The sequence below is a fragment of the Scomber scombrus genome, chromosome 2, assembly GCF_963691925.1.
Source record: "Scomber scombrus chromosome 2, fScoSco1.1, whole genome shotgun sequence".
Taxonomy (NCBI): domain Eukaryota; kingdom Metazoa; phylum Chordata; class Actinopteri; order Scombriformes; family Scombridae; genus Scomber; species Scomber scombrus.
This window is the reverse complement of record NC_084971.1, coordinates 357,061-645,418: the sequence shown is the minus strand read 5'-3', so window position 1 is coordinate 645,418 and position 288,358 is coordinate 357,061. Positions and strand designations below refer to the sequence as shown.

Genomic DNA, 288,358 nt, shown 5'->3' with positions numbered 1-288,358 from the left:
TTGCTGTGTGATCCCCCCCCCCCCCCCCCCCCCCATCTGGTTGGCCACATGTGCGTCAACTTAATGCACCTGTCCTTGGTGTGTAACATGTTCCCAAAATTGCTACGTGTCTCTCTCCACAGTTACCATGCTGAATCACATAGTCTGTCACAGACTCATCAACCTTCTGCTTTCAATGGTTAAAACCTTTACGCAATAACCATGTGACTGGGCTCAAAATGTGTCTTCAAATTGTGCACATTATCATTGTAAGATGTATCTTTAGGCTAGTGGTTGCACTAGATTTCTTAGCTGTCGATAAGTAGCGCATCATGATAAGCAAAGTAACCACTTGGCCTTTCCTCATTGACATTGTCCTCAAAAAACTGCTGTGACATCTCAACATATACTGACCATAACTCTGTCTTGTGTGAAGTGAAATCCCCTCTGAAAGACATTTTCCTCAGCTAACTATCCTAGTGTACTCTTACAAATGTAAGACACAAGGGACAGCCTAGCATTCAGAAGGTTTTACTTAACTTGTGCTGTCATAGTACATAGCATATCCCAACATCCTTTATGTAGACTCGTAACTATTAAGTTTCCAAAATACAAAACTCAAATGTTCAATACACCACAGTCACATGAGTGATATAATATTTGATTAATGCACTGACTTAATTAATAAGTCATGTTTAGAGACTGACTGCAATTGCTAACAATATGGGGCTTTCTTTATTATCCTTTCCTAGCGTGGTCTTACAATTTGAGAGGATGATTTATTGATTTCACGTTTACATTTGGTAATTATTTCCTTCCAAACCCTGCCCTTGCACTTAAAGCCCCAGTTTATGCTTAGATTTGCTCTGCTTCTGCTCAAACTGTATGCCTACACTCAGATATATTGTCACCAGCACAGATTGTTTGTCAAAATTCTCCAACCAATAGAATGCCAGGTGTAGTGTTAACTATTGAAATGATTCCTGCCTATCCACTCCATACTCCGGGGCTTTATAAAATGTACTTCCCTTGCTTTTTTGTATGACTTTTGGAATAAAAGGACAGTTAAAATATGTATCAAAGTCTTACTATTTCTTTTACTATAATAACTACATATAATAGTAGCCCTGTAGCACACCGGCCTCCTGTCGGTGTGCTAGAGGAGAGAACAACATCCTCTTCATGACTCATGAGTGGAGTCTAGTGGATCACCAAAGTCAAGACCTCAATTAAGGCTTTATTAAGGACAAGATCTAAATTAAATTGAAAGGTGATTCTTTGCTGGACTACGGATGGCAAGTGCTTCAGGCTATTTTTTCAATAGGAACAGCAATTTAAGTGTAATCTGTATTAAGATCTATAGGAAAGACATCAGAAAACTGGCGTCTGCATTTGAAGTTATTCACTCTTATTCGCTGTCTACCTGCAGCTGTTTGGGAAGGATATATATTATATTAAAGCTGCAGTCTGTAACTATGTTTGTGTTATATTTGATAAAATTGTCATTATGATCTGACAGTAGAATAAGGGCGTACTCACACTAGGCAATCATACTGTGCCCAAGCACGTTTGCCCCCTAAAGTCCGGATTATTTGGCTAGTGTGAGTGTACCACGCTTGAGTACGGTACACTTCCCTGGCACGGTACGGTTGGAAGAGGTGTGCTTGAGTACGGTACACTTGGTCACGCATGCGCACTAGGGATTAATATTTTTCCCGAAAATAAGATATTTTAAATCCCGGGAAAAGAAGCCAATTTTCCAGGGAATCGCGGGAAATCGACGATTTTTAAAAGGCAACACTAGCTGAGCCCTGTTCATTTCACAAGCAACACTAAATGCAACGTGGAGACATCATGCATATATGGGTTCCCAATCCAACCATTTTTTGTGTATTATTGTATCATTATTAAGACAAAAGAACTCAATTTATGTCCATCAACATTATAATGAATAGGCTACAGGCTTAATATTAGTTTGCATCCAGCGTGCTGCGTGGACTTCATTACATCTGCTGAAACACTGCTACCACAATTATGAAATGCTAAGTTTATTGTCTGTGACTGTGACCCTCATAATATAAACTAATGAAGTTCGTTAAAGTAAGTCATTTGGTGACTTCTAAGTCATTAAACTAAGTCTTACTTTTACTGGCGTAAAGAGTTGAATCAGGACGTCTGCTTTTACTCAAGTACAAAAGTTTTCACTCAAAGTTTTTTACACAAGTATCTGTAGTACTGCATACTACACAGGCATGACTCAGAAGAACAAGCTTGCACTTTTTAATAATAATGCGTTGTGTTAATTGATCGGCTGTGTTGTGTTTTACCGGCACACAGCACGCCAACACACACCTGTGCATGTTTTATGAGAGTAAACTGTCTATATGTTTTTGCGTAACGTGTCGCAGGGCAACCATGCTTGAGTACACTTGGGTTTGAGGTAATGTGAGTGCGGGCCAGCGGGGGACAGGGGAGGGGGGACATCCGTGCTTCAGCACGGTACGGAACAACTGGCCCTAGTGTGAGTGCGCCCTAAGATACAGATAAGCTGTGACAAAATCCACTGTCTCTGGGTCCACCCAGTGGTCCTAAAATGATTTGCAAGAATCCACCGCTCCCAAGGCCAAAACAATGAATCAGAGCCCAGACGGGTACAAACGATGCTGGGAGCCTCCCTCCCCCACACAGCACGTGCTCTCACTGGGTCAAATAGGTTTCCTCTCTTACTCTGGGGACAAGCCTTTATGTGTGTGCAACGTGCACGGTAGGTTCCTCTGTGGGGAGGGGCTTAGAAGGCAGGGCTGCAGCGCAGCAAATAGGAAGAAGGAGGAAAGTCCTTTTTTTCTCATAACTACATACTGCAGCTTTAATGATCTCTCTCAAAAGTGTCATGATGTAGAGCTGCAAATGTATGCAGATGACACTGCTGTCTACACACATGCAAAAACAGCTGAGTTAGTAGCTGTTAAGCTAACAATTTCATTGGAAAGGATCACACATTCCAATCCAATCCACTTTATTTATATAGCACGATTTTAACAAACACAAGGTCTTCCAAAGTGCTGCACAACAAGATAAAATACAATAAATAGATAACACAAAGAAAGATAAAATTAAAATTAAAATTAATAAATTGCACTGCCCGCACAAGATAAAAATATGTATGAATACACATAAAATCATAAAATCAACACCCTACATGGTGTCAAAAGCTAAAGAAAAGAGGTGGGTTTTAAGAAGAGTTTTAAAATGAGACAGTGAGGAGGCCTGTCAAATGTGCAGCGGCAATCCATTCCAATGTTTTGGAGCTGCAACCGCAAATGCTCGATCCCCTCTGAGTTTAAGCCTAGCTTTAGGCACTGGAGTGATCAGCTGGGAGTGTAGGGGTGCAGCAGCTCAGAGAGGTAAGGTGGGGCAAGGCCATTCAAGGCTTTAAAAGCAAATAAAATAATTTTAAAATGAATCCTAAAATGGAAGGGCAGCAAGTGGAGTGAAGCTAAAATAGGTGAAATGTGCTCATACTTGCTTGTGCCAGTTAAAAGACGTGCAGCAGCATTTTGTACCAGTTGAAGACGAGCCATGGAGGACCCACTAACCCCCATATAAAGTGCATTACAGTAATCCAGCCGAGTTGTCACTAAGGCGTTGATTACTGTCTCAAAGTGCTGTCTCTGAAGGAGACTACCTTGCCAGCTACCTTAACTGGAAAAAGCTAGACTTCACCACAGCTTTAATCTGGCTGTCAAATTTAAGGTCTGTGTCCACTTTTACCCCCAGATTGTTCACAATTGGCTTGCAATACTATACCAAAGAACCCATATCAACTAGGGGGGGTCACAGAAGTGCCACCAAAGACCATGACTTCTGTCTTTTTTTCATTAAAATTCTGAAAATGTAAAGACATCCAAGCTTTAAGGTCGTGTAAACACTTTAGCAGGGGGTTAACAGAGTAGAGTCAGACTTTTTAAGGGGGACATAGATCTGACTGTCATCTGCATAGCAGTGAAAAGAAATGCCATGTTTCCTGAGAATGGAACCAAGTGGGAGTAGATAAAGAGAAAATAAAAGAGGGCCAAGCACAGAGCCCTGTGGGACCCCACATGAGAGAGGAGCAGTAAAGGACACAGAGTCATCAAGGCTGACACAGAAAGCAATACGTTCATCAAAATCCAATGTGTGATTTAAGTGTTCCCTTAATTTTTTGAGCAGTGAGACACTGGATCTGAATTTGAAGAAATATGTAAGGACATTTGTTCACAGTATTCCAAAATATGATAAAACAGTCAAACACAAAGAGCCAGTTTTGTTCAGAGGCTGATGTAAAACATAGCAAACGTGCCCGTATACTCATTCAGACATGCCTGTCGTATGGTTGAATAGCTTTGGAAACCTTGTCCTGCTGCAACTTTCTGACGGTAGATAGTTGGAGGTGGCTGTAACTTCAATTTCTGTAACTTCTTTCTTCTGTTTCTTCTGTAACACCTGCATGCCAACATTCACACCGACTTCATGGCATGATTGGTCAGCTGTGTGGAATAGAGAAGGAACTTGTCTGAACTTGTCTCCCTAGCTCTCCTTTTTTCATTCATGCCACTTTATATGTGAATTATCCCTGTATTTAAACAATATTGCGTCTCCCCTTTCCTGCTCCCCTCTGTATGGTGTTCAGGTTTTTAATCTACCTTTTGAGTGAAGCTGTTCAGAACAACTATAAACACATTTGATTTCCAACGTGGTCATACTATAAAGAATCGGTTTACTGCCCACAGTATTAATGGGCAGACAACGCATGCCCATAAACGGCCATCCATTCCATACTTGTTTGCCAAGGTTATTGAAAAGTTTTTCCATGTGTTGATTGCATTATCCACTCTCATATTTCAGATTAGATTTCGGCTCATACATGCACTTCAAGAGTTGACATTTTTAGGAAAGAGCTAGTAGTAAAAAGCTGGCCAATCAACAGCAAAATACAGGAGCTTAAGTGGCTTATTTCAGACAGGCTGAACTGAGGGGCTGCATACAAGTCAGTGTGAGTTAAATTAGGAGTTTTTAAAAACTCTAAATCTAAAAAATATTACTGTAAAGCCCCACACTATAAATATAGGCCTTTGTAAAACAAAAACGTAAAGTTCACCCAACCCCCACCTCCAATCATTTTATCACAGCCCCTTAGCCCAGCAACCCTTGAGAAGGTTAATTAAAATCATGCAGAGGCAATGTCAGTGAGACATAGTTAGACCATGAGAGGTAAAATGGGAGAGGGAATTACAGAGTGTACTGTATGGGGTTGGGGGGGCTGGAATGGGGGGTGGGTGGGGGGGGGGCTGATGAGACTGCGGCGTTAGACTACACTGATAAAATGCGATGACACAGCTCACTGAAGCTGTTATGGTGACACACTCGTACAGACAGAAAATGTTCTCTATCCCATAAGCAGCAAAACTACAACAACTCACATAATGTAAAATATTCTATACTCATACAGAACAGACTCTGCCAAACACATAGACATGCACAAGGACAGAACACACCAGCAGCATCAAAACCCTAGGCTTATAACATTGTCCTCTAGTGTGAGGCAGAATGATCTACTACGCTCTCTCTCCTGCTCTGTCTCTTACATGCACACACATGCTGTGCACCATGACTGCAACTGCAGAAAACAACAAGAAATACATAATATATGTGTTTGATTCTTACCTCTGGCCAGATCATCAGTTCTGCTGCATTACAGGGATTCAGTGGTTAGTCACTGAGATGCTGTTCTGGCTAGAGCTTGACTCTCTCTCTCCTTCTCTCCCTCTCTCTCCCTGTCTCTCCATTTGGCTCCCCCCTCCCTCCTTCCCTCGCTGTGCTGTCCTGTGTATGTGTTCCCTTATGTGCACTGTTCTTCCATCCTATTCCAAGTTCCCCTCTGCCTGCCTGCCTACTGGGCACTATAATGTCAGGGCAAGAAGACGTAAGCACTAAGATATCTTCATTAAAAGGCTGCTTTTTATAGAGGTCAAGAGATGCTAACACAAAGAATAAAACCAGGAACTTATCATTTTGCCTCCAATTAGAGAGACTAAAGAAGGACAGAGAATTAAGATAAGAGAAATACTATATAAATACATTATAAAAATATACAACATAGAAATATATACACAATAAAAGTAAGAATTGAATGTGTATTATTAGCATTTTAAATTGCAAATTTATATTTCATGCATATATCAATAATATTATTATCAGGCATGTACACTCAAGAGCAGAATCATGCATGTAGAGAGCAACATTAACAACAACCAAGGCGTCTCCATCATCCTCATCAATTACTACTTATTAAAGAGTAACTGTTTAGGATAATGATGCCTTCTCATTACCATCTAGTGGCTGCTGCATGCTTGTCTGCATACTGTGCAGCCATTCACATTGTAGTGTCACTTCATCACTGTTTGTCCAGACTAAGGAAAACTACATCACTGTGCTCAGTATACTGCCCCTTTCTTCTTTTAGTCATCATAAAAATTGTTACTGTAAATGTCCCACAATATTCTCATCAGTTTTGTATGAATATGGGGATCAGGGAATTCAAGGTTGTCTTAGACATATGCCCACAACCAACCTTCAGGTTTCTTAGACCACTTGGCCAACCTCTGCCAGTCAATCAAACAAAGACCATGTTTGTACAACATTGTCTTCCAAGGGAGGTATTCCATCATTTATTTTAGTCTGGCTTTCTTAAGTGTAACAAAGCAGGCTAACTGTTGCTAGGCGTTCACACCAAAAGTGATGAACGCGATTTTATCGCGCAACAAAACGAGAATCTGTCACGCTATCACTTGAGTTTCAACGCGTGACCATTTTGTGACCATAATTTAAAATTTGCGTCATCGCGCCTGTAGCGAGCCCGCCCATTTTCACTAGATAACAACAACATTGCTTCTTCAATCATCAACCATGGCTGAGATCACTTACTCTTTTCTCTCATATCCCGTGTCCCTGAGGCTCCTGAGGCTCTTCCATTTCCTGCGACACACATCAACTGACAAAAACACACGTAAATCAAAACTTCAAAATGTTCAACTTGCGCGTTGACGCGATGGACGCAATTTCCGCGGCATCACGTCAATCGCGTTGCGTGTGACGCGTGTATCGTGTCGCCCGGCGCGAAGTCGCGTCTAATCGCGTCTTTGCATTGACTTTACATGTAATCTCGACGCACAACATCACAACATCGCGTTTGGTCTGAACACGGCTTTAAGCTTCATTTAGCTTTGCGTCAAAGAATGTCCATGGGTGGAAACAGAATCCCAAAAATCAAGTTCAAGTTTCTTTTCATGCTTGAATCACTCATGTCATGTCCATGGTTGAAAACATAGGATTAAAGAATTAAAGAACTGTGCAGGACAAAAATACCTATTTCAGTTCATCTTCATTTTATTCATGGTCACTTTTGTTTTGGAGTGAACCTTTTAATTTAAAAGCTTGACATTTATTGTGTAAGAAATACAAGTGTGCCAACATTTCAAGCAGTAAAGACCAAAACAAAATGAATAAAGTACAAACATGACCCTCTCCTGTGTTTAAATGTATACTTGTATGCTTCTCCAGTTACTTTATCTCCAACTGCAACTGTGACTGTTTCCAGCATGTCAGGGAGAGACCAGAGATGAGACGTGACACGAGTCAGAGAAAAGTGCTCTAAAGACAGAAAAGTAGACAGTAAAAATAGAGCTTTTAATCAATAATGGACACTCTGACCCCATGTCTAGACAGAAATTGTAGCATTAGTAGCAGGTTTAGCAGATCAGCAGTGAGTGACTACACAGGAGGTGTTCAGGTACATGGTTGAGTACACCATGTAGTTAAGTAAAACGGAGCAAATACTTCCACAGGTAGTTCAAAAACAGCTTGTCTCATATGCTCTGAGACTGTGGAGATTATGAAGGTCCACTACAGACAAAGCACAGATCTTTGGAGCAAACATACCCACTCAGATCTAAACTGAAGGCACAGAAAATAGGAACAATTTAAGATCCCAATATGATCGATGCACATTATTTTAGGATGCACATTATTTTTTATTTTAAATGCAGCCCTGATTTTACTTGAAGTGACAAAAGAACATTGACTTACTATTAAAGTATTTATCTGCATATAATGTTATGTTAGTTTATTTCATGTTGCTGTGTATAAACTCGTTAATACCTCACATCAACTGTATTCATTTTTATATAAATATATTTTATTTTAATAAACTCCTGGTGTACTTACAAACTTTCCAATGCATCGATTTATGAGTAAAGACCCTATTTGTACTACTGTAGAAGTTTGATAACAATCCAGGCATTATTAGTGGGGTAATTTATGAGATACACTTTTGGTTCCATTAGAGCCTGTACTAAGCCATTCGGCTGATGGCTCTAACTCCACTAATTTGCGACCAATTGAAAAAAAGTGCTGAGGCGGTGTTTAGATAGACGTAATGGTGAATATGACGCTAGGTCAAAATTACGCCGGACCATCGCTTTAAAGTAGCAGCTAAAGGCCATGTAATCAACACATTCCAAATAGGCACATTTTGAACGGGCACTATTTTTAAAAACATCAACAGACTCCTCAGGGGGCATAACACTGCCTGTGCTGTTAATATCAAACACTCAAAAGTCAGACCTTTTCCCTTTAAGGAATTTCAGAAAGAAGATTGTCTTCTTAACTTCATGGCCACACATATGCCTTGCATGGATTCCATTGGTCAAACTGTTTTCATCACCAAGTGAGATTTAGTCAAATGATACTGAGAGGTTCCTTTGATCCCAGAGCTTCAGATATCACTGCATTTGTAACACATGACCACTTTTTGCGGTATACAATGATGGCATTTGACATGAGGAATGCGCCCACCACTTCTCAGTGCATTATGCATCTGGTGTTAGGAGATGTGCCCCATTGCACTGTGTATCTTGATGATGTGGTTGTGTACTCAGATACCTGAGGCGATCACCTTTCCAGTCTGGCAGTGGTGTTCAAACAGCTTGCTGAGGCGTAATTGTACCTTAATCTTGCCAAGTGAGAGTTTGACTGTTACACCGCTGGGGCAACAGGTTGGTCATGGACAAGTCCATTGGGTAGATGTCAATGTTACAGCTGTGATGTCTTACTCATTTTTTGGGCATGACTGGTTACTATCAGCACTTATGCAAAAATGTCTCTGTGGTGGTTGCTCTACTTTCTAAACTGTCCTGCCATTCCTTTTGTGTGGGATGAAGAATGTAAACATGCCTTTGATGCTGCCAAGTCCCTCCTCTGCAGTGCTCCTTTCTTGGCTGTTCCTAACATCTCTCTTCCCTGTAAACTAGAAGAGGATGCTATTGCTTCTGGAGCCAGTGCTGTGCTGCTGCAGGACGCTGAGGGTGATGTGAGCAACCCAGTGCGTTACTTCTCTGCTGTCGTGGAAATTGTGTGAAAACACTTATCACAAATATGAAATAATACACAAACACTGCTAAATTGAAGATTAAACAATTCATATTATACAATAAGGAGACAGCATACATACAGGATGACATCAGCTCATCTCAACGAGCAAAGAGTATGCCTAAACTATTATAGTTTCTAAGAAAACATGGAAATCATTTGTGATTGGTCGTAAATGAAAACAGGTGCAACAGGGTGCAGACAGCAGTATTTAAATGAAGCTTAGCGAAAGTTCAGTCAGAAGGACTCTCAACATACAGGCATAACTGGTAACTTCTCCCTCCTTCAAGCATGCTCATCTATTACCTAGATTTCTATGTCTAGGGCGTTATCTCAATTGTTGCTAGTCACCTGTCAATCTCAGCAACCAATAGCAAATCGCCACACTTCAGCCTTAGCCTATCATCCTGTAGCGGTTCGTTTAAATGTGCCTCTCTCCCTTTGCTTCAGTCCTGTCATACAGCTGTTCCTGCGCCCCACCACCTCCCCATCTCCGCCACTCTCTACAGGATCTGCAGTCTATTCCCATCTGCCATCTTCTCTTTAGTCTCATCAGCAATCACCATCACCAGTGTCTGGACTTCATGGGTGATCTACATATATATGCAGCCGTTCAGAGATGATTCCTCATGGAGTTCAAGCGCCAAAGACTTTTTCATTACTAAGATTTTGTTCATTACATATTTACAATAAATATCTTTCTATTTACTTGTCTCTCCTGATTGAAATGAGGGTTTTGTGTCTTAATGGAGAGTTTGGACGAGCAGAAAGCTGCAAGCACAAAATGAAATGTGATCACATGGAATTAGAGGTTCTAGTAGAAGAGGTTAACAAACATATTGAGATATAACAAAAAAAAATATTATCAGAAAGAAACACTATATGGGACAGAGTCAATGTTGTTAGTAAAACCAAAAATATTAACACAGGTGGAAAAAATCTGTTCTGTACGTCATTGTGCCTCCGTCTCCTCCTCTCCACATTAACAGCAGTCATCTGTGCACAGTGCACAGCTGGTTAATACCTGTCCTTCAAAGGTATTATTTATAGACGCAGCTGCTGTCAGCAAAATTACCTTCAGGTTTGTTAAACTTTATAGTGTATGTTAGTTCCAGTCCATCACCAGTGATCGCATACACTGACCACAATCTTCTTTTCTTTTTGTCTCAAATGAACAACCACAACCAGCAGTTGATGCATTGAGATGTGCTGGTGCTGGGTTTCAATACTGTCATCAGGAACAAGAGAGGATCAGACAATGTAGTAGCTGACATGCTGTCCTGAGTGGTTAAGAGCTCATGCCATATACGCAGAGGACCCCGGTTCGAGTCCGGCCGGCGGACCTTTCTGCATGTCACACCCCCCTGTCTCTCTCCTGTAATTTCCTGTCTCTCTACTGTCAAATAAAGGTGTCTATGCCAGAAAAAATCTTTACAAAAGAAAGACAGCCATTGCTTTTTTTGAAAAGTGCGGTGGTGTTAGTGGACCATGTGGGTCCTCTGAGATATGGATACCCAGAAACTTGAGGTTAGACACTCTCTCCACACTGTTTGTGTTGATGTTGAGGTGCAGGTTGTTCTCTAAATTTGTCAACTACGAAATAAATGTTATATTACAAAATTGCTTCATGTGTTCTACTGCGATGCATAACAGTAAAAAAAAACCCAGAAAAGTTAACAAAACATATACAATGTAAAATGGAAATTTATTATAGAGTATGTAAAGTATATTCTAAGTGAAAAAGAGCTAAGTTTAATGTTTAAATTGAAGAAGATGAAAAGTACAAACTATTAACAAGGAATGTACAAATGTCCATATAGTGTAAACAGTATGTGCATGGTATAAGTAATAATACAATGTTTGCGTTCATGTCATGTTATAAATGTTATGGTTGTAAAATTTGAGTGTTTTATACTGAAGATAATAAATTATGTGTTGTTTATTTTATTATTTCAACTTTTATTCAGACAGACAATCGATTAATGTTTAATTCTCACTACAAATTAATTTGAAGTTGACGGTAAGCCAACCCAGAAAAGACCTCCAGATCACTGGATTCCTGGATTGAAGTGCCAGCGTCAAGAACTGCCAACCTTACCCCTCTCCTGTCACGGCAGTAGGATAAAAATCATAAGCTGCACAAGGCAGCACCACCCATACTCAACTCCCAACACCACTGACCTAAATGTAATAATAGAAATAATATGGGCTCAATAACACGAGCAGTCAGACAATCAGAGATGATCTAAACAAAGCCTGGGTTATTTATTTGGAAGAGAAAACAGGAAACTGTCTGCTGTGAACATGTATCAGTTTATACACAATTCCTACTTCAGCGTTGATCTACCACACTTTTCCTGTGCAAATGGGATCATGATTGACATTTCAGGTGTGCTCTCTTTCGGTTATACCTCCCAACTAAAAAGGTTTAAATCATCTTTTGAGGGTTTTTTTTTACCTGTATGATCATATTTCTTGACCCTACTGACTTTTTAATGATGTTACCATGTTAGCAGATTTCAGCAATAACTTGTTAAAAAATAAATTGATCATAACTGATAGAAGTTTCAGTGCTATCAGCAGATTTGTCTCTATTCTACTGAAGTTGCTTGCTAGGGGGATACAGTAGCGAGAGAATATTATGCACATGTGCAATAACACAAAGCGTGGTCAGACAGTTCTCACAACTGTCTCCATGCTTATTTCAAAACTATCAAATTAAGACCCCTTGTCTAGTAAACCAGGGTTGACCTACTGGGGTCTTATGGAAGTTTAAGATATTCTATTGAGTCTAAGTCACAAGATACTCATTTGTTACCCACACTGCTACTATATGTCACATCTGTCTGAAGATATATCTATATATATTTTATATCTATATATTGCTAATTATATCTATATATCTTCTCATGTCGGGGGAGTTAAGTTAAGTGGCAAACCAACAAGCAAAACCACTTGAAGTAATGGAGAAGGTCCAGGAGCTCAAGTCATCAATCAAGGAGAAAGTCAGATAAAATTGTAGATCTGCAGCGAGGTGCTGAAGATTTGTAACATATTCTAAGTTGACTCAAGACGAGACATCAAACCCATGCTAGAGCTACAGGTGGAGGAAAAGGTAAAGACACCTTACAGAGTGCTTCAATTCTTTGAAAGCCAAAATATGAATATACAAACCAATGTGATTTCATACACTTCCTCAGAGGGTCAGTAAAACAAAGCTGATCATTTTAATACTTTCTATTCTCTGTATATTTTCACTATCTTGTTTTGAATGACCATTATTACATTAGTATTCCCCTTCTTTTTACATTCTTTGCAGATGTGATGGCAACTAACTCAACATTCACAGACATACATTCTTATGTACCTTCAACTGACACATCATGTCACACTTTTGAATGTATTATTGTGTTTTAATATCTGTGAGTGACAGCAAGTTACTTTTCAAGTTATCTGTTTTAATGTGTCATATATTATTCTGTGTTATGACAGCTGGGATATACTCAGAAGTGCTGTTCTAACAGTGTAAAGCTTAAGATGTTGGAATCAGTCTCTGACAGTGGTTTCTTTTAGCTTGTTCTGTAATTTCTGAGGTTTAGAAAAGGGGGCCAGTGTGGAGTATATAGAATATAATGCAGAATGATCAGGTGAGAAAGGGAGTAACAGTTCAAAATGAGCTCAGAAGAAAGAAAAAAATCTATTTTAACTGAATACTTTGGAACTAAAGTGATAAATATATATTTTTGTATTATGGGGTTGGGGTTAGGATTAGGGTTAGGGACTGACACTAGATATTTCTGTGGGTCCAATAATTAAATACAAATAATAAATGACATGATAATCCAGTGACATGACAGCCAATATAAACCTACGGCTTATCCAATACAAAATCATTCATAGAACACATATGACACAAAATAAAGGGTACAAAATGGGACTAGTGCACACAGACACTTGTTCACAATTCACAATGGACATTAAAGATAATTATGTTCATGCACTCTGGGTCTGCCAACCAGTTCACTCCTTTTGGGACACGGTAACTCTCTTCCATCTTGAACTGCAGAATCCTAGCATCTCTACAGACCCTTCATTAATCAACTTACCGAACAAGAACAAGAACAGATTGGTCATCTCTCTCTTGCCAAGAAAACAATTCTCCTGAACTGGAAATCTAAACCTAAATTAATATGTATAATTGAACCCTTTTTAAAAAAAATAGAATACATATTCATTAGAAAACGTGCTTCCCCCATTTCTGTCCCTCTTAAAGGTGGAAACAGGTCTGGACTAATGCCACATACATTCCTAAACACATAATGCTGCACTAGTACACTATTGCAACACATATTAACTTGAATGTGAATACCTAGACCTTTTTTGTTTTTAAAAATGTATTTAGTTTATAGAAAGACACCAAAAAGTACACCAACCTACTATACTCAAAACTACTTAACACTGTATTATGAAGTAGGCTGCTATTATTTCATAACTTTAAGGGATAAAGGACTGATAACAGAGCTTCAAAGTTTCAATGGTTAAATGTATAAATAAACACAAAATAAATGCAAGAAGAATCTAAGAATAACAAAAAATACAAGAACTCTGTAGTGCAGTAGTTATTGGCAATAATGTTAGGCTTGGCTGCAGAGTATATATAAGACAGAAATTAATAACTTAATAAAGCCAAAGCTGAATGAAAGGTCGCAGGGAAAGACTGAGAGACCAGGGTGATTTTATGGAATGCAAAGAGGAATAGGTGAACTCAGATGGACAGAAAGAAGATGGAGAGAGGAAAAGATAATATCCAGGCTTTTCAAGAAACTTACCTACAGTAGTATATAGAATAGAATATAGAATAGTTGAACTACAGTAAGATAGACTTAAGAATATAAAAAAAGAATACAAAAATAAATAATGAAATGAAATGCATGTATTTTATTTTTATCAGGTAAAATGTATTCTCAGCCCATATTAAAAAGGACAATTATTATTTTTTCCTTACAGTATGCATGTATCTAGCTGTTTATGTTAACGTGCTGCAGGCTCTCCTACAGCCTGCTCTTAGTCATAGAAACGCTGCTTCACGTTAGGCTGTCGGCTGTCCTCGGTTCTCTCTCGTGCCTCATCGGTATTCCTAAGCAATTCTCTGCGCGCGCCCTCAGTCCAGCAGCAGCAGCAGCAGCAGCAACGGCACGCGCACCTCAAGAGACAGGACAGGGCATCTGCAGAGCTCGAGCGAACCTGGAATGACGCCATGAGCTCGCACCGTGTGTGATGGAGGTGATGTTTTGGTAGGAACCTCTATCTCAGGCTGCTGTGGCGTCGCGTGAGGAACCTGAACACCACCATGAAGCTGCTGTTTGTAGTCACATTGTTATGGCGCGAGGCGTTGTGCGGATCTCCGAGCGTCCAAATCGGTAGGAGTTTAATTTCTGTCATCGTAACCATAATTCTTATCTTCACCTCTCTCGATCATCCGTCCGTCTTAATTATTTTCCCTGCTGGTTTTTCTCATTCTCCCATTCATCGCTCCCCGTGTCCTCGTCCTCCTGATGTGGGCCTGTCTTATCTCTGTCCTCCTTATTCCGTTCTTCATAAGGAGAGGCCTTCTGACTTCACAGCGGCTGCTGCAGTGTTCTAGTTATGTCAACATTTTCATTTATATTTGTGTACGCGCTTATTTGCGCGTACATCTTAATAGCAGTGCAGTGTATGCGCGCGTGCGCATATGCGTGTTTGTCTTGAAGGTGTTAACATGGCATACAGTTAACGGCAGATAAATCCAACACCATCCAAATCCTGCACTTCGGGCATCTTTCCTGAAGCCCCAGGATGTGCTGGATTTTCAGGCCACAGATCACTAGGCTACACTGAAATACACCCAAAGGCTATACTTAGATATGTGAACTACAAATGTCAGAACTACAGTAGAATTTAGTTGGTTATCAAAATGATAATGTTCCTGGTGGGCTGTGTTTAAAAAAAAAATCATTTAATATTAAAAGGGCTGACAGGTTCACCTGTCACATAGGTATCAGTTCAAGCCTTTCTCGTCAACTATTTCTCATTACAAGACACAAACCAACAATGAATTAGTGTGAATATGCTACTCACTATAGAACACAAAGTATATTAATTCAACACTGAAAACAGACCCAAAATATGTATAGTGGTGTAATGGTCACTGAAAACTGTGGCCAACTTTTGGATAGACAGAACTACTGGACACATGGCTAGGGCCCCAAAGAGCCAAGGGTCCCTTAAGACAGAGAGCCAGTGATTGTTTTTGTGTCGGAAAGTCAAAGTGGTTACTCAAACATTGGGTGCTGATCTAAATTATTTCATAATGTGTTAATTGTCTATGTCAAGTGAATGTAATAATTGGAGACCTGCAGGGACCCAATTTAAATGAAACTGTATATTTGTGCACTTTTTTTGTCTACAGTAGGAACCAATGGGCTCTGGGTTGAGTATACACATATTAAGAAGTTGACTAACAAATTGTGAAATGTGCCCTCTTTGTGTGGTTGTTGACTGAAATTAAACTTTTTGGGTGGTTCCACACACTAAGCCAAATAATTTATATATTTTTTAACCCTGCACCACAGAGAGCCAACAGTCTCAGTTTTAATTCCAACCAAACCCTCCACCGACTGATTAGCACTCCTTCTAGTAAAGGGGAAGAACTCAGAAGTGAACTCACAATTGAATGAAAACCTGTAGACTTATGGCTCTGGCACAAGGTTGGGCAAGACTGACTCCCCCAAACTGACAGCATTGCAACCTTAACCATGTCATAAAATGTCATATGTAATAGTTTTGGAAGTTGCCAGATAACATTTTTTCATAACTTTAGAGGATCTTTTAATTGTCTGGTGTTGTATAGCAGATCTAGGGGCTGATAGCTTATTCTTGGATGGAAGCATACAGAAACAATAGTGTTTCACACACTGGAATCATCAATATTTCATCTTACAGGTCTATAGAACCATGTCCACAACACTCGTTAAGAAATGAACATTTTGGAAAATACATTTAAGTGTCTTTCTAGGAGTAGATCAATATCAGTGTGTATGTTTATTCATGGGTTTGGAGTTTTCAAGTCTATTTTTATACAATACCCCTGCCATATGTACACTTAGAGAATTATGTGTTACTGTAATCATTCCTCCTGTCCAAAATGGCTGTGAAGTGATCTCTAGAGCATGATTACACTGTGAGAAATGATGTATAAAAATCATTCCTAAGTTTAGCCAAAGCTACTGAGATGTGGAATGAGCTACACAGTTTGCTGACTCCCTTGGTGTATTCAAGAAATGTGTGAAAACTGATTCGATCTTCCGGTGTCATGGCGGCAGCATAGACAATCTCCGCGTCCACCCTCCTCAAACTTAAAGAAAATTCTCAACTGTGTGGGCAGTGTTATAGATACTGGGCCTCAGCCACACGGAGAGAGACCACATACTGAATGAAGCCAGGATAAATACTCAGTAGTTTGCTGGCATCCAGTTGAAGTTCACCGCCGACTACAGCGAGGCCACAAAAAAGCGCCGGAGACCCTGCTACAAGGTCATGCATGAGGCCCGGACCCGCAGCTTCGAGGCTTTCCTACTTTACCCCGCCACAATCAAGCTCACACACACCTTCCAGGAGCTGATCGAGGCTGAGCGGTTCATTGCATCCATGGAAAAGGCTTAAGAGCGTCGGTGGTCTTTTCTTTATTTCAAAAAAGGGGAGAAAGCAACTGAAAATGGTAAGACTGAATCAAGACTGAGCTAATATAGATATATATTTTTCTTTCTTTCTTTTTTCTCTCTCCATGAACCCTACAAACAGACTAATGATGAACTATGAGCTCTTATTCTCTCTCTCTCTCTCTTTTCCCTGCACTATTCTCAAATTGAACTCAATATGCGGTTCCCTCTTGATTTTGACAAGTGCAGCCTCTTATTTCAGGGTTCAGCATTATGTCTTAATAATGGTAGACTATGCAGTCTGATACAATTTTGGTTTTATTTGATAATTACTGCCCTTGGGACACAGGATACTATGCTGCAAGACCCCTGTATTGTATCACTTGGTTCACTGTCCCATGGTTAAAATATAATTAATTTCGAGTGGAGGGTGAGAGGGACTATGCCTGCTTTTCCATGATCACTGGTACACATTTTCTGGGGGTGGGGGGTGTTTCCACATCAACTTCTTGGAGAAATAGGACACTGGATGGACGATGCGAATGCTGCAATACGTTTATTTATTTTTTCTTTCTTTCTTTCTGTATTTTGTGTGTGTGTGTGTGTGTGTGTGTGTGTGTCCGTGTGTGTGTTTGGGGGAAGGGGAGGGTGCTAGCCCAGGAACCACATGTATTTCAATCACAAGTACAGCCAAATGTTTATCTTGTGCAGCTACACGTCATACATTACACATTTAAAAGGTTATGAATAATATCACTGTTTTGTCATGAAATTCACGAGGCTTTAATACCCATCAGAAGCAGACAAGCACTCTGGAGTTCTTTGACAGGAAAAACATACACTTTGCTTTTATATAGAAGTCACATCTTCTTCAGTCTGACATTCATAGATTTCAGAATAAATACTACCATGTGATTGCTTCCTCCTGTTATATCAAAAAGAGCAACAGTGTTCTTATAGCTGCAAAGCATAACTTTAAATTATACTAATTTGGGTACTTGGGTATTTTCATTAATTACGAATGATAACATATTGCAAATAAAATAAAAGTAAACTTCACAAATCTATCCTACATCAAACAAAAAGAACACACTTATAAATCAATATATCCCATATTCCAGCAGTGTCAACCAAGAGTCAAGTCTAAACCACTTCACCTTGGTGGTGTGAAGACTGATTTTATTAATCATTCTTAATGATTTTACTCACAGCCCAGAAAAAATACAACAATGTGTCTGTGAAACGACAGATTCACAGTATGAACTGTGGTTTATTTGGTGTGACTGATTTAAAATTTTGCATCATTAGGCTACCATACAAAATGAGGTGCTTTAGATTTCTCGTGCCTCCTACCTAAGGTTTTAAGTGAAGAGACTTTAGGTCAACCTCCCCCTGCTCCTCTCCTCATCCCCTACTGCTGACTGTGAGATCTCAGCAGGTAGAAGCTGTTCATAAACTAGAAGTAGGGTACGCACTGTAACAAGGTCAACTGATCCACACAGTGACATTATATCACTGACATGATGTGCTGCCCCTGGTAAGAAGCTGGCTGCCCGTATTGCCACTGAATCGGATGAATTACTACACCACAGTGTTATATAACGGTTTACCAAGGCTGGCTCCAGTTAGCTCCAGGAAAGTCATCACTGTCTAACACACTGAGAGGGTGCAGTGATGTTGAGGTGAGACAGACTGAGCACCGACTTATTTTCTTCACCTCGGAGTTGGTTTAAGACGTTTGATGCTGCAGTGTGTGTTTTTCAGCTGCTCTTGTTTGTTACTGCTGGAGTTCACCGCTCCGCAAAGCAATCAACAATTAAAATCGTCTGTCACTCATTTTGACGTCGATTTTTGTCGACGATGTAGACTAATCGTTTTCCCCCCAATGGCTTGACTCAACCACATCCATTAAAAAGACAACGCACATGCTACAGTTCATCATCACTAAAGGCAGTGGTTGCAAGCATTTTTTAAATTTAATGAGTAAGTAATTACATTTGCGAGATGAAGTATATTGCAAACTTCTACATCGTCCCACAGAGACTGATGTTACAGCTGTGAACTCCAGCAGTAACAAATGAAAACAGTTGACCAACACACACTGCAGCATTAAACAACTAACTAACCAACTCTTTGCTTGCTTAGCATGTTGTAGAACGATGTCATTATCAGCTATCAGTGCAGCAGGGAGGTTGCTCTCCACTGCTGGAGACATGATGTGAATAACAACACAGTTTGTTATTCTCATACAAGCAGGTGATTGTAAGATGCTTTCAAATTAATTAATTTCAAATAAAAAGGCTGCAGACCATGTAATGTCTTCCTGATGACAGCACAGAGAAAAGACTGTAACATGACAGGGCTCCCTGACAATGTTCTTGGCCTTTAATCCGCATCTCTTGCAATAAATGTCCTGCATGTTGGGGAAGGTAGTTCTGATGGTTTGCTCAGCTGATCAGGCCACTCACCTAAGGGGCCAAGTAGTCATGTTTGGTGCTGCTGCCCATTTAGATGGTGATGCTCCCAGAGAAGATCAAGATCTGTGGTGCAGGTATAAAAGTGACATAGAGATATTTAAAGCTGTCCACCTTCTCCACCTGAGCCCCGCTGATCCTGACTGGTTGGTAATTCCTCTGCTGCTTTCTGCCAAAATCCACTATCAGTTCTTTTGTTTTACTGACGTTCAACATGAGGTTATTCTCCTGGCACCTGTTCTCCAGGTTGTTAAACTCTGTCACATAGAACTTCTCACCATGGCCATGTCGTCAGCAGACTTTATTATGATGTTAGAGTCTGATGTGAATGCATTCATGAGTGTACAGTGAGTGCTCAGCACATAGCCTCGGGGGGCTCCAGTGTTGAGGGAGAGGCAGGATGGTTGCCTAAGTGAAAAAAATATATACTCAAGTATATTTTCTGAAAGTATACTTCATACATTTTAGTGTACTTTTTAAATGTTTAAAATAACTATATTTGAAGCTGTGTTAAATTAAAACCACTTACTTATTTGACATACTTAATATACTGAAAGCTGCACTTAAGACATGCTTAAATACATTGAATGCATATTTTTCCTGTATTCTTGGCTCCTTTCATCAACCAACATTAAACAGCATTGCAGTACATTGCAGCAGTGTTAAAATACACTTAAAACATCAGAAGTACAGTTTTGTAAATATAAAAAAGGTATACTGACATTGAATTTATAATGTATTACCAGTATATTCTGAAAAAAAATTACTTAAAATATATAGTCACTGAATTTTAACAACATTTAACAGCAATCAAAATATAATTAAAAATATACCAATATGCATGCTGTCCTCATGGACAAAATCATCATCAACTCTGACGGCCCTCTTTTAACACATGGTCTGAAGGGCAAGGTACAAGTGCATTTAGAGCATGTCCAAATCCATTTTTGCTAGTTTAACGGTGGAAAATGCATGCTGTGCCAGGTAGATGGTTCAAAGAGGTGGTACTTAGTCTCTTAATTAATCATGGGTGTGGTAAACCAATCAGTGTATCTCCCATTCCCTTTAGAAGCCAGGTGTGCTTATACTTTGGCAGATTGCTATTATAATGGCAAATTGGCCAAATAATAAGAAGTAATGCTTCTCTGCCAAGGAAGCAGATCTGCTTGTGCGTGAACTGAAAGGGATTTCTGCTGGAATGAGTTTTGAAGAGGGTGGGGGGCATCCAACTTTGGATGGTGTAATTGTCATGATTTGACAAAAACAGCGCTTGCACTTCAATGTGTCTCAAAAATAAAACACAAGTTACTTTTGCTGAATAGAAAGTTGGAAAAGAGGCTGATGAGCTGCTAACCTGTTGTATCATTCATAAAAAGGAAGAATATGGAGTTATAACTGACCAGTCTGATGAGTGTAGAGGTGTGTGTGTGGTTATACTGCAGCAGCCTGGTGTCATCAGCTGATTTAATGAAGGTAAACACAGTGAACAGCTGTGCGTAATGGCACTGCGCTCTGATGCAGCATCTCAGAGGCTGCAGACTTAGTAACATACCAGTCCTTCTGCCTTCAGATGCTACTGTGATTTAATGAACTGAAGGAGAAACTTTTCACACAGTATAAATAGCTATGGAGAACATTCACTGTAAGAATCACCCACATTCATTAAGAGATCAGTACAGATGTTTTAACCACAGATGTTCTGATGCTTTTCTTGAGGATAAAATCACTAAGTGGAAGCAGAGCATCTTTACTCCAGAGGCAGATGTGGTTCTGAGATCCATTTTCCACAAAAACACCAACAACTGGCTTTGTGCTGCATATTTTAATGTCTCCTCCCGTCAGTTCACCTGGGATGCAGCTGTGCACCACAAAACTACACAGACATTATGGTGCTCCTCGCCTGTGAACCTGAGGAAGAAAAAGACCACCAGATCCTGTTCATTCATTTGTTGCAAATATGTCTTTTTTTAAACATTTTTTTTTATTACATGCAAACTTGATCAATATGAAGTCAATATGTGTTTAATATTATTCAAAATCATGTGATAACCCCCTCATATAATGTGTCTGCAGTGGCACTCTCTAAGGTGCTGATCAGTCACCCTTAGTAGTGTCAGGCTCACATGTCATTTCATCCATAATTACTGTGATTAGTTAATTCTGATAAATACTATGACTAGACATTATGTGTATTTTTAAAAATATGTTGGTGTAATCTTTTTATTTTTAATCGTTTGCATGTTTGTGTGCTGTACATTTTTTATTCAGTTTATTTGATAGGGACAATGCAAGTTAACATGGTGCCACTTCCACTCTAGAAATACATGGAAACAGCTGGTCTGACTCTGCGTAAACATAACTAAATCCACCCACCAGCACCTCTAACATATAATAATCATCATGTCATATCTTTTTTTAAAGTGTAAAAACACAACATTGTACTCTTATGTGGGTTATGTGACTTGGCTGGGCAGTAACTTACTGAAGTCTCTGCTGGCAGTCTGGTGACATCACAGCGACAACAAGACTCCTGGCAGATTTCGTTGTCCTCGGCCAAAACTCAAACTGTTTCCAGTCTTTGTGATGAACTAAGATTGGCAGTAGACAGTTGAGTGGTATCTATCTTCTCATCCAACTCTTGTCACAAAAGCAAATAGGAAAAATCGTTCGAAATTCCTGCTACTAATTATGCACTTTAAGTCATTGTAATGAAGTAATGAATAGACAAATTGTACAAGATAATACTGTAATTATGTCTTGAGATATTGGTGTTATAAAATTAGTCTTGGTTAACTGGAGGGTCCAAATATAATATTAATAATTCATGAAAGGCTTTTTTTTATTTCAGGGAAACATAAGGTTCATCCACTCTCCCCACTCCCACTAATGTTCCTGCAGTCCCTCACACTATAAAAGAATTGACAGCAGACCGTGAGATGAGTAGGAGCCAATGTGATGTCCTGACTAAGCCAATGGATGATTACTAGTAGTGGCCTTCTTTCTGATGACAGAAGTTCGCTGAGCTTGTTAAGACTTGTCAGTCAAAGGAGCTAATAGTTCTGCCTCACTGCAAGCAGCCATACTTTCCTGATGCAGCCTCAGTATCCCTGCTCGGGGCCAAAGATTGTGTGTGTGAAAAAATGACCTCATTCTGCCAGCTCCACCACAAGTGGTACAGCTGAGCTGAAGTAGTTTTTTTTTTTTAGTGATATTGTTTAAAAAGAAAACCCATGCCCTGCAAATGTGATAATGTTTGGGGGAAAAGGGTCTGCTGTGAACACGTGTTCTCATTTGCAGCAAATTCATTATACAGTAAGTGTCTCAGGCAGTGTTTCTTAAATTATTATTTTTTTTAAACTGAAATAAATGAACATTTCTCATCTCCCACTTTTACTGGCTGATCCAGCATGACAGACTGACCTCTGCCACACTTACAGTCTCAAGATGGTGCTACTGGGACGCAGTGGGACTGTGGATGCAGTCAGGCAGGCAGTATCTTTAGGAAGCTGGTGCAGAATGAATCCTGGAGGCCAGTGATAGTATGCTCTCACCTGACAGTTTATAGTGAAAAGGTCTCAACTATTGGATGGATTTCTATGACATTTTGTACAGGCTACATATTCGTGCCCACCTCAGGATGAATTGTAATAGCTATGGTGATCAGCTTTAGGTAGGTCACACTTTCACTTTTGTTCAATATTTTGGCTTATGATCACATACCTGCTTATGGAGAATCCAGAGCACCACTGGGGTTCAAAATCAACCCGCAGCATAGTTTAGTTTTTTGTTTGCTCTACTGTGTGAATTTTGGTATTTTATTTTTCTTTCTCTCTTTTATCTTTTTTATTTCCCTGTGTTCTCTGTCAAACATTCAAACATGCCAAATACTGTATATCTCAGATATGGTGTTCATGTTACAAAGTAATCCACCGATGTGCACTTGCATGTATGTGATTGGCCAACGCTGTCCTGTATACCATCAATATCACCTTTCAAATTATTCTGATGTTGAAGTTGAAGTAGTAGCAAACTGTGACTATTAGAGCTGGGCCTTCAGCTCAGCCTAAATGTCAGGATGAAGAGACTGAGGGGGCTGTTAAAAACTGTGGGGGGCATCTTTTTCATAAACTAAAACTAATTGATTTAACCATGCAACAGCCTCACAAAGGTTAAATTACAATATAAGGCTACTTTTTCAAAATCAAAGAATACATTTATTAATCAGAGCAATCACAAAAATAACACAAAATCAGCAGGGGGACCAGTGTAGCAACAGCTGTTAGCAGCTTGCAGCTCTCTCTCAAACAAACAAAACTACAGTCATGTGCTGTTGTTATTCATGTAAAGTTGAAAGACTGAAAGAATGTATTTTGTTTGCTGATAAGAGCTTTAATAAATACACTACTATTTGCAAATAGGTTTCCAGGTAGACTGGCTGACAGGACACTAATCCTCACTTAGCATGACACTAACAACATTTTAATACAATGGGAAATCCCATAGAAAAATGACAAAGTAGTAAAATTAGCATTACACTATTTCACTAGCAAGGACCACGCCCACAACATGATGCCCATGAACGATTTATTAAGAGAACGATTGATGAGCATAGTTCTTCTGTTGCCGACTACGTTGTGGGGAGGCTCGTAGAAGGTCGGGCAGCGAGGACCCCCCAGGACCCTATGGAGGAGAGGAAGAAAAGGGAAGAGAAAAATGGGGTGGGGCGAGGGGCGCATAATACGAGAGCAGAAGGGGAGGAGCGTGGAGAAAGTGCTGGTATAGCCGGGTGTTGGATACCCTGTCTAAGCGAAACTCTGTGGTCAGAGTGAGGTAACGGCATGGGTCGCTGGCATCCTGAACCCGACGTCAATGACTAAGCGAAATGCTGCGGTTGTAGTGAGGAAACGGCAGGGGTCGCTGGTATCACGGTGTCCGATGTCCCTGTCTAAGCGAAATGCTGCGGTTGTAGTGAGGAAACAGCATGGGTTGCTGGTATCAGTGTCTGATGTCGTTGTCCAAGTGAAACGCTGCGCTTTGAGTGAGGAAAAGGCATGGGTTGCTGGTATCATGGTGTCCGATGTCCCTGTCTAAGCGAAACGCTGCGGTTGGAGTGAGGAAACGCATGGGTCTCAGGCATCCCGGTGCCCGAAGTCCAGTCGAAGCGAAGTGCTGTGGTTGAAGCAGGAAAATAGCAGTGGGCGCTGGCATCCTGATGCTAGGTGCCTAATACGCAGAAGATATAGAAGCAATTTCAGGTTAGTTGTATTTGTAAATTCTGTTAGTAGCTTGCAATCCGGTGCTTTTAACGTGGACGATACGGAGTGATTTCGGTTAGTATTTGTGATAAACTGTGTTAGTAACATGCAACACGATGCGTTCAATTGCAGATGATGCTTAAATGACGATGCAACACGGTGTTCGTAATGTGCAAGTGCGTGTAACAGTGTGCGATAGCAAAGTGACATTAGAGTAGCCGCACTAGAAGCCTGCAGCTGGTAAATGGAAAAAGACATTGTGTCTGTAGTGGAGGTGATGCAGAACTGATGTCTCGTGCCGTTGGTATAAATACTGAGAAGTCTGAGTAGAATGGGGAACTATTGCCATGCAATACTACCTGGCCCCCGCCAAAGGGGGCTGTGGCCGTCGGGCTACTGGGCTTTGTGACGTCATGTGTGCCAATCCGGGCAGTGATTGGCTTTGGCAGAAACCCGGAAGCGCGGGAGACCCGGTGGCTGTTGTTTCCGCTGAGTAAACAAAGAAGCTTTACTTTAATATGGCTGAGGTTGATAGGGAATGCATTCCTATGCAGGAATCATTGGAGGCAGGCGGCAGTTCGGTCGCTGATGTCAGGGTCTGTTTGTGGATGTAAAGGCGGCCAGACGGAGGGCCGTGAGTTCGGTGTGGTGGAGACTTACCTGGACTGTTGAAGCAGCTGAAGAGGGGAGAGTTGAAGCTGTTGCTCCAGCGGATATGCCCGTTGCTTCCCTGGTTTTTTGCCCTCGCTGATGGAGGAGAGGAAGCCGCTGATCTACCAGGAGTGTCACATCAGGGGAGCTTGAGCTGAAGAGCCCACAAGGCCGGTATGTGCACCGCTGAGCACGGCGGCTCCCCCGGGATGCTTGGCTGAGGTCTACTGCTGGGTGCCGAGAGGAGAGCCGGTTTCACACAAATCTTCAGTCAAGTCGGATGGGTTGATTTGCAGTTCGTGATCCTTGGTGAGTTGGCTCTTAGAGTAGTAATCGTAGCATTTGTTTGGTAATGTAATTAGGCGGGAACCACGATCTGTTTCTTGGATGACCATGAAAGCTTGACTGAGACTGCCTGCATGTGAAGCGCAGAATACGAGAGCGGAAGGGGAGGAGAAATCTAGGTGGTATTTATAGGAATGGCCGGAGGCAGGGAAGTTGTGGCATGGTCCCACTCCTGAAATTACCTTTAATAAGCTACTCTTAACTTAATAAAATTACTACATACTGTACACAAAACAGTCTTTATGAACACATAATCACTTTTAAGATGTAACAGGAGCATTGCCAAACTAATAACATGACAAGGGAGCCTTGAATTGAAACATGAAGGACATAACTACAACATCTATCATGAGCTTAGCTACAAGATAGTTCTGGGGGATGATTTCTGGTCCTGCCCACTATACAGTAAATCAAAATGTGATTGGTTAATTCACCTGTCACTTTCTAAACAAACACATACAGCCTTCTGTCTTGGTTATGAAGTCCTATCCAATGAGGGAGCCAGCCAACCTTTTCTCTGCCTACAGACTACAGCAACAACAAACATCTGATTGGATAGCAATGTTTTCATGGTGTAATGACAGTAACCCTTTCATTTCTGAAGCAAACTTGATCGAAAATTAGGCTGAAATTATAATTAGAGAAGAGAATAATTATTAAACAAAAGAGATTACACTTAAAATGCTGATGTGTTTGGCCTTCTCAGAAAACCAAGAGGGCCATAAGGGTTTCCCTCTGCATTTCTGTCTAGCAGTGTGTCATTCCAGAGTATCACCAGTAAGGCAGTAAGGGAAGTAAGACACTTCTAAGCTTCATTTCCAATCCTACACATGATGGCCTCAATAAATCTGCAGATGAGGTTAGTGTATTTGATAAAAGTAATGCTGCCTGATTGTTGAATGATGAGCTCAGCCCTGAGACTGGAATGATTTTATTGCACTAATAGAGTGACTGTCCTGCAGTGACAGAAGTATCTTCAGTGATGACCTCAAAACCTCTGAGACTTTACATTATTTGATATGGTGTATAGTGTGGCAGTATCTACAGCTGTCTTCCTGTTTGTTAAAACTGTAATTGTGATTACTGTGTAAACTGTAATTCCTCTGTTTTCTTCCGGTTTTCTTTTCTGTTTGACCATGGGCCTCTCTGTCCCTGCCTGTCTGTTTCAGGTGGTTTATTCCCCAGGGGTGCAGATCAGGAGTACAGTGCATTCAGAGTTGGCATGGTTCAATTCGGGATGGCAGATTTCAGACTGACTCCACACATAGATAACCTGGAAGTGGCCAACAGCTTTGCTGTCACCAACTGCTGTGAGTATCTGTCTTCTTCTCTCATTCTGAACACAGTTGGATAAATGACACCTGTTATTGTTGTAGCTGTTGTAGTTATACATCATTTGTGCATAAAGGCATTTGTTGTTGTTTTTTAAAATATAACAAATTGTATTCATATTAGTAGATTGAGGCTGTTGTAAATATCAATGTTTTAGAGTTAAATGATGAGTCTGGTGTCATTCTATGCTTTACTTATAGTCAACAAGTCTCATAAAAGGTGTAAAGCAACAGTGTGCTAGTCTGTCTCTTATTACTTTCGGGCCTTAAAAGATTCATAGTATCATTTTAAAATAAGGCTAAGTTATCCCTAAAACAGCTGCACATTCCACTGAAACAGAAAAATGAGGAATTATTTTCAGGAGTGGATTAATACACATTTGGTACTTGAGTGAATATATCTGACAGCATAATGTGTGTGGGACAGACTGAGACTAACAGTCTATCTGAGTGATCTGTCTTTAAGGTCTATTGTAAGTCATTCCTTTACTGAGTGCCAAGATTTAACTCTAAAACATTGATATGTGTTCCAGTAGACTGTTGAAGCCCTGGATGGTAATTACAGGTGTGGTCAATATTCCACATTGTTTCTAAATAATACTGTTATCACATAACACAATGTTAAAAATGTGTAATGTTAATAGATAACTAATGATCAATTAGATTAGATAATACTACTAATACTACTACTAATAATAATCATAATGTTAATTATACTAATAATGGCAGTATCTTTTTGTTTGTGTTATTAAGTTATGAATCCTGTAATATCCTTCCATAAAGATAAAAGATACATTTTAATTGGGGCAGTGTAGAGTCACGTTCTGTTTAGAAGTCAGTGATAGTAGAACGCTGAGGGGAAGCAAAAGGAATGAGGGCTCCATGCAGGCAGTTTACTCTGCCTTCATCAGAGCATGATGTAATGATGGCCTGAGGCTCAATGCTCTGCTATTAAAGGACAGTATTATGATAGTAATGAATGCATGGAGTCCTCTTCTTCATGCTTGTTTTGCACCTGGTATAAAGACATAAGCTGTGCACATACTGTGATTCCATAATTTACTTCACAAAGACAAAATGGCCAGCTCAGATAATGAGGAAGGTGCTGGAACACATTTTTGATCAGTTTTGAAATGAAAAAAAACAGACTGACAACCAGAGGGGCCGGTTCAGTTAACTATGAAACTACAGAGCCACTACAGCTAACAACCTCATACTAACATGCTCACAATGCAGATATAATGTTGACCATGTTAGCATGCTAACATTTGCTAATTAGAACAAAACAAAGTACAGCTTGGGATGATGGAAGTGTCATTTGTTTACAGGTATTTGGTCATGAACTAAAGTAGTGGACAAATTATAATTTTTATTCAATTATAGCAGTAGATGAAAAGTGAAGTCATTAGGAATCATCCTCTGGGGACATTGAATATATGTCCTGAATCTTGGCATGTAGTATTTTCATTGCTTTTTGCAGTTACTGTCCTGCTGAAAACTCTGTTACACAGAACATTTTAACCTTACTATGTGATGACGCTTGGACTCATGTCAGCATGTATTATGGAAATTATTATTTGACCACTAAGGAGCACACTCTGCAGTAAAACACACACAGGACACGTTTAAAACAGAGATAAAGGATTTAAAAGAAACAATCAACGTGATAAAATGAAGTAAATGAGAAATGGATATCGATTTGGTGAGAGAAATCATAGGTCTTAAAGAGGAACCATGATGGATCTTTAATACAGATTCATGTCACTGGTATACCTGAAGTCTTGGGCAAAGATGTAGAAAATAATCTTCCCAAAAGGTCAACAGATAAAAAGTCTGGGTCCAAGGCTTAGAGGAGAGCCTTTTGGTGTCTTTGAACAGTTTCCAAAAGCATAAACTGCTTCTACCAATTTATCACCAAGAAAAAAGAAGAGGTATAAAATGACATCTGATTACAAATAGGCTGTATGTGAATGATAAACCAGATGCCATTACCTGGTTTAAAATGGTTTGGCACCATTTATTGAATACATTGTTACTGTTACTGTTCAATTTAATCACAATCAATGTCACAATCACTTATGTTCTGTTCTTGCTTTTCTTTGCAATAGTCACAATTTCATTTTCACTTACTTGTCCAAGATACACTTACTGCAATATTTGACTTCGTCCAGTCCCACTAAACCAGTTACCTAACATCTTTGTCACACAGTATATCCAGGCATATTGTTTTGCTCTAAGAGAAGGATAAGCAGCCCCGTCGGCCAGTCTGATGCAATGTGAGTTTGGTGTTTAGTTCCCACCATCAAAGGCAACACAGACATAAACAGAAAAAAGTACTGCAATGTTTTTATTTTCATTTTCCCAACAGTACAAATATAGATAGAACATTTAAAAAAATATTCCATAATCTTAATTATACATGATCTTATGTATAAACAAAGTCACTTTTAGAATTTAGACTTTAGAATTTAACCCAACATCAAAACAGGAGGTTATTCTCTCTATGGTTTTTGTGTGGTTGTGCAAGGGACAATTCTACCCTTACCTGCCCTAAGAAGAGCTGTATGAGATTTAGGTGCAGGATGCAAGCTGATTGGAGTTTCTGCTGGGAGCTGTATTCTTTTTTCTTTTTTTTAAAGTGTTTTGTTTTGAGGTTTTGTAGATGGTAGTTGTATGTGTTCATACAAGAACAAGGAAACTACTAAATACATGAATTTAGTGTGTAATACACAGGAATGAAATATATATCAAAACTGAGCTTTTATTTCTAGAGTGTAGAACAAGGTCAGTCAAATAGGACAACCAAATATAGCAGAAGACACACAGATACAAAGGACTTCTCTGCATCCACGCATTAAGTAAAAGAAGCACATCTTCCAACATTACAGCAAATGTTTGCCCCCTTTGATTTTACAGTAATAATAAATTCAATATTAAAGTTGCAAAATAGTCTCTTTTCTTAACTTGTGTCAACAAGTACAGTTGCAACAATTGGTGAGAAGCAGGCAAGTTTCTGTAAAATGCTGGTTGTGAAGAAAGGTTGAAAAAGTGATGCAGTGCTGTAGTCTATGATGGTGGTAGGGGGGAGAGGGAGGGGTGTGACAGTGTAAGAGGGACGCAGCTGTAGGGATGGGGGTGCTTTGAGGTCTCTGTAGCTGGGGGAGGGAGCTGATCTGAGCCTGTTGAAAAACATCTCAGTCAGTGCATTCACATGCACTTCTTAATAAGCTGCCATCTCCAGTAAGCTGAAAATGAAACATCATGTAAATGAGAAACCTTTACAGAAACCTGGTCTACCATCTAGATTGATGATTGATTGACATTCCTATTTTATACAAAGCCACACAGGTTTTAAATGCCAGTAAAAATATTGACTCGGAAATCTGTGCTAAACCATGCAAACAGATTGATAACTTAGACATCTTAATATTATTTTACTTCCCACCACCTTTACTTTGAAGGTCTAAGTTCCATACAAGAAGCCTTGTAGTTCCATGAACGTGAAATAAACACGCACACAAGCTGTGTGAGCCTCCTGAAAATCATGTATACATGATTTTTAAAGTAATCATTTAAAACTCCTCGCCTTTGTGTCAGAACAAGTGTAAACACAGAAACTGGCTGCCTTTTTATGGCCATTCTGTCGATATAATGTTATTACAGAGAGATACAATGTTAGAAGGTTAGGTAATTAACATGAGTTTTTTCCTCTCTGCCCGTCTCTGTTTATATATGAGGATAAAGACATAATTGATCAATGTTTTACTAAAATCTCTCTGTCCCTCTCTCAGTTTGTTCACAGTTCTCGCGAGGTGTCTACGCCATTTTTGGTTTTTACGACAAGAAGTCAGTGAACACCATCACATCCTTCTGTGAGACGCTTCATGTCTCTTTCATCACACCTTCATTCCCGGCAGAGGGAATGAATCAGTTTGTTCTCCAGATGAGGCCGGACATCAAAGGACCGCTAGTTTCATTAGTGGAGTACTACAAATGGGAAAAGTTTGCTTATCTGTACGACAGTGATAGAGGTAATGAGATCTCTGTGGACAGTGGTGCACAATCAATGAATGGACTGTTAAACAGAAATTCTAGTGTTTTTATAGGATTTTCAGAGAATTTCTGCATCAATGTGTTAAAGCACCTTGATTAATGTCTGGTTTAAAATGCACTTTATCCCAGTTAGTGTAATATGCAATGACATACAGTATACTGTAGGTAATTATTTTAGAACTGCAATGTCATCTGTAAATAACATACAGTATATTGTAAGTACTCATTTTATTATTGCGATGTCATCTGTAGATTACATACAGTATATTGTAAGAAGTCAGTAAACACAAATTACATACAATAAACTGTATGTAATTTACCACATATTTAAATCAGGTGAAGGAGGTCTTCTTTTTGGCATCTTTTTGGCATTAGTTGTAGTCAAACGCATTTATTGGTTTAATTCAGTGGTGCTCAATAACATTTACATTTTCTAGGCCTAAGCATTTAACTTCTGTTGGCTCACACATGGAAAATGGTAGAGGTCACATTGACATTCATTAGATCAGACAAAAGCTTGAATGGTCTTATTACATCCACAATATGCCATCTAATCTTTCTTCTTTTTTTGTGTTCAGGTCTTTCTACTCTTCAGGTTATTCTGGACACTGCAGCAGAGAAAAAATGGGTTGTCACAGCAATAAATGTGGGAAATTTGAAAGATGAGAGGAAGGACGAAGCCTACCGCTCCCTATTTCAGGTATAGATGTTGTATTCATACACTGAAATACACACACACAAACACACACAAACACACACGCACACACACAGGTATGACTTACACTTCCCGAGGATATCATTATCTCTGATGTCCATCATAAACCATAAATCCACTCAGAAGCCAGACAAAAAAAGAGGTTTCAGAACTTGCCTGAAAATAATAATAAAAACATTTTTAAGTTTTCATTAGTTTTAAAGATAAAAATCTGAAAGAGAACAGAATATTCCTTACTCTCAATGGTTTTATTTTTTGTGACATCATATTGATTCGTAATAATAATCCTACATGTTGGTGTTAACATGTTTCCATCTGTCAGGTTAGCAGAAAAATATATACTCTACACAGCATCTGCTGCTGAGAAGCATCAAACAGGTGGAGTCTAAAGGAGGAAACTGGAAAACTATAACTGACACTACTGGCTACTGCATATTTTGTGACCAGGCATTTGCTCACAAACTGTGTAGTAATCATGTAACCATGCAGGTTGCTATGGTTCATGCAAATATAACATTATGATAGAAAATACATATGCAAGCAAACCCTGAACTCCAGTCATGTATTAGCTACTAAGTGAGGAAAGCCTATAGGCTATAAGAGAAAGAGAGACACTTATCATCATTTTTTGTAAGGTCCTAATCAGAGCATGCCACCTAACTGAAAGTCCTGCCTTCCAACACTGCAAGTACTGCCTTCAAAATAAACTTGGGTAAAGTCCACCTCATCCAATCAGAGGGCATTATGTGAAATTCAGATAAACCAATGAGAGGACTTAGATGGTGTTAACCCTAACCAGTGAGGGAGGAGAAGGTGGTGTTAAAAGGTGTATTCCTCTTTACTGCTGATTTTAGGGTTCTGCCAGATGCCTGTGATGTGTTAGAATCAATGGTGACACCCAAGAAAAGTATGTTGCATTTGACTTCAGTATTCAGTTGGTTTCAGTAGGAATGACAGGAGACGTCTGGGACTGTGTTTTCATCAGATGGAGAGCAGATCTCTGAACAAAAGAAGAAGAAACTACCAATATATAGTTGCAGTATTGTGTCCAGCAACGTGTGGGAGACAAACACCATACTCTCCTTGAAAACTACCATGTCTCACCCTCCTACACTGCCATCATCACCAGATTTTGATAGACCTAGTATTCCTTATCTGATGTCGCCAAATGACAACTCGTCTGTTATCACCAATTCCATCAGCTTCATCAACCAGCATGCCTTAATCATCAACTTGTGCCGCTTCTTCTTCAACATCTAGCTCCTTTGCCATCTGGTACAACTTCTTCACCTACCATTGTAGCTTCGTCTACATCAGGGTCCATGGAGGCAGACAGGGTACTGTTGTCCATTTTTCTGACCAGGGTGAAAGTTGTGGTGATTCAACTGTTAGGCAAGATTCTGAGTCAATGCAGAGCTGATATCTGTTTCAGTTGTGTAGGTAGCCATCTGAGTCAGAAACAACACACGTCTGGAGGAAACTGTTGACTTCAGCTTAAAGAACATAAATGGGTTGGTTTATATATATATATATAGTTTTATATTCATTATGCTCGAAAAAATATGGGGGAAATCAATTCATTGCGTCTGTTTTTTCTGTTTTCTTTCCTTGCTCTTCTTTATTCACCTCTTCCTCTTCCCAGCAAGCGTGGCCAACCTCTTCTCCTTTTCTTCTTCATTCCACAAGGTCCTTCAGTTTTGAGTCGATGATAGTGTTCGCAAGCTTGGGGATTTCTTACTGAACATAGAGGGGAGCCAAGGGGAACATTCCATGCATTTCTATTTTTCTGCACTCATTATTATGTATTTAGTATGATTCACGTATGAGGATTCTTCATCACTAATTCACTCTAATAAATATGCTATGCATGCTATTCTTGCCATAACCATCGAAGTGTAGCGGTGCTATATCATAACTGCACTCAGTTTAACTGAATGATCAGAAAAAAGCCATTCTTTGTCACTCAGTCTGCACACAGAATCAACATTATTCATTTCTCTACCCTTGGCACTACATCCACCCTGGCTTTTGCTTAATTTCTTCAAGATATATGCAGCATTTTTACAGTTGCAGAGAGGAAGGCTTTGTTGTACCTTGTTGGCTGTTTCATCTATTGACCCCTCTTTTTCTTTTTTTCCCTCTTCTTCATCATCTGTATTCAGAGTCGGTAGGTAGAATCAGAGTAATACTATGTTCCTCCTTCTCTTCTGAATAGCATAGGGTATGTTTGCAGCAGAGTATGTGTTCTCACATTTTTTCATAGGCCTTTAACTGCAGTTCATTTAATATAGCTCTATGGTTTAACTTTTGATGAGACATCCTAGAAGCTGTCCAAAGATAGGTACAGTAGCTAAAAGGAGAGGTAAAAGAAACCCTCCAGACTGTTTTTTTTAAATCTGCATTTTGGGATTTTCATATTGACTAGCATTCAGGTGAATGTTACCCTTTAAAATATTTAAAGACAGCTTGAAAAGACACCGAAGAAAGTGCTCCCGATCTTAGTCTATATTGCTCTGGGCAGGTGGGGGTGAGGTCAGTGATTAAATAACCATGAGGATTGTTGGTAGCATCTTCAGAACTTTCTAAAAATGAAAAAAAAGGTTTGTGATGAGAACATTTGCTGAGCTAATATATTTATCTGTAATTTGTCTGAAAGGTTTTTAACAACACCAGGTAATTACTGTTTGACCTGATGGTGTTTACCTTGATGAAAAACATCATGTTCCTGTGGTGTCTGTATTCTGTGAAAATCCTGACCACTTCTAGATGGCCGGAAGCCTGAAACATGACGTCATCAAGAATAATCAGATGGTTTTGATCAGGGGGAAACAGTCTTTCTTTCTTCAAAAGAAAGACTTCTTCAAAGAATTAGATTTTTTTTGCAGTTCAATCAATCTCAATCAATCTTTATTTGTATATCACCAAATCACAACAAAAGTCATCTCAAGGCACTTTACACAAACCGTACTCTTCAGGTTTTAATTTTAAAGAGACCCAACATTCCCACATGAGTAAGCAGTTGGCGACAATGGCAAGAAAAAACTCCCTTTTAACAGGAAGAAACCTCAGGCAGAACCAGACTCTAAGTGGGAGAACATCTGCCTCGACCGGTTGGGGTAGAGAGGAGAGAGAGAGGAAGAATAGGAGAGAGAGAGAAGCACATAGAAAATCAACATTGAAGCTAGTTGGTCCGGGACTGGAATCTGTCATCCAGACGTCTACAGGCCTGTGAGAACAGGTAATCCGGGAGAAAGCACAGAAAAGGCATTCCTTGAAATGTGTTTTATGTGTAAATTAAAGGACAGATCCTGATCAAATATAACTCCTAGGTTCCTTACAGTAGTACTGGAGGCCAAAGTAATGCCATCCAGATTAGTAATATCATTAGATAATGTGTTTCTGAGGTGTTTAGGGCCAAGCACAATAACTTCAGTTTTTTCTGAGTTTAATAACAGGAAGTTACAGGTCATCCAGGTCTTTAAGTACTTAATACATGTTTGTAGTTTAGTTAACTGGTTGATTTCATTAGGCTTTATTGATAGATATAATTGAGTGTCGTCTGCATAACAATGAAAATGTATTGAGTGTTTCCGAGTAACGTTTCCTAAAGGAAGCATATATAAGGAGAATAGTATTGGTCCAAACACTGAACCCTTAGGAACACCGTGTTTTACTTTTGTTTGCATAGAGGATTTATCATTAACATGTTCAATCTGAAATCTACCAGATAAATAGGATTTAAACCAGTTTAATGCTGTTCCTTTAATGCCAATTAAATGTTCAGGTCTCTTTAACAGGATTTGATGATCAAATCCATCCATTGTCTGATGAAGTTAAGAGGTCGTTTGTAGTTGAGTTGTAAATGGATTGAAACAAAGTGACAAATATTCACAGTGTTTCAATACTATGTACTGTACAGTTGCATTCAGGGCCACTGTGTACCTCAGCACTCGTCACAGCTCTTGTTTGGGAAAATCCTTCAAACCTTGATGGGATTTCTTTCATCATCAGTGATGATCTCTCATGGCAATCGCTGTGACACCACAGACTTTAACATCTGTAATCTCACCATGGTAGAGGCAGTCAATTCTTTAAATGGTCTACACGTCAGAGGGTTGGTCTCGTGAAACTGAAAACATGATGGACAATTGTGGTGCATACACCCCAGAAACTCCCAGATGTATTTCTCAATTTGTACCATTACCCATCTGCATAGTAACATTTTGTCTATTTTTTCTCCTGTTTTCAAAGAGTGCTAAATGAAAACACCTGCTGTGTGTGATACCCATTTTAAGCTCTGAATGTGAATAGGATTTGAATTGATGCTATTTATTGCTAGGCTTTTATGTGGTAGGAAATTTGTGACAAAGACTTTCATACATGCTGAAACAATAGTGCTGCATCTAACAAAACCTAAAGCTTTCTGCATTTCTGCTAGATGCAAGGTGTGTTTGAAATCTGAAATCTGTGAAACAAATGACTTTTCTTCCTTGTATGATTGTGCTTGGTTTTATACGGAGTGTGATCATGGCAACGAGCATGAGGAAGTTGTCACAAGCTTTAGTTGTCACAAGCTTCTTCATTGTCGAGAAGTTCAAAAACTGTAAATTCCACATAGTTAAATCTATTTCGCCACACCACTGTCGATGGGGCGAATTCACAAATCTCATATTATTATGTTGTTGTTGTTGTTATTGTGGGGAATCTGGGAGTTGATCCAATTTACCTGGGGATTCTGTGATTATTCACATTCTATGCCACGTACATACATATATTAACTAACTAATATTTTGCTTATTTTTGTCAATGATTCACTCATTAAATACAGTATGCCCTGTATCTTCCTACAGCATCTTTTGGACCATAAATGATTCACTCATTAGATACAATATGTTCTGCGTCATCCTACAGTATCTTCTGGACAGACAATGACATCTATTCTGTTGCCTCCAGCTTCCTAGAGAGAGAGAGAGAGAGAGAGAGAGAGAGAGAGAGAGAGAGAGAGAGAGAGAGAGAGAGAGAGAGAGAGAGACAGAGAGAGAGAGAGACAGAGAGAGACAGAGAGAGAGAGAGAAACACAGAGAGAGATAGAGAAAGACAGAGAGAGAGAGAAACAGAGAGAGATAGAGAGAGAGAGAGGATATGTTTTTTCCCTGTGTGTGTGTGTGTGTGTGTGTGTATGTGTGCGTGCGTGCGTGCGTGCGAGAGATAAAGCAGGGCATCAAGTAATCTAAACAAAACCACAATATATATAATTAAATGTTATATTTAGATCCTTGTATTGTAAACACCAAAAATCAAACAAAATACTTAAAACCATACAAATCACCTAAAAAACAGAGGAAAGCTTTGTAAACACCAAAATAGAATAAGATTATTGCTGTAGACTCTGAATTATTACAAACTACAGCTGTCCCCATTTAATTTATGTTATTATGTCACATAGGAACAAATGATGAATGAAACCATGTTTGTCAGAGTGACACAGGCTTCTGGGACCTACTGTACTTGACAGAGTTAGACAAATCATCAGAATCCTGCATTCTTCCCCATCTGACTGAGTGATAGGACTCAGCAGGTTTGACGATTTCCCTTTACCAGAACAGAGACACTTTGAGCTTACTGTGCTGGGTTGAATTTGCTAAAAACTTTGTTTCAAAGATGTCCAACTTTTTGATGGAAATTATGTGAGGCGGCCAAGAACAGACATTTTTAGGAAAGCAAAAAAAAAACCCAAACACAAATAAAGACTCACCATATTCCGCAAATATCGTCAGATTCTCCGTACTGGATTAAATGGCTATTGGGGAAAAAAACTATTTTTTTAGAACAGCAAATAGTGAACATCAGATGACATTAAAATGTTTTATTTTCTTCAAACAAGAATTGCAAACATGAAACATATCTTTCACATTTAAGGCTACTACAACATGTTCCAACATGTTCTACCAACATGTTCATGTTCATCATGTTCAATCGTCACTCTGAAATATCATACATCTGACAGATGTGTAACAGCCTGTGTGTGTGTGTGTGTGTGTGTGTGTGTGTGTGTGTGTGTGTGTGTGTGTGTGTGTGTGTGTGTGTGTGTGTGTGTGTGTGTGTGTGTGTGTGTGTGTGTGTGTGTGTGTGTGTGTACAGCAACAGACACAGAATCAAGCCCTTTCTTCTGCAGCGCTGCGGAAAAACTACCTTTCTTTTTTTTTTTTTATCTCACCTAAAAGTCACATCTCAATTGACGGGGAATAATTTTTGCTGTTCTAGAAGCGTATTGATACTGAAGTTGTCTCTTATTTCTTCATGCAGTGATGGCCTGAAAATTGTATAATAACCCTCATTAAGCAGGCTCAGTGGCAGGCAAACCTGTAAACTGATTTACTAAAGGTCTGCGTGTGTAAAAACGTGCAAACTTGGCATCAACCGCAAAAAATGTGCAAGCTGATCTACTAACGCAGCGCACTGAGGTTTGCGTCTTTCGACTGTACAAGATAATACATACTGTCCATTTAGTAGTTTACCATAATGAATATGTAATATGAGACGTTTTAACCCCAGTGTGCAAAATACAGGGAGGAGAAAATGTAAATATGTTATTTATCACACGCATTGTGATTTACCAAACCTGAAGGTATTATTTCTGACGCTAACTGCGTCTATAAATAAAACCTTTGAAGGACAGGTATTAACCTGCTGAGCACTGCACACAGATGACTTCTGTAGAGAGGAGGAGACAGAGGCACAATGACAGAATACGCACAGGACAAATTTTTCCCACCCGTGTTAATATTTTTGGTTTTACTAACAGCCTTGACTTGACTTTCTGCTCGTCCAAACTCTACATTGAGACACGCAAAACCCTCATTTAAATACTGCTGTCTCCACCTGTTTTCATTTACACAGTTATTCTAGTAGATCACCCGCAAAGCGCACACAAACCAGACACTCAATCTATTGCACTGTGCACGCAATTTAGTACCTTTATTTGGTATCTTAGTAAATCAGGCCCATAGAGTACATAAAATAAACACATTCATTCCATTACACATAGACATATGTCTGCGAGATGGACACAGCACATCACATGTACCCCCTCCCTCCCAGCCCCCACACATATGCATACACATCAGGTATAAGGTGGAAAGCACCAATTCCATCGCATTTATAGTGCTCTTAGCTACACCTCCTTTTCATCTAGCTTGAACTCAGAATGGAGGGGGTGGGTGTCATCATCTAATATTTTCATAGTTTTTCTATGTACTGCAGTGCTGTGTAGGTTTTCTAGTGTTTTTTGAGGTCTTCCTATAATTTTCCCTGCCATTTTGACAATTTTGGACAGCTTGTTCTTGTTAAATAAAGTCAGGTGACCACACCAGACAGAGATGTTGTAACTAAGGACGCTCTCTATCAGGCTGACATATGTCCTTTCAAGAATATTACAGCTGACTCCAAAGCCCTTTTTGTTTCCTAATTAAAAACATTCTTTGGTTGGCCTTTTTGCATATAGCATCAACATTTGTTGAACAGTTCAGCTTATCATCAATGTGATTACCCAAATACTTAAAACAGTTAACAATCTCCACAGTTTGACTGCTTAGTATCAGTGGTGTTGGAGAACCTGTTTGATTAAGAATTAGCTCCTTTGTTTTACCTGCATTGATTAAAAGTAAGCTAGTCTTACACCACTGTTCTAGCTCAAAAACATGTTCAACATAATCAGATATGCTGTCATTCTATGGAACAGTCCCACTAGTGCCATATCATCTGCATATTTCAATAATTTAAAATTATTACCAAATACCAAAAGTGTGACTGAATGAACCCTTAAGTGCTGGTTCTATTTGCTCTCCACAGGTTGTCTGGTAAGAACAGAAATGGTGTAGATAAGTCAATTAATCCAGTTCATAACACACATACACTCACTGACATGTGGCATGTCATTTATTGCTGGTAATTTAGGATCCTCCTCTGTGAATGAGGTTGGGGCGACTGGTGACAAAAATGTTTGGGGGGGGGGGGGGGTGCAGTTTGATGGTTGGTGGTCCTAGGGTTAGTGTCAAATAAGCCGTAGCACCACTTCATACCGCAGCAAAAAAATAAAAATAAGAAAGGAAAACCAATCTAAAAACAACACAACACACTTTAATGATCCCTGGTTTGTCCCAGTATGGTATCTCTGACCCACAGATAGAGGAATAAAAAATAATAACCAGACATGATAAAATGCCCATTTCACTCACATCACCTAAAGATACCAGCAGTTAAAGCAGAGTTACCAATAAGGTAATATGTTTAAAAAGAGACACCACCTATATTTTAGTTATTGTGTCTTCAGTCCTGATTTCACTGTAATCTGTTAGTTGTTGCAATACCTAAACATGACAATAGATGGCGCATTAAGCACTATACACTGCTGTGATTAAGCATCACTTATTTAACTTCTTCTTTTAATAATGAGATTGAGAACCCCAAATTAACTGTAATAGTCAAAATTACTTCCATCATTTCTTATCCTGCATTTATGCGTTTTAGTCTTTTAAACTTCATAGTTATGTCTTTTATAAAGTCTTTTTTAACACTTTACAATATTAATAACAGGAATGCAGCTACTACCTGATCTTTTATATCTCCTGTTGGAGCTGCTGGATGCAGCCACTGACTGAATCTATGTTCCTCTTCTGGAGCTTGGCATAGCATTTTTTAGAGAGATGTTTTAGGTCTCGTTCCCCTGTCGTTGTCCACAACGTTTCGGTGCTGACACTTTGAATCAGCAAACAGATAAAGCAATAAAAGGAATAACTCACACTGCATCCAGCTAGCCAGCTCCGTTTATCATAACAGCAGCGGGAGAAACTCCGGGTCTCAGCTTGTCCTTCATCACCTGCTGCTGCTGAAGCAGGTCCGGTCCAAACTGCTTTATCCTCTTTCTCTCTTCTAGTGAAAGTCTTGTGAAATTATGTTTTTGTAGAGAAATTACCAAATAATCTTCTTTAATTTCCGCGGCTCCACTTTAACGTCATCTCCTGAAACTACCGTCTGGAACTGTCCAATCACAGTAGATTAAAAAACATGAAACAACAACAATTTGCTGCCAATAAAAGTGGGCGTGTCCGGGGCGCACTGAGCTGCGCCCCGTGGCAAAACTGAAGGAAGCCAATCAGAAAGCAGCTTCAGGTCATGTGCTTGTCAAAAGTTTGGTCAAAACAGTAGCTCTTAAAAATACCTTATTGTGCTTTGTTAAAACACTGTTAAACTGTTTTTTTAGATTGATAAATGTTAATCTGTAACTTATCTTTGATTTTAGGACCTGGAAATCCGTAAGGAGAGACGCATCATCCTAGACTGTGAACAAGACAAAGTCAAAGACATCATGGAACAGGTTGATACCAGGCTTGCTACTACTACTGTTGATAATAAAAAATATTATCCATCTATTTATGAGTCAAATTGTGTTCAGTGATACTCTCTCCAGATGACATTTATCCAGAGCTAAAACATGTCACCAGCTGCAGGTAATGTAATCTGTAGCTAATTAACCTTTCATTCATAAATTTCCAGCCAGCTGTAATGAAACTTGGCTGTGAAGATAGTTGACTGGTGTCTTCAGGACCTCCAGTATTTGAAACATATAGCTTTTGATTAAGTACTATCATACTTCTTGCTGGTGTTTCTCCTTCTTCTGCTGGGCTTCGGCTAACCCTTACCTGCAAGTAGGTCCAGGCCTAGTAGCTTTTCTTGGCAAGACTCTTTCTGAACATTTCGAACCAATCATAGTGTCCTCTGGACTCATGAATATGGCAGCATTCATGACAGGGCTGCTTTGCTATGTGAAATCAAATACATCATTGATTCATCATCTTTGTAAATAAATTAGTATTCCGTTAGGGGCTATCAATTTATCTTGTATAATTTAAGCTAAAATTGGACAGTTTTTAAGTCTTGAAAAATTAACATTTTGGAGAAGTATTGTATTTAATGGACAGCAATAATAGAATGCCAAAAATAAATAAATAAATAAAACAACAATATGTACTTTTCATGACTTTGTATTAATTGTTCCTTGTTTATTATTAACAAAGCTTTTACTCTTTTCTGACCAGGTGATCACTATAGGCAGGCACGTGAAGGGATACCACTACATCATTGCTAACTTGGTGAGTCACTCTCTGCCTACTTAAACCTGACCAAAACTTTGGCTGGTGGCCCCAGTTTCAGTCTTCCCAAAAATTGCTTATGTATGAGAGATAAAGGAAGGTAATGGTTAACGGGCCAGATATTGCTAAAATGCATTTGGCTAGGTCAGGTGTCAAATAACAGGGCCAGCACCAGAGTTTGAGGAAATGAGTGGCCCAAATGAGTGGTGAAGTCATGTATTTGTGCCTTCTAGCAGTTTACCACCATGAAATGTTTTGTTCCACTGAACCAGAAGCTCCAATATCTCTTGGCTCCGCTGGCCAATCAGAATAGAATAGGCTCATCAGGAGGGGGTCCTTAAAGAGACAGGAGCTGAAGCTGCCAGTTAGAGTAAAAGGCTGAACTGAGGGTCTGCATAAAAGGCTAGCACTTGTTTATTGATTGGTTGCTGCAGCTGACCAGGCTGATCTGATACATAACTTCTCTAGTTTGAAGTGGAGACAGATTACAGATTAAACTCCCAGGTTTTATAGGCTATTTGTTTTCTGATTCACCATCTAGTTAAAAATCTGTTAATTGTTGATCCGTCCGATCAACAAAAGAACCATAAACTACTTTCTTCATTTATTGGAAAGAATTTTCTTTTCATGATCTCTTCCTCCATTAACTGCTATTATGGACAACATTAACATAAGGAAGAGTCAGTCTGTCTTCCAGCAAGAAACACATTTTAAACACATTCCTGAGCGTCAGGTTTGATATAAGTTACATCATTTATTTTTCAGTAGAGTAGATGTTTTAATCAGTGTGCGGGTGTTTGTCAAACAGGTAATATAATGATATACAGTAAGTGATGGTTGTCTCTGTGTTCCAGGGTTTTGTTGATGGCGACCTCTCAAAAATCCAGTATGGAGGAGCAAATGTGTCTGGGTTTCAGCTGGTAGACTTTGATGATCCTGTGGTGGCAAAATTTGACCAACGATGGGAGGCTCTGGAGGAAAAGGAATATCCTGGAGCTGATTCACGGATCAGGGTAAGATTTAAACTTTCATTAAGTTAGCTTGAATTATTCCAGAAAGTTACATTATGCTGTGTGAGGAGGACCTGGAACCTGCCAGGTCCAAAGATCGGAGTAGCAAATAATGACTACCAGGCTAATAATCATGATAACCAACCACCAATAATAACCAAACTCAACACTCATCATCTTGTGATGCCTGCTGTAAAATTATAACAGCTTTTGTAATACCTACAAGGAACTGATAATTAATATTATAATATGAAATGAACTAGTGGGTTTGAGTACTGGAGCACAGTGACATGTTTAAATAAAACTCAGAGACAAATAGTTGAATGTAAAATATGCTGGCATCTAGTATAAAAAATAGGGCTGTCAACCGATTAAAATATTGAATTGCCATTAATTGCATGATTATAATGAATTAACTCATGATTAATCACATTTTTTTATTTCTTTGTAAATGTACTTTAAAAGAATATTTATCAAGTTTTTAATACTCTTATTAACATGGGAGTGGATACATTTGCTTGCTTTATGCAAATGTATGTTTATTTATTTCAAAACTACAGGCCGGGATAAGGGTCAAAGAGAACGTGCGTGTGTAAAATGTATTTGCATTAACACATTATTAACACATTAACGTTGACAGCCCTAATTTAAAAAAATTTAAGAAATATAAACATACAAAAATATGTTAATACCACCAATAAAACAATGGTAGCACCAGTTGTGTTTTGGTATCACAATAGCAATTGCTTAACTTCAAGTTCAGTGTAAGTATCTTACTTTTTCTATATCGGGTGCACCATTGTAATCTGAATCTTTAATCATCAACATTCAAATTCACGTTTGTTCTGATCCAGTTCAACAGTACAATTCAAAATAAAACAAATACAATTCATGCAAACATGATGGTATAATGTGTGTTTCTTCGTTCAGCCCAGGCGTCCTCTGAAACGATGCCAACGCGGAAGTAACTTAAAACTGCATTCTATCAAAAGGCCACCAGGGGGCTACCGTTTTGGTGTCAAAAGGACTTCCGTCTTTATACAAGTCAATGGAGAATTCACCAACTTCTCACTTGATTTATAACCTCAGTAAACGTTTTCAAAATGTGTTTATGGTCTCAATCGCTAGTTTAAAGCCTTCTTCAATGCAGTATGATGTTCATTTGTGAAATTTTGGCCTCCCTGATTTTATATGTGACGATAAAGCAGGGTATGCATTAGGGCGTGGCTACGTCGTGATTGACAGGTTGATTGGTTCACAGGTTCAGGAGGGCGCCTCATGCTCCTCCTGATGCCCATATAAGTAGAATCTGTGTTTTTATTTTTCCCAGCATGCACCGGAAATTTTCAAAACGGCGCTGCCCAGATCCGAAACTATTGGCTTCCGAGCAGCAGTCCACAAACCAATGGGTGACGTCACAGGTGTTATGTCCATTATATATACAGTCTATGGTTCAGCCCCTAACATATAGCATCTGTGTGTTTCAGTATACGTCAGCCCTTACATATGATGCTGTCCACGTGATGACTGAGGCGTTTCGCTTCCTCCACAAACAGAGGATAGACATGAGTCGTCGTGGCAACAGTGGGGACTGTCTGGCCAATCCAGCAGTGCCCTGGGCCCAAGGGGTGGAGATTGAACGTGCCCTCAAACAGGTAACTGTAGAGATAGATAGACTGACCCAGTTCTATGAAAGCTGCTAACTGTACAAACTGCAATGTTTGAGACTCTGAAAGTCAAAAGCTCAACCTGCACTGCTGGTTCTCATAGTTTATTTAAGCGCATTATAAATGCACAACACTTCCCTTAATAGACCATTTTCATTTTTCATTTAAATTCAATGAACCACTATTTATTGTTTTTCATTCTTTAAAATAAATGACAAAATTGTTGTTCTGATTTTAACCTTGATCCCAAAAGTGAGCTATTTATAGAAATGCAGACATCGCTAGTGGCTGCTAATTGTTAGAATTCCAGTGAATAACATTTACATTTGTTCTTGCCTCAAACTGTTAGTATTTAAAGAAAAAGAGATTGAGGTGAGAAACTGCAACAGCCATATTATGGATATATTAAATGAAATGAGTAACAGTTGGATGGACTCCAGAATGGGACCAACAAAGTTCTGTTCCTATTTGTTTGGTCCTGTTTAACCATTCACAAGTGTTGTAGTAGTGTGAGAATGAATACCTTCTTCCAGTCACTAATCAATATCAATATAATAATAATAACTAACTTATTATTAGTAAGTAACTTAGTATTAGCAGAATCAGGATGTGTTTAAAGAGGTATCTTCTCCTCCTAGAAATGTGTTAGTATCTGATAGACAGTCCCAGTACATTGGGTCCCTGTTCTAGGCTTTCCCCTGATGCAGTTGCTCCTGTTCTAACAATTCTACAGTTGGTCTCTCTTTAGAGGCACAGATTAGCATTTCTAACATGTTAAATAATCATTAGAAAGCAAGGGGCCTTATTGAAAATGTAATAAGATGTGTTCCTGTCTTTAAATAAATCAGAGTGATCTGCCTAGTTTTATTCAGCACAAAAAGCAAAATCACTACACAATGTTAAGAGTAAAATTGAATATTAAGCATGCATAGATTATAAAGTCAAAGCATTTGGTTAAAGGTTGTACCAAAAAAGGCTGTTCCAACAATAAATGAAGCATACATACACAAAGCACATGACCTACAGTACTTAGCAAAGGTCCTTCTTCCTGAAAATCTATGCGGTCTCATCCTTGTTAAGCAACAGCTCTAACTGACAAAATTAACAATATTACATCACATAAAAAAACCTAAGCAACCGTTCTCAAAAACCTTAACCACAGCACACGGTGTCAGATCTCAAGTCGTTTCTCTGTCTGGGAATTAGAGCCAGCATCTTCTCAGTTCTTCTGTCCCTTTCTTTCCTTGGGTGGGCAGAATGCACACTTGACCCCTGTTCTCCCCCAATAGTTACAGATGGAAACATAGTTACATATTGATATTTCCTTTGTGTACGTGTGTGTGCTTGTGTGTGTGTAGGTGCGTGTAGATGGTTTAACAGGGAACATTCAGTTTGACCAGTACGGGAAGAGAGTCAACTACTCAGTGACAGTCATGGAGCTGAAGAACAACGGACCTGTTAAGGTAACTGAAGAATTAATTTGCCATCATCATGGCAACATGTAGTAAGATATAACCAATCTATTTGTGTGTGTGTGTGTGTGTGTGTGTGTGTGTGTGTGTGTGTGTGTGTGTGTGTGTGTGTTTTCTTAGATTGGCTATTGGAATGAGGTGGATAAGATGGTGGTGACAAAGTCAGACCTTTACCCTAACGACACCATGGGAATGGAGAACAAGACGGTCATCGTTACAACTATACTGGTAATAAAAGACATGATACTAAGGGGGCAGGATGTACTAAAAAAATTGCATTGTGCAAATGTGTGCTGCAGTGGTCTACGAGTTTGTAGCTGGAATCTGTGTGTAAACAGTGTCTGATTGACTAAGACTGCAGCAGGTACAGCCCTCCAGTGAAGGAGGGCTTACTGCAACCTTGATTATACACTACTTTGGATGAAAACCAACCGAAACTTACCCTGCTCATTTGCATTGCTATAGTCAAATACTGTGTTCATTAACAAAAGTACCTGGCTTTACTTATATATATGGTTATATTTAATGCACATTGTCTTGACTCTTGTAAATTCCCTCTGTGCTCTGTTTACACCTGATTTTCAGAAACGCAGGATTTTCTCTGCAAACCGCACAATGTTAGCGGAATATAAAATCAGTCTCTGTTTACATTATTATTATTATTATTATTATTATTATTATACTACAATTATTTGTAGGGGGATTGATGTAAATGTCCAATGTTGTGTTATGCAAATATATGGTCATGTATAGTAATGAAACTATTCTTTAGGGATCATCAAATTACAAAGATTCTTTCAGGATATGGTGCAAAAATGAACCAAAAACAACACAAGAATCTGTACCTTTAAACCCAAAAGTTAAATGTGAGTGAAGTAATATATGGTCATGTTGGTATTATGGAAGACACACCATAATGTGTTTGTTTCTCATATCAAGTTACATTTTATCATATGTGTGTATCCAGGCGATATCATAGGTAGGAAAAACTGATAAAGCAATAATAATTAATTAATTAATTTGTGTGTGTGTGTGTGTGTGTGTGTGTGTGTGTGTGTGTGTGTGTGTGTGTGTGTGTGTGTGTGTGTGTGTGTAGGAAGCCCCCTATGTGATGCTCAAGAAGAATGCTGAGCTGTTTCAAGACAATGACCGTTATGAAGGTATGTGTATACATTTATATGTATTTATATAATGTAAAAAACAGTGTATAAGTCACACCTTTGTATATGACGCAGTCTATTTTGGGGGGTCATGCAGGGAAAACACTTTTCTATTACAGACTGGTTTATTTGAATGTACCAGTAGCTATTCATTTATAAACACATATTTTTATACTTTAAACTTTATCAATTTACTTTTATTTGAAACACAATCAAAACACACATATTACACCTGAAACAGTGTGTCAGGTTAATGGTTAATGGTCCAGTAATGATTTGCTTAACTGAACTGGACCGGTATATTAACTCAGACTGGGTTCAGGTTAGGCTGAGTTTCAATGAAACCTTTTAAAAGAACACAGTAACTTTACATATTTGATACAGTATGTAGCTGTATGCTTACTCCAGTCCCAAAAACTCTTCATCAGAGCTGCCACTGTGCACAAATATTGTGCCCGAGTAGCTGTAAGACTCACAAAGCTCAATGTCCTCTGACTCTGTGTCAGTCCCAGAGTCAAACAAAACATCATCCTCTGTTCCATCCAGTGGAAAAACAACAAAGTTAGTGAATCTTTTATTCTTCAGATCTGCGCTCAAACTGTGTATCTGCCACAGCTCAATAAAAGTTGCTCAACTGTGCGCTTTTGCTCATTGCACTTCAACATCAGTTTGGTCTGTAAATACTGAAACATCACAGCAACTAATGTCCCAAAATACCTCTGAACAACACCCTGAATCAGCACCCACAGTGAACCAGCCTGGTTTTCTTTCTTCTTTTGTCTATACAACATACAGCATTAACAGCTGTATGACAGAATCTATTTTCATTAGAAACCGAAACAGCTCAAATGTGCAGCGTGTGCTTGACACCGCTGTTTACAGGACGTTATAATTCATAAGGGTGGACGCTCACATCGTTATTATAGTTGTAGTTATTGTTCTTAGTGTAGAAACCCTTTTACATACCTATAATCATATCCAGATCCAACCTCTCTCTGCATTTTAATGGTGAATAGAAAAAATAGCATTAAAGGTGTGTCTTATACACTGGGTTTTACAGTGTGCGTGTGCGTGTGCGTGTGTGTGTGTGTGTGTGTGTGTGTGTGTGTGTGTGTGTGTGTGTGTGTTTTTAATGATGCTTAATAGAGTATTAAAATGTTGTAGAATTTGTTTACTTCTTACGTGTTTATGAGAATAACAGGTGCTCTACATTCCAGAGCTATACACAATAATCTGGTTAAATGACACAACAATGTTACTGCTGTCATATTATGTAGCACCATCATATAGCATCCAAAACCAAGATATATCTTTACATTTTTGCATACAGTACACAAAATATGTTGGCAATATACTTGTTAAAAACTGATGTCATCATCATATCCACATTTCACATTGCACACATTCCAGACAAGAGATGATTGTCCTCTTTGTAACAAAGTGAGCTTTTTCTTTTGCAGCATTCCCAGTCATCCACCCTACAGTCTACAGTCTGCAGGACAGTAACTGGACATTCTTGGCCGTTTGTTTGACGATGCTGACATGTCTCTTTGTGCATGTGGTTTATTTGTTGTTGTTTTCTTTGGGGGGGGGGTTGATGATTTAAGGTTACTGTGTTGACCTGGCTGCGGAGATTGCAAAGCACTGTGGTATACGCTACCAGCTCAGGATTGTGGGAGATGGCAAATATGGAGCAAGAGATGCAGAAACCAAGATCTGGAATGGGATGGTTGGAGAGCTGGTGTATGGGGTGAGATACAAATGTATTTTTATTAAAGTGAGCGATAAATAATGTATATACAGAATTTACACAGGCAATTTTTTCCCTTTTTCCCTCAGAGTTGTGTTTATAAACCAATGATCAGTGCTGTTGGAACTGTAAAAAAAAAAGTTCAGTGGGAGCATAACAAAATGCATCTTACTTTTTTCATAGTTAAATTTGTTTTGTGTGTGTTTTCTTTCTCTGCTTCCCAAAAACAGACTATAGTCCAGGATTAGACCACACACTCTTTTTCTGTCTTTGTGTCTCCAACAGAAAGCAGATATAGCAGTTGCTCCCTTGACAATCACTCTTGTTCGTGAAGAGGTGATAGATTTCTCCAAACCCTTCATGTCTTTGGGAATTTCCATCATGATCAAAAAGCCACAGAAATCCAAACCCGGAGTCTTCTCCTTTCTGGACCCACTGGCTTATGAAATCTGGATGTGCATTGTATTTGCCTATATAGGCGTCAGTGTTGTACTCTTTCTGGTAAGTGGGTCTTTTTATGCTTTGAGATGTGTGTTTGCATGTGTGTTTTGAGTCAGCTTTGTGCCAAGTGTAATGATGTAGGTTAAACCCCTGTTTTGCTTTATTTTTTGTCACACCTCTCTCACATATTACTGTATACTGTTACCATGGGTGACAGAGGTTCCTAAGCCTTAAAATAAGACTGGCTCAAAATAACTTCCCATGTCATTGGCACAACTTTTTGGAGCCCGATTGTGAATGTGTGGTAGTGGTAAATGTGGAAATAAAAAGTTTGTAATTAAAAAGTTGCTAAATATGTAGATCTGTGGAACAGATCTAAATAAATCTCTACTGCTGCACTAGGTGTGCATCGTGTTTCATCTCTGTCCACAACAAGCCATGATGTACTGAAAGCAGAGAGAGTGTCACTATAGTGACCGGTCAGGCTGTGAGGACACTGAACATTGACATATAGCACAGCCAAATCTGATGGGGGACATAAATAGGTGTCCAATTCCAATGTGGAAATTCCCATGTATAAGCTATAAAAGTGGGAACAGGAAATTTTAATATATCAGTAATTTTATTAATCATAATTAGCAACTAAATTGTGTATTATTTACAATAATAACAACAAGAGTTTTTCCTTGCCGCTGTCACCAAGTACTTGCTGATGTGGGAATGTTGGGTCTCTTTAAATTAAATTACAGAATGCAGTCTTTTTGTGATTTGGGGCTATATAAATTAAATTGAATTGAAGTGAAAGAAGTGCAGTTGATTTATGAATGGTCATACCTCGACTATGTTTCTAAGGTAAAAAATTAGTTTTTTGTCCCCTTGTTAATGTGGTACCTGAAGTGCAGATCTGAATCTTTTATACATTTATAACTTAAAGTAAAGATATGTTATTTCACAACCAGGCTGGACAATGTGTGTCCACTGCAAAACAATCCAGGTGCTTTTTCATGGTGGCTAGCTTTGAAGTGTGAGACTGATGATTTTACAACACAATCTCACATTTCTGGCTAATTGCTTTGGACTGTGAGACTATCTGCCATGACCCGACAACTTTACTCAACCTTTTTATGCTGACATGTCAAAGTAAGGGTGTGTTTTTGTATTTGTATATTTTGTTTGTATTATTTTGTAGGTATCCAGGTTCAGCCCTTATGAGTGGACCCTGGAGGAGCCAGAGGATGGAGCATTGCCGCTGACAACAGAATCCAACAATGAGTTTGGGATCTTTAACTCCCTTTGGTTCTCTTTGGGTGCTTTCATGCGGCAGGGTTGTGACATCTCACCAAGGTTGGTGTAGCTATTAAAGGATGTGTCTTTACTCCATGTTCCTGTAGTATGAATTCAATCATTTCTGATCTTTTCTGTTGGACATGATTTTGCTTCACTATTGCTTTTGACCCTGTCAGAGGTGCTGGCAGTGTCTGTGGGCATTTCATTGGCAACAACTTGTTCCAGTGCAGGAACCATGATTATGTTAGAACTAACAAAGTAATCAATAGATTGTGGTACAAAGCACATGACCTGACACCAGGACTATATAAATATTGAAACAACACAAGGACATTTCCCCAACCTCATTCAAATGTTTTATTTCCACCGACATAACCATGGCCACAATGTGTTCAAAACACAGCCTAATATGTTTTTAATATGCTATTTTGGTTAATTTCTTATAGTTAATTCAAGGATTTAAAAGAGCAGAAGTTATAAATTCCATTAGTAGATTAGTAATAATAGAAACAGAACATATCATAAAACACATCATCTGTGTTACACTATGAAGTGAGAAATGTAATTTATAACCTGTCCACACAAATGAAACCTGGTTTCTGGGTTATGGTATTAATACAAATCTGATAACACATTGACATGTCGTTTTTAAGAGGTTACAAGGTCCATTTAGAATGGATATGAACCTTGTTTAACATCATTATGTACAAAAAATGTATCAAAGAAAAAACCTCAGTATTCATTAGGAGGTCAAATATTGGACAGCCAGACTCGGCCAACAGGCTGCTATTTATCTACCTCTGCTGTAAGTAATATTGTAATATTGTTGTTTAATAGTTCTGTTTTTTGTGGCTTTAAAAACAACATTTCCTACCAGCACAAGACAGTTGCAAGTTGAAGGTCAGCAGCTTGTAGGCCAGTACAGATGTGAGCTAAGAAAATGGACAGAGAGGACTTTGCAGTGTAGATTTTAAACAGCTTAGATTACAACTGGAAATATGAGAAGAGTTGAAGTGTAAAAAGAGAACCTTGGTGAATATGATAGATGATAATTATTTATAAAAACTTGTAATAGTTGTTTTTTAAATATTCTAACTGATTACATGTTTATTCTATTATTTTATTATTATTATTATTATCAAGGTTTCAATTTCGAATAGTTATTGCTGTAGTAGATGTTCATGTATCTTGGAATATCTACATTAAACCCTAGGAACACCTCTTCATTTTTTCATAAAGGCAAATAAAAGAAACGCTCAGAAATCCTACAAGCTAGTAGAATCTGCACAGAAACAACATGCAACATTATGCCGCCAGTACTCCAGTTCCTTTTACTGATGTTTATTAACACCGTAGAACTAGTGCATTCAGACAAAATAAAAAACAATATCAGTTTATTACAATCATTAGACAAATAGCATTGCTTAGCACTGTAGCTAATACCGATAAAGAATACATGTAATACTGACCACTTTAGCCTGCTTCTCAACCAACGGCAGAGTCATCCCCCAAAGGCAATCTTCACAGTCAAAACCACGTTCAAATATCTGTAGCAAACACCACAAAACTGAGTGAAAATAAAAAGGATAAAACAAACTTGCAAGGTAACACCACTGCTACAGGTGCTCTCAGTAGTACCCCCCCCCCCCCCAAAAAAAAAAGAAAGTATTGTATAACGATACAGCCAACAGAGCAGCCGCACACATATAGGCCTATGTCCTACAATACATAAACATTGTGAATCCAATGTAAGGCCACTATTATGCAACAGTACTTAATCAACACCAACATGACAGCTGATCAACATCCGCAACGCATCAAGACACCACTGTGCAGCATCACCATCAGATCATCTTTCCTTAGGTCACTGCCCACTTTACAATGCACATACCATGTGACACAACATCAACAACAGCACATGTTGCCCGACTGCTCTGCACCTTTAGAGGAAACTTCTAAATCACTTCAAAAATAAAATCAATTTCTATAACAGACACAAACATGCTCCAAAAGAGAGAGAGAGAGAGGAAGAGAGAGAGAGATATTAGCCCAACAGCAGCGCCAATCTGGTCCAGAGAAAGTTAAAAAAAAAATAAAAACTAGCACTCACTGATTACTTGTAGATGAAATCCATCCTGCGATCCTTCATGATGAAAAAGTCACCCGAAGCAGGTCCGCAATCATATCTTTATCTACCGATCAGCTGTTAAATCAACCGCCATCACCTTTCCAGAATAACAGGCCCATGGGCCAATCAGACAAGCTCATTTGAATGAGGACGCCCAGACCAGCACTAGAAACTGCTTAACATAGGGCGTTCTGTCAATAACACATCAACATTTGATTGGCTGATGATACGGTCACTCAACGTTACACATCCAATAGCAGCGTCCAGCTCGATTAGAGGCTAGCAATGCAACTACTGCTGACCCCAGCAGAGGAAAGGAGCTGTGATGCGTTTATAGGACATAGGAGATTTGAGCTCCACAAAATATAACCATTCGTTTTCTGGATAAAGTTGCATACTGAACAAGTAATTGACTCCAGATATATTTCAGAATGACCTTTTAATTATGGAAAAAACAGAAAAAATACCATTTTTGGTAGGGCTAGCAATGCTAGCCTTGCTGCCCCTGACTGCACACCACTGGGTGCTCTTCAGTCTCGGTGTGAAGCTTACGGAGCTAACAAGAACTGCTTCTGGTTTGTATCATCTCAAAATAAAAGCATGAATTTGTAAATAAATTCAAAAAACGGCTGTAATTACACTCCCACCATCACACAATGTGTGATTCACAATGAAAATTGACATCGTTAACAGAACCTTATATGACACTGATGTAAACAGACAAATATACTTAAAAAAAACACAAACAATCTCATTGAAGAGCTAACCTCCTTATTCAGCCTCAAGTAATAGTACCATTTTCTATATCCATACCCTAACCCTAACCCTTTCTAAGTATACTGGCTTAGTTGTGCGAGTGCCTTTACTGTCTAGTGTTGTGTCACCAAGTAACAGTTTGAGTTTTCTGACCCTTCTGTCAGCTCCTTGGAAGACTTCGACTACCTTTGCCAGCTTCCACTGATTTCTTGGTGTGCCGTCATCTTGCAACAGGACAATGTCATTCACTTTACTATTTCTCCTGTCCTTGTTCCATTTACTTCTTTGTTGCAGATTGAGAAACTACTCCTTGTGATACTGGTCATCTTTCTAAGACGTTTTTCCAGACATCTGAGTCGATGTTCTGCACACACTTTATTGTTTGGCAGACTTGGCCTTTTTCCCTTAAAAGGCAATGGCATTTCGTAATGTCCATTTGACTTTCGCTTGATGCCTTCTTTCAGCTTTGACAAGAACTCTGTATCTTCTTGTGATATCAGAATTTCTTCACTGAATTTTCAGTAAAATCTGACTCAAAGACCTTGAGTATATCTGCCGAGCTCAGAAGAGGGCTTGGTAGCTGGTAGAACTTTCTTTATGATGATACGGTGGCTCACAACAATTTCATCATCATGATCATAATCACTGTCAGTGCTGCTGTAGCCGATAATGCTCCAACCCAACACAGACCTTTGCGCGTATGGCTGGTTTTCATTGCCCATGATGACATCTCTGGGAAGTAAGGCTTGGGGACAGTTATAGCCGATTAACAATCCTTATTCACAGTTGGGCTCAGGAGACATTTCATCTGCTGAATGTTCTAAGTGAGGCCAAGCAGTCGTGCTTGTGGGTATATGGGATCTGTTTGCTGGTATGTAATCTCTGGTATAGGTTGTTGGGAGTTTGATTTTAGTGTCAGAGCTGATGCCTCTAACCTGTAGTCCTTGCACCCTTTGGCTATTCACCACCTTTGTTTTTAATGGTATCGTGGACACTTTAAGTTTTACTGGCTCTTTTTTGGCGCACAATGTTTCAGCTGCATCCTGCAGGATGAAGGAGGTTGTGTCGCTCTGACTATCAAGTAGAGCATACACTAGAACCTCTGACTAGATTCAGACTGTTGGTTCTTGTTTCCTTTGTTTTCATTTGACCTTTCTTGTTTGTTTCTTACTTCATGTTTTTGGTCTTTCTTCCCACGATCTTGATGTAGGCATGTGGGGTGGCGTTTTCCACATAAGTCACACACACTCCTGGATGTACAAGCCTTGGAGTTATGGCCACTCTTAAGACAACCAAAACATAACTTCTCCAGTTGTACAAACTTAACCCTTTCTTCAACTGTTTTTTTCCATAATCATTTGACACCTATGGAGTGTATGGCCTTTCTTCTTGCAAAAAATGCATGTAATGCTTGTATTCTCACTTGCACTGGTGGTGAAAGTCTAAGCACTAAAGTTTTGATTTTTTTGATACTTAGACTGTTTTCGTTCTGTTTGCTTTGATCTTTCTTGGTCTGTTGGCTTCACTGCATATAATGATGTGATGGGGTTGCATGCAATTCAAGCTTCCATGTTGAGAAATCTCACGAAGTATCTGAAGTCAGGGAACATTTTGTGTTCATCTTGATAAATTGTGGCTTCTCTGTTCCAACGTGAGCTCAAACCAATCCGGTAGCTTGACAGTAATCTTTTGGTTTTCCACACAGTCGTTGAGAGTTTGTAGACCTTGAACATACGGCATAGCTGATTCCACACTGCTCAGAAAATCAACAAACTCCCGAAGATCTTCGCTTTCTTTGGGGCCAATTTTATGCCATGTGTGTATCTTGTCACGGTATGACTTGGCAACTATGAATGGATTACCAAATCTGTCTTCAAGTATGACCCAGGCAGCACAGTCAAAAATATGATTCTTCAACATAAACCACGTTCAAATATCTGTAGCAAACACCACACAACTTGGAGTGAAAATAAAAAGGATCAAACTTGCAAGGTAACGCCACTGCTACAGGTGCTCTTCAGTCTCGCTGTGAAGCTTACGGAGCTAACAAGAACCGCTTCTGGTTTGTATCATTTCAAAATAAAAGCATGAATTTCAAAATAAATTCAAAAAACGGCTGCAATTACAAACATAATACATTCTGCTGTGCTCAGACCAGAGGATGCTCCCTTCAACATTGTGCTGCTATAATCAACAGTCTGTCACAGAGTCACAGTTAGTCAAAAAGGCTGTCTGCTGAACTCTGTAGATCCTCCTACCTTGCCCATACATTTCTCATCTGAGTGCTTGACATATCTTGGCTGTAATAACAGCATACCATGGTCTGTTTATATGTGTGTGTGTTTGCAGGTCTCTGTCAGGTCGCATAGTGGGAGGTGTTTGGTGGTTTTTCACTCTGATCATCATATCATCGTACACTGCTAACCTGGCTGCCTTCCTGACGGTGGAGAGGATGGTTTCTCCCATTGAAAGTGCTGAAGACCTGGCTAAACAGGGAGAGATAGCATATGGAACGCTGGACTCTGGATCCACCAAGGAGTTCTTCAGGGTAAAAACTTACCACAACATGCCAATGTGCAATGTGTTAGTAGAGTGTTGTTCCAGCATGAGCCTTCTAAATTATTATAAAATGCTTCATAATGTGTTATGATTATTGTTATAAATCATTATGAATATTTATGAGTGCGGTGCTTAAAAGACTTGTGCTTCATAGAGAATGTTACATCATATTATTGTTCACATTATGTCCAGTGGAGAAATATACAACTGCTGTGCTTAATTTATTGAACAATGCAACAGAAGGTTACACAATGGCTACACATACATGTTCATGATAAAGAGTCATGAAGGGCATTCATGTGGTTTCACCCTGATCCACTGATCAGTAGTTGGTGGCGATAACATCCAAGAAATGGAAAAAGAAGATTTATGGAGACTTAAATAAAGAAAGCTTAAAAATATTCCAAAAATTATCTTTTCAAATGTTTTATGAAGAAGGAGATGCACCCACCACATTTATCAGGCATCATTGTTGTACCAGTGTACCTTGTAATACCCTATGATTATGGTATTACATTGTTCTTAAAGGTATCCACATTGTACAAATTAAGTTTTATATCTAATCTAAGCGTCTGTGTCTGTCTCCCTTTTTTCAGCGCTCTAAAATTGCCTTGTTTGACAAGATGTGGCAGTACATGAAATCAGCAGAGCCTTCTGTCTTCGTCAAGAAAACATCAGAGGGTGTCCTGCGTGTCAGGAAGTCTAAAGGGAAGTACGCCTACCTGCTGGAGTCTACCATGAACGAGTACATCGAGCAGAGGAAACCCTGCGACACCATGAAAGTGGGAGGAAACCTGGACTCCAAAGGCTACGGCATTGCCACGCCAAAAGGATCCCCATTAAGGTGGGTGGATCAGTATAACAATGCTAGCCAACCTGCACTGCCATGTACCATTCACACTACTAACCTGCTGCCTAGCATACTGTCCCCTCTCCCTATTCACAAACGTTATTTCTCAGCAGTTAAAACTTAAAGAACAATATTTAATAGTCAACATACTGTGATAGTTAGTAGGATGAACAAACTGGTGGTAATTAGCCAGTATATGAGCTGTGGCTGTGTTCATATTCAGCCCTGTTCAGAAAAATAAGCCATGGTGGGGAGTGATGTAGTCTGGTCCCAAGTCTTAGTGCTGACTGGGTGGTGCAGTATGCGAGTGTGATGAATGGGGCATGGCGGCTTACTCGTTGTTATAATAATCCACCTACCCTGATGACATCATCTCAGTGGTTTGTATTTTTACCATGGTTACCACCTCTGGCCAATGGCTAGTGGTGGTTGCCGTGACAACTGGGGGAGGGTTGTTTGAGATTTCAGGTCTTAAAGAAATAATTTATTACAAAAAAATGTTGTATTGGGTGTAGAGTTAGTATTATGTAATCTCTTTTTGTGTCATTTCTGTAAAAAGAGATATCATGATACAACAATGAATGTGAAATAATCCCAGCCATTCATTGCTTTATCCATTTTAATCAAATCTGATTTCATATTCTTTTGTGTGAGAAGAATTTGATTGCAGCTTTTTTCCAACCATTATGAAATATACTGTCTAAGTCATTTAGTGATTCAAGAAAACCCCCAAATCTTAATGGGGCTCTTTAAGACCTGGATTCAGGAGTTGTTGTCTATGAGTTTATGACCTGAACATTTTCTGTGTGTGTGTGTGTGTGTGTGTGTGTATGTGTGTGTGTGTGTGTGTGTGTGTGTGTGTGTGTGTGTGTGTGTGTGTGTGTGTGTGTGTGTGTGTGTGTGTGTGTGTGTGTGAGTATTTGTTTTCCATTAGAAATATACTGTATCTACTCAAAATAATTAGTTTTATTTCTGCATTGAAGTAACATTTCAAATGTATTAATGGTAAGCCCCTTGAGATGAACCATCTTTTTTTCAAGGGGGTCCAACATAAAACATATATTACAACACAACAACACAATCGCATACAGCATGCATAAGGCTCTCAATTACCAACCAACCCACACATCATTCCTGTAAACCCACAGTACCCACACAAAATGAGTAAGAATAAATACCAAAAAGCATATAATGTAATGCCAATCATAATGATATTAATATTAATAATAATTACAATAGAAATAATAAGAATAAGAATAGTTAGAGTAATAAGAGTAGTAATACTAAATAATATTATCAATCTTAATATATACAACATGATACAATATCAAATGTAGCCATATAACAAATACACCACCATTATATCATACCATTATTATCCACAGTACAGTAACAGTAAAAAAAAAAAAAAAATAATAATAATATTCATCATTATACCATACATTATGCATAAATACATACAATAGCAATGTTAATAATAGGGGTAAAGAGGACATTACCATTAAAAGCAATTACATGATTTTTTGAGAAAGTAAAATAGTGAATTCTTAAAGATGCAAAATGAATTGATTATTCGTATATTGTTGGGTAGAATGTTCCAGTCCAATGGAGCTTTACATTTAAAAGCACGTCTACTGAATTCTTTATTTGTTTTAGGAACAAAGAAAAAAGGTTGCTGGATGTGTCTGAGAGGATATGGAGATGTGAATGGGATTAAATATTGTTTTAAATAAGCGGGACAGTTGAAATGAATACATTTAAAGATACATTGAAGCCAATGGTAATGTCTTCTTGTGTTGAGTGGTAACCAGTTCAAAGATTCCTACATGGAACAGTGATGTGTTCGATATGGGCACCTTAAGACATGTTTGATACAGTATAAGATTTGGTTATTGATTGAAATCCATTCTCCAGAATGTATTGGCTATATAACCCAAACTGCTCTCTTTGGTTGCTGCTGTCTCTCAGCATTCAAAGTAGCAAGTTGTTAAGAGGTTCGGAGGGTTTATGTAAAATCCTTGGTAAAGACATTGTTAAAACGGGTTCAATTTTTTCTCTATAATTTCTGTGAAGGTGCCTTGACAGGATTCAAGCGCATGTTGCCACAGATGAAACAAATTCATGTTGAGTAAAAAGATGAAGATGATTTTACTAGAGAGGTTTAAAAAAAGAAAGGTATTTTTCAGTCTCCAATGCAGAGCACCATTGCCAGTACTTTCAGTACTTCGGAAAATTGCATTAAAAATGCAATTTTAAACATTTGACCATGAAGTTAACCTATTTACGTTCATATTTAGCTTCACATTATATGCAGCCAATAGCAGCAGAGCTCTAAGACATACTGTATAAATACCCTGATCAGGCTGTATATTTAAATAGCATATACCCATTCTGTAACCCAATATGGATGTGAATACACTCAAATGCCCTTAAAGCTGAAGGTCATATTTTTAACCTCACACACCATAGTTGAATCCAATATGCTGGAATACAGAGACAATACTTCATTTTTTATATCTTATTGTGAATAATGATCCAGATACATTATGTGTGTGTGTGTGTGTGTGTGTGTGTGTGTGTGTGTGTGTGTGTGTGTGTGTGTGTGTGTGTGTGTGTGTGTGTGTGTGTATTGAGCTACGTGCCACGTAGTCACTGAGTTTGTTTCTCACTGTTGTGTCTTTTCAGTGCACTACAGATGGCTGTCTGGTTCTGTCTGTGCTGCCTTCCCTCTCTCACGCTTTGTAATGTCACAGTGTTATTGTTTTGCTCCTAAAAGTGAACTCTCTTCTGCTGAATGTTTTTAATGCTGGTTGCATTTACCTATATTTGTCAAATTCACAGTTAAAGCTTCATTAAGCAATCTTTGAACACCAGAGGGCAGTAGTAAGCCATAGGATTGAGTATTAATGTATTGACTAATCAGGTCTTTATAGCTGATTTCGTAGCTCAAATTGTCTAACCTGAACATCCCAAAGAAGTCCTTTTTTCCCATGGCTGGACTAACCATGAGGACCTGGGACTATACATAGCTGCTACATCCCTATTGACCTCAGTTCCTCCCCCTGCACTGTGTACAGTATTCCTCTGCTAGAATATGACATGCTTCCAGATTTACTGTGTGTCCATTTGATTTCATCAAAACCGTTTTTGGAACATGCACCATATAAGCACAATATCGGCTAAAATCAAGGTCTTTACCAAGAGTTTTATACCAGACTAATCAGATAATAATCATGTCAGCTCATATTCAGCATATCAGCAGTGCATATTCTGCAAAAAGTTACAGTCAATCACATTGCCACACAGTGAACTGGACGTTTTGGAATCCTATGGAAGTTGCCTGTTTTACCCTGTTGATTATATGATCTTCTAATTAATGCCAAACATCCAATCCCAAACATCTTCTTGTTCAAATTCAAATGGAGATATAGATACAGTATGTAGAATATTTTGAAGTCATCCACATTTGTTGGTGTCACAATTTAATTTTCATGTTAAAGAGTAAAACATCTATGAATGTAGGATTAGGATACTATGAGCTAAATAAGTATTTTAACAGACCATTTAACACACATTCTTAAACAGATGCATTGTGGCAGTTTTCAGAATCTGATTTTATTTACCAAATATATCCAAAGAATTTTAGTGCGGAGGTCAGAACTGTAGAATGATGAAATGTGATAGCAGCAAAATAGAAATAGACGATTAAAAAAAGATAAAGATTAGAAACGTGAGGGACAGATTGGATAACTTCTGATGTAATGACCACTATGAAATCAGACCGGAATCAATATATAATAGTGTAATAAAGAGACTGTTGATCTCATTTACTAACTCAAAAAAGTTGATTTAATGTTAAGTTACTCTTTATCATCCGGTTCTTAGAAATTTGTTGGACTCCACATTTGTTTACAACATTTCCATGTACTGTATCTCCAGAAGAGGTCGAGGGGTGGGGATGTGTTTTTGTCTGAAGTCAATGATCATTTCCACAGATTCCTGTGTCTTCCTCTACAGCCACATATCTATCTGTATTGATTTATAAAATGCATAGCTCCAGGAACTGTACAAAATAATCAGTCATAACTGACATGTTTGATGTGCACAGAGGTTTCTGTAGTTATTTTGATACAGTCTGTTTGCCGGTAGCACAATATTTAACCAGTGGATATGTTGTGGATAATTATGACCCTGACAATGCACAACATCATTCCAATAGAGACTGTAGCCAGACAAATACCTGAAGCCTTCAGATGGATGAAGAGAGTCACCACAGTAAGTAAAGGCTGTCAGTGTAGAATGCTAGTTGTTTTGAAATACAGATGCTGGTAAGAATCACTCATTAATCTTTATTCAGCCTCACAGGGATTAATGCCCTAACCGTACCCCACAGTACTAGAAGAACAAATATGAAAGTGGTAGTGTGTCTCTTGCTTCTCTTAACATTCAGGAAGCGTTGTGATGTTTTTATAGCAAGATTAAATAAATATTAGAAAAAACAAACTGTAAGTGGAGTGTGGAAAGATAAACAACACATACATAAAGGGGTTTGCGTGACTTCAGGGGGATATGTATGAGGTGCCTTCACCAAATAAAGGGACAAAATAACACAGGCCATGTAAGTCTTTGACCTGCTCTGAGCAGGTGGTGCATGGCACACTCATCCTTGGCACCAAGACTGCAATGCACCACTGGATTGCATCACCACACTCTATATTGCACTTAATAGAAATAGGAAAATATTAGTTCCCCAATGCAACCCTGTGCATCGCATAATTAAATACATTAGAGAAGTTAAGTTAACATTGTGCTATGCTGGATTAGTTGAACCATGTTAGAACAACAGGGCCCAAGTTTGAGACATCAATTCCTAGGAAATATATTGGGATCTCCTTTGTTTTCTAATTGTTTCACACACTTCAAAAGCCACTGGTTGACTTTGGCTTTGCCAGAGGTTTTTTTTTCAAGACAGGCAACTTCCAATCAACTCATTTGAACTTGTGAGTGAAGAGTAGTTGTCCAAGTTTTTTACTGGGTCTGGTTGTTGTGGGTCAATGAGAACTATTGGGATGTACTTGTTAAACAAAGTTTAGTTTAGAGAAGTTGATTTCTCTAGAGTGACAGTGTTGGGTGTTGACTCTCAGTGAGATTAGTAGCACTAGTAACTCTGTCACATGACTCATCTCAATTTTAATACCACAAATATTGCTTAATGGAACTTTAACCTTTTGATAGGTCTATTGTATGACTACAGCTGTACTATATCATGGTAGAACCAGAGATACAATTTTTAGTTTCATCTTATAGTCAGGAAAACTCTTGATTTGGAAGTGAATACCAGTTGAATTATACAGATAATTCCTGCAAACGTTATTTTGCACTTTACCCATGTCTCTGCTCCTAGCATGATCTCACTGTTGTCATTTAATGTGTTTTCCTTGTTGTCACAGTTGAAGTGAAAGTGGATGATAAATGAATGTCCATGGCGGGGTTCAGTTCAGAAAACCCAGAAATTTCAATCAATCAATTCAATCAGTTTTCAAAATCATTTGGCACCTGAAAATCATTATATTCAAATTGTGAAACAAAAATATAGCCAAAGACATGTTTGTGTACATGTATATATACAATATATTCATCCAATCAAATCTGAGGTGAACTGAGCCCAGGCCTGGTTAATGGTCACATGCTTTAGATGTCTTAAAAACATTAGCCTCCATTAATCACTACATAAAACATGAGGCCTAACACATTGGGTTCATTATTGACAAGCGTGTTTGGAACAAAGTACTAAACATGATTAGAAACTATTTCACCACCCATTATATCATTTCTATTTTGACATCATTATTATTTTAAAAGCTCTTCCTGCTGGATTGTCTGCTCTCCTTTTCAAGAGTTACCAATTAATGTAGGTTTGTTAAAAGATAGAAAACACACATCATAGAAGAAACAGATAATAGGCTCACTAAAACACACCACTGGGCTGGTTGCACCGATGTATAAGACTTGTCTATATATTTAGGCCAATCTAATGAAAGTTTCACAAAATATTTATTTTAAGTCTAAGATTACTCTGACACTCTCCAAACTTGCACATCATGGAATTAAAAGATGCAGTTTGCAAGCGTTTGCATCATTGAGCAAATAAAGATGGCATTAGCAGAGGTTACTAATAAGAAATCTAATTAGACTAAATGTATAGTTGTCTAGCATTAAGCCTTCTGTGACAAACACATAACAATATTGTACAGCATTAACATGGCATTCAATCAAGGTTTAGTTGTGTCAAAGGATTTGGCTGATGATTTTCTGTATTTCAGTGCTGTTAAGTTCATTGTTGATTTGGCTTTGTATGTGAGATGAAAAATATTGAAAATCAGTAGAAGTGATGGAAAAATCACCAGCCAAGTAATTCTTTGAATAATGGATTTCTGATGTAACAAATCAGGTATATGTGTTAAATTGAGACATAAGGTGAACTCATTGAAATTTTGGCAGCTTTACAAACAATACTAAATACATTTAAAATGGCTCTGTACAAGCAAATTCAGTAAGAATTGATGGTAAATGGTTAGGCTGGGGCACCATTATGTCATAAGGATGTGGCAACTCTTTCATCCTATTTTTAAAAATAATTATGGTTTTATTAACCACAAAATGTTTAAATTAATTCAATTATTCGTTCCAAAAACATAGACGTATTACTACTGTACTCACTTGTAGTTCCTGCGAAGGCAATAACTAAAACATTTCCAAATGATACATAAAATTAGCTTTAGCTAATTGTCATAGTAGGTCTGTTCCCTAATGTTCTAATGATATTCATCCATGCAGATGCTTTAACATTTACTTTACTTTTCCTGATTTTGAGATATCTGTCTCTGGGATGTTTGGCTCAGTTCAGTTCCTAAGTGAATGAAATTTATTTTGTGCTGCTCATCAAATATATAAAAAATATAACACATTTTCAGTGTCACTGTTACTCTTGAAGACCCAGTGAAACTTTTAATTGAAACTTCTGTATGTCTGTTTTCTGTGGATTATCCAAAGTAACAGGGGCACTGTTTCTGAAATGATAACCAAGAAGAGCCATTCCTTAGTTTGTTTTGAGTTGTCAGAGAAACTTAGACCAACATTGAATTGCTTTCAATCAATCTGCCTCACCAAAGTGTACATGAACCTGTCACTTTGACTAGAACAGCTTGAGTTACTCTTGATCCAGTCATCTAATCATTTACCATTATTCGAAGGAACTGTTACACAAATGTGGATATTCTCATAAAAATGAATGGTATAATGCCAGCCAATAGCCAGAATCACTCACAAGGGATTTACTGAGCTCAAAGTCATGGATTGCATGTAGATAATGGTCCATTAATAACTGTACGCATTTTCAAAATGTTGAGCAAGAACTTCATTAATGTTCAAAACCTGGAGCTACATCTGAAACATATTGAAATACCAAGTGTAGCCTACTGACATCTCCACATCGTTTTATTTGCAAGCTACTTGATCCAAACACCAAAAGTCCTGATTCAGAAATATAAATGTAATCAGTGTAAATTGCTAATACTATTTAATTGGAAATCTAAATGAGAGATGTTACAGAGTAGTGCTTGTTTTACCTTACAAGTAGCCTTTAGCCAAGTAGAGTCACCAGTGCCGTGTCAAAGTCTGTTTCACCATCAATTTGTTTCTTACCCAACACAGTGTTAAGACTAAATCCAATCTCTCCATGTCTGACCCTTACTTAATATTAGCTTATGGGAAAACTAGGTTTGTTACAACGTATTATTATTATTATTATTATTATTATTATTATTGTTGTTATTGTTATTATTATTATTTTGTAGCATTGGTCCTCAGCTCTAACAGTAACATTCACATTGGAAGTTGGTGACATCACCAAAAAGAAAAGTCCACAACAATGGTCAGATGATCAGACTGGCTGGAAACAAAGTTAGTCAAAAACAAAGCTGTGTGGAAAAATGATTACCCAAAAACTATCAGTTAACATCCATTACAGTTTACAGAGCCACTCCAGGTTAAAACTGCTGTACATCTTGAAGGTTTAGGTGATTATGGTTTACTTGTCCATTAAGTGAGAGGTGAGCCAATTTTAAGTTTGACCTCCAAATAGAGTGGTGGCTAATCTGGCTAATCTGAGTCAACTTGTTTAACCCCTGGTCATCTTGCCACTCGTGTTTGTTGCTTTATTTAGCAATGTCTCTGCCTTCTGAGACCTCCCTTTGTTAAATCCAATGTTACTGTAACTGATAGAGCCGCTGGCCAGTGTCATGGAAAATATAGATTGATGGGAAACAGACTGATACAAAGCCAAATGCTTCATTTAGGCATTTTGGGGAATTAACATTTACTGCTTTTGATGTTTCAACTGGCAAAAACAGCATCAGTGGCAGTTAACAAAGTGAAGCTGCTACCTGGATGGTTTATAACGTATTCTTTGCAAATACTGTATAATAAGAGAAGATAAATAGAAGAACCTGCTATCAGAATCCAATCCTACCTCTTTGATTCCATAAAGACATATCAGGTGATTCTGGCATAGACATATTATCCAACAACATTGTTATTTCCATGATTATTCAGCAGGTTGAGCTTAGCCGCAATATAATTCTCTAATCTAATACTGAAAAAAATTTGCTGCTAAGAATAGAGAATCATTCCAGCTGTGTGTATACTGTTTATGATATTGATTAAGAGTTCATACTGCTAACATGAATACCAGCAGGAGGACTGACTTTGACAACAACTGAACTGCTAACAGCCACTGTGTTCATATAGAAATGCGGTGAACCTGGCGGTGTTAAAGTTGAACGAGCAGGGGCTGCTGGACAAACTGAAAAACAAGTGGTGGTATGACAAGGGAGAATGCGGCAGCGGAGGAGGGGAGAGCAAGGTTAATACACTCACACAAACACACACACATACACACACATGCACACAAAACACTAATAGATGAAGGTAACATTGGGTTATCAGGTGTAAAAGAAAAAAGAAAGAAGCAGCACAGGTAAAACGCCACATGAGCATAAAAATAAGCAACATTATTAATGTCAAGTTGAAGCCTTTCAAATAAATATACAAACAAATGAATACTCCCAACATGTTTCATATAGCTACTAGATTTAGCAGTTTCTCATTAGCACTTAAGCACAGGTGGCGCTGTAGTCTGTGCTGTTTCTTCCTGCAATGTGTTGCACCCTGTTTGGTTGAGGTCAGGGTTAGGGCAAGTTTCTGGGGCAAGGATAGGGTCAGGTGACCTCACACCAGATAGTAGCAACAATGTAGGAAAAGGGCTGATGATAAAGAGTTTGTGCAACCTGGCCAAACTCTGTTTGTCTATAGCTCTGACCTGGATGAATACTGCCTTTGACAAAGCATAAAGGCTTTTCACTGCAGCACCTCTCATTCTCTGTCTCAGGGACCAAATAGAGGGGCCCTGACAATATGGGACATTTTAAACAGCCTGTCTAGTTAATCACTGTGATAACAGACTTACTAGATAACAGGGTAATTGACTAAATTAAATGTTTGCATTAAATATTTTGTTATGGTCCTTTAGTTAAATTATACAAAATATCAGAATGCCAAGTTTGTAGCGTTGTATGATTCATCATCAATGATATTCCTTTAAATAACAAACAGTTGGCCCTTTCTTGGTTGCTAGACCAGAGTCTGAGAACTGCTGCCCCACTAATAACATAAGATAACATTGATAATGATGTTATTTATGTTATTCCCATTGAAGAGTGCCAGTAAACCTTGCCGTATTGAAACTGAATGAGCAAGGGACCCTAGACAAGCTGAAAAACAAGTGGTGGTACGATAAAGGAGAGTGTGGCTTCAAGGACTCCACCAATAAGGTTAGTTGTACTTGTCTGTGGATCAAACACTGTCTCTTCACATAATTAACATGCACAGTAAGCATGGTTCTATATGTATCAGGAATAGAAATAGGTGATGTGTATATGTGTACATTTTGAAAAAACACACGTCCACAGAATGGTTCATACAGGTGTTTGTAATGTTAAGGATAACCCCAGTAACATAAAACCTAAGAAGTTCAACTGTTAGTAATTAAAATGCTGATAACAAAAACAAGTGGTGTCCTGAAAACAAAGAGTGGAACGTCATTAAATCATCTGTGTACTAGCAGCTAGACTCAATGAAATGTGTGTTACTGTCTGTTGAATATGTAGTAGGTTATTCTGTCTGTTTTAATTTTTAAGTAAGATTTTGTCTGTCTGAAACACTGTTTAGACAGGATGAGTTTTCAGGGTAATGTCTGTGAAGAAATGTGTCCATTTGAATAGAATCAGCACCATCACAGGATTCACTCCTGACAGCAAAGTAACTGCAAAGTAACTGTGCAGATGACCAAATGGTTTGACAGTGCTGGGTAGCTCGCCAGCATGAGTAGCTTGCCAAATAGCCTCACAAGTATATGAACGTTATGTCACCAAGCATCCAGCATAACCTTTAGCAAAGATTAGCAAATCAATTTTAATGTTCCACTCATCTGATCAGACAAGGCATTAAGGCTGACTCTGTCAATAATCAGCAACAGAAAAGCAATGGCTGAACTGCATGTGAAGGAAAATTTGAATAGATTGAATATAACTGATTTTAGAATCCTACTATGTAAATAGGTGAGAAATATATTTGTATGTACTATAAGACGGTAGAACCTGTTAGTATAATATGATGTTGTCATGATGTTGAAGGGTGATAGCAGGAAGGTGACAGCTGTGTGACCTATATGCAGTCTACTTGGCTCAGGACTCGATCAGGCAGCGGCAAAGACCCAAAACTTTTTTGGCAGGTGTTATGTCAAGTAAGGTTCTCACCCAGACAAACAGATGGTTACAAAGGTAACCGTGGTTGTATGAATGAAGGTCAACACGCCACTGTATGGGTCACTCTCTCCGAGGGTGAGCTGTTTCAGGAGACAATGTAGCATATTAACACATCCGCCCCATGGGCGCAATCAGAGCCTATTAATAGAACTGCGCGATCACCGAACTAGCCTTCTGAATGACAATGCAAGCTGGCGTCTTGACCTTCATTCATACAACCACGGTTACCTTTGTAACCATCTGTTCTATTTCATATCTGGTCAACACGCCACCGTATTGGTCAACAGTATTGCGAATAAGGTCAGACAGGAGGTGTAGTGAGGCAAAAACCACTCAGGACCACCAGTTCACAGATCAGAACACATTTTAATGAAGAAAATTAAGCTTCAAGGGCTGCCTCCACAGATGCCTGGGGTGGAGGATGGAAGGGCTCCAGAACCAAGGGCCTTAAAACAAAAGACAGAGGGAGCACCTTAGGTAAGAAGGCTGGATTTGGCAGGAGAGAGACGGCAGAGCCCTCTTCTCCCAACCTCAAACAACAGTCTTAAGGTGGACTACGTCAGTCCTCTCTCCAACAGTGACTGCAAAAATAAGAAGACAGCCTGTGTCCCACAAGAGACTGGGTCCCAGCCCTTCTCTGCACACCACTGGCAAAACCGTTTCCATCTACCAGCATAAAGCACCCTGGTAGAGGGAGCTCTGGCTGCCTGCAGGGTAGCCATAACAGCAGGACTCAAGCTGCTGGGCGGCTCCCATCTAGAGGCTAGACATGCAGCCTGTAAATCCCTGGATTCTGGTGCCAGAGATGTCCCCAAGCCTGTGACAGCATGTCCGGCCTGACTGGGAGGCACCATGTGGTTCCTGCCAGCAGCCTCTGCAACGTCGCCATCCATGGTTGATGTGGCCAATCTGGGGCCACAAGCAGAACCCTGGCCTACATCATCCCCACCCTGGCCAGAACGGCTGGTATGAGGGGAAAGGGAGGAAACACATACAACAGGCCCTGGGGCCACTGGTCCGCAAGAGTGTCTACCCCCAATGTTCCCATTGGACCTGCTATGGAATACCACAGCAGGCCATGGGTGGTCTCCTGTGAGGCAAATAGGTCTACGTGGGCCTCTCCAAAGCGAGACCAAATGGCTTCCACAATCTGCGGGTGAAGCCGCCACTCCCCTGGCCTGGGGCCGCCCCTGGACAGGAGGTCTGCTGCCACGTTCACGTCCCCCGGCAAGTAGACGGCCTTCAGGGACACACCCTGAGCATAAGCCCAGACGAGGAGCTTGTGTGCCAAGTCGTGCAGGGACCCTGACCGCAGACCTCCCTGGTGGTTGTCGTAAGTGACCACGGTTGAATTGTCGGTCTGAACCAACACATGCTTCCCCCGAATCGCAGGAAGGAAATACACCAAGGCCCGATACACTGCCTCGCGTTCGAGCAGGTTGATGTGAGCCCCTCTCCAAAAGGGACCCCACCACCTCCGGGCCGGCTGGTTCTCACATAGGGTCCCCCAGCCTGCTTCTGAGGCGTCGGTAGTTATGATCACCCTTTAGCACAACAGGCCCAGTGGAACTCATTCCCTGAGGCCTAGGGCTGTGGTCCACAACGCAAGTGCTGAAAGGCAGATCGAAAACACCGGGATAGCCCTCAGGCCATCCTCGTGGGGGCACACTTTGTGCCTGGCAAGCCAACGCTGCAGCCGCCGCATGTGAAGCTACCCCAGGGGCACCACCTGGGATGCCGCCACCATGAGGCCCAACAGCTTCCGGCCGTGCTTCACTGGTACGTGCCTGCCCACAGTCAACTGTTACAAGCTGTCCATCAGCACTGCTGTCCTCTTTCAAGTGAGGTCAGCTTTCATTAAGGTTGAATCCAGAACCAAACCTAGATACTCCACCCTCCTCGATGGAACAAGGCAACTTTTCTCTCAGTTCAAGGCCAGCCCCAGGTTCTTGAGGTGGTTCACCACGTCGGGAGGACAGTGTACTCGTATGCGGTGCCTTGAAAGAAGAAACAGAGGTACTTCCTGTGACCTCTGTGAATATGAATGTGGAAGTATGCATCGCACAGATCCACCGTAGTGAACCAGTCCCTGTGCCTTATAGATGACAGAAGGCGTGACAGACGAAGCATACGGAAAGGCAGGCATTTTAGGAAGCCGTTGAACCCCTTCAGGTTCAAGATAGGACGGAGGCCGCCGTCCTTTTTTGGAACTAAGAAGTAGGTTGAATAAAACCCTTGGTGAATCTCGACACTGGGGACGGGTGTTATTGCCCCCTTCTTCAGAAGAGCCAAGAACTCTGTCACAAGGGACTGACAAGCTGCCTTGTCGCTTAGGAGGGTAGGAACGATGCAGGGAAATGGCAGTGATCTGGTTTTGAACTGGAGTCTGTACCCTGACTCCAGTGTATTTATTACACAAGGGCACCGAGTACACTGGCACCAGTGAGCAAAGGTGCTGAGGAGTGAAGCGTGAAGCCGGAGTCTGACAACCGTCATCGCCTGGGTCAGCCACCAGCTGACTCAGGTCTTGCGCCCCCACCATGAGAGGTTCCACTGCGGTCAGAGCAAAATGAACACTGGTGAGCCGGGCCGCCCTTGACCGGGAACCTATGTTAGGCTGATTTGCATCCCTGCCAGCCCTTGCCACAGCTCCTGCCAACATAGCAAAGGTTGGCCCAACTTGGGGGGCCGTGGCCACCCCATGTGTTTCAGCCCCTGCAATGTTGGCCAGCTGGGTCCTCGGAAGGGACTGCAGCAGAAATAGGAGCCCTCCACGAGGACAGCAGCTCAGACATAAAATCAGAAAGACAGGGAGCCTGACTGACCTGCGTCGCTGTGAGCCCCTGTCAAACACTAGTGCAGATGGAAGCGTAGCTTTGCAGACCAGCTGTGCACATGCTGCCGTAATCACAGCCCTATCAGAAGGGTCCATTGGCTCAGGCTCTGAAGCCTGTGATGAGCCATCCCCCAAATCCGAGAGCAACTGGACATCCTCCTCGGACTGGGGGTTGTGCAGACCCTCCAAACTGTCAGAGGCTGCAACAGAAAGCACATCTGGATCCTTATCCCAGACCCCAGGAGCTGGCCTGCTCATGTCATGCAGCCCTAAAGGACGCAGAGAATGAACAAGCTCCTGCAGGGTATTCTGCATAGCCTCCATCTGCAGCTGTAGCTGTCCAATCTCCACCTCCGAACGCTTTCTTTTCCGCGCGTGCCGCTTACACGCACCGCCTCTGTGTCTAGCTCATTCTCTGCCCACTGAACAGCTTGGCCTAAGGTAATGGCTGGAGAGGGAAAAATCTCACCATCGCCGTCCTGTGACATGGTCTGGCAAGCCAAGACTGCCACTCGGACTCAGTGGAAAGAAAGGTGTGGAATAAAGCCTCAGGTAGCGTACAACCTCCCGGCCGCAGCGGCTTCTCTCACTACTCACCTGGTTCGAAGACCACAACAGCAATCCCAGCCACGTGAGGTAGCGTTCTCCCCGCAGCGCCACACTATGCCAAACAACAATCCAAGATCCGCGCACTCTTCCTTACTGCAAGCAACAAGAAGTTCCTGTAGGAAGAAGGCAGATAAGTACTTATATCGATAATCCACATAACATGTCTCAGTATGAACAATACTCACACACTCTAGTAGGAGAAAAAGAGAGTGAGCAGGTGATGGCGCAGCTGTATTAATAGGCTGTGATTGCATCCACGGGGCAGAGGTGTTAATTTGCTACATTGTCTCCTGAAACAGTTCACCCTCGGAGAGAGTGACCCACATGGTGACGTGTGGACCAGATATGAAATAGAACCTGGATTAGGATGTTAAAAACGTTTCTTTAAAATGCAAGTAACCAAACTAATATAATATAATATAAGTCCACCTACCTGCTTTCAAGTTATTCAGATGCATCTCATATTCTTCTTCTGCATATGAAAGTAGCTTATGTTATCACATAACCTAAGTGTCGGACAACAATGTCATTTCCACTGTCAGATCATGTGATAACAACAAAGCCCATTCAGTGATGAAGTCTGACAAAGATACAGTTGAAGGGCCTAAAAGCTTGTAAATGGACGTCTTAGACTTTAAAGTTCAAGAATATCACCAAGCGTTAGAAATGGTACTGCAGTCAACGTTCAAAACACTGGAGAGAACTGTCACTCCTCGCTCCCTCCTCCCAGAGTTGACGTTCACGCGGGTTGCCAGTTGTTTGACGTGATCCTGCACGCGCGCGAGACGATTGCAACATACACAATGCGGAGTGAGGACGCGACCCACAGTCAGACATCCCAACCTGCAGAAAATCATTTCAGGGAGGTCCATTCCGAGGGGGGGGGGTTACACTAGGTGTCTGTCCGGGAGCGGGGGCGGGGGGGTGCGATCGGTCTAATAAGCTGCAACACAGAGTTATAAGGACGTTTTTCTCTCACATGCGCTGCATTAATAGTCACACAAACACACGCACACAAGCGCACTGTCACTCTCTAGTGCGCACTCTTGCTCGTTCACTCCAGATTCCAGGAGAATACGTCTCATTTGCGGGCATCATGGAGACGCTATCAATATGCGGGAGACTCCCGGAACTTCCGGGAGAGTTGGGATGTCTGCACAGTGTACGTTGACCGGCTAATGTGTATGTTATTATTACTCATTGTTGAACCTAACCGCTGTGAAACAATCAGAAAATAACGTGTTTTGTTGATCTAATTCACCGGCTTCTTACTGTCACCGCTCCCTCCCTCTTCATCCACTCTACCTCACTCCACCACAGTTAACACAACATTGGGCCAGATGCAAGAACCACTCGTACGCACAGATTCGTTCTTAAACCATGCGTACGAGGATTTGCCGCATTCACCAATTTTCTCATTTTGGATTTTCTCTTAGGTACGAACTAAATTTACGAGTGATGCAGACCTGTCGTACCTCTCACGCACAACCAACCTGCAGTCCTCCAAAGCAATAAAACATGACTGTTACTGTCTAATTGTCTAATGGCAGTGTGCCAACGATATCAAGTCTTTTGGGGGAACTAACATTTTTCCGGTGGAAAAACGTATTTTCATGTCATGACGTATTTGAGAGTCATAACGAGGCTTTTTTGGTTTTATAACATCAGACATCTGCAATGTTCCTAGCTGCAGCTCAGTGGCAACTGGCAACCTGGATGCTGAAACGCTACTGACTTCGTGATTGGTAGATAGGTGGTGGGTGGCGCATCAGGCCAAAACACAAAATGACAGCATAAACATTACTTGTGGGCTGCCACTTTTCAAATGCGAATATTCTGGCAGGACTACTACTGTCAGTGATATCAGTGTTTGAAATTGACATGATTCCTTAATGTCTGGTAACATATCAGGGCCATTTTATGAATACATAGAATATATTTCTTACATACGGCTAATTTAAGATACAGTAAAAGCCAAATTATAGCCAACTTTGACACACTTAAGAACACAGTTCTTCTCTGAGTAGCTTTTTGGATACTGAGCCTTGGTCATTCATGTGCATCAGCAATTGTCTAGATGGAGTTAGGGAAAGCAAGTCTTGTGAGCACAGAAGTAAAAACAAATGAAACACTGTACTGGTGTACTATATGAGCAGCTTCACTGTAATTAATAGACTGCCATGTTTGGATCCTTCTTCTGATGATTAATACATTCATTGTGTCAAGTGCGGGCTAACTCAGCATCAGTGAAGGTGTACTGGCTTTACTGTTACTACTGGCCATAAGTTTATGTTTACCTAGGTTGCAGGCCATGTGATTTGCTCCTGATCACAGTGATCCCAGCTGTAAGGATACAGGTGTTCTCTGGGACCCCAAGACATCACTGCTGGATGTGTTTATAAGTGCAACAACGCACACTTCTCATAACACATAACCACACCCATCAGTGATGCTGGCTTTTGTCAGAGGTGTTTTAAAGTTAAATGTTAAACGGTTAACGTAACTATTAATTATACAGTATATGCGACATTGGGTTCATTCCACCATGATATGGAGATGAAAGGGAAACTGCACTTTATTAAAACCTGGGTTTTATTTTTGTAAATCTGGCTGTCATGTCTACAGTTTATGTTAACGTTGTAATTGCTAAAGTATATATTTGGGGCCCTCCAATGATGAATGGGCCACAAATGCTCAAAGTCTTTCAGGAAATTGTCTCGTGAACTTCAACCTCAAATGTAGAATTGAAACTATCCACCTTTGAAAACATGGGGGTGAGGAAGATTTCCAGTGTGTTAAAATGTGTCTCTTGGTTGTGATCAACCTGAGCATTAAAGATTGTTGTATGGCTACAATATAGATTCAGAGCAGAGGGAAATTGCAAGTTCAACCTTAAAGAAGATATATCATGCTTTTTGTGATTTTCTATTATTTATACACTGTTATGTTATAGCTGCTGAACTCCTGGGGCTACTATTCTAGAGCCCAAGGAGAGAGGGGAAATGAATGTGCATGCAAATTACCCTCTAAATAATGGTTTATATTTAATATATGGTTTGTTCTTGATAATTCCATACACATTCATTTGTAGAATAAAGAATAATTATTATTTATTTTTAAACGATTAATTTGGGAAAAATAAAGAAATCACTTCATATCAGGGACGGTGGCTCCCTAGCACCCTCTATTGGCCAGCCACCACTGGTTATATCTATGTTAAACATGATCAAAGTTCTGAAACTCAGAATCATGTAGAAATCCTTCCTGTAAGTCAGTATCCAGTGCTTCACCCCTCATTCAACACTTTGCGTTTGCAACATTTTGATCTACCTTGCCGATGATCTGCACATGTCCATGAAGGGTCGTACATTTGATAACCTCGGTCACCAAGGTTGCATTTTCCACTCTTACATTTCAGACTGGATTCCATGTAGAACATATACAGATGTATCTAAGAAGTTGACATTTTGAGTAAAGAACAAGAAAAAGTAGTTAAATCCCACTACTATAGTTTGTTTTTTAAATTCAAACTTAAACAGCCTGTTTCAGACAGAGGCTGAACTGAGGGGCTGCATAAAGGGCCAGTATGAGATAAATAATTTGTTTTTTACTACATCATGCATGATATTCTAGTTGAGTATTAAAAATATAAACCTGGAAATATGCAGAGAATCTCCCATTTAATGTATTTGCCATACACCTTAGAATTCCAGGTAAAAATGTTGATTGACTTTCTGCACCAGTAGAATTGTGCTCTTGCATAATGGGGTATTATTATTGATATTTCAGGTGCACTCACTTTCAGTTTTGCTTCCAAATAAAGTGCTTAATATAATCCAGATATACTATTGGCTTGTCCACAAACTCTGTGATTGTATGACTGCTGTTAGTCGCCAGTATTCATCTTGTACCTATTTTTAAATAAAGAAATGGAAGGTTGGAAGGATGGAATTTTGTATTCCAACATTGACTTAAACACAGGAAAACTGATATAGGACAAGAATGTTTAGAATGGGTTTAAATGTGTGCAGGTCAGGTTCTGTCCAGTTGTCTTTCACTCTGTGTTGTCCTAATGTAAAGCACTCATGTATTTATGGGGAGTTAACTGTGCTGACAGGTTAGTTCAGTTTTATGCTGCATTAAGACTGGATGCAACATTTGCATGTAAATCTTACTGTAAGATCAGGTGCGACATTTGCATGCTTTTCTATTAGAGCTAGATGCAATGTGAGTGTGTTTTAGGTGATGTAATCATTTTCAAGACACAAGACCGATAAAATGCATCGTGCTTAGCTGAAATACATGTGGAGAAGCTGACAGTTCCGTGGTGAATGTCTTGTTTTTTACAAACAAGGTTTCAGGAGATTGCTTTCAAACAATATCTTGGGTTTTAGAATATTTTGTGAGGGGGACTAATGAGGTCTTTTTGTTTTTTTTAATGAGGTCATATTGGGTTAAGGAAAAATGAAACAGTTCACAGTTTGTGTGTCAGTCATTAAAATTCAGTGTTAACATAAACATCCCACTAACACTTGTCTCTGGATGGCTGTCTTCTTTTTGTGTGTGTGTGTGTGTGTGTGTGTGTGTGTGTGTGTGTGTGTGTGTGTGTGTGTGTGTGTGTGTGTGTGTGTGTGTGTGTGTGTGTGTGTGTGTGTGTGTGTGTGTGTGTGTGTGTGTGTGTGTGTGTACTAGGAGAAGACCAGTGCTCTGTCTCTCAGTAACGTAGCAGGAGTCTTTTACATCCTGGTTGGAGGTCTGGGTCTGGCCATGATGGTAGCACTGGTAGAATTTTGCTACAAGAGCCATGCTGAAGCCAAAAAGATGAAGGTATGTTATCTTTTCAAATACTAATTTAAATTAACTCTCTATCTTAACTATAATTACAGTAATATCAGTTCTAACTCTGTGATATGAAGGATTCTCACAAAAGATACCATCTGAATCTGAGTTTGTGTGATGCTTAATGTTAGAAGACAAATCAACAAAAGGCCGGTCTTTTTTATGATACTATCATATTATTATTCATTAGTAATATTATTATTCCAAAAGAATTGCATTTGTGAGGGACTAAAGGTGCTCAAAAATCACAAAACTTTGCACATATGTCAGAAGTGGTTTCATGGGTCTTGGGCATGGGTGTAGCAAAATGGCTTGATAGCGCCACCTATAAAATGTGAAAGTCAAAGCTCCTACTGTCTGAAGAAGAGAATGTATTTTATTTGACACTTCTATTTATTTGTGTAGCATCTTTCAACAGCAGAGACATCACAACAAAACATAAATACAGATATAAACACAATTTAACAAAAAAAAAAACAATAATAAAATAAAATAATAAAAATTAAAGCTGCAAGAAGCGATGATCTGGCCCTCGATCCCCTGCGCCGCCCCAAACCAGCGGAATGTGCCGTAAGTGCATGTCAGAGCGGGCACGTAGACGTATTTGCACCCAGGTTTTTATTTAACATTGTAATTGTAATGGGGTTAACTAACACTGCCTGTGTCCACTATGTGGCGCTAGAGATCACCCACCAATTATATGTCATGTTGTAGTGTGTGATGTGGAGAACATGTAAATCGGATAATGTTTGTCATATGAGGCTGACTTCCTATGTCCAGTAGGTGGCACTATTTATATGACACAGTATTGATGCATAGACGTGTTCAGGGCGGGACCCTCTACATGCGTGATGAATTTGGTGTAGATGGGACAATGTCTGTAGGAATTATAAGGACTTCCTTATGGTGAAGCATCGAAATTCTCTGTGCTGCCACGCCCAGCAGGTAGTTAGCAGAGGCAGGTTATTAGAAAGTGTTTGATAACTTTTCATCTCCAATGTGAATTTGAAGTCGGTCATATGATATCTCTAGGAGGAATTCTTTAAAGTACGAGGCGCCTGTGAATCAAAATGGCCGACTTCCTATTGGACTTAGGGTATGGGTCCAAGAAAATGTTCTGTGCGTCTTTACATGATATATATCTGTGTACGAAATGTCGTTTATCTATGTCAATCACGCCCATTTTCGTGAACCAGAAAATATCTAATTTCTCCCCAGGTCTGAGGTGTTGGGGTATGCAGGGACGGACTGGCCATCTGGCATACCGGGCATTTTCCCGGTGGGCCGACGTGCTATTTGGGCCGACAGTCCTGACACTTTAAAAAAAAAATTATATTGGTCTGACCGGCCCATAAAACCAGTAGATCAGCGGCCCGATTGACACTGGGCTGGCCCAATCACTTTGTTAAACACTTTCGCCTGCGTATTGCATTCAGCAAAAAAAAGTTATTTTTAAAATTATTTCTTTAAATCTTTAACTCACTTGCTTTTATTTTTAAAGCGCAATACAGCGTACTAATTATTAAAAAACACAAAGTTACGCAATTTAAGTTAGTATAACTTCTCATTTTCTTGCACCATGGTTGGTGTGTTTGGTTCATTTTGTTGTATTTTACAACATTGTTAGAATAATTATTTTTTGTTGATCAAAATTGAAATAATTCTTAGTGTGTGTTTGTTCACATCACATTGCAGTATAGTGAACCTACAAGTGATCAATTTTCATACAGTCCTCTACGAAGGATTGTACAGCTACAGTATAAGGTCAGAATTTGAATTTGCGACTACTGGTTTTGAGGAACCCCTTGAGGTACGTTTGACCTAGACATACAAACTTTGGTAGGCTGATGTTTTCAATTCATTGTGCAGTTTTTGTACTTTAAGGAACTCCTCCTACAGAACTGACCATCGCGACTTCACATTTCATTGGTTTAAAGACCTGTGCAATGCAAGGTTTTTGAGTTGTCAATGAATGCCCTTGGCAGGGTGTGTCGGTCACTTCTGCCCAAAACATGAAAAAGAAAGTTGTTGTAACTCCACTTTACATTGTCCAACTTGCCCAAGAGTTTTCATGTTTGATAAGAGTCAAGGCTTCGATTTGATATCAAAACACTAGTATTTAGATTTGGTGTAATAATCTATGCCCTCTTTAATCAGTCATTAACCAAATGTTTTGCATTGACTAAATCATCACCCTAAATTATGCAACAACATTTGTACCATGCCATGCAGCCAATTACAGAATATAAACTTTTCAGTTATAGTGCCCCCAGTGGCAGAATATTCCATGACTGCACAGCTGAAGCCAATTTTGATTTCAAGCTATTAGAATAGCATAGAATACAATAGAATAAAACTTTATTGTCCAAGATGGTGGAAAATTGTCTTTGGCTCACCATTAACAGACATACAGTAGACAGAAATTATATAAACACCATAGAATCCATAAATTACATAAAACCATTCTTAAAAAAGATTAAATACATAAAATATGTAAGGTATAAAATACAAGTGCACAACAGTTCCTGTGTGCATATTGATCATTTGTAAGTGTTTAAAATAGTCATTGCATTTGGGATAAAAGACTTGCCAAAGGAACTCTGTAACACCTCTCAGAGCTCAAAAGCTCAAACTGGCCAGAGAGGATGAGAACTGTCAAACATTGACCGGAGACACATGTTTAAAAATGTATAATTTCAAAATGGTATGGAATTTTTAAAAAAAAAACTTTGTCCTGCTTGGTCTAGATATGTTATGTGGTAAATGTGATGTCAGTTACTTAAAATATATAGGGGGAGGAGTGAAAAAAAAGAGCATGGGAGTATCCATTACCAGACTGTCCACGACCGTGATCCAAAGGAACCTGTGAGATTAGAAGGCCCAAAACTCTGGGGAAGAAGCCAAGTTAGTAACATGTGTAAATGGTACATGAATGATGAAAGGTGTTTAATGAAGAAACATGTCACGCAGTACAGCGGTGTGGCTCATTGTCTTGTTAACGTGAATCTCTATACTGAGAGGAGCTGTCTGTGCAGACAGCTGGGTACTAAAATTCAGCACAGTGCAGCGCGGAGCCCTCACCATCCACAGTTGATCTGTCTTTCACTACGTTTCTTCACAAGAAGCATGTTCTTATATTCAGTTAGAGATGCTGAAAATCTGAAAAAAGGCACTGTTTACAGTTCTATCAGATTCGGTGGGCTATTGAAATCACCAGCGCATATCTTCAACACCTTCCCTGACCACGCCCATGCGCATATGGTTGTAGTATATTTTTGCATTGTTGATACATTATTGTAATGAGCCTTTATGATACATTAACATTAACTTCCACTGCTCACTTTTAAAGCAAAGTGTAAACTGTTATGTGAAAATGACAAAGTAACTCCTTGAATTGTAATTACTACAATGTGCCTGTTGGCTGCTGCAGCATGTTTTACTTGACAAAAGACACACGCTCATAGATTAAAGCAGTGAGAAGAATGTATATTTGTATATGAAGGTCACAGTAAGTATGTGTCCCAAACACACTTGTGCCCTTGTGCCCTGGCACCCTGGCCATCCCTGTCCATGCTCTTCTGAAGTTTTGATTCCTCTTTCTGGTTTTGTCTGTTGTTTTCCACTGCTGAGCTGCCATTCATCGTTGACCTTAAAAGTCAGAATGTTGTCTGAAATGAGATATACATAACCAGGAGCCACATGTTGGTTATGGGCAAATGTCTGAAAGGGTTAATTGGAAAGTATGAATACCTGTAGCTGCAGGTGTCTCCAATGATCTCTTCAGTCTCATTTGCTGTAATTGAGTCAGATAGTTGTTTGAAATTAGATCCACATAACCAAGGACATGTTAGGCCATGTGTGAATGAGATGGTGTATGTAAATGAGAATTGTTATTGAGTTGCTGTGGGATGAATAGATAGGTAGGTAGGTAGATAGGTATTAGCATGGTAATGCTAGCAGGTGGGTAAGAAAGTGAAGCAGCAATATGTTTATGTTTATTTGTATATTAATTGAAATACATGCATATATAGGCAAAAAGTACCTGTAGCCTCAGGCAGCTTTGATGACCTCTGCTGTCTCATTCTGTAGCAATGGTCCTCACAGCTCACTGCTGAAAAGTCTAGACAGTTGTTTGAAATGAGATAATGCATGATGACACACTACTGGTTAACAAAGTCAACATATATTGATAATGGGATTTCTGAAAAATGTTTATATAGGCTATGACACACAGACTAAATTGTAATAAAGTGGACCCAGTGCATGAAAAGGTTAGGCTTTACATGTATAATCACATTGTGATATTTGATCTAGTTGCTAATGAAAACAGTCATATGTTAAAAACAAAAATCTAAGTAATAATTTCTAAATCCTGGTAAGGATGGGTAATGATAGAGGAAATGTGAATACTCATTACCTCAGAAAAATGAGGTAATGAGTAACCGGTGTTACACCAAAATCTGTGACCGTCAGAAATGGTGACCTGTGTTGCTGGCTGTCTGCTGAAGAAGTTGTTTATAAACCTAAACTTCACCTTAACCTCATAAGGCTGTCTTATTACAGTAGTTTGGCAGCTGAAGGACAGACAGATCTATTTATACCTTGTTTTCCTGTTCTACAACAAAGCATTCGCACAGTCATTCATTCCTTCATCAGTGTAGATAGATAGATGGATTTTGTTTGGAAATGTAGAGGTGTGTTTTAAGAACACCAAGTCACTTCTTCCTACATGAGATGTGTTGTCTTCATCTGTATTGTATACGTGTGCCTAGCCAGGATTTCAGATTTTGGCTCTGTATATTCAAATAAACACCCTCCCACCACCCCTCACCTATATCTTTTGAAGTTATCTACTACTGGTTAGTTATCATTGTTCCACAAGAACATCAGTATATTAATAACAATGACTTTATTTGTGTTATGAAGGTGGCAGCCAACACCTTGTCGTCCCCCCAGCACACAGGAAACTACACACACACTCTGTCCTCTCCTCAACATGCCCCCAACTTCAACCTGCTGTCCCCCAGCCACCAGCCAAACTACGCCACCTATAAAGAGGGCTACAACGTTTACGGCATTGAGAGCGTCAAGATCTAACACGGGTAGGAGAGTGATGATTGATGGCTAAATCCTTCCTCACTTCACAGTCATAGACAATGTTTAGACCATTCATTTGTACCAACAAACAAAGCTGCATGAAACTGCATTCATATTATGGTAGCAGCTTCATTGGTAATCTGCATTTTCACTAGCCGTCATCACTTTCATGTGAAAAATGTACAACTTCATGCTTCCAGTTTTCCTTTTTGCTATTACTGTTAATTGCTGAAAATCAACATTTCCTGCACAGATGTTTCACATTAAAAGTCTTCCAGTGGCTCAAAAGGACATAATTCCTCTTTTCTGGTGGGTTTTTATTATGAAACATATGCAGGAAGTACTAGAGGTAATGCCAATGTGATTGTAGATCATTAGTGAATGGAAACTGTATTTAAGAGAAACTGAAAGCCGTAGAGCAGTGTGTGTGTGTGTGTGTGTGACATGCAACAGGATTAATTAGTGCTGTGGACATATACAGCTGATACAGCTGCTGATTTTACCATGTTAGCCATTATAGTATGGATCTTTTTATCTAGCTTTAATCAGCTGATTTTAATGTATAGACACAAATACAAGATACAAATCAATAGTATATCATTAGTAACATGTATAGTATCATCAATTGTATCAATATTAACAAATAGTAAATGAAATGAAAAACCAAAAGTATATTTTTATTAATATCCATCATGGAATTGTTTGCTTGAAAAAAAAGTAGTCTTTTATGTTGGCTGCTGAATAGTATCATTTACTGTTTATTCAGTGCATGATGTGAATGCAGGAGTTGTTCTTGTAGTAGAACAGTAGTAACACTGAAATCTAGCTTAACATTGGATACAAAGTTCTGGTCAAAACTGTCTATGGCTGTGATTTTTACTTTTCTTTGTTCACTCATTACCCAACAGCTTGCTCACCTCCTCTTACCCCTTTTTTCTCTCCTCACCTCATCCTTTCCTGTTTTACTTCTTGCTCTACCCTCACTGCCTTCCACTCTTGCTTCTTCCCTCTCCTTCCCTCCTTCTTGTTTTGTCACCCACCTCTACTTTCCCCTTACTTTTAAGTTTTTCCTTAACTTATCCTCAATATTTTCCTTGTTTCCTACTCCTCTCTTTCTTTCTTTATTTCTTTCTTTCTTTTTTTCTAGCCAATCATCCTCTTTAATGCTCATTGGCCAATCATTACCATGTGTCTTGTCAGCTTTCATTAGTCAGCCCCATCAATTAGTACATTTGCTCTACAAGTGTCCCTTTCAAATAGCACTGTTCCCTTCTAGTCAGTTTATTATGTATAACACATACAATATGGGATAGCATTCCCCCATGTGGCTTAATGACACCTCTATTTATGCTTAAAAGGCAAATGGCCTGTGGTGACATTTGTGTCCACATATTTATAATTCTGTCACCACAGCATTTACTCAGTTCTTGTGGTCTTCACCTATCTAATAACATTACAGTTAAGCCTAGTTAGCTCAGAGTGTCATTAGTTAAACCAGAACTGAGATCAGAATCAGCTTAACTATTTCAGTTGCAGTTGGCGACAACAATACCAACTGGTTAGCTGGCTCTCTGCAGTGTACTGGTTTTCAGGCAACACTGTTCCAAATGATTGGTTAATCTGTTGTCCCTGAAGGTGAACTAGCCAATCAGACAGCAATGTATATTAATGTGCACTGTCCCTGTTAAATAAACCAATAAATAGATAACACACATACATAACAGAGCATTGCAGGTCAAATAATCATGAATCAAATAATAAAATAAATAAAGGAGAGAGCCTTACAGATCAGTTGGCTTGTGGTTTGGTTCCTGGGGAGGTGCACATAGAGACAATGATTGCAATTGGTTAATGGTTACAGTTTTAGGTATAGCATCCATTAATTGATAATGTCCATAATCAAAACAGTTGTTGGAGACAAGGCTAAGCAAGACAGTTATACTGGTGGTTTCCACCTTCAAAAGGGGGAACATAGGTTTAGACTAATTTAGACCTTCAAGTATCTAAGAACTCACAAGTTCAGAATGCTCACACTAAGGCAGTTACTGAGAGCAGTAAGGTCTTGCGAGATTGGATTGCAACAGTCAATATCAGAGATGCTTATTTTCAAACAGTAATACATCTGGAACACAGGAAATGTGTACGGTTTGCATTGATGAGCCATAATCCAAATAACCTGTAATTCCATTCTAAAATGTTACACTACCTGGTGGTAAGCAGCAACCCCTTGCATGTTGGCTATACCCTTAACCCTAGAGAACCTGGCTTATTCTGCCAGGACACTCACAGGACTGTGGAGCCGTTTGGAAATATCACTTGATGCCTTCCTCCAGGGGTGGTGGGCTCTGTGCAACAGTGAGGTTTTTGCCTGGTTTTGATGGGGTAAGATGTTTTGATCTGGAAATACAATAGAGCAGTGGTGTCACTTGAGGTCCTTTGTTGTTTCTTTCATACAAGATTGCATTGCTCCTTGCTTTGTCTTCCACGTAGAGAGTGGGTGATCTCCATTGTGTTGTGCATCCCTCTTGCACCCAGTGAACTTGAAATAGTTTTGAAAGTTACATTACACTTAAATGCACCTTGTGTACCAAATACTGTAATTGTGCAATGTATCATTGCTTTTAAGCGCCTGGGTTTTTGAATCTGAGGGGCAGAGGAGGTTGTTCACCTTGTGTACTGTATGAGTGCTACATGCCTACAAATACTGCACTCAGGGTTTGTATCTATGTGTTAAATTACTCATCTGTTTTGCCAATTTGGCAAGGTACAGCTTATGCAGCAGCCTTCTCTGACTTACAACAGAAAAGGTCTTAACCCATTCAAAGGGGTGGCATGAAAAGTCATAGAAGTTGAAAAAAACTCAATGATACCCTCAGTGAGTGATATGTGTGCAGTAGTCTGTTCATAATTCCAGTTGTTCTGTTTTGGCTTTTAGATGATGATCCATGTTTATGCTAGTCTACAATGCACTAGTATTGCAGATTTGTCTCTAGAGAGGTGTCCTCATTGCTGGGCAAATGTAGAAAGTATTTTCTGTATTATATGGTTTGTACCAAGTGAATAAAGACTAAAACATCTGTTTCCTGAAAGAAAGGAATGAGCTGCAACACCACAACTGGGCTCGCTGAAGAGTGGCCATCAATCCGAGAAATGAAATGGGATGGGATCTAATAGACGAGGCCTCACATGTATCACCAGAGATCTTATGTTGGGCCACACAAGGGCGTGCTGTACTATACTATACTATATGTGTTGCTTCTTGTTCTTACTTTTCAAGGAATGAAAGTTATAGATTTTATTTCTGAATGAAATCGATCCAGTGCCACAAAAGGTTGGTTAAGCATAAGATTCTGTAGCATAACCAGTCACCATCACAATATGTTTTTAAGTAGGAGATAATGTGAGAAGTGTCCTCAAAACCAAAATTCATACTCTCATAAGACATTATGAGAGTTATTGAGACTCTCCTGTCCTCAATAATTTGATTTGCTTCTAATGTCTGTCCACAATTTCGACCATTCTGCAACATACAAACATAACCTGATACATTACCTTTACACACATTCTCCATTCATTCGTTACATACTGTACATGCTACACTGTGTCCTGTTGTATTCAGTGGCTTTATGAATTATTGTTATAGATTACTAATATTAAATTAAGGTTTTAATTGAGGTATGCCTGTATTACAGCTGCAAGAAAAACATCTTTTTTTTTTTTAAATCAGGAAAAAATATACACTGCTCCAAAAAATGAAGGTAACACTTAATCACACATTGGATCTTGTTGAAAATCTTTACTGATGTACATTGTATAATTTGTTGAGAACAAAATGACATAACAACACTCAATGGAAACCAAAACCATCAGGCAACTAAAGGCTGGATTCAAAATCACACCGAAAGTGAAACATTTTAATCACAGCTGATCTAACTTGCATGAATTTCATCACAGCAGCTCATAATGTAACTCAGTAGTGTGTTTGGGCCCCACCTGCCTGTATGCACTCCCAACAACATCTGGGCATGATCCTAATGAGTCCCTGGATGGTGTCCTGGGGGATCTTAGAACTTAAACTTTATGAATGTTTATGGATAAGATAACCACACAGAAACATTTATCAGTGAATTAAATACCTGAAAACCATTTCAAAATCTAATATTTCTATGAAGCAATTCCACTCATTGATTTGCAGCATTGTCCATCTTTGACCTATGATTTGGTGTATCACTAGTTCTCCTGTATGGATCTCTTTAACTTTAATTTAGTATGTTCAAGTTTCAGTCCACATTCTCAAGGGACATCAAAATCAACATTTTACATTACAGCCTTGCACCACAACTCATTTATCATCACATGTAATTGTTAATAATGTAAAGGAATTGCTCAACATTTTAGGGAATATATTTTTATGCTGTCTTCCTGAGATTGAGATGAAAAGCTGAGTATCAATCTCACGTGTGTATTAAGTACAGTCGGGATATGGTTAGCATAGCTTAGCATAAAGACTGGCAACAAGGAGAAACTGTTGCCTATCAACACCTTTAAAGCTCATTAATTAGCATGTGTTCCGTTTGCTTAATCTTAGAGCAGACATTTAGCTGGTTGATGTCTTGGCTTGGAATGGTGGGATGTATGTACAGAGAATGTAGCCAGTTTGACTGGTTTAGTGGGTAGAAATATATGAAACACAAACCATTCTAGTTCTTTACAGCACGTCTGCAGAGAATTGCCAAGTGGATGTATAGAGTGTAAACTATACATTCAAGAAATAGTCACAGCACTGTTACAATGTAACTCCACACCACAAATTGCAGATATTCAATTTCTGCCTTCAGTCTTTATGCTAAGCTAAGCTAACCACACCATGACAGTAGCTCTATGGTGACCAGACAGACATATAATTGATATCAATCTTCTTAAGTGACTCATGGAAAGAAAGCAAGTAAGTATGTTTCCTTAAATAATTAACCACTTATTCCTCTCCAAACAACTGGTCCAGAAGCAACTGTCTGTCTGGTTTTGAAGGTGATTATTAAAAAGTATAAAATAACGTCTTTTTTTCTTCATACAGATGAAATTCACAGATGCTATGCGCTCCAAAGCTCGTCTATCCATCACAGGATCGACCAGTGAGAATGGTCGCGTCCCAGTGGCTTACCTCCGTCCAGGATTACCCATGAGCCTCAGCATGACTGATCTCTCCTGACCATGCCCAGGCCAGTGCCTTACAGCCAATCAACACACATCCTCCCTTCCCCTCTGAAAGTGAATGGAAATACTTGTGATCTCCTTTGTAGACCAATCACCACTCATTGTGGGTGATCTGCCCTGATTCTCAATCTGGAGTTTAGCCAATCATATATCTCAGAGGACTCCTGATCTCGTGCTCTAACATCTAGCCTGGAGAGATTGGAAAGCTGTTGTCCTTCTACCACTTGACTGGCAGTCCGACTGCGAAGCGTATCATGTGACCAACAGCAAGAAAGATGGCTGATCATTCACAAATTCATGAAAAACAATCAAGCACAGTTGACAGTTTTTTCGTATCTAAACACACATCATTGTTTCATAGATGTTTTGCCATGGAGACTCTTCTTGTATAGAAAATAAGGACAATAGTGATGCTGGCAATAATAACATTAATCAGGGATGTGATCAGGAATTGTGGGTATAAAATTAGAATCTTGGTGAAAATGAGTGCAAGTGCTTTGAACAAAAACCACATCCATGAAATAATAGTAATTGTGTTAACAGATTATGATGTTATTGTTGCTAATTGCTTCCCTGATTTCTGCCTGAAAATTCCTAATTAGTAAAGACTTTTACCAGACCCAAGAGATGCATGGACTGGCACACACACACACACACACACATACACCACACATACATATAAAACCATGATACACAGGGATGGGCAAAAACAAGTTATAATGTAAATTGATACAAAATAATCACACTTTAGAATATCAGAGAATGACTGGGTTATAAGCTGTACCAGTTTTCACTGGGATTTATTATTTTTTCTAAAAACTGAATTTTAAGCCAACAGCATAGTTCAAACAACAGTGTTTAATTGAAATGTACTACACCACCCATAGATAAATAATGATCGAATAAAATCCAAAAAACTATACATGCACACAAGTATTCAGACACATACCTGTATATACTGCTTCATTTGATAAGGTTAGTTAGCATTTAGATCTTGGTGGTATTGTGCTTACAGGTTATACAGTATCCTTATTAAGTTTTGTAGGGTCTTAACTGAAGTATTATTGGGAATGACTTTTAACTCACTAGTTTACATTTTTAGCTTAAGATTCGAAATTGTTGTATTGGCTGTGTGAAACACACAAATCTTCTACCATACATTACAATACATACCATTTTCAGATAGCATGCAGATAGCAGAAGGGTTTGATGACCATTATACATCATGTGAAGACGGTTAAACTACTTTTACTTTTAGTGTTAGCAAAATGTATAGTTAATGTATTGGTTTTGTAGGATATTAACCACAGTACCCTAACCCACAGAGGAAAAACACTTTACTTGAATTTATTCACAGTCTGTGAACAAAAGAGTCAGCTGGGGATTAAATTCTGGTAACTGCAGTTACTCTTAGTGGTTGATAAGGGAAATTTCATCTATAGGTGAAAAGAAGGAGCTGGTGACTTAGTGTGTGCAGGTAGAAGAAAGCTTTTGTACAGGCCGTCCAGGTCAACAGAGGGAGTCAACATTCATATGCACATTGTCTAAATTGGGTAGAATACAGAGGAAACACCTGCAAGTAGAACTTTGGCAACATTGTCATGCCAAATATGCAATGTCAAATAACATTGAATTTGTCATGAGTTGAGTTCTGCTACCTTATCTGAACATGATGTGTCCCACCAAAACTGGTTTATTGGTAGAAACTCACAGCCCACTGATTAAAATATAAGCTATCAGACATGCATGAGTTTGACACCTGAAAATTGTGCCTGAAATATTTCAGTGGCAAACATTGAATGCAATGAATGTTTTTCTATCCCCAAAAACACACACATGTCCACAGTCACTACATATTGTACAATGATTTGCTCCATGGACATGATATGTTAAAGATCTCCATTTAATTTTTAGGCAAGTGACTTAAGTCATGCAGCCGTAGTGTGTTTGATAAGGAGGCTGGACGCTGCTGCACTGCTCTACTAAAACACATATGGCTATTGAACACACTTTGACATCATCTGGGTTATTTCCTCAGACTGGACACAGCTTCTCCTGAGCCACATTACACAGCTATTTTCACAGGCCAGGTAGGACTGGTAGGGTTCCCCTTTAAATATATATTAACATAACTATAGTACTACAAAAACATATGAGAAGTACTCATGTAGGCCCATCCCTGTCTATAGGTCAACACACCAATCCAGCAACATATAGACAAATATACCACATCAGCACACACTGACATACTCATACATTATCACATGGTACACACTTTTCCCTAACATTTGCACACACACATGCACATGACCTTTTTCACATGAGAGTTCTGAAGCCAACTGGATTATGTGCCAAACAGACTTAGAACCAATCAGAGCTCTCCATGCTCAGTAAATGGCAGCTGCTGATACTGAAACCTGAGCCAATAGGAGCTCTCACTGCTGTGAGGTGGACAAACAACTGTGAACAAAAACCTTCCTATTAATGAATATACTGCACTGATCATGGCAATGAAGACGAAGAGGATGAAGAGAGCGCAAAGAGAACGTTTGCATGTCACTTTGAGTTTTTTCTTTCAGATGAACTTGACAGCCTGAAGCGTTGTGCCTGGCTGCATTTTAGTGTTTAATAGTAATAAGAATAATATTAACAATATTAATTGCAGTATTAATGTGGTTCTTGTTATGTATAGTGTATGCTTTTAAGAACTCAAGTCTGCTATTTTCTTTCACTAGGAAGCTGTTATTTGTGCTGCTAGTTAAAGGCTAGCTGGTTAGCTGAAAAGCTTCTTCCACAACATGAGAAATGACCAGGACGTGATAAATGCCAGGTGGAACTGAAAATGTCAAGGTTTCTGCTTCCATTTCTTCTCATGGACTCCATATCATTTTTGCAATGACCACATGTGATAATTATCATGAGAATTTCCTGGTGTTATAAACAAGTATCAATGACTTATCAAAGAATGGCTCTCAAACATGTCAACCATTGAGAGAAATGTGAAAATGGCAGTTGAGGAATGACTCTTCACTTTTGACTTTGCCTCTGGTTTAACTTAACTTTCTATTAAACTCATCAATTTTGACCAAAATCTTGTAAATTGATTTTCAACAGAGCAAATGAAATCTTGAATATAAAAGGACACTCCAAAAATATACCACAACAATGCCCATAAATACACACACACAAACTCATATTAGCGCAAAGATGTGACCTGACCAGTTTCAGTAGAACATGCTTGCCACAAAACACTACTGTTGAGGAGGACTTAGGGTTGAACAGATGACTCAACAAAGCTTGTGACTTTAACATGGGAGACCTGTTCATTTAGCATTGTTTTATTTCAACCATGACTACGATCATTCCCCAACCTTTGTTTAGTTATTTAGTTATAGTTGAAGGTGTGGATCATTTTAAAATGATATACTGCTTGGGTTTTACTTATTGATTATATTCTTCTGTATTAATCATTTGAATAAAAGTAACTGGTCACTCATGTTCAAATAAATTAAATATAGTAAAAAGTACAATACTCACAATACAAGCAACTCAAAAATGCACTTAAGTACAGTACTTGAGTAAATGTACTTATTTACCTTCCACCGATGTCAGTCAATGCTAGAATAAGTTCTGTTTTGTTGAACATGGTGGATATGCTTGTGGCACAACTGACTTTTTAAAATAATCTTGAGAAAGATTTTTTTGAAAAGTTTGCAACCTGCATTTTTTTCTTTCAGTGTTCATGAGTTTGTAATATTCTTCTTTACTGTGTTTGAATCTCTTGGGACATGACAGCCAGCTGTAGATCAGTGGAATCATGTGAAACCATTGGCAAGACTCCCTGTGTGCTTATGTCGTGTCCACTACAGGAAACAAAAGAGAGACCCACTCAAAAAACATTTCTCCACAGCACTAATATTAATCAACCACAAGCTTCCCCTTATCTTAAAGAGTATGCACACACCTTTTATTTAACTACACACATAACTATGTTGACATATGATGCTAATACAAGTGATTTTAACAGCACCTAGTGCAGTGTCTGTTCAAAACATGCCTGCTCAAAACAGGCCTATTGCTTATTATTTCTCAAGAACCGTATATATGGGTCAACGACGTATAAGGATGTGCAACAACTCAATTGTTGAATAATAAAAACAAGCATATCTAATGCAGTAGTTCAAACATTCAGAATGTTGTGTACCTGAACATTCATATTATACATTTGAAATTAAGTGATTTTAGTGGTTTTTTTCAAGATTAATTGGCACTGGCCTTAAAAAAAGTCATGTGGTGCGACCATGATTCATCTTGAAATAAATTAATTGTGGTCGCACCACATGACTTTTTTTAAGGCCAGTGTCAATTAATCTTGAAAAGCCCACTAAAATCACTTTCACATTTATAATATGGATCTTCAGGTACACAACATTCTGAATGTTTGAACTACTGCATTAGATATGCTTGTTTTTATTATTCTAAAATTGAGTTGTTGAAAATCCTTATACGTCATTGACCCGTATACACACTACCGGTCAAACGTTTTAGAACACCCCAATTTTTCCAGTTTTTTATTGAAATTCAAGCAGTTCAAGTCCAATGAAGAGCTTGAAATGGTACAAAGGTAAGCGGTGAACTGCCAGAGGTAAAAAATAAAAAAAAAGGTAAGGTTACTCAAAACTGAAAATTATACAAAAACACTTAAACATGTAGGTCTTTCCTACAGAGAAATTGCAAAGAAAGTCAAGGTGTCAGTGAGTACAGTTTTACTCAGAAACTTGAGGAAACTCTGAAAGGAAGAGGTCTGGCAGACCCAAAGCAACAACAGAGTCAGAAGACAAGTTTCTGAGAGTCAACAGCTTGTGTGATAGACGGCTCACAGGACAACAGCTTCAAGCACAGCTTCATAGTGGTCGTAGTAAGCAAGTCTCAGTTTCTACTGTGAAGAGAAGACTTCCAGTTGCAGGTTTGACAGGTGGAGTTGCAGCTAGAAAGCCATTGCTAAGAGTCAGAATAAGAAGAAGAGGCTTGCCTGGGCCATGAAACACCACCAATGGACTACTGAAGACTGGAAGAAGCTGTTATGGACTGATGAATCAACATTTTAAATATTCTGTTCATCACGCAGGAGTTTTGTACGCAGTTGAGTAGAAAGGATGGTTCCTCAGTGTGTGACATTAACTGTTAAACATGGAGTAGAAAGGATGGTTCCTCAGTGTGTGACATTAACTGTTAAACATGGAGTATAAAGGATGGTTCCTCAGTGTGTGACATTAACTGTTAAACATGGAGTAGAAAGGATGGTTCCTCAGTGTGTGACATTAACTGTTAAACATGGAGTAGAAAGGATGGTTCCTCAGTGTGTGACATTAACTGTTAAACATGGAGTATAAAGGATGGTTCCTCAGTGTGTGACATTAACTGTTAAACATGGAGTAGAAATGATGGTTCCTCAGTGTGTGACATTAACTGTTAAACATGGAGTAGAAAGGATGGTTCCTCAGTGTGTGACATTAACTGTTAAACATGGAGTAGGAAGGATGGTTCCTCAGTGTGTGACATTAACTGTTAAACATGGAGGAGGAAGGATGGTTCCTCAGTGTGTGACATTAACTGTTAAACATGGAGGAGGAAGCATGATGGTCTGGGGCTGTTTTTCTGGACCCAGGGTCGGCTACCACAGCATTCTGCAGTGCCATGCAGTAACCTCTGGTATGCACATAGTTGGTCAGGGGTTCATCCTACAGCAAGATAATGACCCAAAACATAAGTCCACGCTATGCCAGAACTACCTTAGGAAAAAAGAACAAGATGGTAAGCTTTAAAACAGGGAGTGGCCAGCACAGTCTCCAGAGTTAAACCCCATCGAGCTGGTTCGGGTTGAACTGGACAAAAGTGTGAAAGCAAAGCAACCTACAAGTGCCACACATTTATGGGAACTTCTGCAACACAGTTGAGAAGAACTTTCTGAAGAATATTTGATTTCCATTGTAGAAAGAATGCCACGAGTGTGTTCAGCTGTTATATCTGCCTAAGGTGGTTACTCTGATGAGTCAAAAGTTTAGAATACATTTTGGTTTATAAATGGATTCCATGATGTCTTTTTTAACTGCAGTTGTTTATTTGTTCTCATTTCAGAGTACAATTAAACAGCATCATTTTCAATAAAAAACTGGAACTTTTGACCGGTAGTGTATATATATATATATATATATATATATATATATATATATATATATATATATATATATATATATATATATATATATGAACTCAGAACTACATTTTATCTAAATGAAAAAAGCATTTCTGATTGAAAAAGTGAATTAATTATGGTCAGAATATAAGTTGTAGGCCTGGATGATGAAGGAGTGGAGGATGACACACAGTCAACCTCTCTCTCCCAGCTGCAAGCTCAGAAGAGCCAGCTGACAAAATCAGCTGGCTCTTCTGAATGCAGTGAAGGAAAATGGGACAGGAATAGAAAACACTAATGAAACCACTGAAACTATTGGATGTCCTCACAAATAAGTGCACAATTTAGTATGTGTGTGTGTGTTATTTGCTTCAGAAAAATTGAGATGAATTTGTTCGCAGAGTACAAACACATTTAGGTAAGAATATATTAATGAATCCCAGATTTGTGCGTCAAATGTTCTTACGCACTGTTTAAGCACAGATGTGTAGGTAGGCACTGTTTGTGAATCAGGCCCAATGACTCCACACACATAAGAAGCAGAGGCAACCTTGTATGACATATTGTTATTTCTCAAGAACAGGCATAGAGAGAGACATACAGAGATCCTTCCTTACACATAATGTGTGTATTAAGGTCATTCTGAGCAGAAAAAGTATTTTTTATGTTCTGGTTGGATTTGAAAATACAGTTCAGCCACATTCTTTAATCATCAGCTAAGAGGCAAGACTCCAAGTGATATTTCGTATCAGCTGTAACCAAGCATAAATGTCAGAACACTGGCTGACTGTATCCTCAGTTTGTGCCTCTCACAGAGCTGCTGGTATCATTAGCATGTCGACAGAGGCAACACTGAACTACTCAGAGAGCTGTGGTTGTGCAAATCTGCCAAAGATGTATTATTTTTGGTGGCAGTAAACACAACACACAGGCCTGCTAATAACTAACTGCTATATTCAGAGCGTAACTAGATATTCAGGACTGATGAGGGTAACATAAACATGATAAACAGCGGGGCTACGGCTACATAAGGCTCTCCCACAGACACTCATACTGCACTTCTGTTGTCTGAACATACTGCACGAATAACAGAATAGAGACAATTGTGCAAGACCATTTTATTCATTTAACTATTACAATTACTAATTATTATTTTCATTGTTAGTGTTTAATTTAACCAACCAATTTTGATTGTTAAATGTGGCATTTAATTATGTTGAATGATGCCATATATAGTAATAATAATAATACATTCTGAATACACCATTTTAATTTATTTATGAATATCCAATTACATTATTTACTCATTTATATTCAGTCATTTACACACTCAAACACAGTTTCAAAAAAGAACATTTTAAGCATGTTTGCCTTTATTTGAAATACAGTATAGAGCAGGTATAGTACACAGTACAGGTATAGAAGAGTATGACATGCAACACAGTCAGAATGAAAGTGGACAGTGTGGTTATGCTACCAGACCACCCCTACACATTCAAACTTGTATTTCAGACTTTATTCAAAGTATTTATTTCAGCATTTGTTTATTTTAGTGTGTTATTATATTGATTGAAGTCTTCAACTTGACTTCACAGTCCAATACAACATTGTTATACTATACACTATAATATACACTGTACATACTCTTACATAGTTACATCATTCACAGGCATGGCATTCTACTCCACACATCTACAGTAACAGTCCAAAGTTTGGACACACCTTCCCACTCATTTGAATAAGAAAATGTGTCCAAACATCAGACTGGTACGGTATATACCAATGAAGTCTGAAAATCCCACTAAGATTACACCTTCAAAACCTGTATAGCATTTATAAAAGATTTGATGTCTGCAAACCTTCTTCATCTAGATTCTAACAAAACAGAAATCCTTTGATTGGCCCCGACCATCTACGTCCAAAAATCCAGTGATCACTTGGTCCACTATCAAATATCTTCAGCCTCTGTGTCAGAAACCTTGGTGTAATGTTTGACTCCTGCCTAAACTTTAGAATACGCATCAGAACAGTAATGAAATCTTGTTTCTACCACGTCGGGAACATTGCGAGTATTTGTTCAGATACTGAATCCATCATACATGCTTTCATTTCCTCATGATCAGATTACTGCAATAGCCTCTTAATGCCATATAACAGAAATCAATTCACAGACTCCAGTGTTCAAAATGCAGTAGCCAGACTTCTAAGGCAGAGCATATTACTCCTCTTTTAATGTCCTTACACCAACTGTCAGTTGGTGTTAGAATTGATTCGCACAATTTTTCCTGCGGGTGCTCCAGTTTCCTCCCATTGTCAAAAACATGTATGTTAGGTTAATTCTTCTGTCAGTGCCCTTGACCAAAGGCACTGACATTGAACTGGAGTTGGTCCCTGGGTGCTGCACAGAGGCTGCTCACTGTTCCTAATACTGCAGAGACTGAATTTGACTGTACAACTGTATGTGTTACAGATAAAGTAACTTTACCTTTATCTCAAGATCCTACTTGTTACATTTAAAGCACTTCATGTACTTTCAGGTACTCAAACAGTTCATGTAATTCATGTAATTGATCACTTTGTACAAACAAGAAATGATACAAGAAGACAGACAGGTGTCAGTCAAGCTGGGACTCTGAAGAGCTACTTCAAATTTCAAATTTGAAAATGCAAAATGTGTTTGCAAAGACTCCAAACTAATACGTTTGTTTTCAGAGATGTCTCATCCATACTTTATTTTTTCCTTCAGGTGTTTCCAGCTGTGAGTTGAATATCCATTACTCAACAACAACTGCATTCATACCTACCAACAAACAAAGATATACGAGTTGGTTTCTGATTGTGATTGTTGAGACGGCACACATTTCACAATCAATTGAATATATACACATTCTCTATCCATTCCTCTCAAAATAAAAACTGAATAAACACAAAAGCAAATTCATCTTTCTCCTACTTGAATCTCTACAGTGACAACATGACACGTGTCTGTGCTTCAGTGATCAATGAGTGGCCAGGTGCTCACAGACAAGTCCTGAATCTACAATCATGAGTGTCTTTGTGGTCTGAGCAAGATTTAAGATAAACAAATGTAAGCATGAGCTGTTTGACTTTAGCAGTCATGTTGCAACAGTTAATGATTAAAAATAAGTTTTTCCAAATATTCAAACAGGGCTGCATATCACCAGAGTCAATTCATTTTCCATTCACTTCTTGACTCAGTTACAGTCAAATAAATGTTAATGTGGAATAAGCTCTTCTCAATTTATCATAGAACATTTCTTCTACATTCAAAAGTGAGCAACACTCTTGTTTCTCCAACATTATAGACGGTATAAACATCACAGTTACTGGACTGTCGTAACTCAAAGCGGCCAAAACACTTTGTTTCTCTTGTTTTTTGTGTATGTTGCAATAACTTGATTTCCAACAATTACACATTTTACACATCATGCAGCTCTAACTTAACAAGTAACCACCACATACACACAACATTTATAGCTGATTTACAATTGCTTACTGAGAAGAGGTGCAAAAGCAAAGACCAATATGATTTCAACAACTGATCGATCGATTGTATCGTTCTAACAGAAAATCTGTTGGGGGGTTTTCCAGTCCTCATCAAAACAGATACAATGACTCAACTCACTGGGTCTTGTGTAATAGTGTCACTGACAAAGTCTCTGATAAAAATAAAAAAATTGTCTCACACTTTGTGCCACCTCAATATCTGTCCAGCAACTATAATCTCAGTTAAAGAGTAGAGTAGACCCATTAGCCCTGTCAGGCCACTGTAGCTGTACCGTACAAAACCACCCTGTTATGAAATGTTTCTGTTCCAGCCTCACAGCAAGGGATAGCTGTGCTGCTGTGGTCCTGCTTACTGGCAGGGCTGACAGTGGCCAACCTGTGACAACAGCCCCCCCGTCTGGGGATGTATTCTATCATTTGTAAAGAGTCAAACAATCCCATAGAAAGACCAAAACCAATCATGAACTGATCTCTTAACAAACATGTGTGTATCCAAAGTCTGAAATATTCTCTTCCTCTGTGCTGTAAAGTTCCATTGTTGTCTAAAGTCTATTAAAACATGTCAATGAGCCACACTATTACCTTCATTACCATGAACTTACACACTGTGGTGTATTTTATTGTTGGCTATTGGTTGTTTGTTGGTTCTGTTGGTGAACAGCTCTCTTCTGCTTCTTCATTGAACACAGTTGAACTCTCTTCAACTATTTCAACACAGCGGTGTTTCTTCAAGGACTGTGATCGAGTAAACAGTTTCTTACAATGTGAACACCAGTATGGTTTCTCTCCAGTGTGCACTCGCAGGTGTCGGCTGTAACTGTGCGCATGATTGAAACATTTCCCACACTGGTCACATTTGTATGGTTGTTCTCCAGTGTGGATACGCAGGTGGCGGATGTAGTTACTTAATCGACCAAAACCTTTCTCACATTCTTTACACTGATACGGCTTTTCACCAGTGTGAGTGCGAATATGTTGTTTGTAGGTTTTAGAGATAGAGAAACAGTTCCCACAGATCTCACAGCGATATGGCTTTTCTCCAGTGTGGATACGCAGATGTGATTTATAATTCCCCAACTGAGAGAAACTCCTCCCACACTGATCACAGCGGTACGGTTTCTCTCCTGTGTGCACACGCAGGTGTATCCGGTAACCACTTAGATCACTGAAACTCTTATCACACTGATCACACTCATATGGTTTCTCTCCAGTGTGGTTACGCAGGTGCAGACTGAAATGACCTGACTGAGTGAAACTCTTTCCACAAAAGTCACACTGATACGGCTTCTCTCCACTGTGGCTGAGCTGGTGCCGCTTGTATGAACTTAAAAAACTAAAACTCTTTGGGCACAAGTCACAGCAGTATGGCTTTTCTTTAGTGTGCACACGCATGTGTATCTTGTAAATACTAAAATAAATGAAAGTCTTTGGACACTGGTCACACTGGTATGGTCCAGTGTGCTCACGCTGGTGTTTTCTGTATGAAGTCTGGTCACTGAATTCCTTCCCACACTGGTCACAGCAGTGTGGTGTTTCTTCAGTGTGTGTGTGCAGGTGGAGCTTGTATTCATGTAGTTGGCTGAAGCTGCTGTCACATTGTTCACAGTGGTACAGTTTCTGTTCAGTGTGACTGACTTCATGTCGTCTTAGACTACAAATCCTACTGAAAGACTTCCCACACTGCTGACACTGATGAGGTTTGCTCCTGTCTGTGTCTGTCAGTTTCACCTGAGAAAAAACACAGAAATAAAGGTCAGAGTAGAGAACTTGATAAAATTCTACCAATCAGTAATCAGTGCAGCCTGGAAATTTGTTTTGTTTTTTTGTTTTGTTTTTGTTTTTTTAATTGCAGCCAAAAATGCTTGATTATGCAGTAGTTTTTCTCAAAAAGTGCCATACACTTTGCAATTTTCTATGTACTACCAAGGAAGAGTTGTGTGTAATGACTCCTTGGATAAAAACATGCAAACAACTATATTTCAACTATATTTAATCTATGAACATTCTGAACATGAAAACCATGAGCTCAAAGTTCTATAAAAATGAAAATACTGTACTTGTGTTCTGTTTATAAGCTTTTATTAAATAAACATTCACCTCAACATTATCACCAAATAAAGTCGGACAATAACATTAAAATAAATTCAATAACATAAAGTAGTTTAATTTTTTAGTTTCAGGTAGATTATGTCCATCTTTGCTGCGTGAACATCAGCTTGTATTCTTCTGACTCAAACTGCAAATCTCATTTGAGAACATCTAGGAATGGTTTTGCTCAGTCTATGGCAGTATGTCATGTTGGTAGGTGAGAATCTTTACTGACTGTGATGATTTAAGTTACCACGACAACTGACCTAAATCACAGGTGGTCTGATGATTGGGCCGTTTCATGTGGAAAAGCTGCAGTAATTCAACAAAACTGCAGGCTCTCACTGTTATCTTTACTCTTTATTATTTGTTTTCCAGTTTTTTGGCATCTATTTACTTCTTCTATTGAATGTCAAAACATATGTTCCAAGGAGGCATGAAACGTGTTACTTTTCATATGATTTTATTCACAGGTGCACTTAACATGATATCAGAAGAAGAGTCTTCTTTAGTAAGAGAGATGAAGGACACTTTGGCTAGGGAGCTTGGATAGCAATATGTGAACGTGCAGCAAGTCCAACATACAACATCCCTCAGATGCAGGTTTCAAGAAGCTGCCATTACAAAGTGGGGAGGAGAGAGATGCAACTTTCCAGTGTCTCACAAGCGAGGATGTAGAGCTGTGGGACCACAAAGTAAGTATTTTTTGTCTATTCGTAATGTTTTAGAAATACAAACGCTGTCATGAATAATATATTCATTATTTCCTTTAGTGTTGAAATATAAAATACTAATATTTTCCATTTGATATTGTGTGTTTGTTTTATTCATCTACAGTTCAACTGTGCAATATATATGTGTATATGTATGTGCATATATCTATATATATCTATGTGTGTTTGTGTGTGTCTGTATATATATATATACTACCGGTCAAAAGTTTTAGAACAACCCAATGTTTCCAGTTTTTTATTGAAAAAATGTTTTCAAGTTTACCATCTTGTTCTTTTTTCCTAAGGTAGTTCTGGCATAGCTTGGACTTATGTTTTGGGTCATTATCTTGCTGTAGGATGAACCCCTGACCAACTACGTGCATACCAGAGGGTACTGCATGGCGCTGCAGAATGCTGTGGTAGCCGACCCTGGATCCAGAAAAACAGCCCCAGACCATCACGCTTCCTCCTCCATGTTTAACAGTTAATGTCACACACTGAGGAACCATCCTTTCTACTCCATGTTTAACAGTTAATGTCACACACTGAGGAACCATCCTTTCTACTCCATGTTTAACAGTTAATGTCACACACTGAGGAACCATCCTTTCTACTCCATGTTTAACAGTTAATGTCACACACTGAGGAACCATCCTTTCTACTCATCGGCGTACAAAACTCCTGCGTGATGAACAGAATATTTAAAATGTTGATTCATCAGTCCATAACAGCTTCTTCCAGTCTTCAGTAGTCCATTGGTGGTATTTCATGGCCCAGGCAAGTCTCTTCTTCTCATTCTGACTCTTAGCAATGGCTTTCTAGCTGCAACTCCACCTGTCAAACCTACAACTGGAAGTCTTCTCTTCACAGTTGAAACTGAGACTTGCTTACTACGACCACTATGAAGCTGTGCTTGAAGCTGTTGTCCTGTGAGCCGTCTATCACGCAAGCTGTTGACTCTCAGAAACTTGTCTTCTGACTCTGTTGTGGCTTTGGGTCTGCCAGACCTCTTCCTTTCAGAGTTTCCTCCAGTTTCTGAGTGAAACTGTACTCACTGACACCTTGACTTTCTTTTCAATTTCTCTGCAGGAAAGACCTACATTTTTAAGTGTTTTTGTATCATTTTCAGTTTTGGGTAACCTTACCTTTTTTTTTTAACCTCTGGTAGTTCACCACTTACCTTTGTATCATTTCAAGCTATTCATTGGACTTTCAATTGGAATTTCAATAAAAAACTGGAAAAATTGGGGTGTTCTAAAACTTTTGACCGGTAGTGTATGTCCACCTACAATATGTACAATAACAGTATCAACTCAGGTATATTATCGTTTGACACCAATATTACTTTGTATATAATGTAACTATATTTGTATTATATATTTTACTACCATTGTTGTTTGTGTTATTGTTTGTGTACTTACTTATTATTTATTGTTCTTTATTCTGTCTATTGATACTCTTCTTTTTTTTTTACTGTCCACTTGCTGCTGCAATAATATACATTTCCCAACTGTGGGACTAATAAAGGAATATCTTGTCTTACAGAATGAGAGAGCAGCATGGGTTGAGAACACACTTCCTCACTCATCTATATACTGAACATCTGGTGATCAACCTCACACATCTGAGGCCTGTAATACGAAGCTGGATTAACATACCTGGGATATCTCTCCGTTACCTGGATTGATTTACTCAGACATTCACAATCCTGATAAACGGTAACTACGAAGCTGGTTATCAACTTGGTAATTCAACCCAGGGTTTTTCAATCTTGATCAGTGCGCTCACATAAAAGGGTTAAAGGTGTTTGCAGCGTCTGACCAATCACAAACATGGAGAAACCCTGCAGAGCAGCCTACTTTACCATGGAGGAGCAGACAATTATTCTTCTAAAATATGAATTCAAACACATCATCCAGGCCAAAAGCAACTCTGTTAACTCTTTTGCCGCAGCAAAAGCCAGGAGGGAATGCTGGCAGAAAATTGCAGACTCTGTAAATGTGTAAATTCGTGAGATGATACAATATTAATTCATCGGACAATATAAACGGACAGCACTCTGATCACTCAATTTCTTTACTTCCACTTTATTACGGCACAGATGTTTCGGGCAGAGCGCTTCCTCTGTGCCCTTCCTTTCCTTTATATTTTCCATTGAGTTCTTTTGAGGCTCAGCACCTCCGTGTGAGCGTGTTTCGTGTTGGAATATTAATTCCTCACAGTGACAGCACGAGTAGTTGTGCTTTCCATATATTCATGTTTCTGCAGTTATGCCATGTGTGACCATCATTATTATTATTAATGACAGACCCCGGTGGAGGTAGCAGCACTCAGCACCTCATTTGTTCAGGGTATGTTTCAGTGAGTCCATGTTAAAACATTGGCTTGCTTATAAAACACAATTATCCAATATACCATTTACTGTGGGAGTACATAGCCTAGGCTAGCATGCATTTTCTCTATAGTGGACATATGGCTTCATCAGTTGACAAATGTAGCGCAGTCCAATCCGATGAAAATCTGTACCTTTCATATAGGATGTCATCGGGAACATCAAAAGGATTGCATCTATCCCTTAAAACTCTTTCTCTCCTAAGCTCCTCTCACGATCCGTGCACCAATGTCGACAGGATCTTATAAGAAAGGGCAGGCCATTTTCCAAGAGAACTGATTGGTTAGGAGGTGGTGCTTTTAGACTCGATCTCTTATCCAGAACATAACCTGCACTTTGCACAAGAACATTTCGTTCTTGTGCAAAGTGTTAGTGACTCAATGTTATATGTAGATCAATGAGTTCATTAATGATAAGCTGACTAGAGTTTGGAGTGCAAACGTTTTGTCTTCTGAAATAATTAAGTCTTGAGTTCTGTGTGATTTTAGAATATGTTCCAACGACATCAAAGGCACTTGAAGTCAGATCTCTTGGTTACTCCTTCTGTACTGTGGACCCTAATCAGACTGCTAAGACTTCCAGATAGCTAGTCCATACTGAAGCCGCTAAGTATAAAGTATGTTTGACCCTTGGAGCATGCGTTAAAGTGTATAACTCTACTTTACTTTTATCATAAATGTACTTCATTTAACCTTATTATAACATCACTTTGACTTTATTACAAATGTACTTTATTTAACTCTATAAATTAACTTCATTGTTAGTGTTACTATGTTAACTGTAACGGTAGAATAAAATAGTCTTAAAATGAAAACAATATTGTTTATTATCATAATAGTCATGGTGACAGGCCTATGTGTGGCAGTGATGTTTGTGGTGGTCAATGGAGATATCCTGGATAATGTGAATGTATACTTGATCTAACCTCTTCTGAAGAACTCATTTCACGCCTTACTGATGAAAGTTAATGTCCTCCAAATGCTTTTCTTCTTGTCGGCAAGTTTCAGCTCTGAAATGAACAAATACAGACAGACTCATCAGAGCAGGAACAGATAAATAATCCTTTATTAGTCTCATGATGGGGAAACGTACAGTGTTAAAGCAGCAAAGTGGATAGCAGAAATAGAAAGAGCATCAATAAAAAATAAAGAACAATAAATAAGAATAATAATACAATTTTCAAGAAATAAACTGCAGATGCAAATGTAACATTCTGTGCTAACTTTAGCCCACTTGATTTATTCACATTATCAGACAGAGCAGCTTAACACTGCAGGATGTGTAGAATGTCTACTGTGGAATTCTAGCACAAAAGAGCTTACATTAAGTTCAAAAGTAACATAAAGGATAGACTATATTATAAATGAGAAACTATATTAGATGCTTGAGTCAAGAAAGTCCATTAAACTGAGGCAGGAATAGTTTCAGTCAAGATCTGCTGCAGTTTACAGGACTGCTGTGACTCTGGCTGGTGGATCTAGAGACAGTCCAAAGCTTTATGGCTAGCTTTTTTTAACTTCTAAATATACATAATAATGAAGCCCTTTCAGGTGGTGCAGGTCTTGTATCATTCTTGCTCAACTGTTTTGCATGTCAGTTTAAAAATATAGATGTGTCATCTTTTAGACTTTTTGTCCATTTGTCCTATGTCCATAGTTTGTTACTGGGAAATGTGTGTTGACAGTTCAGCCCATAACGAAACATCAGTGTTGCTCACTCGTTGAATGTAGAAAAAAGTTTTAAATTCAGAAACATTTTATGAAATATTTGTATTTATCTGATGTAACTGAATCAAAATGAATTGATTCCAGACTATCAGTGGTGGCTAGGGCTGGGCGATATGGATAAAGTCAAATATCACAATATTTTTGACCAAATACCTCAATATCGATATAGCCACGATATTGTAGGGATGACTGTTGGTGCCTTCACAAAATATTTACACAATGAGATTTTTCATAAATAATGATCAGTAATGTGGATATCATGACAAAATGAGTAAAAGGCAATAATAGAACAGCTTGAACAATCTGGTGAGTTCAAAAAATTACATAATTTTACTGTAATGCCGCCTTTAAAACCAGGAAAAGACAACACTTCTGCCATATCACATTATTACAATATGCCAAATTAGCCAGTCAGTTAAACCTAGGGAGGGCAGAATAATGACAAAGTGTGTAAAAGGCAAATAAAAGAACAGTTAGAACACCAGGAAAAAATACCTATGCTATATCACGATATTAGATATGCAAATTCTAAGACGATATCTAGTCTCATATCATGATATCAATATAATATCCATGCATTGCCCAGCCCTAGTGGTGGCATTCAGACGTACCATGAAGCACACTGCTGTCTTCACTGGGCCTGATACTGCTGTTATCAACTGACTCTGCTCACTCTGGTTTACTGATCCAGCTCACATGTTCATGTGAAAGAGGCAGAGCTGTTAACTACAAGCAACCTCATCAGATCCATGAATGGAGTCATTCATTTTCACTGGGAAATTCATTTACAGTTACAGCAGAAACCGATAATATAATAATAATGTAATATATTACATCTAATCACTAGCTGTAGAAACACTAGAAATAATTAAAAATGTATATCAGAAATGATATCATATGAATTGATTATTATATTTGTCTATAAGGAGGACTCTTAGCATATTCAGACCAAATCAGGTGGTGCAGTGTTCCTCCACAGGGTTGAGTGGAGGTTCTAGAATGTAACTTCTGTGAATCAATCAGATAATCAGCTTTTATTGATCTGATTCATTTGCTGTCTCTCTATGAGCACTCTCTCTCTCTTCATTCTTTTTCTGGTGTTTTTTTAAAATGAGTCGGGGAAGCCAACAGCAAAACCAAACTTTACTTTTAACTTTATCAAACAAAGAGAAATGTTCTCCCTCCTCCTTGTAATGTCTTTGTCCTCCCTCATGGCAGGGTTTACAGCTCTGAGCAGTCTGGCTGTGATTGGCCACCACAACCTTCAGCCAAGCAATCAAGTTGCAGTTCTCCAGATGTTGATTCTGGCTCAACCTCCTAGCCAAAATGCCCACAGCCAAAACCCACAACCCAATCAAATGAATGGAAGAACTGTTTTCACCGCACCGCCTGATTTGGTCTGAATACAGCCTTAGTCCTAGTTTCCCTTTGAGTAGGACTGTATTGATAAATACATCAGTTTACAATCAAAAAGAATCCTCCTCCCCCTAAAAGTGCAGACAGGTACAATACTGCTGGATTGCTTGTTGCCGTGACAGAGTCATACCTGCTTATTTCAGATCTTGCCTGCGTTGCTGTCGGTGTTTTTAATGGTGCAGTTGTTAAAATTGATAAAGATCAGAGAATATGGAGCCAAACTGGACTGAGGAGGAGAAACTTGTGTTTTCAGATGAATCTGGCAGAAGAAAACAGATCAGTGTTAAAGTATCTCAAACAATAAAAGAGTCAATAATAACATACAACACAAAGTGTCCATATGGTTTTCCCTATCTGCCTCCACACAAGTTTTCAGTTTTTTTCTCATCAATGAGAAAACTCCATCTCTTCAGTACAGATAAGTCACAGGTTGGTATCCTGAAGTGCTTTTACCTTATTATGGAAAATATACTGAAATTAATTCCTGAGAACTTAAAACTGAACTAAAATCTTACTTATTTAGGATTCAGAGATTTGGAAAGGATATGACTTAAGTTCAATTTGTCAGCTCGTGTTTTAGTAAGGAGAAACGATATTTCATTAGTTTTTTCACTGTGGTCATTTGATTTTATTTTGGACAGATGTGCAAAGTTCATACACAGAATAATACTAATGTACAGATGAATGTGATGTTGGATTTTGTGTTCAGTGGGTTGGGTAGTTAGATCGTCATTTTATTCTATTTGTAAGTTTTATTTGAACTCTATAAGGACTCACAATTAATGACTATAATTCTGTATATTATATACATATTTGATGCAATAACAGCGTGTTACATCTACACTCACCCTCCCTGATTAATTAGTTAAAAGCTTGATCAGCAGCAGCGTTATCTCCTCATATCGTAACACACAACCATGTAGCACAGGGCTAACTTAACACAGTAGCGGCCTAGCATACAGTTAGCATCCAGGAGGTGAAAGCTACATGTATAGAGTGCTTCCAGCTTTAAACAGTCTGATCAATGAGCCTGTATGTAGACGAATGAAGACAACAGAGCAGAGTAGATACCTGTATCTGATGTTTGGATGTTTGTGTCGCTATGTCGCTATGTGAGTCACACATGCGCAGTCGCGTCCGCCATCGTCGGCGATCTTGGACAGCTACGTACGGCAACACCACTTGGACAAACTACTGTTATAGGTTGGATAGATGTATTTCATACATGTTTCAGCAGTTGGAAGTGAGTTTGCACAAAGTATGGAAACAAAAGAAGTTCAACACAAGTTTGTACATCTGTATGTAACCGGGGAAGTATTAATACACGAGCCGCTAGGGTTAGGCGCAATTTCGCTACCTATTTTTATTTCAGAACTTTGTTCATATTGAAAAAATACAGACTCTCAAGAGGATATTAATAACAGATCAAAGTTAAATACAATATAAAAAAGAAATAAAAATTGGGAGATTCGTGTAAGGAAAAACAAAACAAAATACAAAAACAAATAAAGTGCACATAAGTTTCCATGTAAATTAGGCATTTAAATCAGAGCAGAGACAAGAAGGGAAAGTCAGAAATTAAAATAACAAATAGCGAGCATTGTCCAGACTTATTTTTCTTGCAGTTTTGTTTGTTTCAATTTTTTTGAGACATGAACAGAAAATCTTAAAATCATTAATAAATCCAGGCAAGGAGGGCTTACAGTTTCTCCATTTTGAGCAGTGAATATGATATTTGCCCAGTAATAAAATTATATTAATAATGTCCGAAACAGAAAAGGCCAAATCATCCATGTAAAAAATAATATGACATAGTTCAAAAGATGGCACATCTTTAATTTTTAGTGACACCCAATTTTAAATGTCTGACCAAACACATTGTGATATTGGACATTGGAAAAATAAATGTTCCAGTGTTTCATTCTCTTCATTGCAGAAGGAACATTGATCTACCTCAAATTTAAATCTTTTTTTTTAGAAACTCTGCCACAGGATACATTTTTATGATTTTGAAATGAGTTTCTTTGACTTAAGGCAAAAAAGGCCATTTAATACATTTAGAATACGTTTTGTTCAATGTAGCTGAATTAACCAAAATCTCCGATCAATAGATTTGGTAATACTGTTAAAGCATTATTAAATATTAAAAAGTTCTGAATTAAGTGAAACAAAGGTAGAGGAATCACACTACACATGTTGTTATTATTCTCTTTGAGAACTATTTAAATTGTATTTTTCTATAAAGTCTGTGTAATTAAAAAAAGATACCATTACTATCCATTAAATCAGTTACAAAAATAATGCCTCTTTCAAACCAGGTACTTTTAAAGACTGATTAAAATGTGTTTATTATGCAGATGATATTAATGATTAGGTATTGTCATAGCCTTTGGCGCTTGGACTCTGCAGGGAGAATTTTTGAATCGAAGGACGTCAGGCATGATAGATCCCCTCATGGAGTCCAGACACTGGTGGTGGTGGCTGATGACAAATCACAACAAGTCATCTTAAGGCTGAAACTGATCGGGCTGATGAGGTTGAAGTGATGCATTGAGCAATCTGAAGACTGGGTGGTGATGGGGAGGTGGCGGGTCGCACAAAACCGAGCACCTGAGCAGAAAGGGAGAACATTTAAATAGACAGCTGCAATATGATAGGCTGACAATGATGGTGTGTCACCGTGCTATTGGTTAGACTTGACCAGGTGATGTGAACAGCTGATGTGTCAATTGATGCTCCAGAAATAACAGCAAGGAAAATATGAGCTTTGACAGAGATCAGTATGAGCTGTAAGAAGGATCAGGATGACTAGAGAATGAGAAATAAAAATATGATGTGAGCATACAAAAAGGTGGTCTTCCTCTCTGAACCTTCTCTAAGAATCATATCTAATATACGGTTAGAGATATTAATGTCTTCTCTTCTAATTCAATTTTAAGATATTTTTAATCCTAAGTATTTAACTTCAGATTCAACTCTAATTGAAGTCAGAGCTTGTATGGATAGGGAGTAGTTCACATTTTTTTAAATTAAGAAATAATCCGGACGCTTTGGAAAAGACTGATATAGTATTGAGAGTTTTTCCATCATTGATTTATCTTTTAATGATAATGAATATACTGTATGATCTCTGTTCCTTTGCAGAGGAATGTAACAAGTGCCATGGCGATTGTTGAGGGCAAAAGATGGACCAAAGACTTTACATACAAACTGTCTGCAGTTATGTCTGTATCAAAGCCCATTCCCACAAGGAAAAGAAAATGTTATCCACAGTAAGATGTTATGAGGTTCTTAAAAAAAGCCAAAACTATGATAGAAAGTTGAAATTATTATAAATCATATTCTCAACTTTTTATCCCACATTTGACTCTCATATTGTAGACTCTCATATTGTAGACTTTTTATCTTATAATTTCGACTTCTCTCTCATAATTTCAAATCAAAAATATCCTTTGTATTTTTGTTGGTTTTATGTAATTTGAAATGACATTTGTACCATTTTTTACCAAAACTGAAAATGTCAATGGTGTAACCACAAAAGAATGATAATTAAATATTGCATTGACCTACAGTGTACTTAAGTGGACTTATACTAATAATTATTTCATTTAAAAAAATGTTAATGGTTTCTGATCTCCATGATTCCCCAGATTAAATGTAATATTTAGAACAATTGTATTCCATTACCTTTATTTAATATAAAATGTTAGAATGTAAGATCATGCCAAACTAGTTGTAGTGTTTTTAAGCAAGTTGAATTATTTGGTACAAAGTTTTTATGGTTACACCACTTAGACATGTTTGCCATAATCCTCTAATATATTCTCTCAAAATGGATTAAAAGCAGAAAATACGTGAATACATTTATTTTATCATTTTAACCCCTTTAAATTTGCCTAAACCACATGGACACAAACAAACGTCATTGACCCATATATGTTGGCATCTACAAGCGCCACAGAACAAAGTGAGTTCCATTTGCTGATTAAACCAGCTGATAGACCAAACCTAGTGTCAATTTGAATCAATTTTATCAAAGCTGGATGAGCTCTTCAAAGTACCGTTTTTTGTGAAGGAATGGAGTGCATATTTTTGTTTAACACCTATACAGAAAGCATTTTTAATCATTTTAAATCAAATTACGTATTCTTGACCACTGTAACAAAGACATTGAACTATGCTTACCTCGACAGACTTAAAAAAACACAAAGGATCAGTGGTTTATTGAGCATAATATTACTGTGTTTCAGCATTCCATCAAAATGTAATCAAAGGAATATCAAAAACCAAAAGTAAGCCAGTCTTTTAATGATTATTACCGTTTGGTCATACTAATTAGAACATGCAAGTAGCAAATGGTATCCATCCTACACAGATGTGCATTTCTCTGCACTTGTTTTTTCTCCTTTTTTTGCATTTCTCCGCACTAGTCAACTGCTCAACTATAGCAACAGATCATAAGCTGCCCACGGAGCGCAGTATTGTACCTTGATCACTACTGCACAGACTCTGGCTCCAAATGATGTCACAAGCACAAGATGGTAGCACTTGTATCTGGGATATTCAAACTTAATTTGTGTACAGTGGGAGAAGATGGACACGAGCTTTCAATCTTAATTGTCAGTGATTGTAACACAGAACCCTCTATTTTGGAATATTTTGGGGTTCAGATCAGAGGATAAAAGAGCCAACCAACACAGAAGCTGTGTGTACTATTCTATATCTGTACTGCAGACCAGGAAGAACATTTCACATACATGGTGTGGACTACGCCAACAAGAAATGTGAGAGGCATGGAAGAACAACAAACATTTGAACACTTACGTCATCATCAAGACATCTCATCAGCCTGGTCAGCCCCATTATTCCACTCTTGGCTTTGTACAGCACAAGGAACCATTGCAGATACTTGTTCAGCTCTTCAGGTCAACAGGCGAGCAAATTCTGCTTCAATCTGTGGATGTGGGCAAGAAAAACAAAAAGTCAAAAAGAATATGCTTTTGAATCGTGCTTTAACTGGACACTTTGATTGGGTTAACCCCCCCCCCCCCCCCCCCCCCCAATCCCTACGTGGTTGACACACTATATTTTGCCTATAAAAAACTCAATACAAGGTCATCTTTGGCTCTGTGCCATTTATTTGTACCATTGTATGTACCAATGTATGTAGCATTAACTATGTGCATTTCACTTTTGCAAATGAGCCAACATATACTCACACACACATGCACCCACACACACAATTACATCAGCACAATACTTCACTTAGGCTAATAATAACTGTTCCATAGACTATGCAACAAATCAAACATATTGTAAGCAAATAACTGATTAATCTCTCTGCCATTTATTTATTTAATGTATGTAGGCCTAACATTAACTATGTGCATTTCATTTTTGCAAATGAGCCAACATGCACTCACACACACACATGCACGCATTGCACACACACACACACACACACACACACACACACACACACACACACACAATTACATCACAACAATTACAACACCACTTTGGTGTGAATGCTTCATTGTCGCTAACTATTAGGCTATGTGTCGCTTTGTGTGCCGTCTACGAAGCTGCGTGTTGGATATATATATGGTGTGATTTTGTTACATTGTATCAACATGCAAGATATGGGAGGAGGGGAGGGGGGCCTCTCGGTGTCGCACCATCCCCATCACTTTTACCACCAGATGTCACTGTAGTGCAGCATCATGTGCTTTACGATCGAGTGTTCATTAGCCTACATAATTATTCTCAATTTTTAGAGCCCCCCCCCCATGGTGGAGACCCTGGGGCTATAGCCCAGGTTAGCCTGTTCATTAATGCGCCCGATTTCAGCTTTGAGCTTCGTGGTCCTGAGATCCTATCACGTTTATATGTACTTTGTCATATTCAGGGTTGGGAGGGTTACTTTAAAATTGTATTCCGTTACTTTAGGATTACTGCAATACCAAATATGCAATAATAAAGACATAGGGCATATTCGACGCAAAATGGGCACTCTCTATGCAAATAAAACCATCTAATGGCGCTTTTCCACTACACAGTTCCAGCACGACTCGCCTCGACTCGCCTCGGTTTTGCGTTTCCACTAGGGAAAGTACCTGGTACCTGGTACTTTTTTAGTACCTGCTCTGGTGAGGTTCCAGGCGAGCCAAGCCGGTACTAAAATGTGACGTCGACACACTGCTGGCCGTTGAATGGTAGTTGTCGCTGGAAGCGTCATGAGCCATCCCACACAAGAATCAAACCCGGCATTTTTAAATACCAGCAGCAGCGTTACAACCATAGTTACAGCCATACGGCTCAATTTTCTTGCTTTGTGTGAGACAGAAAGCCTCATACAGCAGCAAGTACACCACTGCCTCAATGTCCTACATTGTTTATGTGTTTTGTGTCGCGTAAAAAAAGAAGTCACGGCAGTTTTGCGGAGCCGTGCTATGACGACCCCGCCCACGTTGAGTAGGTACTTTTTTGTAATGGAAAAGGTCTGTTCTGGAACCGTACCGAGCCGAGGCGAGTCGTGCTGGAACTGTGTAGTGGAAAAGCGCCATAATTGACAAAGACCCGCGCAAATTGCCACAAGCAGTTAGGGTGGAGATAGTGTGTTCAGAGATTTGATGTTAACTGTTCTCTCTCTCTCTCTCTCGATATCAAATTGATATTTTTCTGGCATAGATACCTTTATTAGCAGTAGAGAGACAGGGAATCATGCAGCAAAAGTCCTCCGGCCGGGATTCGAACCGTGGCATGCACTCTTAACCACCCGACCACCTGCGTACCAACCGATCAGTGCGAACAATATTGTTATCTTGCAGAACACACATCTGTTATGTTTGTATTACAGTTCATTTGTTGTTTTGAAAGGTTACTTTGGATTCACAAAAGTCACACAATAACACAAACACACAAACAGATGAGGCAGGGGTAGACCAGCAACTCCCATGCTCCTCAAAGTAAATTACTGATTTCACTACAGAAGTCTGGCTGAGTGAGAGAGAATGATATCTGGCTTTTATAACAGCAGTTTCCCATCAAAAAAGGCTGTCTGACAGCAAGGCAAAGTGGTGAAAATATTCTAAATATTGCATGCACTTAACATTAGAAGTTGATAGCTCTTTTTAAGACTTCTCATTGGTTAAGTATTTCTCTATCATACAGAGGGATGTAAAGGGTAACCAATCATATTAATTTATGAAAAACGGAAATACAAACATATACATTGAAAAGTATATATGTGTTCAACATATGCAGAATGCCCATATTATTCTATTAATAGTTACAAAATGACAAACCATGATTCTGCCAACAGGCCATTTCCACTTAAACATAACTAATGTTCTTTTAGCCAGTAGCATGTGTTTACTATGAGCGCTGTTTGCTAAATTAATGTTGGAATTATTTTTTTGCTCTGAAAACTACATTTTGTTATGAAAACACAAGCTAGAGGTGACATTAGATTATAAATACACATTATTATTGTCTCTCATATGCAGACTTATTATTCCTGTATATGAAGCATTCTTGGCACAAAATAAAGTTTTTAAAGTGAAGAACCTCTTTCCTCTCCGTTTAATGTTTAATATGCCTTCACTGACAAATGTGTTAATTACCTGGATATGAAGCATCCACAGGACATAATAACGCAGTTTCTTGTCTGCCCTCTCCGCTGCAGGGAACGAGGGGAAACATTGACTCTACTTTCCACAGGAAAACACACTCTGGCAGTTCAATTAAATTATAATACCGAAGCATCAGTGTACTACTGATAGAGATTTTAATTATGCAGCCCATACATCAATGGAGAGAGTAGACAGGAGTCCAGGATGTCTTGCATTGAAAAGGTTTATTTGCTTGGCCAAGGAGAAGTGAATGAATGATCAGTACATGTTCTGTTCTGATGCTCCCTTCAATTCTGAAGTTTCTCTCCTCCGGGGATAGACTTTAAACCACACAGATAACGCCACAGGTTGAGCCATGCCCAAATATGGGCAGACCAACACATCTACAATATACAGAACGTAGTCTACTGGTCTATAGACAAAACATTGCTTAGACCTCACTCAGGACCTTTGTCCTACATCCAACACTATATCAAACCTCTGACTCCAGTTACCTTTACCCCATTCAAGGAAAACAGTCAAACACATATCTGACCTTGGCTGCTATAGCAACACTATCAGAATGCCTCCTGTTTTCCCCAAAAGGAGCAGACTCACTGCTTACCACTATCTCAAGGGGAGACAGTGTCTAAACCCAATATTTGGTGGGGCCTTGTTATGACCGCAAAGCCTAGTTTGACCCAGTGCATATTAGTTATGGAAAATTCCCTAACAACTACCATGTATTTTCATGCAACTGGTACACTAGCTCCCTGGTCCTGGGATACTACAATGTATTTTTGTACTTTGTACATTTGTACTTTATTTGTCATTTTTTTCACTCTCCCAATTTACTCTGCCTTTCCTCTCCATCTGTCTCTCTCTACCTCATCCAGGGCTGCATCACTCTCTGCTAGCCGTGGGAGATTCACTGCTGTCTCCCGACCTCCATCAGCCTGACCCTACATTCTCACCGTATGTTAATTCTTGGAATTAACATACGGCCACTCAGCCCCTCAACAAGCCATGAGTCAGGACTTTGTCATTTTTTTCACTCTCCCATTTTTACACTTTTCGTTTCTCCTCCTTATCTGTCTCGCCCTTTCAGGCTGGGCTGCATCACTCTCTGCCGGCCTTGGGCCTTCACCGGAGCTCCATCAGCCTCTCCATCGATCCACACCTGTGCACCCACACTTAAGCACTCTTCCCTGGGATACACTCCCTGGGAGCCTATCCTCTGCCTGCTGTGAGCACTTTGTCATTTTAACATTCTACCTCTCCCCTCCCTCTGTCTCTCTCTCCCTCAGCCAGGGCTTCATCACTCTCTGCTGGCCGTGGGAGATTCACCACTATCTCCGGACCTCCATCAGCCTCGCCCTCCATCCTCACTTGCCAAGCCCCACTTAAGCACTCATATCTGGGATACACATGCAGCCACATACCCCTTCAGACCCTCACTTCTGCCTCCGGTGAGGACTGTGTGCTGGGACTGTAGCCCAAATACACATACAAACACTTCACGACTTTCTCTGGAACTCCACTCCATCAACCTCTCCCTCCAGCCAAACCTGCAGATCCCCGCACCTTTTCTTTCCTTTTTTTAATCAGATTTATTTGGGGGCATTTTTTGCCTTTATTTGGAAGTACATGGCATAAAGGCCAATAGAAAACAGAGAGAGAGAGAGGGGAATTACATGTAGCAAAGGTCCCTTACTGGAATCGTACCAGGGGCACTACTATTATGTGGCATGTGTGGTAACCACTCAACAGCCAAGGCACTCTGTTTAATTATGTATTATTTTTGAAGATGTAGTATTATTGCATTGAATTAGTCTTTTACTTTTGTATGTATGAATACTTCTTGTGCAAAGATGTAATAAAGTATATTTAAAACATCAAGGTACAGCGTACACTTTTTCATGCCCCTGGTATTCCATACCTCTTGAACCCACCCAAGGCTGGATAAAACAGCAATGTCACTTTAGCACAAGTCACCAGCAGATAGCATTGGATAAATGATTGACATTGCTGTATTGCCATACAGTTTCATATCAACCTCAAAGTTTGAAATTCAAAAGAAGAGTATTTATCGTCCATTTTTAGTACTAAGAATCAAATCAGGTAAGTTTTTGTCTTCAGATCCACAGGAGGTTTGTGTCCTTCCTGAATTCTCCATAAGTCTTGCTTGCATAAGCATTTGACAAGTGTATTTCCCTAGTACCCACCCGCCAAGGCCTCGGAGCATGGCGAGGGGCATCCCATATATGTTATGGATCTGATAAGCACATGCACTATAACTAGAGCCCGGCCAATTTTTCTACTCTCAGGAATCAATCAGGTAGCCCTCAGTCACCGGTTGGCGCGGGAACGCCCAACCACCCAACAGCCTGGCCAAACCATGCCAACCCACATTCCAGCACCCGGTGGCTTTGATGCATCAGGAGAGTTTTGGAAAGGACCCCTGCTGCAGCCACCAGAATCCTGGGGTGGGTGGGTAGCTGGCCACAACCCCGCCAACCCACCCCATTCTAGCACCCAGTGGCTTTCATGCATCAGGGAAGATGTGGAGCGGGGCCGAGGGGTGGGCAGGTGTCTGGCGAAAACCACACCTACTCACCCCATCCCAGCACCAGGTGGCTTTGACGCATCAGAGACCGAAGCTTGACAGCCTCGGGTTACCGGCGATTAACCGGCAGACGACAGAGAGAGGGTTTGAGAAACTCTGTGTTTTAAGGAAGCCGCATTGGGTGCCCCGGCCGAGGTCCCCGAGAACCTTGTGATGGGTTCCGTGTCAGGACTACTGGGAAAGACAGGGCATCTCGATCTTGCTACAAACCGCCCGGCCCCAGAACATACGGGGGGGAGGGGAGCGCTATCCCCATGGATGTCCCGGGCCATAGAGGCGAACCCACAGACCCTTGGCCGACAAAGGCTTGGATCAAGGGCTGACTTTCAATAGATCGCAGCGAGGGAGCTGCTCTGCTACGTACGAAACCCTGACTCAGAATCAGGTTGTCTGCAAGTGATTTAGCAACAGGTTCTCCACAAACATGTAGTGCGAGCTAAGAGAGGGGAGACCATCATCCGGCAGCACCCAAGCCCTTTCACGAACGGCTCTATTCACCGACCGAAGCCGGCTATCTTGGACCAACCGATATCATTACGTCTAGGCGGGATTCTGACTTACAGGCATTCAGTCATAAACCCACAGATGCACAATTGGCTCCTCAGCCAAGCACATACGCTAAATGTCTGAACCTGCGGCTCCTCTCGTACTAAGCAGGATTACACACATTTCACAGCCCTACTTCGTGGTCCTGGGATCCTATCATGTATTTTCGTGCGTTGGTCGGGCTGAAATGAGTTTCCTTCAGGGAGTGTCCAGGGGATTGGAAGTAGAACTGCTACTCTGTTATGTGGATGATTTTCAATTATATCTTTCAATAAAGCCAGATGAATCCAACCAGCATGCCTTAAGGACATAAAGACCTGGATGACCTGCACCTTTTATTTATTTTTAATGCAACATTTTACTGGCATTAAAAATAATTAATTTAATAAAGTCACTGCTGGGTTTTCATGACGTCTATGAATATGACAATGTTTTGTAAAGTTGTATCTTTTAATATAAATAGTCTCCATAATGTAATAAAAAGAAGTAACATTGATCAGGAATTTTATTTACCCGATGCACGGTTGAAATCAATGACAGAAGTGGAAGTTTGGTTATGACATTTTGTTATGACAATAGAGTCCTATTGATATAGTTCTTTCCAATTTGTTGAGGGGTGGGAGAGAAACTGAATGAAGGAAGGAAGAATAATTATATGATTTGGGTTGAAAAATATTTATTGTCTTGACTCAGCCCCTGCATGCAGCTTGTTCTCTTGTATGTTGTCATCCTCAGAGATACACAAGGCCTTTAGTTGCTCCATCAAGTCCTCAAGCTTCTGTCAATCACATATTGATTTGGTTACAGACAAGACAGAATCTCATGGACTGACTAGGAAACATGAACAACAGTGCACACCAAACAGCAACACTGACTCTGAGATCAATTACAGAGAGGCATTAGGATACTTTAAGATGACTGATGATGACTACAGAGACCTTTTCATCTGAAGTATTCTTGGTGGACTTTATCATGTCACTCCTTGGGAAGCACTGCTTCACAGAGGTGTCCATAACCATGACTTTCTTCTCCAGCTCATCATAATCCTGCCAGCCACACATTTTATTAAAATATGACAATGTCTAATGAACTGAACAGAAAATATTAAACAAAGCTGCATAACAACATTTACTCTAGATCAGTTCTATAGATGCATCAAAACACTTTGAGATAACTGATGACCCACCTTTAAATCTTGAGACATGTCCTGTTTTAAGGCCTTGTATGTGCCATGTTTGGATTCAACCAGCTCCTACAGGTGAAACCACACGTTCTAATTTGTTCTATTACACAGCAGCAGCTCACACACTGAAACACCAAAAATGTGAATTACGAAGAACATTGGAAGCAAGTTTGAAAGTATCAAGCCCCACTGGCAACCTCTAGAGGCTACAGTATTCATTACAGCCCACATTATGAGGTTGAGCTCACACCATACAGATGATTTTGTCAGTCGAGATGCAGCAGAAACGATCTCCTCCTTTTCCCATAAACTATCATTGCATGATAAACTCCCACATTTTGTTGTTGTTGTGCCAGACCATTTTGGTGAGAAAGAAAAGAGCCAAAAGGTAAAGCTCCAATGGTGTGTGAATGTGTGTGAATGTTAGTCTCCCTCCTGATGAGCAAGTTGGCACCCTGCATGGTAGTCCCTGTCATCAGTGTATGAATGTGTGTGAATGGATGAATGTGACATGCAGTGTAAAAGTGCTATAAGTGGCCATAAAGACTAGAAAGTCATTAGCCTTTGATAAATTGATCTTTAACTAAGTACACTATTGTATCTTTTCAAAGGCCAGAGAAGCATGCAGGGAGTTGATGAAGGGTCAGTTGACAGAAAGTGAGGAGGCATGTCAGGAACTGGAGGAAAGCCAAGGCAGCAGCAAGAAGGTGGATATTAGTACCCAGACTGATCTGGAGGAACACAAAAATGAGGGCAGTGAAAGGGCATATGTGAGCAGAGGAACCGTCACTGATGACATAGGTAATGAGACAGTAGTCATCAATGACCATTCCTACTGTACACCATTCAGTGTCTCCAGTGTGATGGCTAGCATCCAAATGCCAAGGTCTTCATCACCACAGCAGAGTGAAGTATCATTTTAGTGCCTGAGCAGTGAGGGGTCAGTCCATGAGGTAAGTGTAGAGGACATGAACTTTGATAAGGTTGATGATGAGTTTGAACTGAGTGTAGAAGAAATGGAAATGAGCTTGACTGATGTAGAGGATGAGGAGCCATACCTTAGACAAAAGGATGTGCTCAAACTGCCTGTACGAACGTTTGACACACAAATCTGGGATTCATCAATATGTTCTTACCTAAAATTGTTCATACTCTGCGAACAAATTTGGAATCATGTTTCAGTTCATGTGTATGCACAAATGATGTCAGGACTGCAGTCAGAAGGTAAAGCCAGAAGGTAAAGCTCTCAATTGCCATTCCAACCCTGACCTATGGTCACACAGGCTTTGGGTAGAGGCTGAAATTAATTTCCTTAAAGGAGTGTCTGGGGGATTGGAAGTAGAACTGCTACTCTTTCCCATGAAAAGGAGCCACCTGAGATGGTAAGGCACACTAGCCAGGTGCCCAAACAGGTGACTAATAGATTAATCAACTAATACAGTTCTAAATAAATTTAAAGTTGGTCCTTTTTGGTGTTAGAGGAAAGGACACAGTGAAATGGCATTTTTACTTCCTGTCATGTACAGGAAGTAAAAATGTCATTTCTGTTGACAGTGTGGTCTTATAAATATTTGAACACAGGTTGAAACTGTACCTTTAGGTTTTTGGCAGCAGTCTTGTCTGCCTGTCTGAACGCAAGTGCCACCCAGAGTTTAACCTGGGCCTTCTGATGACGTTCTGTCATGGTCTCTATCTGCATCTCCAGCAACATAGCTTTCAGACTGCTTTTTCGTTCAATGGGTAAAATGGCTTCAGTTTCTCTTTTCTTGTCAATTTCCTTCTGAACCTGTGCAACATATGGAGATACCCATCAGGCATACAAAACATTAGGGTTCACTAACTGAGCAAAAGATTGAAGTCAATACATGTGACATGACAAATCGATGTTTACCCCTTCACATTTTTGCTCCAACTGAACGTGCTCCAACAATAGCTCATGGTTCTGCTTTTCAGTCTGTTCAGCAGTTTTCATCCTCTGTTGGTGACATTATCACAAGTTAAAAGAGATTCATCTAATTTCTAGTTTTAACCAATGTTTTATTTAACAATTTTAACCAATATTAACTTTTACTGTGATTTCATTGACATCTGAAATATTTGTTAAATGTATGAATATGTAGCCAGTAATGTCTGTCCTGAGCTACTGTAGGCCTAGACAGGCCTTTGCACCTCCTTCTTCTGTGTTTTTAATTTGTTTGGTTTATTATATAAGCTGTGGCAATAAGCTGCTTTTCCCTTCTGATCCTGGGTGCGACAGGCTGTGACTGTTAAGTGCTCTGGTAGGTAGTAATTCTAGTTTTATGTTAAGGCAGAACTGCTTTATGTTTTACCCTCTGCTTTATGGAGCCTTCTACAGGTCCTGCTTCACAGTGATCCCTGCTTCCACCTGTTGAGCCTTCTGTATGGGTGTTGTGCAATAGTCAGGCAAGACAGGTAAATAGCAGTGCTACATTGTTTATATAATGTATTTGCTCCTCAGTATGATAATTTATGTATTCTCGCTCTTTTGTAGACACTAGCAGCCACTGCTGTTTTGTTTTGTTGTTGATACAGTTTTCTGTTTGCTTTATTGTTGTTTATTTCCATTTGCATTACTTTGCCTTTATGTCATTAGATGGCTCCTACGTTATTTGTTTTGCCTTTAGTCTTTTTAGCTGGGCAGCAAAATAAATTAGTCACAAAACCTCTAAACAAAGCTGAATTCTGACTGATGCATGTAGCTATCGGCTGACTATCTGTCATCCACACCATTATTGTGATAAAACCGTTTAAAAAACTTCAGTTCACTCACCATTGTGAAATATTGCTGCCACAGAAAAAAATGTTGATGTTCAATCTGGCTATATTTAACAAGTGGCTGCCATGGCAACCATGTCACATGATCTATTTCTTCATTGTGCACAAATGATTAATCATCACACCTGAAATTCAAGTCGTTTCCTGGAAAACTAAAGCCATCTTTGATTACGTTAGATGGTGACATCATGGGAATGGTTTGCCTATTTCTCTCTGGTTGTTGTTATTCCTGCCAGTCAGTGTGATTATGCTCAGGTTTTTGGTTTTCTGCTCTGAGAGACACAGAAACATTCACTGGCTTATTTTTCCCTCCTCTTTTCGCTTTCTCTCTCTGTCTCTCCAACTCTCTGTCTCGCTCTTTCGCTCTCTCACTCTCAGCTGTATTTTGCAAACAAACAAACACCTGTTGATGCAACAGTAAATCGTTGTTGGGTAACAGTACGGCTTCGTGGGAAAATGTTGTTTTTTTTATCAATTTGATGTATCTGAAATTCAGGTCCTTTTATGAATCAATGTCAATGTCATGATATTATACATCAGGTAAATTACAAATAAAACAGTTGTCTATCATTAAAAAAAAAACATTGGTTGTTGTTAGCTTGTCACTTGTTAGATCATTATGGATAAAGAAGAGAGCAAAGTTCACAGCAAAAGATGTGGAGGGTCTTTTCGTATTGCTCAAATGAGTACTATCTACATTCATGTTCTTCCATTGAAGAAACACAAAGGGCTGAACCGTTGGTTAACTGCTCTGAAACACTTCAGTCTGTCTGTGGGACCGGGAAGATGAGTCTGTTAGTGACCACTTTGTCAGCTCTGAATATGTTGGGCGGGAGGGTTTGATGTGCCATCAATGTTTTAATATAGTGGCTGTAGAGTAAGAGACAGACAGGCCAGTCTGAGCAGAGCTGTAAGATTCTGCTGCGGGGAAAGAGTGCAAAAACGCACTTGGCAGGCAGAAAAGCAAGAGGTAGATTAGTTTTAAAAACAGACTTAGGTTATGAAAATGTGACTGTCTTGCCAATCAAAATACATGTGAAATGAAATGACTGAATAGACTAAAGCACAGCTCATAAGGTGTGCACAGTCGCAAACATCCGGTGGCAGAGACAGAGAGGTCAAATTTCATTCATTACTTGAAAACAGGAAAATGAAAAATGTTGTATATCATATCAAAAATAAAATCTTGAATAAATGTAACACTGTACATAATTCTTTGATAAACCATTTAAAACCCTAGACAGGAAAAACGTACTAATAATCATATTAAACATAAAGTTTTATTTATGATATAATATACATTTTATTCTGTGATTAACCAATTGTATACACGTAAACAAACATTTCACACCCACAAATCCAATTATAACAACTGCTAGAAAGCTGAAGATGAAGAGGAGTTTTACCTTTCAGCACGATAATGAGACCAAAGCATTCATCCACTGAATCAAAGGGGGGAATCCAGCGCAGAGAGTGCAAAGTTAGAGAAGAGCATTCACTCCTTACCTACTTTTTTACTGTCTGCAAGACAAATACCTCTGTTGCACTTCTTCAACTTTTCTCAACGGAATGCTCAAATGGAGACAGTTACAAGCAGTTATAGCTGTGAACTGTAACTGTTCCATACAGTGGTGAATATACATTTATCCAGAATCACGTTTCAGCTTTATTGAAACATAGATGAAAAATCCGCCGTGAGAAAATGACACCAGCAGAGGTTTAGAGGCTGGAGGCTTCTCACACAGTCGAACTGTCGTGAACCGGACGTGAACTATCTTAGAATACAATATCTTTGACGTCTCCACAAAAAAGAGCAAACTTCTGACTTTTGCCCCGTTTCCACTTAGAAGTTCCTGGTAAACTTTAGTTGCGGGAACTTTACAGGAGTGCCATCGAGAAGATACCGAGAATAAAGTGGTGTTGTATCCTGAGAAAGAATGGAGCTGTATCTGGATCTTTTTTCCCAGCCCTGCCGCTCAGTTTATATTTTCGCCAAGAAGAACAACATACCGTTTGAGTTCAAGCAGCTGTCTCTGATGGATGGTCAGTTCAAGTCCACATATTGCGACACATGTACAACTCTCAGATATACATTTGAAACCACGACGTCTTAAATTCAGACTGTAGCGGGATGAAACATGTAGAATGTATATATTGCCTTCCATCTGCTGTCCATATTCATGTAACGTGTTGTATAATATAACAGAGAACATAGAACGTCTATTGAATGTCCAGCTGAAACCAGAAAGTTCAAAGTACAACTTGTAACTTTTTACCTTTTATAGCTAAATCAGACAAATGTCTGCATGGCAGCATCACAACATGTTATCATCTAGTATGTTGTAATCAGGGCTATTTATGATTTATAGATTATAAAAACTTAAAATATTGATCTTGAGAACTCTAATGTCAGTGTTTTAATGAACAATATCAGTTACAGCCACCTTAAAAAACTCACTTAATCATCCTCAGAACCAGGACTAGACTTGTTCCGCCCAATCAGTTTATCATTCATTTTGCTACTCCTGTCATGAAGAACAATCATTTTAACTTTAATGGTTATTTTATCTGAGACGAGCATGGGGCTATGCTATCTGTTTGTGAGTTGTTTGAGATAAACTTTATTTTGAATCCAGAACAAGAATAGAATAGATCTTTATTGTCATTGCAAGTATACAATACAACTCCATTTAAGCAGTCCAATGCAGCATTTAAAAAAAAAAAAACTAATTTGCCCAAAATGTTGAAATGGTGTAGATATATTGATGACATATTTTGTCTGTATTAAGGTGACGCATTGCATGGTTTTTACAATGGATTTAAGTGATGTAAAAGTTCTTTTTTTGGAAATGTGGGTCATAAAGGACAAGGGCATCCTATCCAATACCTTATACTATAAGGAAACAGACAAACAAGCAGTTTTCATCCCACCTCCCTCAACAGAGGTCTTCTCAAAAGTCAATGTTTTAGACTCTGAAGAATATGCAATACTACCAAAGATGGAAAAATCTGATGATATGAGGGCTGCAGTGTGGGTATCCTACTGAATGGATTAATAAGACTCATGAAATGGCATTGAGAGAGCCCCAATCAGAACTGTCGAGAAAAGTAAGAAAAAGAAAAGAGATTTTCTGTAACTTGCTATTCTCTCCACTCACATGCCATAAAATCGGTCTTCAGAAAACATTGGTATATTTTAAAATCATACCCTGAACTAGCCCTGATTTTTAAAGATCTGCCACTTTATGTGTACAAGTGAACGCAAAACTTGGAAGATTTACTCGTCCATGCTGATCTTGCCCATCACAAAACAATGCAACCTTCACAACAGTGGCTTTTATGCCCCTTACCAGATGGTAGCTACCATGGTGGTAACTGTGCTCCCACAAACAAAATATAAGACGCTCAAAATTTCTGAGCCATTGTTTTACACTTACAAGAGTAGGAACAGAGTAAGCTACAATTGAGCCTATGACATAAGTATTGTTGTAATTACTCTCGCTGCCAGAAGGGGAGATTGATTAAATTGAGTGCTGAATTAAATTCGTAACAAGCTTTACACGATGCAGCCTTTGCCAACATTATTGTTATTATCGTGACAGAAGGTACACATACATTTTAACAGTCCATACAGCCAGAGCCTGACAACAATAATTTGATGCACCTAATTGCCCAACAAGCACCTGATATTGTTTCTTCAACAGAGCTTCATAGCCAAGTGACTTCTTCGGGTAGGAATGCTCTTTTGTTGGCTTTTATCCACAAAGTGGAAGGAACACAAAAGGATAGGATGTATGGTTGGGTTTTTCAGGTTCAAAGCCTTCAGCTAGAGTCTGAGAGCTTCGTCCTCCTTTGCAGTGGGTACAGGTCATATGGGAACCTACAGGTACACTCAGACAGAAGTTGAGGTAGATGTTCAAGACATTCTTGCTATTTGTCGTTTCTTCCATTTATTACGTCACCCTCTCACTGAACATGCAATATAATACTGGCCATTTTTTTATCAGTAATGCTATAGCTTAAATTGACAGCTAGCTAACAGTACAGACTCATCTTACAAACTACTACAGAACATTTTCGGGTAATTGGCCGTGACCACCAGAAGTTCAAACACAATTAGAAGTTCTCTGCTGACACCCGGGTTACCGTGCAAAATGAGGTGAATAGTAGAACTTCATTGTTTGTGTGTGTTGGTTTCAGGTGAGCAGTATGGAGAAGAGTTTGGAAAGATCAACTTGATAAGAAAAGCCCCTGCTCTTCGAGATGGAGACTTCTGCCTGGCTGAAAGGTGATTTTTTAAATACACATAAATCATGTTTGAGTAATAATCTTATAGTATAGAACCTATAGTCATCAGTGATGTTTGTCTCTGCAGCATTGCCATCCTGCTTTATCTGGCAGAGAAGTATAAGACCCCAGACTTCTGGTACCCACCAGACCTCCAGCAGCGCGCTCGCATCAATGAGTATCTGTCATGGCAGCACATGGCCATCCGCATGCATGGATCCAAGATTTTCTGGCTCCGGGTATGTTGACTAATGCCTGTAATTATTATTATTTCTCCAAACTAAAGGACCAGAGGGGTGATGTGAACTGTAGGAAAAACACCAGTCCAGTGTTGTTAGTTAGCTTCTTGCTATTGTTCCTGCTGGTGTGTGTGCAGTTAGATACTGTATGTCAGGGCTTGTTTAGCACCTTTTACTGCCACAAGTGTGCACATGAAGCTTTAAACTGGTTTAGAAGAAGTTGTATCATATTTCATTTTGATTTCATATCAGTGCTGCATCCATTGTGCCCTCCTTTCTGTAGCTCAACCAAATCACATCACCAAGACAGAAGGCAAAGCGTTAATACAATCCATTCTTTGCAGCATCAGTGCTAGACTTTGATGTCAAACTCATTTTACAACATTAAAAGAAGCGTTTTGCAACCTTTTTGGTTTGTCACCTCTTAAAATTCCCTATTTGATTGATACTAAAAGATGATTCACAATTTTTCAAGTCTAAAAACAAGTGTATTAAGACAGCAGGTGTTCATATGAACTAGGGCTAGGCAAAAAGATTATTTTTTAAACAATTAATCTAGTGATTATTTTTTCGGCGTTACATTTTTCGATTACCTAAACGATTATTTTTTCGATTATTGATTATTTTCCCATTATTTAATTTACTATAGAAATGTACACATTATGATTATCAAAAAACATTGATTTCTTTATAACATTTCAATATTTATTTAACATTAAGTATTGCTCCCAAAACCTCTCCAGATACTGTAGATGAGACCAAATGATTTTGAACTGCGTGTGGAACCATTTCCTTCATTTTACGTGCTTAGCTACAGTCATTGTGTTTTGGGCTCTGAGCACTTCCAAAACGTGGGTGACCTACACTTAACCATGTACCTGAACGCCTCCTGTGTAGACACTCGCTGTTGATCTTCTAAACATGCTGTTAACGCTACGCTTTCTGTCTATACAGGGTCAGAGTGTCCCTTCTTGATTAAAAGCTGTTTTTCGCTGTCTACTTTTATCTCTTTAGATCACTTTTCTCTGACTCGCACTGTTGCTGCTACACGCTGCCTCCATTTTTTGTTTTGGCCAACGTGTCGCCCAAGCCCATAATATGAACAGTGAAAGAGGTTTTCCTCTCAGTAATCATTCCTCCTGTTCATACTGACTATTAAAAGATCTCCTTTAAATGTGCTTTCAATGTAAAGTGATGGAGGATAAAATCCACAGTGTGTCCACACAGTCATTTAAAAGTAGATGATCAGCTTCTATTGAGCTTCATCAGTGTGAGTTAGTCATATCAAGTGATATCTGACACATTTACAGGCTTTTTACCATCAATTTCCCTCTTTGTGTTTCAATTTTGACTCATTTGGACACTGAAGCTTCATATCAGCTTCAGATCAACGTTTAAATACATGTTTACACAGAACGAGGACTGTGGATTTTGTAAGTGCATTATAAGGGGATCTTCTAATGGTCAGTATGAACAGGAGGAATCATTAAAAACCTGTTTCAATGTTTATGTGTTTTTCTGGTTTGGCAGTAAGTAGAGGGGAGTGGGAAGGAGATGGAGAGAGAAACATCTTTTCAGTTGAAAAATAATAGAAATGGAACAAAGTCAATGTCTGCCCAGTTCTCAGCTGATTGTCAGCTGATTATATACCCCTGTACTGCTCAATCCACATTTTTAGTTTTTAGGACAAATATAAAATAGTGATTTGATGATGACACGCTAGCACATGAGAGCTAACCCTCCCCTTCAAAACAGGAAGGGTGACACATTGAACACAGTGAACTTTGCATTGAACACAGTGAACAGCCATGGCTGTTTATGAGGTTAAAAGCTGCATTCTTTCTGGTTTCTGTGGCTGTCTTTCAGGAAAAGGATTTGTCCTCACATGATGTGCTTGTTTATTGTATCTGTTTCCATCATAGACATAGATACAAATCTCATTTTGTATCAACAACAAGGTCTTTGTTGGACAGTTGGTAATTTCATCTGCTCTCCCCAAGAATGAAATATGTTTTTTATATTTGGACTGTAGCTTATGATTCCCAAGGTTCTGGGTGTGGACGTTCCCCAGGACAAGCTGGATGCAGCCTTGGAGGACTTGAACGGCTCTCTGAAACTCCTAGAAGACAAGTTCATCCAGGACCGGCCCTTCATTGCAGGAGAGCACATCTCATTAGCTGACCTGGTTGCCATTGTGGAGGTCATGCAGGTGAGTGTTGTAAAATGGTCCACATTGATAAACATGTTGACCCAGTAAGAAAATATCATGTTTTTGATGGAATGTGTTTTAGCCACTTTCTGTTTGTTTCAGTAGACTTACCACTAGCTTGGGAAAGGCCGTCTTTGTGTCTGAGAATCTGGACTGACATGAAAAAAATATGATTTCCAATATTTTACTTTTAAAATAAACATGTTTTTCATCAACAGAACAAGCTAACTTCTTAACATACAAGCAGCCATAAAATAAAATAGATTTTACTGGCAACATTTCAAATTAAAGCTGCATTCATTGCTTTGTTTTGCCACTTGTGGGTGAGTAGAACAACACTGATGAGAGCAGTGAGACTAGTTGTTAATATCAAAGATTTCACAGCCTTCGCCTCAGGGAGAACAACCTCAGAGTTTTCATTAAACCCACTTTCTGGAGTTCACATTTCTGGAGCATGTTGTGCTTGGCACCTATGTTTGAGTTTGCTTAAAGTTACAAAACAAGTTACATTAAAGTTACATTACAAACAAGAACAAAAAGTACTCTGCTACTGTTCTTCAAACAAGGTTTAACTAATTCAGGCTAACATAATCCTGATAATTCTCATCCTGATAATTTGGTTCTTTGAATGCAGTTTGAGGACGTGTCTTCTTCAGGTCTGAAGTTACTTTACAGACACTTTGATGGCATAGTGACATGGCCACATACCAGTGGCTGCTTGGAAGGTACAACAAATAGACTCAGAAATCTAAAACACTACAGTATTGTGTTATAGCATTCATAGGAGATACTATGGGCAGTAGTTCATGTGGTGATCAGTCACAGTGGATAGGTGAACACACATACATATACAGGTCTTTATTTATGTCCACATATGATAACGATGTCATTATAATTCAGTTCCCAATCACACATTTGATTCAGTCAATACTGTGTGTGTGTGTGTGTGTGTGTGTGTGTGTGTGTGTGTGTGTGTGTGTGTGTGTGTGTGTGTGTGTGTGTGTGTGTGTGTGTGTGTGTGTGTGTGTGTGTGTGTGTGTGTGTGTCACTGACAGCCTGTGGGCTCCGGCCTGGACGTGTTTGAGGGTAGGCCCAAGCTGAGCGCGTGGCGGGACAGAGTCCAGGCTGCCATTGGTAAGGAGCTGTTCGACGAAGCCCACCAAATAATCCTTGGTGCCCAGGAGAGAGTGAAATTGTTGGATGCCGGCAAGCTTCAATTCTTCAAGCCCAAGATCCTCAAGTTATTCCTGTGAAGAGGAGAACAGGTTCTCTCATTCTCCTCTTGAAATTAAAGATAACTCATGATGCATGATGTTTCTCTGTTGTTACTGGATACTATACAGTATGCATCCCAAGTCTCTTTTATGAAGAACTCCCAATGTTTTAATGTAAAACATAAGCACTAGTACATTTCACAATAATGAAATCATGTGATATGTAGTACTGGTAACAGAGGTCAGACACAGTCCTGATGTGGTGTTACACAACAGAAAGGAATGTGAAATGTGAGATAAGCACTGTTCTGGGAGTTTCAGCATTTCTGTTTCCTCTAACAGTTCTGGAGAACTGTTATTCGTGCTGCATTATGGCCACAGTACATGCTGTTAATCAGCCACTCTCCACATGATGAATCATTGTAACACTCACCTTAATAAGCCTTAATAAACAACTTAAACTCTGCTCTCTGTCAGTTACAGTGATTATTCAGATGGGAACAGAAGAGGTTTTTCACACTGTGAAATGATCTGTTTTATTGTTCAGAATGTCATAATTAGTATCAATAGTTAGACTAATATTTGCTTTACTCAGTATGTTTGCTATTCACAGTATGAAAGATTAACTTTTGTAGTAGTTTTAAAGGTTTTAAACACAATTTAAATATGTATTTAATAAGGTCCCTGTAATTACACAATGTTTTATTTAAAGTGAAAACTGGGCTTGATATTAAAATGCATGTAGTAATGAGTACAAATATTATAAAATAAGTTGCAACAGTATAAAAAATATCTAATATAAACAAAACATAGAGCTGACCGAATCTTATATTTTTAAAGACAAGTAAATCTCTGTGTTGCTGCTAAGTCTTTGCTTTCTTTGCATCAGTCAGCTAAACCTCCTCTTTCATCCTCCTATCACTCTATTCCTGCTGTCTGTGAAATTATTCATACAGAAACATGCTACTTAAATCCCAATCAGATAATAGCCACGAGGACACATTGCTGATGATCAACCCTCTCTATGATGGTCCAGGGTTCAAAGACCCCTGCAGTCTGCAGTACAGACCGCCTTAATACATCTCTTCTTTTCTTTATGTGTCTTTATAAGACTTTATTAGTCATAACACATTCCATTCCATCACAGTCAAATGCTTAACATTGTTAATTGAAATAAAAATCAAGTCTCGAGACAGAAAATACAAAATAGAGGGACAATAAAATAAAATACAACATAATACAATGAAGGCATCTGTTTCCAAAAAAAATCTAATAAAAAGTTACATCTTTGAAATAAAAAAAAAGAGCCATCATAGTCATCACATTAACAATAAAATCAATTTTAGGTCCTTACATTCAAAACGTATAACATCTTTCTAAAGTTGTATTAGCGAGTTATTCATTTTCATTTTTACTGAAAGTACAGTTTTTATCTATATCAACAAAACATATACAGTAGGTAAAGATACTTTATTTGTCACACATACAGTCGTACAGTGAAATTCAGTCTCAGCATTTAACCCATCCTAAGTGCTAGGAGCATGAAACAAAAACATTTTGTTCTTCATGTTATGTACAATTTTTAAATGTATTTCTCTAGCCTTGATTATATGGTAATGTTTTATTCAAGTGATTTCAAAAGAACTCTCCTCTTGGAGTGATCTTTCTTGTATCTTTCTTTCTCTGTCTAATTATTTTCAAATAGGTTTATTGTACACAAGTCCATTATTATTAAATAAATCAGATAAAAAATACAATGAAGAGTTATTATAAAGTGGAAGAGAGACATAAAGAAGAGAGAGACAATAATTAATGTCTCCACTAGATGGCAAACTAAGACCACAAATGAAACTGGATGAGTTATTCATATAATGGTCGACTTCCTGTTGGACTTAGGGTATGGGTCCAAGAGGCTTTTTTGTGCGTCTGGACATAATACATAGGCCTTGTCGATTTCATTTCTTTATGTCAATGTGGAAGGCGGGGCTTAAACTTTGAAATCTTCCAGGGGGCGCTGTGGAGTCATCTTCTCACTTAAAAATCCCAAACTTTGTCAGTAGTCAATATGTGTGACTGTTGACGTATGTGTACAATTTGGTGAGTGTAGGAGTTTGTCAAAATGTACAAAATGGATAAAGGCATTAGGGGGCGCATACTGCATGATCAGTTCATGCACAGGACTTGTGAGAGGACAGACTGAAATTGCTCCTATTAAATGACTGTTCTTTTTGCACTATATCTGTTAAAAATATACATCTCATAGAACTTTTTACTGCCTTTTTGCACTACCACAACTTAACTATACAGAAACGTATGCTGCTACTTCCTACATATACAAAAGTAGACTCCAAAATCTTATTTTAACTTACTGCCTATACATTCTATGTTTTATTTTTATATTATTATTAGTAAATGTCTTATCTGTTGTGCGCTTCAATGTTAACTCTTTAGTGTTAGGAAACATATGTCAATAACATAATTTAACTGCATAAACAAAGAGAGACATAAGAAAACCATGATAACAATAACAATAAGGCAGGTTAAGCAACAAGACAATTTAACAGCATAAAAAAGACAGCCTAGCAGGAACAAGTAAAAACCTATCAAAACAAATATGAACAACAGGACAGCAGTTTTAGCAGCTGGACAGTTTTGTCAGGTGTTGAGTTTTTTCAGACTAGTGCTGACAGATTTGGAGATTTGTGAGCCATGTTCATTATTGTCTAGAAAAGGACCTGTAAGTGGTAAGGTCCCTGATGTGGGCTGGTACAGCATCTGAATGGAACACTTTCCATTAAAAGCAGTCTTGCATTCAAGACCTTTGCATCCAGGGTGATTGTTTCAGACTATAAATGAAAGAATGTAGTAAATTCGAGAAGCAAAAATTGGGCAAGGTAACACATGTTCTTTTATTGTGGCTGTTATTGAGTAGTGTTGTGTTTTCTGGGTTTTGGTTTGCACTGTTTCCCTTGCGTGTTCATTCGGAGTGAATGAGCACTGTGTTCATGTGCTCCTCCTCACACCTTCCACCTGTTCCTTGTCTGATTAGTTCAGTTTGTGTTTAAGGATAATTTTCTGTGAAATCTTTGTTGAATCTTCTGTTCTGTTGAGTTTTCTCCGTTCTATTGTGTTCCAAGAATAAAGTCACTGCATTTGGGTAAACCTACACTGCTACTGTAACAAAGGCACTACACATTTATTACCATACTAGATGTATGTACATTTTCAAATAATTCTGCAAATCCTAAAATGAAAAGAAAACTTACTTAAATGTTCCATTAAGACTCAGTCACAACTCATGTATTATATACATAATTATAACACTGGAGAAACCATCTTCCCTTTTTTCTTTTAAAACCTAAACATCAAAATTAAAAATGATTTGAATTTTTGATCATCTGTACTCCAGAATATCTCAAGGTTTTGTTGAGTCATTCAATGGCAATCCTCCAATCCTCATATTACCTCTAATACAAAAAAACATAGGATGGGTGTCATGCTTCTCTTAAATCAACCATCTCATATAATCTGAAATAATAATGGACCAAAATGTTCAAAGCTGTATTTGACGTGAGCTTTCAAGATCTTGTGCAGAGAGTGATAAATGATATTGGTTTCATTATTTAATAAAAACACTTAAAGAGAGAAATAGAGAAACGTATGCAGCCTATCAGTCGCTATAAAATCACATGATTATGTCTTACTGGAAGCAAACTCTTCTTTCTTAACACCAATGATTTGTTATCTCCACTTCCTTCAGTCAGAATGGTCAATACACTGATCTGCACCACACCCTGTAACTGGAAATGATCTCTCTCTACTACTTACAGTTTTATAATCAAAATAAAGTTTACACTAATCATATATGACACACTGTAAATAAACTTACCATCATTAATCAAGTGACCAGTCTCAGCTACATTATCAAAATACTTAGTTTAAATTTATAAAAGATATTAATATTTTCTTCTTCTGTTTCTAAAATCACTGCACTAAAAGCCATTCAGTTCGTTTTAAGTGATGCATTCATTTTAAGTATGAAACATTTGTACAGTATTCACTCTCTCGCAATGTTTTTGCTCTCTACCAACTCCTGAGAGAAATACATTTTCATATCTCTTTAGTTTCTAAATGCTCCACTATGTACACCAGCTGGTCTACAGCTAACTGTGTTTGTTTGTCATTCACCACTTTAACCAAGTAGGTTTTGCACTTAAACCAAACCAAAACCCAATTATTAAAAAGTTGGAAACAATTAGAAAGCATAGCAGACTAACAATCACTTGATCCCCAAACTATGTCATCTAATAAAAAGGCTGGTAAAGTGGGTGCATTTCCAGCAATATATGGGAATAAACATTAAATATTAAACATTTCTGGCCATCAGGCCTCAGTGTTGATGCCTGCACTAGTCCGTATATTCATAAACATTTTTAACAACATTTTCCAGGACAATGAAAGATTCTGTTATTTTGTTATAATTTAAGGAAGTAGGCATCTTGTTTTCTTGATTGAGGTAGTGATGCAAGACACTTACAGCAAGCATAAAGACTTTATACTTTCCCTATTCCACAACGGTTCTTCAGATGTTGACATAGTTATACTGATTAATGACCAAACAAAATGACCGTCATTCAAGGCTTCAACATTATGAGGAAATCCTGCAGAGCAAATTTAAGTAAATGATCTAGTTCAGTGCGTGATGTTACACATTAACAGCATGTTTTGTCTGAATTGTTTAACTATGTTCAACAAGTGCAACAAGACTCAGTACACGATCATTCAGTCCATGAAAGTCAAGAACCCAGTTTGGTAATATAGCCTAGTGGTGTATACTAAGCATACACTCTAGAAACAGATGTGTAAATACATCACGTGTACACTTTTAACACACCAGCATGCCTACTTTGTGTTGCTTTCAACACAATTACTGTGTTAGCATTCTTCCTCTAAGTAATGTTGTTATTTAGTGACATTTAGCAGAACGGTTGCCACAGAATGGTCCCCCCCCCCCCCCCCCCCCCCCCCCCCCAGCAACACACAGATGCAGCAACATAGTGGAAAGCATGCGTAAAGATGGGGTGATTATGTCTGGAGTGCCACGTATGCACTGGCATAATACAGTCGGCACGAACTGCTTGTCATCGTTTCGCTGCCCAGAAACTGTATTTTCAACCAGGAAGACCCCAGACACGACATCCCATCGGGGCTCATTAGACCACCGGGGTCTCCATGGATCAATCTCCCAGCTGTAAAGCAACGGAGGCAGCGCAGAGAGAGGAAGCAGAAGCGAGGCTGCCATGCCGGGATACGAACCAGGCTAGGCAGAGCCCCGCACAAGCCCCCGCTCCCAAGCCTCTTCGATGTCTCCCCTTCTATCTGCCACGGGAGGTTACAGTTGTCATAATCATTGCTGTTTACATTCCTCCTGATGCTAACACCACAACTGCCTTGGGCTACTTGCTAACTGCCATTAGCAAACAACTGCGGGCCCAAGGGTTCAAAATCAAACGCTTCTGGCGGGGAAAAAGTCACTAGTTGCTCCATAGTGGCAGTGCAGAGTTGACAGTGGGTTAGCTTAGCTCGTCGGCTAACACTGTCTGGGCCGTGGATTAGCCTCTTGTCGTGACGCACCTTCATTCACCAAACTTTTGCAAAGTGGTCGAACTGGTCCGCACAGGCATATTAGACTCAATCCGTCATGGGTGTAGCACTTCTGACAACATGTATTGTTGACCTCTATTTCTATAATTCAAGAACAACAACGTGCTGTTATCTCCATAACTTTATTAACACTTTGTCAGCTTAACATTACTGAACACACACTGACCCCACAGTCCCACAGTCACCACAGTCCCACAGTCACCACAGTCCCACAGCGCCACTCCCATGGCACCGACGGAGTGGCTGCCAGTTACAGAAGCTCTGACCTCTCTCTTTGTTTATTGTGTTTTTTTATAGTGAGTTTTTCTGGACTTTTAAACGCTGCATCGGCCAAATGCATTCATCCATGACAACCGGCCATGGTCTAGCTGTTGTTTACACTCGAGAGCAGCTGATTGCGCTGGGCCAAGCTAGGCTAGGCCAAGCTAGGGTATCCCCCGAAGAGAGACCGGAGATCCCGGCTGAACTACGGAGGAGGAGGAGGACGTACGCAGAGCCGGAATTAAGTGCAGAATAAGGAGACGTGGGTACAAACCATGCCTTCCAGCTGTTATTACGGGGAATGTGAGGTCTCTCTCGAACAAGATGGATGAGCTAGTGGCGCTAATGAGGCTGTAGCGGGAGTACCGGGAGTGCAGTCTGATCCACTTCACAGAGACCTGGCTCAACGAGCTCACCCCAGACTCACTGGTGCAGCTGGACGGATTTCATCTTGTCAGAGCGGACAGGGACATGAGAGCGAGTGGTAAGAAGAAGGACGGAGGAATTGCGATGTTTGTGAACAACAAGTGGTGTAACCCTGGCCACATCTATTAAGGAGCAACGGTGTACTAGGGACATTGAACTGCTAGCGGTTAGCATCCGGCCATACTACCTGCCGAAGGAGTTTTCACACGTCGTCGCAATAACAGTTTACATCCCTCCCTCGGCCAATGCCGATGCAGCCTGCAAGCTTCTCCACAGTGTTGTGTCACAGCAACAGACAGCGTATCCTCAAGCCTTTCTCCTCATCACCGGAGATTTTAATCATGCTTCCCTGTCTGCCACTCTCCCTAACTTCCATCAGTACGTGGACTGCTACACCAGGACAGTAAAACTGTCTGTATGCAAACACAGCAGACGCCTACAGCTCCTCCCCCCTCCCCCCGCTCGGTCACTCAGATCACAACCTGGTCCATCTGCTCCCTGCCTACATACCTATGGTGAAGAGACAGCCCCCCAAAAAAGGTGTGTGAAACAGTGGTCTGAGGAGGTCAGTGAAGCACTGAAGGACTGTTTCTCCACCACTGACTGGGAGGTGCTCTGTGCGCCACACGGACAGGACATAGACAGTTTAATGGACTGTATCACAGAATATATACATTTCTGTGTAGAGACCACCATGCCCACCAGGAGAGTGAGATGTTTCTCAAATAACAAGCCCTGGGTGACTACTGAGCTGAGAGCCTTGCTGCTGGAGAAAAGAAGGGATTTAAATCTGGTGACAGAAAGGAACTGAGGAGGGTGCAGAGGGATCTTAAAAGAAAGATCAGAGAGTGCAAGGCCAACTATAGGAGAAAAATAGACAACCAACTGCAGAACAACTCAAGGGAGGTCTGGAGAAGACTCCAAACTATTTCAGGCTAGGGCAAAAGCAGGAAGAGGGACCCTGAACCTGGGGATAGAGACTGGACAAGTTAAACCTGTTTTAATAGATTTGATTCTGGTCCCATCCCCTCCAGCCTGAGCACAGTCCAGCCTACCTCCAGCTCCCTTTGCCTGCTCGCTCCCTCACCTCCGCCATCATCTCTGGGGCTCTCACCCTCCCCCTCACCACCACCACCACCATCATCCTCCCCCTCATCACCACCACCTCCATCTATGGGGCTCTCACCCTCACCCTCAACACCACAACCATCATCCTCCCCCTCACCACCACCACCACCACCTCATTCTATGGGGCTCTCACCCTCAACACCACCACCATCATCCTCCCCCTCACCACCACCACCTCCATCTCTGGGGCTCTCACCCTCACCCTCAACACCACCACCATCATCCTACCCCTCACTAACACCACCTCCATCTATGGGGCTCTCACCCTCCCCCTCACCACCACCATCATCCTCCCCCTCACCACCACCACCTCCATCTATGGGGCTCTTACCCTCAACACCACCACCATCATCCTCCCCCTCACCACCACCACCTCCATCTATGTGGCTCTCACCCTCACCCTAACCACCACCATTACTGCGGCTCTCCCCCTCCCCCTCACCTCCCCCATCATCTTTGGGGCTCTCACTCTCCCCTTCACCATCACCACCACCACCACCATCCCTGCGGCTCTCACTCTCCCCCTCACCAACACCACCACCACCACCACCATCACCATCTATGGTACCTTCACCCTTCCCACCACCCTCCCCAACACCACCACAACCACCACCATCATCTATGGGGCCCTCACTCTCCCCACCACCATCATCTCTGTGGTTCTCCTCCCCCCCATCCCCTTCCCCTCCTCTCTTCACACCAACAGTGGATCAGGTGAGAGTGCAGCTAAAGAAGATCAAGGTTAGGAAAGCCACAGGTCCTGATGGCATCAGCTCCAGACTCCTCAGGGACTGTGCAGACCAGCTCTGCCAGGTGGTCTGCTACATCTTTAACCTGAGCCTGACTCTGGAAAGGGTTCCCGTCAAGTGGAAGACTTCTTGTTTGGTTCCAGTCCCAAAGACCTCGTGCCCCAAGGAGCTCAACCACTTCAGACCTGTGGCTTTAACCTCTCACCTGATGAAGGCATTTGAGAGGATCGTTTTGAACCATCTCCGCCCCCTGGTGAGCCCTTACATGGATCCCCTGCAGTTTGCATACCAGCCTGGCATTGGGGTGGATGATGCTGTCATCTACCTGCTGCAGAGATCACTGTCTCACCTGGAGGACACTGGAAATACTGTGAGGATCACTTTTTTTATTTCTCCAGTGCTTTCAATACTATTCAACCTACACTGCTCAAGAGGAAGCTGGAGAGAGTGGGGGTCAGTGACCAGATGGCTGCATGGACCCTTGACTACCTCACAGACAGACCCCAGTATTGGCGCTTTTCCACTACACAGTTCCAGCACGACTCGCCTCGACTCGGCTCGCCTGGCCTCTGTACGGTTCCAGAACAGACCTTTTCCATTACAAAAAAGTACCTACTCAACGTGGGCGGGGTCGTCATAGCACGGCTCTGCGAAACTGGCGTGACTTCGTTTTATACGCGACACAAAACACATAAACATGGAGGACATTGAGGCAGTGGTGTACTTGCTGCTGTATGAGGCTTTCTGTCTCACACAAAGCAAGAAAATTGAGCCGTATGGCTGTAACTATGGTAACGCTGCTGCCGGTATTTAAAAACGCCGGGTTTGATTCTTGTGTGGGACGGCTCATGACGCTTCCAGCGACAACTACCAATCAGCGGCCAGCAGTGTGTCGACGTCACATTTTAGTACCGGCTTGGCTCGCTTGGAACCTCACCAGAGCAGGTACTAAAAAAGTATCAGGTACCAGGTACTTTCCCTAGTGGAAACGCAAAAAGAACCGAGGCGAGTTGAGGCGAGTCGTGCTGGAACTGTGTAGTGGAAAAGCGCCATATGTGAGGTTGCAGGACTGCGTGTCAGATGTGGTGGTCTGCAGCACAGGGGCCCCTCAGGGTACAGTACTCTCACCTTTCCTCTTCACCCTGTATACAGCAGACTTCTGTTACTCCATGGACAGTTGTCACACTGCCATTGTGGGATGTGTGTCAGAGGGGAACGACATGGACTTTGTCGACTGGTGTGAGCAGAACCACCTACAAGTCAACGCCAGCAAGACAAGGGAGATGGTGGTTGACTTCCACCGAAAACCCTCCAAAATTGCACCGGTGAACATCCAGGGACTTGACATCGAGAGAGTGAGGACATACAAGTACCTGGGTGTTCACTTCAATAGTAATCTGGACTGGTCAGACAACATTGACTCTATCTACAAGAAGGAGCGCTTCTGCAGGTCCTTCATTCCAACTGCAGTCAGACTATACAATCCTGCACAATAGTTGCACTTTAGGGTCCTTTTTTAGTTTTACATTTTATTGTTGTATATATTTGTTTTTGTTTGTTTGTTGTTTTTTCTATGCTGAGAACTGCTGTAGCAATTAATTTTCCCAACTGTGGGATCAATAAATATTTCTTTATCTTTATCTTTACTCCTGCCATTACACAAGGCATCACCTCTCCCCCATCTGGGTCAATCTGACCACATCTCCTTGTTTTTGACTCCAGCATATACAGACTAGTTATCAACACGGTCAAACCAACTGCCAGAGCAATACAAGTGTGGCCAGAAGGGGCTACTGAGCAACTGCAGGACTGCTTTTCCTGCACTGACTGGACTAAATTTGAATATGACAATGTTGACACCTACACCTCCTCTGTATTATGCTACATAAAATGCTGCATGGACAATGTCACCACCACAAAACGGATCTGTGTGTTTCCTAACAGCAAGCCGTGGATGAACAAGGACGTACAACTCCTGCTAAGGGCCCGCAACACTGCTGTCCGGTCAGGTGACACGCAACACTACAGCGCAGAGGATCGAGGACCACTTTGGCAACTCGGATCCCCGCCGGGCATGGCAAGGAATACATCACGTTACCAGGCAAAACAACACCTGCAGTCTGACCAGCAGTAGCGCTTTAGCGGCAGAGCAGCTCAACCAGTTCTTTGGCCGCTACGAAGAGGGAAGAACAGTGACGACCATGGACCCAACCCGGTCTTGAGCACACCTGAATTTCGTTGTATGTTCTGTACAATGACAATAAAGAAATCTTTATCTTTATCTTTATATTGCCATTAATTGTGCAAATGTTGAAGCAGTGCTCAACAGTGGTGTGCAGTCAGGTGAGGCAGGGTAGGCAGTGCATCACCTAGGCTAATGAGAAAAAAGAAAAAGAAATAAAAATTATATTATTTTTATTTTTATACTTTTTTTTATAATTTTGTTTTGATTATTGATTTATTGATGTAAAAATAAAAAATGAAAACGTGAAATGTGTTGTTTTAACGATATATAAGGAATGCCACTACTCAGGAGAGCTTGTTTTCATTTCAGAGGACCGGAACTCCCCGCTTGGGCACAACGCTTCTCTGCCTCTGAGATTCTCTGAGAAGGAGGAACAATTTCCAGTATTGATCATGTTGACTTATAAAATCCCCCATTAGAAAGGGTAAAAAGAGTAATAGGCACCAAATAGGCTTTGTTTCATGGGGTTCTCTGATGTTCTAAAGTTAAGAAGAAGTTTGTTTTTCTCATTTGCAAAACTTTAATCAAAAGCTTACCATTCTGTCTAGCATCCATTCTACATCAACTAGAACCACACCCTCTAATCTGTCATACACAATGTCTATACATATGTTTTCAATCACATATAAGTAATAGAGTGAGTTTAAACAGGAATTCTCTTTTATAACAGTTAAAGTTTGTTAAAGTTGTTCAAGACATGTTATTCATAAGTTGCTTTATTACTTATTTATTTATCAAATACATACTGGGCAACTTGTTTGTAAGTTAGACAGAAATGGCAACAACCTGCTGGCTGAAAAGCTTTCTAAAGACCCTCCAAATGAATGGCAAGCAAGATTATCAGCGGTCAAGAGCCAGATAGAGAAGTCTGACCCATGGTACTCTGTTTAAACCATGTCTAAGATCTGTGTAAAGAACAGAAGAGTAGACAAAGGTGAATGTTTGCCAGGGAGAAGTTGTCAAAGGTTGGACAGTGCCATCATCATTTGATATAGAGTAGCTATTCATCACAGATGCAGTTTTATCCTTTATAGAATACAATGAATTTGTCTAGTAGCTGTTTGGTGCACGCAATGTTTTTTTGCACATCAGGAATTTGATACAGAGTAAATTTTGGCAACAAATAAAGCTGCACAGTCACAGTGATCAGAAGAAAATGAAGACCCATTGTGCTGTCCAAATCAGAGTCCAAGTTAGTTTATCAGTCATCCATAATGTGTAATAAAGATGGCCTAGAAACATCTTCTGACACATAACTGACATTTACCATCTGATCTAAATGTACTAGGTTTGCAAAGTGTGTCCTCTATTGAGATGTCTGGCATATAATTGAAGATACAGACATGGACACATTTCTTGGTACCATTCCACGAAAATACAAGAACCCACAATTTTCTCTGAAATTACTTGATATACGTTTTTTATTCAAACATTGCTTTCAACAATTGATGGAACCTTTGTTGCACAACCTTTAGAGTCAAACACAAGCTATTTTTGTAGCCCTCAATGAGACTTGTGCATCTGTCTGCAGGTAGTTTGACCCCCTACTGAGCAAACTGCCCTAGCTGTCTCAGGTTTGAAGGGTGCCTTCCCCAGATTGCATGTTTCAGCTCTTTCATTTTAGGATTTCAGATCAGGGCTCATAGAAGGCCACTTTAGAATAGTCCAATGTGTTATTCTAGGCCATTCTTAGGTGTTTTTAGCTGTGTGTTTTGGGTCATTGTCCTGTTGGAGGACCCATGACCAGCCACTGAGATGGAGCTTTCTGACACTGGGCAGTTCATTTCTCTCCAGAATGCCAAAACATATTCCCATAGTCCCATGAAATTCATAACAATTAATCACATGATGAAGTATTGCCTGTGTGTACTTTACACACACATGCATAACCCAGATTCTGCAACAGCATAACCATTAACTTAATCTGAGACCCAGTCACACAACAAGGGAGTGGTTTCTGAGAACAGCTCAGATTTCAAGGTCAGATCTTCAAGTGCAATCCACAATCATCATCCCATACAAACAGTACATCCTAAACAAACACCATCACGTGACATCAGTGTGTATATAAAGAGCAGAGCAGAGCAGCCTCCTCTCACCACTGATACTTGAAGAACATCACCTCACATTTACTTGACACGGTAAGACACCTGCTGCTTTGACTTTTTCTGTCTATCCAGACTTTTCATTCAGTGGAGCTCATGTTTCTGTTTTACCTCTCTGTATATTTATTGCCAGTTATTTTTTCCACACAGAAAAATATTTAGATCTCTGTCAACACCATGAAGACTGTCCTCGTCCTCTCTATTCTCCTCTGTGCTGCTTTTGCAGGTCAGACACGTAAAACTGAATACACACCATCATCAGTCAGCTGTCCACTAACATTGTATTCTATGGTCACCCTTTGCACCCTGTTTTTTGCAGAGGATTAATTTATCATAATATGTACACTACTGTTACTTAAAGTGTGATGTATTTCTGCAGCTACAGATGAAGACAAAGATAAGGCTCTAGGTTAGTATCGAAGGTTTGGCTTAAATGCACAGACGGTGAGAATGTAAGATCTGCATATATCTGACATCAAACTGACATATGATTCATCCACAGATGCAGCAGTGATGGCCCCAAAGGAAGAGATGGCTGCTGTACCAGGTACTCTTCAAATCTAATGCAACTTTTTCTACAGTTTTCTGTTATTTCTGTTATTTGGCCTATAGCATGGCAACCATTAAATTAAAATAAACTCAATAAATGGCCAAAACAGCTCAGTAAACTTAAGAAACAAACCTAGAAAGAATAAGTGTCCTTTTAACTATGTGAGATATCTGTTAAACATGACATTAAATGACTTTGGAGAAAGTAAACAACTGAAGAGGACAAAAAAGTTTTTGTTTTTTTTAGTATTTTATTTATAGGTTTTTCAGTGTATAAACAGGTCACCAAGTACCAAATAGTACAACAAGAGACACATTTAAATGAATAAAAAATAAAACAAAGGTTTGTAACATAACAAAGGAGATGCGCTAATAAATCAAAATTAGGCATTACAGACACACACACACACACACACCGGGGCCCCCCCTCAAAAAACCCTACTCAAATACAATACATACAAGTCAACTCAATAGACATTTTTCGGTGCATACTGATAAGTGTAGAGAAGTGTTGGGAGCCAACTAAAATCCGAGCGAGGATCTGGAGGAATATTGCAGTTATATACCTCAGAAAAATATTTGAAAATATCTGACCAGAACTGGTTTAATTTGGGGCAGAAGCAAAAGAGATGACCCAGGGTTCCTTCAACTGATTTACATTTAGAGCAGATTGGGGAAACGGAGGGGTAAAAAGAATGAAGTTTAGTACAGGAGTAATGCAACCTGTGGATAACCTGAAATTCAATGAGTTGGTGTCTCGAATTGATTGAGCATCTGTGAATATCACCAAGATGAGTTTCCCAGTCCTTGTCACTTATTGTCAAAGTCTTAAAAGAAGTCTTTTTCCCAAGCTTCTTTTAAGTGTTGTGAGGAGATTGGACTAAGTGAAGTGAAAAGATCAACAAATTGTGAGGTAAGTTTCTTAGAATCAGGGGGACGATTCATAAGATTGTACAGCTCCATGGGAGCTGGCAATAACTGAAAGTGGGGGATGTTTTTACCGGTGAAATCTCTGACCTGGAGATAAAAAAGTATGCTATCAGTATGTATGGCCACTCAACCTGATTGAAGCCTTTTGAGGGTCAGGGGCGAGAATGGTGATTTTAGAATCATTACTGAATCTAGAGTAGGCCTACATAACATTCAACAAACGCCTAACATTAAAAAATGAGCAAGTTTGGACTAGGTGGAGTTTGGAATCGAGCGTGTTGAATCTGGTGTTCATGTCTTCGTCCAGCTTTCCGATGGCAGCCAAGATATTAGCCAGCATGGGTTGTGAGTTTGAAGGATCTTCAGTAGACCAGTGCTAGCTGGTTTAGCTGGACGCTAACGTCGTCATCCTTTTCCATGGCAGGAACTGTTCTGCCGTTTTTCTTCAGGTTTACTTTTGGATGTGTAGTTTCTCCTCCTTATTTCTGCTGGAGACGCTCATAGTTGTGTAAGTGTTCATTTTTAGCATATTATTAGTGAGGATGTGGAGGAGCCACTCAAAGATGCGTCTACTCCATGCGGTGTCCACTAGCGCCCCTCGACTATTCAAGTTGTTAATTGATAGATAATACTTAAAGACACATTTCCCCAAAGCAAGTTATTCAGGGTTGTGTTAGGTTTGGACCCAGGGCCAAAAGCTATGGGAACCCTGAAAGTGTTGGTTTATCATCTTCAAGTCATCATCAAGTTCTTAGCCATGTTAATGACTCTGGGGATGTTGTTGGTCCATCTGTTCATCCCTTTCTTTGGTTTATGACCAAATATTAGCAAAGCAGGACATTCCTACTGTATTAGCTTGAGCTGTACTTGATTTTAATTAGCAAATAGAATGCTAACATGCTTAACTAAAATGGTCATAGCGCTGCTAGACTGTTATCTATCCATGGCTCTATTTTATTTTTTGTATATTACTCAGACCCAGGTGGTAATGTAGGTATGAATTGTGTTGATTTGATGGTAATATGATGTCACCTTGACATCCTTGACTCAACAGAGATGGAGGAGAAGATGATGAAAGAAGAATTTATGCCAGAAGATTCTTCCCCTGTTCCTATGAAGGGTAATGATACTATATATTCTACAACTAAATACACTGAAATACATATTTGAGTTATCAGTTTAACTTTGTCGTGTATATGCTTCCTTACTGTTTTGTTGGGCTATAGATACATTTTCATAAGTTAAATATATTTTATACACAAATTTGCATGAGTTTGCCACATATCTAAAGAAAACACACAACTGAGAAGACTTAACCAACACATATAGACATGATTGATAATATAATACATATGGATAGTCTGTAGTATCTGCTAATTAAATATTAGAAAACAGGACTAACCAAATCTAAATTATATATAAGTATATATATAAGTATTTTAAATGACCTAAAACTCTGTTTGTGCAGCTTGTGTGTTTGAGGAGGCAGCAGCACCTGAATGTCATTTCACAGTTTTGATGTTTTCCTTTGAGTTTAGGCTGTCAGAAACATTACTAATGTCATATAATATAATGCTAGGATGTCCAAATGAAAAAAGGCTACCTCTAGTTTCTGCATGTGTTAGGGGCATTAACTAAAACCTGTCTAGTGTTTACATAAATGCTGCCATTCTACAAAAGGTAGCAGACACATTTCAGCATTGAAAGAACATTTTTTGTTGTTGTGCTTAAAGATGCTGTAGAATTTGTGATTAGCAATGAGCAGTTATCAGAGTAGCTCAGTCTAAGTAAAGTTCATGTTCTCTCTCCTCTGTCTCTCTGTAGCTCGTTTTAACTTCTGCCCAGACGGCTGGTTCAGCCACGGCTCTCGCTGCCTCCTGTTCGTCAACATTCCCATGTCTTGGTACAATGCTGAGGTATTGCTGTATTATTAATCAGAGCAGTTGTACACACTGTGAACATTACTATTGCCACTGATGAATGCAACATATTCTACAACACAGAGATGTCTATTGTACACTAGCCAACAGCTTCAGGATAGTCAACTATAACTATTTGTCATCATCATCAACTCATGACATGCTGAGCTTTACAAGTAAATCTTCCCATCGATTTGGAGGAAGAAAATGAAGACATGAAATGACTGATCCTCCTCTGTCCAACAGGAGCACTGCAACAGCATGGGTGCCAACCTTGCCTCAGTCTCCAACCCCAGAGAGTACAGCTACCTCCAGCATATCACAAAAACAGGTGGTCAGAGCATCGTATGGCTGGGAGGCTTCTACCTGCAGGTCTGAATTTATGTAGAGATACCATCTTATTCAGTCCAGATCTACCCCAGGACCTAGTCCAAAGGGAGTCTACACTTCAGAGCAAATGAAGATACTAAGAAAACACTTACTCAAACTCGTGCTCTTTGCCTCTCAGGGCCGGTGGCTGTGGATTGACCGTGAGGGTCTCTATTACACTAACTGGTACGCCCAGTCCACCTCCAGCAGCTACCCCTGCATGTACTTGCGCACCACCAGTAAGTCCACCAGTTTGCTGTTGCTAACTAGTTAAATAAGCAAATGTTTTAGCTACTTTTATAGTACTGACTTAGCTGTTTTCTGATGTTCTCAAGCGGAAAATGAAATGTGATCATGTTCTAGTGGAAATATATTGAGTTATAACAAAAACAAATATTACCGACATATGGGAGAGTATTTGTGACAAAGTCAAGGCTGTTAGTAAAACCAAAAATATTCCACTCCAAAAATATTAACACAGATGGAGTGAGCAGCTGGTTAATACCTGCCCTTCAAAGGTATTGAAGGTACCTTCAGGTTTGGTAAATCACAATGTGTGTGTTAAATAACATATTTACATTTTCTCCTCCCTGTATTTTGCACACTTGGGTTAAAACGTCTCATATTACATATTCATTATGGTAAACTACTAAATGGACAGTATGTATTATTTTGCACTGTTGAAAGACGCAAACCTCAGTGTGCTGTGTTAGTAGATCAGCTTGCACATTTTTTGTGGGTGATGTCAAGTTTGCACACGTTTCTACACACGCAGACCTTTAGTAAATCAGACCTTTTATGTTTTTGCTTCAAATGTTTCAGATGCGATGACATCATCTGTGTAAAAATGTTTTTGTTTTTCTCATCTCATCAAATTTCAGATGGTTGGGGGAACACCCAGTGTACCTCTGGTTATCGCTTCATTTGTTCCAAGAACCCTTTCGGCTGTTGATACAACAACAGAACAACACAACAGCATCTGGGGCCTTGTGCTGGACCAGTGGCCATTTCTGAACTTTGTTGTGTGTCTTACTGAAATACTGCTTTCCACTGTTAATTCTTGAAGTAACTTTTGTGTAAAATCATTTATGTTTAGCTTCTTTTCTATAATAAAGATGTAAAAGAATAAAACATGTGTGAGCTTTCTTTAAGAGCTTGGTTGAAAAATGTCTGTAGTCTCATAATACTAGGAGTCATTCATCTCAGAATTAACAACAGTTATGAGTCTGGTTTTATTATTATTCCTATAAACATGCTTAAATCAGGCAGTTCAAATGTTGTGTAAGTAAATCTCATAGCAAATACTTTCATCTCTGGTTTTGATTAAAGACTGTACAATGAATCACAGTAAATATAACTTTTCTTTTCTATGAAGAGCAAGATGCTCAATAAAGATTATGTGAGGAGTAGGAGAGCATGATGGTTTTCTACCTGTTCTTCCCCAAGAAGGTAAATAAGGAACAATGTTTCTCACGTGTGTCAAGTACTCTGTTAATATTGCTCAAATGGTGCTCCTTTCCTCCCTGTTGCCTCTCTCTTCTGAAGCATTCCTTGAGAACAGCTGATTGGTCTTGAAAATCTTCCTCGCAGCTGCATAATATATACATGTGTATCTGTCTTCAGAGTCAGCTCTGGAGAAGCCAGAATAAGCTGTCCAAATGTTCATCTGAGTACTAAAAGCTGCATTTTTATGTTATCCTTTTATTGTCCAGATTGAAAAGGATGTCAACAAATGTCAAATTAAAGATATTTATATCACAAATGTCATTGTTCTAAGGTTCAAAATATTAAATGACATCATAATCAGAGGTGGTCATGATAGCATACTGATATTGTAGGGAAGTACTGACATAGTTATTGCTATATGTTAATATGTATATCATTGCAATAAATATAACAGGTACATCTGATGACTATCTTTTACTTGCATATTTAAATTAAACATATAATACATATGCTAATATATAAATAAAAAAATCTACTAATTATCCAACAAATACATATATATAGAAATGTGCAGAACAAGTATACTGTTGCCCATAAAGTTGGAATAATTTGTTTTCAGACACATACCTCTTTTTTTGTTCTATTTATACACATCAGTAATCACCTTTGACCAGGTGCAATGAGATTGAACAATTTTGAGAATATATATACTTTATCTATCAAGAATAAATCACATTGTCACAATCATTTCATGAGAAGAAGTTAAAAAAAAATGTAATTCCAACTTTATGGGCAACAGTGTATAATGATAAATACAAAATAAAAATTGAACAAATAAATAAGAGATATTTGATGCCTTAATGATGAACAGGCAGGTGTGAACAGTATGTACGTGAAGTACTGTGTGAACTTTTTTAGAGGGTATGGAAGGAAGCTCAGAGCCCGGATATGAAACAAGTGGACTTGGGGATCAGGGAATTTGTCCCTGGTCACACAGCAGCTTGGCATGATAAGTTGATTTCCCTGCTCATGCTGCCAATAAATGAAATATAGGCAGCATAATAGTTAACCCTGGATACCTCTGAAGGAGTTCACTGGTGAGTTGCCTGTGCTCCTCCAATATCATCTTTTGAAGAAATCTCTGAAAAAATGAAACACAGGAAAACACAGATACAGCTTTATGACTTATAAGTTTCATGATAATATGTAAGAAATATATTAAATGTCAGTGCAGGATATGGACTGTAGGATGTCCAGCATTGTCCAAACATGTATACAACCATAACTTTATTATTTTTTTTAAATGTCAAAATATTGCTGCATGATACTGTTCCAACGTACTATTAATAGCATCATTCAGTAATGTTGCTAATGTTTTCAGTGACTCACATTACACTGCAACATATCAAACTATAACACATCAAAATATACAGACTACAGTAATGTAAAGCACAGCTGCTATGTGAATACCATTTTGTGATGTGTTGGTGTAGGTCAGGCAGGATTACTTATGTATTATTTTATTTATTCTGATAACAGAAACGACAAGTGACAAAATCCTCCAGTCAATATTACAAAAACATCACCCGTAAAAAAATGTGTAAATTGATCTACTAACGCAGCACACTGAGGCTGAGGCTTTCATATGTGCAAGATAATACATGCTGTCCATTTAGTATGTTTTCTATAATGAATATGTAATATGGGATGTTTTTACCCGAGTGTGCAAAATAAAGGGAGGAGAAAATGTAAATATGTTATTTAGCACACGCATTGTGATTTACCAAACCTGAAGATCATTTTGGACGCTACCTTTGAAGGGCAGGTATTAAAGCTACTCTTACCTTTCTTGCATTTCACACAGCACTTTGAAAAAACTTGAACAGCAACAACCCCTCCTCCCTTCTATGTCCCACCCACCGCACTCCCTTCCCACTCCACCAATCATATCATTCGGACCGAATAATATGATTGGTCAGAGCTTTCACAGAATATTATGAGAATGGAATAATGATGGGTTTCTATGCCTGGTGGATCTCTCTAACATTTTAGAGTGCCATTACCTTATTAATTACCTTATTAATAGCATTTTAACCTAAACAAAAAAATGTGTAAAAATGTAACAAAGGTAAGGGTAGCTTTAACCGGCTGTGCACTGTGCACAGATGACTGCTGTTAATGTGGAGAGGAGCCGGAGGCACAATGACAGAATATGCAGAGGATGGGTTTTTTCCACCCCTGTCAATATTTTTATTTCTATTTTATAATTATTATTTGTCAAACGTACTGGCACGTCTCTCCATGTTCAGTGTCAAAAATGCTCTACTACACTTATTACTGTTTTTCAGTAACTTGCCCAACACTGGTCATAACTCTCAGCAGTGATCAATAAGGTGACACTAGGCCTAAGAACTCAAGGTTTGTGTTATTGAACAAACTAATGATGCTTTCATAAAAGTACAGTCAATCAATATTAATCTAATGAAGCCACGTTAACATGTTTTACTTCAAGAAATATGGTAAAGAAAAAGAGAAGAGCATTTATTTCAAGATATGATATCAAAATTGATTCAGTTGGTTATTGAAACGAGCGACATCGCTCCACGGACCTGTGTTTGTACTGTGGGGGTGAATCTGCTGCAGCTGACCTGTCAAAATCAACACTTGCCTTTCACGAGCATGGACGCCTGGCCAATCCTAGCGCCCGAATGCTACGAAGGGCGTATCTTACCAATAAAAGCACTGAGTCCATAATGACACAATACCAGAGTCGGTCTGGCTGGGATGGATGAATGGAATGGTAAATGGACTGTACTTATATAGCGCCTTTCTAGTCTTTACAACCACTCAAAGTGCTTTACGTTACATGTCATTCACCCATTGACATACATTCATGCCTGCATTCATGTGCCAACCTGCACATCAGGAGGAAGTTAACCATTCATTCTCATTCACACAATTTGGAGCAATTAGGGGTTAAGTGTCTTGCCCAAGGACACATCGACATGAGGACTGGAGGAGCCGGGAATCGAACCACCAATCTTCCAATTGGAGGACGACCGCTCTACCTCCTGAGCCACAAAAACTGTATTGTATCTAGTAACCTATACATTACAGTGGTAGCGTGTTCAAAGTGCTTGTGTGTACATTAGAACTAGAAACAATGCCAGGGGGCTGAGGATAGAAAGAAAATAAAGGTCGAGATAAGGGAAATAAACAGCAACATGAAAACCTTTTAAAGTATGATAAGGTTCTGTGTTTTAACAGCGTTTATTAGTACATTCCGAGATCAAAGAAATATATTGTTTGATATGTAGTGTTAGCGCTGAGAAATCTGTATTTTTGCAGGAAAATGTGGATCTGTGAATATATAATTAGGATAAAATAAGGAAATGGATCAAATACAATTCAAGCCTAGATTACTGTCGGTGAAATCAAACAATGCATTTTTCCAAAGTGAAAAAAAAAAAGAAGTTACACATCCAGCAGCATGGATGTATACAGACGCGCTCTCTTCTGACGTCTATGGCGTCATCATTGTGTATGACTTCCGGTAGACGCAGGGTCCGTTCCGTAAATCGTCCGCTGTTCTGGTTTAGAAGGCCAAATAGCGACTTTTCGGTGAGTAGAAAATCATTCAAATGCAAAGAAAACTTATTTCTTGTCAAGTTTTTTTACGTTGCGTCAAATAGTAGTTTCATTTCCATCCATATCCCAGCTTAAAGGCGTCAACGTTTCCCCTTATTTACCACAAGCGACCTTTCTTCAAAAGTCCTTGACAGCAGTGATCTGCGCTAACCAGAGCTAGCTTAGCTTATCAATGCACTATGACTTGTTTCTAATGAAAGCCAGGGTCTGCTAACTTTGATTGTGCATAGTACTGCTGAGGAATGTTGTGAAATGCAGTTATAACATGGGTTTTTAGTGTATTTGCGGTTAATACAAATGTCGGTAGCTAAACAATAATGCTGCTTAAGTAAATGCTAGCGTTAGCAATTGGCTCAGGGTTGGTAACGATCAACAATTCAAATAATGGATTTAACGTTAGAGGTCAGTTAAAAACTAGTATACTCAGCCTCAATGTATGACCTTGTAACACAAAGTGAGTTGAGGGTAGCAGCTGTACAGTCACGCTACAACATGGTGTTAAACGCTCCGTGGTGGTAATTCGGTTTTTCTGATGCCCACCTTCAGGAAGCAGGTTGAACTAACCTTGAGTTAAAACCTGAACTCAAGGTTGACTAACTCTGAGCCGTCAAACTCAGAGTTTGGGGTTTCAGAACAGCTGATAACAGTTAGTTCAATCAACTCTGAGTGAAACTCGTACATGAGGAGATACCTAGCCTTATTCAATTGAACACAGATAACATGATTCACCATGGCAACAGGAGAAGAAGGGCTCCTACTTCTCAGACTCATTTTATTGTCATTCTTTCACCAAGGAACATGGGGGAAAAAACGAAACATAGTGCTCAGGGTCCAGGTGCTAAATTAAATATATAATAGAGATGTTTACTGAAAAACAACATAAATATGTATATAAATAATAAATATAAAAGAATCAGTAAAAACTAAACACTAAACAGCAACTAAAAGTGCAACAGCATCATACATAAAGTACCAAAAGGGAATGGACAGATTAAACCATGCAGCAATCAAGGGCACGGCATTGTTGAGGTGTTTAGCAGCCTGACAGCATCCGGGAAAAAGCTGTTTTCCATTCTGGTGGTTCTCGACCGGATGCTGCGCAGCCTCCTGCCTGAGGGGAGGGGGCAAAACATTCCATGTGCAGGGTGGGTGGGGTCTCGCATGATGGAGGTAGCTCTGTCAGTGCATCGGCTGATGTAGATGTTCGAGAGGGGTGGAAAGCTGCAGCTGGTGGTCTTTTGTGCAGACTTTACCACCCTCTGCAGTGCCTTCTTCTCTGTCTCGGTGCAGCTGCAGTACCAGACTGTGATGCAGGAGGTCAGTACACTCTCCACCACACACCTGTAAAAGGAGCTGAGGATGTTTGGGTTCAGCCCCGCCCTCTTCAGCTTCCTCAGAAAATACAGGCGCTGATGAGCCTTTTTGACAAGGCTCATAGTGTTTTTACACCATGTGGGGGTGTTGGAGAGGTGTGCCGTTGATGTGAAGAGAAGGAGGAGGGGCAGTGCTGGTCTTCCGGAAGTCAACTATCATGTCCTTTGTTTTGTTGTTATTGAGAGTCAGGTTGTTCTCCCTGCACCACAGTCCCAGTCCATCCACCTCCTGCCTGTATGCTGACTCATCTCCGTTGGTGATAAGCCCCACCACAGCTGTATCATCTGCGAACTTCACTATGAGGTTACTGTCACAGTGGGCTCTGCAGTCATGAGTGAGCAGGGTGTAGAGCCCCCAGTGGAGTTAGAAATATTAATGAATGTTACATGTAAAACTGCCATTGGCAAAAAAAACAAAGTTCAACACAAAGAACTTGTTCTGAACTGGGAGCATGTCCACGATGTGCCATACAAACCATATGAGGGCTGAGAATTTTGTTCAGATAAATGATCGATTGTACAGAAAAACCAGCGAGCAGGTTATGTTCACAGAGTCAGTTACCATGGTGACTGACTCAGAGTTTCCCTCATCTCAGGGTTAACTTACTTACTTTTCACATAGCCCGCTCTCTGAAACAGGCCCCAGGTCACAGCTCCACGACAACATACAAGCAAATGATTGAAAACATACACACCCAAACAAAGAGACAGATTCCTAAATCGGAATGACATCAGAGTTATATCGATTTGAGTTAAATGTTAAAACTGACAACAAGAACAAACCGTTGTAAACGATCACTAATTATTTACGTTTGTGGTGTTTTGAACAGGCATCGGCACATTCACCTGATTTGTCTCCGTCTCCATCATCAACCACAATTAATTCAGCACCAGTTAAACAGGAACACTGATACATTATTCAAAATTAAAGCAATTGGCCATCTATTATCTAAAATGTAGCAAAGTCAATGTTAAGTATCGATCCGAATCAACATTCTACCCTTAAGCTAATGCCAGGCGACTGCGATTGTGTTGATGCACTTGCACGGTCTTTGAAAACTCTCTTACTGTTATTGTGTGTCTGTGTGTGTGTGGTTGCAGCTTCAAAGACGTGATGGCTGCAAGACTGCATTTACTTTACTCCATGTCAAGGCCAGGTAAGAGCTCTCAGCCTGATGAACTGAAACAACGTTGCACTTACAAAAACGTCTGAGTAAAAAAAGTTGAGGGCAGTACTTTTGGTTCATGGTTAAAATTTGACAAATAACCACACTATCAAAGTTGAATGTCTTGTCCGTCCTCCTGTTATTGTGGTATGTATGTACATTAGAGTGATTCCATTTATTTTTTCTATTGTTTTATTTCTATTTCTATTTTTTACAGTGACATTAAGCACTTTCCCACTGGCACCCATGTTTCAGCATCTTCTGTCTCATTAGTTTGTCATTTTATTTATTCTGATCATGTCTTGTTGTTTCACTGCAGAGCTACTTCTCAGCGTTCCAGCTGTGGTGTAACTCTGTACTGTCCAACAAGCTCCAATCCATCTAAATACATATAATCTGCAAATGACACAACAAAAGTTGTAAAATCTCAAAACAATACTCATGTATGAATGTTTTCATATTCGTCTCTTATTATAATTGTCCTTGCACAAAAGCAAGAAGAGAAAAATAAGAAAATCCTACACAGGATTTTACAAACTCTTTTAACTACCTGACATGTCATGAATTGCTCATTTCAGATGAATGTCATTTGTTCATAAGGAGGTACAGGTTTGTGACATGTGATCATTAGGAGTGAGAGTAGGAGACCAAAAACAATTAGAGATAAAGATGGAATGATTTGACATGAAGTTAGACTCAAAAAACCCATCTGTCTAAAGCAAAGTGCTCTGTGATGACTGTCTGTGACAGTCACAGAGATATTAGAGGAGAATAATGCTCAGCTGGACTGATTTTCCAGCAGAAATTGAAAACTGGAGAAATATATATATATATATATATTTATGTCTGAGATTTTTTAAATATTTCTTTTTTTAAAAATCCTGATTTTGATCATGGTGAGCTATTTGATGAGAATACACAAATTTGCCATCATGGAAATATATAGATGATTTTCCACCAGAGGACTTATAACAGAATAAGTGAAAAACAGACGTGAATAAAACAGTTTGTCTGTGTTTTTTTCAAAGCAAACATCCAATCTCGTGGTTATTGAACATGTTGGTGTGGATTTGGTACCTTGAGATAGTGTTTGTTGTGATTCTAATGCATGTGTACATTAGAGTGATTTTAATTATATTGTACCTGAATTTATTTTTACTTTCAGGCACTTTAGTGGCCAGCCAGAATCTAGTGAGGTCCTTCAGTTTGTCTGCACAAAGGGAAGGATTCAGTAAGTAGCACTCAGACGCACTCAAGTCTCTTATTTGATGTTTTTCCAAATCACCATTTTGACAGCCAAGTCTCTTATTCTGCTCCGAGGAGTGAGGAGGGATCTCTGAGGAGCCATGAGCGAGGAAACATGGAAACGCACTTCATGGAAGTCTTTTACCAGCTGACACACCCCTTTATTTATTGATTGGTTGCTGCAGCTGACCAGACTGATCTGATACATAACTTCTCTAGTTTGAAGTGGAGACAGATTACAGATTAAACTCCCAGGTTTTATAGGCTATTTGTTTTCTGATTCACCATCTAGTTAAAAATCTGTTAATTGTTGATCCGTCCGATCAACAAAAGAACCATAAACTACTTTCTTCATTTATTGGAACGAATTTTCTTTTCATGATCTCTTCCTCCATTAACTGCTATTATGGACAACATTAACATAAGGAAGAGTCAGTCTGTCTTCCAGCAAGAAACACATTTTAAACACATTCCTAAGCGTCAGGTTTGATATAAGTTACATCATTTCTTTTTCCTGAAACAGTCAGCCCAATAAACAATGCCTGCTGTTCAAAATACACCCTGATCATATTCTTGGTTAATAAATTTACAATCAGAATATCATAAATACAGACACAAATAATGAATAAATAATATAAAGAGATTCTGCCAGTAGAAATGGTTCACGTGTGTGTGAGCACATGTTTTAATCCGTGTGCAGGTGTTTGTCAAACAGGTAATATACTGTAATATATAATACAGCTGTGATCCTTTAGAGGAAATTACATCTCAGGTCTCTAAAGTGTGTGTGTGTCTGTGTGTCTGTGTGTATAGAGTATGTGAATGCCCAGGAGATCCCTACAGACATGAAATCCATCACAGACAGAGCTGCCCAGACGCTGCTGTGGACAGAACTGTTCAGAGGTCAGTTCCACTCACATGGATCCCTTTGCAGAACAACAAAGAACACATATTGCAATATTTTTCCAACCAAAAAAATGTATTTATTTATTTTCAGTCATGCCAAAACTAATAAATGTAATAGCTCAGAGCAGGTGGCATGCTTATGATGATACACATATATATGTGATATCTGTTTAGCTCAGGGTTTCCTGCAGAAAATGTTTTAGTTAAGGTGGTGGGGAGCAGTGAGACGGGGGGGTGTTGTCAAAAGTAGGCTATAAGACAGCCTCATGTAAATGGTAAACGCAACTAGCCTTGACAATAAAACATTACGCCTATCCTATTAATTTCAGATAGCCTAATACGAGCGAACAGTTGACAGGTTATTCTAGTATTTATAGAATTTAGGCCTGAAATTATTTTTTTATTAGGGGGGGAATTCCCTCCTTAAATGCTCCATATAGGGGGGATTTTACTTTGTTGGGGGGGGGCTGTAGTCCGTACCTTGTCCTATTCTTACCGCAGATTGTATTTTGTCACTTTCCTTCAATTTAAGATATTCTCTGAACTATATTATATAGTAATTAGTTATTTAGTATACACTTTAGTAGTTTTATTCTCTGAACTACAGTCACCTGCAACTTCATTAGGAACACATGTGCAATATAATTCAATCCAATACAACAGCTCTGCTATAAATTCTGCTTTTTTTAAGTTTATACATTTTCAGTTTTTGTTGACATTGTCAAAAATGTGATAATTCCACTTAGTTTATTACTGAGGTCGTACTAAGAGGTGGTGGTGTACTTGGGTGCATTATATTGAAAGGTGTTCCTAATATTTTGCCCTCCTCATGTATGTTGATGGAATGGACAAAATATTAGGAACACCATTCAATATAATGCATCCTAATTCACCACAATCACTCAATAATGAACATAAAGCAGAATTTTCACCTTCTTGTTAAAAAATGTAGTATAAACTTCATAAATGTAGAATTTATAGCAGAGCTGCTGTATTGGATTAAATTAGATTGCACAGGTTAGGCCAGTGAGTCTATCTTAGATAGTTAACTTATTCTCTGAACTATATTTTATAGTAATTACAAGTTATATAGTATTATACAGTTAAGTAGTGATATTCAGCTTCAGTAGCATCACGTTTCTGTTGAATCTGCCTCAATCTCTCTTCAGGACTGCTGAATGAGAAACATCTGAGTGACTTAATATTGACGTTTTGTAACATCAGCTGATAAAACGCGCAGCACCGCAGCATTTTACACATTGCACCGTTAATATCACCTGTTTAGTTGGAGCCGTTCATATAGTCTGAGCCGGTTAGCCTGAAACTTGTTACTATAGTAACGTTACAGTTACCTGTCTGAGGATTAACGTTGTTAATGTTTACATCACATGCCTCTGTTTGCATTATTTTTTCGGGCTCCGCTGTTTTTTTCTGAGCAGGTTCTGCCTCAGATGATGTAGATTTATGTTTTAACCAGCGGTCTGTGTTTGTTTCCTTAAACTTAATATCACTGTTAGCCTGTCTGTGTTATGCTAGCGGGAGGTACAGAGAGCTACAGGTGTGTTCAGGGTCGAAGTCAGACAGTAAGCACCGCTGCAGACGTTGGTTGAACATTAATATACATATATTTATTTACACACATATATATATATATATATATATATATATATATAATTTTTTTTTGGAAGACGTTAGTTAAGGCGGCAGGCGTGTGTTGCTTAGGCGGCCGCCTAAGCTGTATAGTAATGTGGGAAACCCTGTAGCTTATGGAGTTCTGGTATGCCAGCTTTCAGCTGTTAGTTTAAAGAAAGCTGTCAAATGTGTCTGATTGTTTTGTGATGTCAGGTCTGGGCATGACTATGAGCTACCTGTTCAGAGAACCTGCCACCATCAACTACCCATTTGAGAAGGGACCTCTGTCACCTCGCTTCAGAGGAGAACATGCCCTGCGCAGGTGAGGAACACCTCTCAGTGGACTGTTATATGTTTACATGGCTCTCTTTAGTGTTGCATTGGATATCAAAGCTAAAAATGATTTTACAATCATAAAGGAGGTCATTGTTTCAATTGAGCTCTCTCTCTCTCTCTCTCTCTCTCTCTCTCTCTCTCTCTCTCTCTCTCTCTCTCTCTCTCTCTCTCTCTCTCAACATATCTTCTGTAATGTCCTACTTCAGGTATCCTTCAGGAGAGGAGCGCTGCATCGCTTGCAAGCTGTGTGAAGCTATCTGTCCAGCCCAGGTAAACGCACACACATGCACATTTTGTCCTATGTCAGTTTTGGGGACATTACATAAACTAACATTGATTTCTTTGTGACTTATCCTAACCATAACCACTAGCCCTAACCTTAACCACTGGCCCAAAAATAAGCTTAGTCATAATACAGGATCTGGCTTTTGTCCCCAGCTGGACAAGCCATCACCAATGAACTGGTCTTAAGTCTGAAATTGGTGTCCAAACATAGCCTATGATAGACACACATTCATGTTTCTGCCTTTTTATGGGGACATTACAACTAATAAAACTAAAAAGGATGTCCACTTTATGTGCCTCTGCATCATGTCTGCATAAATATGACATAACAAGACGACTGGTTATATGTTTCGAGCATGATAAATTGTGAATAAAAAAAGTGTGAAAGAATCTTCATGAATGTAAATAATTGATATTTCTGTTCAGTTCCAATAACAGATAGCAGAGCAGTGAAGAGTGAGATGCAGTAGTCGCTCTGCATTATCATACATCGTTACTGTTTTGTTTGTGTTCAGGCCATCAGCATTGAAGCAGAGACTCGCGGTGACGGCAGCAGGAGGACGACTCGCTATGACATCGACATGACCAAATGCATCTACTGCGGTTTCTGTCAGGAGGCGTGTCCTGTGGATGCTATCGTAGAGGTGTGTGTGTTACAGCTATCTCCTATTACAGCATGTTGAGTCTGTAAGACCTCCACGTTTGGACACTCAGTAAATTGAGTTTTTGATGGCATGTATTTTCTGATTGTTGGTTAGTTGTAAACTGTCATATTCTCTTTTGAAATAATACTGCAGTCAGTGATGTGACACATGAAGCAGTCTAGTTCAAACAGTGTGGGCCGATGTATGGAAGCCTGAAGGCAGTTTGAGTACAGGATGTTCTTTTCAATCTGCCACAATATTTAAAAGATGAGCTGTAAGTAAGGCAGTTTAAAAGTGGTCTGTTGTTATGACATGTATGTATACATATATATGGTCATAACAACACATATAACATATCTGTTGTTATGACCTGTGTTATTCACTGTCTCAGTGTGGTCTTGTATATTAAGCCTCCAAACAAATATAGGGTATATACAGGGTTTCCCATCTGTCTTTTTTTGGTCTAAAACATTCAGTATTTAGGGTGTAATTATTACACATAGCAACCTATCAATAAACCTTACACAAAGGTTTATCACACAAACCTTTACATATCACTATTATATATTATAAACTCTGTACTTTGTTGTTATCATTATTATAATTATTAGTAGTATTATTTCTTTGTAGGAACCCAGGCTTTTCCCCAGGTTTCTGTTAGGCTTAGGTTTTTGAGCCGTGAAGCATTCTCCCCAAACACATATAATAATAAAGTATTTAGATATATGAAAAGGCTTTTATCTGTAATTGCTGAGTGGGAGGGACAGTTTTATTTGTGTTTTTGGCAAGTGTACAGTAACAGTACAGAGGGCCATGATGGTTCAATTTGTCCAGAATTGACATACACAGCAACTACTTGTCTGCTGACATATTGACAGCAATCATCTATATTCTAGTCCAAGTCAAATAGTTTTTTATACAAACATTATAATGACATGTAGTGGTCAAACAGAATAACTACGGGAAATAAAAGGATAAAAGGTCAACTACCCAGCTGTTAAACTTAATTCTTTAATATCTATGAACCATGGTCAAAAAGTACCATGAAGAATTCAACAAGTACATATTAATAGAACCAGCAGTGGTAGCATATAATTAAAAATAGCATTAAAAGAAAAATGGAAAAAGTAAACAAACAATTCTTTCCGAGAAAAACAGTAAGACTGCATCCAAACTGCGCGCTATTCATTAAGGTTTCATAAAACTTCATAAATTCGAGGCAACATATGCCACATACTGTAAGGAAGACGAGAGGTCTTTCTCCCTACACTTATACACAGTGTATTAGTGGAAATGAATGCTAGGGCTTAGTGATGGTAACCAGTGCCATCTCCCCTCTGCTTTACACACTGAAGATGTCAGGAGAAATGGAGACATGCTGCACCCCACTCACTAATGAGCACAACATGTAATGGAGCTCTGACCAAAAAGAAAGTCTTAATGTTGGTCTATCAAAATGAACAGTGAACCAGCTCTGTCACACCTGACAAGGCTGACAAGAATCAAGCCTGTTGGTCTCAGTGTCTCCTGCCATTGTTTTTCTTTGCTGATGATTCAGTCTCAACATAGAAATGATTTGATCTAAAATAACTGCAGCTTTAATGTGATGACTCTCACTTCTGTCCCCTTTGTCTTATTTATTTCTCTAATGTGTTACAATAATCTTTCTTCAGGGTCCGAACTTTGAATTCTCCACTGAAACCCACGAGGAACTGCTCTACAACAAGGAGAAGCTCCTCAACAATGGAGACAAGTGGGAAGCAGAGATAGCTGCCAACATACAAGCTGATTACCTCTACCGATAGACACACACACACACACACACACACCAGCCTAACCTCTCTGACACACACATACGTCCATACTGTATATACTGTAAGAAGACAGCCTCAGCTGTGATGGATGTGCTTCAGGGTTGGATTTGTCTCTTATTTAAAACAACATCATCAACACATTTCTTCCAGCATCGGTGTCCTCCCCCTCTGTTATGATGAATATAATTAGATAACTCTATGAATTTTACCATGTCATACCAAACCATGTCAATGTTTGGATTACATATTCGTTGTAGAATGATGAATACAACACTGGCTTTCTTTGATTCATGTAAAAGACTCTCGCTGCCACAGCATAGTCCAGACTAACAAGAATCCAGTGAGGAGCATGTGGTTTGTTTCTGCACTGGAGAGTCAGACATGCTGTGACAGTGTGGGCTGCTACACACTAATGGCAGATTGCAGACTTCATCCTGGATTGACTCTGATGTACCACACAAGTATGCATGGATGTTTCTTTATCATTGTTATCCTACTTTCATGCTATTTCCACCCTGACTCAAATATATTTCTGGGAGAAACATTAAATGTGTTGAGTGTCAAAGTTCATTCTTGAGTTTGAAAGTAGTAGTGGTAGTAAAAAATGGTAACAGGAAACTAAACAGCATCAGACAGTCACCAGACTGAGCAGATGTGGAATTTTTAAAGTGGACCTTGAGTTGAGAATGTTTTGTCTGAAAACAGATTGGCAAGTATCGGCATAAACGGTAATCCAACCTTTACTAACAAATGTGAAGATGCGTGTTTCTGTGATGATTGTCGATCAGCAAAGATGAATGAATACATGGTTTATTCAAGCCCAGTTCATGTCTGCATGCATGAGACACTGACAAAGATTTGCTCCAGTACAAGGTTCTTATACTCTTACAGGAAGGGTCAAATATCTCCAGTAAGCATTTTAAGCAGAATGTGATACATCCTGCTGGGACACTGCCAACTATTGTGGTCTGATCATTGAGATGTTTTCCTAGACCGGGTGGCTAAATGATGAGCAAGACTGCTAGACTATGTGAAAATACATACTAACAAAATGTCAGTTGAAGTTGTGTTTGCATGCAGTAAATACTTTGTAAATGTAAATGTCCTTTGGACTTGATCGTGATTGAGGTTTATGCAGTGAGGAGATAAGATCACTTATCTTTGTGTCAGGTGTACACTCAAAATGTATACACACAAACATATAGGTAAATATTCCCTAGAGGTTCGTGAGAGGAACTTAACTTTAAAGAATATGAAGTTATTTTTGTAATGTTTATAAAAATTTGAAAAAAAAAATGCCTGAGTTTTAGTGATGAGAAAAAAGACAAATAGCATGATTAAATCACTGCCTAAATGACAGCTTCTTTTTCTTTTTTCTTTTTTCTTGCCATGGCAGCGCCATCGACTGTGGCTGTGCCGGCCCTCAGTATTAACGACCATTTAATGTGTTATGATCAACTTAGACAGCACAGTTTCTTAGTTGAATTGCAGCGTAGTAGCACTAAACTTGTATACCACAGTCAGTCCATGCTTCAGTTAAGGGGATCCAGCAGTTTAGGAGTCATGGATGTGACTACTATGAACTGTTTACAGCCTTGGACTGCTGCACTTGTGACAGAAAGCTAAAACAACAACAATCATCTCAAGGCACTTTACACATAGAGCAGGTTTAAATACTCTTTAATTTAAAGAGATTCAACATTCCCCAATGAGCAGCACTTGGTGACATAGGCAAGGACAAACACTCCTTTAACAGGAAGAAACCTCAGACAGAACCGGTTGAGGTTGAGAATATGATAGCGCTACTATAGCTTGTTTGCTTCCAGTAAAGCCTTCATGGCAGCATTCAAATAGAACAAACGATGTAAAGTGCATTCAGAAAGTGTTGACCTTCACGTTTTTCATGTTTTATGTTAAAAAATTAAATTTTCTCCTTAATCTACACTCAATATTCTGCAATGACAAAGGGAAAACAGAATGTTTGCAAATGTATTAAAAAAGGAAAAATGTATGCAAGTATTCAGGCCCTTTACTCAATAGTTAGTTGAAGCACCTTCTTGGGTGTATGACGCGACTAAGTTTGAACATATGGATTTGGGGATTTTCTGCCATTCTTCTCTGCACATCATCTCCAGCTCTTTCAGATTGGAACGGAACCATCGGTGGACATTCAACTTTCACCAGAGATGTTTAATTGTGCCTTAGCCACTCCTGCATTGTCTTGGATGGTTAGAAGGTGATTATTCGGCCCAGTTTGAGGTCCTGATTGCTCTGGACTAAGTTTTCATTTCAGGAGATCTCTGCACTTTGCTTTGTTCAGCTTTCCCTCAACCCTGACCAGTCTATGTGGCTTGCGCTGCTCGAGATGAGAAGTTCCTCTGTACCCTCCATCATAGTCTCAATATCAGTAGGCATCCTGCACAGAGTGTACAGATGGTACTTGATAGTGATATGAAAATCTGCCAGCTCAGCTAACCACTGACACCCATTTGTGTTCAAAATCTTTCAATAGACAGTCCACCTCAAAGCCAGGAACTGTTCTTCTCAGGCTCAGTGAGTGTTTGTGTGATGCATATGTGATGACCTGTATGTTTCCTGCCTGCTCCTGATATAAAACTGTGCTGTGGCTCTGATTTGTGGTATCTGTTTGTAGGATGAAGGGTTTACTGAACTGGAAATGCGATGATTGTGACTCTACTTAATGTTATACCTGATCTGGTTCCTTTTGTAATGGTCACTTTGAACTGCCTATTATGTTTAAAAGGTGTTATTGATTTGACTCTCTTCCTAAATGGTTGCTTCATTAAGAATCAAAATCCTATTTCACATTTTTTCATGATGAAAAATAATAACACTGTTAGAGTGGTTTTGGCAATAACTGAGACCAAAAATCCAGTATGCAGTCCAGTTGTTTTTATTTATAACAGTGTAAATCAGTAAGCCAGTGCAGCAATATTTACAGCACAGGCCTGGCAACAAATGTTTAAAAAAAACATTTGAAAACAACAACAACAAAAACAATACTGAAAAAAAGAGAAAGAACTAAATTTAAAAAACACATTATTCATTATTGTTGTAGTTGTGTTAATGAATTATTATTGATATGTTGAGTGTTGTCAATCAGCTGAGTAATCAGTAATTGAACCAGCTGGTATTTAAGAGCTCTGAGAGGTCATGGAGTGTCTGTTCATGTGATTTTTTGACCACTGAGATTTTTAAAAATCTATTAACTCATTTGTGGAATAGAAGAAAAATATATCACAATAAAATTAAATGAGAATGGAAAATAAATATAAAAGTATCACATACATATAATTGTGAGTCACCCTATATGACTTCAGCAGACTTGTCAGCTGCAGCTGCGACATCAGAAACTACTTTTTCAAGGATTGCTGTCTCAGAGCTCATGTATTGTGTTGATTCATTGTATGCTTAAACAGTTCATTTCCCCAACCAAAAAATATGTGTTGACAACCTTATTCCCATGACAAAAATGAGAATACAATTAAATGTATAAATTCTATTACAAACTATTCCAATTTTTGTCAATTAAAAACTAAAAGATTATGTGAAAGACAAACAGAAGGAAAAATTGAATTGAAAAGTGCACTCAAAATGATTTTGATCAATATTAATAAACATAACAGAATATATTTCAGAAGTCTATTTGAAGAACAGCACTAACTATATTCTCCATACATTAAAAGGTTTAAAGAAATATTGGTTGTCTAATTTACAGTATTACAATGACATAAACAGTCTGTCAGTATTATATGTATAACCTACTTTTCAAAGATGGGAATGTTTAAAAACTTTAACCATCAAGTATTTAAAAACTTCACATTATCATTCTAAGTTTGATCATCCACTTATTTATAATCCTGGTAACTTTTCTTCTTCCTGCTTTTCTCTTCTACAGGACGGTAACATCACGATGATCCTCTTCATCATCTTCCTGTGGAGAGTTTACCAGTACTATCTCTTCTGAACCTCCCCAGTTGCCAGCATTGCTGTCTACCTCCACAGCACATTGGTCTGCTTCATTCACACTACTTGTTTCCTCCCCGTCCTCATTCCTGTTCTGCTTCTTCTCTTCTTCCTCCCTTCTGTTCAGCGCTCTCTCCCTCAGGTCATCTCCCTCCATGCTTGAGTAGTCATCTGAAGAGTCACTGACTTCCTCCTTGCGCTCCAGATGTTCTTCATTCCTTACTCCACTACTACCTCCTTCTGCCCCATCATCTCTCTCTTCCTTAGCATCTCCCAGTCTTTGCTCTGCCTCCTTGTCATCCTCCCCTACTCTCCTCCTCTCTGGCCAGAGGCGAAGCCCCATCTGGTCCCCCAGGTTATTGATCCCAGCCCTCAGCCTCTCCCTCACACCCAGTAGGAGCCTGGGGGCGGAGCTGTCCTGAGTTGAATGCCGGCCTATCAATGCGTGGATGCATCCCACAAACAGCATTAACACAATGATGGACAACAGAATGATTAAAAGCCAGAGCTTGGTGTTAGAGGGATTGCTGGTGGATGTGGGTGTGTTGTTGGCTGGTGCTGAAGAGGAAACTAGGTCACGTTGGCTGGTCATTGAGGAAAATGACACTGTTGTCGGTGTCAAAGATGATGATGTCGGTGTGGTGTTAGTTTGTTGTGTGACATTTGTCACTATTAGCGTAGTAGCAGAAGATGCTACCACGTTGGTGGTGGAAGGTGCTGGAGCAGTGCTGTTTTCTGTGGCATTGGCAGCAGAGGATGCAGGAGGCAGGTTAATGAACATGAATGAAGTCAGAAGTAGGATGGCCTTGGTCCTCATGGTGACTGCATTGGTCAGTAAAAAGACAAAAAAAAACAGCAATACCAGTTAGAATAATGGCAGTATGTTGTAAATTCAGATAAATACATACATCTGATCAAATCCTGTTTTTACACTGTATGCATAGTTATACCTGCTTATGTTTGAATATGATGCTAATACCTTTTCTGTGGCAGTAAACACATGGGTCCATTTACTAACTAACTATGCCATATTCAGAATTTAAGATCTTCAGGGCTGCCTACAGCTATGTACTGACACTCCCCAACAGATATACACATACAAGATACTAGGGAGTCTCTTGTTTTGTAGCCTCTAGCTTAGCTGCAACAGAGGTACCAAACAGAAACTTTTACAAAGGGCCATTAATATCCTTCCAGTGACTGTCAGAGCTCCAGCGGACTCTCTTTGTTTCAAGCAGCTGCTCATGGCTTGTTAGCTCTGACTACCAGCTCTGTATCACTATTCATGCTACATGAGCGGTGGTCACTAGATTATACAGAAATATACTAAACACAAAGTTTATCTGATGGTGGTGTTTTGGGGCTACAGACAAAATCTTGAGCCCTGCTTACAGCTCATCTCTGAGTAGCCCCCACGAAGCAGCAGACCATCCTCCATCTAGAGCAGCGTGCGGCACTGACTGCAGCCCAGCTGGCTAAAGTCTGAACCACTGAGTTGACAATTCACATCTGCCAGGTCATATTTAGGGCCCAAGCACTAAACAGTGTGAAGGCCCTATTGTAATCGTACCGATCCTTATTATTATTATTATTAGGGCCCGAGCACTGACAAGTCAGTGAGGGACCTATTGTAATTGCCGGAATTATTATTATTAGGGCCCGAGCACTGACAAGTCAGTGAGGGACCTATTGCTTTTGCCAGGATTCTTATTAGGGCCCGAGCACTGACAAGTCAGTGAGGGACCTATTGTAATTGCTGGAATTATTATTATTATTATTATTATTATTATTATTATTCAAGTGCCGCGTAATGAATCGCATTTTTGGCGGCTTGAACATAAATGAAAACTCATGAAATTCTGCACACACGTCGCAGCTGGTGTAAATGTATTTAATTCAACGTGATTGGACGCAAGCTTGGTAAGGGGACTCGCTAGCGCCCCCTAACGTCTGGTCATGTGACCACAAATGTTCTCGGATCGGCATGAAATTTAATTATGTTACAGCTCTCATCGGATCATGCGGAAATTAATTTTGTGGAATTTTTTTACCAAACAGGAAGTTGTGCATGCGGCGTGGCGTGCACCGATTTTAATTTTTCGAACACCGCTTTGAGGACTTTATGATGTTCACAGAATCATGAAACCTGCCACGTAGGTTTCAAATCATGAGATCTTTCATCTGATACCACATTTGCCCAATATTTTGCCCCAACAGCTCAGTAGCGCCCCCTAATGCCTTTTCCCACTTAGCATGTACTGACAAGCTCTAAAACTCACCAAATTGGACACACTCATCAAGACTCACGAATATTATTTTTTGGTATGACCGCAACTTTTTAAGTGCCAAAATGACTCTACAGCGCCCCCTAGAACATTAAAAGTTGAAGCCCCGCCTTCTACATGCACGTACATGCACTAAATTTAGGATTCATATATATCATGACCAGACGCACAAAAAAGCCTCTTGGACCCATACCCTAAGTCCAACAGGAAGTCGGCCATCTTGGATCACAGGTGCATTTTTTCTGCCACAGGTGCATTTTTTCAGCCCTCGTACTTTAACACACTCCTCCTGCAGTTTAGACTCCAGAGACTTCAGATTCGAACTGTATCATCCTCAGACCTTGATGATGTAAACTTGATGACAGATTTTACCTACGTTATACCAGGTGGGCGTGGCAGTCGTTTGTTTGTATAAACAAACAACTCCTTATAACTCCTCAATACTTTGTCGGATGTTTATACATGCAGCGCGTAAAATGTCACACCTGTTCAAGCCGTTTCAATTTCAACATCATTGGGGGTGGATGTGGTTAGGGGTCTCCATAGCGCCCCCTAACAGCAGGTCATGTGACCACAAACTTTGTCTGATCTTCATGAAATTTACAGGACTCATAGCACTCCTGGGTAAACCCCCAAATTATTTTTTTCAAAATTTTCGCTCTTACAGGAAGTGAGTTATTGTGCATTTCCTGCGTCAATTTTCCATTTTTCCCTCTGCCTTTAGAGGACTTTCCCGTCTTCACAGAATCACCAAATTGTACACATACGTCAACAGTCACACATATTGCCTACTGACAAATTTTGGGATTTTTAAGTGAGAAAATGACTCCACAGCGCCCCCTGGAAGATTTCAAAGTTTAACCATTATATGAATACCTTATCCCCTTTCATTTGTGGTCTTAGACTGCCATCTAGTGGAGACATTAACCCCCCTTCACACAATGTTCCATTGAAGCAGCAGGAGCAAAGACCTTTACATGGCTGCTGTCAATGCCCTGCGACTGCGACAAGCACTGACGTTCCTGCGTAAGAAGACCTCTACCTGCGCGCCCTCCGACTGCGCCACAGTCCGACGTGCGTGGATGCGCGAGGGCCCTTCGACACTGCTTGCAGTTTTAATTATTATTATTTTTCACGTTCTTATGCCGCGCGTTTTTGGTGGCCTTAACATGCATGAAAACTCATGAAATTCTGCACACACGTCACAGCTGGTGAACATGTATTTAATGTAACGTGATTGGACGCAAGCGTGGTAAGGGGACTCGCTAGCGCCCCCACACGTCGGGTCATGTGACCACAAATCCTCTCGGATCGGCATGAAATTCAAATATGTCATAGGTCTCATCGGATCATTGGGAAATTAATTTTGTGGAATTTTTTTACCAAACAGGAAGTCCCCCACGCGGCGTGGCGTGCACCGATTTTCATTTTTCGAACACCGCTTTGAGGACTTTATGATGTTCACAGAATCATGAAACCTGCCACGTAGGTTTCAAATCATGAGCTCTTTCATCTGATACCACATTTGCCCAATATTTTGCCCCAACAGCTCAGTAGCGCCCCCTAATGCCTTTTCCCACTTAGCATGTACTGACAAGCTCTAAAACTCACCAAATTGGACACACTCATCAAGACTCACGAATATTATTTTTTGGTATAACCGCAACCTTTTAAGTGCCAAAATGACTCTACAGCGCCCCCTAGAACATTAAAGGTTGAAGCCCCGCCTTCTACATGCACGTACATGAACGAAATTTAGGATTCATATATATCATGACCAGACGCACAAAAAAGCCTCTTGGACCCATACCCTAAGTCCAACAGAAAGTCGGCCATCTTGGATCACAGGTGCATTTTTGCCGCCACAGGTGCATTTTTTCAGCCCTCGTACTTTAACGCACTCCTCCTGCAGTTTAGACTCCAGAGACTTCAGATTGGAACTATATCATCCTCAGACCTTGATTATGTAAACTTGATGACAGATTTTACCTACGTTATACCAGGTGGGCGTGGCAGTCGTTTGTTTCTATAAACAAACAACTCCTTATAACTCCTCCATACATTGTCGGATGTTAATACATGCACTGCGTAAAATGTCACACCTGTTGAAGCCGTTTCAATTTCAACATCATTGGGGGTGGGTGTGGCAAGGGGTCTCCATAGCGCCCCCTAACAGCAGGTCATGTGACCACAAACTTTGTCTGATCTTCGTGAAATTTACAGGACTCATAGCACTCCTGGGTAAACCCCCAAATTCTTTTTTTCAAAATTTTCGCTCTTACAGGAAGTGAGTTATTGTGCATTTCCTGCGTCAATTTTCCATTTTTCCCTCTGCCTTTAGAGGACTTTCCCGTCTTCACAGAATCACCAAATTGTACACATACGTCAACAGTCACACATATTGCCTACTGACAAAGTTTGGGATTTTTAAGTGAGAAAATGACTCCACAGCGCCCCCTGGAAGATTTCAAAGTTTAACCATTATATGAATACCTTATCCCGTTTCATTTCTGGTCTTGGTGTGCCATCTAGTGGAGACATTAACCCCATCACACAATGTTCCATTGAAGCAGCAGGAGCAAAGACCTTTACATGGCTGCTGTCAATGCCCTGCGACTGCGACAAGCACTGACGTTCCTGCGTATGAAGACCTCTACCTGCGCGCCCTCCGACTGCGCCACAGTCCGACGTGCATGGATGTGCGAGGGCCCTTCGACACTGCTTGCAGTTTTAATTATTATTATTATTCAAGAGACGCATAATGAATTGCATTTTTCGTGGCCTGAACATGCATGAAAACTCATGAAATTCTGCACACACGTCGCAGCTGGTGTAAATTTATTTAATTCAACGTGATTGGACGCAAGCGTGGTAAGGGGACTCGCTAGCGCCCCCTAACGTCGGGTCATGTGTCCAAAAATACTCTCGGATCAGCATGAAATTTAAGTATGTTACAGCTGTCATCGGATCATGTAGATATTAATTTTGTGGAAGTTTTTTACCAAACAGGAAGTTGTGCACGCGGCGTGGCGTGCAGCGATTTTCATTTTTCGAATACCGCTTTGAGGACTTTATGATGTTCACAGAATCATGAAACCTACCACGTAGGTTTCAAATCATGAGCTCTTTCATCTGATACCACATTTGCCCAATATTTTGCCCCAACAGCTCAGTAGCGCCCCCTAATGCCTTTTCCCACCTAGGATGTACTGACAAGCTCTCAAACTCACCAAATTGGACACACTTGTCAAGACTCACGAATATTATTTTTTGGTATAACCGCAACCTTTTAAGTGGCAAAATGACTCTACAGCGCCCCCTAGAACATTAAAAGTTGAAGCCCCGCCTTCTACATGCACGTACATGAACGAAATTTAGGATTCATATATATCATGACCAGACGCACAAAAAAGCCTCTTGGACCCATACCCTAAGTCCAACAGGAAGTCGGCCATCTTGGATCACAGGTGAATTTTTGCCGCCATTTTCCCCATTTCCAGCCCTCGTACTATAACGCACTCCTCCTGCAGTTTTAACTGCAGTGACTTCAGATTAGAACTGTATCATCCTCAGACCTTGATGATGTAAACTTGATAACAGATTTTCCCTACGTTATACCAGGTGGGCGTGGCAGTCATTTGTTTGTATAAACAAACAACTCCTTATAACTCCTCAATACTTTGTCGGATGTTTATACATGCAGTGCGTAAAATGTCACACCTGTTCAAGCCGTTTCAATTTCAACATCATTGGGGGTGGATGTGGCAAGGGGTCTCCATAGCGCCCCCTAACAGCAGGTCATGTGACCACAAACTTTGTCTGATCTTCGTGAAATTTACAGGACTCATAGCACTCCTGGGTAAACCCCCAAATTATTTTTTTCAAAATTTTCGCTCTTACAGGAAGTGAGTTATTGTGCATTTCCTGCGTCAATTTTCCATTTTTCCCTCTGCCTTTAGAGGACTTTCCCGTCTTCACAGAATCACCAAATTGTACACATACGTCAACAGTCACACATATTGCCTACTGACAAAGTTTGGGATTTTTAAGTGAGAAAATGACTCCACAGCGCCCCCTGGAAGATTTCAAAGTTTAACCATTATATGAATACCTTATCCCCTTTCATTTCTGGTCTTGGTGTGCCATCTAGTGGAGACATTAACCCCCCTTCACACAATGTTCCATTGAAGCAGCAGGAGCAAAGACCTTTACATGGCTGCTGTCAATGCCCTGCGACTGCGACAAGCACTGACGTTCCTGCGTATGAAGACCTCTACCTGCGCGCCCTCCGACTGCGCCACAGTCCGACGTGCGTGGATGCGCGAGGGCCCTTCGACACTGCTTGCAGTTTTAATTATTATTATTATTATTATTATTATTATTATTATTATTATTATTATTATTATTATTATTATTATTATTATTCGTCTGACAAAACAAACGTCTTTTTGACAGCCTAAACATGCCCCACAACTAACCAAAATGTGCAATCATGCCCGACCCGGCGAAAAATGTTATATATTAAGGATCGCCAAAATGAGCGTCGTAAAATGGCTCAATAGCGCCCCCTAGAACATTTTAAAAATTGAGCCCCTCGACTCAGATTGACGTAGACAAACAAAATTCGGTACACATGTATAAGACGTACAAAAAAGTCTCTTGGACCCATACCCTCCCTAAAACAGGAAGTCAGCTAACTTGCCCAAACCTCAGTCAGATAAAGCATCAGTGAATCAGGCAGACTAGACTAACATATTTAACTAAACAACCCCTCTGACCCTGCACTCTGTCTGCTAACAGGACATGGAGATGGGGGTTGGCATGGCCTCATGCCCCCTCAAATTGCCCATTGGCTGTTCCTGTAACTGCCCAATGATGTAACAGTGAAGGTTGTACTTGTGGGCCTCTGTCAGTGTCAGTCTGGAGTTAATTAAATCTGGAACATTCTGCAACATTCTGTCATTTATTTACTATTTTTTCTCAAGTGGATGTGTCTGCAGTAAGGGCTTGCAATTGATTGTTACTGATACAAAGAAATAGACATAATATACGTAGATGCAACCAGATGTCATGAAAAAGAGCACTAAAGAACATGAGGGAACAGAAAGGTGACATGGGAACAGAAAAACACATGCACAGAGAAGGTCAGGATGTGGTTGTTTCTCTATACCCAATACTGTTGTCTCACACAAGACAGGAAATCAAGATTTACAACTTTCTGCAAGTTAACTGCATTTGACAGCAACTGCCAACAAGCAGGTGGTTGTGTTTTGTGGCACCTTTTTTTTGTGTGGTCTTTTTGTTTCCGTAAACCATTATGTGAAAGGCCTCTATATACCCAATACACTGTCCTTAGATAATGCACAAGCACTTACATGGTTTTTATTTATGTCCACATATGATAACGATGTCATTATAATTCAGTTCCCAATCAGACATTTGATTCAGTCAATACACACTCTCTAGAGCTTCATTTTAGGTTCTAGTGGAGATCCCAAAGTTATCAATGGTAATAAATTTAATTTAATTTAAAGTGTGTGTGTGTGTGTGTGTGTGTGTGTGTGTGTGTGTGTGTGTGTGTGTGTGTGTGTGTGTGTGTGTGTGTGTGTGTGTGTGTGTGTGTGTGTGTGTGTGTGTGTGTGTGTGTGTTGACCGGGGCTGGACAGATAGCTTTACACAACAAGACAAGTAACAAGTGTTCACTCGTCATAGAAAAGCAAATAAATGAGACAAATGGTGGTTCTTGAAATCAGTCTCAGGAATTAGGTTTTCTTGTAATAATTTCATTTAGTTGGAATTTGTATTTGGTTATGTTTGGTTTGCTGGATAAATTGGAAATATGTATCAATGGAAACATTCAAATGCTGTTTCTGGGCTTTTTTTTTCAAATAAAACCTCAGTTGTTATGTTTTTATGTAAAATTGTATTAGTTTAGCTGTATCAGACTATAGTGATCATATTTTCAGAATGTCTTTTACAATATAAAATCTTATATTATTATTACATAAAACAATAAAACAATTGTCCTAATAATTGTACTATGTTTTTAGTATCACTGCTATAATGTTGCATTTATATGTCAATTTTAATTTGCATTCCATCACACCTGACAATATGTAGGCTCATTCAGATGGAAACAGCTGCAAACAGCATAATGAAAGAATGATTAACTTTAATAAGGTATTGTTCTTGTTTTAGATATTGTAGCATAGTGCATAGTTAACAGCTGATTAATAACAAATAATACAAGAATAATAAAATAATACAAAATAATACTAGACAAAAGTTTTTCAATTTTAACAGGACAACAACAACACTTGGTAAAGATTAAACAATGACATAATAAGTAAGTTAGTTTACCTCAATAAATGTGTATGTAATGATATTATAAACAATTACAAGAAACGCATTAGACTTTTATTAAGCAGCCTTTTAACAGGTTTCTTATATAAAATAATAGTAAATGTGTGGATGATGCTATAACTAACAATCGTCTTATTAACACATAATAATATTAATAAGCATCTAATAAGGACTGAAAGGACTTTATTATGTATCAATTAATGCTCGTTATGAGGAGACCTTAAAGTCACCTGAGATAATTACAATACAGTAAACAACAGTTCGGTCAGTCACTATAAGAGAAAGTCACAAACTAAAACACTGAGAGAAGGAGAGATTTCAAAAAGAGAACTTTCATATGTGGCTGAGCTGCGAAACGAGGGTCAGATGAACTAAAGGAGTCAAACTAAGCAGGAAACTGTAACATCATCAGAAAAGAGTCTAACTGCTGGATTATCATTTGTCTAAACATGTGAAATAAAATGAAATTGTTTACTTACTCATTAAGTTTTTTATCCAGTCAAGTGAAATTGGATGAAGAACTACAGAAGAAAGACAACGTTAAGTGAAAAACTGAGGGGGGTGAATAGTGAGGAAGTGAAGGAAGCAATAGAAAGAAACACTGGCATGTGAGAGAAGGGGGTGGGTGGGGGGTAAAAAAAAAGAAAAAAGTGAGATGAGCGGGAAAGATTCTTCTGTCTTCACTTTAAGCGACTTTATCCCCAGAGCCCCCTGTTTCTACATTTATTCTTTTCCCTGATAATGATGAGATCTTAAACCATTCTGGCAATTTTTATCAAATGTTAATTATTATAATATTCAGACAATATTTTTATAATGCAAAAAAGTCCAGGGTTTCTGTTTTCTAGAGGGTCCTTCTGATTAGTGAGGAAAGAGACAGTTGGATGGAGTGTTTTCTTGATTAAACTGTTATTTATGTAACAGTCCAGACAACACTGCTAGTGTGTAAGCAGAAGCCATCAGTGCAGTACAGCCCCACCATACCCTCAAATTAAAGCTGAGAATCTGCACTTTAAACCCATACACTCAATGTAATGTTAGTGGTTTGTAAAGGTGAGTGACTGATCCTCAGAAAGGCAAAGATAACACCTGAATAACACCTACTAAGGCCCTTCAACATATTCATTTTAATGACATATGACAGATCTGGCAATAGTTTAAATTAACCACGAATTCCACTCCCACTGTTGTTCCTTTCCGCCAGAAACGTTCTAATTGAGAAGGTGGGACTATTTTGTTTTATGAAATAAAAACGGGTGTATAATGTTAGGTATTGTCAGGAGATTCAGCCATTTTGTTCTCTAAAAGTATTTCTGTTGAAGCCCTGTCATATGCATCAGTGAACGGAAACAGCCTCAAGATGGAGCTGCTTGATGAAAATCTAGACACCAGATATAAACAAACTGATCGACAGCAGCACACCTCTAGTATTGTCACAAAACCGGACATCACAAACTGACTGACGATACACACACAGCATGGGGCCTCGGTTAAGAAGAAAGCATTTGGCTATCTATTTCACAGCAAGTAAGCCATTCTTGTTTAATTGTCAATACATTTCCATATCTTATATTATTTAATAATCATGACATTCCTGTAAAGTACAAATATCTTATACTTTATAAACAATGAAAGACATTGTTTATGTTTGAGGTTTAATAGAGCAGATTTCAATAGACTGACCATGTGTCACAGCATTCTAATATGAAAAAGCTTAAATTTGCTATTTTAACTCTAAAAATAGTCTGTGTTGAATGTAGGCCACCTCACATCCTGTTCAAAGATGACTGCAGGAGTCATTAGTAGTGTGGTTAGCTAGTCTTTCCATTTGCATCTTCCTCTGTATTCAGTCCAACCCTACAATCTCATGATTTCTTATCTGTACTTAATCAAATCTTTTTTCTCTCAGTAAATATAAATGTATCATCCTCTACTTACAAGAAACATCTCCTGGATGCGCTGGGACGCATCATCAGTGTTGTAGCCTGGGGTCAACAGGTGTTTCGGGTCTCACAACATACACCCTCCCCCCGAACCCCCGACCCACGGATCGGCCCTCTTCATCCAAAGCCACCTTGTAGCTTTCTCTGCGGCTTCACTTGTGGTTTTAATGGCCCTCTTCTTGGCTCACGCCCAACCGAGAGAGGAGTTTGCAGAGTGAACGTCCTGCAAAGCCTCTGCAGCCGACCTCTATGGGCTCGTAGAATGTTTTCCAGCCTCTGCCCGTGCACTCCTCCACTAGTTCTTGGTACTTGGTGCATTTCCTCTCATTGGCTTCCTCTATGCGCTCTTCCCAGGGCACCGTAAGTTCCAGCATGATCAGATGTTTTGAAGCCTCGGAGGTAATGATCATGTCTGGCCGGAGCGATGTTGCTGCAATGTGTGCTGGGAACTTAAGCTGCTTTCCCAGGTCGACCTGCAGCTGCCAGTCAGAGGCTGTGTGGAGGAGGCCTGTCGTTGTCTGTGGACGTGCACAGGGCTTCTCTCCAGTCTTCACCAAAGGGATTGCCCTCTTCGGAGCTTGATGGTGCTTGCTGGTGCTGATGGCTGAGGCTAAACTTTCGGCAACTGCCTTAAGCACCTGGTCATGGCACCAATCATAGTGGTCATCTGCCAGGGCCTTTGGGCAGCTGCTGAGATGTTCCAAGGAGCCTCTTCCAGAGCAGAGAGGGCAAGACGGTGTCTCGCTTTTCCCCCAAACATGGATATTTGCTGGGCTTGGCAGGGCAACATAGACTGCTTGCACCAGGAACCAGACCCGATGGAAGTCTGCCTGCATGATGTTTGACCAGGTGATCCTGCACTTCAGCGCACTTTCCCACTTTGTCCAGGCTCCCTGCTGCCAGAGTCCCACCGCTCAGCTCAGACCTCTTTCTGGAGTAGATGGTGTCTCTCCTTGCCCTGGGTCTTGCTGACTTGGGTCTTTGGGAAGAAACCTAAGCCTGCTCTGCCAGTCGCCAAGGTGCTCACCAGTGCCTTTTGTCTAAGGCGGGACTCCGCGACCTCCACTGCCTTGTCCACCCTCCATTTCTTTCCTGTCCTAACCTAAATACTGGCTGATGACACTTTGCAGTCCCTAAATTGTTCATGTATAGGTAACAGGTGCTTATAGGGTCAATTGATTCATTATAGAAGACAAATAAATGGGTGACAAATTTAAGAATGAAAGAAAAAAAAAACACATGGATCACTTTAAGCTTCCAGAACAGCATAAGTGCTCTTTGAGGGACAAACTGCATTCTTTCAAAACATATTCTCTCATCTTGTGTTGTGGGTGGTGGCTGTCTAAAACATCGCTCCATAATCTCTCATTGCCTGAAATGTGATGTATTCATGTCTGAACAAGGCAACCAGGTATTGCTACACATTATCAATTGAACAATGCTATTCAATGCTTTGTAATATTGAAGTGTATTGGTCATACCAGAATCCTCACTCACAGCTCCTCAAAGATCCCTCTTGCTCCTCAGCAAGTAACAAACAAATAAGGGAATTGGCATCGGTTTTGATAAACTGATTTTAAATTTAGTTTTTAATTGCATCTCTGTGAGTATGTTCCTGCTCTAATCTAGTCAAGTCAATTTCACATTAACGCTTTCTCTCTTTTAGTTCTGCTGTCTTGTGTGTGGGCAGATGAAAAAAAGGTAACTGCACAAGAGGGAGCAACTGTCACCTTACAGACAGGAGACAGCGGAAGCCACAGTGACATCAAGATAGTGTGGACTTTTGCAACTGAACAGCCAAACATGCGTATTGCCAGTGTGAAGAGCGGCACAGTGAGGACTGACTATGATGAGCGTTTCAGAGGTAGACTGCAGGTGGACAGTCGGACTGGAGCTCTGAACATCAAAAAGCTCAGAGTCAGTGACTCTGGGGTTTACATGTGGCAGTCCATCAGCAGCAACGTCTTATCCCAGAGTTTCCACCTTACTGTTTACAGTGAGTGCATCTGACAATTTGTCTCAGTGGCAATGAAAATGGAAGTCCATTCTCCATTTTACCAGGTTATATAAGACTCATGGATGTGTTCAGGGATTAAGTTACTACTTCCAGTTTAATAATGCAGTAATCCAGTTTATGAGTAATGTCAACTCACACACTTCATCATGTGGAATAGAATTACCAAGACATTTGCAACAAACCATGTGTATTAAATCAAATTGACTGCATGCAAGTCTAGAGCTTATATCATGAGTACATGGCACACACAGCTGTTGCCCTCTCTTTAACCAATCGTAATTAAATCCAAGGAGGGGGGACACAAACTGTATAGGCCATACTTTGTTATAAGTTAAATCCATCAGTTCATAGTTGAGGATAGAAGTGTGTGTGTCTGCGTTGCAGGGTTTATGTGTCCCCATGAGGAATCGTCTCTGCTAAAAATAATATACTATTTAATAAGTGAATTCATTCTTCATAAGCACTTTACTTTTGATACTTAATATTGAATTTTTAAAATTAAAATTTCAAGCAAAATGTCAATTGATTCATTCCACAAAACTCACATGTCCACAGTACATTGAAAGGTTGATTGGCATTTGTTGCTTGAATTCTTCCTTCTGTCTTTAATGGATGTCAAGAGATCACTTCCAAACATTTCATTGTAATGATCAAATCCAAAATCCAGTTAATACTGCTGATGCTAATAAGGCTTCAGCAGTCTGTCTTAGTACTTTGTACACTTCATTTGTCTAAGTACAAAAATGTCTCCAGCTGTTTTCACAGAAAGTAAATTGGTTTTGGTGGGACTCCCAAATCTTCTTTTTAACAGAATGATGCCTGTGGATTTATTTTCTAGCTGTCATTGCCACTTATGACGTTTTATTTCTCTTTCCTGCAGGCTCAGTCTCCACTCCAGCCATAAAAGTCAATTCATGTTTTGTCAACACAAACTGCAGTTCCCTCACGGTGGAGTGTTCTGTGGAGAACAGCAGAGAGCTGATCCTGTCCTGGTTCAGAGGGAGAGAGAGACTGAAAAATACAAGCAGTCCTCATCTGTCTACCAGGATTGCTCTTCCTCTGGAGATACAGTATTGTGATGGCGACAGCTACAGCTGCTTGGCTGAAAATCCAGTGGAAGAAAAAGCAACCAAACTGGATACAGAGGACACATGTCTGCAGAATGGAGGTAGAATGATGACAAAACACATGTTCTTCCTTTCTGTCACCATCCCATTTGTGGTCACTAAGAGAAAAATAATGTAGATGTTTAGTTTGTTATAGCTTTGTTGTCAGCCATCAAGGTGTCATATTTGGGTTTTTTTCCTCTCTTGTGGGCTCCTTCACACTTCCCAAGGCACAATAAGTTCTATCCTGATCATCTTCTTGGTCTTGGATAATCACAGGACGATGTCAGCTCTCTGTGCTGTTGACACGCCTGTTGAAAGAACTCCAGCTTTTATCTGCGGCTGATGACCACTTCAGTCTGGCATTCCTAGTTGGTGGTAGCTAATCTGCATTTGTCTGTGGTTGCCCTGCTCCTCCCTGCTCTTCCCCAGTGTAGGCCTGTGATGCATCAGGGAGTAAGAGGTCCTCAGCTCTGTAGTTATGGTCCTGGCTGTGGTCCTCCCCCATCTGACCAGTGTTAACTGTGCATTCCCCCTGCAGCCACACCTTGTTATTGTCTGGTGGATCTTGAGGCCTGAAGATTCGTGCAAATCTTGCTTTTGGTCCAGCAGCTTTCCCACTCAAAGTTGTTTGTACTAGTCATGTTACCATAGATCACTTCAGTTGGGTCTTTCACCCAACCCCTCTGATGACCATGGGATTGTTGCATCAGTAGCTAGATTTATGGGTGTGACCAGGAGCCTGTTTCAGGAAGCAGGTTTAACTAACTGAGTTAAAACCTTAACTCTAAGTTGACCGACTCTGAGCTGTCAAACTCAGAGTTTTGGGTTTCAGAACAACTGATAACAGTTAGTTCAATCAACTCTGTGTCAAAGTAACTGAGTGAAGCTCGTGCATGAGGAGCTCAAGCCTTCATCAATGGAGCACAGATAACATGATTCACCATGGCAACAGGAGAAACAAAGGGCTCAGTCCTCCTACTTCTCCCCGGTGGAGTTAGAAATACATGCAGATAATGAGAATATACACTAAAAAAAAAGCAATACAGTAGCAGCAGCAAAACAACATGAGCTGATGTGGCAGAAAATTACCAATGTGTGAGTATCAATGAAAAAAAAAAAGTCTCAACTGTTCCACTTATTAAACATTTATATTCTGTGTATGTGTTTGTGTGTGACACATTTAATATTCATGCAGACCTCAACAGGTACAAAACGCAGGCCTACTTGGCAGCAACTGAATATGAAATATAAAAATATAGCTCAAACAAGTCAGGTATCATTTCATTACAAGCTATTCTGATGTTGTTTAGCCTGCCCTCATTAAACAGCATTCAGTGGTACATTCAACATGTGATATATTTCAGTAGTTAGTGAAATCTTCTAAGCAAAAAGAAAGTTCAGCCATCCCTCTGCCAGTATTTAATATTGTATATTTGAAAGCAACACCTAAATACCTTTATACATACAACACTACCAAAGTGTAAACGTTTCAGTCCAAGAGTCACTTTTTTCTTCTTTTTTTATTAAAGATTTATGTTTGGGCACTTTCACCTTAATTTAACATTAGCTGGTATAGGGGTTGACCGGAAACAGGGAGAGAGAGAGAGAGAGAGAGAGAGAGAGAGAGAGAGAGAGAGGGGAAAGACCTGCAGGAATCGCACCATGGACACTGTCATTATGAGGCATGCGCAGTAACCACTTGGCTATCAATAACTTTAATATTACGTGTCTGACAGCCGGTTGCCTTGGTAACATGCTCAGCGTCACAGATGTTACATATAAAACTGCCATTGGCACAGAAATAAACAAAGTGCAACACAAAGAACTTGCTCTGAACTGAGAGCATGTCCACGATGTGTCGTACAGACGATACGAGGGCTGAGAATATTGTTCAGATAAAATGATTGTACAGAAAAACAGATCAGAATGATAAAACATCCCAGCAGGGTCTGATCACCCTCTGACGGAGATTTGTGCTTTGTATTCGTGCTTCAATATTAACTGACTCTTTAAGAAATGTCTGACAGCTTCTTCAGTCTGCAGGCTTCAGTTAAAAAGGAAGATAAACTCTGGGTTAGTTGAAAACCTGCCAGCGAGCAGGTTAGGTTCAAGGAGTATGTTGCCAGGGTAACTGACTCAGAGTTAAGCTGAACTGGCTTTGTGAAACCGAAAAACCAGAGTTTCCTTCAACTCTGAGTCATCTTACTCAGATTTTTCACTAAACCGGCTTTTTGAAACAGGGCCCTGGGCAGTTAAAAACCCTGGACACCACCCTGGGACTTTCAGTTTCTTGTAGTACAGAGAAAAGGAGCAGAAATGTGAATTTCTAGTTTCATCCACAAAAAAAAAAGTAAAACCAGATAACCATATACAATAAATACATTTGTAAAAGGGCAAAACAGCAGTAGCCAGAGGAACTAGGACATGGGAGCAGACATCATTTTCCAGTACCTGTTGTAAAGAAAACACATTATACAAAAGTATAGAGTGACATGTATACAATATATATTGATCCAAAAACATGTTTCAGTAATTAAAATCTAAAGACCACTAAGAAGAATATTAAACAAAACAAAGACTTAAACTTAAAGATTAACATACCTGCGAGTTACATGAACAGTTTATCCAACTAGGATCTGGAACATACACACCACACTCCTCTAGTGGAGGGAGCAGCAACTACCTTCAATTAGCTCCCATATTCTTGCAATTATACCTGCACAGAAGTGAGGGAGAACTTAATGCATGCGCCCACTAAATGACACACAAGCCAAGAACAATTCATACCTTAGTTTGACATCGGCATCCCTCAAACAAACATGGAGTCAGAGCAGGGTGAGGCAATACCTACTACTGACTGCTCACAGCTACATTTAAGGACTGAGAAGTGATTAGCCTCACCTACTGACAATCAATGATTGCAGGGTGTGGCTAAACTAGAGAGGGGAGGGAGTGCTACCCATCACAATCAGAAACTGCATGTTGGGCTGTCAGCCCTTTAGGCCCCAGGTCCCCGTCTTTCCTGGATGTCATCTGTCTTTCCAGGTGTCACAAGCCTTCTCCTGGTTGGCAGCTGTCAATGGTTATCAGTATGTTATTACAACATCAGGTGTTAAGCTGCTACAACACCGACATGCTCAGCCGAGGCCATCTGTCCTCATGTGTTTTGAGCACTTGCTCGGTACACTCTCAAAATGTGGGCCTGCAGCAACAATCAGTCACTGAGTTAGTGGTGGGTCTCCAGCTCTCCACTCTCTTACCTCATGCATACCCAACAGGATGCTCACATTGCAGCTGTGGAGATCTTTTGCACTGCTGTTCTGCATGTTTGCCCTGTCACCTGTACAGCAGCAAACATCTGCCATACAGACAACAGGAAATGATAGATTGTGTGGGTGTAGGTTAGTGAAATCTTAAGGTCATGAATTTGTTGGTATTGTTCTCTGATTTCTAAATAACCTTGGCAGAAAAAAATCAAACATCATAATTTAAATCTGAACTGCATGAATATTTGTTTAAGAATGATAAAGTTATAGTTATAATAAAATCAAGGTATCGTCAAAGGTCCAAGCTGTACTGTTTCTCTTAACCTTATTCCCTCAGAGAGTAGCAGCTGGTGTCAGACTGAAGGCACAGTGCGACTGGTTATCTCTGCTGTTGTCGGCATGGCTTTGGTTGTTCTTATCGTGGACTACATGAGACTCTGAGGGTAAAACTAACTGGGATCCTGACGACCATCAGTCTAGTCCTGCCATCTCCATCAAAAATACACTGACTGTTAATACTGCTAAGTGATGTTAGTCATTTGAACAAATTATATCGACTATGTGTCGCTAATTTACAGTAATTTAAAGGGAAGGAAGTGTGGTCATATTCAATATTTGTCTTATTTGTCTAAAATTACGTAAATACATAGTCACTAGCAAAGTCAAAGCATTGAGATACAGACCAACACATTGTTGGTTTTGACCTTTTAATGGGTTTTAAATGACCAATATGTAATATATTTACTGTATTAACTCATGAAATGATGATATGTTATCAGACATTAAGTGAACTGCGAATCTAATACTACAGCAAGCATTTTCTCCTTTTAAATTTCCATACATTTCCACAAATAAGCTTAAGATAAAATGATGTCATCCATTAATCTTAAATATTTTTTAGAAAAACATGGTGTCATTATAAGGTGTAGAGCTGCAGGCTTTGTCTGTCATAGTCTAACATAGTAACCTGATAAAAAACAGATAATGTCAGAGCCATCCACATTTATCAGAAGTCAAAGTCTAGCCAAATTGCAGAGGCTGTAAATTGAAGTTGAGACATTACATACTCTTTAATGAATCTACTGTAGTTACTGTATTTCAAAATTAATTCAAGCAATGTGATCCAAATTTAGCACCTGAATGTTGTTTCTGTGCAGCTATTATGATGAAGATACGACATGCGTTTATATTTAGTTCTGCCCGTTAAGCATTTGGAGTGGAGTGCAAGCTTTTCAGTAATTTCTGAAAAGTTGTTAGGTCTATAGATTAATGTAATGCAAAGCTACTTTCTATATCTACTTATGTCACTAAAACATCTGTATTCAGGTTTATAGTGAAAGTTGGCATGTTATACAGAAGTTGTTAGGAACTGTCTGTTTTGCTTCAAAATCACAGAGTCCCTGGCTTTTTTAAGGCCAAAAAGGCACAACGGCCTGTATACAATTGCGCATGACAGTGTGTCAGTTTATTTAGCAAAAGACAGAAATTATGCTTTAATTGCTTTGCTAAAGTTGGCTACTGAAATGTCAGATTTTTTTGCCTATTCTTTTCTATTGGCCTGCATCCACATCACGTCACAAAACACAATGGCTTCAAATCCTTTTATTCTCAGTGGAACATTTTTTATATTTTAAGATCAGTATAAAAATGTGTTTTGATAACATTTCTAGTGAGGAATGTGCATTTTATTTTCATTATTTTTGTTCAGTGAATGTATATGAGTTATTAGGAAGGTTGTTTCAGGTCACACCAGAAAATTGTAGGAATGCAACGTTTTCTATGGTGGTTGCTATTACATGGTGTTTGAATAAATGTCTTAGTGTTGTGTAAAGCTCTGATGTAATTTGTGTTATTTCATTTCTCTTTGTCTGAAAAGTGTCTTCTTCCCATCTGCTCCATTCACCTCAGTCACATCCTTCACATTGAGACCCCATTGCATGTCTCATGAAAGGCAGATTTAGCTTTTTGGTAACTGTGTAGGGACTGAACAAAGTTCAAGAACGACCTGAAAAAACAATGAAGTCTTATTAAATCATCATCAACTAGCCTGTAGCACATTTATTCTTGAGGCTAGAACAGGAAAGTGGATAGGGCAACCTTGCCTAGTAGAAAAACATAGATGAAAGGGTGATGAAAGTCTACCATCACCTTTAACTGTTGACACTGGCCCATGATACAAGGCCTTTATCCCCTGAAAGTCTGTGAGGAATAAAAAGGCCATTGCTACAGCTGGATGCTGAGAAGCATTGTCTTTTTCAGTGATTCTGGAGTCTTCTCATATTAATTGATAAGGGATGAAACCCACATGATCAGGGTGAATTTAAGTTTTTGTTGTTGTTGTTTTTTGTTTGTTTTTTAAATTCCAAAGCATTTTTGTGATATTTTTGAAAATGGTTCAAAACATTTATAAACCAATACCAATCTCCCTCTTGTGTTTGACATTTGATACATTTTATAATATCTTGAATCTCTTCTTTTGAAGTAGGAATTTCTAGATCTGTCTGAAACTGTAAGGTAGGGAATGGAGAAATCAGTTGCTTTTGTTACTATTCTAGAACACACAATATTTTTCTATTGCATTTTATAACACAACATTGCCGACAGGCAATGACGGCATGTAATTCTGATTACTGAGTTAAATGTACACTCCTGAACAAAATCTTAAGACTGGGGGAAAGTATTAGCATTTCATGGTGGTGGATCGTAACCAGGTTGTACAGTAAGTAGAGCTTCAAAATGCAAAAAGAAGAAACAGGAGCAAGAGACAAAAAACATAAAGGGGGCAATTTATTGAAATCTGCATTTAAACTCAAACAGGCTGCTCATCCGGGAGGCGTCCGGGAGGCATCCTAACTAGATGCCCGAGCCACCTCATCTGTCTCTTCTCAACGCGGAGGAGCAGGGGGTCTACTCCGAGCTCCTCCCGGATGACCGAGCTTCTCACCCTATCTCTAAGGGAAGAGAGGAAGCTCATTTTGGCCGCTTGTACCCGCGATCTCGTTCTTTCGGTCACTACCCAAAGCTCATGACCATAGGTGAGGGTAGGAACGAAGATCGACTGGTAAATCGAGAGCTTCGCCTTTCGGCTCAGCTCCCTCTTCACCACGACGGATCTGTGCAGAGTAGCATTACTGCAGACGCTGCACCGATCCGCCTGTCGATCTCACGCTCCATCCTTCCCTCACTCGTGAACAAGATCCAGAGGTACTTGAACTCCTCCACTTGGGGCAGGATCTCATCCCCGACCCGGAGGGTGCACTCCACCCTTTTCCGGCTGAGGACCATGGACTCGGATTTGGAGGTGCTGATTCTCATCCCGGCCGCTTCACACTCGGCGGCGAACCGATCCAGTGAGAGTTGGAGGTCACGGTCTGATGAAGCCAACAGGACCACATCATCTGCAAAAAGCAGTGACCCAATCCTGAGGTCACCAAACCGGAACCCCTCAACGCCCCGGCTGCGCCTAGAAATCCTGTCCATAAAAATGATGAACAGGATCGGTGACAAAGGGCAGCCCTGGTGGAGTCCAACCCCCACTGGAAACGAGTCCGACTTACTACCAGCTATGTGGACCAAGCTCTGGCACCGGTCGTACAGGGAACGGACGGCCTGTATCATGGGGTCCGATACCCCATACTCCCTGCTCATCAGCTGATCAAAAGTTTATGACCATAGCCTTAAAAGTCCAAATCTACGCTAAAATCTGGCTTTCATGTCATTTTCTGTCAGACATTCACACTGTCATGACCTCCTGATGGAAAAGGCAAAAAGGCTTTCTGTCTTTGAACGTGGCAGGATTGTTGAGCTGCACAAGCAAGGCCTCTCGCAACGCGCCATCGCTGCCGAGGTTGGACGCAGTAAAGTCATTTTAAATTTCTTAAAAGATCCTGAGGGTTATGGGACAAAAAAGTCAAGTGGTAGACCCAAAACAATTTCACTTGCACCTCATGATGGAGCCTCTCCACTGTGCCGCGTTGAAATCGCGAAAATCTCCAGTGGGAGCTCCTTGGCATGCCAGTAACGTTGGAAGCCATTAGGACCGTCTAGGTTAAAGTTTTTCTCGTCAGAGAATAAAACTTTCTTTCACCCTCAATGTCCCATGTTTGGTGCTCCCTTGCAAAGTCCAAACGGGCAAGTTTGTGGCGTGGGAGGAGACGTGATCTTTGAAGACGTTTTTTGTTCTTTAAGCCCTTCTCTCGCAGATGCCGTCTTATGGTTATTGGGCTGCACTCAGCATCAGTAAGGGCCTTAATTTGGGTCGAGGATTAGCCTGTGTCTTCCCGGACAGCCCGTTGGATCCTCCGGCTCAGCACAGGTGAAATTGTTTTGGGTCTACCACTTAACTTTTTTGTCCCATAACCCTCAGGATCTTTTAAGAAATTTAAAATGACTTTACTGCGTCCAACCTCGGCAGCGATGGCACGTTGCCAGAGGCCTTGCTTGTGCAGCTCAACAATCATGCCACGTTCAAAGACAGAAAGCCTTTTTGCCTTTTCCATCAGGAGGTCATGACAGTGTGAATGTCTGACAGAAAATGACATGAAAGCCAGATTTTAGCACAAGGTATTGTGATAGATTTTAACTTAACCTCCATTTTCTCTATTTTAAAGGCTCTTTTGTTCTCTTGTTTACTCATTTACTTCATACTTGATGGGGAATTCCTCATGAATGACAATAAATGGCAATAAATGGGTTAGGGAAATGTATCCTGTTTTCCAGAAGGAAGTCTCAATTACTCCTCTGCCAAAGTTCATTGGAATTTCACATCATTGTTATTTCCTTGACTGAGTCATTGCACCTGTCATTTATGTTTTACAGTTGGTCATATAATTCTTACCTTAATGTTAGTTCCTTTAATTATGTTACTTTCAACTATGAATTAAATGAAAGTTGGAAGAAGAGTGAGCGAGTGTAATGCTATAATGCTATTTTATATGCTGGGTGTTTAAATATCTTTGAGTTGAAACAAGTGCATTACTGTATACTGACTGTATTTGACTTTATTTTGAGGAGAGTAAAGACCATAAAGTGTAGAACAGCTTTAAGGGAGGAAATAAATACATTCAAACCAGCTCAATACTTGTAAACTACAAGTTTACACTGGTCAACAAATGTAATCAGTGCATCCATTCATTTGTAAGAAAATCTGAAAATCTTCACATTTGTTGTAAATTACATTTTTAATTGCTAGATGGATATAGGAGTCACAAAGAGAAAAAAAAGTAACAAAAACAAAAAAGGGATGATACTTTTTCTGCCTTTGGGTTCCTGTTAGTCATGGTCATCCCAAACTCAGATTAATAAACAGGATATAATGGTTTTGCCTGGAAATCCCACCTATATAGACCTATTTGATAGATGTTTATCTTTCCGCAAAACAATTCAATGTTGACGCACGACACAAAGTCCATGTTTTATCATTGTCAGGTTAATAAGGTGACTCACTTTTAGGGTTTGAAGTGAGTATATAAAGAACAGAGAAGCCTCCACTGATCTACCTGATACCTGAGGAACACATTGACCTGACGGCTGCTTCTGCCTGTAAGTCTTACCTCTGTGCATATAGTTAACCCTTCAGCTGTACTGTATGTTTAGTGCATCTGTCACAAGGTAATCTTTTCCAATACTATCTCCTTTTGCACATTGCTGCTGTATGTTCTAAGTCTACTTTTGATTAACTGGATTTGGATTTCTTTCTCCCTCCAGACCTTTATTACATTTCATCATCATGAAGAATCTTCTGATCCTTTCTGTTATCCTTTGTGCTGCACTTTCAATCAGAGCTGCAACAGGTGAGACAGAATATGTCTAAATACCAGTAACACTCATTAGTACTTGTTTAGCACACAGCGTTTTAACTTAAATTGATCTATATGAATAATGTTTGCCTTTCTTTTCCCACAGCTGCTCCAGCTGAAGCTACCGCTGTGCCACAGGAGGACAACCATGTACCAAACTCAGGTAACTGGGACATTACTTTTGAATTTATTTTCCATGTTGCCGAGTCAGATAACTCAAACATCGTTGCTTAACATCTTGTAGCCTCATATCAGGTGTTTCTTTTCTTTGTCAAATCTATGCTGAAATGTGTCTTCATAAAAACTGTATAGACAATGTTATTGGTTTGAGCTTAAGGAAAACCTAATAATTAACCAGGGAACACCTCAGTTATATATATGTAGCAATAACCCATTCAGCTACTTACTTGAAAGCTTAAATAAAAAATTGATGTAGCTTTTATTGTTTCTTACAATGCAGCTTTATACAGAAATGATGCTATTGCATAATAAATTGGTAAGAAAATAATAGAAGATTGAACTTTAAAATATTTTTGATGTCCTATATTTCTACTTTGTGGCAGTATGTCTAAAATAAAAGTAATAACAAATAATAATAATAATAATAATTGTTCTCTAAAGTAAAATAACAAATAATGATTGACATTATTTGTGGTGGCTGTGGCTCAGGAGGTAGAGCAGTCATCCACCAACCGGAAAATCAGCTATTTGATTCCCGGTTCCTCCAGTCCACATGTCCATGTGTCCTTGGGAAAGATACTAAACCCCAAATTGTCCCAATGGCTGCACCAACGGTGTATGAATGTGTGTGAATGGTTAGTTTCCTCCTGATGAGCAGGTTGGTACCCTGTGTGGTAGCTCCTGTCATCAGTGTATGAATGTGTGTGAATGGGTGAATGTGACATGTAGTGTAAAAGAGCTTTGAGTGGTCATAAAGACTAAAAAAGTGCTCTATAACACAGGACACAGTACAGTCTATTTTCCATTTCACACAAAGAGCATACAAATAAATCAACTCAAATGACCTTATGTTGATTTGTTTTTACAGAGGTGGCTGCTGCAGCTGATCAACCTCAGGGTAAGAAAGTCACACAAAAGAGAAACTACATGTGGAGAGATGCTCAGTCCTAACAGTAACAATACATGATCTGAGCTCAGCCTGTCATGCTGTTGTGTTGTTGTCAGCTGACTGTTGTTGTCCGTGTCTTACTGTAACAGTTTTTTGAGTTTTTCCCTGCCACTGTCACCAAGTGCTGCTCATGGTGGAATGTTGGATCTCTGTTATTAAATTACAGAGTATGGTCAGGACCTGCTCTGTGTGTAAAGTGCCTTGAGTTGACTTTTGTTGTGATTTGGCGCTATATAAATAAAGATTGATTGATTAATACATTTGATTCAATTTAATGTTTTTTGATTTTTGACAAATCAAATTCAGTAACTTCATTCATAACTTTTTTTTCCCCTCATAAATTTCAGCTCGTTTTGGGTTTTGCCTCGACGGTTGGACAAATTATGGTGGCAGCTGCTACTATCTAGGCAACAATGCTGTTACCTGGAGATATGCTGAGGTAATGATGATAGAATATATTAAAAAAAGATTTTTTTTTTTGTTTATTTTTTTTGTTTATTTTTCTTTCCATGACTGCATTATATCCCTCCTGTCTTGTCCCTCTCCAGAGCTTTTGTGCTGGCTTTGATAGCAGTCTGGCCTCAGTCCATAGCATCTGGGAGTATCATTTCCTCCAGCGTATGGCCAAGACTGGTGGTCACACCTTTGCCTGGATCGGAGGTTACTACTTCCAGGTTTGTTGAAACATTTTAAAAGCCTGTATTATAGACAACCTTTAGTTACAAACATATTTCAATGACATTTGTTAGAGAGGTAGGCTATGGTATAAGGCAATCATTTTCACTGTTTTCTCATGAACTAGTGCTTTCCTTTCATTTGGATGATAACAATTTGGGACATGGATGCCACAACTTTATATCACTGTTGAACACATTCTGAATATTATTTATAAATAACCAAATATGATGAAAACTTGGTAGTATATTCATACTCTGAGTGGTTTCTAGTCAGCTTGTTTGTGTATAATTACAGTTTTTCTTTCTGTTAAAACAGTGATAGATTAACAAACGCATAATTTAATTTCAAACCCTGAAAACACATGACTATACCTGTCAGGTCTGGTGATGGCCCTGGTCCATCCATTGGGAAACTGATGTTGGTCTGAAATAAAGTGAACTTGAAGCTAAAACTTAAAATGCCTCTTTTTGTTTAGTAGTTTTCTTAATACCCAACTCAGAAGAATTACAGTGCAATCTATGTAATTAGAGACAAACTGTTGTTTAAAAAAAATACTACTACTAGGTGTCGCCAGAATGAGAAATGGTCACATTTTACATGTACAGGCTTTAAACTAACAAATGTGGACATAAATGTGAAAAACTGCAATTTAAGGGAACGATAACTGTATTTTTTTCTCCAGGGTAAGTGGAGTTGGGAAGATGGCTCACGGTTTGACTATCACAACTGGGGGACAACAAGCTCCACTGATGCCTACCAGTGCCTACAGCTCAACTCTCAGGGTAAGAAAAGGAAGGAAAGATCTTTCTCAATGCAAAAATATCTTAAATGCATAGTATGAAAATGCTATTGCTTCTGCTGAGGATGATGATGTTTTTGCAGAGTCCAGAGGATGGTCCAATCATGGCTGTCGCATGCACTTCCCATTCATCTGTAAGCAGCGGTCAAACTGCTAGTCCCAGTGTTACTGCTGACCTCTACAGATGACACTGAAGCTGCTGCTTGTCCTTTATAACATTACATATTATTTCATGGTAATCGACATCATTGCATGTTAATCCACATCCAAGTAAATGGTTTTTTTTACTTTGCTGAGTTTGATATTTCTATTCTTTCTTACTGTATTTTAGCAGGCAAACCATTATGTCAGGCAAAAATAAAATAACTCATACCTGTGACTTCCTTTCCTTTTTTTTTCTTCTTATTTTTTAAAACTTAAGAGACATACATATAGTGAATGTGTTATATAGGAAAACTATAGATTCTATAGATATAGAACTTTATTATCATTGTATAGCACAATGAAATGACTTATGTGACTGAATACCTCGGAGCTGACATTATTTGGGGACACAGGCCTCTCTGTGTGTAAACACATCAGGATATGTTTGCCAGAAATGTCTGAGATTTACAGGCCATTAATAATGCAGCTTTTCATTCTTAAGTGTTCAACCTATACATGGTATCTACAGTAATAGTGATCAATTGTATTTATAGAGCAGGGTACTCTTTACATAAGTTAAAAAGATCATCATTGTGTGCTGGCGAATGAGCTGTGAGTGCATGTAGAACATTTTCAGAGCAGATATTTTACCTTTCAGGAAAAGCACAAGTGAGACTGATGGCTCAGTTCTATTTAAGCATTAAACTACACACAGTGATAAACAGTTAAGCTGTTTGCTTTGATGTGATTTTGCAGTTTTGCAGAATATTTAAATCTTGTACATGAACATAAGAGTTTTTATGAGGGTGATTTGTGCAAAAATTGAAAGACAGACTCAACTGACCAGAATGACTGTTGCCTACACTGATAGATTTGTCCTGAAACAAGGAATCCAGGACATTATATCATTTTACTTTTCACTTAATAATTGAGGGCTCTGAGGAAACAGAAGTGCCCCATGAATGGCCACACGATGGTACCATTGAACCTGAGGTACACTTTCTTTAGCCCATGACAAAGTTCAGAGATCTTTATATTTATATTGTGTCTCTATATACACACCTGAGCCCTTGTTAGAGTACATAGCAGCACATGAATGAATGCACTTTGATCTTAGAGGACAGTCACTAATCTGCATAAACATGAGTATGTTTGTGTTCCTGTGTTTTATCTCTCAAATCAAATAATCTCATATTATCTACATGTCACCAATAAGGAAGTACTGAGAGAAATAATACTGATGTGACTGATAATACTATACAACATTAATTATCATCTAGTGTGCTTACACTGCAAAATGGAAGATTAACTCTGAGAATTCTTACATTTCTTATCTGAAAATTCTATTAATTGTGATGTAAATAAGTCAATATGATTTTACTGTGAAAATTCATGGATACATTCATGTATTGTCATTTATTAAGATATTAATGGATTGTCTGCATGGTTTTAAGATGTTTAAGTACTAGGTTTTTGCCTTTTGAGACTTTTATTCTTAAAAATTCCATTTAAAATATTTCAAATGACTCACATTTCAGCTGAGGTGTGTGAGTTTGGTATCAGAGCAAATGTTAAATTAACATTAAAACACTGCAGGAGGACATAGTGAGCCCTAGCCCTTACGATGAGAAAACTTGATGGAAATATGACATTTCTGTCTGTTTCATGTATTTTCATTTGTGTCTTTTTTATGTTCACTTTTATTGATATACCAACTTTCCCCACTCAGCCGGTGTACAAACATGTTGGCAATTTCAAGAAATTCTTTCAAATTTATATGTGTAAATAGTGAAAATATATCTTACATTTCTTGTTTCCAGAGGAGGGTAATTGCGCAGACCTGGCAGGCCACCAGGCCAACGAGGACTCCCGAAGAAATATTTTATGCCATCATTTTAAAAAATAATGCCCAATATCCATCGATTTGGAAATCAAGTGTTTTGGAGCCTCTGTGCCAAAATGTGTAGCGTAGCTCCAAGCCAAGCAAAAAACTTCAAGAGGAAATGAATGAACGCAAGAGAGGACAGCTGAACCCGCGCTGTGAAGTGCCTCTGTTTACTCTATTTCTGATGATACAATGAAATGACTTTCAGCAGTATTTCACTGCTGCTCAAATTGATTTTTAAAATTATACAAAAAATTAAAGATTACGGAACTTCCGGCTGACGTTCGACATGTGAGGCTGCGAGGTCCTGAGCTCTGCATGCAACTTTTAATTTAATCATTTTTTTTAGCGTGCAGAATACAAATAAATATAGAAATTCATCTTCCTAAACTCTTATAACGTTAGTCGAGTCACTTACACGAAGATATAACGCTTCTGCAGGTCATTTTGTTCAGTTTAAAAACAATGGCTAATCGCACGCACAAGTCCTCGACTAGCAAGAAGGGTGCTAGCCCTCCCACTGAAGATGATGCAGCACCACTAAATTCTTCGGAATCTGTCGAGAAAATTATGTCGGCGATTGAATTTCTGGGAACAAAAATGGATACTCAGACGGCTGCCCTTAGTCAAGAAATAGCTTCCATTCGCCAAGAGTTACATACCACCGTCAGCTCTCTACAGTCTGCTAACTCTCAGAACACCAAACGCATTGATGACCTGGAGCAGTCTGCCACAGAGTGGAGCTCAACTGTCATGACCCTCGAAACTACAGTGAAAAGATTGCAGTCAGAAGTGTGTGGCTTGACAGAGAAGTGTTTGGACTTGGAAGGCCGTAGCCGTCGTCAGAATATACGCCTAATTGGAATAGAGGAGGGTAAAGAGGAGAACAACCCGCGACAATTCTGTGCGGCTGCATTGAAGGAGATATTGGACCTGGAAGACACACCACGCCTTGACCGTGGCCATCGTTCGCTGGCACCAAAACCTCGAGACGGTGAGAGGCCAAGGCCGTTCATAATTCGAGTACACCATGGGGACGTGAAGGATCGCATCCTCCGCATTTCAAGTCAAAAGAAGCAGCTGTTCTACAAGGAGAAGCGTGTGCACATCTTTCCCGATTTTGCACCAGAAGTAGCCAGGAAGCGAGCTGCGTTTGCCGAGGCGAAGCAGCTCCTTAAAGGTAACAAGGATGTCAAGTTTGGTCTTCGTTTTCCAGCCATATTTCGTGTCACGTTCAAAGGTGAGGAGAAATCTTTCACTAATCCCGAACTGGCAGTATCCTATATAAAGGATAACATCCTCCCATCATCATGATCAGGTACATTGTGGACATAACACATAATAGTGAGTCAACTCGACTTTGAGTTATTCGGGTTCATTTTTATTTATTTTTTTTCCTAAAAATGTTTTTATTTGTTTTGAGCGTAAAAGGAAGATAAAAATGCAAGGCTGCACTTTGTAGTCTAAACATTGGACTTGGGGGTAACTGTAGCCTATTGCACAGCTTAGCTGTTATTACACTACCTGAGTTTTTTTTTTTTTTTTACCCATTTGATTATGCTGTGTTCATGGTATTTTGCACTGCTATATTTTTATTTGATTGCTTGCTGAGCTTTGGGTCTGTTTAGGTTAAGACCCAAGCTAGTGATTTTGAGCATGTTTCTCTTGGGGCTTATGCACTTTGTTTGGGATAGTGCTGGGGGGTGGGGGGTAAGTGTCTTTTTTGTTTTTTCTCTGTTATTTTTCTTTTCACTTTGTCCACTTGTGGTTGCATTTAACTTTGATTATTACTGTTCCCTGAGTCATAGATGTCATCTGTTACAACATAGATTGCCATACTTCAATATCTACATTTCCAAATATGGCTAATTCAAATACACCCTATAGGGGGAGTGGGCAGCCAATAAAGTTTACCAATTGGAACGTGAAAGGACTTAACCATCCTATTAAACGCACCAAAGTCCTTGCTCACCTTAAACTCTTGAAAACTGACATAGCTTTCCTCACTGAGACTCATTTATGTGGGTCTGGCTATATTGGCCTGAAGAGAGGCTGGGTGGGACAGGTATACCATTCCACATTTCAGGGTAAGGCCAGGGGTGCTGGGATTCTGATTAATAAATCAGTACCATTCGTATTGTCTGAAACCAAATCAGACCCTAATGGCCGTTTTGTTATTGTGGTTGGTAAACTCCATAGTCTGCCTGTGACATTAGCTTGTGTTTATGCCCCAAATTGGGATGATTCTAAATTTATGAGTAACTTCCTGTCCAGTATACCGTACTTAGACACTCATCAACTCATATTAGCTGGTGATTGTAACTGTGTAATCAATCCCTTATTGGATAGATCTTCCACTCGCATAGTCACTAGATCAAAAACGGCAGAATGCATAGAGGACTTTTTACAATGTTGTGCAATGTCTGACCCATGGAGATACCTTTACCCTACAAAGAAGGAATTTTCTTTTTTTTCACCTGTGCACCACACCTATTCACGCATAGATTATTTCTTCATACATAAAACCCTACTGCCCCTGGTAAATGCCTGTGATTATAATAGTATAGTGATATCTGATCATGCCCCTGTTACATTAGTTTTGACTCTCCCCATCCATAGACCTAACAGATTCAGATGGAGGCTCAATCCACTCCTTTTGTCTGACGAGTCATTTATTGCCTTTGTTAATACTTACATAGACATATTCTTAGAAACCAACTCAAATGATGAGACCTCCCCTTCATTGCTCTGGGAGACCCTTAAGGCCTACCTGAGGGGGATGATCATCTCCTTCAATGGCAGTATCCACAAAGCACGAATAGCCAGACAAACAGAACTTTCTGAACTCATCTCTGAGGTGGACAAAGCGTATGCTTCCGCCCCAACCCCAGAGCTTTATAAACAAAGAATGTTGCACCAGGCTGAATTTGACATGCTTTCAACTGGACAGGCAGAACGGGCTATGTTAAAATCTAGACATATGTCATATGAATATGGAGAGAAACCCAGCAGAGGCCTTGCTTATAGTCTGCGACATACTTCCACTAGTCATGTCATTGATCAAATTGACTCTGAGTCAGGATTATTATCGGACCCAACAGACATCAATCAACAGTTTTGTAACTTTTACTCTAATTTGTATACATCTGAACCTCCCACTGATCTGAGTCTAATGGATACTTTTTTCAGAGACCTGGCTATCCCTACTGTGGATGAAAAGCTAAGGGAATCTTTGGATAGCCCTGTTTCTTTAGAAGAGATAACCAAAGCCATTGCATGTATGCAGAGTGGGAAATGTCCAGGCCCTGATGGCTTTCCTACAGAATTTTATAAGAAGTGCTCAGCAAAGTTAGCCCCCTTACTCAAAGCTGTGTTTGATGATAGTCTAGATTCTCAATGTCTTCCACCAACTCTACGCCAGGCATCTATATCCCTTCTTCTTAAGAAAGACAAGAACCCCCACGATTGTTCCTCTTACCGCCCAATAAGCCTTCTCAATGTAGATGTGAAGATACTGGCTAAAGTGCTGGCTCTCCGTCTTGAATCGGTTTTGCCCACCATTGTGTCATCTGACCAAAGTGGATTTATAAAAAACAGACATTTATTTTTTAATGTCAGGCGTGTATTCAATATCCTTTACACGTCATCCACCTCTCAGCACCAAGAAGCACTTCTAGCTTTGGACGCCGAGAAGGCTTTTGACCGCGTCGAGTGGAATTATTTGTTTTATGTTCTGAAGTGGTTTGGGTTTGGAGAAACTTTTATTTCTTGGGTCAGATTGTTGTACACTTCACCTCTGGCTTCTGTCAGAACTAATGACACCTATTCCCCATACTTTCCTCTTCAGCGCGGGACTAGACAGGGTTGTCCGCTCTCTCCTCTACTTTTTGCTCTGGTAATGGAGCCTCTTGCAACCTTCATCAGGCAGTGTACAGCAGAGCTGGGGACTCGGACTCGCGACTCTGACTCGAGTTGCACTTAAGTCTCACTAAACTGTGACTTCAGACTCGACTTGGACTCGAGGCTTGAGACTCGCGAACAACTTTTATTTCATGTTATTATTATTATTCTCATTATTTATCTGTCATTCATCTTTTTGTATGATCTCTGGCTCTGAGCTAGATGTAAACACCAACGTCAGTTGTGGCGAGTGCGACAAGTTCAGCAGGAGTGCCTCAGATCATTACGTTTGGATACAAAGCCTTCACACTCCTGTTTTTCCCTGGTTCTCCCATATTTCGAACCCATCTCCCGCCGCCCTCCCGTCATTTCTCCTGTAATTGACAAGCCCCAAATTTGTTTGTTAATAATAATAAGAAGCGCACAATAGCAAAGGTTTTATTTTGAAAGCTCAGACAGGAAACCACTGCAACTCCGTTATTTAGTGCCACTAACTTAGTGGCTCCGCTACTAATTATTAAAAAACACAACGTTGCGTTAACTATGGTCATTTTATATATATATTTTATAATATCCCCACACATTTCCTGCTGTGTGTTGTGTTAAGCAGCAGATAAAAGGTGTGTTTGTACCACAGTGTTAAACTGCAGTGCAGTGTTTCTGTGATGTTCATGTTTTGTTCATTTTGTTATATTTTACAACATTGTTAAAATATTTGTTTTTTGTTGAAGAAAATACAGTTATGGAATTGAAATAATTCTTAGTGTATGTTTCTTCACATCACATTGCAGTAGATTCTCTATAGTGAACCTACAATTGATACATTTTCATACTGTCCTATATCAAGGTCTAGGTCAAGGTAACTTTATTAATACCTGAAGGTAGATTTGGTGACAGTTTCAGGAGAGGACATCTCAACATACAAACAGATACATACATACAAACTTCAGTGACAGCAGACAGTTAAAACACCACAAAAACAGACATGGGCAGGTGCTCGCAAGGCTAACTGATCAGGATGAAGGATTGTAAAGCTCTAAGGTCAGAATTTGAATTTGATTTAGTGTTGGCGAGAGACTTGAGACTTGACTCGGACTCTTGACCAGAGACTTGAGACTTGACTTGGACTTGACCCTCAAAGACTTGAGACTTGACTTGGACTTGTAAAAAATGACTTGTGAACAGCTCTGGTGTACAGATATCAAAGGGATTTTCAGAGCAAATCAGGAACACAAAATTTCACTGTATGCTGTCGATGTCCTTCTTTATATATCTGACCCACTTGTATCTATTCCACATATTATCAATATCCTTAAAGACTTTGGCAGTTTTTCAGGGTACAAGCTCAACCTTGGAAAAAGTGAGCTCTTACCAATTACTACAGTTGCCACTCAGACTTCACTTCATTTATTACCTTTCAAAGTGACTAATAATAGATTTTATTATCTTGGTGTGTGTGTAACAAAGTCACACTCTCAGCTTCTGAAGGCCAATTTTACCCCACTCATAGAGCGTACCAAACAGGATCTCACCCGCTGGTCCACAATGCCCTTGTCTTTGGCTGGGCGAATCAGTATAATTAAAATGAATATCCTTCCCAAATTCTTGTTTTTGTTTCAGTGCATCCCATGTTTCCTTACAAAAACTTTCTTTACAAAGCTTGATAGTCTTATTTCATCTTTTATTTGGAATAACAAAACACCTAGGATCAGGAAATTGTTTTTACAAAGACCTAAAATACAGGGCGGGATGGCTCTACCAAATTTTCAAATATATTACTGGGCTGCTAATATCAAAAGCTTATTGTGCTGGCGGTGGGATATATCAACCCTGGATCTGCCTGGTTGGTTACAAATTGAGTCTAGTTCTTGCAGTCCAATCTCACTTTCAGCTCTTTTGTGTTCATCTCTTCCCCTACCTTCGCCCCGGTCTTGTCAGAACCCAGTAGTTCTTCACTCCTTAAAAATCTGGTCTCGGTTCCGAAAACGTTATGGGCTAGTTTCTATGTCAGTTTATTCTCCTATTACAGCCAACCACCTATTCCCAGCCTCTTTAGATAATACCTTTATGAGGTGGGTTAAAAATGGAGTCTTAAATATCAAGATGCTATATAAGGATGGTGTTTTCATGTCATTTGATCAGGTTAGACAGGAGTTTTCCTTACCAACTAGTAACTTTTTCAGATACCTACAAGTCAGACATTTTATACAGAATCACATCACTCCATTTCCCTCACTCCCACCAAAATCTTCACTTGATTCTGTCCTTGAAATCCCACCTGAGGCGAAGGGAACAGTGTCAAGGTTATATGCAGCGATATTTGAAATGGAAGGTTGCTCATTATCTATAATAAAAGAAAACTGGGAAAAGGATATGGATGCCGACATAACCGAAAGTCAATGGTCTGACATCATTCAAAGAATTCACTCTTCCTCCATTTGTGCAAGGCATAGTCTTATTCAGTTTAAGATTGTACATAGGCTTCATATGTCCAAGGTTAAACTATCTAAAATATTTCCAGGGGTTGACCCTAATTGTAACAGATGTAAGCAGGCACCTGCCACTTTGTACCATACATTTTGGTCATGTTCTAGTTTAACAGCTTTTTGGTCCTCAATATTTGAAGTATACTCTGCAATTTCAGGTTCAACTGTTGACCCCTGTCCTTTCATTGGACTTTTTGGCATTCCATCAGAGGACTTACTGTTGCAAAAGTCACAACTAAACTGTATAGCCTATTCCTCCCTTTTAGCTCGGCGACTCATTCTTTTAAATTGGAAGAATGACAAGCCCCCTTCTTTTGGCAGATGGATCTGTGATGTCATGTTTTTTCTTAAAGTAGAAAAAATCAGATACACACTGAATGGATCAATGAGGAAGTTTGATGTTGTATGGCAACCTTTTATCTCACATGTGGAACAACTTACAATGCACCTTGGCTCTGAATAGCGGTTGTACAAGATGACTACTACTATGTGGACTTTTTCTGTGTAATGTATGATTTTATTTTTATTTTTATTATTATTATTATTATTTTTATTGTTGTTTGTTTGTTTGTTTGTTTGTGGAGTTTTTTGTCCTAAGTGTTAACTGTATTTGTGTATTTGTCTGAAATTACAATAAAAAAACATTGACTAAAAAAAAAATTAAAGATTACCAAAATGACAGACCATAAAACTTCATTTTTAAGAACTTAACGTCTCATGCGTGCATTACTTTTTCCTCCCACAATTTTCTCTCAACTTCTGTCTGATTTGGCACCTCGTGTTTGACGGTGAGGCTACAGCTGAGCAGGCTGAGCAGGTACAAAGTAGGAGAGTTTCTGCCAAAAAACAAGCACTGAGACCCGGGGAGACATGAGAGCAGCTGCTTGCTAACAGCTTTGTGTGTTTACAGCAGAGAGCAGGAGAAGGACAGACGTCTCACTCTGCTGCTCTGTGCTGAGATTCTGCTGCTCAGACATTCACAGAGCAGACACTTAAAGTATATAATTGCTGTTGTCCAAACAAAGTATTGATAACACACTTAGTATTTTACAAATGAATTGTTTTTGGGGTTGTTGTTTTTTTGAATAAACCTGGGCACTGACATGCGATAATGAACCAAACAAGTTCTATCTTTATTTGTAAAATAGAAGACAGTCAACCTCGAGGAAACACTGCTTAATCACAGCATCAGCTTTCAGAACAGAGTGCAGATGGGTAAAACATGATTAAGACTAGAGATTAAAATACAGTATCTAATATTCAAAATAATCAACTCCACATTAGTGTGTAATACTGATCTTCTTGTCTTTGAGGAATGAGATGAAGGTGTCTTTCACAAGAAGCTCATGACAGTTCCCTTCTTCCCGACCTGGTGAGGCTGCAGCGCGTGAAACTGAATAACAATCCTGTGAATTAAAAGAAAGCTGTCAATCATTTACCCATTCCTGCAAATAGGAAAATAACACAATTTGGAGATAATAATAAGTCCATGAACTGAGTGAATCTGTAGTATCATGAATGCCGTCAAATGTTGTAGCTTTAACTAGGACAGTCCATTCTGCACCACACTGACTTTTGCTAATCTACAAAAAAAAGTGCAGCAAACAAACTTATCAGGATGATAAGAGCAGGATGAGGTCACATATTGTACTTGGTGAATTGAAGTGAAGCTGACATATAAACAAGTGTCTGAGATTGTTCTGATTTCTTGTTGTTAATTACACAGATCAGCACAAGTATGATCAAATGAGTTAGGATGTTTCCTACTGGCAGCAGAGAACAGGTTGGCTCAGATACCAAACTGTAGATAAAACCCACACAGAGCTCATGGTAAACATGTGGTAGTGTAACACTGGGTAGAATAATATATAGGCAAAAAAAGAGATAACTCAAGAGTTTGTATTGTAAGGACCTGGTCAGAACAGCATTTACAGTATAACAACAACATGGAATAGCTGTTATCACTAAATACTGTACATCTCTGCTGTGGTTTCAGAAAGAGTTCAACCACTTCACCACTGACCAACTGACCAACTGACCAACTGAACACCATCTTGGCAGTGAGGCAACGAGCAGGTGATTGGACTCCTCTGCTCCCTGATTAATATAACAAATGAATAAACTCCACAAAAGAGAAGCAGCACAGTCAAATATGTTTCTTTCAATCCTTGAATGTGTTACTATTGTCTAGTAAGCAACCGAGCCAGTCAGCTGGCTAACTGGTAGCAAGCAGCGAGTGTTGCAAGTTATTTTGGCTTGCTGGTGCCAAAATGTTTATGGTTTCCCCCCCAGCCACACTAGTTTACAGGCTAGCCGCACATATAGTCATTAACAATGTCATTAAGAGCCCCCCTTACATAAAAACATGAAAATGAATGTCACTATGCCACACTGAGGTCTGACCAGTCATTAACAGTAATGACACCTGCTACCATCTGATAGAAAGAGTCAAACATGGCTCTTAATTTGTGTTATGAAAGGAATGTTGTGAGAGGGGAAGAACTGTTACTGTCTGCAGTCACCTCTTACAAATATTACAATATTATAAAAAATACAACTTTTCTAAAGTGAATAGCCAAGAAGCTTGTAGGGGTGGTTCAGTTTATTTAGTATATCAATCAATCAGTCTTTATTGTTCTGATTGAATACTTAAAATAGTCAGCCTCTGTATTTACTTCTATCTATAGGTGTGTGTACAGTTCTATCCCTTTAAATGCATTTTCAAGACATGTATAGAAAACAGAGGCCCCATTTTTTTATTCAAAAAGTCAAATGAAAGTAGTGGTAGCAGAAGAATGTAAACAGTGGAGTGTGAGATTCAGTGCAGGCATTGTTATGTAAGCTGATGGTGACCTCAAAAAGTGCTCACCTGTCTTCAGTCAGACCAAGTTCTCTGGTCAAAAACTCAAAGATCTTGGCACTGTGTTCCTTATTCTTGTCAGCAGTGTCAGTCACACCGATAGCCGACACTGACAGCATCACACATGGCGAGCAGGAGCCAGCTATCAGCATCGGCAGCTGGGGCTTCACCACCAAGTTCATCCTCTGAAAGACAACAACCAGAACCAACATTAGGGAGAGAACAGCAGTCAAACATGGATCGTCATAGCTGTTGTGAATTCTGGAATGAACTCTCATGCTGGCTGGATGTCAGCTCCTCAGTTCCTGGTGGACAGAATAACTACTAGAATGTGACCGATTCTTTTCTTCTGCTTGTTTGCCAAATTACAAACAGGTGTGTTTAAAGCCACCAAATACGACCACAACTTGAAACATGTCATGTTTACCTGTAGTTAGTAGCATTTTCTTTAAAACATTTTTATTTAGTTAGTATTATATATTGTTTGCATTGCAGAAACTAAGGTTTGGATGGACAATAAAGTTTCAAATTCTGCAGTCACTGTCAATGTCTCTTTAATTTGTGAACCTTAAGCAGCCAGCTTCTCAACAAGAATTCCTATTGAAACTTTATTGGACCATGGTGTAGACAGTTTGATGTTGGATACTCAGACATTTGGCCTGGTTGATTTATGACTTCAATAACTTTTTATTGAGATCATTAATCCTCACCCGAACATTTTTCCATTTTTTTCACGACGTGTCAGGTACATACTCAGAGACAACTCTTAATTTAACAAACGTGGCAAGATTGGTTTACTCATTATTTGTAGTATCTAATGATTGATCATAATCATAAAGGACCTCCCTTTTTGACAGGGAGGTTTGAGGTTTTTGGAGTCCCAGACTCCAGCTGTACAGACTTAAACCCACAGAGCTAAGACGTGAACAACGTTCTACCATCAGAACAATGTCAGCACAATAGACACGTCATAATGTGTTGTACAACCAGGACAATGGTTAACCAGTAGATTATAACATGCATGATGTACACTCAATCAGCAGGTTATGACACACACAGCTAATGTAACATAAATGGTGTCATGGTCAGCAGATTATGACCTCCACACACACACACACACACACACACACACACACACACACACACACACACACACACACACACACACACACACACACACACACACACACACACACACACACACACACACACCTAATCATATGACATAGTTACTCATTTTATCAGAGAAGATGAATAATAAGAATTCCCATTACAATCTTTAGATGACTGTAAAACTGTAATAGCTCATTGTCCCATATAAGCAAAACTGGAGGTAAGGCAGCACTCATATCTCTGCACATGTTCTGCTGTGTGTTGCGTTAAGCGGCAGATAAAAGGCTGCTGCTTGGAGAGAAAATTAATTAAGCCGAATTCAAAAGTTTAAATGTGACAAAAAACATTTTTGGGTTTTTACCACAGTATTAAACTGTGATGTTCATGTTTTGTTGTAATAAAAATAGAAAGATGAATAAGTAAGATAAACACTAGTGAATAAGATAAATACCAAATAAACCAAATAATAATTGTATACTTATCTCCACCATACCATATGGGGAAGAGGAAAGTACAAGGAAGTCCTCAGTTAAAGTGTTTTTTGACAAGAAATGTCCAATAAATGCAGCATTTTAATAAGTTCATTTAATAAATAAGTTTTAATAATCATCATTTCAATTTTGACCCAAATAATCGTGATTATGATTTTTTCCATAATCAAGCAGCCCGTTGTACATGTAGTAGGAGATGAAAACGTCTTGGACAAAAGGTGTGTAAAGGGTTAAGAAAAACAGGTTGTAATAGCTAACTGGGCCATATTGCATAATATTGCACCATGAGTCAATATAATGCATTTACTGAAAATTGGAGGCTGTGCATCTAGAGGGAAAAGACCCAGATTAACACAAAACTGGAAGTGAAGTGTCTCATGAAAAAATGCTGTAACACCAAACCTTACAGCACTATATATAGTATATATACTATATATACTCCATATATTACGAGGAGGCTGGTAAACTCTGCTGACTGAGCTGTCTGCACTTTAGAGACGGTCCCTAACTGCAGCTGGTCATTTACCTTGGATAATGTCAAGGTTCCCAAAGCAATACGCTTAAACAACGGATCGTGAGGTAAACATGTCCTATGCAGCGTCAGTCACACTTTATTCTGTAATGCACAACAAACCTGGTTAGTACTGATGAGCTCACTCAAGAGTTATTGGGCATTAACCTGGCCGAATGTCTGAATATCCAACATTAAATGATCTTCATTGGCCTTCATCGATCTGTTGAATATAATTTGGTTCCGAACATTCAAATGCTGAAATCTGGCTTTGCAGTGTTGGTGGACGTGATAAGCTTTCCGTGTTAGCTGTAAACCTCCTACAAAAAGAAATAGGCCTGCATGTGAGCGTATTCATGCGCCCATGTGTCGGGTAGTAATCCAACCAGCTGTGATCCAGTAGGTATAGGCTATGGATATGCACATAGCTTTGACATTGAGCATTGCTAAATCAAAAATATAACACTCACTTCCTCTGGTTTGCCCAGAGCAGCCGCGGTGCAGGTGCACAGCTTCTTGAGGAACTCCTCGGTGAAGGCGCTGGCTGCTAGATTACTCTCTATGTCAATGAAAGGCATCTTGATGAGTATACTGTGCTGGAACTATAGGCTGTATGCTGGAACTGAAGTCTTCAACTTTACTTTTCGTGTTCTTTTTCTTCTTTACTGGCGGATTGCAGTACCAATTCAAGGTGCATACTGCCACCTACTGTACAGGAGTATGTAGAACAGGATCGATAATACATTATTCTGGGAAAAATAAAATAAATAGATACTATATCAAACCTTTCAGTATTATTTGGGAAACTATACCCCCTCCGTGTTTCCCACACCTTACCACCATTTGTTCCTAATATTCCTTCCATCCTCATCCAGCCTGTCTCACCCTTTGGTGAAATATTACCCTGTCTTCATTACATTTGGCAAAATTATTACATGTTCTATATTTTCTGTTATATTACTGTGCATACATACTTGTTGATACTGAGAATTTTGTTTATTCATCTCATCAGTGGAGAAAGTGTTCAAGAGCCCAGGATGTCTTATGCTGAAAATGTTTGATACTTGGCCAATGAGAATTAAGGAATTATCAGTTCACTCAGTACCCACTTTGGTGTGTGATCTCCTCCATGTGTAGTCTTTAAGCCTCCAGAGAGTGCCATGAAAACTGTATGCCCATAAATGGTCAAACCCAATGCATCTACAGTATATGGAATAAGCCTGTTGGTTCGTTACTTTAAAAACAAGGAGAAATAGATACTTCTTTAGTTCAGATCACATGACATGGGGCCTCAGTTCATGTAAACACACTGTACTCCAGGGTCATGATTATCTGACCGCTGATGGCTTTAGATGCAGTCACCTCACCCTGGCCTAGAGAGCCAGACAGCCATGTCCTCTGACCTCAGTTACCACAGCAACACTGCCTCACCTTTGTCAGAATGGCTCCTGCTCCCCAAATACCAGACAGTCGGCCAAGTCTCAAGAAAAAGAGAAGACAGTGTCTCTCTGCCACAATTAAGTGCTGTTTCTACCCATGTTAAGGCCAATGCTTGACCTTATGTATCCCAATATGAACAATTATTTAGCTCTTGTGAATTGACTTTCTCCAACGGAAACATATTTAAGCCAGTGTGGTCAAACCTTAATCTGGATAGGACTACTTCCTCCATTCTATTTATCCCTTTAACACTCGGTGCTGTCTTTTGTGTTTTATAATATGATCCCCCCTTACTGTCCCTATCCCATTTTTCCTACCATCGTTCCAATACTTTTTTTTTTATTAGTGCCGTACCTTCACCTTTTTCCAAACGATATGTTGAATACTTCTGTCACATTTACCTTTCAGCTAAAAAGCTGCAAGCTCCCCGAAATATCCTTTACACCATAATCTGGTACACAAATGTATGTCCATTTATACAATTCTATCAAAAAAACCTCTTGTATAACATCTCTTTGGCTGTCTGTAGTTTAAGCATGTTATAGTCTTTTATACTGCTTCTGTGTTTTCATTTTTAATAAATGTTGCTTAAACATGATTAATAATTATGGTTGCATGCATGCAAGTGGAATAATAAAACAAAAATGAGGAATGTAATTTGTTCTTGTGTTAAGAACTTTAACTCACAAGGAGTTTATGACAGAATACACGACATTAAAAAAACCTCAACAACATTAACTCCTAACGGAATCCAATCAGCAATGATCCTTGTCATAGCAGGTACCTACCCTTTCCATTAGGAGTTAATGTTGTTGTGTTTTTGTTAGTAGTTGTGTTTTTCTTTTTGTTGTTGTCGTTTGCCCTTCAGGGCTACCGTACAGATGTGATCAAATGTGACTAATTCTTATGTAAGAATACAAACTTTAACTGAATACTTGAAAGTAATGTGATAAATCTATATTTTTGTATAGGGTTTGTGTTGTGGGTACTGAAACTAGATATTTATAAATAAATAAAAAAGGCAGGAGTGGTGTGGATCCAGCAGATAATTGAGGGGAAGTAACAGGGATCTGACACTGCAGAACTGATCTGGATTTTTTTGATGGCGAATCAGAACGTAAACAAAATTTGGGAGTAATACACTTGGGCTGAATCTGTTATATATCTGCGGCACTATAAAACTGGTGATCCGGTGCAGCGTCCAATCCTCAACAGATATACAATAAAAGGGTGTGTACAACAGCTTTCATGATGGTGGTCAGGAAGGATTTCTGGGTCAACCATGGATCAAGAAGCGAGGAATGATGAAATAAGGGACATCCATCATCAGAAGGTCCAAGACAGAGTGCCTCTGCTGCTCCACTTTTTCATTAGACAGACATTTCAAAATAAACAACAACAATAAAATAAATATTTCACTCTAGGTCAATTTTAGGTTAAAAAAAAAAGTCATAGTAACAATGTGGCCATGACAGAAATCAATACAACACATGCTGACAGAATTTGCAATTAGCAGCCATTTATTTAAGTTTACTGTACACATTACCAAAAACATCTTGTTCATTTAACAGTCATCATACAAAACAAACAAACCCAGAATGCTCACTGCCTGAGGTACAGCATTTAAATGTTTGAGTCATTAAACCATATCAGTGTGTGTCTATGATGGTGCTCGGTCTTCACACCAGTGATGTCACACCTACAGAAAAACAAGACAACAAAACATGAAACATGAAACATGATACACACTCACATGTTCTAAATATAATATATACAAGTCAAACAACTAGCTGTACATCCTTATAAAAAATAAACCAGTAAAAAATAAACGATCAAGCAAACCTTGCCATGTCGTTATGACTACCAAATTTAGTTAGAATGTGTTACATGAAGCTCACATGCATAATTCTATAGTAGTCAAAGGTCAATAATCTAATGCTATGACCACAATTCTCTGAGTTAAAGTCACTGTTGTGCTGAGCGGTGCTCTAACATTCAGAACAGACTCACCATGGGAGAACTTGCACTGTTTGAGTGCCTCATTGAAGCCCTCACATAAACTCAGGTCATTCTGATTGGTGGCACAGTCCAGGAATTGTTTGACCTCAAAGTGACAAGGGCCTGGCTGTGCTGGAGCAGGCCGCGGGGGCTCCTGGATACAAGAGATCAAGATAACACATAACATATCTGAGGTGTAATCACATTTCACCACAGCAGAGCAGCTAGAAAGTTAGAAAAGAATGTTGGGACTTCTGGTTGACCACAACTTCACAAGCAACAAGGGTAGAAAACACAGGCCTTTATTTTTCCAATATTCTGTATTTTATTTAACAATAAACTGTTTATTTATGACAGTATCCAACAGCAAATGTAAGTTAGAGCAACTGATACAAATTTGGCAAAAATGACTCTATACCCTATATGAAAATGTTTCCTTTGTGTTGCACTACCAGACAGAGATGTAACTGCATATTTGCTATCTACTGATATAGTTGATTTGTGAAACTTAGCATTATAATAAACTCCACACATAACTATTCCTGCTGTTCTCTAATGCAGACACCAAGTTTAAATACTTCCAGACAGGGATTAAGTTCAGTCCAAGACTAGAGTTCTTATTCAATGAATATTTTCACAGAACCTTGTCTTTAGTCTAGGACTAGTCTTCATTTCTATTTGAGAAACTGAACCATAGTGTTTTAAGGGTAGCAGATGCTTTTGAAGAGCTTTTCTATTGACAGGTTTTTTTTCCCAATGTCATTTCATTCCATTCTTCTATGAAATGAAACTGAAACATTTTCCTTTTTTGCAAAGCTTTATCTCTGTTTTTACTATTTCAAATAATCAACCATCTACATAAGTTCTCAGTACATACATTAGGCTATGCACCAACTGATTACTTGCAAATACAACACACGTGGGTGTTAGAGCAGACGTGAACTATATATATACTCCACCTCTTACCTGGTATGTAGGTTTGGCAGGCTCTGGACTGCTGCTGCCCCCACTGAACGCTCCTGTAAGGGCACTTCCAACCACGTGGCCAACAGCCGAACCTACTGCTACCCCAGCAGCTGTGGTAGCCATCTGGGCCATGAGGCCTGGCCCCTGGGACTGAGCTGGAGCTGGGGCCAGGGCAGTAGGAGGTGGGTGAGTGGGAGCTGGAGCATGGGATGGAGCTGGGCTACAAAGAGAACAAAAACAGTACATTTCCCATGCATTAGAGAGGCTGAAAGGAACATTACATAATCTGCTGTATAAATGACAACGCCACCAAGAGAACTGTCTACTCCACCACACAAACACCTCTCCTGTCACCTGGAGCTCTATCAGAATAGTAGGGTATAAAATATAAGTATGGAATGTATCATCATGTAGTGTACTGTAATGATAATGATTATGTTTTGTCAGTCAGGGGTTTTCAGCCTTATATGCAGAGAAAATACCAACCTCTTTGTTTAGTCAATAACATTTCAAAATTAAGGTCAAACATCTGTCATAAGGTAACAGAGTGGAGTCTGTGGGGTCTGTGGAACACTCCAGAGTAGAAAAACCCATCTGCATCCAATTGATAACACTGTATTATTCTTGCATTGGAGGAGCAGGAGAGAAATGTTGCTTAAAAAATACCTTTATACAAATAATCAATAAATATCACCAAAATGCCTTGATGGACTAAATGACTGGTATCCACAGTGTTACACATCACACTGAGGTTAAAACCTCAAGTCAAGCTGGAGTTTTGACCAATTTCAGTCAAGGGCAATACCAACAAAAGCTACCATCCGAGTTTCCAAATAATCTTAATTCATCATAATATTTTGTTTATATACAAGCAATTGATTGTGACATTAGTAAGGCTCAGTGACATCCGTTGCCACATTAGAACTAACAAGCACTTTTATATTGAGGCCCCAGTGAATGTACACAATTACAATACACTTAATAACCAGCCAAAAATACATGAACAATTCTTTCTCCACTGTGGTTAAACTTTTGCAGAATAACTGTCTGTGTCCAAAAGCCCAATACTATAACATATGGCACTGTATGTTTGGCATTACGTAAACTCCATACAACACTCGAGCAGAGATGTAGATTACTCCCACTATAAAACTTCTCTTCAGAAGGAAAAAAAAGCATAAGGGAATATACAACACAGTTGTGCAGCTCTCTGATTTGCCTTAAAGAAAGATTACGATGTGACCTTGCCAAGATCAAACTTTTGACTGGGGTTATGACGCAACAATAATTTAATTTACCTCATTGCTGTGTAGGACAGTTATTGACCTAACTGGACAAACTATCTCAGGTTTACTAACAGAGTCGCACCTGTTTTAATGTTTTCAAATATTTGAGCTTATATCGAGCACAACTGAGTTTTAAACATGCACCGTGGAAGCCGCTACAGTGTAACAGCACCACTGACTGGGGAAGACCTGAGGAAACTATTCAGTGTTTTTACCTTGCTGGAGCTGAAGAACGGCTGCGGCTTCCTCTGGCCATCTCTGAGTAACACTAATTTAGCTGTGCGGGTATCAATATTTCAAATGCACCGCAGAGTTCAATCCCCGCTTCTAGAGCGTGCTTTATGACAGGACGCTGTCTTCGGCTAGGCTCGGCTTTGACCGGCTCAGCTCGGATCTAGAAAGCAGCAGTGACCTTGTGCCTGCCGACTGCCGACTGCCGATGCAAATGTCGCGGGACTATCCCGACGTTCTTATATTTTCTCCTCGTGAGGGTTGAGCATTGCTACTGTGCCTCTTCCTCCGCCTGCTGGACTGGAGTGTGTGTGTGTGTGTGTGTGTGTGTGTGTGTGTGTGTGTGTGTGTGTGTGTGTGTGTGTGTGTGTGTGTGTGTGTGTGTGTGTGTGTGTGTGTGTGTGTGTGTCAGGGGGGGTAGGCCTACAGTTTGTGTCACTTGTGTTGTGTGTGTGACATTAAAAAGTAATTTATTAATCAAATCAATTGTATTACTTGAATTATTCACAGGTTTGGATACAGTAGCTAATAGAGAATGTGAAGCACGTTGGGACAGGGACACCATCTTTGACAAATGTGTTATTTACCTGTTCCTGCTATGGTGCTATGGTGCTTGCCTGCTTACCTTTTGTTTTGTTTGGCTAAATTGGTTAAGCCGTTGTTACAAATCCCTAGAAGCTCATGAACAGTTTTACAGTGACTATGGTGACAGTGATGGTTTGGCAGTTTGCTAAAAAGAGTGTACGGGAAGGAAGTTTGAAAAGGATACAATTTATATTCGGTAAATGTCAGAGCTCAACTCATTTAGGTCAAAGTTATTCCTCACTTACATTACACTTACAACTTATTAAAAAATAAAAGAAAGAAAGAGAGCTGCTGAATGCATTTTAGTCATCAATATTGCCTCTGTGTTGGATAGATGTACATGGCTCACCTCTTTTTAATTTGTCCATATCTGGTGTAATATTGGGAGGACATTTTTCACTGGCTTTCTTGTAACTATAATAGAAAGACAGAGGTGGATGGCTCTTTTTGTCTGATCTGTAGATGCTATTCTGCTATCTTTTAATGTACAGAAAAATAAATAAATAGTGGCTGAATGAAAAACTACCTCACTATACCTGGAAAAAATCTGGTACAACAAACTGGCTCTGGTGAGTTTACCCAGATTTGTGGACCATTTTTAAGTGGAGTAAGAATAGATTACTGTGTTTAACCTTATTCTGAAGTGAGTGTGAATATCTATGATGAAACAGTGGTCAAAATAACATTTAACTATGTTAAATGTCTTCTTTTTCTTACTTTTGCTTGTTGTTTGCTTTGCTCTGTGTATGGATTGATTGGGGTGATCTAGAAGTCCATCTAACTCGTTGGATGTAAATGTTTTGAAAAACTTAAGATAATATAGTCAAGGAAAAAAAGGGGGGAGAAAGCCAAGACTGTCATATGTGGTATAATAAGCAAATCATTTCAAGACACCTTCACCCTTGACACTGCACTTCCTTGGGTGCTCAACGAAACTATATATACCGCAAAGTGTGAGGTGTGTGTGCTGTGTTGCAGGTCCGCTTTTGGACCGAGGGGGCGCTGTTTTACTGTATCCATAGTTCCTGCTAGGAAGAAATGGCACAATTTGTGCTTCCGCGCAGCCGACATATCAAAAACAAAGACTCCGCAGCCAGGGTGAAGTTTTTCTTTTTTATTCTTTACAAGTATAACCAGTCAGTTATGGATTTTAGGTAGTGCGGCAACGTTTTTTTTGTTTTTTTAAATTCCCGCCAGTGTCATTTGGACAAACGCCCGTTTCTTCAACAAAGAGACCGACTGTTTACGCTCGAAATGACAATGTCGACTGCCATGGACTTCCATTCTCAGATAGCCTCCATCATGGAGATGTTAGCTAACTCCGCCGTCGCAGAAATTTGCAAAGTTGTGGATGACGGATACGCCGTGGTCCACCTGGAAATGTCCCGGAGTCAGAAGGAGAACGAGTTTCTGCGGCGGAAAATCAAACTGTTGGAGCTGCAGATCGCCCGGTACCGAGCGGAGAGAGTGAGGGGAACAGAGAGCTCCATCAGCAGCCGCTTCCCCGGGGTTCGCCTCCTTACCCAGCAGGACAGGGGTACTCTGGCAGGTATGAAACCCCGGTGCCTAACACGAAAACGACACTCCACTAACTTTTCCGAATATGTTCATTCGTTGGTATTCTGGTTAAATCGAAATTATGAACAAATGTATAATTATGTAATTTCATCGTCAACTTTAAAGGACCGATTGGCCCAAATTACAAACACATTTTCTCATCTGCACTAGTGGTTTTGAGACATCCATCTCTCAGATATATATTATTCCTCCAACCCAATACACAGCGTTGAATGTAGTATCTGTATAGCACTGACAAAATAGAGGTGACATTAAGTTGACAGTGACACAGTGAGAGACAGCTCGCCACCGGAACCTGCAGCAGGTGCTCATGTTGTCTAACAAATCACGTGACGTCAAAGTTTACGGGTCTGTCGTGACTCAAAGCGGCGTATATATTTTTTGGCTAAAAGTTAAATTTTTGCTTATCCTGTAATGTGACTGTACGATGTAACAATTGTATACATTGTACAGAAACACTTTTTTCAATTAATCAATTCAAATAATTCGTTTGAGATGATCAGCCCTATTTCAAATTTCCCTACATTCTAAAATTATAGACAGAAGAGTTTATATCAGCTGGTAGATACACTCAGTGGTGGCTGCAGACTCAAGCACATGACTTCTGCTGTTGTTGCATGTTTTTTTGCACTTCTACCTGAAAGCAACACAGAGATAATTCCACAAGTCTTTATACTATCAAGACTATTATTTCAATCAATCAATCTTTATTTATATAGCACCAAATCACAACAAAAGTGATCTCAAGGCACTTTATACATAGAGCAGGTCTAGACCATACTCTTTATTTAATTTAAAGAGACCCAAAATTCCCACATGAGCAGCAGTTGGTGACAGCGGCATGAAAAACTCCCTTTTAACAGGAAGAAACCAGGCTCTTAAGTGGACAGCCATCTGCCTCAACTAGTTGGGGTTGTAGCGCTTTGTACCCCTGCTGTAATACAAGAGTTTAACAAAGTGTCAAATAATGCAGAATGCTGCAGCCAGTGTCACTAATAAGATGTGTTCCTTTGTTGTTTTTACTGCTGGGCAGACACAACACAACACAAATGGTACATTTTCACCAGATAGACAACAATGTGTCATGTTCATAGAATGTTATATAGAGTTGAGCTGAATTAATGGCCCATCATTTTTCTACTCTTCTGACAGGCCCGGCTCTTCAGGGCAGGACCAGGTTTCTAAACAGAGGGCCAGCGGCACAGCACTCTTTGCAGAAGAGCCAGTCCATCAACCTGGATCAGGACCCAGATCAGGAGGTCGTGACCACCACTAAAATAGAGGTAACTACTCCACAGTACAATAAACAGTAATAGACATTTTCATTAAAGCTATCCTGTGATATCCTTATCTTTTAGTAGCACTGTAGTCAGTGACACACAGAGCTTCTTCTTTCCACTCCTGCTCACTTTCTGTGATATTAGTTCAAACTGGGACTCCTTGTTTGACCTGCTTTCAGACTGAGATTTGCTGTTGTTTGGTGTTGTTTCCTTACTGACAGTTATTTGTTGTCAATTTAGTGTGAAGGTTTATTGTGTATTTGGCTTGTTTGAAGAACTTGGTTTCATCTGGAGGGATTTTTCTTCACTTGGAGCAGTGACAGCAGGGGTTTAACTGACAGAATTATCAATATAATCAATTAAAAAAACCCGTCCTGTGTGAGGAGTATATGTGGCTGACAGAGAAGTAGCCCCAATCAGACACATATTTCACAATTGACCACACGCTGCTGAACCTTATTTTGTCTCAACTAAATAAGGTAATAAACATTTTATTATTGATGGACATTATCAAAGTCAAACTCTATGTTGAAAGACAGGGCTGGCAGCTGTCAGTGTGAACACTAGGGGGGCAATTATTAGTCAGTAAGTTGTCGACAGAAATTGATGGCAAAATCAGTCACACCAAATAAACCACAGTTCATACTGGGAATCTGTCGTTTCACAGACACATTGTTGTATTTTTTCTGAGTTGTGAGTAAAATCATTAAGAATAATGTAAAATCAGTCTTCACACCACCAAGGTGAACTGGTTTAGTCTTGACTCTTGGTTGACACTGCTGGAGGATGGTAATATTGATTTATAAATGTGTTGTTCTATTTGTGTGATGTAGGATTTGTGCAGTTTACTTTTATTTTATTAGCATTATGTTATAATTCGTAATAATTGAAATAACTTGCATATATTTGTATGCTAGAATAGTTTCTATTCTTCGTACTTCATTTTTGGTATTCATGATTGTATATAGTTTTGGTATTTATGGTTGTTATATATATATATATGGTGGGTGCTGAAGGGGAGTTCACCGGGGCGCCTTACAAGCCAGAGCCGCAACTGATCCGATTAGTCAATTGATTGTTTCAATAATCGATGACTAGTTGACTATCAAAATCGTCGTTAGTTGCAGCCCTAGTGAACACTGTGTGTGCCGCAGCAGTTCGGCTACACACATGCACTGCTGAGGTAGAGGTAGGCAGTGTGGTCCAAGTGTAAGGAGCTTGAAGCCAGGGTAGCATTATCACCACCAACTGTCATGCCCTGTGCTGTTTCCTGAGTGGCTAAATAGACCTCTATGCCCCTATGCTCTGCAACTAATCAGTTCACACTACTGCAACGTACTGAAACTGTTCTGTTCTGTTGTGAATCATTGATCTGAACTCTGGCCATTAGTCATAAATATTTACTGCTAGAGAGAAATACAGAGAAATGAAATCAGATACTTTAAATGAACTTTGACTTGAGGGTTTCCAGGATCTGGATAGCTGACTTGCTGCTAAAATAGGGAAACCTGAACTTGCTGATGTTCCTGGTCAATACCGAAAAAGCAACTGAACTGTTTGTTTCAAAGGAAATGTTTGATTGATTGACTTTTTTTGTTCCATTTATGTTGTAACTTCTATGCACAGTTGATAGGGAGCTGGTAGGATGTGGTGCTGTAGATCAAGACATGTTGTTCAACATTCAGAATCAGAATAAAGTAGTGTTCTCTTGGATCGGGGTTCCATGTGTCTCTGGAAAACCTGGAAAACAGTTGAGCAGTTCTGCAGTCATGGAAAACACATGGAAAAATGTCCTGGAAAATCTTGTGCTGTCCTGGAAATTATTTAACCATTTCCTATCAGAACTCCCCCAAACAGATGACACTGACAGCAGGGCTAAGTGATGTTAATGGTCATATTAACATTCAAATTGTAACGTGAGTTTATGGACGAGGGAATTTTGAAATGGCCCCCCAGGTGACCTGCAGGCTGGATGACAAAATGTAACGTTACAAAATAAATGGCTGAAAAAATTGAGTTACATAATGCTTCAAATGTAAATATTAGTCACTGCTGGCTATTAAGTGTGGTAGTTTGTGTTAGTTTATAGTAGGGGTGCAACGATTTGTTGATGTTGTTGACAAAAATCGATGACAAAGTAAGTCACAGACGAATTTAATAGTCGATAATTGACGGTTATGTCAATATTTTGTATGGTAGCCTAATGATGCAAAAGTTAAAATCAGTCACACCAAATAAACCCCAGTTCATACTGTGAATATGTAGTTTCAGACACTTTGTTGTATTTTTTCTGGGTTGTGAGTAAAATCATTAAGAATTAAAGCTGCGAGCAGCGTTGGGCGGGACCTTGTGCACGTCGGGCCGCAGCGAAGCGGAAAGGTTTCCGTCAGGTGCATTTAGATGCATTCAGACCGGGACATTTATCGGACACTGCAATAAGTAGATATACGTTACACACACACACACACACACACACACTCTCACTCACTCACTCATACATATACACACACACACTCATACATGTACACACACTCTCACACACACACACTCACACATACAGACAAGCACTCACACTAACACTCACAAATACACACACACTCACACAAACACACACACTCACACATATACACACACACTCACACATACAGACTTATACATGCCCACGCGCACACACACACTCACACTCTCTCTCTCTCTCTCTGCCTTTCTCTGTCTGTGTAGACATATAGACTGAACAACTGAAATGAACCTCCAACACTTGGATGAGTCAAACAGGAGAGGAACTTATTTCCAGTGAAACCTGTAGATATGTTTGTAGTTCATGCTCATGTAATTCGTGTTTGATCTAGACTTAGACAGCAATGTCAGTGAAATAGTTGACAGACTGCACAGATATCTAAAATCATAATAATACAGTCAATAAACTTGAACAATAATCAGAAAACTTCCTTATCAGGTATCATTACAAGTTTTCTCCACTGGGTGGCACACTAAGACCACAAATAACCTGGCTCAGCCAGCTGCATACACACACACACACAGTCGTTGCCGTGGTAGTTAACGACTGCAGAGCATGACAACAGAGCATGGGCAGACAGAATGGAGATTTGGGATTGAATGGGAGAGGAACAGGGTGCACATGTGGGGCCGCAGATCAAAAAGTATAAAACATAGCCAGACCAAATTACACACATCTATAGATGAGACTTGTGGCTACATTTTGCCGTTTGAATGAAGTCTATAGCTGAAAGTATGCAGGAATAATATATATATTTTGAAAAGCCTGAAAAATCGTAGAAAATCCCACATGTAACGGCAAACTGTGCACTTACTGTTGGATTTAGGTCAGGGGTGTCAGCGCGTGATTTGTAGGTCTTGATAAGACAAACAATTGAGTTTTGGTTTGATCTTTCTACGATATTCCTATCAGGCGTAGTGGCCGTTTTACTGTTTCTAGGTGGCGCTAGAGAGCCCATTTTGGCACTTTTGGGGTTAATTTTTCAATTGTATCAAATTTATGGCCAGACCTGATGTGCGTGTTGAATTTGGTCTGTCCTGGAGCATGTTTAGGTGGTCAAATTTAGGGTCAAAGTGGCATTAGACTCTCCTCCCATTCATTGTCTATGAGAGCGTTTTGGCGAGGGTTTTTGGGCACTTGACCTTTGAGGGCTTCTAAAATCTAGAGAGTTCGACGTTGTTTGTTTTACCATTTTATCGAAGACCTGATGTGCGTTCCAAATTTGGTGAGTTTTGGAGCAGGTTTAGGGGGTCAAGTTAAGGCTCAAAGAGGCGGTAGAATAATAATAATAAACGACACAAATACAATAGGGTCCTTGCCTCCAGGTCCTCCCCCTCTTGCCTTTCGGCTCGGTCCCTAATAATGTAAAATCAGTCTTCACACCACCTGGTTTAGTCTTGACTCTTGGTTGACACTGCTGGAGGATGGTAATATTGATTTATAAATGTGTTGTTCTATTTGTGTGTGATAGAGGATTTGTGCAGTTTACTTTTATTAGCAATATGTTATAATTCCTAATAATTAAAATAGCATACTTCTATGTATATACAAAAATTGTTTCTATTTCTTGTATTTCATTTTTTGTATTCATGATTATATATCATTTTGGTATTTATGGTTATTTCTATCTATTGATCTATATATATGGATGGTGCTGAAGGGGAGTTCACCCGGGGCGCCTTACAAGCTAGAACCACCACTGATCCGATTAGTCGATTAATCGTTTCAATAATCGTTGACTAGTCGACTATCAAAATAGTCGTTAGTCGCAGGCCTAGTTTATAGATTAACGTTGCTTTCTTGTTGAATAATGTTAAAGTGATTAGCATGTTTGGTTCAGTTAATAAGGTTGTTGTTCTTGCTAGCCTTTTTTTGCCTGCAAAGGTTTGATTCTCTGGTCAGGAGCAATGCTTCAAATGTGTGTTGGTCATTTTTGAGACCGTTTGATAATAATGAATGTGATGCCAGGGTAAAGCTATGAATGGCAGCCCATCTATATGCCAGTCAAGTAGGGGTGGGTATTGGCATGAACCTCACGATACGATACGTATCCCGATACTTGGGTCACGATACGATACATATCACGATATTGCGATTTAAAGAGTTTATGTATTTCAGATTATATTGATCAGAGGACAAATTGAGTCAAAACCATTTCATTCATAACAGCTATTTTTTATTTCAATGAATGAAACATTAACAATATTTGTTTTATTTCTTATTTCTTACAGCTGAAACACTGAGCTGAAAACTGAAATAAAGTGCACAGTAGTTTTTCACAGTATGAAATCTGAACTGAAGTTCAAATGAAAATAAAATACCTATGTGCATGCAGTAAAAAAGTATAAGAAAATAAAGTGCAGAATAGCCCTTTTGTTCCTCTAATCAAAATAAATAATAGCTCCTTATCCTGAATGCCCCATTCGTCCACGGCCCTCTTCAGCAAATCCGCGATGTTACTGCCGGTGTGGCTCTCATGCATTGCCCTCGTTTGCAAAACATGCGTAACCATTTCCCAGTCGTCGGAGATGTAGTGGGACTTTATGGTCACATACGACTGTGTGGCTCTGGAGGTCCATCCGTCGCAGGTCAATGCAACTCGTTGCGCAGCGCCAAGGGATGTTTTAACCGCTTTCTTCACCTCTTCATACATCGCGGGTACAGCTGTGTCCACCATGTACCCTCGTTGTGGTATCTTGTAACGTGGCTCTAAAGTGTGCAGCATCCACCTGAATCCAGCATTATCAACGACGCTATAAGGGCGTAAATCCTTACAGATAAAGTGCACAATCGCCTCTGTTATGCGCTGTGCGCGAGGTGAGGTGGAGGGCAAAAAGTTGTGTAGCGTCGTCTGGTTCGGTTGAGGTTTTGGCGGCTGCTTCAACACCTCAGCGTGGTGTCTCAAGAGATGAACTCGCAAGTTTGTTGTGTTTCCACAATATTTTACCCGCACGAAACAAATTCTACAGACAGCGTTGTCTTTGTCGAGCTCCCTTTTTTCTTTGTTTTTCATTTGGAAGCCGGAGTGCTTCCACACTTCGGCTTTAAATTGCGGTGGTGTTATCAAGTTATTAGCCATTTTGATCGTAAATAAGCAGCTTCCTCTAGCACAGAAATGCATGCACCACACAGCAGAGTGGCTCTTAGGCGCCATCTACCGGACTGGAGGCAAAGAAACCCTACTGTATTCACAGCGCGTCTTAACACCAATCAATCATCATTTTAACAAAGTATCGATATTTGGAGTTGAACAAATCGATATTTTATCGGCCAGCAAAGTATCGCGATATATTGCCGTATCGATTTTTTTACCCACCCCTACAGTCAAGTATTGACTAAGTGCTGGCTAACAGTATTGTTTTACTTTGCTAGCATTGTCTCTTCAGTGCTGCATTGTCATGGTTAAATGGACCATAAATGTTCAACTTTTGTAGCGGTGTCTCATAGTGGGTGTTTAGCCTCAGTAAACTCAGTTAACTTAATATTACTAGTAAACTTAATATTAAAGTATGTTGTAATAAACTGATGAGTCACTGGCAGCAAACACTACTCTCACTTTACAGTAGCTTTACCTCCATTGTGAAAGGTTGTGACTGTGGGCATTTTCAATCATTCAACCAGTCTTTATTTATATTCTGTAAATGTATATTCTTAAATTCTGTGTTATCCGTCCCAGAAAGAGAGGTAACTGAAACTCTGAGTCAGTCACCATGTTAACTGACTCTGTGAATGTAACACATTCTATAAGAAACCCTGAGTTTGTACCTGCCAGACATGGGTTGTCCATTTCTTCGCAATCTGATAGATATCGAGGCAGAATTAATTTGCAATGCCGTAAGTCGGGAGAGGATTTTCAGGGCTCAATTGGATCTCATTCCGAGATGAATATCTGTTAGAACGGTATCACTTTTCATTACACTACATCATTTCTTAACATTCTCCGGCCATATATATATAAATATGTGTGTATACATGTATACATATATATGTATACACACACACACACATATATATGTATACACACACACACACAAACACACACATATATACGTGTACATATATATATATATATATATATATATATATATTTATGTGGAGGAAGTTAGGCTGCAACTAACAATTATTTTGATAATCGATTAATCAGTCAATTATTTTTTCGATTAATCGATGAATCGGATATAAACAATTTTTTTTTTAAATTTCCAACCCTTCATTCAAAAACAAAACATTATATCAAATTGACAATGCAAAAAATTGCTCAAACAACATGTTGCTGCTTGGACGTCCCTGAGCTGTTAAAATAATATTAAATGATAAATAATGATTTAAACAAAACAACTAAATGTTAATGTCTGATACCTTTAACAAAATAACATACACATGTATGCTACACAAAAAGAGGTATTTTCTGTTGTTCAATCAACCTGAGCTGTTGGAACAATAAATAAAGGATAAATAATAATAATGGTTTATTTCTGTAGTTACCAGTTTAACTTTTACCATCATTAGGCTTCCATACATAGCTACTAACTGCTGCTCTCCTCATCTCCTGCTGCTGACTGTGAGATCTGAGCAGGTAGAAGCTGATAGTTCACTAACTATAATGATAATAAGGTTAATGATCCACACGGTGACATTATATCATTGATTGACGCGCAAAAGTGATAGATAACCGATCGTTTTTTGTGCACGTGCATACGTGCGCACACGCGCTTCGTGCCGCCCTCGGCAGGATGCAGCACACACTTTCTAGTTGTATGTAGTGTGAACTGCTCTTACACTTTAGAAGACTTTGGTGCGATTGGTCTAATAAGCAGCAACACAGATCTATCAGGACGCTGTGCTCTCACACGTGCTGCATTGATAGTCACACACATACACGCGCAGTCACTCTCTAGTGCGCGCTCTTGCTTGCTCGCTCCAGATTCCAGGAGATTGTCTCATTTGCAGGCGTCAAGGAGCCGCTATCAATATGCGGGAGAGTTGGGTTGTCTGCTTTTATCCTCCCCCTACTTCAGTAGCTTATGAAGGGAGGGGGCAGGTTGTGTTATGAAGCCTACACCAAAGCCAAAACCGAAGTTATATGGTTAACTAGCTGCTAGCAACTTCTAATGAAATTGAGCAAGTGATCAAAATAGTTAACGTCACGTTACTTAAAGCAGTCATTTTTGCAGCGGCGCTGATAATTTAACAGCGGCGGGGCGCTGCTGCTGAATGTACTTAAGGAAACACTGATACACCAGTCGATTTTTAGTCGAAATTTCAGGACTTCAGTCGACCAAGATTTTCTTCGGTTGATTACAGCCCTACACTTTTGATAGATACTGACCACTGCAGACTGGGAACACCCCACAAGAGCTGCAGTTTTGGAGATGCTCTGACCCAGTTGTCTAACCGTCACAACTTGGCCCTTGTCAAACTTGCTCAAATCCTTACGCTTGCCCATTTTTCCTGCTTCTAACACATCAACTTTGAGGCCAACATGTTCACTTGCTGCCTAATGGGTCAATGACGTGACTATGACATTTTCAGTCTAACTGCATTTTTTTCAGTTAGAAAAAGGTTTAAATTGATTAAAAAAATAACATATATATGTAGTACCTTTCCTTTATATGAAATCACTTTAACTTTTCAAAAACCACAAGTTATTAGTCATTTTTCTGTTATTTAAAGTGACAAAATATCATGTGGTGCGACCAATAATACCAATAACTGTATTAAATTCAGAGTAAAATATCACAATTTAATATTAATCCCTGATACAGTACGCTTAACTGAATTGAATTTTTAATTTTTTTTAATCATTTTTAAGCAATTTACAGGAAAAATAAGTCTTACATACATTTCAGAAGGCAACTTTGACATAATAGAACATAAATATGAGATTATTATTTACAAAAACTTAAAGGACATGCAAATAATTTGTTTCGAAACATTTAAATTAATTTATTTTAAGATAGATCATGGTCGCACCACGTGACTTTTTTAAGGTCAGTTCTAATTCATTGAGATGGAAAAACACATAAAACACCTAATTTACTATTTTCATATGAATTTGTGTACTCAACCTTTCTTAATGTTTGAATTACTGCAATAGATATTCCTATATTTATTATTTTTAAATAAATCCTTACGTCATTGACCCTAATATCCCACCCACTAACAGGTTCCATGATGAAGAGATAATCAGTGTTATTCACTTCAACTGTCAGTGGTCATAATGTTATGCCTGATCGCTGTATATATCGGTGTGTGTGTGTATATATATATAAAATGCTCAGGGCCAGCTCCTCAGCCTCTGTCAGAGGTGGTGGAGGCCCTCCACCCATTTTGCGATCTTCTGCCTTCTTTCTGTTGGCAGAGCAGAGCTCAAATCTTATTTTAGGAAGTATTTTATTGAGTATTCATGTACACATCGTCACATTTTAGTCTTAAAATCAATGACTCCAATATGTATAAAATAAGTAAAAATTTGTTAAATAAAAGTGTTAAAATTGTGTAAAATGTTAATCTAGTAAGTAGGATTCTAAGTGAGAGGACATATGTGTTAAAACAGCTTTCTGTTGGGGGTTTAAATTACTTCATGTTGAAATAGCAACAGAATGAATATAAACCTTGTTTAATAGCCTACATCAACTATGAATGAAATCAAAGTGAACTAAAGGTGAACATACTCAGAGTTGATTGAACTAATTCAGATCAGCTGTTCTGGAGCCAGATACTCAGTGTTCCATCTCAGAGTAAGTCAACTCAGAGTTCAGGGTTAGACTCAGAGTTTGTTGAACCTCCTTTGTGGAAACGTCCTGAAACATGATCTCTAGAAAAGAGTGGGAACCCTGTGATTTATTACACAGGCTTATTGCATTATATGACATGCAGTATATCTCTATCATTGTACTATATATGTTATTATTTTCTTTCTTTTCTCAAGAAAGTAACATGTTAAGCTAATCTGGCCCACTGTGTTTTATACAAATGCATAGATAATTTGACCCGTTGTGGTCTACTAAGTATCCAGTCTGTAGCTCTTCAACACACTGTCAGCACCCTGATTGTGGGATGTGTTAAGTACAGCATGTGGGCCTCATTGTCCATATGTTGTGTTATAATCGGATTATTGTAGGCAGTAATAATCAACCTCGTCATCAGTCCTCAGTACTCAAAAATGTGAACATTGTGGACATAACTGTTAATGCTCTTCTCTCTTTGTCCTTAAAGTCAGCAGAACCTGAGGAGGAGGAGCTACTGATTGTCAAGGTGGAGGGAGCATTTGAGAGCATTACAAACGCTGACCCCGACGACAAGGACTCCAGCGACACCCGGCCAGCCAGACACCACAGCGAAATGGAGGTCAGTGGATCCAACATCGTCACCTTTGTTGTCGGCAGGACAGCTGAAACAGACAGCAGCAGCAGCAGCAGCAGCAACACTACCCACAATCCCCAGCTGGAGTTAACTCAAGGTCATGTCAGAGCAGGGGAGAGTCAGCCACCTGCAAGCTCAGACACTCTGACTTCCTGTGATGATGGCAGGAAATATAATGACGCTGCCTTAGACACCAGCAGCCTCACCTCCAAGTCCTCCCTGTCAGAGGTGATAGTCATAGATGGAGAGGGCACGTTAGACAAAGAGGCAGAGGAGTGTGAGTGGTCAGATGTAGGGAACATAGCTTTAGACCCTAGCAACAGAAAAACAGACAGAGGGAGAGACATACATGAACAAACTACATCACCCATGATTAAGTGTGTTGGGCTGGAATCAACAGGACAGAGTTCATTGCATGTGGCAGCGTCTGTTTTCCCTTGTCATGATACTCCAGGAGCATCCGGTGGTGTAACTACCTCCAGTGATGTACACACAGTCCACCAGGCCAGCTCATCCAGCATTGCTCTGCACCACCCTGTCAGCCAGCCCAGCCACAGCTACCAGAAACCTTGCTCCAGCAGCCTCCATCTGGCGTTCTACCACGCTGTCACCATGGAGCGGCCATATGGCTGCACCAGCTGCACCAAGCGCTTCTTCCTGGAGTCCGACTTGCAGAAGCACATGGCCAGGCACACCAGGGAGAAACCCTACACTTGTCTGGTGTGCAGCAAGAGCTTCGTGTGCCAGAGCCAACTGGATATCCACCGCAACGTGCACACAGGCGAGAGGCCTTTCAGCTGCTCCATCTGCAACCGCCGCTTCTCCCATCCCAGCAACCTCAAGAGGCACCAGAAGATCCAGCACTGATGAGACACATCAGAGCTCTCACAGCCCTATTGCACTGAAGTTGTACAGCCTGTTTTCTCTGAAGACAATTTTACACAAGACTTACTGCTTGACTTTTAATACCAGTTGAGACTTATTTTTCAGAGTGCTCCATTGTTCATTCAAAACAGCACAAGATGTGAGAGATGACTGAAAGAAAATCCCAAGAATCTAAATCACATTGAGGTGAAAAAACGAGTCAAATCAGTTGATCACAGAAATCATTTAAATCATTTTCAGTTCCCACATTCGTCCAAAAAAAACAATTAATTTGTGAAATACTAAGGGCCTGATTTACTAAAGGTCTGCGTGTGTAGAAACGTGCAAACTTGACATCACCCGCAAAAAATGTGCAAGCTGATCTACTAACGCAGCGCACTGAGGTTTGCGTCTTTCAACTGTGCAAGATAATACATACTGTCCATTTAGTACGTTTGTCATAATGAATATGTAATATGAGACGTTTTAACCCCAGTGTGCAAAATACAGGGAGGAGAAAATGTAAATATGTTATTTAACACACGCATTGTGATTTACCAAACCTGAAGGTCATTTTGGACCCTATCTTTTGAAGGACAGGTATTAACCGGCTGCGCACTGTGCATACATGACTTCTGTTACTGTAGAGAGGAGGAGATGGAGGCACAATGACAGAATACACACAGGACGGAGTTTTTCCATCTGTGTTAATATTTTAGGAGTGGAATATTTGTGGTTTTACTAACAGCATTGACTTTGTCACTAATACTCTCCATATGTGGGTTTTTCTGGTAATATTAGTTTTTGTTATAACTCAATATATTAGTTAACCTCTTCCACTAGAACCTGATCACATTTCATTTTGTTCTTGCAGCTTTCTGCTCGTCCAAACTCTCCATAAAGACACAAAACCCTCATTTAAATACTGCTGTCTCCAGCCTGTTGCACCTGTTTTCATTTACAGTTATTCTAGTAGATCACCTGCAAAACGCACGCAAACAAAACACGCAATCTATTGCACTGTGCACGCAATTTAGTACCCACTATTTGAGATCTTAGTAAATCTGTGGTTAATGTTAACAATACTTAGTTAAATGAAAGCCATTACAATTATATACTTTAAGTGTCTTTAAGCAGCAGAGTGAGACGTCTGTTCTTCTCATGCTCTCTGCTGTAAACACACAAAGCTGCTCTCATGTCTCCCCGGGTCTCAGTTCTTGTTTTTGGCAGAAAGTCTCCTACTTTGTACTTGCTCAGTCTGTGTCCGGATGGCATGTGGGTTGCTCTGGTTGACACACACACACACACACACACACACACACACACACACACACACACACACACACACACACACACACACACACACACACACACACACAGTAACACTCTCTCTCTCTTTCTCTCCTCCAGTGTCAGATAAACAGTTTTGCCAAAGCGTCCAGAATAATATAATACATTCAATACAATAAATCAATGAATAAATAAAAAGACAATTGCAGAAAACATAAAACATATGTTTTGTGTGCGTCTGTTTGTTTGTGTGTGTGGTTTTCTTTGCGTGTGTGTATGCTTGTTTGTGAAAGATTGTTTGATGACTGTAGATTGGTTTAGCCAGTCTAACTTCATAATTAGTCCTTAAACCACTGCATGTGTGTATGTAACTATACTATATAATCACATTTATAGATGAATAATATTGGACTGTGTGTGTGTGTGTGTGTAACTGCACTATAGTCACAACAATACCATTATATTGACAATCAATGGCAGAGATCAAATAATCACAGTACAATACACTATGTCAAGATAATTATTGGTCATATTCAGTGAGGTTTTAATTATGTGACAAGCAGTCACATTGTGCAGCTGAGTATGCTGCAGGTCTCTCATAGCATCTGTTGTTTTTCACTCCTCCAGTTTGTGAAGTCTCACTCATTTAAATTAAAATAAGCTTTATTGGCATTACAGATCAGAAACATATTACCAAAGCAGTGCAATTATTTTATCGTTAGCAAATAATATACAATATTGAAATCAACAATCATATGGAATACAATATAATGAAAGGATTTTTTTAAAACAGATGTAATCACTCATTTACTATAGAGTATATTAATGCAGCTGTTACTACACACTGACTTTTCTTCCCCTATAGATAGGACAGTTTCTGGTGATTGGATGGATAAACTCTGGATATGTATTCATTATTTTTGCAAAGAAAGCCTCTCCCAAATCCTTACATTTGTCTCAGTGTAGTAGGAAGTGAGATTCAGTCTCAGCCTCTCTCATAACAAATGAAACACAGCTTGGCTCTATGGGTAGTCTGTTGGATTTCTATGGAGGCAGTCTGCAGATTGTCAGCATTTTCCACAGTGGTCAGGTACTCTCCCACCATGTACTCTCTGTTTACGGTCAAATAAAATTTGAATTTACCTGATGATTTGATGGGTTTGTTCTAAAATTTGATATACTTTTATTTTTATTTTGAGATTATTTGGTTGGGACAGATTATTTGGGGTCTGTCCTGAAGCCCTGATGTGTGTGAGCAGAGCTTCAGTTACTCTCTCTCTTTCTCGACCGCACACTCCCTGCACACTGACCTTAAGTAGCTACACCACTTGAATACCACAAGTTCAGGAAACATCTTTAAATCCTTTTTATGTTTAAAAAAAAAAAAAAATCCCAGATGCATAAACCCGTTGGAAGTTTAGGCCTGGTTTGGCTTGCAGTACATATTTTAAATCATATTTGTCTGTCTTTTATGATAGTAAATATGATATGCTTGAGTTTTGGAAAATATTTTGCACAAAATTTGAAGACCTCACCTTGGTCTCTGTGAAAAACTGAAACTAATGGACATTTTTCATTATTTCATGAAATGTTATTAACCAACAACTAATCAATCGAGAACATTTAAAGTAGATTGATAATAATGAAAATGATTCATCCACAGCCCCAAACTTCAATCTAATAATCATCAGATAACTTCATTTTAGTTCAAGCAGAGCTTTTTAGATATATGTTATTAAACAATCCTGATAAAATACACAATATTGAAGGTTTAAGTCAGAAAAAATTACACTATACATATTTTTAACACTCAATAACCAGCTAAGATCTGACTGGTGCTGAGAAATTGATGAGCCCTGCCTACTTCAAACTAAGAACCATAAACAATTACCCCAAAATTCCTCTCTTTGAAATGTAACTCCATACAGTGGTAAACTACTATTTACCATATATGATGAGAAGACTCTGAGATGAGTCTTCTCATCATATACAGTATATGCCTGTTTGTGTTGACGCATGAAATGTTTGTGTGTAAACAGACCACATAATACCTCATCACTAATAGTGATAGTGAGAAAGTGATTGAGAGAATAGATTTAAAGTTGAGGGTTGATTAGATTACAGGATAATGAACCAAACACCAGTAAACAGGCAGAGACGGAGTCTGCTGTGTTCTCACTAGTAGTAGTTGACCAAACTAAGTTAAAAGAAGAACTAAATTAAAAAATATGATCTATAATTATATTTAATTGAATTTAAATGATACAAGGTAGAAAACAAATGATTTAATGATACAAAAAGATTTTAAACAAATTGCCATCAATAATTACAGCAGAAGCAGCTTGATTGGCCAGCTGCTAAACAGGCAGTTTTGAATTCATCAAGACAGTACATATCACATAATAAAAGGAAAAAAACACTATTTATTTAGTCTAACACTTTAGTTAGCTAGACTAGTGTTGTAGTTTAACTGTTGCAGTCACAGCACACCTCTAGAAGAACATCTACACCAATAAACATTATTTCATATTTAGTGAAATCACTCATCACTTCTTCAGTACAGTGTGAAGAACAGAGAGGCAGATAAATGATAGCCTATCATTAGCATTTCTCCCAGCTCAGATCCAGCATGCTTCACTGCTCCTCACGTGACTGATTGTTACCATGTCAGCACCAATTCAGCTTTAGTGTGTATTTAGTAATGGAGTGATCCACTGGGAATAATGGAATCAGGTGTTTGGCTTCTTTGTCATGCACTTCTAATTTAAAATGATTTAGAATAACAGAGATGAATTCACACATAAGTCTATACTCATGTATCCATACCAAGTGTAAATATGCCAATAAACCATATTTTGTATGTATTGCATGTATTTAGCAGAAGCAACAGTTCACTGCAGCAGTTTGAAAGAAGTGTATTGTGAGCAAATTAAGATAATATTATAATCAGAAGGCTCCATCTGTGATTCATTCAGCTAAAGCATTGATATTTCTTATATTTATTTAATTATGAGCATGTTACATCCTATCTCGATAAAATGATTGTCATATTTAGCAAGAAACTGCATAAACATACCAACTTAATAACTCCTGTTATAAAGAATACTACTGTACTACTGTACCTGTTGATTGGAGGACTCATCTCATAACTTCCTTAACACCTCCCTCCTCTTTCCAGGGCCAAGGATGTCCGAAATACACCAGCAGCCCTCAGAGGAAGGAGGAAAAGATGGATGAAGTGCAAGGTATCCATTAGTTTTCCTGGCCTGTCATATCCCTCCTGTGGACTTCCATTCCGTCATTTAAAACTGCACCAAACATTTCATACAACAAATGGCTGTGAAAGGTCTTTTATCTTTACTACAGTGTAATCATAAATCTTTAAACAATATATGGTTCCATTTTTATGAACAGCTGGTCACTGTCTGTCATGTCCATCAATCAATCTTTGTGCTTTAGTTATTTGATTGACGAGCTGATAATAAGACAGAACAAATGACAATTAAAAAGAAAAATAACAATAATAATAATTTTTAAAAATGAATAAAACAAAGAACAAATTAAAGACAAAACTGGAGAAAATAATTCAATAAGTAAAATAAGACTGAATAAGAGAAAATGTTATTAAAAGTAAAAATTAGGTTAAAATAGATTAAAAGACAAAAAAAAGGTAAAATAGAAGATGTTTAATAAAAGCTGGACTAAAACTGGGTTAAGAAAGACTAAAAGGCAAAATAAATAGACAAATAAAATTGAGAAGATAAAACTATAGAATGATAATAAATATATATATATATATATATATATATATATATTTTATTATTTTTTGTCTATGTATGTATGTCTATGACTTGGAGAATCCTGGAGTCATATTTGATTCAGGATTGAAATTTGACAAGCAAATCAATGATGTAGTTAAATGAAGTTTCATACAGCTACTCATCATCTCCAAACTCTGACCTGGAGAAAGTCATCTATGCCTTCAAATCATCCCACCTTGATTATAGTAACTGGTTATACTTTGGTATCACTCAGTGTTGTTCATTTCGTCTCCAACTATTCCAAACTGATAAAAAAAAGAAAAAAAGAGGGAGCACATTTCTCCTATTCTGTCCTCCCTAAAGTGGCTGGCTGGTAGCTACAGAATTGATTTTAAAATCCTGATGATTTTTTATGAGGTATTGAATAGTCTTACTCCCCTGTATATTACAGAACTCCTTTTTAAACATTTATCTTGGGGCATTTTTTCCTTTATTTGTAAGAACAGTAGTGTTCTAGAGGCCAACAGGAAACGGAGTGAGAGAGGGGAATGACATGTAACAAAGGTCCCATTTCAGATTCAAACCAGGGACGCTGCAATTATGTGGCACACGCTTTAACCCCTCGACTAACCAAGCACTCCTACTCTCTGGCTTCAGGTATTTCACCTGAAGCTTCTATAGATCTGTGTTGTTGTCATCATGTGTGACTGTGCTTTTCTATTATTACTTTTTAAATTCATATTATTGTCAGTATTTGATCATCATTCTGATCTCTCTTCTCCTCTATTGTGCTTTTATGTTTTCCTTTGTGGAGCACTTTGGATCAGCTGTGTTGTGTGTGAAGTGTTATATGAATAAAGTTGAAGTTGAAGTATGTTTTTAATGCTTAGCACTTTGAGTTTCACTACAAATGAAAAGTGCAGTACAAATTAAAGGTATTATTATTATCATTGTTATTATTATTAGTGGTAGTAGTAGTAGTATTATGCCTTCCAGTATTTTCTCACAGTTTTCAACATATTAACTGCTCATAAGTAGTCTACAGTGATATCAGGAATACACATTTGTAGTTATGATGACACACGCAGCTTGCATGTTCCTTCTTAATTTTTTTCCTTTGCTGTCGGCTCACCAGGTAGCTCTGCAGAGAAACATAGTCCTTTTCAAATGCTGCTGGAGTGGCAGGAGAGCAGTGAGACTGAAGCTATGGAGCAGCCATCTTGTTCCACGTTGGCGCCAGAAACCATATCAAGAAGGTCGTCATTGAGCCGAATAAGGGCAAACCCTGCCTCCAGTATCACCACTGTTCTCAAAACTGGTCAAACAAGTTCTGCATCTATGTTCCACGAAATTCTCAGCAACTCACTTCCACGTGAAGTGGAGGACAGCTGCAGTGTTGCGATGTCACCTGTACGAGGCGGCCATGAGGGAGTTGAAGAAGACTTAACACCCCTCGGAGGTCAGAACAATGCCAGTGAGAGGTCACAGTGTCAACCACTGCTATGTATTCAGATCAAGGAGCCACACACTGAGGTGATGTTTGAAGGTAACAGAGCCTACAGTAATCACATTTCTATCTTTAACAACCCCCCTGTTACCATGGGGACAGTGGACTCCCAACAACAAACGCATTCAAAAACGCATTCTTGGTGTGGAGTTCAGCAAACGGATACCTTCTCTAATCAAAACCAGCTTTATCAACAATCTACCAATCAGAATCAAGAGTGTGGGTCAGTGCAGCAGCAGCAGCAGCAGCCCTGCCTCCAGTATGCTTGCACCTTCTGCTCACGCCGCTATGCTCATCAATGCCAGCTGCGCATCCATGAGCGCGTACACACAGGGGAGAAGCCATACCAGTGTGTCCAGTGTGGGAAGAGCTTCGGCCAGTTCTGCAGCCTTAAGCGCCACCAGATGGTTCACACAGGGGAGAGACCGTTCCCCTGCCCCCAATGTGGCAAGCAGTTCTCCACCTCCACCAACCTGAAGGTCCACCAGAGTGTCCACACTGGGGAGAAGAGGTTTCACTGTTCCAAGTGTGGCAAGAACTTTTCCTTTCATAGCAACCTAATCAGGCACCAAGCTCTTCACACCAACAAGTAGAGGATGTTACAAAATAACCAGCTGGACTCACTTCTATATAATGTAACCCTCTAAGGCTCATAGACCCCTAAGGATTTGTTCAGGTGTTCATATTGATGTTGATTGATTTTATACATTCTGTTTATTATTTTTATTTATTATATTTTTTTGTGTACTTTTTATTTCCTCAGTGTGATGCACTTAATTTGGTGCATTTCCTTTTTTTGCTGTAACACTTTGAGCATCATTTCTTGTATAAAAAGTACTATACAAATAAAGTCATGATTAATATTAATATCAATATTATCATATCATGTCATCTGTTTTTCACACCATTTGGTCCTCACGTCCTTTAATAGGTTAATATTTGAAATGCACTGTCTCTGGTTATTGTATTGTTGGGAACTATCTACTGTATGCTACTATTTTTTTCCCTTTTGATTTACTTTGGAAATTCTTGACAAGCATTTCTGGTCAATAAAAATAAAGTAAAAAGAAAAAAAAAACTTTTGTCTTCACATTAAACTCATAATAATTAAGGTTAACTTTGAAAAGGTTTGATGAAAAGTGAGTGATGCAGACTTTAGAACTAATTCTGGCGTGTAGACTCAACACCTCTGTCATCATGGTTGCAGGTCATGTTCACACTCACCACTGTCTTTACTTTGAGGTCATACAAACAAAAAACAATACAAACTATTTTACTCTACAACTGAAGGATTGAATTAAAGTTTTAAAAGACAATGCAAAATTGGATATTGAGATGATGAATGTAAATTGGAAATGGGCTATTTGGAAATGGGGAATAACATTTTACAACATTCAAAAGGCAAATGCTCAAAGTGAAAAGTTAAAGTCCACCTACACTCAGAAATGTGTTTTTCTTCTTAGTCCTACAGTTGGATGTTTGAGCTTCACTGTGCAGAATAATGTATGTGCAGCATTTGACACTGGAAGACATTCCAGTGTCAAATGCACATTCATGCACATTCATCTGCTGAGGCCAAACTTTCTCTGTACTCATTGGAAACTGCTATGACTGAACTATTTTGGAGCCAGCCAGGAAGTAGAAGCATCTTATGGACACCAGGGGAAGTCTGACTGTTAAAGAAGGCAGTGTGATTGACTAAAGCTACTGCCAGAAAATGTCCAAAGCTATCTATACTGGTAATGTCAGGATTAACGACTCACTTTCGGAATCCAAATGCAGAGAGAGAGAGAGAGAGAGAGAGAGAGAGAGAGAGAGAGAGAGCTGGATCAGAGAGTTGGTAGTCACACTTTTTACTTTCCTTTGAATTCCTCATAAACCGTATACTGAATAGATTCCATTGTAATTTGTAATGAAAGGCTAAAGTGTCAGGTAGAAATAGAGAGGTCTTACTCTCCTTCAGGTGACTCTGTGCAAAAGAGATGGACCATCAAATATGTCTTGTGCACTTGTGACAACCGTCCCCATCGTGGGGTTGGTAGTCTCACACTATGGGGTTGGTTGTCTCTGTGTTATTTTAATAGAGAAAAATTAAAAATGTAGAATTTTATTTTTTAAATTAAAAAATGATTTACAATATATAGTTTTATTGAGATACAACAACCTAACACATTTCCAGCACCAAGACAACATAAACAGGAAAAATCATTCCTCATTTTTTTGTCCTTATATAACAATATTGTGCATTTTCACCTTTCTGACTGCTCTGAGCTTTTACATCTCTGTCTGTCAGTCTGGCCCTTGTTTTTCATCCTGACAAAGTTCCTGCTCATTTTGCTATCTTAAAAGAAATAAAAGACTAGATATATCACACCATATATGTATATGCCAACATGTGACCCCAAAGAGAATGTGACAAACATCACCAACTGGGATTTTTTGCTACCAGCAAAGCTAACAACCACATGTTTTGGCGTAGCTAAGAAAAAAACCTCTCTCTTCATACTTTTTAATGGTAATGATTGTTTTATTATAAAACTCATTGTCTAAAAGCCTAAAAAAGAAACTTTTTACCAGCGCCCTCTAGGGATCGAGATCTGATGAATGTGACAATCAATTATATTTTAGTATACAGTATATATTTAAAACTTTATCACTTGCTGTTTGCATTTCTGTAAGAATAATAATCAGGTACATTGCAGATAATACACATAGAGAAACTTGCAACAGTGTAACATACATTATGCAACAAACATATACAGACAAGCCTGGAGAATGCAGACACTCAGCTGTGTGCATACTGCTGTCTCCACAACATCTTATCTTACTTATCTGAAGAATAGGAGGAACTGGTTGAGAATATTTAAGATAGCACGCACCCTGGGATCAGTCAGATCAGACAGGAGACAGGACGGATCTTTAACTGTTGCCCCCTGTTGGGTTCATGTGTGGGTGTGGCTAATTTTTCTCTCCATGCAGGTGTAGAGCTGAGCTGATTGCAGAAATTCAGGGAACATGGGCCCAGTGTCCTATAGCTTATTTGTAACTCTTTCTCATGTATGTGAAGGCTGTGTGAGAGCTCAGACCTCCCTGCTGACTATCTCCCCTCTGCTTATTTATCAGTGTCTACTTACCAGCGTGGTGGGGAATGATCCCTCAGCTCAATAGGTCTTGAACACAGCCCCAGGCTTGGCCCCTCCTCTAACCATCCCCTAATCAGGGCTTCATTATTTAAGGCACCTGTCTCCCCTCACTCTTCCTCTCTTGCTGTCATGTGCTCTGGACAGAGGTAGGTAGGCTAACATTTAACTGCTACAAGTTATAGTTTCTGATGGCTAACTTTAGTATTTATGTTTAACTTCCCTGTAGGTACCACCTGCTCATAGACCCGTTTCCCTACTACGGTGGTAAGTGGGCCTGGACAACTTTATTCTATGTGCAGGTGGCAAACCGTCTCTTTGTGTAGGTTGCCACCTGCTGCTGCTGCTGCTTCTTGCCTGGCCTGTTTAGTTCAGTCTTAACTTTTTGTCTGTTGTACTAACAATTTAATTTAAGAGGACCAACTGGTTTTATTTGGTTAAACCTTGTTTGTCGTTTTGTTACTTTACCAAGCCCGCTGTCAGGGCAGGGCCTTAAATATCATCCGTGTCCTACACATCCTGGCCACCACCACTTCCAACTACTTCCCTCTGGCATGCTAAACAGGACAATTCAGTCACACACTACAAGACTGGAAAACAGCTTCTTCCCCCAAGCTGTTAAATTAATGAACACGTCCTGATCCCCTCATCCCACTTACCCACACACACTCACTGGAGTGCTGTCTACTGTTACAACAAGAATTGCTACTGTTTGCACCTTTTTATATTGCACTTTATTGCTCTTATAGATTATCAATGATTTATTTATGTCTTAAATGTTCTTATGGCTCAGGGAGTGCTATCTAAATTTCGTTATTGTTGTCTGACCCTCAATATAATGACAATAAAGCTACTAAACTAACAATAATCAACCCATTTTTTTAAATTATTAATAATGTGTAACCTATTTAAAACATGCAGTATATCCTGGTTATTCCTAATGTAGTATCTTGGTATATTACTATTATAGTAGCCTATAGCAGTAACTATTTGTGAGTGGAGAGATTATGTTACCAATGACCAGCGTGAAGGCAACCATTTATGAAAAATTGAGTTTATTATAATCAAATTCAGAACTAGGTTTGCACACACAAGGATTGTTTTCTTGGTGTTGTGGTGCATAACAATCAAAAGTATAAAAGGAAGTATTCCTGAATTGTATGAACAGAGGAGGGGGGGTGGGGGGGAGATGTTTTAGGTCTCGTTCCCCTGTCGTTGTCCACAACGTTTCGGTGCTGACACTTTGAAACAGCAAACAGATAAAGCAATAAAAGGAACTAGAAAATTCCAGGGAAATTGAGTGCCACGGGCTGTGGCGCAGTCGGAAGGCGCGCAGGTAGACGTCTTCATACGCAGGCTTTTATTTAACTTTGCATGATGTGGTGAAATATCACTGCCTGTGTCCACTATGTGGCGCTAGAGATCACCCACCAATTATGTCATGTTGTAGTATGTATGTAGTATGTGATGTGGAGAAGACATCCTCTACAAAAAACTGGACTCTCTGTTCACAAGGAAATGTACCACTCCCACATTGCTTACTACAAAGACACCCTCTCCTCAGTCAAATCCCAATATTATAAAGATCTGATCAGTGCTGGTGATGGGAATTCCAGCGCCCTATTCTCAGTGCTGAACAAAACACTACGCCCCCCCGACTCTTTTCCCCCTCATTTCTACTCAACAGTACACTGTACCTCCTTAATGACATTTTTTTATGAAAAAATAAGCAAGATCCACCAGCAACTGACCCCTCACTCATCCTGCAATCCGTCTCCTCTGGCTTCTCATGCCCCCCTCTTTCAACCGTTCTCAAGCTTCCAACTCCCCTCTCCCATTGTCATTTCTGACCTCATCCTGAAGTCTAAAACATCCACCTGCCAGCTCGACCCACTGCCGACCGCTTTAGTCACTGCATGCCTTCCCTCTCTGTTGCCCCTGATAACTGCCATCATTCACTCCTCCCTAACCTCTGGCTCTGTTCCATCATCTCTCAAATCCGCGGCTGTAACACCTATTCTGAAGAAACCTGGTTCTGATCCCAACAACTTCAATAACCTTCGTCCGATTTCTAACCTACCATTTATTTAAAAAAATCCTGGAAAAAGCAGTGGCATCTCAGGTTCATACTCATCTCCATAACAATAACCTATATGAACAGTTCCAGTCTGGTTTCCGCCCACGCCATAGCACAGAGACTGCTCTCCTTAAAATCACCGACGACCTCCTGATGGCAGCTGACTCCGGACTATCTTCCATCCTCATCCTCCTTGATCTGAGTGCGGCCTTCGACACCATCTCCCACCCCATCCTCCTCGACAGGCTAGCATCTATTGGACTATCTGATACACCTCTGGACTGGTTCATTTCCTACCTCTCAGGGCGGCACTCAGTTCATCCAGCTGAAGACATTCACATCCCAACCTTCTCCCCTCTCCTCTGGTGTTCCTCAAGGCTCTGTCCTCGGTCCCATCCTATTTATCATCTATCTCCTTCCTCTTGGTCATATTTTCCGAAAATATAACATCCATTTCCATTGTTACGCGGACGACACCCAGCTCTACCTCTCCTCTAAACCCACCTCCACCTTCCCGTCCCCCTCCCTCTGTGTCTGTATATAGGAAATCAAATCCTGGTTCTCTTCCAACTTTCTCAAACTCAACAGCGATAAAACTGAGGTCCCCCTCGTTGATTCAAAATCCTTTCTCACTAACACTCCCAGTTTCACCATCCCCAATGACAACTCTTCTGTTTCCCCCTCCACTCAGGTTAAGAGCCTGGGTGTCGTCCTTGACAGCTCTTTGTCATTCCAGACTCACATTAATAAGGTTACCCAGTCAGCCTACTTCCATCTTCGCAATATCAACCGCCTCCGTCCGTCTCTCACTTCCAACAGCGCTGCCATCCTGGTCCACACTCTAGTCACATCCCGCCTAGACTATTGCAACTCCCTCCTCTTCGGTCTCCCCCACAAGTCCCTCCGTAAGCTCCAACTGGTCCAGAACTCAGTTGCTCGTATTGTCTCCAGAACTCCATCCATCAATCACATCACTCCTGTTCTTCAACAACTTCACTGGCTTCCTGTCAAATTTCGCATAGACTTCAAAATCCTGCTTCACACTTTCAAGGCCATCCACAACCTCACCCCCCCATACTTCTCTGACCTCCTCCACATCAACACTCCCTCCCGGGCACTCAGATCAGCCTCCTCCATCAGCCTCACTGTTCCCTCTGCCCGTCTGTCCACCATGGGGTCCAGAGCCTTCAGCCGCTCTGCCCCCCCGCCTCTGGAACTCCCTCCCCCCCGACATCAGGAACATTACCTCTCTATCCATTTTCAAATCCCGTCTAAAAACCCGCCTTTTCAAACTTTCATACTCACTTTAATTTGTCATCCATCCTGCAGTTTTCTGATTGTATTTGTTTTTATTGCACTTACATGTGTCCTTTTTGGCTCTTTTAATTGTTTTTTATCTGTATTGTAAGGCGATCTTGAGTGCCCTGAAAGGCGCCTTAAAAATAAAATTATTATTATTATTATTATTATTATTATTATTACATGAATGTTATTGGATATAGATGGATGGATAGAGATAGAGAGAGAGAGGAGGAGAGAGGAGCTCAGTGCATCATAGAGGTAGGAGTCCCCCGGCAGTCTAAGCCTATAGCAGCATAAACTAGGAGCTGGCTAACTATAAGCTTTATCAAAAAGGAAAGTTTTAAGCCTACTCTTAAAAGTAGAGAGGGTGTCTGCCCTCCGGACCGAATCTGGGAGATGGTTCCACAGGAGAGGAGCCTGATAACTGAAGGCTCTGCCTCCCATTCTACTTTTAGAGATACTAGGTACCACAAGTAGGCCTGCATGCTGGGAGCGCAGTGTTCTGGTAGGTACATAAGGTACTATGAGCTCTTTAAGATATGATGGAGCCTGATCATTAAGAGCTTTGAAAGTGAGGAGAAGGATTTTTAATTCTATTCTTGATTTTACGGGAAGCCAATGCAGTGAAGCTAAAATAGGAGTTATATGATCTCTCTTTCTAGTGTTTGCAGCTGCGTTCTGGACCAGTTGGAGAGTCTTTAGAGACTTGTTAGGACAGCCTGATAATAATGAATTGCAATAATCCAGCCTAGAAGTAACAAATGCATGGATTAGTTTTTCAGCATCATTTTGAGATAGGATGTGTCTGATTTTTTTAAATGTTACGCAGATGAAAATAGGCAGACCTTGAAATGTGTTTTATGTGGGAATTAAAGGACAGATCCTGGTCAAATATAACTCTTAGGTTCCTTACAGTGGTGCTGGAGGCCAAAGTAATGCCATCCAGAGTAGTTATATCATTAGATAATGTGTTTCTAAGGTGTTTAGGGCCAAGCACAATAACTTCAGTTTTTTCTGAGTTTAACAGCAGGAAGTTACAGGTCATCCAGGTCTTTAAGTACTTAATACATGTTTGTAGTTTAGTTAACTGGTTGCTTTCATCTGGCTTTATTGATAGATATAATTGAGTCTTGTCTGCATAACAATGAAAATGTATTGAGTGTTTCCGAATAATGTTTCCTAAAGGAAGCATATATAAGGAGAATAGTATTGGTCCAAGCACTGAACCCTGAGGAACACTGTGTCTAACTTTTGTTTGCATGGAGGATTTATCATTGACATTTACAAACTGAAATCTATCTGACAGATAGGATGTAAACCAATTTAATGCTGTTCCTTTAATACCAATTAAATGTTCAGGTCTCTGTAACAGGATTTGATAATCAATAGTGTCGAAGGCAGCACTAAGATCTAACAGGACGAGGACAGAGAGAAGTCCATTGTCTGATGAAGTTAAGAGGTCATTTGTAACTTTTACCAGTGCAGTTTCTATACTATGATGAGCTCTAAATCCAGACTGAAAATCCTCAAATAAGCTGTTATTATTTAGAATCCTGGCGCAGCCAAGTTTCAGTAAGACAGAATAAGTCAATATGATGATCTGATATTATATCATTGATTAATACACCTTTAGAGGAGAGAGATCTAGTGTTTAAGAGTCCACATTTAACTCTCTTATTTTGATGGTCCATTACTGGAGTGGTATTAATTTTGGTCAGGTTTTTATGTATCGCTCTTCTATTAAAAGCTGTTTTAATTGGTTTAGGAGGTCGGGGGACAGACACAGTCTCTATATGTAATTGGGTGGGTAACTGCTCTAGTGGAAGCACAGAGAAGCGTGTAAGACTGCAGCTCTGTCTCCTGGTCTGGACTCTGGGTTGTCATGGGTTTGGGTCAATGAATTCGGCCATATTTCTAGATATGAGAGCAGCTCCATCCAAAGTGGGATGTATGCCGTCTTCCCCAAAAGGTTTGCCAATTATCAATGAAGCCCACATCATTATCTGGACACCACCTCGACAATCAGCGGTTAAATGATGACATGCGTTTATACATGTCATCACTGATCAAATTAGGCAGGGGCCCAGAGAAAACTACGGAGTCCAACATTGTTTTAACGAATGTACACACCGACTCAACATTAATTTTAGTGACCTCCGATTGGCGTAATCGGGTGTCATTTCCACCGGCATGAATGATAATCTTACTGTACCTATGTTTATCCTTAGCCAGCAGTTTTAAATTTGACTCTATGTCGCCCGCTCTGGCCCCAGGAATACATTTGACTATGGTCCCTGGTGTCGCTAATTTCACATTCTCACTCTGACTATGGAGCTACCAATGATCAGAGTCTGTTTCTCAGCAGATGTGTTGCTGAGTGGGGAGAATCTGTTAGAAACATGAAGTGGTTGGTGGTGAACCGTGGGCTTCTGTTTTGGGCTATGCTTCCTTCGAGCAGTCACCCAGCCGCCCTGGTATCCCAGCTGCTTGAGAACTACCGGGGGATTAGCAGCTATGCTAACACTGGCTGTGGGACGGCTCGCACCGGCTACTGGGGGCTGGCTAATAACTGGAGCTAACTGGGTATCCTTGGTGCGGAGCCGCGTTTCTAACTCACTAAGCCTCGCCTCCAAGACTGCAAACAAACTACACTTAGTACAAGTATCATTACTGTCAAAGGAGGCAGAGGAGTAGCTAAACATGTGACACACCGAGCAAGATAGAGCAGAAGAGTGAGAAGGGGAGAGAGAAGCCATGTCTAACCGCTAACCAAGATTAGCTGTGGAGCTAACAGGAGCTAACAATAGAGCTAAAGCAACAGAAGTTTAAGCGGTAGGTTTTAAGAGATCGGAAAAGCAAGAAGCGCTTTAAACCAAACAAGCGTATGCTTAAGTTTACAATTAATAAGTATCCACTTTTTAATTGCCCTCTGCCCTCTCCCCTTTCAGGGAGGGGAGAGGGCAGCCGATAATCTTTTGGGCTGTGGTGATAACCCTCTGGAGCGCTATCCTCTCTGCAGCTGTGCAGCTGGAGAATCACACACACATGTAGTAGGTCAAAATGCTCTCAATGGAGCAACAATAAAAGGACACAAGCAGTTTTTGTGAGAGTTGGTTGTTCCTGAGTACTCTCAGGAAGTACAATCTCTGTTGTGCCTTCTTAATAATAGCAGTGGTGTTGATGCTCCAGGTCAGGTCTTCCTCTATATGAACTCCCAGAAACCAGAAGTCTGTGACCCTCTCCACACAGTCCCCACCGATGAACAGGGGCGGAGTGTCGGTTTTATTTCTCCTGTAGTCTATGACCAGCTCCTTTGTCTTGGTAGTGTTCAGTGCCATGTTGTTTTCTGTGCACCACACTGACAACTGCTCCACCTCGTCCCGATATACAGAGTCATCCCCCCCAGAGATGAGCCCCACCACAGTGGTATCATCAGCCAACTTGATGATGCTGTTGCTGGAGTGGACGGGGGTGCAGTCGTGGGGAGTTTTGGGATGCTCTTTAGTAATCCTTTTAGCGCAACTTTTCTGGTCACTAATCTCAAACAATCTCCCTGACATTTTCCACTTAATGTCACTCAATCATAGAGGGACACACCCCAAAACTAACTATAGACATTCTGATAGGTAAGCCCACAGGCCATTGGCTATGGGGCCACGTGGGTCACCCCTAATTTGGATCAATCAGCAGCCACGTAACGTGCGATTAGAGTGATTGACAGAAATTCTACACGTTACAAAACAATATGACCTTTTCAGCTCATAATGACGCTGAACATGGGAGGCCCCGGAACTTGGGAGGCCCCTGGGCTTCAGCCCAGATAAGCCCGTGCATTAAAGCGGCCTTGGCACTCGGCCATGATCTAACCTGCTCGACTCAGTGTCCTGGAGAGACGGCAGGTTGCAGCTGATCACCTTCTCAGCAAAGTGGAGAGTACACTGCAGTCGGCCCTTGGTTAATAAGGCTATGTATGTTGAACGTGCCACAATGAGGTTTGGTTTTGATCAAATCATTTTGAAAGTGTAACAGAATGACTGTTTTAATTGGTTTAGAATTTTGAAACATTTAGTGCTGCTTGTTTTTTCTTCTTAAAAAAAGACATTGAGAAATATTTCTCACATCTGCAATGCTCAATTATTTCAGTTTTCCCTTAGCAAACAAGGAAATGATAGGATCTGGGGCATATCCATTTGTACCCGACATGGGCTGATTCAAAGCAAACTCATACACAGGACTTACACCATAGATTGTCTAAAATTGATTTGAATGTTGTTGAATCCTGTAACAGATGCAGCCAGTCCCCTGCTGACCTCATATACATGTTCTGGTCATGTCCAAAACTTAGTAGACTTTTGGTCTAAAATATTTGACACCCCCTCTCTGTCCTCAGCTTTACTGTTTCATTTCTTTCCTCACTTGGTGGACATGTTGTCTGTTGATGCTCAATAAAACATGTTCTTTTAAAAACAATGAATAAACAATACAGAGCAAAGACATGACATATTACAATCAAAACATTATCAGATAAGTCATTACACCATTACATCAGAAGCGCAATGAATTGCATGAGGACATATGTTAAGAAAAAGAAAACCAATATCAAAACATACACAGCAAGATTTACTAAGAGAAATAATGATCTAAACATTATTTCAACTTAGTTGTAATCTAGTAAAAAAAATCAAACCTTTGGTGGAAGTTAGCGAATGAAAACAAATTGAGGGGGACATGAAAATGATCCGTTATTTTTGTAGCAGTGCTATAAAAACTGAGAAAACTAAACAACCATCAAGAGCTGAACAATTTGTCATTATTTTAACCAAATTCTACATTCATAAAATGAAATTCTTGAAGAAATGACCATCCTATTTGACCTTTAAACAAACAAACATTTATTTTCAAACCCTACTAAACCTAACAAAAAATAAATAAATAACCAAAACCATTAATTTATACAAACATTTCAACTTTTTATCTGAATAATTAAACCTCTTGTGTGTCTTCAATTGTGATTTTAATTGTATTGTTTGTGTTATGAAATGGGCTTCCACAGTTATGTTATTATTTAATGTTCAACAAAAAAGACTTTAATAGTTTTTTGTGTGCTTTATTTAGCTGTTGTTGTTATTAGCTCCTTTGTTTTGCTTGTGTTGTTTTGTTTGTTTATTTTTTTTTTTTTTGTTCGTTCCCTTTTTTTATGTTATGCTGTGTTATAACACAAATACCATTTTATTGATCAACAATCTAAATAAAAGTGTGTGGGGGCATCAATAGCTAAAGATGAACAACAAACTGACGTCATCAGGAGGCGACTCTCGCACCCAAAAAAGCCATAACATTTTTGAGCACATCAGGCGGACAGAGACAGAACGTGTGATCCAGACAGCTGACACCGGAGCTTTCTGCATGTCCGCCGTTACACATCTGTCTCCTCGCCGGTGGATCTGGTCACGCGCACCGTCGCAGCAGCAGCCGTCCGCCGCGCGCCTCTGTCCGTGCGGGAGCACATTATAGAGACCTGGCGATGATGGCGGACTGTGTTGGTTTTCAAGCACAGATCGCCTCGATTATAGAGATACTGGCTAATTCGGCGGTGGCGGAGATCTGCAAACTGGTGGACGATGGCTACGCGGCGCTGCGCTCCCAGATGGAGCAGGAGAGGGAGAAGAACGAGAAGGAGAACGATGCTCTGAGGCACAAGCTGCGAGACATGGACGTGAAGATGCGGAGCTACGAGAGGAAGATTAGGAGAAGGAGTCAGCGGGAAGAAATGCACGCCGTTCATTTTAGGCCACCCGAAGGTAAAGCCATGGTGTTGGCAGGGGGAAGGGCTGCATCTGGCCGTGCAAAATGACGTGTGAGGGAGACATGACACAGACATGAACTGATGCATTCACCTCTGATCAATATGAGGCCGTATAACAGCATGTAGTGGCTGTCACTGCGTAACTTCCAGCCTGGCTTTCATAACTGAGCAGATACTCCTGTGCAGTGATGTGGTCTTCAGCATCATACAGGCACACAGTCTGTCTATCACATATCATATATAGCAGCCAGGCAAGGTAAATGAAAAAGGTCATACTAACAAGAAAGTTTGCTTCCTAGTTGAATTAGACTAACAGCATACACACTTCTGCAGACATAGTTGCACTTTGGTTGTCCAGGCGATGTCTGCATTTAACCAGATTACCAGCATGCTGGTGTACTACCAGGCCCCAGTCACTATGTTGTAATTTGATTTGTTAGAAGCATAAAACTGAAGCAATGAAATTAGTTAAAAAAAATGGATCTTGACAAGCTAACCCTCTTTAAGACAGGGATGAGACAATCTAGCACTAATCAATGTTTTTATATTCATCTAATTAGATGAGTAGGAGTAATGTTGAAAGGGGTCATTCATGGTGATGACCCCATACATGACTCTACAGTGCCCCTCTGCTCTATTGAGTGTTTTAGCATCTTTCAGATCAGTGTTTACAGGTAGGGCTGTGACGATAACCATATTACTGCAATATGCAATATATATTATTGTCATCAAGTAATGTCTATCCCAACTATACAGTAGTCTAATGTGCTGGCACATATACTGTGTGATACATGGTAATACAATGTAGATGAAGAAGGCTATGTGATACATTGTAGAATCGATGTTGTCTCGGGTATTCCAGAAACCACGCTGCAAGACCTCACCATCGCCCCATGAGAATAACTGCCTAAGGGGATGCCAAAAGTGGTGCCTAAGAAAGCATGGCAAGCGAATCAGCATCTAACCTAGGCTAAAGGCTAAACCCGGTTTACCAGCTCTCCCATCAATCTTCCATGCCAACATTCACTTCATTGACAATAAAATAGACTACCCAAGACTGCTTCTGACCTCCTGGAGAGAAATGAGAATCTATTGTGTCCTCATCTTCGCTGAGATGTGGCTCACAACAGTATCCCTGACTCCACTATCCAGCTACCAGGCCAACTGCTCTCTGTTTGGACATGATTGTTTCATTGTCCAGTAAGAGGAGGGGTGGGCGCCAAATCGTGGGGATATGTTGCTTTTCACCGTGGTAAGAAAAAATCCATACTGTCACAGCCATATGTCACTTCCAGCAGCAGACAGCTGTTTTTATCAAACAAGCTCTGGTAAACCTTATGTACACTACCTGCTCTGCATATTTTTTTCTCAGAAGATACTGGAGAGAAAACCTCAAGGAGAGTTAATATTGTATACTAACATGACTCTAAATTAAGGCTGCTGTTAATGAAAATGTGTTGGCTGATTGTTTGGCCCGTAAAATATCAATGACTGTGTCCCAAAGCCCATGGTGACATCCTCAAATATTTTGTCCTAACCAGCAGTTCACAACTCAAAGATAGTCAGTTTACTGTCATAAAGGTATCACATTGATGTGTAAATAAGCAGTTACTTGCTAACATTATTGCCATAAACAATTGTTGTTTTTACACTTTGTTCTGCACTCAACAAAAGTATAATGTTAAAGGATGGGAGTTCAACATTTTGGGAAATATGCTAACTTCCTTTCTGACAGAGTTAGATACCACGTGGCTCTGTTCAAAGGTAACAAAACTCACCTATAAGCACTTGTAAAGCTTAGTAATTAACATATATCTCATTTCTTTAATTGAATATGTCTCTTTGCTGGTTTATGGGGGTTATGTGCGGAACTAGTAACTTCCTGAAGTCTCCAGTTATGAATAGTCATTATCACACTAAACAGACAGGATATTATCAAGTTATGTTAGTGAGCTTTAGAGGTTCTGGTGACTTTGAAGAGATAGGTTATACATCATAAATGAGGAAGCAGTCTCACCCCACAAATTCAAAAGGGAGAAAAAGCCTTGAACTTACTCAGTGTCTGGTACTTTTCTTTTAGGGCCTGATGACCATCAGGCTTTGGTGCCACCTCTTCCTGCCACCTCTGAAGACAAAACCTTTCATCACATTTCAAAGGTAATGATTAATCAACATAATGCTTTTAAATATGCTGTATTGAGACTTGTGAGTTAAACTATATCTGGATTATACTGTATGTGTTCAATCATGTGAACACACTGAAATAAAGGCAGTGGAGATCTATGGTGCAGTGTTAACTCAAGTAGACCAAACCACTAAATCCATATGAACACACTGTGTGTTTTTATGAGAGTGAAATTAAGAAACACAAGGCTATTTTTGGTGCTTGTATTGTGGTGACAGAGGCCATCTTCATCACGAGGAAACACTGGCACATATTGGCTGCTGCTGCTCTTTGACAAACTGACAATTGACTCTGAATTTCACTGCTTGTATGATTTACATGGCCTTACTGCATTTTTCTCAAGCTTTTCTTGTTTTCTGTCTGCATATTTTAATTGCTCCCTGAGTTGGAATATGTCCAGAGCTGCGCTGTCACTGTTGGACTCTTGTGATCGGGGCTTGTCTTCTATTGGAGCTCCCCTTATGTTTGCTCTAATGATCTCCAGACTGATTGTAGCTGTTACCAACGCTGCCATTCTGTCTGAACGATGCAACTGCTTTGATAAAGATGTCCTACACTGAGTTTATTTGGCTTTCTATTTGCACATAACAAATATTTCTTAACCTGCTGTTGGCATTGCGAGATTACCCTGTACTAGGCGAGGTGCAAAATATGGAGTGCTTAGTGTTTATTTTCCAGGGAAGTTTGTTTTTAAATAGTTATTTGACAATATAAATAGGGGGTGTAATGTCATGATTGACAGCTGGGGCAGCCACTCTGAACCTCCATCAGGTGGTGGGACAGCTGAGGGTGTGTGTCCCGTCATCCTGCGCAGACTCTGGCTCTAAATGACTGCTCCAAGAAAGGAGATATTTTGGCTTCAGTTTTGCATATTGATAGGAAGCGGAGAAATGTCTGTCCATATTTATATACAGTCAAGCATGTTCCCATCACTACTCACACCAGGGGTCAGACACTTGACCTAGTCACTACTGATTCTGCCGCCACCAGTACATGCATTTATTATTTGGGTGTCTTCTCAATGGCTTTGACATTCCTCTCACCTGCTACTAAACCTAAGAGTAAAATGCTTTTCCGGAACTGAAAAAATAATGACCCAGCCATTATGACTATGGACCTCCAGAGCATTAACTGCACAGAACTAGTGGAACAATACTCTTGGCTCGCTGTCCATATTGTCTTCCATGAACATCAAAAGAAATACTCAAAGTCCCTTAAAGATGCAGATCACAGTTCCACTCTAATCTAATTAATAACAATCCTGTTAACCTGTCAATTAGGGAATTGAGGTGTATGAATGTGTGTGAATGGGTGAAGGTGATGTGTAGTGTAAAACCGCTTTGAGTGGTCGAAAGATTTGAAAAGCACTATGTAAGTTCTGCACACACGCAAACTAAACAGTTTCAGTAATAGTTACAGCTGATGAGCTGCTGTTGTTGCTAATCCTAACCCAAAATGTTATTTTCTACCTTTTATTTTTTTCTGATTTAATGACATTACACTGAACTGTGACTTACATACTGAACCGTGAGCTTTCTCTACTGTTACAGCTAGTCATAGCAGACATGGCTGTCATTTCAGGTAGCCACACACGCCTCTCAGGTGTTCTTGTATTTTAACTGAAAATAGTTTCAGCCAGTGCAACCTATCTCTGATATGTTGTGTCATATTAAAGCTGCTTGTCACTCTGTCACAGGAGGAAGAATCTATGGTGTTACCACTGGTGAAACAGGAGAATGTGGAGAGAGATGACTGCAACCTGGACCTCAAGGTAGAAGTCAACATCAGGGCAGAGTGTGGGCTGACAACTGGTGAGTGTATCTTTGTAGATCTTTAAATCCGTAAGTCAGTCGATAGTTTTAAGAAGCTGTTCTATGCTCACCTGTTTCTTAACCACTTTAATTCTTTCTATTTTATTTTTCAATTGTTTGTATTATACACCTCACCTATACACCTCTGGTTTTGAAAGAATCTCATTTTAAAAAGTTGATTTACTTATCCAGAGCTCGCTGGCACTCAGCAGCCATCTGTCAGCAACAGCACTGTTCTCCAGTCCAGTCCTGCAATATGAGTGGATGTCTGGCCCTAGTTTAGCTTAGTTTAGCCAATCTTGGCTGGGGCTTGCAAGAAAAACATGGTGGACCTCGGGAAATAAAGTAGGTGGTGAGGCGTGGATGGGAAGCAGTACAATTTCAATGAAGCCCCAAATGACAAGTTTATAATGTTGCAAAAAGAAACAGCAGTACCTTTCCTCTGTACACCTGCACACAGTTTTTAAAATGTACCTGTACCTGATGGTTGTTTCTGCATCTTGGAAAAGTTTTCTGTTGATTTCGGCGTCTCAGCTGTTTCTGTATCTCATATAATCCCAAACTGACTCCATGATGTTGACATTACGGTTCTGTGGGGCCAAAACCATCTGTTACAAGACTCCTTGGCCCTCATTCACAAACACAGTGTACACACAAATTAAACTGTGCATATGAACATTTTAAATGTATTCTTACTCTGTGAACACATTTACAACAGTGTTAGACCAGGTTTACGCTCAAATTATAAACCTACCACAGTCTCATTTATTCAGTGTAAACAGAATACTAGAACCACAATTATTTTAAACAAATGATGGGGCCTAAATATACATTTAAAAGTGTGAAATTGCACACAATTTATTGACTAATTATGAAATGAATAGCTAAAATGTTGTAATCCATGAATCATCATCATAAATATAATAAAATATCAATATATACAAATTGTCCTGTTCCCAAATATTTGTATATTGGAATTTACATATTATGGCGCTTTTCCACTACACCGTTCCAGCACGACTCGCCTCGCCTCGCCTCGGTTCTTTTTGCGTTTCCACTAGGGAAAGTACCTGGTACCTGGTCCTTTTTTAGTACCTGCTCTGGTGAGGTTCCAAGCGAGCCAAGCCGGTACTAAAATGTGACGTCGACACACTGCTGGCCGCTGATTGGTCAGAAGAGTTGTCGCTGGAAGCGTCATGAACCGTCCCACACAAGAATCAAACCCGGCATTTTTAAGCAGCGTTACAACCATAGTTACAGTGTTACCATAGTTACAGCCATACGGCTCAATTTTCTTGCTTTGTGTGTGACAGAAAGCCTCATACAGCAGCAAGTACACCACTGCCTCAATGTCCTCCATTGTTTATGTGTTTTGTGTCGCGTATAAAACGAAGTCACGGCAGTTTCGCGGAGCCGTGCTATGACGACCCCGCCCACGTTGAGTAGGTACTTTTTTGTAATAGAAAAGGTCTGTTCTGGAACCGTACAGAGTCGAGGCGAGCCGAGGCGAGCCGAGGCGAGGCGAGTCGTGCTGGAACTGTGTAGTGGAAAAGCGCCAAGATCGTAACATTGATTTATTTATCACGTTTGACTGTGATGTATGTAGCTGGTTAACCAACAGTCTGTTCAGTGTCCTCACAGCCTGACCGGTCACTATAGTGACACTCTCTCTGCTTTCAGTACATCATGGCTTGTTGTGGACAGAGATGAAACACAATGCACACCTGGTGCAGCAGTAGAGATTTATTTAGATCAGTTCCACAGATCTACATATTTACCAACTTTTTATTTAGTTACAGACGTACTGCATGGTAGTGGTGCAACATGTATGCTGGCTGAATACAGTATAACATGTTTACCAGACAATTTACCCAGCTTCTTCTTCTGCAACTACTGTCTGCATTTCACTAGGAGTAAAGTTTTTCTACATTTTTACCATCATTACCCTCTTTGCAATGAGTGACATCACTCTCCACTGCTGCACCGCTCCAACAGAGCTTTCTCTATATAGAGAAATGGGAGCGTGGTATGATGGTAATAACCGCAGGCGCACACCAGTGTATTCAGAATGATGGTGATTCACTAACATACGCTTGGAGGAAAGAACAAAATTTTCCGGTGCACATGCGTCACAAATCAGAGGATGATTTTACCTTTACATTTATATTATGTGCAAAGTAAGAACATTTTTATGCACATAGTAAATGAGACCCAATGTTTTTCTTGTTGATGAAGATAGTTCTTTATGATTTTTGGCTGGATGTTTGGGCTCATTGTCGTACTGCACAATACATTTGGGACCAATCAGACACCTCCCTGGTGGTATTGCATTATGGAGAAGAATCTAAACACCCTTAAACTTTTGCACATTACTGCATATATGTGTATGTATTTTTGTTTGACCAGTTTTCTAGAATTAAGCTACAGCAAAAGTAACAACCTTAAAATGTACAAACTACCAGGACAAAGTTGTTTTACGAATATATTTTTATTTGAGTGAATAAAAATTAGGAAAACTTTGATTTTATCAGGCAGGAAAAACTGATGTACAGGTGGGAGAATAGCTCTGGTCAGATTGAACCCAGATTAATCCGAGTAAGATTGATGTTGATTGATGTCACAATCTTCCTGGCAATCCTCATCACCCTCTCTCTCTGGCTTTTTAAAATCCAACTGAGTTGACTTCAACACAGTGATGCAGTAATGTTTTTGACCACATTCACCCTGATCCCTGTGCCTGTGTGTTCTTCTGCAGCCCTGGATCCTAGTGAGGAATCTGCCCCCAGTGATATTGGTCTTGACACCAGTGTCACCAACATCACCTCCTCCACCACTCAGCCCTCCTCCCCCACTGACACCACGGTGGACCTGACCTACAGGCCTCGAGCAAAACGCAAGGCCACCAAGCCTGTGGGGAACAGTTTGTCAGTGAGTGGTGGGGGGATCCTAACCCCTGAGGCAGCACACAGGGACCTTGGAGGGAACCTAACAGATGGAGCACCGAAGCCAGAGATCCAGACTGATAATATGACAGAAGATGAACTTCACCCTTCTCAGCTGTCAGCCCCTGTAGCCTCAGATGAGCACAGTCCTGACCGCCTCAATAGCCTGGGCCTGGACCTGGCATGGATGCAGGAGAGGGTCAGTCATCTTGGTGCTGCATATGCTGTAGCACAGCTGGGACTGGGGAACACAGAAACTGGCCACCCTTCAGCCTCCTTCCCCACACAGGCAGGAGCAGACAATTTAGAAGGACCTCCAACCATGCTCTTCCCAGGTGGTGCTCATGAAATGGCAGCTTTCGCCGCCTCTTTTGACATGGCTGCTGCCGCCGCTGCCGCAGCTGCTGCCGTAGCTGCACCACCTCCACCACCTCCTCCACCACCTCCTCCACCCCCTCCCCCAACAGCTCCTTCCGCCACCACCACCAGCCAGAGGCGGCCTTACAGGAGCAGTGCTGCTGCTAAAGAGCCCATGGTGTGTGCTGTGTGTGGGTGTGTCTTTCCCAGTACAGTCGCCCTGGAGCTGCATCAACGGGTGCACACAGGGGAGAGACCCTACACCTGCCCCCACTGTGGAAAGGGCTTTGCCCAGCCCAACAACCTGCGGGTCCACCTCCTCATCCACACTGGGGAGAGGCGTTATCGATGTACACTGTGTGGGAAGAGTTTCATCTCGTCCAGCCACCTAAAGAGGCACCGCACGGTCCACACACAGGAGAAGCCCTACAGCTGCTCCCGCTGTGGACAGTCTTTCAGCCAAATGTGTAGCGTTCGCAGACACCGACAGCAGTCCCAGTGTGGTCTGTAGATTTGGAGAGAGAAATGAATGGCATCTGGAGTTTGGACTCAGTAGGATCAAATCCTTCAACTGGGGAATTCATTTCATGCATTTTATGTAAACATGAACAAAAGAGAACCAAGGCTGTATCCTGTGATATCATGAAATGTAGAGTTGATATTTGTCCTAGATTCTAGCAGTGATCTGTGAATTCTGTGTTTCTGCCTTTTAGCCTTCTCAATTTTTAATTACTCCTTGTCTCAAACTGTGAGAGGATCACTTGAATAGACTGTAAAAGAGTGCCTGAGACAGCGTTGGAAAGAGTGTGTGATATCACTTAATCCATCGATTTGTCAAATTCTGTATACACGTATATAAACATAAGGTGATCCTGGAGGAGAGGGTTATGGTCCATATTGGATCTTTTTGGCTGATGGTGGTACAAGGCTGTAATTACTGTGTACTGTCCAGTGACCACCTGATGAAGTAGGATTAACCTTATATTGAACTCTCGACAGCTCCATAATATATTGATAATCAGAAATATATCACAAATCGACAAGGAGTTAAGCACCCGGTGTCAACATAATTTATATATTTGCCTTATCTTACTGTCATTTCTACAACCAGATTCACATTACCTACAGCGTTGGTTGTTTGTTCTAGGACTGCCTGCTCTACAAGATTTCATTTGTCACACTGCAAAGACACAAATAGGTCTATTAATGGCACGATTGAATCTTGTAGTGCACGCCTATACTTCTCACATTTGTACATAATTAAGTCTGTCACACTGATTGTCAGTATATTTATAGGCTCCTCATTTTTTAACAAAGGGAAACATGTAATGCGCTGTCCATGAGATTCACTTCTCGGTCTATTTTCAGAATTGGGAAACTGAATCTCAAATCCTAAATACAATGTTTTAATTTAGTCTCTCAACTCATGAGGTTTTTCTCCAAATAAATATCCAAAAACAAAGGACTGTAAAAAAAAAAAAAAAAGAAAATTAAAAAGTAAATATCAGAGTCTTGTTTGTATATGTTGGTGTTTGGATGTAAACGGCACTAGCTGCAGGTTGCACAGCTAAAACAACTATTTGCCTTTTAGTATTCTTTCATGACATTTTCCAGTGTTTAAAAATGTACGGTTATCATTAAACATGTAAAAGGTTTGTTTGGAATGAACTTTGGTCTGCTGCTGGTCATTTCTGTGATGTAATCTTGTATGAATTACTGAACACTCTCTGAATCTACAGAATTTTCTTAATGGAATGTTATGTTTTCAGTTTTTCACATATCAAAAGACATTTATAGGAGTTTAAGTTATTACTCTTTAAATTGATAACGTAAAGAAGACGTGTGAATGTGTCTGTGGCGTGATAAGTAAAGTGAACATATACAGTTCAGACTGTAAGGGCCTGATTCACTAAGATCCCAAATAAAGAGTAGTAAATTGAGTGTGCACTGCAACAGATTGCCCGTTTAGTTAGCGTGCGTTTTGCGGGTGATCTACTAAGAATAACTGCACAAATGACAACAGGGTGCAGACAGCAGTCTTTAAATGAGGGTTTTGTGTCTTTACGGAGAGTTTGGACGAGCAGAAAGCTGCAAGAACAAAATGAAATGGACCATTTTCAATTCACATGGAATTAACAAATATATTGAGTTCCAAAATAAATATTACCAGAAAAAAACGCTATGTGGGAGAGTATTTGACAGTCAATGTTGTGAGTAAAATCAAACATATTCCACTCCAAAAATATTAACACGGGTGGAAAAAGTCGGTTCTCTTCATATTGGGTCATTAACAGCAGTCCCCTTTGCGCAGGGCACAGCTGGTTAATACCTGCAGTCCTTCACTGGTATTATTTATAGACGCAGTTACCGGCAGCAAAATAACGCACTCAGGTTAAACCAGTACATTATAAGAAAATATCCTACCGGATAATGGGAGTGTGGACGACCTGTAACAGTCAAGTGTGTTTTCCTGAAATGTAGCAACTATAATACAGAAAGAAAAACTTTGTATAAGAGATTGTCAGACATATGGTCTCTTGTCTATTAAATCTTTTTGGGGCCAAAACGAGAACCACCAGCCGATCACAAAAGCTGTTTAACAGTTCCTGTATGATTCAATGTTATGAAAATATTAAGTGTGATTGTGTTAGTTACATGTTGTCCTGTTGAGGGCAGTAATACACCTAGTAGCGCCCATACTGACAAATCCTACAAAACGAGGAGGAAGCAGAAGGAAGAGAAGAAGAAGGAAATGACGCCAAATGTTTGCGGTCGGAGGTTGTGGACAGAGAAGAAAGTAGTACTTGTAGATTATCATTTAATACCTGCTCAAAGTTTCCATGACTTCCTGTAGCGCAGCCGTAATGGCTTGAACAAACTTACAATATTCCTTGAACTTACAAGACTCAGAAGGTATTTTCCTAACGACGGAGCAGCCAGCTAGTCACCGACTGGAGAAACAATGTCCAACCGTCTCGCTTTCCAGACTCAGCTGGCCTCCATCATGGAGGTCCTTGCTAATGCAGCGGTGGCGGAGATCTGTAAGCTGGTGGACGACGACTATGCTGTGGTTAGTTTACAGATGTCTCAGTGCCAGAGGGAGAACAAAGCCCTCAAGAGGAAGCTGCATCTGTTAGAGCTTAAGATGGCTCGGGGAAACGCAGAGAGGAGACTCCGGGAGAGCGCCCTGAGCAGCAACGTTAGCAGAGCCAGGGTTCAGATAAACAACGACAGGCTCCGCCAGCACTCGTCTGCTCCCGGTAAGACGATAAGAAACACTGCTATTGTTTAATGGAGCAGCCGAGTAACGATGTTATTCTCATTTCTTTTTAAAATGGTAGAACTGTTTGTCCTATTAATTTGCAGAAAATAAACAGACAAAGTAACACGTGTATAATGCCGGGACCTACAGTTAGCTTTCGCATGAGAAAAAATAGTAATCCATTTTATTTTCGTTGTTTGAAGTGAATTCATACTGATGGTCGTTATACGCCACAATGTATTCTATAATGTATTTGGGTGGAAAATAGTTGTTGAGCTAGCTGTTATAATTTAATCTAAATAAAAATTGGAAACTGGAGAATTCGAAGTTGAAAAGCAGATGTCTTTATTCATATGTTATTGAATATATACCGAACTGGTGCAAACTGCTGTCCCCCAACAACAACAAAAAAATGTAAAAAGCATTAAAGTTTATAAATCTTAGATGTTTAGAAAGATCCTGCTATTATTGTATTGAAGTATTGAAACCCAAAATAATATTTGAGATAACAGAAAGTTTAATATATATAAAATCATAATTTGTAGGGTACTTTCTCTGCTCCCAAACGCTGTGGGCGTGTCCGCCGAATTCGTTGAAACCCCGCCCCCTTCCAAGTGTCACCTGTCAATCATAATCACCACCGCTACCTGAAACATGGACACTACATCTGGCTCGGGATTCGGTCCGGTCCGTCAGCAGCGCGAAACGGCTGCGCCACGGATTCTCTCAGACTGCCCAGCGCCAACTCACGGCGGGCGCGTTACGGCGGAGCGGATAGGTTCCATCATTTTGAAGTAAATGTTTTCAAAAGTCTAAAACGTCAGCGTGTAACCTTAAGAAGCGTTCAAGCGTCACTACCAAACACCCATTTTCTGCAATTAAACAAACTGTTATGAGTTTTATTTTATAAAATATAGTTTTCACGTGTGTACCACTGTTCAGAACTGTTCTAACTAACCATGTGCTGTCTAGCATCTTTGAGATAGACTCAAAAATATTATATTTTATTTTTTTGTCACAACCAAGCATATGGTAAAATTTTGGGTTGTGACATGGTGTTTTTTTCGTAGTGACAAAAGGGAACACTTCAATACTTTATTTGTGGGAAATAACTACAATTTTAGTGCAGTTATGTTTAGTCTAAACTCCATGTAGTTAAAATTCTGTAAAGTGACATAGTGAATACTGAAATATAACTTAAAGGTGCAGTCTACAATGCTAGTGGAAGGCCAATCTAATGATCCCCCTCCATTCTGTGCTCCTGGAACAGTTTATGGTTCAGTCTGAAATGCTTTTCTGCTGTTTACAGAGCCAGGACTGTGTATGAACACCAGTGTTTCTGAACACACACTAGAGGATCAGACTAACAGAGAAGTTTAACACAACCATGTTGTGTTTCTAGAAGATGAGCTGTGAATCAAACCCTATAAATATAATGCCCATCTTTTATACTTAGATTATTTTATTGTAAGTCATTTAATCTATTAATCTGTCTATTATTTGGACAATCTACTAAGAATAAACCTGAAAGGGATTCTGAAACGGTCAACTTTTTTTATGTAGAAAAATCAATGTGAGGACATACCCCTCCTCACTTACACCCTCCTCAATACCCAAACTATCCAATAGCTTGTCAGTGAGGTGTAGTCTGAAATCTAAGTATAAAACATGTTCTTTTGAGATACGTGTGTCTGCTATACATGCAGGCTTTATATCTGCAACATTTAGTTATTACTAATAACATGGACAGACAATAAAGTACACTAAGATGTTATGGTAGTGTTTGGTTTAATGTGTATTAAAACTAATGGATCCTGAAGTTTGAAATCAGTATGATCAAGTTTATGCTTTTTACAGAGAATCGAATCAAAAATTACATTCAAAATATTGTTAACATTTTAATTGTTAGTGTTTCACCTCCTGAAAATCTTTTAATAAAATTGCTTAGTTAATATAAGTTAATATAACTCTTTTTATTATACTATAAGTTGTGTTTCGGTAGTGACACATTTTGGGAAAGGAATAATATTCCAAAACATTCTGAAAATACAATGTGAGGATTAACTGTACAATTACTAGAAATGTATACCTTAGATATTATATAATTTGAAATATATAATGATATAATAAGAAAAAATGTTTTCGATATTTTTCCAACCCTGACTTTGCACCAATTTGGTAGAATTGCCCTAATGGGCAAGGCGGTGTTAAATTGTGAGAATTGTCAATGAAGTTTTGCTTGATGTAATCTACGTGAGAGAACAAACCGCAGTTAATCTACCTAGAAATAACAAATTACCCACTGAGCATCTTCTTACCTGACCCCTCAGCACCAACAATTTGTTATAATTGATCAACAGCGGCCTGAGCAAAATATTTAAAACATGTTACTACCCACCCATCTTTATGACAGTTATGACTTATCTTAATTACATTCAGAACATTGTATGTTTAAATTTACATCAGAAAATAAAACCACTAATTATTGTTTTGCAAAATGTATAATACTCTAATTTTCAGGCGTACAATTAATGATTTAGTTTTTTAATGCATTTCTGAACACCTTTTTTTTTTTTTTTTTTTAACCTTTATTTATTCAGGGGAAATTCACTGAGAGCAGTGCTCTCTTTTGCAGGAAAAGCCCTGATCACATCCACACAGTTACACACATTGACACCTGGAAGCTGCCCAGTACTACCACAGTCTGATCTGTCGGCCACTGAGCAGCTCCACTGGAGCAGGTGGGGCCCTTGCTCAAGGGCACCTCAGTGGTGGTAATGAGGGAGGGGCAAGTGCTGCTTCTTCACTTTCCCCACCCAGATTCATCCTGCCGGTCCGGGGATTGAACCGGCAACCCTCCGGTCACAAGCTCGCTTCTCTAACTTTTAGGCCACAACTGCCCACTTGTAGTGGATTTAGCAGCTTGTTGTGCCACTTTCGTTTTCTCTAATGAAAAAGCAGCTGAATTGAATCTAAATGCAGACACAATAAAGCAGCAATGTCTCATTGTAATATGAGTAATTACATCAGCGATGCATCGTTTTGGTCTCAGCACTGTAACTTTAGCAGAGGCAGGCAATGTTCAGCACCTGGACTGTCTTTATGTTTATTTACATTTCTTTTCGCATTTTATATACCACGCCAAATGTGAAGAAGGCAATGATATCACAAATGTTTACGTTTAGCGTTGTTGTAACATTTGGCGTGGTTGTAGAAAACATGATGGAATAAGAGCAATATTTTTAAATAAGAGCGTACCAGCTCTTTATATATAATTGTGGTCAGCAGACACATTAGCATTTATTTCAAGTTTCTGTCAGTAGCAAAAATAATAAGTCAGTGCAGTGAGCTTAAAGAGTTGGTTGGGTTATTTTCTGTTCTTTTTTACACTAGTGACCCATTTCACATTACACATCATTTGATTCAACTATTTTGATACTTATTAAAAGACAACCGTTTCTCTGCTTCTACTGTGGTGTCATCGTCAATATTGACCACATAAATCTACGTTCTTGTGTCTAAAAGGCTTTTTTGTGTACATGTAGGTGGTGTGTTTCAGCGACAGTTGGATGTGCCTCTCTGGTCTGGTAGAGCTACTGCAGGGGACACAACCAGCGAGCCGATCCATTCCGACAACATCCAGAGTAAAGTAAGCATACCTCAAGGTCTGTGAAGGTGACTGTTGAGGTTGAGATATGTGCAGACAGAGAGGCTCAGAGGCAGAGCTGGGGGAACAAATGGTACAGGGATGGAACAGACTGGCTGTCTTGTGCTTGACAGCTGCTTGGAGTGAGTGTGTGCACTGTAACTGCTCGATTATGTACCAGATCTTTGCTGACCAAGTGACTAACATGCCTTCCTGTGCAGTCACCAGATGTGGAGCTGGTGGAACCGGAGGCACTGCTGGTGAAGGAGGAGAAGGTGGAGGCTAGTATGTCACAACATGAAGAAATAGAAGACGACGTGCCACTCATAAGAGATGATGGTTAGTACAGACTGTTGTCTACCCTGTGTGTTTTAATATGCTGCAATATATGAGTACTGGAAAACATGCAAGTACTGAAGTCAGGTTCCTTTTTTCTTATTCTTTCATCACATAGTTTCTTATTTAAAGATGTAACCCACTGATTTTACTTTTCTCCAGTTAAACCTGATTATGTCATAGTGATGTAAAAAATGAAAGTAAATGATGCGATAACACGCGTTTTTATATCAGGCGACATCCAATCAGCGGCGAGTTTCTCCCGACGTCACAAGCGTGAATGAAGCGATGATCCAAAAATGTATATTTATGATCAAGCGGCGCGATAGAAGCGATTCAAGAGATTTTTTTGCGTCAGGCGCTTTTGGTCTGAACGCCCCTTTACACACACACAGTTGCCGCGGGTCATCCAATTCGTTACGAAAACTTAGGATACTAGAAACTGTGGTGGTCCTGAAACGGCCTCCTGTATTGCAGGAATCCCCTACTCCAAAGGCATGTGTCCAATAAACACTGCGGATACTGAAGGCTTCAGGAAAATGGTAAAAACACTGGACAAAAGATTATTTATTATCCCCTCACACAATTATTTATTCTGCATAGTTTTTCCTTGATTCGTTCTCACGTGGTTGTGTTCTTTATTTTTTATTGATTGTATATTTTAGGTAAAAGGTTTTGCCCTGTTGAAGTTTTGGTACATTTTTTAATTAATACTAAATTTTGGTGAATAGGAGGACTTATTTATTTGAATGCAAAGATTTGCACATTAAGGAGCATAAGGAGCAATATGGATGTTAAAGCAGTTATATTTATATGACAGTGAATATATTTGTTGTCATTAAAATCAATGAATAATTGTGGTATTAATCATTATCAATATTGAGCAAAATAATTGTGATTATCATTTGGGCCATGATTGTGCAGCCCTACCTCAGCCCACTGAATTGCAATGCCTCGGCATCTGAAAAAAGATCCTTCAGATGCTGAACTGCATCCACAGTTTTGTAAAAAGAAATCTGATTGCGAATATTCTGCCTGATATTACAATTGCGATATTAGAAGGAATGATTTTTATTTAATTTTTAAATCATTAAAATCATGAAAAACATTAAAATTGTCATCCTACATTTATTGAATTGAACTGGAAAAAGTGGATATCCTTGAACTTTAAATAGGCTATGGCTCGGGAGGTAGAGCAGTTGTCCACCAATTGGAAGATCAGAGGTTCGATTCCTGGCTCCTCCAGTCCACATTTCAATGTGCTGTGCCAATGGTGTGTGAATGTTAGCTTCCTCCTGATGAGCAAGTTGGCACCCTGTGTGGTAGCTCCTGTCATCAATCAATCTCAATCAATCTTTATTTATACTGAGCCAAATCACAACAAAAGTTATCTCAAGGCACTTTTCATATAGAGTAGGTCTAGACTGTACTCTTTAATTTAAAGAGACCCAACATTCCCACATGAGCAACACTTAGCGACTAAAGCTGCTAAAACTCTCTTTTAACAGGAAGAAACCTCAGGCAGAACCAGGCTCAAAGTGGGCGGCCATCTGCCTCGACCGGTTGGGGTAGAGAGGAGAGAGAGGAAGAATAGGAGAGAGAGAGAAGCACATAGAAAATAAACATTGAAGCTAGAAGGTCCAGGACTGGAATCTGTCATCCAGACGTCTACAGGCCCAGATTACCTGTGAGAGAAGAAAGCACAGACAACTCTGGGGAAGAAGTTTAGGTTATTGAATGCATTAATAGTACATGAATGTTAATGGTAGAGAGGGTGTCTGCCCCCTGGACTGAATATGGAACATGGTTCCACAGGAGAGGAGCCTGATAACTGAAGGCTCTGCCTCCCATTCTACTTTTAGAGATACTAGGAACCACAAGTAGGTCTGCAGGTATATAAGGTTCTTTAAGGTATGATGGAGCCTGACCATTAAGAGCTTTAAAAGTGAGGAGAAGGATTTTAAATTCTATTCTAGATTTTACAGGAAGCAAATGCAGTGAAGCTAAAATGGGAGTAATATGATCTTTCTAGTTTTTTTTTCAGAAAGTGTGCAGCTGCATTCTGGACCAGTTGGAGAGTCTTTAGAGACTTGTTAGGACAGCCTGATAATAATGAATTACAATAATCCAGCCTAGAAGTAACAAATGCATGGATTAGTTTTTCAGCATTATTTTTAGATAGGATGTGTCTGAAGTTGTAATATTACGCAGATGAAAAAGGCATTCCTTGAAATTTGCTTTATGTGTGAATTAAAGGACAGATCCTGGTCAAATATAACTCCTAGGTTCCTTACAGTAGTACTGGAGGCCAAAGTAATGCCATCCAGAGTAGTTATATCATTGGATAATGTGTTTCTGAGGTGTTTAGGGCCAAGCACAATAACTTCAGTTTTTTCTCAGTTTAATAACAGGAAGTTACAGGTCATCCAGGTCTTTAAGTACTTAAGGCATGCTTGTAGTTTATTTAACTGGTTGGATTCTTTTGGCTTTATTGATAGATATAATTGAGTATTGTCTGCATAACAATGAAAATGTATTGAGTGTTTCCGAGTAACGTTTCCTAAAGGAAGCATATATAAGGTGAATAGTATTGGTCCAAACACTGAACCCTGAGGAAACAGATACATATGATTTAAACCAGTTTAATGCTGTTCCTTTAATGCCAATTAAATGTTCAGGTCTCTGTAACAGGATTTGATGATCAATAGTGTCGAAGGCAGCACTAAGATCTAACAGGACGAGGACAGAGAGAAGTCCATTATCTGATGAAGTTAGGAGGTCATTTGTAACTTTTACCAGTTCTGTCTCTGTACTATGATGAGCTCTAAATCCAGACTGAAAATCCTCAAATAAACTATTACTATGTAGACATTTACACAGCTGCTTTCTCAAGGATCTTAGATAGAAAGAGGAAGTTAGATATAGGTCTATAGTTGGGTAGTACTCATGTGCGAAAATATCGTGTGAGGGCAGTGTAAAATACAAAACAAAAGAAACTGAAAATACATATTTGTTCATCAAGGGTGGAGATAATCGTTCATTAATCGTTATCGGTGTTAAAAGTTAAATTAATCGTGCTTTAGATTTTTGCCATAATCGCCCAGCCCTATCGTATAAGGAAGTGCTAACTGATCATCAGTGTATGAATGTGTGAATGAGTAAATGAGACATGTAGTGTAAAAGTGCTATATAAGTACAGTCCATTTACCATAAATCAACTTAGAAATAAAATTAAAAACACTTCCTCTCTGTCTGTCACTCCCCCAACATATAATGCACTGGATTATAACACAAGACAAAACAAAAGCATCACTGTAAAATAGAATGTGTTATCTTGTTTTGATATTCACCCAGTCCAACCTACAAATATTGAATGGGACAATGAGCCAGCAGTCATAGCCCTGAGATATGCAGTGATGTATGATTTTGGAAGTAATTGTAATTAATGTGTAGATATTTCTTGGCATTTCTTATTAATTTGCTCAGTTGTGAGTCAGTAATTTGAACTTGACTTGTGAATGTAGCTGTTTAAAGGATCACAGTCATGCAGCTCTGCTCTGCTCATGCTATTTAGAGAATGTAATTAATATTTCCCTCAATGATGTATTATTACACCACCAGTGACCCATCTGTAATGCTAATATAGTCATGCAAAGCCAAGGTAGCACTGCGTTTTTTGATGGTTTTTTTTGTGGTGTTTTTTAAGGAGCGCCACAATATTTGCAAGATCCTGCCAGCAAGCTGCTGATGGACCAATAATGTATCTAGTGCTGAGTAGCCAGCCAGTGATAGTAACTAGTAACAGCATGAGAAGACACACTCCACTGCAGCGCTCTGCTTGCCTTCCACCCAGGCCCACTATACACAATTGATGAATAAAAAACTCACCTTCACCAGTTGGACTAGTTACCCTAGAAAACTGGAAGGCAAAGGAGAAGAGGAATATGGTTCGTAGTCCCCATTTGGGGGCTTGGCAGACAGCAGAGTGTGGCAGAGGGAGGCAGGGTCTGCCTCTTCATAGACGTGACAGTTGTCATCATTGTCATGCTCGTGCCATGGTTTGGACCAAGCTTCCATCTTCCCTCTGATACCCCTTTTCCACCAAAGCAGTTCTGGTGCTGGTTCAGGTTCACAGTCGGTTCAACTGTGAACCAGCTCAGAACCAATTTGCTTCTCCACGGTTCGAGGTGGTTAGGGAGCCACGTCATTACGTCACTGTATACGTCAGTTACGTCGCTGCTTTCCCACAAAAACTCGCGCCAACTTAGAAGCAACAATAATACAAAGAAGAAGAAGCAACAATAACAATGGCAGACTACGCGTTTGTACAGCTGTTGTTCCTGGCTCTACGAGGCTTCATTGACATCCAAACACGGCAGATACAACGTATTTGTGCTGCTCGACAGGATTGAGATGGTTTTGTTAGCCTTTGTTGTAAGCTAACGTTAGCCAGCAGAGCACAGCTAACTCACAACGCAAATGTGTATGAATTTCACCATCAGTCAAATGTTCAAGGGATAACTCACTCCTTATCTATTCACCACTATGCGGTCTTGTTTGTTGTGGTTGGTCTCAATAACCCCGCCTCCTAAAGTAAGTGGTTCGTTCTTCTAGTCCAGCAAAGAACTGGTGCCACTTTGGAACCGGTTTTTCTGGCCGAGAGCCTGTTCTTTGTGTGTCAAAACAGGAAAACCGGTTCCAAATTAAGCACTGGCCCAGAATCACAAATGGAACTGCTTTGGTGGAAAAGGGTTATGAGTCTGTGGCCTCGAACCCACTGGTGACATAGGACTTTCTATCAGCCATCTTTTTTGTACAGTGACACCAGAGGGTGAATTTCTACTCACAGGCAATCTGTCTCTTGAGGGCGCTGAGTGAAAAAGAGGGAAGAGCCGCATAGATGCTGGGGTGTTATAGTGGGAGGATGCTGCGTGGTTGTTACCTCTTGATTGGGTGTTGAGTGCAAATATCTTTTCTCAGAGCATCACAAGGGTAACGTGACAGCAAAGCCTGCAGAGGGCTGAGCATGTATGAAATAGAACATAACTAGCACAGCTTAGTGATGTTTAGAAAATTAACTGCATTACTTAATAATTTAATTTGGAAGTATCTAAAGGTGGCAATATTTACTTTTTGTTATCTTGTTTTAAAATACTATGACTTCATATATTTTTCACATTAAACGTTCCAGTGGGCGCGCAGGTGGTCGAGTGGTTAAGAGCTCATGCCATGTACGCAGAGGACCCCGGTTGGAGTCCCAGCTTTCTGCATGTCACACCCCCTCTCACTCCCGTAATTTCTTGTCTCTCTACTGTCAGATAAAGGCGTCTATGCCAGATTAAAAAAACATTTTTTAAAAACGTTCCAGTAACTCAAAGTACATAATCCCACTCTTCCTGTGAAACAGCTGCAGGAAGTGCTGAGTGTCATGGATGATATTACAATGCACACCCAGACAAAAGTATAGCACGCTAATATTATCTTGTAGGCTATCCTTTTAGAAGAACTGCCAGAAAACTATTACAGCTTCTTCAATTAAACATTTCTGTCATACGGGATAGTTCATATCTGTGGGTTTTGGACTGTTTGACATTTGACTGAACAGGGAGCAGTTTTTCACAATTATCTGACATTTGCAATCTGACTAAATGATTGAGTCTTATAGTGGGAGGATGAAAATAATCAGCCCATTAATCTATAATGAATATAATTGTTAGTCTCTGGACAATGGAGTATGATGTCTTCAAGTGGACCAACCAACACACACAGCAGCACTCTGGTTGGGTGAAGAAAATAACACTGTTCAGTCTGTTTGATCTCTGTGCCCATACAGTATTTAGTTTTACTGGTCCCAGTGGTGCAGCAGAGAGACTGCTGTCCACTGCTGAAGACGTAACCTTAGTAACAGCACAGTACACCAACTTCAGTTTTTTATAAAAAGCATTGAATCAGTGATATTGGTCAGTTCATGTCATTATTGTCAGGCAACAGACTAACTTTTTAACTTTACTTTTTTCTGTTGCTTGGATACTGACTTTCATCTAGACTTAGTTAACTCAACTGTCAGTGATGTTTCATATTGTATTTAGGTGGACTCAAGTGAATGATTTGGCATACAGGAGTATGGGCTCTAATATAGTGCCCCCTTTCTATTTATTCAGGCAAAAATTGATTTTGGAATTGTAAAATCAAGTCTGAATTGTATCGTGACACCAATGGTGCTTTTCCATCAGGGATAGTACCTGGTACCAGGTACTTTTTTAGTACCTGGTCTGGTGAGGTTCCAAGCGAGCCCAGCCGATACTAAAATGTGACGTCAACAGACTGCCGGCCACTGATTGGTCAGAGTGTTGTCACTGGAAGAGTCATGAGCCGTCCCACACAAGAATCAAACCCGGCATTTTTAAATACCGGCAGCAGCGTTACAGCGATTCAGCTTTCTTCTCTTGCTTTGTGTGTGACAAAAGACACAGACAGAGCAGCAACACCACTGCCTCAATGTCCTCCATTGTTAATGTGTTTGTGTTGCGTATAAAACGAAGTCACAGCCGTTTTCAAGCAGCTGTGCTATGACGACCCCTCCCAGGTTGAGTAGGTACTATAATAATGGAAAAGGTCGTTCCTGGTACCAAGTTGAGTCGAGCCGAGTCGTGCTAGAACTGTATAGTGGAAAAGCGCCACAAAAATTGGAATCAAATTGAATTGTGAAATTCCCAGAGATTCCCTCTCCTACTTATTTTACCATGTGAGCCTTATTTGCTGCCTTTCTCTATCTTCTATCATTATCCAACACAAATCATCTATATCAAGAGACAAAGGTATTATTATTATTATTAACTGTCATATTTTTCTCCATCCTTTCCCCCACAATCTCTGAAGGAGTGGTGGAGTGTGTTCCCCGTGGAGCTGCAAGACAGAGACCCAGCCCTGAACAGCTGGACACCCAATCCCCCTCCAGCCAGTCCCAGTCCCAGAGCAGCAAGTTGAGGCACAGCGGCGGCAGCAGAGGAGCGGAGGTCAGTGGCTCCTCTCCTCTCCTTAAGTGTGAACTCAGTGCCTTTGTAAAGGACCGAGACTCTCTGCAGGAAATGATAAACTGTCACCAGTATATCGATGATGGCAGCAGTGACTCGCAGTTTGACGTGTTGTGTGACAATAAAAATGCTAACTCATTGGTTGAGGAGTTTTTTGACAAGACTTCAGTGACTGAAGTGGAAGGAAGTAAGCTGGCTTGTTCTTATTCAATGGCTGCTGATTTTCCATCAACCTCTTCTACTATCAATGGCTGGGCTTGTTACAGCTCCAGTTTTCCCCTGTCCCAGCCCCTCAGTGATGACAACAAAGCCTGCCATCGGGCCAGTACCAAGGAAAGACTGTTTGTTTGTAGCTGCTGTGGCAAAGCGTTTAACCGACCCAAGAAGCTGGAGATCCACCAACGGGTCCATACAGGAGAGAAACCTTTCAGCTGTTCCACTTGTGGGAAGATGTTCTCAGAGGCTGGGAACCTGAGGAAACACCAGAGAGTTCACACTGGGGAGAAACCTTACAACTGTGGGTTGTGTGGCAGGGGATTCGCCTGGATTAGAAACCTCAAAACACACCAGCAGAAGAGCCATTCTGAAATGTATACTGAAGAGGAGACATGGCAACACACCTGAATTGTCCTCTTATGTACATTCTAGAGCATAACAAAAAAAGAGAAGACCTTGACTCAGTGTTGGCAATGGAAAGAAACTTTCTGCTCAGCAGAATTAATTTTACACAAGACCTTCATAAGAACTTTCTGAACAGATTTCTAAATATTTCACATAATAGTTAACAAGAAATGTTTTTTTTTTAAAATAAAGCTGTTTTCAAAGACAGAAATCCTAAATAAAAGGAATTAGAATTGCAGTTTATCTGTTTCTTATATGCAAGCTTGGGTTGACCCACTGCACACAGCTGGAGTTTTGGTCGGAGTGGATACTTGGCCTAGCCCCGGACCTTATTTCCCAGAAGCATCATAAAGGAAATGACATTGTATATTTTTCTTATTGTCAACTAACTCAGAAATGTGTAAGTCCGTCTTTCTCTTTCTGACTTCCCTACTCAGCCTGTGGTTCCGAGTGAGTAAGTTCCCAAAACAGCTGGTCATTTTTAGTTTTTAGCAAATATTATACAGGCACGAGGAAATAGTGCATCTGTTGGGACTATTGTCAGTGGTGTATTAATCCATGTTTGATGCTCCAATAAATATTTCTGGCAGCAGGATGGTGTCTGTGGGACTGAATCAAAATAAACTACAGTGTGTGTGTTCATGGTGAAGAAGGAACGTGAGCCAGTGCAGCGGTGTGGGTCACTGATGTGTATTTAATCGTTTTTAGAGAACAATGGAGTTCTGTGACACAGGAAGATGTATCAGACACAATACTTGATAATAGGGTCAATTCATTGCACAGTAGAAAGATGTCCATTCTGTTTTATAGTATACTGCATAGTATGCATCTTAATCACTAGCCCCCCCCCCCCCCCCCCCCCCCCTTCAGCTTTTAAATGAAATAATACATATTCACAAATGATCCTATCTTATCACTACAAGTCTTGAAAGTTCTTTCAAGCTTCCTCTTAAGACGGAGTCATAAAGCTGCTGACAGATGTTCAGCAAGGACCTGAGAGAACTTCTGAGCTAAGTGAAGGGGCAGAGTTGATCCTGTTGCTATTATTGACATAGCACTATCTCCACAGTGATTGGTTGACAGGTGACTTAGGAAAATATTCATCAACAATCAGTAGCGTGATTAGATAGTTCACAAATAAAACAAGGTCAAATACTTGATTAATACTTATTTGATCAGTAGATTGTATCTGACAAAATGATCTACATACAGATCGTGAGATTTTATTTTCCAGTTGACTGGAAAAGATATTTCATTGATGGGATAACTCTTACTCTACATATAGTGTGAATTTAACCAGGTAGTCCAGTGATTCCCCTGAAATCAGCCTTCATTTATTTGTTGTAGTTGGGGATTATTTAATATTGACTTCAACTGTCAAACAAAAGCATAAAGATTGTAATTTGGCGTGATGTATTATTCTAACAAATGGTGGTTTTATGGGTTCATCAGCGCCAAACCGTTTTTTCTGATGGAGAATTGTTTAAGCTATTTTTTCTGGTCTTACTCTGTTTTTAATAGATCAGTACACTGATTAAACCCTTATTCCTGCAATCAAAATATCCTTCACAAAGTTCGTTGTGATTGAATTTGTCTAAGATCCTGAAGCAATGAGGCTCACTACCAGCAGCTTGTGAGGTGTCAGTGACTCATGAGTCCTTCTCTCTGACTGAGAAGCTAAAAACTTTGTGAATTACTCTGCCCACAAAGTTGAATTGTTCCAACATTAGGACTGACGCGCCCATAAAATGTCAACGTTTCTCCTAACTCAGCCAGTTAGAAGTTACTTCAGTCTTAGATGTTTTGCCCTGGTTTGTACTGTGTTGTTAATATTTGGATATGTTTGGTGTAAATAATAACCACATGTGAGGAGTAAAGTCTTGGGCCAGTTTTCAGTTACTCTTACTGGATCTGTAAAATGCTGTCCATGTATGTTTGAGAGCACTTTAAGGAGTGGCCATGTGTTTTCATGAAACATGTCACTTTTGTATGCAAAATGTAATTTATGGAAAAAAATTAGCTTATTAAACCTCTGAGAATTCTAATTTTGTGACCGTCTTATTTTAAAATGAATACAGATCAAATTTGAGACTGGCATAATGCATGCGTCACAAATATGGCATTTGTTTTAATAAGTGAAATGTAACAAACTTCCTGAGAGGAAATGATCTTGTGTTGCAAGTTGCAGTTTTGCTGAAACAGGTCAAAATCTCCCTTGTGATCAAAAAGCACCTTTCCTTACACTCCAGAAAATAATGGTCTGTCTTGGCCAACATGTCACCTCTTTACTGTATGGATGAAGCATAGAATGGCAGCCAGACAGAACACTCCAGGAAATGAAATGCTCTTTTTTAGGGCCCTCTCAAAACTGAGGATGAACTCTCTTCGACCCCATAATTAAAAGAAAGAGTAAGTATTATGTGTATTCTAAAGCAACAACATAAAAACAATCAAATAAACCAGCAAAGCAACACAGCAACAGTACATTTGCTCAAAGAGAATGTTTGTTTGATTTCTACAAATAGTTTTGTGCACTAGGAAAAAAAAACCTCTAACCTTTTACTCTGTGGTCTCACCCAGATATACATTCAAGCATAGTCTGTTATATTAAGTCTTTATGATTTCATGTATAAGACTAATCAAATAATCAAAGCATTCCCCTACCGTCTAATCAGAATGGGACTCACCAACACTTACAGATCAGATGTAAGTGTAATATCAAGTATCAACAGTGTGATGACATTTATTCTCTCTTATTCTGTCAGTGCTACTCACTGGAAATGTGTCTGTTGCCATGTTGTGTGTCTAACATCAGCTGTTCTCTCTTTCTTGTGTGTACAGAAGGAGGAGGAACCAGACATGGTGCTTGTGAAGGTGGAGGAGGTAGAGCTAGTGACTGGAGCCCAGAGCCAGCCAGGCCTCAGCATACAGGAGGGTGAGCAAGTGGACCTTTCATTTTAATCAACAAGAGTGTCTTTCATTCTTACCACAGCTCAACTTGTTCAAAATATTGGTAGTTTAGACTAATTATTATTATTATTTCTCACATAACATGTACTCAAAGATATTACATGATGTAATGTTGTTCAGTAAGTACAGTTAAAAGTGTCTGTAAGAGAAAATGTTTCTCTCTGTATCTAGGGTTAGTGGAGTCCAGCACAGATGACTACAGAGGAGTGCTGCCATTTGATGAAACCACACAAACCTCCACCAATCAGCTATCTGATCTGCAGGAGTCTGGGCAGGGCTTCTCAGAGGTCAGCTATGGCCATCCTTCACTGTGGACTAATGGGGGGGATAATTATTGTCATGATGACAGCCTCCCAGGGCCATCCTCGCACTGCGCCCCCCTTTCATACCTGCCCAGCACAGTCATTGGTGCAGAGCCTGGTAGCTCTGGGAGGGGATTGGCTGTTGAGAATTCACCTGAAAGGGGATTGGCTGTTGAAAGTTCTAGAGGCTTCCATACCTCTGTGTCCTTTCCACAGGCTCCTGTTATCGATCTGTCAGAGGAGTCCAGCCCCATTCAGTTGTCAGGTCAAATGCAGATCGTGCAGCTCTCAGGCTCAGGGCCTCAACAGTTTCTGAACCACAGTCAAAGTCAGGGCCAGAGAAGTTATATCAGAGCTGACACGCAGCAGAAAATCCCCAGGAAGAGGGTTTGCATCTGTAGGTTCTGTGGGAAAGGCTTCAGTTCTCCGGCAAATTTAGAATCCCACCTCAGGACTCACACTGGCGAGAGGCCGTATGGCTGTAGCATCTGTGGCAAAAAGTTCTCCCAGTTCTGGAACCTGAAGATCCATCGCAACATCCACACAGGGGAGAGACCGTATGCGTGCTCACTATGCCCAGAGAGGTTTTCTGACCCAAGCAACCTGAAAAAACATGAAAAAAGACACCACCCACAAACATAGACACGTAGTCCAAAACGCTTGCTTGGAGAATGGTGTGTATTGCTTGTGCCACATTTCAAACCCTCCAAGGAATCACAATAACAACATTTTAGTCAAGTTTTTCCCTTAATATTTAATAATCAAATCCCAAAATCAATAGCAAGATGAAGAGTAAATCTAGTTTGCTCTCCTGTGGCCAAGAACATTTCTTTATCTTCTCATCCCGAATGTCAGTCACAACAGTAGGTTTTCATGAACAGTTACATTTAAAGTGTGTATCCACCATAGTACGCACACATTTCTCAATTAAACGAGAAGTCATTTCCATGAACACTTACCTGTAACAATCTCATAATGCACTCCATCTACAGCTGTCAATGATGATGATTATGAAGCATCAAAAATAACTGTTGCGTGTTTATAATATGGGCAGTATTTAATGAGGGAGTGATTTCAGATACAGCCTCAGTGTATTTCCTGTCTACAGCAGGACTTCTATCAGTACAACAGAGTATGTGGTGAGTTTCTAATGCCACGTAAGGATCAAAACTCAAGACTCAGAACTTACAAATCATATAGACTTCATTAACAGAGTAACCGAAGTCCTACTGCTTCTTTTATACTTTTCTATGTATTCATTTGATAAGTGTACTTTGATCGGTTATACAAACATAATTACACATGACAAGACGTGTGTCATACTCACCATTCTGCTGCTTTACCATTATTACTGTTCTCATTCAATAATAGGTTCCGGTTGTTTTTACTGTGCCTTTTTCTTATGATTTACAGCCAAGCTGCTTTCAGTGAAGCTCAACCCTTTCTGCACAAACTTTGAATCTAAAGCTGGCCAGAATTATGCTCTTTAAATCATTAAAAGCCATCTGCTAGATGACTTAACATGAAACATCTGTGCAGGAAGTGTTTTTTCACTGATGGTAGCTTAACATCATATGAAAAATAACAGTTAAGTAGAACTGAGAACAGTATTTCTGTTAGAGAAGATAAATTGAGTGTGTGGCATGTCCTTTTTTGGATTGCTGTTACTTTCTATGAATCTCACAACCCCTACAAAGATATTTCACATTAAAAACGTACCAGGAATAGCAATCAAAAACATCAAAGTGGATGTGGTTGGAAATAATTAGTGACTTTAAAGCAGTTGTGGTAATAAAAGCAGCAGAGGGGTGAGTACAACAGGACTATGTTGAACTGATAGAATTAACGCCATGGAAATGTACATTATACTAAACAAGGAGGAAGTTAATTATTAAAGTTTGACAGACTTCAGTATCAAAGTATTATTGAGGGTTCAATATGCACCAAACTCTTATATTCACATTTGCATTAGTAAATTACAAGCTACTTGGTTGTATTTTACTATCTGAGTGTTGATACAGAAACTAAATGGTAAATGGACTGTACTTATATAGCGCCTTTCTAGTCTTTTCGACCACTCAAAGTGCTTTACACTACAACTCATTCACCCCATTCACACACATTCATACACTGATGGCAGGCAGCTACAGGAGCAATTAGGGGTTAAGTGTCTTGCCCAAGGACACATCATGTAGACTGGAGGAGCCGGGAATCAAACCGCCAATCTTCCAATTGAAAGGCGATCGCTCTGCCTCCTGAGCCACAGGTCCCTCCGCCTGCCAAACAGCCACCGGCAACAAGCCAAACAGTCATTTTAGACACATTGCAGGTATATAACACACTTTCAGTTCTCATGTTTAGCCTCCTTTTGGGGGATTTTCAGTCAATTATATGTACATGTATTTTATTCCTGTTCTTCCAATGAAAATGAATCGAGTTTGTTGCTAGCACAGGATCTTCAATCTTTATCTTATCTTTATCTACAAAAATTGTGAATGTGTAACTTTAAAGAGTAATTATTATGTAAAATACAAGCCAGTGTAGCATAAAGATATACATTAAATGTAACACTAGACTGGCCTTTTCTATTGTGTCACAATTTTGTAAAATCTTGCTCAATGTTCAAGGTTTGAAATGTAAATAATTAAACTTTTTAAACATATAAGTGGTGAATTTGTGTTTTTATTATGAAATAATATATTATTCCAGCGTATAAGTTAGTATGATGACAAAATTGTGACACAATATTATCACAAAAGCTATAATACAGTGCATAGTCTCAAATGAAAGATTAGGCTAACTGCTGCAGCAGCCACCCTTTTAATAAGTCATGGATCAAGCTTGTCTGCACCTAAAACAAAGAAACATTTCCATTTTGGATAATTCATGAGCATTTCTCTAAAGCCACTCTCAGGAAAAGCTTCTACCCAGTTTTCAAGCCAAAATAAGAACGTGCAGAGAGATTAAGAAATGAAGTATTTGCTGCCTGAGTTGTTACAGTAAAATTGGTTGGATGCTTGCTGAGCAGTATTCAGTCCACATATCGAAGTGTCTTTGGGCAAGATACGGAACCACAAATCCTGTGTGAATTTTCAATCCTGTACAAAAACATAGCAGCATACAACCACATAACCTGAGTCCTTTAATGTGCTATATTATAAGAATGAGCACTGTTCTACTGTTCAGTGGGTTATACTAGAGATAAACTATTCAGTCAGTTTTAAGATGTCTTTTTCAGGGTTTATCAAACTAGCATCAGCAAGAAATAGTTAGGCATTTTAGGGAAAATGCTCATTTGCGGAGAGTTAACTAGGAAGATTGATATCCTGGAATCAGTGGCAAGCAGCTAGCATGGCTCTGTCCAAACTCCTAAATGCACCCACCAACTGTAAAACTGTTACTGACATTATTTATTTGTTAACTCTACACAAACAGAAATTTAAAAAAAAAAAAAAAAAAAAGCTGGTAGTTTAGAGGAGTTAATACTGGAACTGTACTTGACATCAAGACAAAGAAACTGTTGATTGTCAGTTACAGTAAAATGTGCCAAAAGTTGGGTGAACATTCCAGTGGAAGCACAGCATTCTTCATTAATTTATGCTTTGACCTATCAAGAGGCCCCGTAGTGGTGGGGTTACGGCCTTAAGCCGTCTGCATTGTTCCTCCCCTTCCTCTGTGTGTGTTGTTCCACCCCACAGTTTGCAGTGGATCCTCAAAGCAGATCCCTGGCGGCTGGTGGATGAGGCTGATTGGTGTGAGGCGGCTCCAATGAGAGAGCGACAGCGATTAAAAGCCTGGTGTGCCCTGCTGACGCTGGCAGACACCTAGATCATTTGTCTGTTAGTCATTCTGTGTAGTAGTTTGTGTGTTTGGTTATCCAGATTTGGGCCAGGGGGTAAGAAGAGTCAAAATATATACATTGTTGTCACACTGTTTTTCTACACTAGGTTTAGGGGTGCTGATCTTTTGTATTTCTGTTTTCGTTATCACTAGAGTAGTTAGTTAGGTTTTTGTTTTAGAAATATTTGGTTTGTTGTTTATTCTTCAATTTAGCCATTAGACAGTTAGCTCCATTTTATTTGTAAGGAGTCCTCTTTTTGTTATATTTGTTTATTGGTTTGTCAGCACCCGGCGGCCCTTTTCTGTTGGTTTTATTATTAGTTCCCACTTGTCGACACAAATACAATAAATACCACTTTAATTTTACAATCCTTTCCATCAGGTTGTGTGTGTTACTTTCCCTTTTCCCTTACGAGCTGGGTTCGTAACATACGTGTCGGTCGTCTGGGATATCTTACCCGTTAAAGGGGTCCTGGGATTGTGTATTTATTTATTTATTTTTGGCATTGTGGTTATTATTGCCCGTGAAACGGTGCACGAGGCCAGACTGAAGGTCTGCCTCGCCCGTCTCAAGATTGAGGCGAAAGAAAAAGCTCAGAACCGAGAGGCTCAGCTCAAGCTTGACATAAAGCCAGCTCGAAATAGAAGCGGAGAAGGCTGTGCACCTCCGCGAGCTGGAGCTGATGGCTCAGAGGGAGGCGCATGGGCGCGTTGTGACAGATGCCGTTCCTTCCACCACCTTACCATCCGTAATGTCTTCTAATACGTTTGATATTAGTAAACATATTGCACTTGTTCCAGTATTCAGAGAGAAAGAGGTCGACTTTGCAGCATTTGAACCAGGCGGGGAGTTCCGGTCCTCTGAAATGAGGCCAATGCGGAAGTAACTTAAAACTGCATTCTATCAAAAGACCACCAGGGTGCGACCGTTTTGGTGTCAAAAGGACTTCCGTCTCTATACAAGTCAATGGAGAATTCACCAACTTCTCACTTGATTTCTAACCTCAGTAAACGTTTTCAAAATATGTTTATGTTCTCAATCGCTAGTTTAAAGCCTTCTTCAATGCAGTATGATGTTCATTTGTGAAATGTTGGCCTCCCTGATTTTATATTTGAAGATAAAGCAGGGTATGCCATTAGGGCGTGGCCACATCGTGATTGACAGGTTGATTGATTCACAGGTTCAGGAGCGCGGACAGATAGACTTCAGGAAATAGCCGTGAACTTGTTTCTCACCGACAGTTTTCTCAGGAGTTTTGGGGTTATAGTTAGTCGTAACAGCTAACTTGGTTAGCATCACCAGGTTGCCGTGTATACTGTGGTAGATACAACCCCTCGCAACCTCCCCCACTCCGTCCTCTTGCTCCTCCTGATGCCCATATAAGTAGAATCCGTGTTTTTATTTTTCCCGGGAAGCACCGGCAATTTTCAAGATGGCGCTTCCCAGATCAGGAACTATTGGCTTCTGAGCAGCAGTCCACAATCCAATGGGTGACGTCATGGATGTTACGTCCATTTCTTATATACAGTCTATGATTTGAACGCATCGCCTCCGCTCTGCATTGGCCCAATGAAGTTTGGCCATTGCTGTTACAGTGCAAAATACATGGCAAAGCTCAGGATGCCATGGCTGCACTCCCGGTGGCGGAGAGTCTAAATTATGAACATGTCAAAGCGGCCATCTTCCGTGCATACGAGTTAGTACCTGAGGCATATCGGCAAAAATTTCGCAGTCATAAAAAAGCTTCAGGCCAAACGTATGTTGAGTTCACCAGGGAAAAGGGAACCTTATTTGATAAATGGTGTTCTTCGTGTAAAGTAGCTGACCACAAGTCTCTGAGAGAGATGTTGTTAGTGGAGGAGTTTAAGAGGTGTCTGCCCGATCGTATTGTGGTTTATTTGAATGAGCAAAAGGTTTCCTATCTTTCCTGTGCTGCTGTGCTAGCTGACGAGTACGTGCTCACGCACAAAACTGCATTTGGCCCTCAAGCTGTTAGCGTCTCTGCTGAGAGAAAGAGTTCTGTCCCGGTTCAGTCCAGTACCATTTCCCAAAAGGAAGACAGAGAATGTTTCTATTGTCACAAACCTGGTCACGTCATCCCTAACTGTCTCACACTTAAGCACAAAGAACAAGTGAAAGCCAAACAGCCTACTCCTCCTATAGGGATAGGATTAATAAAAGCAGAACAAAACTTACCACAAACTTTCAGTCACAGCGACACCCTCGATGATTGTTTTAAACACTTCACTTTCGATGGTTTGGTGTCCCTGGCCTGTGATCCTGCGGCAAGCATCCGTTATGTATCCTTCGAGTCCTCTCCTTCGTCCTGCCATTTTCTAAACAGTTTGCATGTGGTTATGGTTCTGTGTTGCGTGGAGTGGAAATGGGGTACCTGCTCCGACCCGTCCACCGTGTTTATGTCCAGTCCAACCTAATTACTGGCTATCTCTCCGTGTCTGTCTGCCCAAAGCTGCCTATTGGAGGTATTAGTTTCCTGATGGGAAAATGACATAGCGGGAGGAAAAGTGACTCCCTCGCTGGAGGTGTTAAACTCACCCCAGCGCACTGAGCCTGGTCAGGTAAATCCTAAAAACGTAGGTCGGTATTCTGCTTGTGTGGTAACTCGTGCACAAGTACTAAAAAAGGCACAAAATAATGCCCTCGAAAACGATCTCTTTGACTGATACTGTGCTCATGTCAGCCTTTTCAGATCAGGCTGGGAAGGGTGCTGTGGCTGAGCCCCGTAGTGACAGTGCCACTGAGCCTGTGCACCGGTCCTGACTCACCTGTAGTTTGTGTTGTTTGCGGCCCGTGAAGCTGTTCAGGATTCTTTGGGGTTCAGTCCTGCGCAGCTTGTCTTCACGCACACCGCGTGGCCCGTTGCAAGCTCTGCAGGAGAAGTTTTTATCGACCAGCCCCGCGTCTGACACAAACGTGTGAGACTATGTCAGTGAATTTCGTGAACGTCTGCACTGTACTAATGTAATTGCATGGCAAACATTGTCTACCTCGCAGAGCACAATGAAGCGGAGTTTTGATCGGCGTGCTGTGCAGCGAGATTTCCATATAGGAGATAAAGTGCTGGCGTTATTACCGGTGCCTGGTTCATCATTGTCTGCCAAGTTCTCCGGACCGTACAAGGTCCGTGATCGCCTCAGTGACACTGACTATGTAATCAATACCCCGGTGCGGCGTAAGAAAACGCGTGTGTGTCATGTGAATATGCTTAAGGCTTATTTCACTCGCGAACCCGTTACCCCAGGCACTGCGTTAGTGTTGGCCTCTTCTGAATATTGTATCGATAATTTGGGCACCGCCAAATATGTCAGTAAACTGGACCTGTTTAAAGGGTACTGGCAAGTGCCATTGACAGGGAGCAACCAGAATATCCGCCTTTGTAACCCCTGATCACTTCCTCGAGTACACCGTCATGGCTTTTGGCATGTGCAATGTGCCCGCCACATTTCAGCGACTCTGTCAAACTGTAATGTGTACTTGGATGACCTCATTGTGTACACTCACTCCTGGGGGGGAGCATGTACAGTTCCTCAAACAGGTGTTCACCCGTCTCGCCGGTGCCACTCTCACCCTCAACCTGGCCAAATGTGACTTTGGCGAGGCCACTGTCACTTATCTGGGTCGACAGGTGGGACAGGGGCAGGTGCGCCCTGTCGAAGCCAAGGTCTCTGCCATCTCAACGTGTCCCGTTCCCACTGACAGGAAAGCCGTGCGTAGTTTCCTCGGCATGGAAGGTTACTACCGTAGCTTCTGACGAAACTTCTCCTCCGTGGTCCATCCTGCTCAGTCCAAAGGTTGCGTTTGTTTGGACACCAGAGTGTCAGCACACGTTTGAGAGTGTGAAATCTATTCTCACCCACGCCCCTGTGCTTGACTGACTTCACAAAACCGTTCAACCTTGAGGTTGATGCCAGTGCGGTGGGCGCAGGAGCCGTCCTTCTGCAGGAGGATGGGGGGGGGACCATCCGGTGTGTTACTTCTCAAAAAAGTTTAACGTTCATCAGGCCAACTATTCAACCATCGAGAAGGAAACACTTGCCTTGCTGTTAGCTCTCCAGCACTTTGAAGTATACGTCGGGTCCAGTCAAGCTTTGTCATCACAAATCTACTGGGCTTTGTGACAGGCAACACCATTTTTTAACCCTGACCTTAGTGCTGCTCGATTATGGGAAAAAAACACTATTGTTTATCTTACTCAATCGATCAATCTTTATTTATGTAGCTCCAAATCACAACAAAGTCATCTCAATGCACTTTACACATAGAGCAGGTCTAAACCGTACTCTTCAGGTTTAATTTATTTATTCATGTTTCTATTTTTATTAAAACAAAACATGCACGTCACAGTTTAATACTGTGGTAAAAAAACAGTAAAAAAAACTTTTGTCACATTTAAAACATTTTGCTGTGTGTTTCAGCTTCTGTCAAACTGACGGAGCTGTGGCAGCTTCCGGTCTAAGCTTTCCAAATAAAACCTTTGTTATTGTGCGCTTCTCATTAATATTAAAAAACAAAGTTGGGGCTTGTAAAATTACGGGACATTCCCAGAAGAAAAGACAAAACGGGAGGGCGGCGGGAGATGGGTCTTGTAACTGCACCGGTCCAGTAAATAATGGCCACGCATCATATAGTGTCTTTTTATCGTTTATTTTCTCCTTTCGTTCATCAGACACCATGAAAACTACAACAAATAAAACATATAATAAACAATTAATCAAAATACACCATTTTAAAGTCTCTTAAGCAAGTGTCCATAATTAGACAGGCCCCAACAGTAAAATCTCTCATGGTAATATCTGTTAATAAACAGGTCTCAGCACGTGAGCACAGCAACAGTAAAATAATATATCAAAAGTACATACAAAAAGCATTTAAACAAATATAAAATAAACATTTTAAGTAAATCAGTCTCTCAAACAGTTACCGGTCTAAAATATGGGAGAAACCCAGGGAAAACGGGAGTGTTGGCAGCTATGGTGTACATTGCATGCTGGGGGGAGGGACGGAAATATGCATGCGCAGCTTTTTGCAGACTGTAGCTGTGTCCAGGGGTGCATTAATATCACTGGAGGCCCCTGAAGCCCCCCCCCCCAATCCCTATGTGGTTGACACAATATATTTTGCCTATAAAAAACTCAATACAAGGTCATCTTTGGCTCTGTGCCATTTATTTGTACCATTGTATGTACCAATGTATGTAGCATTAACTATGTGCATTTCACTTTTGCAAATGAGCCAACATATACTCACACACACATGCACCCACACACACACACACACACAATTACATCAGCACAATACTTCACTTAGGCTAATAATAACTGTTCCATAGACTATGCAACACATCAAACATATTGTAAGCAAATAACTGATTAATCTCTGTGCCATTTATTTATTTGGGTGTGAATGCTTCATTGTCGCTAACTATTAGGCTATGTGTCGTTTGTCGCTTTGTGTGCCGTCTACGAAGCTGCGTGTTGGATATATATATGGTGTGATTTTGTTACATTGTATCAACATGCAAGATATGGGAGGAGGGGAGGGGGGCCTCTCGGTGTCGCACCATCCCCATCACTTTTACCACCAGATGTCACTGTAGTGCAGCGTCATGTACGTTACGGTCGAGTGTTCATTAGCCTACATAATTATTCTCAATTTTTAGAGGCCCCCCCCATGGTGGAGGCCCTGGGGCTGTAGCCCAGGTTAGCGCATTAATGAACAGGCTAACCTGGGCTACAGAGCCTTTGTCCCAATCAGGGGATGCATCCTTCGAAGAACGTGGCCTCCAAAGGCGACTCCTTCTGAGGGACCGCAGAAGGATGCATCAACCGTAGTTAAATGGGTCACGATTTCTGAAGCCCAGGCCTGCAAAAATAAGAGAGAAAGAACAAAAGAAAGTGAAAGAGTAGAAAGAAAGTTTAAAAAATAATTAAGCCAGAGCATTTTTTGATTTTATTTTTAATCTTCCTTGTTCTGGAGGAAGAGGAGAAGCGGTTCCGTCGGTGCCAATTTTTTTTTTCAGGACTGAGCAGCGTCGCAAAGGATCTTGGGCTATGGTATGGGAGGCCGTGAAGGATAGTAGCGATGTGTCCTCCAAAAAGGAGGGAAAAGAAGGCCGCATTTGAAGGAGCCTTCGGATTGGGGCAGCCTCCGCGCGACGTTGTGACGTAATCGGCCTTCAAATGCATCCTTCGAAAGATGCAGCCCCTGAATTGGGACACAGCTTACTTCTATAGAACGTTGCACAACTGAACATGACAAAAAATTGTTTATTAGTTTTGAGATCGTTTGGCCTCAAAATCGTAATCACGCTCAAATTTCAATTAATTGAGCAGCCTTACCTGACCTAACTTACCTTTAAGTTGCCCTTAAATCCTACTCTTACCCAAGCAAAGACTAGATACGTGTCATCTTGACCTGGTCTTATACAGTTGTATGGGCACCCCTTGACAAATAACAATAATTGTCACTAAATATTTTGGTCTTTTTTTTTTTTAAGGATATGGAACATCTTTTCAACATTATGGAACACAATATATACAATAAAACACAACATTTTAGGCAAACATTAATGCATACTTACTTTTTATGTCATAAATTAGGCAAAAATTATTTTAAAAATCAATAAAATAAAAACATTGTTGTGGAATGTGCAAATGTTTAGACAGTCTACATAGTCAGTACTTAGTAACACACCCTCTCTGGCAGATATCCCAGTTTTCAAATGCTTTTTGTAGGCAGTTACAATTCTTTTGGTTCTTGTATTTGGGATTTTCTCCCATTCTTCCTTGCACAAATCTCCTAGTTCTGTGATATTCTTGTGCCATAGCACAACTATTTCAAGATCTACCCACAGATTTTCAATAATGTTTAAGTGAGGGGACTGTGAGGGTCATTCTGTTCCGTTCTTGCATCGCTTGAGGTAGTCCACGGTGGTCAGCCTCAGCTATTTTACTTTGATGTTTGCTTCAAGAATATACTTACATTGACATAACATTGGATTCTATGATGAGGACACATGTAAGGTTTTCTTCTAAGCACTTTTCATTGGTCTTGTTTGTGCAAGCATCACTGCACAATGGAATGATGCACCACCACTCAATAGCCTGCTAAATCTTCCTGCAGGTATTTTACAGCCAAATGTGGGTTTTGATTTGCCTTTCTGACCAGCATAGAAGCAGTTCTCTCAAAAAGTTTTCCTCATCTTCCAGATCTTATCTTGACCTCCACAGTTGCCCCAAACTACCATGACTTACTTAGATTTCAACATTGTGGAAACTGCAGGTTGCTAGCTTCTTGTAGCCTCCCCTCCACTGTGAGCATCAATAACTTAAATACACAGCTGCTTAGAGGAAGCCATGGCTGCTAAGTGTTTAAACAAGGGGCCCTATCTTACACCTGGCGCAAAGCGGTGTCAAGCATGATACCAGTTTAAGACCGACGCAGTTGTCATTTGCCCATCCAGCACCCAAGTTGTTTAAATTGCCAATGCATCCATCTCAGCACCCATGGTGTGTTGGTCTTAAAATGAGGTGTGATCTGGTGCATTGTTATCTTGAGGCAATTAGGTAATTGCACAGATGACCAAGGAAATTGTCTGGCTATTTGACCAATCGTGGCAATACACGTAGGTATTTAAAAAGACCTGTTAGGTTGAGGGTGTCTGTCAAGACCAACGATCTTTAATAGAAAGAATGTGCTGAAAAAGGGCCTAAGATGTTTGGATAAGTCAGGTGAAACATTACAATACAGCCCTCCGAAGATTAGTATTCTTTATGGTATGTTGTGTGCTGCATAATATTGCCATGTGTCATGGATGTTTCTTGGAAATAAATGAGGACACAGTGCAGGCAATAATGCAGACTTTAGAAGGCGTGATGCTGCTGCACATGCCAGTGCAATTGAACCCAAATACACCAGCAGTAGCAAGGACGAAAAGGGATCAGCTGGTAGAAGAGCTGTTTATCAAGCCTGGTAAGAAACTGAATCTTTTGATTGAAAAAAAGACCAAACATTTTATTTATTTGGACATTTTAAATTACACTGCATCTTACAAATGCCAACCCAGAGATTCACTCAGAGTGTAGACAGGACCCAAGTACTGGCGACCGTAAAACTATGGTGCAGAAAATAACAAACAGAACTAAGGCTGACCTCTGTGACAGGCAGTTACTCCCACATGACAGCTTACTTCAAGATTCAGAAACCAGAACACACTGAAAGAAAATGTATGCTTTAGGAAACAGGTGAAAACAATGATTTGACTAAAGAAGGTATTGACTGAAAGCTCCTGCTGACAGGAACCTTCCACCACTATGGGTAGGGGAGTAAGAAAAAAGCTCCTAACTGCTGCCAGCAGCAGAATCAGCACCTTGGATTGCGCCACAGCGTGCAGTCCTGACCAGTGGCGATTTTCCCTCAGGGTTCATTGACTATCTTAGGGTCCTCTCTGTAGAAATCTGTTATTGTTTATTCTGAGCCATTATTATTATACGCTATAGTAGACCACTCTACTATGTATTGATGTAATTTACGCTATTCAGTAAAATGAATTATTTAGTAGGGGGTTTGAACACCTGCAGGGCATTGTATGTCAAATTCTCATTAAGAGTTGAGCCCCCCTAAAGGTCTGATCCTAGAATCGTCCCTGGTCCTGACAGCTGTTTATTTCATAATTGAAACCATTTTTGAACAATCTTTAATAAATATTCATTAACATTTAAGATTGCAATGATCAAGTTTCCATATTTTCAGCAACCAAAGCTGTAATTAAAAAAATAAACCCTTTCAAAAACAAACAAAAACAATTTTGCGACAAATGATGTACAATAATGAACAGGGCCTTAAACTGTTGTGGTCGTCTTCCTCCTTGGGTTTGCAGGTAAGGAGCACCCTGACATGTAATATGGCTGGCCCATAAGGGTCCAGGAGGTCAGTGTGCTCATAACGGATCAGATTTTTTCTCTCTGGATCTGTTTTTGTCTTTATAGTTCTGAACCCTGATATGGTTTGCATTATTTACATGGTCTTAATGCATCTGTCTAAACCTTTTCTGTTATTTTTATGTGCTCTCTTCTATCTCAGCAATCTGCAGCACCACAGTCGACCCACCGGATATCGGAAGACTCCAGCAGTAGGGTGGCAGTCCAGATGAGGGTACCAGACACCAACACACCAGCCAGCTCCAACACACAACAACAACAACAACAACAACAGCAACAACAACAACAACAGCAACAACAGAGATCCACCAAAAGCAATCAGCTCAGTTCTGAATACTCCCTGTTTGAACTGGAGACATTTTTCACTCGCTGGGCCCCTGATAATGACTCAGCTGTGGCCCCTGCTGCTACTTCATGTTCTTTCACCTCTGATGACTCTGCAGAGTGTGACAAGAATGGAGTTATTATCGTAGACACTCAGCTGCAACCTCACCATGTGCTCCAATCACCACAGGGTTCAGCCTCTTCAGCATTGAGAAGTGGAGGGCAGAGCAGCCAGGGATTCCCCTCAGTGTCCAGCGGTCCCAGAGTTGACATTCATCAGACTGTCTCACATAGTAAGTGGTTATCTTGTGCCTTTCTTAGTGATATAGCCGCTAGATGATTTTGAAAGGCTAGGAACGCTGGCATTTGTAATGACGTGTCACAAGTGCTTTCTCAGACCACCTCCATTCCAAGCCAGCAGAATTTGAAAATACATTCATTTGATGGTTCTGGAGCTTTCGACTGTATCACACAGTAACACAGCAGTTTCTGGGAGATTACGTCTCATTTGCCAGGGAGCCGCTATCAATATGCGGGAGACTCCCGGAACTTCCGGGAGAGTTGGAGTGTCTGCTTGTTTATCACTCATGCTAATACCAGCTAGGCAGCTACGGAGTTTCACGGGCAGCTTCAGCTCTCGTGTTGTTTTAGAGACGCTGGCGTGTGTGTGATGCCGCCAACCGATTCCAAGTCTCGCGATACCCTATCCATGACTCTACAACCGATCCATCATGGCTAATTCGTATCAATTGAGGAGGCTGCTACTGATGCAGCCATATCTCTCACTTGTTGAACCGAATATCCGGTCACATCGGTTTATTGTTCACAACCCTACATATTACACATAAAAACTGTACAGGGTTGGGAGAGTTATGGCAGCAGTGATTTGCTCTTCCATCTTGACTTTTACATTAAGTTGAATTTGCAAAATGCCACAAGCATGGCCGTCTCCGGTATTTTTTCCAAGGCACATATAACAGAAGTCGTGAAATAATTGCCTAAATATAATTTTAATTGACGAAACTGCTTTGTGAAGAACTGCCATTGCAAGTCTCAGGAAAGATTTGGAAAGAAAATCAACCATGGGATACGATTTTTCGGTTTTCCGACCTGGAAAAAGCACGAAGGGGAGCATGTAGCTGAGGGGACCAGAAGACTACTAACTAGCCTCTAAATCTCAAAGACACAAACACAAATTCTCTCTCTCTCTCTCTCTCTCTCTCTCTCTCTCTCTCTCTCTCTCTCTCTCTCTCTCTCTCTCTTTCTCTCTCTATCTCTCTCTCTCTCACACTCTTTCAGACTATAGATAATTCATTGTTTATAAGATTTTATAAATATTTTAGCATTTCTACTGCCCTCAGTAAATGAGTGAGAGAAAAGTGAGCTCAGCAGGTGTCACCTTTACATTATTCAAAACGTATTGCTTGTCAGGAGTTTGTTACTATTTGATAAGGTCAAACTCCCTGTAGACGTGCTTAAAGTTGTGTTAGAACAAGTTTGTCGAATATAATAACCTGTCCAGGTTTTTCATAATAGGCTGTATTATATAGTACAATAATAACGTACAATATGTAGTATATTGAGTCTTAATTTATTCATATGTTTCCACAAATCAACATTTAAGGGGTTATTTTTCAAAAAAAATCTTCCGGGGGAGCATGTCCCCAGACCCCCTTGCTTTGTCAAACACCATGTGGAACCAAATTTAGTTTTGGACCGCATTATTACTTAAACCCTGCGTACGGCCCTGGCCACCCAGTCTTCTACCTGGCATTTGCACTTGTGCTTTGCCAGAAAGACTTTCTTCTATGACATAACCTGATTCTTTCTCTCTTCCTCTCCTAGACTTGCCAGCAGGAATATCTGTGTCCATTCCAGTGCGGACACAGGCTCCGTCTGTCCAGCTTCCATGGAGCAGAACACCAGCCATGATAAGAAGCACACAGGCACAGCTGCTGCATCGTAACAGCAACAGCATCTCCCAGCAACAAACCATAACTGCTGTTAGTAATACTAACAGTGCTGATAAAACAGGTATGTCTAGTATCAGTTCAACCAGTAGGACAATGAGCTCCACTGTGGCTCCTCACTCCACAGCAGTATTGGCAAGCATTGATGTGGCCATTGCTTCACAACATGGAACCAGCCTCCTGGCTCACCACAACAAAAACCAAGCTTCCAGCATGGTACCCAGTGATCGCCGCAGGAAGAGTTATATATGTCGAGCCTGCGGCAAGGCTTTCTCTGGTCTGTCCAATCTGGAGGCCCATGAGAGAGTCCACACAGGGGAGAAACCTTTCCGTTGTGACACCTGTGGGAAACGCTTCTCAGAGGCTGGAAACCTGAAGAAGCACCAGAGAGTTCACACTGGGGAAAAACCGTTCAGCTGCGACCAGTGTGGTAAAAGGTTTGCTTGGATCTGCAATCTGAGGACGCACCAGCAGTCTGCCACAGGCTGCGGACAACAGACCCAGGGAGGGTTAGGACTGGGCTGATCAGTGGTGGAGGACTGTTAATGCAAGGGCTGTAGTCAACCAAAGAGAATCTTGGTCAACTGAAATCATCTTCAGGTTAGGCATTGTTGCTAACTTTGAAGCTAACCCCATTCACTTTTCCAGTAGTTGAGGAAACAACAAACATGACTTTTATTGGTCTTGGGAAGCTGCAGCATTTATTAACTGACACATGGTAGTCTGTCCAGCACAGTTACTGCCAGATTGACAATTTAGTAACGTTTTCCTCTGCTCCACTCACATTCATCTTCCCTTTTCTGTTGCTCGTTTTTTTTTCAATCAACCGCTCATTTGCGCTCACTGCCCGTTTCCTTAACGGAGCTAGACCCAGAGAAACCAAGAGTTTTCATTGTCAATAACACAAAGGTCGACTCACGTTGCCCAAACACTATTGATTTTCAGAATGAATGGATATTGTAAAATGGAAATGATATTTTAATTCAATTTTATTTATTTATTTATTTTTGGGGTTTTTTGTTGGCTTGTTGACACACCAGAGGCCTGTACTACGAAGCAAGTTCAACATACCCAGGGTATCTTTCAGTTACCGGCTTCACTAAACCAAACATTGGACATCTGGATTATACGTACTACGAAGCGAGTTATCAACTCTCTCAGTCAACCCTGGGTTTTCCTATCCAGCTACAAATGCATTCATGTGAAAGAGGCAGAGTTGTTAATTACGAGCGACAGAAATCAGCACTGTGACTGTACACAGCTGTAGCCTATGATATGAGAGGAAACGGTGAGGCGCCCGCGCGGACAAAAAAGTCATATGCAATGAGGTGAAACATAAACGAGAGTAACCATCTAACCATACAACAGAACAAGATACTGTAAAGTAGCTCTGCAGCTATCGATTAGTTTAGTAATCGAGTATTCTATAAATTATTCCATCGATTAATCGAGTAATCGAATAAGAAATACTTTTGCTTGTTGAAGGGCAACAGTAAACATAGAAGAGAAAAGGCTCTCTTAAAAGGAACAACTACCTGGTTTCCTTTTTAAAAATCAGTGTATACATCTTTTAATCAACTTTGCTGGTGATATGTGGCTGCTACTAATACAAAAAGTACATTTAAAAAATCTGTCTCCGGCTTTTGGTCTATAAAATAGTGAAAAATGTTGATTACTGTTCCCCAAAGCCCAAGAAAACATCCTCAAACGTCTGGTTTTGTACAAACCAACAGTCCGCAACCCAAAGTTTTTCACTTTACTGTCATAGACTAAAAAAAACAGAAAATATTCATATATAAGAAGCTGGAATCAGAGAATTTGGACTTTTTCTTCTTTAAAAAAAGACCCAAAACGATTAATCGATTTTCAAAATAGTTGTCAATTAATTCAATAGTCGATTAGTCATCGATTAATCAATTAATCGTTGCAGCCCTACTGTAAAGCAAATTTATTCTTTCATGTAGTTTACCTCAGTTCTGTATTGCCTGAATATATGCTTGTAGTTCCCATATAATTGCGCATTTTACACACATCATCTTGTTTAAACAGATGTAGAAACACTAGAAATGATTTCCAAATATTAAAAGTAGTTTAGGGAATTAGTGTGACTTAAAATATTCATCAGAGTGAGTATTTTTAGCTATTTGGTTTGATAATGAATGAATCATTCTGAATATCTCACATAAGAATAAAATATAGCCTACATAATGTCAGACTGTATCTGCTGCTGAAGCAAAGAGAGGAAACGTAGTTAATGAGATCTATCTGATCCAAATGTTGCATTTATAATCACTGAAGAAAATTAAGTGTGTGGATTTTTTTTAAATAAAAGAGGATCTTTCATTATTTCCAGTGATCATCACACAGTATTTTCATGTTATTTTGAGCTGCAGTGATAAATCGGAGTCTATAATCATCCACAATGAGCTTCAGACTGGGGATAAACTATACTTTGCACAATTAAAATGCAGCTAAAATCATCATTATGTGTTTAGTGTAGCTACAGTAATAATGATCTCTGTTTGTTAGAAGCTCTGCTGAGTGGAAATTAAAAGCCTTGATGTTTCTAATGACCTATAAAAATGATGCTATAGCCTATATTTATCTTTCTTTTTTACTTGTTGCTTTATTGTAAACTCAGGACTTTTGTCCATGTCGGGATCCTGTAAAAATGATGACTTTTTTTCGGTGATGTGATTGGTCAGAGGACAAGGTTTTGACAGGTTTGGATCCATATTCAACATCCGAAAAGTCAGGCCGTACTTGACCCAATATGCCACTCATCTGCTGGTACAAACCTTGGTGATGTCCCGTCTCGATTACTGCAATGCTCTCTTAGCAGGCTTGCCGGCCTGCGCGGTGAAGCCACTGCAGATGATACAGAATGCGACGGTGCGACTGGTGTTCAACCTGCCAAAGAGGGCACACGTCACTCCGCTGCTTATCGAGCTCCACTGGTTACCTGTAGCTGCTCGCATCAAGTTCAAGTCTCTTATGCTTTCCTACAGAGTGTTTGTTGGGAATGCTCCCACCTACTTAAATGCTCTTGTAAGAGCACGTGTTACCCCCCCGGATGCTGCGTTCATCAAATGAGCGTCGCCTGGCTCTGCCGGCCGTACAACCACGGCAATCCAGGTTATTCTCATTTGCAGTTCCACGTTGGTGGAACGAGCTGCCGAAAACTACCAGAGCAGGGGCCTCCCTCTCTGTCTTTAAGAAGCACTTGAAGACCCAGCTCTTCAGAGAGTACCTCCTCTCTTAACTTACAATTACTTAGCACTACTTAGAAGTATTTATTTCTTGTCACACTAATGTCTCTGTTGCAATGTAGCATGAATGTTATTCTCCCTTGTAAGTTGCTTTGGATAAAAGCGTCTGCTAAATGAAATGTAAATGTAAATGTTAATCTGGAACTTAACCTGCTCCGGAGCAGATTAGCCATTCAGCATCAGTTACCATGGTGATTTACCTCGGTAAGAAGTGAACCACCGTCATAGTACTGAAAACCCTGAGTTGAACCTGAAGTTACCTCGCTAACCCAAAATCCTGCTTCGTAGTACAGGCCCCAGGTCTGTGTTTTTAATGCACACCCCTTTCATATGTAATTTGCTAGTCTGTCCCTCCCACTGCAGGAAATAACGGATTAATCCTGGAAGGCTATGGTGTATCATGTTTCCCCTTATGAAAGAAACCCGAAGATTATTCGACCAATAAGAATTTGGTCAGACAAGAGCATATCGACCAACTAATCGACCAGCAAACTACAGCCCTAGTTAATGCTAGTAATATTTTATTGGAAAAGCAAAAACATTTACACAGGGGCATACTTCATTTTCCTCATTCATAATTAGCGATATGCCAGAAATAAAAAATGTGAAACAGTGGCGATATTGACTGTTGTCATTTTTGTAGTTGTTTTGTGTCTGACACAGGATGAATCACTGTAAGTAAGACAATTAGCTCTCAGTTGAAAACCAAACCGTTTTAGCTCATTAGCTTCATATTATACATCCTTTACTGCTGACCATTTTCCAAAGTAGTTGTTGAATGAATTTCAACCTTCCAGGCAGCTGCAGCTGTTTTGGTGATGCAGCTGTGAGTGCAGAGGGGTGTGAATGACTGTGCTGAATAACTAACCATGTTATGCACTGTGATGAATTGTTTGAATGTACTCAAGTAAAAGTGTCTGACACTAAAGGTTGTCTGGATGTTAAAGGAAGCACATTAAAACAGACTATGATATGATGTTTTGGGTAGTAACATAATTAATACTTGACTCGCAGTAAATGGGCCAAAATGTTGTCTGGTCTTCCTTGTATTTGTTCTTGTGTTTGAACAGTTTTTTTAATTTGGTTTAATTGTTAATTGTTAATAATGGTGCACCCTCCAACAAGCATTTGCTTCATTGCTAAATTTATTCCAATGAAACAATGCTACTGCAACCATCATAAACACACACACACACACACACACATATATGTATGTATATATATTTTTATATATATTGTATATACACACATATATACAATATTATTATCACCCCGCTAGTGGTAGCTGTGGAACAAGGACTGTTTACTGTCATCAGATCACACGATGCTGATGTCATGAAGAGGTGAACAATACAGCAGACAATGGAAATTTCAATGGATTCTCATCAGCCTCCTGGAAAGAGAACAAAAACATAATTAAAGTCCTGAAAATAGTGAGGTGGATTGTACCAGATGATACAAGTAAACTTGGATTCCTGGTTGACAGGGTTCACAGAGGTAGGCACCCCACGGATGACAATAACCTGTCCAATTATTGAAGTTATAAGAGTTCAATATGTAAACCATAATATACAAAATTTGGAAGGACTCACGCAATGTTTATGTCATGAAGATGATGAATCTTCATATTGTTATGTGTCAACTAAGCAGGTGAACCAAAGTGCGAATATAGGCTGGAGACAGGATTGAAGTACAACAGTATGTATGTAAGTATGTAAGTATAGCCAGGTGAGGTTCAGGAAGTACTTCAGAGATGAAGCCAGCGGAGATCCAGAAGGTGAAGTGTGTAGCTCGGTGGGAAATGTGCCTGTTGTGAATGACAAATGGCTGATGTAGGTTGATGGGTTTGCAAAACTGTCAATAACTTATTGATTAACATCGATTTCATTCTGTAGCTGTTTATTCTTGATCAATGATTACTTTTCTTTCTACATCTTTCAGAAAAATTTTACTTGGGTTTCTTGCAATATAATCTTCAACAGTTTCTCCCTCTCTTGACTGTGTAGGCTGTCTGGTCCCAAATATTTAAAAAAAACCTATTATTTAAATACCTATTATTGTCAATAAAATATTCAGAATAACTTGTTTGTTGAACCATTTCTAATAATGTTTAATATATTCCATATGCCCTTGATATTGTTTTTGTTCTCTAATTTTATAGTTAGGATGGGATAGTTTTTGTCATGAATATTTTTAGAAATGTTTCACATGCTTTGTCAATATCTTTTTCTTTTCAGTTTTGTGATAGTAATTCACTTCTAAATGCATTTATTGATTCTTCTGTTCTCAGTCTCCTGTTTTTCATTTTATGGCCCCCCTTCTCCTTCCCACAAAAACTGGCAAATGGTCACTAATATTGTTCATCACTAGCCTCCTCACTAAACCGTTTCCCATATAATTTGTAATTACATCGTCGATTATAGTGGCACTGTACGGTGTTATTCTGCTTGGTTTAGTGAATATATATATATAGAGAGAGAGATATTGTCACATGGTGGAAGAGCAGGTGGACCCAAATGCAGAGAACAACAGGAAGAGCGAAACTGAAAAATGTATTGTATTGGCCAACACGGGAAACTCAACACAGAGGCAAGTACAACAGACTCAGACAATGACTGAACTGAAAACCAAAACCTATATAAACAAGGGGTGATACTGATAATGATGTTTTTTTGTTTTTGTGGCGTAGCAGCAATATGCTTCTGTACAACACTAACTCACTTCTGATTTGCCCAAAGTCTGTGCAACGTAATGTAGAGTTCAGCTGAGGAGAGACAGTGAGAAGGGACGTTTTGGTGAATTTCACCACTACTACCACTACTTTTTCAGAGTTTCTTACATTTATGGCAAAACTGAGCTGCCAAACAAATAACGCATTGGTGCAGTTGTTACATTTATATATGTAAACTGGGCAGTGGTGTGCAGTTGGGGGCAGCAAGGCTAGCACTGCTAGCCCTGTCAAACATGTATTTTTTCTGTTTTTTCCATAATTAAAAGGTCATTCTGAAATGTATCTGGAGTCAATTACTTGTTCAGTATGCAACTTTATCCAGAAAACGAATGGTTATATTTTGTGGAGCTCAAATCTCCTATGTCCTATAAACGCATCACAGCTCCTTTCCTCTGCTGGGGCCAGCAGTAGTTGCATTGTTAGCCTCTGATCGAGCTGGACGCTGCTATTGGATGTGTCACGTTGAGTGACCGTATCATCAGCCAATCAAATGTTGATGTGTTATTGACAGAACGCCCTATGTTAAGCAGAGTTTCTAGTGCTGGCCTGGGCGTCCTCATTCAAATGAGCTTGTCTGATTGGCCCATGGGCAGGTGCGTGATGACGCACTGTCTGTTATTCTGGAAAGATATGGCGGTTGATTTAACAGCTGATCGGTAGATAAAGATATGATTGCGGACCTGCTTCGGGTGACTTTTTCATCATGAAGGATCGCAGGATGGATTTCATCTACAAGTAATCAGTGAGTGCTAGTTTTTTTTTTTTTTTTTACTTTCTCTGGACCAGATTGGCGCTGCTGTTGGGCTAATATCTCTCTCTCTTCCTCTCTCTCTCTCTCTCTCTCTCTCTTTCTCTCTCTCTTTGTGAAGTCAATTTAGAAGCGTTTTTGGAGCATGTTTGTGTCTGTTATAGAAATTGATTTTATTTTTGAAGTGATTTAGAAGTTTCCTCTAAGGGTGCAGAGCAGTCGGGCAACATGTGCTGTTGTTGATGTTGTGTCACATGGTATGTGCATTGTAAAGTGGGCAGTGACCTAAGGGAAGATGATCTGATGGTGATGCTGCACAGTGGTGTCTTGATGCGTTGCGGATGTTGATCAGCTGTCATGTTGGTGTCGATTAAGTACTGTTGCATAATAGTGGCCTTACATTGGATTCGCAATGTTTATGTATTGTAGGACATAGGCCTATATGTGTGCGGCTGCTCTGTTGGCTGTATCGTTATACAATACTTTCTTTTGGGGCGGGGGCCGGGGGGGAATTGGATTTTGGTGCTGGTCCTGACTGAAACACCACCGCAAGCTACTGAAACTGGGTAATATTCATACAGTCGACTTAAACTGTACCCAGTTCAAAGCAAATTAGGCTAATTTCTGTACACAGTCTAATTCACGAAGACCATCGCTAACTGCCACGCCCAATTAGGGTGTCTATCTGTATCCCCCTGTAACTTCAGTTTGGAGAGAGGAAACTAGTCCAAATTCACAAATGTCACTAGAGATGTTCTGAAAAGATTACAAAACAAAACACATGACAGTGGTGCAAAATTTGTTCATTTTAGAGGTGGGGTAATTTTTGTCAGGAGGAAAATAGTCTGTATCCCCCTGTAACCTAGGAAAGGGGAAACGTCTTCTTCAACATAGTTGTTAAGAGTGATCTGAATCAAAAACATGTCAACTCTGGTAGGACCAATGGATTTGTGTTATGAAAGGCGTTATGTACAGTAAATGCAATAGGCTAAATGATTATCATG

At 39.8% G+C, this 288,358-nt stretch overlaps 13 protein-coding genes across 15 annotated transcripts; 9 read left to right on the top strand and 4 right to left on the bottom strand.

Moving 5' to 3' along the window:
* The first annotated feature begins 14,764 nt into the window (after positions 1-14,764).
* On the top strand, positions 14,765-81,460 carry LOC133987691 (glutamate receptor 2-like). 3 transcript variants are annotated; one of them, XM_062427138.1, is made up of 19 exons: positions 14,765-14,864; positions 27,036-27,176; positions 30,989-31,228; positions 31,829-31,950; positions 41,267-41,341; positions 42,063-42,116; positions 42,971-43,129; positions 44,614-44,781; positions 46,152-46,256; positions 46,386-46,493; positions 47,362-47,425; positions 49,033-49,175; positions 49,461-49,676; positions 50,806-50,960; positions 56,137-56,335; positions 56,943-57,190; positions 66,005-66,119; positions 76,217-76,351; positions 81,290-81,460. In XM_062427138.1, the coding sequence occupies exons 1-19, from the start codon at positions 14,795-14,797 to the stop codon at positions 81,458-81,460; spliced, it is 2,688 nt and encodes an 895-aa protein (XP_062283122.1). In that variant the 5' UTR covers positions 14,765-14,794. The 3 variants fall into 3 exon arrangements, with proteins under 3 accessions (XP_062283122.1, XP_062283138.1, XP_062283130.1); XM_062427154.1 differs by lacking the exons at positions 14,765-14,864; positions 66,005-66,119 and adding exons at positions 66,972-67,086; positions 76,598-76,607 and having other exon boundaries at positions 27,044-27,176; positions 81,360-81,460; XM_062427146.1 differs by lacking the exon at positions 14,765-14,864 and adding an exon at positions 76,598-76,607 and having other exon boundaries at positions 27,044-27,176; positions 81,360-81,460.
* A 12,677-nt stretch (positions 81,461-94,137) lies between these two features.
* On the bottom strand, positions 94,138-105,870 carry LOC133993007 (zinc finger protein 239-like). The gene is made up of 4 exons (XM_062431834.1): positions 105,806-105,870; positions 104,865-104,993; positions 102,517-102,600; positions 94,138-98,126 (listed from the first exon to the last, which is right to left on the bottom strand). The coding sequence occupies exons 3-4, from the start codon at positions 102,532-102,534 to the stop codon at positions 97,026-97,028; spliced, it is 1,119 nt and encodes a 372-aa protein (XP_062287818.1). The 5' UTR covers positions 102,535-102,600; positions 104,865-104,993; positions 105,806-105,870; the 3' UTR covers positions 94,138-97,025.
* A 15,444-nt stretch (positions 105,871-121,314) lies between these two features.
* On the top strand, positions 121,315-127,913 carry gstt1b (glutathione S-transferase theta 1b). The gene is made up of 5 exons (XM_062427214.1): positions 121,315-121,541; positions 123,699-123,786; positions 123,874-124,024; positions 126,057-126,233; positions 127,289-127,913. Exons 1-5 carry the CDS (start codon positions 121,436-121,438, stop codon positions 127,484-127,486), a joined length of 720 nt encoding a protein of 239 aa, XP_062283198.1. The 5' UTR covers positions 121,315-121,435; the 3' UTR covers positions 127,487-127,913.
* A 12,289-nt stretch (positions 127,914-140,202) lies between these two features.
* Positions 140,203-144,799, top strand: LOC134000801 (ladderlectin-like). The gene is made up of 9 exons (XM_062440289.1): positions 140,203-140,251; positions 140,405-140,434; positions 140,528-140,572; positions 142,559-142,624; positions 142,973-143,005; positions 143,329-143,420; positions 143,670-143,795; positions 143,932-144,031; positions 144,674-144,799. Exons 1-9 carry the CDS (start codon positions 140,203-140,205, stop codon positions 144,742-144,744), a joined length of 612 nt encoding a protein of 203 aa, XP_062296273.1. The 3' UTR covers positions 144,745-144,799.
* Positions 144,800-148,793: 3,994 nt separating this feature from the next.
* On the top strand, positions 148,794-158,836 carry LOC133987779 (NADH dehydrogenase [ubiquinone] iron-sulfur protein 8, mitochondrial-like). The gene is made up of 8 exons (XM_062427223.1): positions 148,794-148,859; positions 151,361-151,416; positions 152,591-152,656; positions 153,484-153,573; positions 155,422-155,530; positions 155,751-155,814; positions 156,345-156,473; positions 158,147-158,836. Exons 2-8 carry the CDS (start codon positions 151,374-151,376, stop codon positions 158,276-158,278), a joined length of 633 nt encoding a protein of 210 aa, XP_062283207.1. The 5' UTR covers positions 148,794-148,859; positions 151,361-151,373; the 3' UTR covers positions 158,279-158,836.
* A 3,185-nt stretch (positions 158,837-162,021) lies between these two features.
* On the bottom strand, positions 162,022-171,494 carry LOC134000745 (uncharacterized). Its single transcript, XM_062440220.1, has 2 exons — positions 171,402-171,494; positions 162,022-163,096 (listed from the first exon to the last, which is right to left on the bottom strand). Exons 1-2 carry the CDS (start codon positions 171,403-171,405, stop codon positions 162,201-162,203), a joined length of 900 nt encoding a protein of 299 aa, XP_062296204.1. The 5' UTR covers positions 171,406-171,494; the 3' UTR covers positions 162,022-162,200.
* Positions 171,495-172,419: 925 nt separating this feature from the next.
* On the top strand, positions 172,420-179,698 carry LOC133988905 (SLAM family member 9-like). The gene is made up of 4 exons (XM_062428102.1): positions 172,420-172,449; positions 174,532-174,861; positions 175,763-176,050; positions 179,595-179,698. Exons 2-4 carry the CDS (start codon positions 174,669-174,671, stop codon positions 179,696-179,698), a joined length of 585 nt encoding a protein of 194 aa, XP_062284086.1. The 5' UTR covers positions 172,420-172,449; positions 174,532-174,668.
* Positions 179,699-184,734: 5,036 nt separating this feature from the next.
* On the top strand, positions 184,735-187,872 carry LOC134000977 (ladderlectin-like). Its single transcript, XM_062440509.1, has 8 exons — positions 184,735-184,798; positions 184,964-185,049; positions 185,162-185,218; positions 186,104-186,133; positions 186,532-186,623; positions 186,733-186,858; positions 187,545-187,644; positions 187,745-187,872. Exons 2-8 carry the CDS (start codon positions 184,986-184,988, stop codon positions 187,816-187,818), a joined length of 543 nt encoding a protein of 180 aa, XP_062296493.1. The 5' UTR covers positions 184,735-184,798; positions 184,964-184,985; the 3' UTR covers positions 187,819-187,872.
* Positions 187,873-197,185: 9,313 nt separating this feature from the next.
* On the bottom strand, positions 197,186-201,698 carry ddt (D-dopachrome tautomerase). The gene is made up of 3 exons (XM_062431584.1): positions 201,522-201,698; positions 198,946-199,121; positions 197,186-197,482 (listed from the first exon to the last, which is right to left on the bottom strand). The coding sequence occupies exons 1-3, from the start codon at positions 201,627-201,629 to the stop codon at positions 197,410-197,412; spliced, it is 357 nt and encodes a 118-aa protein (XP_062287568.1). The 5' UTR covers positions 201,630-201,698; the 3' UTR covers positions 197,186-197,409.
* A 2,295-nt stretch (positions 201,699-203,993) lies between these two features.
* Positions 203,994-207,168, bottom strand: chchd10 (coiled-coil-helix-coiled-coil-helix domain containing 10). Its single transcript, XM_062430805.1, has 4 exons — positions 206,957-207,168; positions 205,456-205,675; positions 204,502-204,643; positions 203,994-204,190 (listed from the first exon to the last, which is right to left on the bottom strand). The coding sequence occupies exons 1-4, from the start codon at positions 206,995-206,997 to the stop codon at positions 204,171-204,173; spliced, it is 423 nt and encodes a 140-aa protein (XP_062286789.1). The 5' UTR covers positions 206,998-207,168; the 3' UTR covers positions 203,994-204,170.
* Positions 207,169-208,643: 1,475 nt separating this feature from the next.
* On the top strand, positions 208,644-228,565 carry LOC133987717 (zinc finger protein 239-like). Its single transcript, XM_062427164.1, has 5 exons — positions 208,644-209,106; positions 210,288-210,418; positions 220,152-220,283; positions 225,631-225,697; positions 227,349-228,565. The coding sequence occupies exons 1-5, from the start codon at positions 208,812-208,814 to the stop codon at positions 228,311-228,313; spliced, it is 1,590 nt and encodes a 529-aa protein (XP_062283148.1). The 5' UTR covers positions 208,644-208,811; the 3' UTR covers positions 228,314-228,565.
* Positions 228,566-239,584: 11,019 nt separating this feature from the next.
* On the top strand, positions 239,585-248,837 carry LOC133987739 (PR domain zinc finger protein 1-like). The gene is made up of 4 exons (XM_062427186.1): positions 239,585-240,040; positions 242,126-242,202; positions 243,927-244,041; positions 246,797-248,837. Exons 1-4 carry the CDS (start codon positions 239,764-239,766, stop codon positions 247,849-247,851), a joined length of 1,524 nt encoding a protein of 507 aa, XP_062283170.1. The 5' UTR covers positions 239,585-239,763; the 3' UTR covers positions 247,852-248,837.
* Positions 248,838-250,103: 1,266 nt separating this feature from the next.
* On the top strand, positions 250,104-266,371 carry si:ch211-89o9.6 (zinc finger protein 235). The gene is made up of 6 exons (XM_062427175.1): positions 250,104-250,600; positions 254,148-254,251; positions 254,470-254,587; positions 261,464-261,600; positions 265,081-265,174; positions 265,381-266,371. The coding sequence occupies exons 1-6, from the start codon at positions 250,303-250,305 to the stop codon at positions 266,151-266,153; spliced, it is 1,524 nt and encodes a 507-aa protein (XP_062283159.1). The 5' UTR covers positions 250,104-250,302; the 3' UTR covers positions 266,154-266,371.
* Positions 266,372-288,358: the final 21,987 nt, after the last annotated feature.

Excerpts from the sequence above, each read along its gene's own strand:
- chchd10 (XM_062430805.1), bottom strand. The coding sequence starts at position 206,997 with ATGGCCAGAGGAAGCCGCAGCCGTTCTTCAGCTCCAGCAAG. Across the intron at positions 205,676-206,956 it reads CGTTCTTCAGCTCCAGCAAG|CCCAGCTCCATCCCATGCTC; the intron begins GTAAAAACACTG and ends TTCTCTTTGTAG. Across the intron at positions 204,644-205,455 it reads CTGCCAAACCTACATACCAG|GAGCCCCCGCGGCCTGCTCC; the intron begins GTAAGAGGTGGA and ends TCTTGTATCCAG.
- ddt (XM_062431584.1), bottom strand. The coding sequence starts at position 201,629 with ATGCCTTTCATTGACATAGAGAGTAATCTAGCAGCCAGCGCCTTCACC. Across the intron at positions 199,122-201,521 it reads CTCTGGGCAAACCAGAGGAA|AGGATGAACTTGGTGGTGAA; the intron begins GTGAGTGTTATA and ends GTTGTCTTTCAG. Across the intron at positions 197,483-198,945 it reads CTTGGTCTGACTGAAGACAG|GATTGTTATTCAGTTTCACG; the intron begins GTGAGCACTTTT and ends TTTAATTCACAG.
- si:ch211-89o9.6 (XM_062427175.1), top strand. The coding sequence starts at position 250,303 with ATGTCCAACCGTCTCGCTTTCCAGACTCAGCTGGCCTCCATCATGGAG. Across the intron at positions 254,588-261,463 it reads GCCACTCATAAGAGATGATG|GAGTGGTGGAGTGTGTTCCC; the intron begins GTTAGTACAGAC and ends CAATCTCTGAAG. Across the intron at positions 265,175-265,380 it reads AGGCCTCAGCATACAGGAGG|GGTTAGTGGAGTCCAGCACA; the intron begins GTGAGCAAGTGG and ends CTCTGTATCTAG.
- LOC133987739 (XM_062427186.1), top strand. The coding sequence starts at position 239,764 with ATGATGGCGGACTGTGTTGGTTTTCAAGCACAGATCGCCTCGATTATA. Across the intron at positions 240,041-242,125 it reads TCATTTTAGGCCACCCGAAG|GGCCTGATGACCATCAGGCT; the intron begins GTAAAGCCATGG and ends CTTTTCTTTTAG. Across the intron at positions 244,042-246,796 it reads AGAGTGTGGGCTGACAACTG|CCCTGGATCCTAGTGAGGAA; the intron begins GTGAGTGTATCT and ends GTTCTTCTGCAG.
- LOC133987691 (XM_062427138.1), top strand. The coding sequence starts at position 14,795 with ATGAAGCTGCTGTTTGTAGTCACATTGTTATGGCGCGAGGCGTTGTGC. Across the intron at positions 14,865-27,035 it reads ATCTCCGAGCGTCCAAATCG|GTGGTTTATTCCCCAGGGGT; the intron begins GTAGGAGTTTAA and ends TGTCTGTTTCAG. Across the intron at positions 41,342-42,062 it reads TCAAAGACATCATGGAACAG|GTGATCACTATAGGCAGGCA; the intron begins GTTGATACCAGG and ends TTTTCTGACCAG.
- LOC133988905 (XM_062428102.1), top strand. The coding sequence starts at position 174,669 with ATGCGTATTGCCAGTGTGAAGAGCGGCACAGTGAGGACTGACTATGAT. Across the intron at positions 174,862-175,762 it reads TTTCCACCTTACTGTTTACA|GCTCAGTCTCCACTCCAGCC; the intron begins GTGAGTGCATCT and ends TCTTTCCTGCAG. Across the intron at positions 176,051-179,594 it reads CACATGTCTGCAGAATGGAG|AGAGTAGCAGCTGGTGTCAG; the intron begins GTAGAATGATGA and ends TTATTCCCTCAG.
- LOC134000801 (XM_062440289.1), top strand. The coding sequence starts at position 140,203 with ATGAAGACTGTCCTCGTCCTCTCTATTCTCCTCTGTGCTGCTTTTGCA. Across the intron at positions 140,435-140,527 it reads AGACAAAGATAAGGCTCTAG|ATGCAGCAGTGATGGCCCCA; the intron begins GTTAGTATCGAA and ends ATTCATCCACAG. Across the intron at positions 142,625-142,972 it reads TTCCCCTGTTCCTATGAAGG|CTTGTGTGTTTGAGGAGGCA; the intron begins GTAATGATACTA and ends CTGTTTGTGCAG.
- LOC133987779 (XM_062427223.1), top strand. The coding sequence starts at position 151,374 with ATGGCTGCAAGACTGCATTTACTTTACTCCATGTCAAGGCCAG. Across the intron at positions 153,574-155,421 it reads GTGGACAGAACTGTTCAGAG|GTCTGGGCATGACTATGAGC; the intron begins GTCAGTTCCACT and ends TTGTGATGTCAG. Across the intron at positions 155,531-155,750 it reads GGAGAACATGCCCTGCGCAG|GTATCCTTCAGGAGAGGAGC; the intron begins GTGAGGAACACC and ends GTCCTACTTCAG.
- LOC134000977 (XM_062440509.1), top strand. The coding sequence starts at position 184,986 with ATGAAGAATCTTCTGATCCTTTCTGTTATCCTTTGTGCTGCACTTTCA. Across the intron at positions 185,050-185,161 it reads TTCAATCAGAGCTGCAACAG|CTGCTCCAGCTGAAGCTACC; the intron begins GTGAGACAGAAT and ends CTTTTCCCACAG. Across the intron at positions 187,645-187,744 it reads CCTACAGCTCAACTCTCAGG|AGTCCAGAGGATGGTCCAAT; the intron begins GTAAGAAAAGGA and ends ATGTTTTTGCAG.
- LOC133987717 (XM_062427164.1), top strand. The coding sequence starts at position 208,812 with ATGACAATGTCGACTGCCATGGACTTCCATTCTCAGATAGCCTCCATC. Across the intron at positions 209,107-210,287 it reads GGACAGGGGTACTCTGGCAG|GCCCGGCTCTTCAGGGCAGG; the intron begins GTATGAAACCCC and ends CTCTTCTGACAG. Across the intron at positions 225,698-227,348 it reads AAAGATGGATGAAGTGCAAG|GTAGCTCTGCAGAGAAACAT; the intron begins GTATCCATTAGT and ends TCGGCTCACCAG.
- gstt1b (XM_062427214.1), top strand. The coding sequence starts at position 121,436 with ATGGAGCTGTATCTGGATCTTTTTTCCCAGCCCTGCCGCTCAGTTTAT. Across the intron at positions 124,025-126,056 it reads CCAAGATTTTCTGGCTCCGG|CTTATGATTCCCAAGGTTCT; the intron begins GTATGTTGACTA and ends TTTGGACTGTAG. Across the intron at positions 126,234-127,288 it reads CCATTGTGGAGGTCATGCAG|CCTGTGGGCTCCGGCCTGGA; the intron begins GTGAGTGTTGTA and ends TGTCACTGACAG.